Source organism: Microtus oregoni, unplaced genomic scaffold, assembly GCF_018167655.1.
Source record: "Microtus oregoni isolate MIOR12 unplaced genomic scaffold, Mior012 000002F_ref0000024, whole genome shotgun sequence".
NCBI classification, from domain to species: domain Eukaryota; kingdom Metazoa; phylum Chordata; class Mammalia; order Rodentia; family Cricetidae; genus Microtus; species Microtus oregoni.
This window is the reverse complement of record NW_024543061.1, coordinates 80,979,278-81,267,635: the sequence shown is the minus strand read 5'-3', so window position 1 is coordinate 81,267,635 and position 288,358 is coordinate 80,979,278. Positions and strand designations below refer to the sequence as shown.

Genomic DNA, 288,358 nt, shown 5'->3' with positions numbered 1-288,358 from the left:
TATGTATTATTTGTTGAAGTAGGAGAGGCAGGCTACTTTCCTGGCACCCGGCCGCCCGCACGGCTAGCTTTACCCGAAATAATTACATGGAAACTGTATTCTTTTAATCATTTCCTGGCCCATTAGTTTTAGCCTCTTAACCCATTTTTAATAATCTATGTAGCACCATGAGGCGCGCTTACCAGGAAAGATCTTAACCTGCATCTGTCTGGAGTGGGAGAACCATGGCGACTCTTCACTCAGCTTTCTTTCTCCCAGCATCTGTTCTGTTTACTCCACCCACCTATGGGTTGGTCTATCAAATGGGCCTAGGCAGTTTCTTTATTAATTAACCAATGAAAGCAACAGATCAGAAATAAATCACTCGCACATCAATTATTTCCAATGCCTGACTTACAAAGTATTGACACAGGCTGGAACTATTCCCTGTGGGGTAGGACAGACCACTGGTGTCTCCTATTAGGCTGGAAGTTGTTATAAGTAGGCACTGTGAAGGCAAATTTTTCTCTATCCTTTTCTTGTAATGATATGGTGAAGAAGCAATCCTTCAAGTCAATAAGTATGAGAGGCCATTGTTTGGGTAACAGAGAAGGCAGAGGAAGTCCAGACTGTAGAGGGCCCATAGGTTGAATTACCTTGTTGACAGCTCTTAGATCTGTCACCAATCTCCATTTTCCAGATTTCTTTTTTACAACAAACACAACGAGAATTCTAAGGGCTAGTTGACTCTTCAATATGTCGAGCATCTAATTGCTCCTGTACTAATTGTTCTAAAGCCTGCAATTTATCTTCAGCTAAAGACCACTGCTTAACCCATATTGGCTTCTCAGTTAGCCATTTGAAAGGTAGGGTTGTTGGTACCTCTAAAGGTTTGTCAATTGCTTTATGTTCTTGTACAGCCTGAATGGCTGATGATCTTTGTGCATAGTACTTTATTACATTCTTCCCAGAATTATGAGTTCCTGAGACTGCAGGAATGTTAATGAGAAGCCAATATGGGTTAAACAATGGCCTTTAGCTGAAGATAAATTGCAGGCTTTAGAACATTCAGTGCTGGAGCAATGTTGTAGCAGGTCATAACCCTGTAAATTTATTGCAATATCAGCTACATGTGGCCTTAGCTTTTCTCTTTGACCTTCTGGCCCAATACAGTCAACCCATCTTGTGCTTTGTTTAACTAGAGATATGGTTCCAATTCCTAGTAATTGAACATCTGCCTCTTGAAAAGGCCAATTTGGATGCCAAGATTCTGGAGTGATGATACTCACATCTGCTCCGATGTCTATCAAGCCAACAATCACAATTCCATTTATACGTACTCTCAGCTTTGGTCTCTGATCATTTATAGGGGTTTGCCAAAATATATGCTTCTTATTACCTAATTGACTTTCTGACTTATCCTCCAAATTTTCATCATTTAGAACCTTATGATCTTGTACAGAGTTTTTAATTTTCCTGATGCATCATGTCCTCCATGGTTACTGGGAATGAATGGGCCACTTTTGGCTTGGGAGCCTATGAGAAGCCCCTCAGGGAGTTTCCCAATGATATCGGGTTGCCTTGTCTGTCGATTGTTGGTCTGCATTCATTTGTCCAATGTTGTCCTTTCCCACACCTCCTACATATACCTGAAGGCCGAGGTTTCCTATTCCTGCCATTCCCAGATGAAGTGTTATTGTTAGAAATACCTTGCCTGCAATCCCCTTTTAGATGTATAAATTTACAAAAATTAAAACATTTGGCAGGTTGATGTCCCCTCATCACTTTGGAAATCACTTCTACCCAACATTTGTCATCCTAATTAAAGGTCTGAAAATTCATGGTATGCTGGATCCATAGGTGCTGATCTAGACCTTAAAGGCCCAATTATCTTTTTGTGGTCTAAGTTTGCATTTTCAAAAGCTAGTGATTCAAGAATTAGTCGTCTAGCTTCTGGGTCTCTTACTCCTGTGTTCAGAGCCTTAATTAATCTTTGCAAAAAGTCAGTATAGGGTTCTCCCTGCCCCTGCCTAAATCTAGCATATGATTAGATGCTGAAAAAGCATTTAAGAAAATTCAACACCCCTTTATGATAAAGGTCTTAGAGAAATTAGGAGTAAAGGTTCATACCTAAATATAATAAAAGCAATATACAGCTTTTATTAACAGATAACATCAAATTTAATAGAAAGAAACTCAAAGCCATTCCACTAAAATGAGGAACAAGACAAAGCTGTCCACTCTCTCCATACCTCTTCAATATAGTGCTTGAAGTTCTAGCAATAGCAATAAGACAACATAAGGAGATTAAGGGGATTCAAATTGGAAAGGAAAAAGTCAAACTTTCTTTATTTGCAGATGATATGATACAGTGTACATAAATGATCCCAAAAATTCTCCCAAAGAACTCCTACAGCTGATAAACACCTTTAGTAATGTGGCAGGATACAAGATCAACTCCGAAAAATCAGTTGCCCTCCTATACACAAAGAACAAAATAAGCAGAGACGGAAATCGCAGAAACATCACCTTTCATGATAGCAACAAATAGCATAAAGTATCTTGGGGTACTCTAACCAAGGAAGTGAAAGATCTATTTGACAAGATCTTTAAGTCTTTGAAGAAAGAAATTGAAGAGGATACCAGAAAACGGAAGGATCTCCCATGCTCTTGGATTAGGAGGATCAACAAAGTAAAAATGGCAATTCTACCAAAAGCAATCTATAGATTTAAATCAATCCCCATCAAAATCTCCACAAAATTCTGCACAGAATTTGAGAGAAAAACAATCAATTTTATATGGAAAAACAAAAAACACAGGATAGTCAAAACAATCCCATTCAATAAAAGAACTTCCAGAGACATTACCATTCCTGAATTCAAACTCTATTACAGAACTACAGTAATGAAAACAGCTTGACATTGGCATAAAAATAGAGATGTAGACCAATGGAATCAAATCAAAGACCCAGATATTAACCCACACACCTATGAACACCTGATTTCTTCAAAGGAGCTAAAATTATACAGTGGAAGAAAGACAGCATCTTTCACAAATGTTGCTGGAATAACTGGATGTCAACCTGTAGAAAAATGAAAATAGATCCATATCCATCACCATGCACAAAACTCAAATCCAAATGGATTAAAGACCTCAATATAAATCTGACCACACTGAACCTGATAAAAGAGAAGGTGGGAAGTAGTCTGCAATGCATGGGCGCAGGAGACCACTTCCTACGTTGAACCCCAGTAGCACAGACAATAAGAGCAACAATGAATAAATGGGACCTCCTGAAACTGAGAAGCTTCTGTAATGCAAAGGACATTATCATTAAGACAAAATGGCAACCTACTGGATGGGAGAAGATCTTCAACAATCGTGCATCAAACAAAGGTCTAATCTCCAAAATATATAAAGAACTCAAGAAACTAGACATTAAAACTCTAATTAATACAATTAAAAAATGGGGTACTGAACTGAACAGAGAATTCTCAACAAAAATTCAAATGGCCAAAAGACACTTAAGGTCATGCTCAACCTCCTTAGTGATCAGGGAAATGCAAATCAAAACAACTTTGAGATATCATCTTACACCTGTCAGAATGGCTAAAATCAAAAACACCAATGATTGCCTATGCTGGAACGAATGTGGAGTAACATCCCATTGTTGGTGGGAATGCAAACTTGTGAAAATACTTTGGAAATCAGCGTGGCATTTTCTCAGGAAACTGGGAGTCAACCTACCTCATGATCCAGCAATTCCACTCTTGGGAATATACCCAAGAGATGCCCAATCATACTACAAAAGAATTTGTTCAACTACGTTCATAGCAGCACTTTTTGTAATAGCCAGAACCTGGAAACCACATACGTGCCCCTCAATAGAAGAATGGATAAAAAAGGTGTGGCACATATACAAGTTAGAGTTCTACTCAGTGGTATAAAAACAATGACTTCTTGAATTTTGCATGCAAATGGATGGAAATAAAAAACACTTTACTGAGTGATATAACCCCGACCCAAAAAGAGGAATATGGTATGTACTCATTCATAAGTGGATTCTAGCCATAAACAAAGGACATTGAACCTATAATTCATGATCCTAGAGAAGCTAAGTAAGAAGGTGAACCCAAAGAAAAACATGTAGTTATTCTCCCGGATATTGGAAGTAGACAAGATTGCCGGGCAAAAGTTGGGAGCACGGGGGTGGGGGTGGGTTGGGGTAAGGGGAGATGGCAAGAGAGAAGGGATAGGGGAGTATTGGGGAGAGCTTGGGGGAATGGGATGGTTGAGATGGAAGAAGGGTAGATATGGGAGAAGGAAAGAAGATATTTTAACTAAGGGAGCTTTTATAGGGTTGGCAAGAGACTTGGCTCTAGAGGGGTTCCCAGGTATCCAAGGGAATTTCCTCAGCTAGGTCCTTGAGAGCAGAGGAAAGGGTGCCTCAACTGGCCTTATCCCATAGCCAGACTGATGAATATCTTGCATATCATTATAGAACCTTCATCTGGCGATGGATGGAGATAGAGACAGAGACCCACATTGGAGCACTGGACTGAGTTCCCAAGGCCCAGATGAAGAGCAGAAGGAGGGAGAAGATGAGCAAGGAAGTCAGGACCGCGAGGGGTGCATCTACCCATGGAGACGGTGTGACTGATTTGATGGGACTTTCCAAGGCCAGCTGGAATGGGACTGAACGAATATGTGATCAAACTGGACTCTCTGAATGTGGCTGAAAATGAGGGCGGACTGAGAAGCCAATGATAATGACACCGGGTTTTGATTCTACTCCATGCACTGGCTTTTTGGGAGCCTAGTCTGTTTGGATGCATACCTTCCTAGACCTGAATGGAGGGGACTGGGCCTAGGATCTCGCACAGAGAAGGGCACCCTGACTTCTCTTTGGACTGGAGAGCAAGGGGGAGGGGAAGAAGTGGGTGGAAATGGGAGGATGGGAGGAGGTGGAAGTTTTTAATAAATAAATATATAAAAAATAAAATAAATGTGAGAACCCTCCCCCCAAAAAGAATCTGCCTTGGACTGTTGATAGGACAGGACTTAGGTAGGCAGGGAAAACTGGACTGAATTTTGGGAGAAAGAAGGCAGAGGGAAAGAAGCAATGGAGCCTCTGCCAGAGTCAAACATGCTGAAATTTTGCTGGTAAGTGACTGATACATGGTGATAAACAGACAATAATCATCATCATCATCATCATCTAGCACAGTTTTAGATTTCAGTCAAACACATTAGAAGAAATTAAGATATTGAAGTAAGTCAGATTTTTAAAAGTTACCAAATTTGATAATAAATAGAAAATATTTTCTCTAATGCAAAAAATAAATATTTTTTAATGCAGATCATTGTGATTCATGGAGACAGGTAGATGAGTGAAACAATCTCAGAGTCATTAATATTCTACTTCTTTCTGTGAAATTGCCATCTTAATCTTGTAAACAGTTTACAATTAATTGAATGTGTACTTTGTAGTGTGCTATGCCTTACTTTAAAATTTATTCTCTTTATCAAGTTGAAAGGTACTGACATATATGGTGTGGTTTGTTTTGTGTGTGTGTTACATGGTATGTGACACACGGTATGAGTGAGAGTTTGTGGGTCAGAGGCAACTTAGAGTAGATTCTCTCCTGTCTTTATGTGGGTTCTGGGTCTCAAACTCAGATCACAATAACATATACAGTCATTCTTAGCTTATTTTTGCTTTCTAAAGTGGTAATTCTCTTCATATTATTTAAGATATGCACTAAGATGAAAATGATATTAGCATTCAAAACAAGATTGTCCACAGGAAATCTGTCTCTCAAGAGGTAAATTTTCTGTACATTGAGAGGATTGGAGCTGCACAGGTGTATTTCACAGGATGCTATACTTAATTTATGTTTCATTACAAGATAAGCTACAAGCAAATGTTGAATTCTTAGTATGTTAGCAACTTAAAATGATGTTTACCAGCAGTTGTGAAAATTCTTACCTGTGTATCCTATGCTGGAATAGGTAAGCATAGAGATAGCTGATAATGGATATCTATTTACTCTGACAAAAATGAAGTCTACAAGTACAGAAAGAAAGACCAGAACTAGAAGCATCAGTGTGTCCTCACTTTTATTATTTCTTTTTTATGTAAGTATATATGGACACATACATCTATTTCCTGTCTGTGTATGACCATCTCTATATCTATGTCTACATCTTGGTTCCTATATATTTATTTTAGCAATGGAAATCAATTTTCTGGAGGAGAATTTGTCTTAAGAGATCTTCTGGGGAAAGTAAGAATAAATAAATAAGCCTAGATCATCTCATGATATGAAATGAAGAAGCTGCCAGGGTAGAGACAGAAAATGAAGAAGTAGCCATCAATAGGAACAAAGAATAAACAAATGGACAGTAATAGCAACTTTCAAAATTGATGGAGGAAGGTCATTGGTCATTAGCTAATAAAGGAACTGCCTTGGCCCATTTTATTGGTTAGAGGATAGGTGGGAGGAGTAAACAGAACAGAACGCTGGGAGGAAGAGGAAGTGAGGTCAGACTCCACAGCTCTGCTCTCCGGAGCAGACGCCTCAGCAGAGACGCCGTGCTCCTGGCTCCTGGGCAGACGCACGCTATGAAGCTCCGACCCAGGATGGACATAGGCTAGAATCTCCCCGGTAAGCGCACCTTGGGGTGCTACACACAGATGATTAGAAATGGGCTAAATTAATATGTGAGAATTAGCCTAGAAGAGAATGGGCCAAGCAGTGATTAAATGAATACAGTTTGTGTGTTGTTATTTCAGAGCATAAGCTAGCCGAGCAGGCGGCTGGGGTGCTGGGAACGCAGCCCCGCCGCTCTTATTACTTCACAAAATGATATAATATTTGAATGGCCAGTGTCATTCACAAGGGTTCCTTTACATGCAGGACTTAAATTGACATAACTTCTACTAGAAAAAAATGAACATGAGTTTGGTATAGTAATGGTTAATTTTCATTGTCAACTTGACTGGATTTAAAAATTCCATGGAAACATGTATTTATGGGACAATATGCAGAAAGTTTAACTGAGGTGGGAAAAGTATGGGTGTCACTATTTTACAGGCTAGGGTCTCCCAGACTAAGTCAAAAAGAGAAGAGAGAACTAACACTAGCTTTTCTATAGTGGCTGCAATAAGACACCTCTCAACTCTCTTACCCTTCCCTCTATGCCATGATGGACTGCACCCTCAAGGTATGAGACAAAATAATTTCTTTCTCATGTGGCTTATATCTGTCATAGCAGGATCTTTAACTGTTCACCACCAAATCATCACACAGAGACTTTTTTATTCATTATGAATGTTCAGTCTTATCTTAGTTTTTCCCACTTACATTAACCTCTTCTTCTTCATCTATGTTTTTGCTTCAGGGCTTTTTACTTTTCTTTTATTCTGGATGTCCTACTTTTCCTGCTTCTTCTGTTTGTTTGGCTGGACCCAGGTGTCTCCCTCTCTTTCTCCCTCTGCTTCTCTTCTCTTTCAGTCTAAATTCTCCCTCCTACTTATTCTCCCTGTCCAACAACCATGAATGTCCCTCAATTGCCTTGCTTTTGATTATTCAACTTTTACTTCACTGAGAAGGTGCTTTAGACAGCAAAGCAACACACATTTACATCATTAAACAAATGAAGCATAAACAAATGTAGCAATCTTTTCATAGATAAATTCAATACAGATTTACATAGTTTAGGTAATATTCCACAACATAAACAAATGCAACACATCTTTATATAGTTAAAGTAATATTTCTTTTTGTCTAAATAAAAAAAGATTTCAGCTTTAACATATAAAGACAATATAAAATAAGAACAATTATCAAGAATTACACATATAATATCTAGTACATTTGTATATGACAAATTCAGAGAAAAAACACTTTATTCTTTATTCTATCTTGATTAGTACTATACCTAGTTTATCATCTATTATAACTAAGAGAAACTATATAGATAACTATCTAGTTTTCAACTTCATAAAATATCCCAAGAAGATTTATATTACTTGAGTAAATAGGAAGTACAGAGCAAGTCACTGCCAGTTCAAAAACTGAAGAAATAACAAAGACATCTGGCTGCCTGGTGTTCTACCCAAACTTCTTTGTAATATTGTGACATCCAACTTCACCATACAGGAGAAGCACGTATGGCAGGAATTTTAAATGATTGTCCCACCTGTCTTCGTAAAGTTCTGCTGCCTTTGTCATTTGTATCCTGCTTGTCCAGTTTGGATGGAATACTGTCACCAGTTAAAGCAAGGACAGATTCTTGCCCAAGTGAATAGCTTTGCCACAATGAGAGCAAACTCCATATGGAGTTTCTTTTTGATATCTATCATACTTTTATGAAGTAGATTGGTGTTCCCAGGAGCAGATATTTATCACTGTCATGAAAAGCCTTATTATTGAATATCTTAAATGTTATATTCTGTAGGTTTCTGAAGCATTTGACAATCACCTATTTGTGTAAAATATATCTGTTTAACCTTGAAAATGTACCTAATATGACCACAAGCTTGATTATAATATAATCAAATTATATAGATTCCTTACTAATAATCTGTATTTCTGAATTATACATTACATATTTAAATGAACCTAATATACACAACAGTATAAACACACATACAGCTTCTACATACAAAAATAGCTTTAAATTTTTATCAATATACAAAAGCCCTTACTAATGTAAAATATTTGACACTAATAGTTATTTTTACATATTATATCCATATTTGCCAAAATGATGACAAACATCCATAACCCATGAAATGACTAAAAACCACCAACCTCCCCGCTTGGGAAAGTGAGCCTTGTCTTTTCTAGACTTCTTCCTGTTGTCTGTGGGTGACAGCATCTCCAGGGGACCATGAGAAAATGGAGACAATGGTCAAGTTCTGGAAAAACTAGTTGTAACATTTGATGTCCAGTCTAAGAAGTCTTCACATCTTGAGGGATAAATATATGTGTTACCTTTCTTATAGTTTTTGGTTTTTATTTCTTGATGTCTGTAGTCAAGATATTTAGCAGGTCTCCCCTGATCAAACCTGATCTTTGTTAACTTTGAAGGAATCCACAGGTTTTTGTTTCCACAGGAACGAAAGCATAACCTCTTTCCCAATGCAATTACATTTCTTGAATTCCATTTTAAAGTTAAGGCATTCCTAAGGTATCTAGGCTGGTTTCATTCAGCAGTCCCTTTTACAATCACATGTCTCTCAGAAACTGATGTTTACTCAGCATACAAAAGACTCAAAGTCAACACAACATATACATAGGATCCAGATTCCCTATGTATTTCCCATCTTTACATGTCTTTTTCACATTATATTACTCTACTATTTCTTTAAAGACTTTATTATCTCTAAACCATATATTTTTCCCTATGAATGTCTATACCCATTTTCTTTTCTTTCTTAAACCTATGCACATTTTTAAACACATTGCATTGTCAGAATTAATTCAGTCATTTATCTTTTGGGATACCAGCCCTTTGGGCATAGTCTAAGGGGATATGTATGCACTATAAGTTGCATGACGAAATATGCTCACTCTCTTGCTTAGTGTGACGAGAGACATAAGACAAAAGAGAGAGAGCACAAGATCAGTGGTAATTTCAGCCCTTTCTCTGTATTTGTGAGTTCATTCCTTTCCATTGGAACCCCTTAGTAAATTGGTTTCATTTACCTCTATTTGATTCTGCAAAAACACTGTAACCTGCTACTGCATGTCTCGGTCCTTTTCTGACTGTGTGAGCCAAACCTTAGCAGCACAGCTTTATGTTGGTGACTTGTTCCTTCCCGATGAAGAGGTGCATTGACTGGGAGCTGCTTCTCACCAGGAACTCCATTCAACTGTCCCAGCTCTAGGAAGTTGGTCCTCCTCTCTGAGCATTTTTACTTAGTTCACTGTTTCTGCTTAATGTGCCAGCTGCTCAATTACTTGTTTGGCATAGTCTTTTAAAGGAGCTGAATCCATTTGTCTTTCTTTTGTAAGCTTTCTTAGGCCACATGTAGAAATTAGGTCCTCACATTGGGTATCAAATGTGAGGCTTTCTAGCTCTGCCAGCCCCAACCCATGGCATGAAGATTTATTATTAGTTATGAATGCACAGCCTTAACTTTTGCTTGTTTCATTACTCTTTTAGCTGAGAGTAGCCTGTTTCACTTTATCTACATTTTGCCTGGGGACATTTTACCTTTCCCTCATTCTATATGTCCTACTTCTCTACTTCCTCTGTCTGTCTGGTCACTGCCTGTCTGTCTGTATGGCCCAGGGCTTCTCCCTCATTATCTCCTCTTATGATTTGATTCATTCTCTTACTTAGTCACTTTTTCTGCCATCCTCACCTATTGCTCTACGGCTTAGCTATTAGCTAAACAAATTTTTATTAGGCCAATCAGGTGCTTTAGCCAGGCGATGGAACACAATTATAGATCATTGAAATTCTAGCATAAACTAATGTAACTTTTTATAGTTAAATGTGGCATAAAAATTCAACACACCTTTACATTGTTGAAGTGATAGTCTGGAGCATATACAAACGTAACTTATCTTTACATAGTTAAAGTAATATTCCACAATGTTCTGTCAGATATTTTGTCTCAGAAATGGAAAAGGCAGCTAATGCAATGATTGAGGATATAGACCTTAATCCATTTAGTATAATAAAAATCTCTAAGTTCATACTGATTTGAGTTAGTAAATATTGAGAAATAAAGTTAACAGTCTCCTAGCACAGAATATCAGCTGTTGCATTTAACACAAATAATGGAGTTTTATATTGCCACTGAGTGCTAAAACTAGTGAATTAATGATATACAAAAGATTGTGTGATCTATAGAACTCCACACAAATGTCCTTTGATTAAAATGGGAAAATACCTTGATACTAATAGAACTGGAAGATACACATAGACCACATAGCCAAAGCTCCCTTTACCAATTCTGGTACAAATGAGCACTACATGCCTGGGCACATTGGGAAGGCATCATATCATTCCCACAATATTCCCACACTAGTGGTTTAATGACAGTCTTATCATGAAGGGACGTTAGATAGATTTGTATTGGCAGCTATTTTGAACAGCTGGCATTCTTAGAAATTTTAATAAAAAATTGATGTGTGTGAGTATGTGTGTCTGTTACATGGTTTTTGTGCCAAAAAAGGCTAGAAAAAAAATGTTGAATACCTTTAGCTGGAATTACAGGTAGTTCTGAAACATCAGAAGTGTGCTTTGGGAAGAACATCAAGTGCTTTTAACCAACAAATCACGTCTCAGCCTCATGATATTCTTTGTAAATGGTCAAGAATCCCCCTCTTGCCAAGAAAAAGCCAAGACACAGGTTCGTATTCATAAACTACAAATAATCACCTAAACCCAATGTCTGATATTGGATTTGTGGTGTGTGAATTCCTTCTGCATATGTGTTGCTTTTATTGGTTAATGAATAAAGAATCTGGCTTGGCCTATGATAGGGCAGAGTACAACTAGGTGGGGAAACCTAAACTGAATACTGAGAGAAAAAAGGCAGAGTTGTGAGAAGCCATGGAGCCATCAGAGGAGAAAGACACAAGCTGCTAACTTGAACCTTGCTGGTAGGTCACAAGTCTCATGGTAAAATATGAAATGATGGAAATGGATTAATTTAAGATATATGAGTGAGCCAGAAATATGCTTAAGCTATTGACCAAACAGTATTGCAAATAATATAGTTTCTGTGTGATTATTTCATGTCAGGGCAGTCTGGAAATGAACTAGTAGCCTCCAATAGCAGATTGGGTCTTGGGACAGTGCTAGAAAACCTATTAAGGAGGCTTTGGTTCAGTGGGTAAAAAGTTAGTTGTTGCCTTGGACCTATAGCTGAATCACATTCCCAAAACCCATGTGGTGGAAGGAGAGTACTGACTCTTACGAGATTTCTTCTGACCTATGCACAAATTCAACACACACACACACGCACGCACACACACACACACATATGCACATACAAAATAAATAAGTGTGATGATTTTTTTCAAAAAATATAAAAATGTATTTTTAGTATAATGGGTCTAAATGGCATGTAAACAGTTTATCATGTTTTTGCTATTAAATTAATGTTAATCTAAGATTTTAATAATCAAAATAAAAATTATGAAACAACACTGGTGTCTAAAACAGTTTACATAGAGCTCTTTATATAAATTCTTTGTTCATAAAGTTGTCTGTGCCAAGTTGTCCTATGTAAACAGGTATAAAGCCAAGCATTCTGCTAGATAGTGAATAAATGCACCTTCTAATAGAACAGGAATTTTAGTTTTGAACATGCGTGTTGGAGAACTCTAGTAGGCCTCTGCATGTAAGGACTACTACAGTATTGGTGCTTCAATGGTATAAAAGGAGATTGTAATTGGACCAATGCTGTCAATTTCTTTTGTCCTGTAAACCATTCTTAAACCAAGCCACTTCAAAAGAGCTAGTTGCACTGAGTTCACTAATTAATTTTTTTTATTATTTTTTTAATTGAAGTAAAAAAAAAATTCCGCCTCCTCCTAGCCTCCCATTTCCCTCCCCCTCCTCCCACTCCTCTCCCCTTCCCCCCACTCCTCTCCCCCTCCCTCTCCAGTCTGAAGAACAATCAGGGTTACCTGCCCTGTGGAAAGTCCAAGGTCTGCCCCCCTCCATCCTGGTCTAGGAAGGTGAACATCCAAACTGGCTAGGCTCCCACAAAGCCAGAACATGAAGTAGGATCAAGACCCAGTGCCATTGTCCTTGGCTTCTCAGCAGCCCTCATTGTCCGCCATATTCAGAGAGTCCGGTTTTATCCCAAGCTTTTTCAGTCACAGTCCAGCTGGACTTGGTGAGCTCCCAATAGATCAGCCCCACTGTCTCCATCAGTGGGTGAACCCCTTGTGGTCCTGACTTCTTTGCTCATGTTCTCCCTCCTTCTGCTCCTCATTGGGACATTGGGAACTCGGTCCAGTGTTCCAATGTGGGTCTCTGTCTCTATCTCCATCCATCACCAGATGAAGGTTCTATGGTGATATGCAAGATATTCATCAGTATGGCTATAGGATAGGGTCATTTCAGGTTCCCTATCCTCAGCTGCCCCAGGAACTAACTGGGGACATCGCCCTGGGCACCTGGGAGCCCCTCTAGGTCCAAGTCTCTTGCCAACCCTAAGATGGCTCCCTTAATTAGGATATGTGCTTCCCTGCTCCCCTATCCAACCTTCCTTTATCCCAATCATCCCGTTTCCCCAAGTTCCACCCATCCTCCCCTTCTCACTTTCTCTCCCCATCTCCCTTTACCCCCTCCCACTAATTAATTTTTACGTTCAACTTTGTGTCTTAAAGGTAATTCAGTTAGGGGCTTGTGGGTTATTGTTTTGTGGTATCTTTCAAAGGAACTCACAATTTGGATTTTGGACTTCAAATATGTGCTCTTGATGCATTGAGATGAGACTATTGATTCAGATGCCTGAATGTTTTGTAATTAAATACATGGACAAATGCCAGAATCACAAAATTAATCAACGGTCCTCACATACACATCATGCCATTATGATATACAATGCATTTATCATATGAACTCAGATGCATTAGAGTCTACTTATTAAGTTGACAGCAGAGAATAGCATTACCAGATATACCTGAGTACAAATGCCCCCCCCCCCAAATTAGTAATGTATTAAAAAATCTCAAAACTGTGGCATATACAAAATGGAGAGGGACAGAGATATTTGTTCCTGGTGTGATCCACAGTGGAGCTCTGGAGGCTGGGTACCCTTTAGCAAGAGAACATATTTTCCAGAAGAAAAGCAGCTCTGATGATGTGTTTTACAATATAGCACATGAGCCTATGCTACAAGAAGCTCTAAGATGGGAAGCTGGGGCAACTGCTTAGAGAGCAGTATGCTTGCCATGAAAGCATAAGGATCTGAGTTCAGACCCCAAAACCCAAGTATAGCTGGAAGCATCTGAAATCCTAGCATTCCCACAAAGAGATGGGAGGCAGAGCCAGAAGAAACCTGGGAAGCTCACAGGCCAGTGAAACTCAGAAGGGAGCAGCAAAGAGAAGGATCCCTGTCTCAATCAAGTAAAAGTTGAGGAGCAATGCCTGAGGCTTTTCTTTGACCTCCACATGTGTATCTGTATAAATGGGTATGTGCATTTGCATGCATGCATATTTGTGTGCAAAACACACACATGCATGAACTCCCCAACATGCATGCACACGCACACATGTGCATGCATGCACATACACCACATATATATGCACCCACACATGTACATGTGCTCACACACACACACAGACATGTGCACATCCATGTATACACACACAAACACAAAACCAAAGATGAAGAAAATATATTAGCATAAATGTCACATGAACATTTCTGATAGAGTTATTGCCACTTCTTGGTATGTTGGCATCCCTTGCTCAGCTTCAGGGATTTGACGGCCAATGTCCTCTACCCAATGAGCAAGTGTTCCTAACAGTAATTCTCTAGTTCCATTTCCATTTTTTGATTAGAAAAAAATATTCCAATGATTTTTATAGAAGCTGTATAGAAATTAACACAGGATTTTAAAAACAAAATGGGTTGTAAACTCATTCAGAAGACAGAAGATTCTGGGATAGGTCTTACACAGAGACAAATGCACCTAAAGGGGGCAACTGGCTGCAATTGGCAAATCTACAAGGATAAAAATGAACTTTATCACTTATGACCTCTATGATTTTAAATAGTTGTTTGATTCCCCTTTATTTTAAATCCTGTAACTATAAAGTTGGGATAACAGTATTTATGCCACAGGATTTTATCAGAACTGAATACAATAATGTGACAGGTTTTCAGGAACAATGCTTAAAATCTGTGAAGAGTACTTCAGGTGGATGTGTATTATTTATTGTCTGTAGTCTCCCATGATATTCAATTTTGGTAGGATTACGTGTTATCTAAATGGTACCAGAGCCGCATCTTCCATTGTAGTAGCAGTTCTTCAGGAACGAAGACTCTTTGAAACTTTTCTTATGTGCTGTCGCTCAACTGAAAAACACACATCACACATGTGTAGTAAGGAGGAGCAGGCTGCTTCCCTCCTCTCAGCTAATTTAACCCCCAAAATACCCACACAGAAATTGTATTAATTAAATTACTGCCTGGCCCATTAGCTCTAGCCTATTATTGGCTAACTCTCACATCTTGATTAACCTATCTCCATTAATGTGTATCACCACTTGACTGTGGCTTACCAGCATGAGTCTAACCAGTGTCTATCTCGGGCAGGAGAATTATGGTGTCTTCCAGTCTGTCCTTCTTCCCGGTATCCTGTTCATTCTACTCCACCTATCAGAAGGCCAAGGCAGTCTCTTTATTCAAACAATGAAAGCAAAACACAAACAGGAGAACCTCCTACAACACTTCCTCTTTTTCTGTTTAAACAAAAAAAGAAAGGCTTTTACTTTAAGAGAGTAAAATTACATATGGCAAAACATTTATCAAGCAAGACTTACAATAATAATATTTATATCTATTTTATCTTTTATCATAACAATGGAAAACTATAACTATTACTATCTATCTATTCCTTAACTCCATCAAAGACTCCAGAGAGATATCATATTATGTAAGTAAACAAGAAGTAAGCATCTTCCAAAACTTTAGAAATGACATAGATATCTCACTGCCTGGACAGTCACACAGTTTTTCTGTATCATTGGGGCATCCATCTTCAGCCTTCAGGCCCATAGTATCCAGCAGACATTTCTATGAAGCAGGAAGTTCCAAAGACAGTTCAGTCACTTTCTTTTGTGTCCTGCAGAATGTCCCATAGACTCTGTCATGAAGCAGGAACCCTGAAGGACCATCTCACCATTAGGCAAGTCCTCTCTGTGCAGGTTCTTCATGTCCATTTTATGCAACAGTCCAGGCAAGAGCAGTTTCTTGCCCAAATGGCTATCAAACTCCATAAGGAGCCCATTCAATGCCCACCTTCTTGAAGTAGCTGGTGCTGCCAGGAGCATGCATGTCTCATTGTCATAAAATATCAAAGTTATTAAAAACACCTTAAATGTTATATTCTGTAGTCTTTGAACTATATGAAGAATGCCTATCTAACTGAAATATATCTCTATATATCTAGAAAATCTAACTAACATGACTACAAGCTTGATTATTATCAATCATTATCCATTAACAACCTATATTTCTTAATTATATAGTACATTTTTTTAGATTATATATTTTTTTATTTATTTTTTCTTGGAAAAAAAATTTCAGCCTCCTCCCATCCTTCCATTTCCCTCCCCTTCCTCCCACTCCACTCCACCTCCCCCCACTCCTTTTCCCCTCCCTCTCCAGACAGATGAGCAGTCAGGTGGAAAGTCCAAGGTCCTCCCCCCTCCATCTAGGTCTAGGAAGGTGAGCATCCAAACTGGCTAGGCAACCACAAAGCCAGAACATGAAATAGGATCAAACCCCAGTGCCATTGTCTTTGGTTTCTCATCAGTCCTCATTGTTCAGAGAGTCCGGTTTTATCCCATGCTTATTCAGTTCCAGTCCAGCTGGCCTTGGTGAGCTCCCAATAGATCAGTCCTTCTGTCTCAGTTGGTGGGTGCTCCCCTCACGGTCCTGACTTCCTTGCTCATGTTCTCCCACCTTCTGCTCTTCATTGGGACCTTGGGAGCTTATTCTGGTGCTCCAATATGGGTCTCTGTCCCTATCTCCATCCATCGCCCGATGAAGGTTCTATGGTGATATGCAAGATATTCATCAGTGTGATTATAGGACAGGGCCATTTCAGGATCCTTATCCTCAGCTGCCCAAGGAACTAACTGGGGACATCCCCTTGGGCACCTGGGAGCCCCTCTAGGTTCAGGTCTCTTTCCCACCCTAAACTGAGTCCTTTAATTAAGATATATGCTTCCATGCTCCCATATCCATCCTTCCTTTATCCCAACCATCCCAATTCCCCAAGTTCCCCCATCCTCCCCTTCTCACATTTCTCTCCCTATCTCCCTTTACTCGTATCCCACCCCACCCCAAAGATCCCAATTTTTGCTCGGCAATCTTGTCTACTTCCCATATCCAGGAGGATAACCATATGTTTTTCTTTGGGTTCACCTTCTTATTTAGTTTCTTTAGGATCACAAATTATAGACTCAATGTCGTTTATTTATGGCTAGAAACCAATTATGAGTGAGTACATCCCATGTTCATCTATTTGGGTCTGGGACACCTCACTCAGGATAGTGTTTTCTATTTCCATCTATTTGCATGCAATATTCGAGAAGTCATTGTTTTTTACCGCTGAGTAGTACTCTAATGTGTATATATTCCACACTTTCTTCATCCATTCTTCCATTGAAGGACATCTAGGTTGTATCCAGGTTCTGGCTATTAGAAATAATGCTGCTATGAACATAGTTGAACAAATGCTTTTGTAATATAATAAGGCATCTCTTGGGTATATTCGGGATCAACCTGCCCCAGGGCCCAGCAATACCACTCTTGGGAATATACCCAAGAGATGCCCTATCATATTACAAAAGCATTTGTTCAACTATATATTACATTTTAAATGAGCTACACAATCACAGTATATTAATCAAGATCAGAAATACATATACATATAACAAAATTGACCTTAAACTTATATCAATAAGTCAAGATTTATACCAATGCAAATTATTCATACCTATAATCACACATGGAGTCCAAAATACCACTGAGCACTAAATAAGCAGATATTTCAGAATGTGGTGGCTTGTCTCTGTTGGCAAATGTTCTTCCTGTCAGTAGCCTCCAAATAGTTGGTCATCTCCTGTGGACACAACATATTCTGTGAAGACCTAGTGAATATGGCTCTTTTTGCAGTGATGGAGAAGGGATAAGCCCATGCATTTGAGTCAATAAATCAGTTGACTTGATGGCAAGCCTTGTGTTTACTGTGGTTCAGTGATGTGAGTATAGGAAGTGAGTACTATGGAAATACTCAAGGAACTGTCTCCTGACCCAGTTGGAACAACACTGTAGACTTTAAATCTATTCTTCAGCAGCAAACAACTACCATTAGCTGACCCTTGCTTGTGTGGTAATTTTAAAATATTTGTTAAGATATTGAACTTGGCAGTGAGGATTATGATTGTTTTGGTTAGTGTTCATGTGTTTTTACATCCATTCTCTCCCATGCTCTATTTAAACTATATTCCAGACTGAAGACTAAGATTCCCTGTATATCAGACTCTTAGTATGTGTTACTGGTAAATATTTGTGTGGCATTGCGATTTTGGGGAAGGGGGAAATGCCAGGGCTTTCCTAGTTTCCAGTGGTGGCTTTCTGACTTTGAGATCTCCAGCCTGTGCATCTCAGTTCCTTCACTTCCTGATTTAACCTGCTTCCCAGTTTGACTTTTTAATGCTTCTTGCACCTTTGTGACTGTCTTCTCACATTAAATTCTTTTGGTTTTGGTTATAAACTCTGTTTTCTTCTCTGCACTTTGAAGAGAATAGATGCTGTTTTTATTTGTGGTTAGAGAAACTGAGTTGTCTGTCCCAAACGTGCAGATAGTTTGAAAACAGATCTTCAAACTTGTACTTATTTCAAAGGAGAAGAAGCTAAGCTATTATGCTGCACTCAGATGACACGGGCATAAGAATGGTTCTCATTAATCTTCTTTTCCCTCTGACACTGACTGCATCATGGCAATAGCCACCGTTCACCAGTTTATGATCTGTCTCTCCCATAGCTTCTGTGACCTATTGAGAATGAGCACAAGCTTCATCTTCTTTATCTTCAGATCCCTGACACCTACAACTATGCTTGGAATTTAGTAAAGCCTTAATAAATTTGTGGAGTGAATGAATAATATTCACTGCCATTGACAGGGAGACTAATTTATTCCAGCCCTGAGTGAGGGTGTTGATGGTAGATGTGCAGTTCATTCTTCATAACAGCCTTGCATGATAGACATAAACATTCCTGTGTTTCAATATAAACAGACAAAAAGTCATATAGGCAAGTCAATACATCTGGGATTAAAGTCACAATGATGTCTCACACCTGAAACTCTCCAGCTATCTCCTCCTTTTTAGGATGATAATGAGAAAATGCACACATAAATGGATTAGGGGGAAACCCTGGGATTTTGCTGTATTTTCAGATATGAGGGGTACATGGAAAGATGTAAACTTTTTTTTATATGAGAAAAAAATGTTCAACTATTTTCTTCCACAAGATTAAGATATCTACTTTTGTTCCTCAAATTCTGCCTGTGCAGATAAAAAAGGAGAATAATTGAGACCATATAAAATTATAATTTCTACTGCATTGCTCTCTGAGAAAAAACAGTAGTGAGTAGTGAGCAGAGTAAGGCAAGCTTTCATCAGGAACTGCAGCAACTATGGGAAATGTTTCAGTCTAGACTGAGTACAGTTTAGGATTAAGTGAAGATCAATGGGGACTCACAGAAAAGAAGGGTGGAAGAATGCCATCGAGTGGAAACATCCTGCCAGCTGTTTTAGTGTTTGCTTTGACAATACTTTCTGGTGATGAAGAGGGGAGGCAGAAATTGACGAAAGAAGAAAGTGGATATGTGTGCGTGTGTTAAAAAATCCAGGGTTCATTGATGTGGGAGTGTCATATATCAATCTGTTGATTTCATTGGTTAAGCAATAAAGAAACTGCTTGGCCCTTATAGGTTAAAACATAGGTGGGAGGAGTAAACAGAACAGAATGCTGGGAGGAAGAGGAAGTGAGCTCAGAGAGACGCCATGCTCCCCTCTCTCAGGTGGACGTGAGAGCTCTGCTCTCTGAGGCACACGCTATGAAGCTCCGACCCAGGATGGACATAGGCTAGAATCTTTTCCAGTAAGACTGATGCTACACAGATTATTAGAAATGGGCTAGTCCAGGTGCAAGAGTTAGCTGAGAAGAGGATAGATATAATGGGCCAAGCAGTGTTTAAATGAATACAATTTGTGTGTTGTTATTTCAGGGCATAAGCTAGCCAGGCAGCCAGGGTGCTGGGGATGCAGCCCCACCACTCCTATTACAACAGTTCATGACTCCTACATGATACCCAGTTGCCTGTTGATGGGGCTTGTGTGATGTCTTTTGTACATGCTTCCAACAAGGGTCAGGAATATGTCCTTGGTCTGTACTGCATCTTCATTCCACATAGTTGTCTGTGGGCCATTCTGCCTCCAGATACCACACTGATCTGAGAGACCTGAACTGCCACCTAAGGCTATGGTGATGTCTGGGGCTATACTGCTGCAGGGAGCTGTGTCTGGGTCCTACTGGGGCTGGAGTCTGATTTATGTCCATGGTCTGTGTTGCCACAATAGGTCATGGTGATGTCCATGATTGTGCTGCAGCCGGAATCCATGTTGATGTCCGTAGGCCATGCTGCCACCATGGAAGCCATATTGATGTATGTGCCCATCTCTGCCTTCTGAAGTCATGTTTGTGTCTATGAAATGGACAGATTTCAAGAGCATTGTATTGATCTGTGAGCTTACTGAGACTAGGGGTCATGTTCATGGTTTATGTTGTAGCCAGATACCAGGTGGAGGCCCCATGATCTGCGTTCTCATTGACTGAAGAGCAATGAGAGTTTGTTTTATGATATTGATGACTGCAGATGCACAGTTGAGAGGGAAAGACATGGAAGGCTTCTGTGACAATCTGTAGCCCCCAAACTGCACCTCCCAAAAGTAACAGCCTAGACAGGGAGCCCCAAAGAGAACTCTTAAAAAGTGTGATGGAGATGTTGAAGAGCAGTTTCACACAATTGATGGATTCTGTCAGAGGATTAGAGGGATGGTTTGGGAGGTCCTTCTGACTATGTGTTGCTTTTATTGGTTAGTCAATAAGGAAACTAGCTTGGCCTAATAGAGTAGAACAGAGTTAGGTGGGAAAAACTAAATGGAATGCTGTGAGAAAGAAAGCAGAGTGAGATACACACCATGTAGCCCCACTGGAGCTGGAAAGAACTTTACCCAGTGAGCCACAGCTATGAGGAGAAACACATATGACTAGAAATGGGTTAAATTAAGATGTAAGAGTTAGCCAATAAGAATCTAGAACTAATGGCCTAAGCAATGTTATAAATATCACAGTTTCTGTGTGTTTATTTTGGGGCAGCCAAGAACCAACAAGCAGCTTCCTCAAACAAATTGGCACCCAATGTGGGGCTTGAATCCATGACTTTGAGATTAAGAGTCTCATACTCTTCAGACTGAGCTAGCCAAGAAGCTGGGAACCAACAAGTGGCCTCCCTCCTCCAACAGAGGGGCACAGCTCAGTTCAATATAAGGAGCAGACCACTATGATTATGACCATGTTCCACTGCATATAGATAACACAAAGTGGAGTTTTTTCTTTTTCTTATTTTTAATTCCTTTTGGGGTGTCATGAGGGGACTGCGGACAGGGGAAAACTGGTAAGGGATTGTGATGGGGTGCATGATGTGAAACTAATGGAGAATCATTTAAAATGTGATATTAAATAAAGATAACACTCTGTGCAGTGACTTGGCCTGATTCCTGCTTTAAATGGAAAGCACAAGGTTCCACAGGACTGTGTCTTAGAGAACTTGAAGCTTCCTGGTGAGACTTAGGCCAAAGCAAATGTGGGTACCAATTCCTGCAATCATCTCTTCATTCTCTAGGTATGTTTCCTTCGGGAACTAACACTGATGACATTAAAAACTGGCTCCACTAACGGCAGAACTAAAGGCAATTTTGAATTTCTAATTTTGTTTCTCAGTTTTAGAACACATCCAAAGTCACAAACTGGCAAGATTGCTTGTGAAGGGTTTGTCCTTGTTCCAGACTTCTTTTGCTTGGTAGAACCACATGAATGGGTAATGTGCTTGATGTTAAGGTTTCTCTAGAGCAGTACATTCCAGATACAACCATGCAAGATGTCTCTTTGGGTTTCTGGTATTTTCATATCTCTACAGTTTAAAACTTTGAAATTTTAGATGTATCTGTTGTTTATATTTATATTATTTTCTTTTTTTTAAATTTTATGTCCCCCTAGGTTTCTGTGAGTCAAAGTGTCTCAAAACGTTTTTATCATATTGAGACTCCAGAGAAGTTTGGAATATAAAGACCTCAGGAAGGAACCCTTGAGAGCGGCCTCTGCGAACTCGGTTAGACAGAGTTTGAGAACAAACACAAGAGATATCTTCGAGTTCTTAAAGGCAGCAGCCTTCAAAGTAAGTTCAACGGGCACCATCTGTGTTTCTCTTGCTTTGCTAAAGTATTGAAAAGTTTTATTTTAACCACATTGTCATTAGCTTAACATCAGAGCCTAATAAGCTTTTTGACATTCTTTAATAATAATAACATCAAAGTCTAATTAAAGTAATTTGCATTGGCTTTTTTAGCAGAATTCAACAAACCAATGTAGATTGACACTATAAAGTAGGCACACACTAGCTCAGAGTTGAATATAATAAGTGTGTAAACTCAAAGATCAGAGTCCATTGCACAAGCAGTGAACAGGAACCGAATCAGCAGCAGCAGCAGCAGCAGCAGCAGCAGCAGCAGCAGCAGCAGCAGCAGCAGAGAGAGAGAGAGAGAGAGAGAGAGAGAGAGAGAGAGAGAGAGAGAGAGAGAGAGAATTAATTATGGCTGCATTTATAGTATAAGAGACCATGCCCTTTTGGGCTGGTATCTTGAAGGCAATTGACTGAAGGAGTTTCCATAACAAACCAAAACTTCTCTTATAGCATTATTTTCAAGATCAGTCAGAATTAAAAACTTCCTAGGTAATTTTATAATATTCAAGGTATGAGTTAAATTGATCCTATTCAAGTGGTTATGTGTACATGTATGTGAATGCAGTGAATATGTATATATGGATATGTATGTATATGTAAATGTGTGTGCAAGTGCCCATATATAGATGAGTCAAAACTTAATGTTTTCCTCTACCTTAGGTTTTAAAATGGAGTGTTTTCACAAATTTGTCTGTTGTTCATTTGGTTAGAGTACCAGATCAGCACACTACAGTGATCCTTCTGTCTGGGTCCTCCCAGTGTTGGGGTTACATGCAGTTTCTCAGAAGTTCACTTGATTGCTAACTATTTAAACTGAGGTCTTCAGTCATAGGAATCAAACATGTTACCAGTTGAATCACCTCCACAGCTGTGCTGAAGTATTTTTTATGAACTTGACACAGGCTAGGAATGTTTGGGAAGGGGGACTATTAATTGAAAAACTGTCTCAAAGAGTCATGGTCTTTTCTGTGGTGACTTTTCTTGATTGAAAATTAATGGTGGAGGGCCCAGCTCACTGTGGGTGGATATCTGGGATGGCCGTCCTGGGTTTTCTAAGAAAGCAGGCAGTGCAAGCCATGAGGAACAAAACAGGAAACAGTGTTTCTCCATGACCTCTACAACTGCACCTGTATTCAGGGTGATGCCATGAGTTTCTACCCTGATTTTCAACAGTGATGAACTGTCATTAAATCATTGTAAATTAAAATAAAACCTTTTCACTTAAGTTGATTTTGTCTTGGTATTTTATCACAACAATCGCAATCATGAATAAGAGACCTATGAAAGCTTTTATTTTTCATTTTAGGAATCATTCATTATAGCTCAGTAAACAATTTAATTAACAATTGTTTGCTTTTTTTTGAAAAGGAAACAGTAAGACATTTAAGACATAAACATCTGGAAACCATCAGAAGAACATGGGAGAACCTGGGAAAAGGTTTGCAACCCATTGGGTGACATGCTTTTCAAAAATGAAGGTATGAATTATTTAGATATATGTGCATGTATATATGCATGACAATCTTTTAAAGCAAGCACTGAAAATCCTTGTAACATTGCTCAGTTTATACAAAGTTTTCCAACATAAAAACTATGTATTGTCTTAAAGAAACTGACTTTATTATTATGGTTGTCTAACTAGGATTATTTAGCTAGAAAGATTTTTCAGACTAACTTAGAGTACAGATTTTCAACCTTTGATTTGAGACCCCTTAAGGGTTGAAGTCCCTTTCACAGGAGTCACCTAGGATCATTGGAAAGCACTGCTATTTATTTCACAATTAATAACAGTAGGAAAATTAAAAGCTATGAAGTAACAAATAAAAATAATTTCATGGTTGGGTCCAATAGAACATGAGTAACTGTATTAAAGTGTACATCAGTAGGAAGGTTAAGAATCACTGCTTTAGGGGGTCTTAAAGGAGCGTGAGGCTTAAAATGTTTTATATGTGTATTATACTGTGCTGGAATTTGATCTGAAGTCAGATGTCCAGCCAGTGCTCAGTTCTCAGGGGTTTTTGACAGAAGATCAGGGGTCACAGCTAGGAACAGTTCTTGAGTAGAAGTGCTGTGTTTATTAATATGCAAGATGAACTCATGATCTAGTCAGATGAATATATTCTATGAGTTTTGACAATGTTGCAATCATTCTGTAAGAGAAAATATCCATTTTGTTCACTGTTTGGGTGGTTTTCAGTAGTTTTGCGATACTTGTCCTTCTCACAGTTCCAAAGGCATCTTTGTGTCATCACCAAATGTGAACATGTATTAATCCAGGGAATCTGAGCACTGCCCTAGTCTTTGCAGGGCCCCTCCCATGCTCCTCTCTAAGCTTCTGCCTTCTAAGTCATCCAATCACAAGCTCATTTACCTTATTCTCCTGTAGTAGACTCCATACACTAATGTAAAAGAGAGGAGGCCTCAGACTCAGCCCTGGGAAGTGTTTTTTACCCGCAGTGATGCGTGAATTATTGAAACCCAACCCCTCAAGTTATCCTTCAGTTCTCACATTCTGAAGAGCCCAGGGCCCCTGGATCTTAACCTTTGAAAGATGTCTACTAGATGTGTCTCTTTGGACAATTGGTGCAACGTGTCTGTACTTCATCTGAAAAGGAGAGTGGTAGTCCTACATTTTAAGACAAAACCATCATTCTGAGACTTGTTTGTATGTGTATTCCTCTCTGTGTCTGTCTCTGTATGTGTGTGAGTGCTCGCCATTCAGTGCCATCCTATTCAAGTAGTATGGGGAATTAGACCAAGATCCTCAACACAATGGGCAATTCCTCTGTCCCTGACCTATACCTCCCTCTCCACTGTTAAATATTTAAATTACTTTCAATTTATGTTTTTTATGTATATGACTCTTTTGCCCCCATGTATGTTGGTGTACCACTTGTGTGTCTTGTATCGTTGGAGGCCAGAAGAAGGTGCTAAATTCCCTGGAACTAAAGATATAGGTAGTTTTAAAACACAATGTGGGTGCTAAGAACTGAACCCAGGTCCTCAGAAAGAGCAGCCAGTGGTCTTACCTGCTGAGTCATATCTCCATCTTCAAAGCTAAGGGTAATGATGGGTATTCTGATTATCAGTTGCTAACATTAGTAGCATTTATTGTGAAATATCATCAGGTAACATAAACATTTCATCTTTGATTACTGTCTCAGGGTTTCTATTGCAATGAAGGAACACTATATCCACTGCAACTCCTATAAAGGAAAACATTTATTTGGGACTTGTTTACAACTTCTGAGGTTTAGTCCATAACCAAGATGGTGGGAAACATGGGAGCCCAAGGAAGATACGGTTCTCGAAAAGGATCCAAAAGTTCTTCACCCAGATCAACAGGCAACAGGAATAGAGTGGTACTGTGCCCACCTGCAGCTTCTGAATCTTCAGAGCCACCCTTATTGACACTTCCTCCTATAAGGCCAGAGGTCCTAATGCCACTACTTGGTGGCCAGGCATTCAAATCTATGAGTTTATGAGGCCATTCCTAATCAAGCTACCACAGTTACTTCAGAGTTTAATAACAACAGATACTGGTGTGCAGATTATGGGAAAATGTTAAAACCATAAGTTTATAAGTCAAAATTTAGAGATGATTGCTTAAACTTCTCTTAGACTTCTCTGACTTTAGAACTGTCTAGAATGTTAGGGTGGTCAAACAGTCTACAGTGCCAGAGTGGAGTTTCTGCTTCTTAAGTTTAGAAAGCAATGATTAAGAAAAGTGTCCCAGGACAGGGAAACTGAAGGCCTCTATGATCTTTAATCATGTATAGGCCCGGAAATATGAAACTCATGTGAAATGATCAATTATCAATTGCATTCCCTGAAAGATTTGTAGTGGGAAGAGGGCATAGCTCTGCAAATTCCGTTTAGTGTTAGACAAACTTCTAGAACCCTGTTAAAATATATTGAACTCAGTGTTCCTTCTTACCATTTCATTTATTTTTATGTAAATTCTGCTTAGGTTAATCCAAGTTAACCAAGCAGTAAATGCTAACCTAATCCAGGATGGTTTACCTATTATTTCAGATGAGATTCCAGAAATTCCAGAAGCTGGGATAATGACATTACCAACAATCTACTGCTGGGATATAAGTTAAGGGAAACTGAAAGCTCATTCACTACATCATTCAAAATAAGTTCATTAGTAACAGGAAAGTAGTGAGGAGTCTTATCAGGAGAGACACATTTTATCCTAAACCTGAGTGACCCCCAAAATATTCTGCCCTGGGTTTATATGCCATGAACACCACTTAGACTACTGTGTTAGAGGGTTATAGGGCAAGCATATTGCCCCAGTAAGAAAAATAAAACAGATCACTTTGCTGCATTATTGCCTCCAGGAGTGAGATTGTAGCTTGTTTTTCTCAAGAACATAAGGAGGACAAATTGTTGAACCAGCCAAGGACAGCACAAATTCTAATAGTTCTTAATAATAAAAGTCCAGAGTCAGATATCTATTAAGGGGTGAAAGCTGAGAGATCAGATAAGTAGTGCAACTATCTACTAGAGAGAACCTTTAGCTCTACCAAATCGTCACACTGTACTGTGTTCCTGAGTGCCCTGTCTACAAGCCTCAATTGCATCCTCTAATGTAATCGTAAACTGCATTTGTCTCTCTGAAACATCAGACTGACACTGAGGTCCGATCTCCTCCCTTCATCCAATTTTTCCAGTTTTAAATCATGCATTGCATGCTCATAATGAGACCTAACTTTCCTATCGTAATAGTGTTTCCCACCTTTTAACGTGGGAAATAGCTATCTCTTTTAACTAATTTTTCCTTTAAGGAATCCCAATTATCTCAACAAACCTGCCACCAATGACAGTTCAGATGATGGTGAGGGGTGAGGCTAACTGCTGTTGCATAGAACAGTAGGAGCCTGAGCAGGTTCAACAGTGGTCAGAGGAAGGGGGTCCAGAAAAGTCTACCAGGAGAGAAGAAAGGAAAACCTAGTTGGTGAGGTGGTGACTCTGGCTGTGTGTAGCTGCAGCCTATGCCGGTGGTTCAAAACCATGGCCAAGCAGCTTTCTCCTAATTCTTACCCAAAAAGTTGGTCACCAGATGTAGCATAAACCCTTATTGTTCTTAATAATAAAATTCCTCAATTTTCTCCCCGGCCATTTTGTCTACTTCCCATAGCCAAGAAGACAACTATATGTTTTTCCTTTGGTTCACCTTCTTACTTAGCTTCTTTGGGATCACCAGTTGTAGACTCCGTGACCCTTGTTTATGGCTAGAAACCAATTATGAGTGAGTACATCCCATATTCATCTTTTTGGGTCTGGGTTACCTCACTCAGGATAGTGTTTAGAAGTCGGGACCACGAGGGGTGCACCCACCCACTGAGACAGTGGAGCTGATCTATTGGGAGCTCACCAAGTCCAGCTGGACTGTGACTGAAAAAGCATGGGATAAAACTGGACTCTCTGAGCATGGCGAACAATGAGGGCTGATGAGAAGCCAAGGACAATGGCACGGGGTTTTGAACCTACATAATGTGCTGGCTTTGTGGGAGCCTAGCCAGTTTGGATGTTCACCTTCCTAGAAATGGACGGAGAGGGGAGGACCTAGGACTTACCACAGGGCAGGGAAACCTGACTGCTCTTTGGACTGGAGAGGGAGGGGGAGAGGAGTAGGGGGAGGGGGAGAAGGGTGGGAGGAGGGGGAGAAGGGTGGGAGGAGGGGGAGGGAAATGGGAGGCTGGGAGGAGGTGGAAACTTTTTTTTCTCCTTTTCTCAATAAAGAAATGGAAAAAAAAATTCCTGAGTCAGATACTAGAGGGTGAAAGCAGAGAGATCAGAGAACCAGTGCACCCAGCTACTAGAGAGATCATTTACCTCTACCAAATCTGCACTCTGATCTTCAGGCAAACTTTATTTATTGTGTTACATACAAAATATCACTATATTCAAGGACATCTAGAGTCTAGTCATTCCTGAAAACCTGAGCAGATATATTCTTTGGTTAAATTCTGTGTTCTGTTTGTTACCTTCCTTAAAGTGGATAGCACTTGTCTTGGAGATAACCTCATAATGCTGATGACCCATCAGTGACTGTGTTTTACATTGAATAGCTCCATGTCTTTCTGTATGAATAAGGTACACTCATAAAAAAGCAAAGACATACCTTTATACAAAACTCACCGCTGCTAACCTACTATTCTAACTGCATTTCCAGAGTTAGGAGACTATGGTAGAAGGGAGATTGTAATTTAAAATTTCTTCCATGTTCAAGGACTGTTTAATTTGGAAACAAACCTCATGGTAGAGGCTGTTTTGTAAGTAGGTGGTAGATATATAATTAAAAACTAAGTTCTCACTTTTTCTTGAACGTTTTTCTTCCTAGATGTTTCTGTTGGCATTAACAATGGCATATTTAGCCAAAGCACTATCAGGAATGTATTTGATTTCCATGCTCACACAAATAGAGAGGCAATTCAATATCCCCGCATCTGTAGCTGGATTTATCAATGGGAGTTTTGAGATTGGTGAGTTACATTTACTTATTATTACATATTGATATTCTCTCATAATTTCCTGAATAAGATTTTCAAAACTGACATACTTACATGATTCCTGAAGTGATTGAATGGCCTGGTTTGGGTGTGAAGAAACTATTTTTTTAAATATCTCTATAATAATATGTATGTTTTGCCATATACCCTGATATGGCCTCTTTTTCTGACAATTGGAATATGATTTAGAGTGTTAATATCTAATTCCATCACTTGATAACTCAGGCAGACACTAAGGCCTTTTTCAAAGCATTTTAGAAGGTTGCCGTTGGAGCCTGGAGGAACTGGTGTTCTGAAGGAAGGAGCAAATGCTTCTCTGCCCTCACTGTGCCTGTGAAGGTGGCAGCTCTCCACTCATAGACACTAAGGAAGATGAAGATGCTTTCCTGTGTCTGAATTGTGTCAGACACAATTCCAAAGATTTGGGTAATTAGAGTAATGAACTGGAATATGACAGTACAAAGGATGAAGGAGGGTAAGATGTTCTCTATAAACAAGGTGACCTGGATGTCTTTGTTCTTAGTTTTTATTTCCTTCAAAGCGAAATTGTTTTTAATGTGTTTAACCAAAACATCCATGAAAATCAGGACTGTGAAGTAACTAACCCACACTGAGGTTGTTCCATCTTGTCTCCCATTACAAAACATCTTACATGTGTCGTAGGTTTTCTTGGGGCATTCAGCATGAATGCCTTACACAGACTTTTCATAGATTCAGTCATGTTCTAGTGTGTTAGATGTAGCAAGTGCTATTCATTCATTATCCAAGATCCTAAAGAACACATTGTACTAGGGAAGACAGTCTCTTAAAAAGGTAAAGGTGATCTGGAAATAGAATCGACAAGTAAATGTGAAGGGGAGCTGTGTACAGAGGGTGAACCATTAAATAGTTTGCACGGGGATCAAACCAGTCCCGTATTGTTGTTAAGGTTTCCATCCTGCTTGGTTCCTGCAGTCATTAAGTACCAAAGAAATCACACAGAAGTCTACATTAGTTATAAACTGATTGACCCATTAGCTCAGGCTTCTTATTAATGCTTATAACATATTATCCCATTATTTTTGTCTATGTTAGCGACTTTCTCAGTACCTTTTTCAGCAAGGCAGTCACATCTTGCTTCTTCTGTGGTCTGGTCACAACTGCAGAGGAATGGGCTTCCTTCTTCCCAGAATTCTCCTGTCTTCATTAACCTGCCCCATTTCTGTCTGGTTGTCCTGCCTATACTTCCTGCCTGGCTACTGGCCAATCAGCGATTATTTAAAATATAATTGACGGAACACAGACCATCGTGCCACATCACTTCCCCCTCATTTATTAAAAAAAAAAGGAACTCTGAATCTTTTATCCTTTGTTTAGCTTTTCTCCTTACCATTAGCCATAACAACTTGTAATCAACATTCCAAACAAAGGAAAATATCCATAGTCCATTTTGGGGAATATGGGAGTAATTTTCCAGGCTACTTCCTGCTTCTTGGGCATGCTCATAATATTATGGGTACCTAAAGAAAATTTAGAATTATGATCAAGTCTTGACTGGAGTATCCTCTGAGGCTTGATCATCTGAGGCAGCAGTCTTGAATGTGTTCTAGATGTAGAACTCAGACATCTGTGCCATCTGTTCCTACCAGAAATTTCTCAGGTGGTCTTCCTTGATCACCCCTGACGTTTCTTAACTCAGAATACATTCATAGCCTCAAACTTTCTGTGGAATCAAAAGCAAAACCTCTGCTCCAAAGTAACATACCTTTTGACTTCAATTTTGAAGTTGCAGTATTTTCAAAATATCTATCATGGATTAATACAGCAGCATTTATAAATAAATATCTTTTAACAGCTGTTGCTTCTTCTTCATCATTTTTAAATTCAAAGATAACATACAGTATCTAGACCCTCTGAGTATTTTTAATCTTTATGTGGCTGTATTTTAACCTCTCCTTCTTTTATTTTTACTTTTAATTTTTGGCTTTATAAGACAGATTCTCTATGTATCTTTGGCTGTCCTGGAACTCTCTCCATAGACCAGGCTGTCTTAGAACTCACAGAAATCTTCCTACCTCTGCCTTCCAAGTACTGGGATTAAATGTGTGTACCACCACACCTTGAATTCATAGATATCTGTCTGCCTTTGCCTCCCAAGCATTGGGATTAAAGGTGTATATCACCACACCCAACTACTCTCTTTTTTCCTTTTTTCCCCAAGTCTACACATATTTTTAAACACAAAGTAAAACATTTAGAGGGTTTTTTCTTTGAATCTATTTTTACTGTATATATCTCTCTTTTTCTGACCACATGAGTTTTTAATTTGCTAAGCAATGTTGGTAGGATTAAAGGCGTGGCTTTGACAGCTTGATGCAGCCCATACCTTAGCTTTCTGAGATTCCATGTTCAGGGCTGAGGTACTGGCTGAAGCCATGTTTATTTCCACAACTCTATGGCATTTCAAGGTCCCTGAAACCAACAGAAATCATGTGGTCACCTTTTCATCAACATCTTTTAAGTGTTTTGTGGCAGGACCTCTTTAAAGAACTGCAAGGTGTTGCACCTAATTCTGAGTCAGGAAGCCTTTCTTAAACAAGAGTGTTTGCCTCTAGCAAGCAAAGCCCACCTGAGAAAATGTTGCTATCAATAAGCCATGCTTAACTCTATTCTTTTCTGTCTAGGATTACTTCCTAAGTTCTGTCAGGCTTTGTGTGGATGCAGTCACCACATGTTGTGTGGCATTTGTTGTTGGGATTTCTGTTCAGCCCAGTTCTCCCACAAAGCCAGAACATGAAGTAGGATCAAAACCCAGTGCGAATGTCCTTGGTGTCTCATCAGCCCTCATTGTCCACCATGTCCAGAGAGTCCAGTTTTATCACATGCTTTTTCAGTCCCAGGCCAGCTGGCCTTGGTGAGCTCCCAATAGATCAGTCCCAATGTCTCAGTGGGTGGGTGCACCCCTCATGGTCCTGACTTCCTTGATCATGTTCTCCCACCTTGGTCATTGGGACCTTGGGAGCTCATTCCAGTGCTCCAATGTGGGGCTCTTTCTCTATCTCCATCCATGGCCAGATGAAGGTTCTATGGTGATATGCAAGATATTCATCAGTACGGCTATGAGATAGGGCCATTTCAGGTTCCCTATCCTCAGCTGCCCATGGAACTAACTGGGGACATCCCCCTTGGCATCTGGGAGCCCCTCTAGGTTCAAGTTTCTTGCCAACCCTAAGATGGCTCCCTTAATTAAGATCTATGCTTCCCTGCTCCCACATCCATCCTTCATTTATCCCAACCATCCCATTTCCCCAAGCTCCCCCCATTCTCCCTTTCTCACTTTTCTCTCCCCATCTCCCCTTACCCCCATTACACCCCACCCACAAGATCCCAATTTTTTGCCCAGCAATCTTGTCTACTTCCCATATCCACGAGTATAACTATATGTTTTTCTTTGGGTTCACCTTCTTATTTAGTTTCTTTAGGATCACAAATTATAGACTCAATGTCCTTTATTTATAGCTAGAAACCAATTATGAGTGAGTACATCTCATGTTCATCTTTTTGGGTCTGGGTCACCTAACTCAGGATAGTGTTTTCTATTTCCATGCAAAATTAAAGATGTCGTTTTTTTTTTTTTTTTTACCACTGAGTAGTACTCTAATGTGTATATATTCCACACTTTCTTCATCCATTCTTCCATTGAAGGACATCTAGATTGTTTCCAAGTTCTGGCTATTACAAATAATGCTGCTATGAACAAAGTTGAACAAATGCTTTTGTCATATGATAGGACATCTTTTGGGTATATTCCCAAGAGTGGTATTGCTGGGTCCAGGTGTAGGTTGATCCCGAATTTCCTGAGAAACAGCCACACTGCTTTCCAAAGTGGCTGCACAAGATTGCATTCCCACCAGCAATGGATGAGGGTACCCCTTCCTCCTCAACCTCTCCAGCAAAGGCTATCCTTAGTGTTTTTGATTTTAGCCATTCTGACAGGTGTAAGATGATATCTCAAAGTTGTTTTGATTTGCATTTCCCTGATCGCTAAGGAGGTTGAGCATGACCTTAAGTGTCTTTTGGCCATTTGAACTTCTTCTGTTGAGAATTCTCTGTTCAGTTCAGTGCCCCATTTTTTAATTGGATTAATTAGCATTTTAACATCTAGTTTCTTGAGTTCTTTATATATTATGGAGATCAGACTTTTGTCTGTTGTAGGGTTGGTGAAGATCTTCTCCCAGTCAGTAGGTTGCCTTTTTGTTTTAGTGACAGTGTCCTTTGCTTTACAGAAGTTTCTCAGTTTCAGTAGGTCCCATTTATTCGATGTTGCTCTTTATGTCTGTGCTGCTGGGGTTACACATAGAAAGTGATCTCCTGTGCCCATATGTTGTAGGGTACTTCCCGTTTTCTCTTCTATCAGGTTCAGTGTGTTCAGATTGATATTGAGGTCTTTGGTCCATTTGGACTTGAGTTTTGTGCATGATGATAGATATGGGTCTATTTTCATTCTTCTACAGGTTGACATCCAGTTGTGCCAGCACCATTTGTTTAAGATGCTTTCTTTCTTCCATTGTATACTTTTAGTTCCTTTATGGAAAATGAGGTGTTCATAGGTTTGCGGATTAAAATCCAGGTCTTCTATATGATTCCATTGGTCCACTTCTCTGTTTTTATGCCATTACCATGCTGTTTTCATTACAATAGCTCTGTAATAGACTTTGAAGTCAGGGATGGTAATGCCTCCAGAAATTCCTTTATTGTATAAGATCTTTTTGGCTATCCTGGGTTTTTTGTTGTTCCATATAAAGTTGATTATTATCCTTTCAAGATCTGTGAAGAATTTTGATGGATCCTTGATGGGGATTGCATTGAATCTATAAATTGCCTTTGGTAGAATTGCCATTTTTACTATGTTGATCCTCCCAATCCAAGAGCAAGGGAGGTCCATCCATTTTTTGGTATCCTCTTCAATTTCTTTCTTCAATGCCTTAAAGTTCTTGTCAAATAGATCTTTCACTTCCTTGGTTAGACTTACCCCAAGATATTTTATGCTGTTTGTGGATGTCATGAAAGGTGAAGCTTCTCTGATTTCCCTCTCTGCTTCCATATCCTTTGTATATAGGAGGGCAACTGATTTTTTGGAGTTGACTTTGTATTCTGCTGCATTACTAAAGGTGTTTATCAGCTGTAGGAGTTCTTTGGTGAAGTTTTTGGGGTCGCTTATGTACACTATCATACCATCTGCAAGTAACGAAAGTTTAACTTCTTCCTTTCCAATTCGAATCCCCTTGATCCCCTTATGTTGTCTTATTGCTATTGCTAGAACTTCAAGCAGTATATTAAATAGGTATGGAGAGAGAGGACAGCCTTGTCATGTTCCTGATTTTAGTGGGATGGCTTTGAGTTTCTCTCCATTTAATTTGATGTTAGCTGTCGGCTTGTTGTAAATAGATTTTATTATATTTAGGTATGACCCTTTTATCCGTAATCTCTCCAAGACTTTTAATCAAAAAGGGATGTTGAATTTTGTCAAATGCTTTTTCAGCATCTAATGAAACGATCATATTTTTTCTTTTAGTTTATTTATATGATGGATTACATTGATAGATTTGTGTATGTTGAACCAGCCCTGCGTCTCTGGGATGAAGCCTACTTGGTCATAATGGATAATTTTTCTAATGTGTTCTTGGATTTGTTTCCCAGGATTTTATTGAGGATTTTTGTGTCAATGCTAATGAGTGAGATTGGCCTGTAATTCTCTTTCTTGGTTGAGTCTTTGTGTGGTTTTGTTATCAGAGTAACTGTAACTTCATAAAAGGAATTTGGCAATTTCTCTTCTGTGTCTATATTGTGAAATACATTAAGGAGTATAGGTATTAGGTCTTCTTGGAAGTTCTGGTAGAATTCTGCATTGAAACCATCTGGTCCTGGGCTTTTTTGGTAGGGAGGTTTTTTGATAACAGCTTCTAATACTTGGCGACTAACAGGTCTATTTAGATTGTTCACCTGGTCCTGGTTTAACTTCGGTATATGGTATTTATCTAAAAAAATGTCCATTTCTTTCACATTTTCCAGTTTTGTGGCACACAGGCTTTTGTAGTAAGTCTAATGATTCTCTGAATTTCCTCTGTGTCTGTGGTTATGTCCCCCTTTTCATTTCTGATCTTATTAATTTGTATATTCTCTCTCCGCCATTTGATTAGTTTGGATAGGAGTTTTCAAATCTTGTTTATTTTCTCCAGGAACCAGCTTTTTGTTTCATTGATTCTTTGGATTGTTTTCTGTGTTTCTCTTTTGTTGATTTCAACCCTCAGTTTGATTATTTCCAGTCTTCTACTCCTCCTAGATGAGTCTGCTTCTTTTTTTCTAGAGTTTTCAGGTGGGCTGTTAAGTCTCCAATGTGTGCTTTCTCTGTTTTCTTTAAGTGGGCACTTAGTGCTATGAACTTTCCTCTTGGGACTGCTTTCATAGTGTCCCATACATTTGAGTATGTTGTTTCTTTATTTTCATTGAATTCAAGGAAGACTTTAATTTCTTTCTTTTTTCTACCTTGATCCAGGTGTGGTTCAGTAGTTGACTGTTCAGTTTCCATGAGTTTGTAGCCTTTCTGGGGGTAGCATTGTTGTTGAATTCTAACTTTAATCCATAGTGATCTGATAAGACACAGGTGGTTACTAATATTTTTTTGTGACTGTGGACATTCGCTTTGTTACCAAGTATGTCGTCAATTTTTGAGAAGATTCCATGAGCTGCCGAGAAGAAGGGTGCTTTTATATTAGGGGCATAGATATTCAGGTTTGAGACTTCATCCTGATGAATTGTTCCGGTTATGAGTATTTCCCTTCTTTGGGTTGTGCTGGTGTAGGGTCTCTAGATGTCTTAGTTATTGTGGTCATTGTTGGTCTCCTTGGTTTGTGATTTTCCTTCTATTACTTTCTGTAAGGCAGGATTTGTGGCTATGGATTGTTTAAATTTGTTTTTATCCTGAAAAAAAAATGTTTTCTCCATTTATAGTGAATGAAAGCTTGGCTGGGTATAGTAGTCTGGGCTTGCATCCATGGTCTCTTAGTTTTTGCAGTACATCTATCTGGACCTTCTGGCTTTCATGGTTTCCATAGAGAAGTCAGGTGTAAGTCTGATAGATTTACCTTTATAAGTAACTTGGCCTTTTTCCTTTGCAGCTGTTAATATTCTTTCTTTATTCTGTATGCTTTGTGTATTGACTATTATATGGCGAGGGTTTTTTTTTTTTTTTTGATCCAGTCTATTTGGTGTTCTGTAGCCTTTTTGAACCTTAATAGGTATTTCTTTAGGCTGGAAAAGTTTTCTTCTATAATTTTATTAAATATATTTTCTGGACCATTGAGCTGTACTTCTTTTCCTTCTTCTACTCTTATTATTCTTAGGTTTGGTCTTTTTTTTTTTTTTTTGGTTTTTCGAGACAGGGTTTCTCTGTGGTTTTGGAGCCTGTCCTGGAACTAGCTCTTGTAGATCAGGCTGGTCTCGAACTCACAGAGATCCACCTGCCTCTGCCTCCCGAGTGCTGGGATTAAAGGCGGGCACTACCACCGTCCAGCTCTAGGTTTGGTCTTTTATTGTGTCCCAGATTTCCTGAATGTTTTGTGATGAGAGTTTGTTGGATTTGCTGTTTTCTTTGATCAGTGAGTTTATTTTCTCTATGGTATCTTCTGAATCTGAGACTCTTTCTTCTATCTCTTCTATTCGGTTGGTTATGCTTGTTTCTGTGGTCTCTATTCATTTACCTAGATTTTTCATGTCCAGCCGGCCCTCTGTTTTTGTTTTCTTCCTTGCCTCCATTTCAGTTTTCAAGTCTTGAACTGTTTCCATTATCTGTTTGATTGTTTTTCCTTGGTTTCCTAGGATATCATTGACTGATTTACTCAATTCTTCATTTCTGTTATTCTTCTCATCCATTTCTCTAAGGGTATTTTTTACATGCTGTTTAAGGGTCTCAATCACTTTGAAAAAGTCAATTTTTTTCTACTTCTTCTTGATTAAGGTGTTCATGTCCTCCCATTGTGAGGTTGCTGGGTTCTGGTGGTTTCATGTTTTTTTCAAACTGTTGGGTGAATTCTTGCATTGGCGCCTGCCCATCTCTTCCTCTGAATGCTCCCCTATGGACCTTCTTTTATAGGATCCGGTCTCCTTGCCCACTGATGAACCTTCCCAATGATGGCACTCCCAAGTGATGGCTCTCCTGGTGCCTAGATCAGATCTCCATGCTTCTTGGGTAGCTCGTAAACAAAGGGCTTACCTTGCTTGCCACAGGCAGGCTATTGAGACAAAGGAACTACTGCTCTCCTGGTTGCCCTCACGATTCAGTCCCAGTGCCCGAACAGGATGAGCTGGGTGATTTTATGTGCCTGAAGAGGGGAGGGAGGCAAAAGGAGGGTGTTCTGGATGCACACTGGGTGGGATAAGAAGAGAGAGGCAGTATCTGGGGAGTATATGCCCTGCAGGAAGACCAGGAAGTATAGGGTGGGATGAACGTCTGAGTTCTGTTTCCTGGGCTGCTGCCGCGGGTCAGTAACTCACTCACCCCAGTGATGGCTCTCCTGGTGCCTAGATCAGATCTCCATGCTGCTTGGGTAGCTCGTAAACAAAGGGCCTACCTTGCTTGCTGCAGGCAGGCTATTGAGACAAAGAAACTCCTGCCCGCCCAGTTGCCTTCACGATTGGTTCCCAGCACCCAAATAGGCTGAGCTGGGTGATGTTATGTGCCCCAAAAGGGGAGGGAGGCAGGAGAGGGGGGTTTTGGGTGCAAGCTGTGTGGGATAGGAAGAGAGAGGCAGTATCTGGGGAGTATATCCCCTGCAAGAAGGCCCCGGCCCAGTTCTTGCAGTCATTAAGTCCCGCCAAAAATCACACAGAAGTCTACATTAGTTATAAACTGATTGTCCCATTAGCTCAGCCTTCTTATTAACTCTTATAACTTATATTAGCCCATTATTCTTGTCTATGTTAGCCTCTGGCTCCATACCTTTTTCAGGAAGGCAGTCACATATTGCTTCTTCTGTGGCCGGGTCACAACTGCAGATGAATGGGCTTCCTTCTTCCCAGAATTCTTCTGTCCTCACTGTATTATGGGAAGGTGGAAGTTATTAGAACATGAACCTGGAGAAGTGTGCAGGGATGAAATATGGATAGAGAGTGTGGCTTGCTCTAGAGTATGTATGTCTTTTATCCCTCTGGTGGCAGAAAGACAGTATGGGGTTGGAAAAGGTCATGATCTTTCTATGCTGAGGACTCATATTGAAAACCCAATGCCACCTGAATTCTGGATAATGCTTTAGTTATAAAAAATCAAACTGTATAGATCAAAAGGAATGCAGTTACACTGAAGTATAATTGTCAGAACATTTAAACGTCTTATCAGAAAGGAATATTCATGCTTTTTAACAAGGCAAAGATCATCTACATCTGATTTTCTAATAATTATTGACTGCAGTCAATTATTGACCTTTTGCTGTATTTACAACATCCACAAGGTTATAGGCCTTTTGGTGACAGAATGATGGCTCCTCACGCCATCATTGCTTTCTACACTACCATGAACAGAAATGCTAATGTCCAGTTAATGAGTTTTGAAAACAATTCCTACTCAAGTTAATGGAAAACTCTAATTTCTGTGAAATCACTGATTTTTAAACTAAAGGTAAAAAAGTCCTATTTAAAGTTGAAAATTATAATACCACCACTGACTGGCAGGTGACTTAAGGGAAGTCTTAAATGCAATCATTGACCAGTGAATGCAGCATTTGATAGGCTTTTCCCTACCAAATGGTAGTTTTGGTAGTTTTGCAAGCAACCTTACCAGAGCCTAGATAGCACCTTCCCATATCCCACACACCTTCCCCCAAATTATTTGAGGGGGATAGCAAAGCAATCTAAAGGCCATTTATGCCTAATGTGAAGAAGGGAGGCTTTTCTTTTCAAACAAGAGATTTCAGACAAGATTCTGTGCATCCATGGTTGTTCATCAATAGACTAGAAAGATGCTCAGAGTTCAAACAATTGGTGTCCTGGGACATTACCTTCTGCATGATGATATCAATGACAGGTCTTGGAGGGACCTATACAGAGGCGGGGGTACATACCATTCAAAATAGTGCACCACCTCTTCTATGTAGATAGCAGACAATATAGAAATAGAATTTGATGAAAAACAGTCTTCAAACATCTTTGAAATATTTAAGATGACTGAGAAATTTTCTAAGCCATTAAAGAAGTGGTGCCTGAGTTTTCTGACCATTGCTTTATATATAGTATAAGGAGAGTTAAATATTCATCAAAATAAAAGTATGAGATTTGTAGAGTGTTTACTTATATATTTATTTCTTTTTAATTCCCCTTTCTTTTATAAAAAATACTGATTAATTGACCTAGGTCTCAAACATTTTAGACAAAACATTTGACCAATCTATCTTCAGCTCGTTTATTTACTTTTTATTTTTAGAAAGTTCACAGTAAGATTCCCAGACTGGTATTGATCTCACTCTGTAGACCAGGCCATATTTGATCTTTAAGTCTTTCTGTCTTACCATACCCTATGACTGGGGAAGGCAGCTTTGTGCCAACAGGACACACTTTTTCTTTCATTTCTTAAGCATATTTATCAAAGGCCCTTAAGTCAGAATGGGGCTCTCCACTAGGTTTTAAACCTAAGCTTTCTCCTAAACCACAGAGATGAATATTTGATTTGAACTTTTGACTCCTGCAATCTAGACCTAAGACATGGTTGGAGGGTTAGGACTCTGACCTCTCTGTTAACAGTATTGCTTGATCTAAGGAAGGATGTGACAGTATAAGCAGACATCCTGATTGACCATGTTGAGCGATTAAGGAATTTTTGAATACTAAGTTAAAAAACATGAATCCATTTGATTCTGCATAGAGTTATTATTAGGCATGAGAAGAGGTCAGAGGTGATGTGTAGGCTGACACCTGCTTTTTTATATTTTACCAAGAGCTGCATATTCCTGAATAGAGCGTTTAATATTCTTCAGAATGGAAAAGAAATTTTCATCAGGGTCACACCTGATATGTGTGTGTGTGTTTGTGTGTGTATGTATGTATACACACACAATCACATACACAGACACACACACACACACACACACATATATATATATATATATATATATATATATATATATATATATATATATTTAGTCTCTCTCTCTCTCTCTCTCTATATATATATATATATATATATATATATATATTTCTTAAGGTGGTTATTTCAACAATGGAGAGGCTGTTGACTATGATCTGCAAATATTTTACTAAAACAACATTCTCATTTCCTTCTCCTAGGAAACCTTTTGTTGATCGTATTTGTGAGTTATTTTGGAACAAAACTGCACAGGCCTATCATGATTGGTGCTGGTTGTATGGTTATGGGCCTAGGGTGTTTCTTAATATCACTTCCTCATTTCCTGATGGGACGGTGAGTATTCCAGCCTTTGATTAAATTTTCTGTAAATGAAATGAGGGTCAGAATTTTTTCCCTGGGAAGAGCAATGCTCCCCCGAAGTACAGAAGGCTAAAATGGAAATTGGAAGATATGGTCTCCATTCTACCAATATGATTTATGAATCTTGTGACCTTCAGTCTCCTTAAAGTCCAATCCAGTTCACTGTGAAGTGGGGACTTGAAAGACTGCTTTCAGGAAGCTTGGACACCAGAACCGATTCTCTGAATCTGCCTAAACCTGTGCTGCATCACTCATCAGGATAATGTAGACACTCCAGATGCAAGGAGTCTACTGTTTGATTTAATCACAGATGAGCGAGAGATAGACTAATGTGAATATTTATTTTTATTTTCATGCTTTGCAAAGTGTCTTATATAGAAAATCGTAAAATTTAAATTATGTTCAAATATCTCTTTCCCTGTTTTCTGCTTTCTAGGAATAGTTTTTAGTTTTGGTTATTTATTTATTTATTTTTTTGCTTGCCTGGATAGCTTGTAAGTTTTTAATACTTTAACACTATTTTTTTCTCTAGGTTTAATACTTAGTCATTTTCCCCCATTTGATTGAGTTTCTTTGAGTCTCTCACTATTTCACAAGCCTCTCATTGACTGGTAGGATAAAGACCTTCAACACAAGTCAAAGACTTCAGTGTTTTTCCAAGCATGCCCCTTGCTGTTGTCTGCTGTGCTTCTCCTGCCTCTGAACAGTAAATCTCTAGACCAGCTCAGAACCATTTCCTTATGATTCTGCATCTCTCCTTTCCTTATGAATTTGTTTGGATTCCTTCCCTCATCTTCCTCTTCCTCTTGCCTCCACTCTAGTCTTTTTTATTATTTCTTTTTTCTTGTTTTATTTCATTTTTAAGATCTTTAATCAGTTTTATTTGTATGAGTGTTTTACCTGCATGTACATCCACCTACTATGTGTGTGTGTGTGTGGTGCCTGCAGTGATCAGAAGAGTGTGTCTTTTCTCCCAGGAAGTGGAGTTAGAGATGGTTAGTGGGTGCTAGAAAATGAACCTAGATTCTCTTCAAGAGTAACAAGTGCACTTAAACATGGAGTCGTATCTCTAGTGTTGTTCTGTTTTTCTTTTTGTGATGAAATCTTGTTATAAAGCCCAGGTTAGAATTCATTATGTAGCTTAGGCTGGATACAAACTCTTGGTGATATTCCCAATTCAGTCTTCCAAGTGTTGTTATTACAAGGATGACCATCAAAACAACCACTCTCCAGATCCACCTGCCTCTGCCTCCTTCAGCAAATCCTACTGGCCTGTGCCACCAGAACCGGCTAAAACAACCATTTTTTTCCTCTTTCTTATGCTTAATTATGCACTAGAGGAACATCCTACCCTCTGATTCCCTGTTTACTTTCTCTCGCATTTTTCTGTAGAGAAAAAAAAATCCCTATAGCCTTTAAAGACATTGACTCAAAGTTTGTGCATTTTGGAATTAGAATTTGTATTCTAACTACTGTGACTTGTTTCTCTTTTATCTCCACAATTTGACATTGATGATGATTGGTTTAAGTCCTTTGCCACCTCTATCAGCTGCTTTTGGTCAGGAAATTATTTAAAAAGATTTTTGTACTCTTTCTGGTGTAGGAGGTCCTTCAGTACTTGTGTTGCTTTCATTGATTAATAAAGAAACTGCTTTTGGCCTCGAGATATAAGCTAGCCAGGCAGCTGGAACAAGGGGCCCCACTCCCAGTATAAATCTTTTCCCACTTATTAGTTTTTCCACTTGGAGAGGTGGAGGATGAATCTGAGGATCTTGAAATTCTTTATATATGCTTTACCCCTCACTTTAGACTATGCTTTATGTACTCAGCTGGGCCCTGAGTTTGGATTCTCTTCATGCAGTTTTCAGTAGATCTGAAACATTCCCTATTGTTTCCCGAACCATGATATTTATATTTCCCTTACCGTGTGATTCAGGGACATTCTTACATCTATATCCCAATCTCAAGATTTTATTGAGCTTAAATGACCACATTTTTAATCCCTCATTCAGACTTTCTTTTCACCTATATTGTACTGGTGAAGGAGTGTGTGTGCTTTCATATGAGGTCAGGAAACAACTCTCAAGAGTAGTGTTTCTCTGCCTACTCTGTGGGACCTGACATGCAATCTAGGTTGTCAGGCGTGCACACAGGCATCTGTAACCACGGAGGCATCTGGTATTTCACAAGTCATTTTTATATATATATATATATATATATATATATATATATATATATATATATATATATATAATTTTTGAAAGTAAATCCCATGTAGCTCAGGCTGGCCTTAAATTTACTCTGTATTTAAGGACAATCATGAACTTCTTATTTTTTTGTCTCTATCTCCTGAGTGCTAGAATTATAGGCCTGATCCATCATACTTGGTTTCATTGAGTGCTTAGGATCAAGTCCAGAATTGGAGTAGGCCAGGCAATAATGTACCGAGTGATCTACACCTGCATCTCTAGATTTATCTATCTGTGAGTAAATGGCCATTTCCCTTTTTCATTTTGACCTTTTTCATGCCATTTTATTGTCACTTGGGAATAAATAGATGCTGAATGCACAACCTCATGTTAAGTGAACACTGAATGAAATAAAGAATATTTTAGCTTCTCAGTGTTTTTGCATGGAATTGAAAGTATGCACATGGAATTAAAATTATTTTTTACTCTTGATTTTATTCAAATTAATGTCAAAAAATATTTGGATATAATTAAGCTTTCCCACCTTCTGTCAAAGGTGGTAATTCTTTGAAGCTATCCTGTTCTTACTGGGTCATGAGAACAGAGACACACTTACTTGTTCATAGTTCACTGGCAACTTCTGTGGGGACATCCAGGCAGCAGTTTTTGGAGAAGCAGTTCTGACTTCTGTGCCATAGTATGCAGCTTAAAAATTACAATGTTGAACAATTATAAATAAATAAATAAATAAATATATAAATAGAAATAAAGGAAATCCAGCATGCATATAATTGGAAGAGTCTTAACTGGACACATTGTCCTCTACTGTTCCATTCTGTCATTTTCTGACCAAAGTTCATTAGCACTTTTTTTCCTAAGGACACTGCCTTGTCAGGAGATGGATTCTGTCACCTCTTGTGACATGAATTCTTTTTCCTGTTGAAATTAATGAGTACCTTATGAGAATGATTGTTTAAATTCTCAGAAAGGGAGGATATGACCATAGCTCAGAAAATGCGGAGCAACTGTCTTGATTTGTGTTGTTTTGTGTCTCTCTAAAGCTTTTTATTTTCTCTGTGATACTTTAGTGAGTCTCTTTTTCATTCTTGCTTTTGTTCTTTATCTCTCCCGGCTGATTCCTAGGAAATAGTCATTTAGAAATAACAAAGGGTTGGCATTAGAGAACCTGAAAGATATGTCACCTACATGTAGAGGCTTGAGAGCTAACTATAAAGAATGGGCATTTTTTTGTGATAATAAATTTCTTTTGATGATATTTATTATTTTTATTTTATTCAAGTTTTTAATATTGAGTTTTGCTTTTTGTTTGCTTGTTTTTATTATGTTTTGTTTTATTTTCAAATAGGCTCTGTGAAGCCCAGTCTCACCTCAAACTAGCTGCATAGCTGAGGGGGACCTTGAGCTTCCTCTTCTCCAGTGCTAGGGTGGCAGGAAAGGACCACCACACCCTGACAATGCATTATGGAGTTCAGGCCTACAACTACATGTCCATCTTCATGATACAAATTTCTGTTTCTATTTATTTGTTTGTGTATGTGTGTGTGTCTGTGTGCCTGTGTCTGAGGATGCATGGTCGGTGTAGATATTTACATGTAGAGATCAGAGGACCACTTTATGGAGTCACTCCTCTCCCTCTCCCGTTATTTCCAGGAATGAGCTCAGGCCATCAGACTGTGCAGAGAGTTCTTTATTTGCTGTGTCATCTCTCTGGCCTAGCAATGATGACCAGAATGACTGCTGTGGAAACATGCTTGTGTGGCCTCTGGGTACTGTGTTTTTAGGGGAGCAGGAATCAGTGATCTGTAGATGCTCTCATTGCCCTCAGGTCCTCAAGGTGAATGTTTTCTGTGTCCACACAGATACGAATATGAGAAAACGATCTTACCTTCAAGTAACTTGTCCTCAAACAGCTTCTTGTGTTTGGGAAACAGAAGTCAGACCCTAATGCCAACACCAGACCCAGGAGGTAACTAATACTTCTTATTGCTTTCACTCAGAGACTCAGTCACAGAACACTCTTTTATGAAGGATTGTGAATGTGAAGTAGGCACCTAAGACGAATGAACAATCTTCGTTTCCCTCTTCAGGGAAGGGAGCTGTGCAAAAACATGAAATACTTTGCTCCCTGAGTTTGAATATATTCAGTAAGACTCCTTTGTTTATTAATGTGAGTATAATAAAAATTAAGTAAAAGACATCTACTAAAGTACCATTGAAGAATTAGTCCCACAATGGAAAATGACTTAAAAGGACAGATCTAGACTCGTGATGTGATCTATGCGATTGGTCTAGTTTGGTTTTCTGTTGCTGTAATAAAACATGGACTAAGCCAACCCAGTTAGAAAAAAAAGTTATCTAGCCTACAAATTATACCCAATTATGATGGAAGCCAAGGCAGGAATCTGGAGAGAGTGAACAAATCAGAGAGCACTAAAGAGTGCCTCATACTTGCTATGTCCTCTGGCTTGGTCAGCTACCTCTCTTATACAGCCTAGACCCAGATATCCAAGGATGGTACCAATCACAGTGTTCTGTGAAATCTCACATCAATTAGCCAGGAAGAAAATGTCTCATACACACGCCCACAAGCCAATCTGATGGAGGCAGTTCCTCAAATGAGATACTTTCTTTCAGGTACATCTAGAGTTGTGTCACATTGATAATAACTAGCCATCACAGTGATTTTACAATAAGATATACAGACAAAAACTTTTCCAGATCTGTACTGTGCACCTGAAGCACCAAAGATGAGAATTTGAATACATAGAGATGGAAACAGATTTTACTTTAATTAGGAATAAGTAAGAGTTAGACCTCAAAATCCAGTTGTGCCTAGGACACTTATGGGCTTCCACTGATTAATCCAAAGGACACAGTACATTGTCTACTTCCCTGAAAAGACCAAGTTGAGCTTCCCTACAGAGTGACAGTTCATTAGCTTAAAACAAACTTGGAAGGTGAATACAAGGAGTCAATAATTTCACCTTTTACCTTTTATGTCCATTTGACCTTGTTTATGTTATTCCAGAGCTCACAAATTATTGTCTTATTATGTTGATAGTAAAAATTAAAATCTATAGGGAAATATATGTTTACTAATCAGGTAAATATTTATTTTCTACAAAGAAATTGAGGCTGTGGGGATTTCAAACTTCCATCAATATTCTCTCTGTATTATATCAGTACAAAATAAATTGTTAGAGACATATGCACATGCGTGCTTCCTTTTCCATCCTCAAAGTTGTTTAGAAATTATGCAGTGTACATATTAACTAACTGGGTCTACTAGTTGGTGGAAAACTGAGTCCCTAGAGATGAGCAAAATTTTTGATTTTACTGCTTGCTCTTTTTTGGGGGGTGTAAATTCTTACAACCAATGTGTTGTCACTAAACACTGCATTGGGAAGAAATGTAGTCATCTCTCCCATAAAGTGGTAATTAGCATAGCAGTCATATTCCATTGTTAAGTATTCCTTCAAAATATGTAATAGCTGTTACTCAATAATTCACTGCTAGCATAGTTATATAAGTTACTTGGTGGTCATCATAGGCTTTTGGCCTCAAGATATAAAGACAGATTTGAGTTAACTGTCAGTAACACTTGACTGTCAAAATACTCATGTAATTTTCTGTTGTTTTAATGTAGACTGTGAAAAAGAAATTAAATCCTTAATGTGGATATATGTACTGGTAGGAAATCTTATTCGTGGAATTGGTGAAACTCCCATCATGCCCTTGGGCATTTCCTACATAGAAGATTTTGCCAAATCTGAAAACTCCCCTTTATACATTGGTAAGTTTGAAAATCAGACTTGGGATCATTTCTAACAAAGCAAGTTCTGGGATGGTTTAAAAGAGTTATTGATTTGAATACCTGTGGTTTCCAGAACCATGCACAGAGTGCTGTGGTATCATTGATCGTAAAATTTTTCAATGGAAGAATTAATCAGCAGTTCCTAACAAGCTGTTTCAGCAAGAAGCTTCTCACATTGGAGATCCTTCTTATCTGCTGACACTACAGTCCTCTGATACTGCCACACTATCTCTAAACCCTTAGAGATTCACCAATATTTCCTGGCAGTCACTGGTGCCAAGAAAGTCTTAGCATCAGGAAACATCTGAGCACAATGAGAGTTGAGGAGTCGAGGAACATGGTGAAGGGCAGTAAGGAAGACTGGAGGTTGGAGATCATGTAGGAATCATTAGCTACACAACATCAAACAGCAGAGAAGAGAGTGATTGACAGAACCAAAAAGGCAGAAGAGTTTGGTATTGAGAGGTCAGGCAAACATAGGAAGACTAACCCATGGAACCACAGAGAAAGAGGAAAACCAAAGTGTAAAGTATAGAAACATAAGGAAGCTGAAGTTCATATCTGGTTTTTCTGTGAGTAGGGATGGCTCAGAAAAGTTGGATGATGCTTTTGGTGGAATCAAATAAACCAGATGAGATTTAAAGGGACAAAGAAAATGAAAATAATAATAAGAAAAGAAAGATGATCAGGAAAGCATCAAAGAGAAGTGCCATTATGAGGACATGTTTTTTCTTTGGAAGGAAGTTTTGAATGAAGGCCTTTGATGAAGTTATATTACAAGAAATCCATCACAGCTTACACTGTTTTTGAGATTGTGCTAGTTTAATTTCTGTTTCTGTGAGGAAATGCAACCTTGGAGAAAGGGCTTATAATATATTTGGCTTATAATTCCATCACAACAGAGAAGTCACAGTAGCAGGATCTTGAATCCACTGGTCATACCAAAAAGAGCAGAGATAGTAAATCTATGCATGCTTATATCTTTACTTGTATCATTGTAATCCGCTCTTTTTCCACTCTTACACAACTGATGACTCACTGCATAGGGAATGCTGGTGCCCACAGTGGGCTGGGTCTTCTCACATCAATTAACTTAATTAAGACAGTCTTCTATGGACATGTCCACAGGTTAATCTAGTATAGACAATATCTCATTAAGACTCTCTTCTAGAGAATTCTAGGTTTTATCAAGTTGACAATCAAAGATAGCCATCATAGAGTCCCTTTGAAAACATGGCTATGGAAGAATCAAAAGGCACTTGCTAACACCTTGGCTTTGATGGGACTGCATGTGATAGTGAAGCCTTTGACCTTAACTCAGAATAAAAGAGAATTTGGAACGTGACTTTAAGTAATAAAACTTCTGTGTCAATCAGATTTTTTATAACTTTAATAAACCCCTGATATGATTGATAATTAGAAAGGATTCATTTGGCTCACAGCTCTGGAAGTTTTGGTCTGTGTTGTTGCATTATTTGTTTTAGAAGCCTGTCATGAGGCAGCTCATTATGATGGAAGGATGGGTAGAGTGAAATCATTCATCCTGAGACTGAGAAGCAAAATAGAATGAGGAAAAGGAAATGCTTGTACTCTAGATGACCTGAACACCCAACACCATGGAGGGCCTCAGTAGGGTCCCATTAGACTCCAGTGGTGCCCCCTGCAAAACAAGTCTGTCATGCATGAGCTTCTGGGAAACTTTTTATATGGAAACAATGGAAGCTTCCTTCTCAATATTATAGAAAACAGTGCCTGTGCATGCAACACACATATGTACTTCTAACCTATATATGTACATATAACATACATACATAGCTTAATTTTTTATATGTTTAATATATAATATCTGAAGTAATAGGGTATAACTTACTTACCTGTTGATAGCATTTCTTCCCCACCCAGTTCTGCAGCAGTTTGGTCCCAAAGAAATACAGAAAGGTTTACATTAATTATAAATTGGTTTGCCTATTAATTCAGGCTTCTTATTAACTAACTCTTACATCTCAAATTACCTCATAATTCTTGTCTTTGTTAGTCAGTCCCACAAAATCTTTCCACTTTTTTTTTCCAAAACAAAATCTCTGAATCTAATCTCCTTTGTTTAGCTTTCTTCCTGATAATTATCCAAAACAACTTGAAACCAAAACACTCTAAACAAAGACAAACATCCATCATTCATTTTTTGGAAATGTGGGTGTAGTTTTTTTAGGCTACTTTCTGCTGATTGGGGGTGTTGATAATCTTTATGGTTCCTAAAAAATTTAGGAAATGTAAACACCTGACTGGATTGTTCTCTGAGACTTGTTCATCTCAGCCAGCAATCTTGAGGTTGTTCTTGATGTAGAACTCAGAGGAAGCTCCTACAGAGGTCTTCTGAAATGTTGGATCATCTGGACCATCTGCTGTAGTAATAAGGGCAGCAGCGGGGCTGCGTCCCCAACACCCCAGCTGCCTGCCCAGCTAGCTTATGCCCCGAAATAATTACACAGACACTGTATTCTTTTAAACACTGCTTGGCCCTTTAGCCCTAGCCCTTACTGGCTAATTCTGTTATCCCGATCAACCCATCTCTAATAATCGGTGAGCACCGGTCTTACCGGGAAAGGTTCAGCATGTCGAATCTGGCGGCTTGCTTCATGGCATGTGTCTGCCCAGGAGCAGGGCATGGCATCTCTGCTGAGGCGTCTGCTCCGGAGAGCAGAGCTGTCGAGACTCTGAGCTCACTTCCTCTTCCTCCCAGCGTCCTGTTCTGTTTACTCCTCCCACCTATCCTCTAACCAATAAAATGGGCCAGGGCAGTGCCTTTAATAGCCAATGACCTTCCTCCATCATTTCCCCTTTTTCGGTTTAAACAAAAAAAAAAAAAGCTTTAACTTTAACATAGCAAAATTACATATAACATAACAGTTATCCAGTAAAAGTTACAATAATCTTTATCATAACTAAGGAAAACTATAACTATAACTAACTATTCTTAACTCCATCAAAGACTCCAGAAAGATATATTACCTAAGTAAACAAGAACTAAGAAACTTCAAACTCTAGAAATGACAAAGACATCTCGCTGCCTGGACAGTCACCCAAAGTTCTTTTGTACCGTTGGGGCATCCATCTTCAGCCTTCAGGCCCATGGTATCCAGCAGACATTTCCATAAAGCAGGAAAATTCAAAGTCAGTTCAGTCACTATCTGTTGTGTCCTGCAGAATGTCTCGCAGACTCTTTCAAAATGAATCAGGAACCCCGAAAGATCATCTCACCTTAGGCAAGTTCAGTAGTCCTCTCTTTGCAGGTTCTCTGTGTCCAGTTTATGCAATAGTTCAGGTAAGAGCAGTTTCTTGTCCAAATGGCTATCAAAACTCCATAACGAGCCTCTTCGATGCCCATCTTCCTCTTGAAGTAGATTGGTACTGCCAGGAGCAGAGTGTCTCATTGTCATGAAAAGTCCTCAGTTATTAAAACATTAAATGTCCTATTCTGTAATCTTTGAAAGACATGAAGAATGTCTATCTAAAATATATCTCTATATATCTAGAAAATCTAACTAACATGACTACAAGCTTTATTATTATCGATGATTATCCATTAACAACCTATATTTCTTAATTATACAGTACATATTTAAATGAACTAAACAATCACAATACCTTAATCAAAATCAGAAACACTTATACATATAACAAAATTGACCGTAAATCTCTATCAATAAAGCAAAATCTATACTAATTCAAATTATTCATACCTATATCATATCCCCCTTTAAATGTAAAAGAACGTTTATAAACCATATTTGGGAACATGGGCACAGTTTTTTCTCTCCAAACTGCTTCCTGCTGAATGGGGGCGTCGTTAATTAGGTCTTTCACGGTATAACCTGTGTGCTAGTTTCATCTCAGTTGGCAGTTGAGCGATGCAATTTTCTGAAGGTGTTCACACCAACCCTTCAGGAGGGCGTGGTCCATCATACCAAATCGGAATAGAAGAAATGAACAGGGTCTCATCCTCTGTGAAAACAAAATAAGAAACTCCTTTCCAAAGCATCATGTCCTTAGATCCAAATTTCAAAGTTAAGGCATTTTCAAAGTATCTATGTTGGATTAGTTCAGCAGCATTTATAAACAAATATCTTTTAGCAGTTGTTTGTCCTTCCTCAGCATTCAAACGATTCAAAGAGAGCATAATAGCATACAGTATCAAAATTCTCTGTGTATTTTCCATCTTTGTGCAGCTTTGTTTTAACCTCTATTTAGTTTATTTTTACTTTTAACTCTTTGCTTTTTGAGACAGGTTCTCTGTATCTTTGACCTGAAGTAACTCTGTAGACCAGGCTGTCTTTGAACTCTCAGAGATCCGCCTGTCTCTGCCTCCCAGGCATTCGGGATTAAAGGTGTACACTATTACACCTTGAACTCACAGAGATCTGTTTGCCTCTGCCTTCTAGGCACTGGGATTAAAATTAAAGGCGTGTGCTACCACACACAACAACTCTCTTCCTTTTTTTTTTTACTTTAAGAACTTTAAATTTTACTCTGCATTTATTTTTAACACACTTCAAACCATTTAGAAATTTTGTTTGTCTTTGAATCACTCTTTACTGTATATCTCTCTTTTTCTGACCACAAGAGCCTTTAATTTACCAAGCAATCTCAGTAGGACTAAAGGCGTGGCTTTGCCAGCTAGATCCAGTCCATTTCTTAGCTTTCCAGCCTCATGGTGGATATATACGCTGTAGCCATGTTTACTGCCACAACTGTATGGCATTTCAAGGTCCCTGCCAGCAAGTGAGCTACAATAGACAACACTCAAGTCCTCTCTCGGTAGCCGGCCCTCCTGCCTCAAACAGTCAGAGTTTGCCCTGGCAGGATGGCCCAGAAAGCCAGCATTTTTAAACACCGCAGCTTTTTTCCTGCTATGGCTGAAAACCGAAAAGCATGCGTTCAGCTTTTCGTCGACACCGTTTAAGTGTTTCGTGGCAGGACCTCTTAATGAGCTGCAGGCTTTGCAGCTAAAGGTGAGTCAGGAAGCCTCTGTTAGATGAGGCGCTTGCTTGCCTCTAGCAAGCAGAGCAGATCCGAGAACACAGCGAGTCTAGTTGCCATCAAACAAATCATAGCACTTTACTCCAAATGCTCTATTCAAAAGCTCTGTCTCCCGCAGGAGCCAGACAGAGATTGCAATGGTGGCACAGCCCCAGGAAGTCGCGCTTTAAAATGACACAGCATTTTTTCTGCTACTGTTGCCGGATCAGGAAATCTCTCTACAGCACGCCACCAACAAACACCAAAAATCTGTGTTAAACTCTCTCTGCCTTATTTTTAAGCCTTCTCAGGTTTTTTAAGTGGATTTAGTCCATCACGTGGGGCGCCATATGTAGTAATAAGGGCAGCGGCGGGGCTGCGTCCCCAACACCCCAGCCGCCTGCCCAGCTAGCTTATGCCCCGAAATAATTACACAGACACTGTATTCTTTTAAACACTGCTTGGCCCTTTAGCCCTAGCCCTTACTGGCTAATTCTGTTATCCCGATCAACCCATCTCTAATAATTGGTGAGCACCGGTCTTACCAGGAAAGGTTCAGCATGTCTAACCTGGCGGCTTGCTTCATGGCGTGTGTCTGCCCAGGAGCAGGGCATGGCGTCTCTGCTGAGGCGTCTGCTCCAGAGAGCAGAGCTGTCGAGACTCTGAGCTCACTTCCTCTTCCTCCCAGCGTCCTGTTCTGTTTACTCCTCCCACCTATCCTCTAACCAATAAAATGGGCCAGGGCAGTGCCTTTATTAGCCAATGACCTTCCTCCATCAATCTGCTTCTATTGGAGATTTTTCAGAGGGTCTTTCTTGATTAAACCCGCTTTTTTCTTAACCCAGAATGAATCCACAGCCTCTTATTTTCTGTGAAATCAAGAAAAACCTCTTCTCCAAAGTAACATAATTTTTAATTAAATTTTGAAGTTAATGCATTTACAAAATACATATGTTGAATTAATCTAGGAGCATTTATAATCAAGTGTCTTTTAGCAGCTCTTGTCCCAACCTCAGCCATCAAACAATTCAAAGATAACACAATAACAGAATATCCAGATTCTCTGCACATTTTCCATCTTTACATGGTTTTATTTTAAACTCCATTTCTTTTATTTTTACTGTAGTAGGAGCTGCAGGCTGTGTCCCGCCACCCGGCCCCTGGCTGCCTGGCTAGCTTATGCCCCAAAATAACAACACACAAACTGTATTCTTTTAAACACTGCCTGGCCCATTATATCTAGCCTCTTCTAGGCTAATTGTCACGTATTAATTTAGCCCATTTCTAATAATCTGTGTAGCACCACTAGGTGCGCTTACCAGGAAAGATTCAGCATGTCTGACCTGGCAGCTTGCTTCATCGTGTTTGGTTCTGAGAGGAGCTGCCCTGCATCTTAGCTCATTTCCTCTTCCTCCCAGTATTCTGTTCTGTCAACTCCGCCTATCTAAATTCTGCCCTATCAGATGGGCCAAGGCAGTTTCTTTATTGACCAATGAAATCCCACATCATTTATATTTTATTTTTTTGAGACAGGGTTTCTCTGTGTATCTTTGGCCCTCTTGCAACTTACTCTGTAGACTAGGCTGTCCTTGAATTCACAGATATCCTCTTGCCTCTGCCTCCCAAATCTATGATTAATGGCGTGTGCCACCATGCCCAACCACTCTTTCTTTCTTTCTTTCTTTCTTTCTTTCTTTCTTTCTTTCCTTTCTTTCTTTCTGGACTTTATCCTTTTTTGTTTTCTCTCCGAAGCCTACATATATTTTTTTTAAACACACTGTTAACTGTTTAGAAGATGTTTGTCTATCTGAATCTATCTTTAGTGTATATCTCTCTTTTTCTGACCACATGAATCTTTAATTTGCTAAGTGATATGGCTAGGATTAAAGCTGTGATTTTAAAGCCTAGATCCACTCAATCCTTAGCTTACTGGAAGCCTAGCTTCATGGTGGAGGTACCATCTGGAGCCATGTTTATTGCCACAACCCTATGGAGATTCAAGGTCCCTGGCACCACCAAAAGCATGCTGTTGGCAATTCATAAACACCATTTTAGTGTTTGGTAGTGGGACCTCTTAAAATGACTACAAAGTTTTTGCAGCTAGAGCAGAGTCAGGAAGTCTCTATTAAATGAGATGTGTTTGGCTCTAGCAAACAGAGCTCACTCGAGAAAATGTTGCTAGAAAGAAGTCATGTTTAACCATGTTCTTTTGTGTCTAGAATTACTTCCCAAGCTCTCTCAGGTTTTATGTGGATGTAGTTGTCCCCATTGTCATCACTTGTTCACAGAGGTTTCTATCTATTGTAGCTGCTTGTTTGTCCCAGCTGCTGGCTAGCTTAGCCCCAATAACCACACAGAAATTGTATTAATTGAAACACTGCTTGGCTCATTTGCTCTAGCCTCTTATTGGCTAACTCATGTCTTGATTTAAACCATTTCTATTAATCTGTATTTTGCAACATGGCAGTAGCTTACCGGGAGAGATTCTAATCAGTGTTCATCTAAGGTGGAGGATCCATTGCATCTCTCTCTTTCTGCTTTCTTCCTCCCAGAATTCAGTTCTTTCTTCTCCACCTACCTAAGTTCTGCCCTATCAGGCAAAATCAACTTTCTTTATTCATTAACCAATACAAGCAACACACAGAGGAGACTCCCACATCATCTATCCTGCCCAGTTCTGCAGCCATTCAGTCCCAAAGAAACACACAGAGGCTTACATTCATTATAAACTGGTTGGCCTATTAGCTCAGTGTTCTTATTAACCTAGGCTTACATCCTAAATTACCACATAATTCTTACCTGTGTTAGCCATGTGGCTTGGTACATTTTATCAGTGAGGCATTCTCATCTTGCTTCTTGTGTCTGGGTGATTACTGAAGACTGAGCCTTTTGTCTTCCCAGAATTTTCCTAATCTGGTTATTCTGCCAATATTCCCTGCCTATTTGCCTCATCTATACTTCCTGCCTGGCTACTGGCCAATCAGTGCTCTATTAAAGCAATACAAGTGACAAATTTTTACAGCGTACAAGACCATTGTCCCACAGCACTTACCAAGTATGCCAGATTTGATACCAAGCTTTGCAAAGCAAGTAAAGAAATCTAATACTAAAAAAAGAATTCAATCTCAAGACTTTTTTTATTGTGCAAGCAAACTTTTTGTCTTGTTGTATAACTTCTTATCTTTTTTTTTTTTTTACTTCCAGGGATTTTAGAAGCTGGAAAGATCTTTGGCCCTTTGGTTGGACTTTTGTTGGCATCTTTCTGTGCAAACATCTATGTAGACACTGGATCTGTGAATACAGGTAAAATACATTTTATCTATATAGTATAGTCTCTAGAGTGTAGGAGATTGCTCCAGATTGTTATACTGCTGCCTTCTTTGATACTTAGTTAGGCTTATTATCACTGCTTTCAGTCTGCAGACCCAAGAGTAACAAAGGTAACAATAAAATGTCACCTTCTAATCAAGAATCCACCATTCTCCCACCACATTGCAGCTGCACCTTTGGTATCAGAGGATTTACTCACATAGATTTTTCTCAATGATGCAGTCACTGTGGATAATGAAAGAGATCTTTTTGTTATGTCATAAGCACCAATTCAAAAGGTTTTATGTAGCAGATTAATTAACTACTAGAAAATATATTGCCACAATGTGTCTAGCCCCCAGAAGGTCAGAGAAACTGTGAACTACTGGACATATGCACAGACACTCATGGGCCCTTTTTCTGAGGGCCAAAGCTTTGTGTTTCTCTCTGGTGGTTGTTCTTATTCAGTTCTATGTCTGTTTGGTTCTTTTAACCCATCATTTTTCTTTTACTTCCTCTTCCAGTTGTTCTCCTGCTGTATCTTTCTTTCTGTTAAACTTTTGCTTCTTCCCTGATGTTTTCCTTCCCTTTCCCGATAATTTTCCTTCTACGTGTCCCCTTCTCCTATGTCTTATGTTTTTGTTATACATTTTATACCTCATAATAAAAAGGATATCTATGCAAGGAAAGATTACCTTACTAGCCACATGTTACATATTTTTAAAAAATAAATTAAAATATTTACACAAGAAGAAATTACATTAAGGTCATGAGTTAGTTGTTTTCCTTAGAAACCCACAACTAAACAATTTTCTTTGTATTAATTTTCTCACCAGAACATCTTCACCCCAAAGCAATGGCATTTTTATTATGGAATGACAAACATTTAAGCAAGTTAAGCATATTTCAGCTAGTTCCTTTTGTACTGTCAGGCCCTGTGTGCAGTTTCAGTGTAGTAAACTTCCATATTTAATTCTACTCTGGAGAAACTTTAAATGAGATGTCAGCTAAACTATCTATTTTTCTTTACACAGAATAGGATCAATAATTTTTTTACTGCTTTGTTTTTTAAATTTCATACAGGGTCTGTGATTAATTCTGTAACTTATATTACCAAGAAATGCAGGCCTAACCTTGGGTGCAGGAACATAATAATTTTCTTTAACCATATGTTTTTACATATGAAGAATTCATGGGTCTATAATTCATGAAGCTTTCCTGATTTTATTTTCCGTCTTCTGAAAATCTCTTATCTAACAAAAAGCAAGGTAGCTTCTAGAATGTTTTTGCCCTTTTTGTAGGTTTTATTGAGCAGCTGGCAGAATAAATTAAATCATATCCCTAATCACCTTTACAAATAGCCCTAAATACCTGCATCTTTTATGCTAACTCATAAAGTCCAATTAAATCATTGATTGAACTTAGCATCATTACTCATATGAAAATCATCTTTATTATTATCTACAAAGAAATTGTCCAGTGAGGGCTGGAAGTTTTTTCAAGAAACAACCACAGTATACTAGTTTCAGTGAGGTCTCATCATACAAATTATACTATGCCAATACAGCAGAAACATGGCAGCAGCAAACATAAGGATGTAAAAAAAAATAATTGGCATTCTGGAAACAATTTTCCAGGGGCTCTACCTCTCTAGTATGTACCCAGGTAGCTTTGTCATCCTCTGGGTTATATTACATAAGATTCATTTCTGTCTGCTGCACTTATGACATGGCCACTGGCAATTATCAACACATGTGTCTAGATGAAACTGGTTAATTTTCTTAATGAATACACAAACAAAAGTAATTGGGTATCATGTGATGTTTTATTACCTTTGGTGTTCCTGCTACATTAAAAAAAATCTGCTAGACTTTCTGTAGTACACAGAAAAAAGTTACTGACAAACTGTTATTAAGGTGGAAGAATCTCTGAAATTTTCTGCTTTATGGAAAAGTCTGCTGGATACTATGGACCAGTAGGCTGGAGATGGATGCCCCAATGATACAAAAGAACTTTGGGTGATTGTCCAGATTGCAAGATGTCTCTGTCAATTCTTGAGTTTTAAAAGTTGCTTGCAATGCACTTCCTGTTCACTTAGGTAATATTATATCTTTCTGGAGTCTTTGATGGGGTTAAAGAATAGATATAGTTTTCCTTAGTCATGATAAAAGAAAATAGATATAAATATTTTAACTGTAATTCTTGCTGTATAACTTTTTTGGTATATGTAATTTTACTATGTTAAAGCCGTCTTTCTTGTTCAGAAATGGTGTGGGATGTCCTTCTGTTTATGTGTTGTTTTTATTGGTAAATGAATAAAGAAACTGCCTTGGCCTGTGGATAGGGATGAACTTAGGTTGGTGGAGGAAAACTAGACTCAGTGCTAGGAGAAGGAAAGTGAAGAGAGAGAAACGATGATGTCGCCACCAGATACAAACGTGCAAAAACTTTGCTGGTAGGCAACGACCTCATAACAATATACAGATTAATAGAAATGGGTTAAATTAATATAAGTGTTAGCCAATAAGAATGAATCAAGCTAACAAAATATCTGTGTTTCTCCACAGATGACCTGACCATAACTCCCACTGATACGCGCTGGGTTGGTGCTTGGTGGCTCGGCTTTTTGATCTGTGCAGGAGTGAATGTTCTGATCAGCATCCCCTTTTTCTTTCTTCCCAAAACACTCCCAAAGGAAGGACTAGAAGATAATGCAGATGTGACTACAAGTGACAAAGAAGAGAAACACCAAGGACAAGCCAAAAAGGAAAAACGTGCAATCACTAAAGGCAAACAGACAAACCTTAACCCTTGTATTTGGTTTAGATGGGTCTGCAGGTAGTGGAGCATATGTCTGCTGTGCTGAGTTGAGATGCTTTGTCACTAAGGGTCCCTACTCAGATGTGTTAAACTTCTTCCAAAGTTACCGGTTGGAAACAACTCACATAATTTGTAAACAGCACATCTTAGATTAGACTTTATGGAAAATTCATCAATCTGGACACTCAATGAGAAAATATATTTTCCCACCTGTTTTGAAAGTGTATTTTATAGAAAATATTGTTCCAAGTTAAAAAAAAAAGCAACCAGAAATTCAAGGTAAAGATAATGAGAGAGAACTCTCTGTACTAAGGTAACAGTGTAGATTGATAAGAAAAATGTCAGTTTAGCTGCGAGCATGATTGAAATTAATATTGGAGAAGAAAACCTGAGAGGTGGCATGATCTTCAGTATTTGAAGGTGTGTGATAGTTTACATGAGAACTGTTAGCCAAGGAGCAGACTGCTGTAAAACAAGCAGGAATGTTATTAACCTCTGGTGCAGAGCAGTGGTGCATCTGTGAGAAGCTGAGTAGTCAAGACTGCCCATCCCTTTATGTATGTATGTATGTATGTATGTATGCATGCATGTATGAACCAGTCTTTCTTATTTTACATACTAGTCCCAGTTCTCAATCCCTCCTCTCCTCCTACATCCATGACCTTTTTTCTACTCAAACCCCATTCACTCCTCAGAAAGGGTAAGGCTCCCTATGCAGAATCAACAAAGGTGATCATTTTGAGTTAGGAACAAGGCCCTTCATCCCGTATTTCCTTGATCTGTTTTTGTTATCTAATTGCTCTAGTTAAAACTTCAAGTAGTATATTGAGTAGATAAGAAGAGAGTGGACAGCCTTGTCTTATTCCTGATTTTAGTGTAATCACTTTGAATCTAATGAGATGATCATTTTTATCTTTCAATTTATTTATGTGGTGGATTACATAGACAGATCTTTGTATGTCGAACCATCCTTGCATCTCTGGGATGAAGCCACCTTGATCATGATTTCTTGATGTGTTTTAGGGTTCAGTTTGCCAGTATTTTCTTGAGACTTTTTGCATCAATGTTTATGAGAGAGACTGTTATATAATTCTCTTTCTTATTGAGTGTGGCTTGGGTATCAGGGTAACTGTAGCCTTGTATAAAAATGTTTAGGAATGTTCCTTTTTTTTATTGTGTGGATCAATTTGAGGAGTATAAGTATTAACTCTTTTTTGAAATTCTGACAGAATTCTACATTGAAACCAACCAGCCCTTGGCTTTTTGGGTGTGGGGATGGGGAGAGACTTTTGATGAGAGCTTCTATTTCTTTAGGGGATATAGGTCTATTTAAATTGTTTATGTGTCCTTGATTTGTGGTACCTATCCAGAAAATATTCCATTTCTTTTTTATTGTTTCCAGTTTTGTTGAATAGGGTTTTCAAACTATGACCTAATGATTTTCTGGATGTCTTCAGTGTCTGTTGTTACATCCACTTCTTATTTCTGATTTTTAAAATTTTGATATTCTTTCTCTGACTTTTGGTTCATTTGGATAAAGGTTTTTCTCTTTTGTTGATTTTTTTGAACCAGTTCTTTGTTTCATTGATTTTTTTGTATTGTTTCCTTTGTTTCTATTTTATTGATTTCAGCCCTCAATTTTATTATTTTTAATAAAATTTTACTCCTCCTGGGTGAGACTGCTTCTTTTTGTTACTTAGCAATCAGGTGTGGTGTTAAGTCACTAGTATGAGATTCCTTCTCTTTCTTCATGTAACACTGAGTGCAATGAACTTTCCTCTTAGCACTGCTTTCATAGCATTCCATGGGTTTGAGTATGTTGTGCATTCATTTTTGTTGAATTCTAGGAAGTCTTTCATTTCTTTCTTTATTTCTTCCTTTACCTAGGGTTGATTTAGTTAAGCATTGTTTAATTTCAATGAATCTGTAGGCTTTCTGAAAGTAATGTTGCTGTTGAATTCAGACTTTAAGCCATGGAGATCTGATAAGATATAAGAGGTTATTCCAATTATTTTGTATCTGTTGATGTTTGCTTTGTTACTGACTATGTGGTCAATTTTAGAGAATGTTCCATGAGGTGTTGAAAAGAAAGCGCATTTTTTTTGTGTGTGTGTGTGTTTGGTTTAAATGTGCTGTAGATGTCTGTTAAGACCATTTGAATAATGACATCTATTAGTTCTCTTATAATCTGTTAAGTTTCCATCTGGCAGACATGTCCATTGGTAAGAGTGGAGTGGTGAAGTCCTCTACTATTAGTGTGTGGGGTTTGCTGTGCAATTTAAGCTTTAGTAAATATTTTTTACATATGTGGGTGCTCTTGTAATTGGGGCATAGATATTCATAATTGAGACTTAATCTTGATGGATTTCCTGGGACGAGTATGTAGTATCCTTCTCCATCTCTTTTGATTGCTTTTAGTTTCAAGTCTATTTTTTTTAAATATTAAGATAGTACCCAAGCTTGTTTCTTAAATCTATTCCATTGGAAATTCTTTTCCCAACCCTGTACTCTAAGGCAATGTCTGTTTTTGAGGTTGAGGTATGTTTCTTGTATGCAACAGGAGGATGGGTCCTGATTTGCATTCATTCTGTTAGCCTATGTCCTTTTATGGGTGAGTTGAGTCCACTGATATTAAAAGATATTAATTAATGAACAGTGATTGTTAATTTTTGTTATTTTTCAGGTTTAGTATTTGTGTGTTTCCCTTTTTAGGGATTTGCTGTTGTGAGATCACTTTTGCCTGTGTTTTTGTGGGTACAGCTAAATTCCTTTTGATGGAGTTTTTCTTAAAGTATTTTCTGTAAGGCTGGATTTGTGGATAGGTGTTGTTTAAATCTGGTTTTGTCATAGAATATCTTGGGTTTTTTTTTTTTTTTTGATCAATAGTGATTGGAAGATTTGCAGAGTATAATAGCTAGGGCTTGAACCCATGGTTTCTTAGTGTCGTCAGTATATATGTCCAGGACATTCTGGCTTCCAGAGTTTCCATTAGGAATTGAGTTTAATTCTGATAGGTCTGCCTTCATATATTACTTGGCCTTTTCCCTTGTAGCTCCTAATATTCTCTCTTTATTCTGCATGTTTAGTATTTTGATTATTATACGGCAACAAGACTTTTTTTCCCCTGTCTATTTGGTGTTCTGCAAGCTTTCTGTACATTCAAATATCCTTCTATAGATTGGGAAAGTTTTTTTCTATAATTTTGTTGAATAAATATTCTGTGCTTTTGAGATGGAGTACTTCTCCTTCTTCTATCTCTATTATTGTTAGGTTTGATATTTTCATGGTGTCCCACATTTTCTCTATGTTTTATGTTTAAAAAAATTGTTGAATTTACATTTTCTTTGACTGATGAATCTTTTTCATGTATCCTAACTTCAACTCCTGAGATTTCCTCTTCCATTTTTGTATACTTTTGATTTTTCTGTATCTGTAGCTCTTGTTCAGTTACCCAATTTTTTTTTGTTTCCAGAAGTCCCTCAGTTTCTGTTTTCTTTATTGCTGCTATTTCAGTTTTTGAGTCTTAAACTGTTCGCTACACCTGCTTAATTGTTTTTTCTTGTTTTTTGTTAAAAGATTTATTGATTTCTACCCATTTTTGTTTGCCTTTTCCTCCATATTTTTAAGGAATTTTTTCATTTCTTCTTTAAGAGTCTCTACCATCTTCAAACAGTTATATTTTTCTGCTTCTTCTGTGTCAGGATACTAGGACTTGTTGTTGCCATGCTGCTCTTTAGGTTTTTGAATGTATTCTTGCATTGGTGCCTATCCATCTCTTCCTGTAATTGATTCAGGAAGTATCTTTGCATCTTTGTCCAATCCTTGTATGTGGTGTCTGTGACTCTGGAATCCTGTCTTGGACTGATAGTTGCAGTTGCTTTCTGTGTCAGGGAGCTGCTCTTGATCTGCTTTGAACATGTCTGTATCTCAGGGAGTCACTGAGGTCATGGTTGTTGGGTGGGTTTGGGAGCAGAGTGGAACTTAAAGATAACTGGGTTTGATGAGGGTTTCTGAAGAAGCCTACCTGCAGGAGGGATGACTAAGTCAGGTGGGGAAGGGGTCCAGGATTTTGCCTTGGGCCCTACGGTCTACAGACTAAAGACCACTATTATTAAACCTTAGCAATAACTTCACAATTGTGTGTGGAGCAGGGCTTGAGTTCTGAAATTTTGAAAGTTTATAGTTGGAAGATAGGAAGGCACTATTTATTTACTTGTAAAATGAGCAGAAAATCACATTATCTTCTTGGGTGTCTGTGCTATTCTAGTTGAGTACTGTGAGGAAAACTTTATCGATGATGTATCTATTTTCCCATCACTCATAACTTTAAAACCATAATGTATTGAATAACACACATCTACATTATACACGGTTAACCATTACTTGGCAGACAATCACACCGGGAGCAAATTTTGAGACCTAAACACTCTTAGAATTGTGGCCATGTTAATGATTCTCCTAAAAGGGATAATACTGGTTGTTATGTGTGATTGTGTGATCTGCTAGGTCAACCTGATATTCAAAACTAGGAAACAACTTAGCATAGTATAAGACACCTAGAAAAGTCAATGTGAAATATGGAGACTCAGTTAGGAGAACAGGGATGTCCACAAACATGGGTGAGTTCAAAAGCTTCTGGGAATTCTGGTTGCAGCCCTCACATTCTTAAGGAAGATATTTTTTCACTATTTGCTCTACCTATTGTTCTAATTATTTTTGATATTTTACTCTCTAAAAACTTTAGACAATTTATTAAAGATAGTATAAAATTAGAAAATGCAGTCAGAAAACATGAAGATAAGAAAAGAGATTATTAAGTGTGGAGTTCAGTGAAATTATCTATGTAAGATTCCATCTATTTACCAGAAACAGGCTGCAAACATGAGTCACAGACTGTTAAACAGGAAAAGGTCCTGGCTAAGTTAGTTGGAAGGTCTACACCAAGTGAGTCAGCATCCCTTGCAGTTAGACCCTTGTGTTGAGAATTTTAAAAATATCACTAATTCCACTAATAAATGTTCTGTTTGGAAGTGCTGCAGGGATGCTGAGGTTGGCTAAGTTATAGAAAGATTCCCGGAGTCTTCCAAAATTTTTTGCTTCTCTGTTCTTCCACAATGGTGTGTTAAAATCAGTATCTGAGCTCAAACTTCATCAAAGATTGTCTCTTGAACATTCCAGAGAGCAGACTAGTCACTCTCTAGTGAATGCAGGATATTAATAGAAGGGAAAGAGGAAAAAATAAAAGGTGTGGCCATAGATATGATTTTATCTCCTTATAGTTTGACTTTATGGCACAATTGGGTTCTGATTCTAATGAAGCCAGTTTTGTTACTATCTTTCAAAAACTCCTTAAATGATGACATAAAACTTTAGCCCAGAGGGGTAAAGATTTACTTAAATGCTTTTGTGTAACACTACAGAATCTGTGAGAAGATTTCAGTTTAGCAGACACAAAATGCAAGACTAGGTTATCTTGATGGTATTGATATTCTCTTGTTTCAGATTTCTTGCCATTCATGAAGAGCCTCTTCTGCAATCCGATTTATGTGCTTTTTGTCCTTGTAAGTGTGCTTCAGATCAATTCATTTACCACAACATTTGTCTTCCTTCCTAAATACCTGGAACAGCAATATGGAAAATCAACTGCAGAGATAGTCTTTCTCATAGGTATGCAATTTTATTATTTCTTTAGTAGCACTTTTCCTTTCCTCAAGGACATGATAAAAAAAGTGTCTCCAAAGAAATGCAACACAATATGATAATGTGACTCAAAAACTACAAGAAAATTGATGTCTGTTAGAATATTTGTAAATTTCTTCTTTCTAGTCTCCAAAAAAAATAAATCAAAAATTGACAAAGAAAGGAAGAGGCCAGAAATACCCTCTCTGTTCTCTCTTTAATCATAATGAAATCATCATCACTATGGAAATCTTTAGGGGTGTTTATACTTGTCAATTTTCAAATAGGCAATGTATTAATTCAAAGAGTAATATAGATTTAACTAACTGGGATTCTATATATTATTCCTCAATTTTACTTCTGAGTTTCAGATCTTGGCTTCCACATCCACTAGGTCCTCTGGTGGTTTGTGGAGTCTGTGAAGTCACATCTGCTTTTCTTGTTAGTACAGTAAACCTAGGGATCCTACGTAACTTTGGATTTTTTCTGGTTTCATTTATATAGATGGAAGTTTAAGTCCTTCCAGAAACTCCCAAATAAACACACCAAGGCTTATATTAATTACAAATCCTCAGTCAAAAGCTCAGGTTTATTGCTTACCAGCTCAAACATTTTAAATTAACGTGTAATCCTTATTACGTTCTGCCACATGGTGGCATCTTTATTAGCATGGCACATTAGTCTCCTGCTCTCTCAGCTTCTGCTGGTGACTCCTCTGACTCCACCCTTCTTCTTTTCCTCATCCTTAGTTTCAGTCTCCTACATATCTCTATCCTGCTCAGCTATTAGTCAGTCAACTTCTTTATTAAATCAATGAGAGTTATACACATTTACAGTGTATAAAAGGATTATTCCACAGCATTTCTCACTTTTTGTCTAATTAAAATGGAAGGTTTAACTGTAACATAGTAACATTATAAACAATAAAGACAGTTATTAAGAATTACAGGTACAATGTCTAGTCAATTTGTATTTGGCAAAATTAGAAAAAAATATTCTGTCATCTATCTCATCTTGGTGATTCTAAAATTCTATACTTAATTTATTCATTGTAACTGAGGAAAGTTATAATTAAGACTATCTAATCTACAACTTCATCAAAGGCCCCAGAAGGATGATATGTTACTTAATGACAGGACATCTTGCTGCCTGGACAGTCAGTCAAATTTCTCTGTAAATTTGGGGCATCCATTCAGTCCACCATCTTAGAGTATCTGGCAGACTTTTCTGTGATGCAGGACATTTGAAGGGCCTTCCTGTCTTGTATTAGCAAAGTTCATCAATTGTTTTCCTTTGTGTCCTGAAGAATGTCTGACAGATTCTTTTTTAAGGAGAAATCCCAAAGGACTTGGGATTGCCTTGTATTGGAAAAGTTCAACAGACATTTTCCTATGTGTTCTGCAGAATGTCTGTCTAGCAGTCATTTCTATGAAGCAGGAATCTTAAAAGACTGTCCTGCCATGTTTTGGCCAAGTTCAGCAATCTTTTTCCTATGGGAATAGCATGTCCATTTTATAGAGCATGCAGTCAAGCAGTCAAGGAAAACGTATTTTCTTGTCAAAATTACTAATCTTGCTACAAAAAAGCAAATGCCTACAGAGTTGAATTGATGCCCATTACCTTCTCTGAAGTAAATTGATGCTACTAGGAGAAGATGTGTTTCATTGTCATGAAAAACCTTATGATATCAAAACATTTCATGTGTCATATTCTGTAGATCTTTGAAGTGCTTGAAAATCATTTATTTATCTAAAATATATCACATGATCTTGAAAACATACCTAACATATCTACAGGTATGATTGTTGTAAATGAATGACTACAACTTGTATTTGTTGATTACACTAAATATTTTATAATAACTTTCAAAAGCTAGAACTTTAGCTTTCATTTTTTAATGAACTGCAATCTTATAACAACTTAAACAACAGTAGAAGCATATGTGCCATGACACAAATTTTACATAAATTTGCATCAATATGGTATATTATCCTAATTGATAGCAAACATCCATAGGCCACCAAATAACAAAATGCCTCCACTACACCTCTTGGGAACATGGGCATCATGTTCTCCAAATTGCTTTTTGTTATTTGTTGGTGAAGGCATCTCTTGGGTGCTTGAGAAAATTTGAGATAATGACCAAGTGCTAGGAAGATAAGCAGTAAACTTTTATATATCATATGCAATATTCATGAGGTCTCCCATGATCAAACCTGACAAATATTATTCCTGAAGGAATGCACAGATTCTTCTTTCCTGTGGAAACAAAAGCAAATACTCTTCTCTAAAACATTTTTGATTTTTTTAACAAGTATATTTTTATTTCGTTTTTAAATTTAAGATAGCCTGAAATTTAAAATTTGCAGTCCTGTTCACAATTCCATGCCCCTAGCAACTGTCTTTTGCTCATTAGAATTCAAAAAAATTCAAAATTAATATAATAGCATACCTTATCAAGACTCCCTGTGTATTCCCCATCTCTGTATGGCTTAATCTTTTTTATTATTATACATCTCTTTTTAAAGACTTTATAACTTTAAACTATGTTTCTGTGACTTTCTATACTCAGTTTATTTTCTTTCTTAAGCTTACATATATTTCTAAACATCATGGCACATTTAGACATTATTTTTCAATCTGATTCTCATTTAATTGTATATCTTTATCCTTTTCTGACCACACAAGTTAAACTTTAAACTGCTAAGTGACTTTTCACTGGCAGCTCTTGTGGCTGACTCCACCTGCTTGCTTCCCTGAGACCCTAGTCTCATGGCTGATGTATGTTTATCACCAGCTCTGGAAGCTATGTTATCACCCTAACTCTAGGAACTTTCTGGGTGTACATAGCCACCAAGTAGCATCTCATCCACCATTCACACACACCACTTAAGAGTTTAGTAGCAGAGCCTCTCAAGGAAGCTGCCCCTTTTTGCCATGCCAGGAAGCTGTCTCTTAAAGGAGTCACACCTCTGCTCACTGCCAGCAAGCAGAAGTCACTGGAGAAAAGGCAGTTACCAAGAAGTTGCTCCTGACTACATTTTTGTGCTCTCAAATAAACTCACTGAGACTTATATTAATGATAAATGCTCAGTCAAAAGCTCAGGCTTATTACTGCCTTTTAATTTTTTTTTAAGCAGTAGAATTAGAGTCAGGAAAAAGATTTCTGGGCAACATAAGGACTGCACAGAATGTTCTATATGTGATAAGCTTGGGTTCAGTGGGGACCTTCACAATTACAGAGCAGATAGAAGTACCTAAAATACCTAATTGTGTATATGAGAGTTTGTGTGTCTGTGTATGTAAGGGTTACAATGTGTTTATGACTTGATTCAAATAATTAGGCAAATGCCAGTTCTCTTTTTAAAGTGACATTATGTGACATTTGAAATATGTGAATGAGTAGGGGTTATGATACTGTATATTTGAATTAAGTAATTTTTAAGTAAGATGTTTTTAAAAATTGATAACATTTAATTTTCTATGTGTTTTATAAATACTATTCTATTTTAATTTATAGGTATTTATACCTTACCTCCAGTAATTATTGGATATTTAATTGGTGGATTGGTTATGAAAAAGTTCAAGTTTACTGCCAAGAAAGCTGCATACGTAGCTTTCTGCTTATCCCTGACTGAGTGGCTGATATTTTTCTTAAACTTTCTGTGGACCTGTGATAATTTCCAAGTTGCTGGCTTAACTACATCTTATGAGCATGAACGGTATGTTATTTCCTAAGTAAATTCATGTAACATGAGAGCCTGCTTGTTGGGGTTTTTGTCCCACCCAGTCCCCCAGCCATTTTGTCCCAGAGAAAACCACGCAGAGTTTATAGCATAAGCTATAAACTGATTGGCCAGTTAGCTCAGGCTTCATATTAGCCCTTATAACATATGTTAGCCAATTATTCTCATCTATGTTAGCCACATGGCTCAGTCTTCCTTCTTCAGTGGTTGAGACAGGACTGGAGAGAGCTTCCTTCTTCCCAGAATACTCCTATTCTCATTGCCCAGCCTTGACTTCCTGTCTCGTTGTCCCACCTATGCATCCTGCCTGGCTATTGGCCAATCGGCATTTAATTAAGATATAATTGATAGAATATAGAATTGTCCCACACCTAGGTCATAATATTTTCACTATTTTTAATCCATTTTTATTCAAGTACTGTATATGACCAGGTCATTTTATTACAACATAAAGACAATCATCCATAACTATTCTGTATTTTTCATCCTTCCATCAATAATATACAAGTGTGAGCCTATTAAAGATGCCTATGGAATAGCAATGAGTAAATTTATAATTCTGTGTATATATGAGTTGTTGTCATAATGATATCCTAGTCTGCTTTAAAGTATAATGAAGAAAATAAACTAGATCTTTGTAGACTAAATTATCCATGTATTTTATACTACAGATCACTTTAAAACTTTAATATAACAACAGCTAGTTTTAAAACTCAAATATACAGGCCAAGATGTAGGGACAAGTCACGCCCCTAAGGGGGCGTGTTCGCCTCGGGCTAATGTTTGCCTATAAATTTGGCAAGCATGCTCCCAGCTGCTTCTTCTGCTTTCCTGATATCCGCGGGAATGGTGGTTCTGTAAGTCTATTTTGCCATTAAGGCTGTATATATATTTTTTTACAATCTGTCTGCATTCATTTACGCCATTACTTTTTGGCATCCAACGGTCGCGCTATTTTGCCCCTGACTCAAACCGATAGCCCGCTAGCTAACAAAGCACCCTCCCGGGTGCTGCTTTTTAGTTCGTGACTCCGGCCCCAGTGCCGAGTCCGAGACATACTTGGTGACACAGGCCCATTCTGCCTGCCTTGGCTAAGTTTGCAGCGGAACCCCACTGCCTGAATTAGCAGAAGCTCAAGGACCTGCGGTTTTGCAACAAAAGCTGTCACAGCGGCAGATTTGGTCTGATAAAAAGTGACTTGGCCAGGCGGTGGTGGCGCAGGCCTTTGATACCAGCACTTGGGAAGCAGAGGCAGGCTGATCTCTGTGAGTTCGAGGCCAGCCTGGTCTACAATAGCTAGTTCTAGGACAGGCTCCAAAAACACAGAGACCACCACTGGCAGGAACCGATCATTGCAGGTAAAAAGTTTTTCTTTTATAAATAAAATGTCTGAACACGTTAGTATTCAAGAATTTAACAGTTTTTTTTTAATTGTACCATGTGGGAGATTTTACAAGAGGTGTCTATCACCCCACATCTATGGATCCTTCTGGGATTCGTAGTTTTCATTGGCACTAAATGGTTTGATAATAGAAATATGATAAAGTCTTTACGAGACGAATCCAGGATTCTTAAGGCAGAGATTGAACACTTAAAAACAATTGAGAATGACAACAATCTTCTCAAGAATCAGTTTGAAGTTCTCCAGGCTGATGTTAAGGAGAAATTCATTACTATGGAAGAGGGAACAGGTGATTTGGATCGTAAGCTTCAGTCCCCTTCTGTAGGAACTGAAACATTAGTGGCTGATATTAAGGAGAAATTCATTACTATGGAAGAGGGAACAGCTGGTTTGGATCATAAGCTTCAGTCCCTTTCTGTAGGAAATGAAACATTAACTGAGAGAATCAAAACTGCTGAATGTGACAATCGGATTTTGTCTAAAGCTTATGACAGATTGACGGAAAGATTGTCAATACAAGAAGGCACGGTTTATGTCATAAAAATTATGTCCAAAGATGAGATGTTATCTCTAACAGACAAACTTCATACTTTAGAATCCTCAGTGAAGGCTTTGGAACATAATTCTGGACAGAAAATTCAGACATTGCAGAAGGCAATGGTGAATAGAATTGAAAAGATTGAGGAATTTCTAAATTCTGATGAAGAAGAGCAAAGGGTAGAAAGGCAAATTTTAACTACATCTATGGGTAAATCTCTCTGGGACAATTTCCACAAAGCTCTACCTACAGCTCTACCTGCCTTTCCAGTAATAACAACAGAGAAGGTGATTGGTTCCAGAAACCCTAGGGTCATCAAGGAAAAATACATGGGAGCCTGTCCGTATGAATTATCTCAAGGAAATAAAACAGGCTGTCATGACTTTTGGGATGCAAGCCTCTTTTGTTAAAGAGATGCTAAGATCTTGGGCCACGACAAGCAGAGCAACCCCCTCAGACTGGCTCCAGCTGAGCTCTGCGGTACATGAGAGTGGACCTCAATTGAAATGGAAATGCTTATTCAGGCAAGAGGCTAGACTTTTAGAACAGCAGGAAAAAGCGAAGGGAATTGACATTTCCCTAGATAAAATTCTAGGTGAAGGGCTCTTTTTCGACCCTCAGGAACAAGCTAACTTGGATGAAAACATACTCTCCATGTGTTCTACAGCAACCTTAATGGCTTGGGACGGGGTACAAGACCCAGGACAGAGAATGGAATCATTTGTCAGAGTTAAACAGGGTCAGAGAGAACCCTTTAGTGACTTTTTACAAAGACTAACTAAGGCTGTACAAATAGGGATATCTGACCCAGAAGCAAGACGTATAATGATTGAGTCTTTGGCTTATGAAAATGCAAATGTGGAATGCAAAAGGATTTTGGGGCCTTTAAAGCTCAGATCAGCGCCGTTGGAAGAATGGGTCTTGCATACACTCAATGTTGATACATTTGATTATGGCACTGAAGCATGGGTAGAAGAAGCAATTTCCAATGGTAAAAGGAGACACCAGAATACCAAATGTTTTAATTGTGGCAAAATGGGTCATATGAAAAGGAATTGTAGACAACGGATTTTCAGAAATAATAATAATAATAATAATAATAATGCATCTGTCAGAAATAATAATAATAATAATAATAATAATAATAATAATAATAATGCATCTTCTAGAAATAACAGAAATAGGAGGACTCAGCATTCAGGTTTATGTAGAAGATGTGGAAAAGGCAGATATTGGACGACTGAATGCAGGTCTACAAGAGATAGACAAGGCAACCTGATACAGTTGGGAAACATGAGAGGGGGGCCTCACAGGCCCCCATGACAAACATGGTTCAGTCATTTCCAGTTTCTGCAGAGAGCATGCCTTGTCAGGACAATTAGGAAGCCCCATGCCTACTGTTACAAGAAATAATGATCAGAAAGATAAGTTACGTGTGTTTTGGCAAACTTCTATAAATGATCAAAGACCTAAACTGAGAGTGTGTGTAAATGGCATTTTTATTACTGGCCTGCTGGACACAGGTGCTGATGTAAGTATCATTACCCCAGAATCTTGGCATCCATATTGGCCTCTTCAGAATGTAAATGTTCAGCTCCTGGGAATTGGAACCCTATCTCGAGTAAGGCAGAGCATGAGATGGGTTGAATGTATAGGGCCAGAGGGACAAATAGGAAAATTAAAGCCATATGTAGCCAATATCACAATGAATTTATGGGGTCGTGACCTATTACAACAATGGAATACTGAAATTAACATTCCTGCTACTTCTAGAGCCTATATTTCTGAGAATAATATTAAAAGATATTACAAACAGAGAAAACCGGCCATTCGGGCTGTACAAGAACAAGCAGTTGATGTCCCTTCAGAGATACCAACAGCTTTACCTCTGAAATGGTTGACTGAGAAACCAATATGGACAAAGCAATGGCCTTTAGCTGATGAAAAGTTACAGGCTTTAGAACAGCTGGTACAAGAACAATTAGATGCTGGACATATAGAAGAATCTACCAGCCCTTGGAATTCTCCTGTATTTGTGGTTAAGAAAAAATCAGGTAAATGGAGAATGGTGACAGATCTCAGGGCCATCAACAAGGTTATTCAACCTATGGGCCCTCTGCAATCTGGAATTCCTTTGCCCTCTTTATTACCAAAAGGATGGCCTCTCATAGTTATTGATTTAAAGGATTGTTTTTTCACTATACCTTTGCAAAAAGAAGATAGAGAAAAATTTGCCTTCACAGTGCCTACTTATAACAATTCTCAACCTTCGAGGAGTTACCACTGGACCTTCCTCCCCCAGGGTATGTTAAATAGCCCCTCCCTGTGCCAATATTTTGTGAACCAACCATTGCAAATAATATGCAAGAAATTTCCCAAATCTATAGTATACCATTACATGGAAGACATTTTGTTATCTGATTCAAACATGGATACCTTGAACAGACTGTTTGAAGAAATAAAGATACTTTTACCTAAATGGGGATTGCAAATCGCTCCTGAAAAGATTCAGAAGGGAGATTCTGTTAATTATTTAGGTTATAAAATAGGTTTGCAAAAAATTAAGAAACAAAAAGCACAAATTAGGAGAGATCACCTACGGAATCTTAATGACTTTTAAAGACTGTTAGGAGACATTTCCAGTCTACGACCAGCTATTGGAATAACACCTGATCTAATAATTCATTTGAACAAAACCTTGGATGGTGATAAAGATTTAAACAGTCCCAGAGAATTAACAGCTGAAGCAGAAAAGGAACTGACAATGATTGAGGAAAAATTACAACAGGCACATGTGGACAGGGGGAATCCAGAGCTCGATTGTATTCTCGTCATACTACCATCAAAAATTTCTCCTACAGGAATTTTAATGCAGAGAGATGATATTATTTTGGAATGGATCTTTTTACCACATAAACCAAGTAAGAAACTGAAAAGTTATGTGGAAAAAGTCTCTGAGTTAATTATAAAAGGCAAGCTGAGACTTTGTCAACTAGCAGGCATAGACCCATCAGAAATTATAGTGCCTTTCACAGCTGATGAACTAAAGGAATTATGGGAAGATAATGAACCATGGCAAAGAGCTTGTGTTAATTTTTTGGGAGACATTAATAACAGCTATCCAAAAAGCAAGAGGCTTAACTTCATAAAGAGAACTTCTTGGATTCTTCCTCGAATCGTCCATGATGCTCCAATAACTGGCGCCCGTACATTCTATACTGATACCAATAAATCAGGGAAGGCAGGTTACAAATCAGAAGACTTGGGTAAGGTGGAATAAAGTCCGTATAATTCTGTCCAGAAGGTGGAATTATATGCCATTCTTATGGTGCTAAGGGGTTTTAAAGAACCTATTAATATAGTTACAGATTCACAATACACAGAAAGAGTTATTTTACATATTGAAACTGCTGAATTTAAACCTGATGATACTGAACTAACCTCATTGTTTCTCCAGGTTCAAGATTTGATCAGGAACAGGCTTTGCCCTATGTACATAACACACATCCGATCCCATACGGGTCTGCCAGGTCCTCTAGCACAAGGTAATGCAGAAATTGATCAATTATTGATTGGTAGTGTGCTACAAGCCTCTGAATTTCATAAAAAACATCATGTTAATAGCAAAGGTTTTAAGAAAGAGTTTTCAATTACATGGCAACAAGCTAAGGAAATTGTAAAGAAATGCCCTACTTGCTCTTTCTATAACCAAACGCCACTGCCTGCAGGGACTAATCCAAAGGGCACCCAAAGGAATGAAATCTGGCAGATGGATGTGTTCCACTTTGCAGAATTTGGCAAATTAAAATATGTTCATCACACCATTGACACTTATTCAGGCTTTCAGTGGGCAACTGCCTTAAGTTCAGAAAAAGCTGATTCAGTAATCACTCATTTATTAGAAGTCATGGCTATCATGGGTATACCTACACAAATAAAGATGGATAATGGTCCTGCTTATGTTTCTAGGAAAATGAAATGGTTTTTTGATTATTACAATATCAAGCATGTTACAGGTATACCATATAATCCTACAGGTCAAGAAGTCATAGAAAGATCAAATTGAACTATAAAGGATATGTTGAACAAACAGAAGGGGGTGGAAAACACCCCCAGAAATAGGTTACATAATGCTTTGTTAACCTTAAATTTTCTCAATGCTAATGAGAAGGGAACAACGGCTGCAGAAAGACATTGGATAATGGAAAAGTCTACTGAACTAAATCAACCAGTTTATTTCAAGGATGTGCTGACCTCACAATGGAAGCCAGATGTGCTACGTTGGGGAAGGGGTTTTTCTCTTATCTCCACAAGTGAGGAAAAATTGTGGATACCGTCAAAATTGATAAAGGTTAGGTTTGAAGAAGAGAAGCCACTTGGAAAAGATAAATAACAATTCTTTCATAAGGATGGCGAGCATACTGATGGTAAGAAATAGAGATAGGTTGGAGGCCGGGTTCTTTTATTATCTCCACAGGAAAATACTCATCTTCAAAGAAATTAAGGGACCCTGAATATTTAATTACTGATGGATGAACACATTTTGTAAGTATCAATTTATATATATATATATATATATATATATATATATATATATATATATACATAGATAGATATATGTCTTATTAAACATTTCTTTATAAATATGTAGAGCTGGTTTTGAGGTTGGACTCTGGCTCAGTCCCTCTCCAATTCCAAGCCTGTTAGTAAGAGAAAAACCCAGATTTTCTGGAGTTTCTGTCTCATGTCAAGAGCCATGATATGGGACAGAAAGAAATATGAGTTTAGAAAACATCTTTGCTTTTCTTCATATCTATCATACTTTTCATTGAATATATCTATCATGCCTTTCATTGAATACATTTATGTATGTCTATATATGTCTATATGATTAATGTTTAAGTTTTTCACAATGAACAATGAGTTTTTCCTGAAGTGACATTTGAAGTTTCCAGGAAGAAGATGGGGTCCCACAACAACAACTCTACCTGGTTGATATGCCTTCATGATACTGATAGCACTACTACAAGACCTGTTTTGGATACCAGCTGCACAAGACGATCCCAACTTGGTTGGCTGAAATGGTGCACATCTTGTACAACATTCTGGCCAGACCTCCACAAAATACTCAGAGACTTTTGCAATTTTAAAAGACATTGATCTTGAAATTTAACCATCATTTTACTTTCACAGGATCCCCCAGAAAGAACGTCACCCCCATGACAGCTGGAAGTAATTCTAGAGGACAACGTCCTTCTCCCAGTAAAGTTTACCCCTGAATTTAGGGACATCATTTAGGGGTTGGGAGGTTGGGGGAGGAATTTTATAAGCTCAGGGGTCATTTTGAAAAAAAAAAGAGGGAATGATGGGATAATAGATTTATAATTGTGAGTTACTGCTTTTAGACAAATATATTGGTATCGATTTTTCTATATTGATACAAAGTTAAATTATATTGACTATTGTATGCATGCATGTTTCTATCTCTGTTTAAAGCATTTTTATGTATTGACATATTGTATTGATAAATATATATTGTATATAATTACCATATTGCAGTGTACATTTCTACCTCTGATTAAGATACTTGTATAATGTTTGTGTATTGATATATATTTAACATATTGCAATGCATATTTGTACAGTGTTTATATTTGGAGGTCATTATCCTCATTTGTTACACAGTTGTTTATTGTCTTAGTCTTTAAGTTAGATAGATATTGAGAATTATATAGATAAATAGTCATCTAAGTTTGTCATTTATAATCAGACTAATCAGGTTCTCTAGATATAAAGAGATTATACTTAGTATAGATAGATAATCTTCAACCTCTTCAAAGAGCTGTAGAAAATGGCCATTAATCTAACTTTTTGTGATAGTGAGACACAATTGCTCCTGGCAACACTGCTCCATTCCCGAGAGAATGTTGAGCACCAAAGACACTCCACCTGGAGCCTTTCTATTTGGCAGAACTGGCCTTTGGGCAAAGAAATGTCCATACCTCAACCACTGACAGAGATACAGTGCGTACATCAATGGTTAAAACAGGACTGTCATATCCTGCCAAGACAGGGTAAGATAGTTTTGAAAAGTTCCTTGCCTTTAATAATGGTATGTCAGTTATAGCCAAAGTTGGTTGACTCAACATTGCAAAAGAGACTTTGGGTGATTGCCCAGGTAGTCAGTTGTCTCTGTCAATTGTTGCACATTTTGGATATATCTTGTTTGTTTAGTAATATTTATTCCCTTCTCAGATCTTTGACAGAGTTGAAGATTATATAATTGTAGTTACTCTCTACATTATTTAGACTCCTTGAGATAAAATGTTTAGCAAAACTTTTGTTCTCAATACTGTTTGTTATATTTATTATTTGTTATTATTGTATGTAGTTGTATTTGGTTTAGTTCTGTCTTATTTAGACAAAAAGGGGAGATGTAGGGATAAGTCCTGCCCCTAAGGGGGCATGTTCGCCTCGGGCTAATGTTTGCCTATAAATTTGGCAAGCGTGCTCCCAGCTGCTTCTTCTGCTTTCCTGGTCTCCACGGGAACGGTGGTTCTGTAAGTCTATTTCGCCATTAAAGCTATATATATATATATATATATATATATATATATATATATATATTTACAATCTGTCTGCATTCATTTACGCCATTACTTTTTGGCATTCAACGTCGGGCTATTTTGCCCCCAACCTTCATAAGTTTCTACAATGGGCACAAATTTAGCACAGTTGAGTTTAATTCATGGTAAGTCAATGAATGCACATATTTATTTATATCACCATTATAATTATATCTCATATACTTTGTAGTCTTATGATGTGGGAGTGTCATATATCAATCTGTTGATTTCTTTGGTTAAGTAATAAACAAACTACTTGGGCTCATAGCTTAGAACATAGGTGGGTAGAGTAAACAGAACAGAATGCTGGGAGGAAGAGGAAGTGAGCTCAGAGACTTGACAGCTCTGCTGTCTGGAGAGAGAAGCCATGCTCCTGGCTCCTGGGCAGACACATGCGATGAAGCTCTGACCCAGGATGGACGTAGGCTAGAATCTTCCCGATAAGTGCACCTTGGGGTGCTATAAACGATATTAGATATGGGCTAGTCCAGATGCGAGAATTAGCCTAGAAGAGGCAAAATGGAAATGGGCCAGGCAGTGTTTAAAAGAATACAGTTTGTGTGTTGTTATTTTGGGCATAGGCTAGCCAGTGGGGGTGGCTGGGTGCCGGGGATGCAGCCCCGCCGCTGCTATTACTACAGCCTTAGACTTTGTATTTAAGGACTACCAGGTCATGTTCTGTATTAGCATAGGAAACGTAAATCTAAGTTAAGGGTAGAGTTATATAATCATCCAATCAGTTAAAATGAAATAAAATATATACATGAGGATTCCTTTCAAGGTTCTGGGGATACAACTCAAACAGGCAGAAGGACCTGACTTCAGATCCCCAGAATGCATGTACAGCTTGACATGGGAAAGTGCATAGGCCTGCTAGTTTGGCATGTGCATCAGTGAGCAGCAGAGGACTCTATATCTACAAAGATAGAAGTTAATTTTCTGCTCTTCACATGCATGCTGTTGTACATGTGCTTACATACATATACACACAACACACACACACACACACACACACACACAAAACAAAAAAAACACAAGAGAGAGAGAGAGAGAGACTCAGGATGGGAGGAGAGAGAAATGGGGTGGAGGGAAAGAAACACAATTCATCTCCTCCTCCAAAACAAAAACAGAAAACAACCAAATATCAATTTGTGATCTCTGGACTATTTCATTGGCACACAAGTCACCTACATAGCTGTGTTTTCAATTACTTCAAAAATAAACATTAATTATCTACCATCTAAGAAAATCCTGTACTATTACAGCTAAAAATGAAGATTTTAATCTGTTATTCATTTGCACAGTGGGAAAAAAAAAATGAAAAAGGACTAGCTTGAGCAAAATCAGCAATTTCCATTTATAAAATAGATGCTTCATTAAACCCTCCAAAACAGTGGTTTGAGTAATCAGACTTGCTCTTCTGTAATAGAAAGCACCTTCCCCAAATTTTATAATGGGTTTGAAAAGGGGTAACGTGGGATTTTAGAGGCTGAGTTTAAATCCTTTCACTCAAACCTTGTGTGAAGTCATTATGACTGGAGATGGAGTTACTATGTATAATTTTACTTTGGTATTATTGAAAACGTTTTTTGAAAATTTACTGATTCATCCTGTTTCATTTTCTATGTTTGCACACACACAGGCTGAGATAAGAGAAGAAGATAGCATGGTGGTTCTTCACTATCCGTAACATCATTTTAAATCATTTCAGAATTCAGCAGCCATTATATGTGGAGAATAAGATTCTTGCTAAATGCAACACAAGGTGTAATTGTTTAAGCAAAACATGGGATCCAGTGTGTGGAGACAATGGAATAGCATACATGTCAGCCTGCCTTGCAGGCTGTGAGAAATCTGTTGGAACAGGAATTAACATGGTAAACATCTTTTCAGTGTTGGAGGCTGATGTTTTGTTCACTGCATTAATATGTGCTATGATCTAAGGCTACATCTTCTAAAAGGCAAAAATTAGTTCATGCTTAATATAGTATGAATATTTTTGTGAACAACTGACTGTACTTTGTATATGCATATTTGATTTTACAGCTCCAGACGTTATGTAAAGCCTTGACAGAGTCTGAAACTTATTTTGTAATTTAAAAGCAATTGAGACCATTTTTCAAATTATTAGAGTTAAAATCCTCATAATGTGTGGTAGAGCTAGCTTAGCAGTAAGAACACTTGGTGCTCATTCAGTAAACTTGTTTGGTTCCTAGCACTAACAGGAACAGCTCACAATCCAGCTCCAGGTAATCTGACACTCAATCTGACCTTCCTCAGGGATCACATGCACCTGCTTTAATACACAGAGATACAGAAGCACACACATAAACACTAAAATTAAAACATTAAAATGCTTTGGACAAAGTCTGACCTTTTATGTGATAGAGACTTATGAAGTCAAACCAGACTCAAACAAGTTGTACAGTTGAGACAGGCAGAAAACTTATTTTTTCATATTGCAAATCTACTTTATTTATTTATTTATTTATTTATTTATTTATGGCAGTTGTGTGTGTGTGTGTGTGTGTGTGTGTGTGTGTGTGTGCGTGTGTGTGTGTTGGAGGAGTGAGGTTGTTTGGTTGTCCTGGCCACCCAGAACCAAAATAATGACACAGAAACTATATCAATTAAAACTCTGCTTGGCACATTAGCTCTAGATTCTTATTGGCTAACTCTTACATCAATGTAACACATTTATTAATATGTACATTTCCATGAGGTCATGGCCTGCCAGCAAAATTTCACCACATCTCTATCTGGCACTAGTTCAATGGTGTCCCTCTCTCCTTCTTCTTTCTCCCAGCATTCAGTCCAGTTTTCCCCGCCTAACTAAGTTTTGTCCTATTTACAGGCAAAGGCATTTTCTTTATTCATTAACCAATAAAAGCAACACATAGACAGAAGGATCTCCCACACCATTCCCCCCTTTCTGTTTAAACAAAAAGGAAGGCTTTAACATAATAAAATTACATAAACAAAACAGTTCTCAAGCAAGAATTACAGTTTCATTATTTATATATATTTTATCTTTTACCATAATTAAGGAAAACTTTATCTATTCTTTAACTCCCTCAAAGACTCCAAAAGAATATAATATTACCGAAGTAAACAGGCAGTGCACTGCAAGCAACTTTCAAAACTCAAGAACTGACAGAGATATCTTGCAACCTGTACAGTCACCCAAAGTTCTTTGGTACCATTGGGGCATCAATCTTCAGCCTACTGGCCCATAGTATCCAACAGACTTTATCATTGATTCAGGAAATTTCAATGTTTGTCAATAACTTTTTTTATGTGTCTTACAGAATGTCTACCAGATTTTTTTTTCATGTAACGGGAACCCCAAAAAATGTTCTCACCTTTAGGCAAGTTCAGCATTCATTTCTCTGTGGGTCCTGCATGCCCAGTTCAGCAGTCCAGGCAGGAGCAGTTTCTTGCCCAAATGGATAGCAAACTCTAAAAGGAACCTCTTCAATGCCCATCATACTCTTGAAGTAGATGGTGCCTCCAGGAGCAGATGTGTCTTAAGATGAAAATATTAAGTCATTATACATTTTAAATGCTACCTTCTGAAGATTTCTGAAAAATTGGAATACCTAGTTAACTGAAAAAAAATCTCTATTCAGCTAGAAAATCTAACTTACATGACTACAAGTTTGACTATAAGAGATAAATAATTAGTAATTTATATGTCTTAATTATACACTATATTTTTAAATGAGCTACACAAATAAAATACCTTAATCAAGATCAGAAATACATAAACATATAACAAAATTGACATTAAATTTGTATCAATAAACGAACTGCATACCAATGAAAATTATTCATCTCTATAGCATATCCCCCTTTAAATGTAAACAAACAGTTATAAAAATATTTGGGAATATGAGCATAGTTCTTTCCATACTGCTTACAGCTGTTCGGGGATCTTCTTAATCAGGTCTTTAACGCTGTATCCTGTGTGCTAGGTTTATCTCAGTCAACAGTTGGGGGAAGTAATTTTTTGAGGGTTTTCACAGCAGCCTTTCAGAGGGTTATGCTCTATCAAGCCATATTTGTCTGGAAGCAATCCACAGGTTCTCATCTTCTGTGATAACAAAAAAAGAACCTCTTTTCCAAAACAACATATCCTTAGACTCAACTTTTGGAATCAAGATACCTTTATGTTGGTTTAACTTAGCTGCCCATACAATGAAATGTCTCTCTGTACTTAGCTCCCTCACAGTCAAAAAATTCAAAGAAAACACAATAATATACATAATCCAGACTCTCTGTGAATTTTCCATTTTTCTGTGGCTTATATTTTTTACTCCTTTTAATCTACGTCTATCTGTACTCTGTCTTTTTAAAGACTTTTATCCCTTTTTTTAAAGCATTAACTTTATTTTATAAATCACTATACTATTTTTCTTCTCTCTTTCAAGCCTACATACATTTATACAACACTGTGACTTATCTGGATTTGTCGTTATTGCATATTTGTAAGTATTTTCTGACCAGAAGTGCTTCTTGAAATACTAAGTGCTTATGAATCAAATCTGTGACATTACTAAGCTATATACAGTATTTCCTGCTTGCTGTACCCATTCCAACATGGGCACTACTCCCTGCTTCCAACAGCCACACCCATTGCCCCACTTCCATGCAAATAGCCTGTATACATTGCCATTAAGCAAGCTGTAGCATGATTCTCACAAACGGCATTCAAATACTTGGTCTCCTGAAAGTGCCAGAGGTCATGATGCAGCAGGTCCCAGAAAGACTGTATTTCAAAATGGCATGGCTTTTTTTCTTTTGCTACTGCTGAATCAAGAAATTTTCTCTCAAAGGAGCCATGCCTCTTCTTCCTTCTAGCAAATGGAGCCCACCCTAGAAATTGCTGCTACCAAACTATGCTTAACTCTGTTCTTTTGTGAAGCTGGTGTAAGAGGATCTTCTATCTATGTGTTACTTTCATTGGTTAAAGAAGCTGCCTTGGGCTTTTCATACACCAGCCCTTAGTTGGGTGGAGTAGACAGAACAGAATGCTGGGAGGAAGAAGGCAGTGCGGCAGATGCCATGGCTCTCCTCTCCAAGAAAGACACTGGTTAGACTCATGCCAGTAAGCCTCAGTCAAGTGGCAATACACATAAATAGAAATGGGGTAATTAAGATGTGAGAGTTAGCCAATATGAGGCTAGAAATAATGGGCCAGACAGTGTTTAAATGAATACAGTTTCCATGTAATTATTTCAGGTAAAGCTAGCCAGATGGCTGGGTAGGATGAAAAGCAGCCTGTTCCCTTATTTACAACATGAAGTTATCCACGTTGGCACCAATCTGTTGGAGGAGTGAGGCTGCTTGTTCATCCCAGTCTCCCAGAACCAAATTGACCATACAGAACCTATATTAATTAAAACACTGCTTGGCCCATTAGCTCTAGGTTCTTATTGGCTAATCTGTATATTGTCACGAGGTTGTGGCCTACCAGCAACGTTTCAGCATATCTATCTTCCTCAGCAACTCCATGGCCTCTCTCTCTGCCTTTTTTCTTCCAGCATCAGTCCATTTTTCCCTGCCTACCTAATTAAATTTTGCTCTATCAACAGGCCAAGACATTTTCTTTATTCATTAAACAATAAAAGCAACAGATAGACAGAAGGACCTCCTGCACTGTGTGTGTGTGTGTGTGTGTGTGTGTGTGTGTGTGTGTGTGTGTGTGTAGGTGAATGTTCATATGGAGGTCAGAAGACAACCTCTGGTGTGGAATCTCAGGTCCAATTAACTTGGACTGGAATTTGCTGATTCTGTTAGACTGCCTGACAAGTGAGCCCCAGAGAGTGACCTGTTTTGTCCTTTAGAGCACCAGTGTTGTGAGCACTTTCTCTACACATGCATCTTTCACATGTGTGCTGGGGATCTGAACTCAGGTCCTCTTGCCTGTACACGACTTTACAGACTGTACCATCTCCCCAGCCCACATCATTATAGCTCAGGAGATGAAGATTTAAACATTTTTCCTTGACTTAAACATCTTATAATACTTACAAAGCTGGTTGGTAGTAAAAATAAAATATAAATTCTGATTCTTAATCATTCCCAGAAACATAATTCAAAAAAAGAATCAACTTTATTCTAAAAAAAAAAAAAACTTGTTTTCTGGGGGACTTCATTAGTAAGCATGTAACTTGTTAGTAATCCATCACCATTCTGAAACACATTTTGTTTTTGTACTTAGTACCAGGCCAAAACAAAACAGTATTTGTTTACTTTTGTAAAAAAGTGTGTGCAGGTTAGAAAGTTGGTTCAGTGGGTAAAGATATTTGTCACCAAACAATACCACCAGAGCTACATCCTGGGGCCCCATATGAGAGAAGAAAACTAACTCCCACAACTTATCCCTGACATCTTTACTGATGCCATGGATAGTCATGTCCACCCATAGACACACACATACATAGGCATGCACATACATAAATGCACGCCCCCCCCCCACACACACACAAAATAAAGAAAAAAAGCAAATAAGTGTGCATTCAGGATAATTGAATTTTTGTAAAATTACTTTATGTATTTAGAAAAAAATACCAGTTCTTTAAAAAAAAATCTCCCCCTTTGTATTTTAAAATAAAATTCTCAAATGCCAAAACAGAGATGTTAATAAAGGGGAAAAGAGCCTCCGTTTTACTTAGTTAGTGATTATTTAGTGGTATTTGTGCTCATTCTTGATAGATCAGTGTTCCTCCTCTGAGTCGTACCTTTGTCCTCAACACTTTCCAGTTTTCTCTAATTGGCTATGTAGCAAATACTGAACATTTATGCCCAATAGTTTTCTTCTGTAAATAGGACATTGTTTTTGGTTTGTTTCATTTTGATTTTCTTTTGTTTTGTTTACAGGTATTTCAAAATTGCAGCTGCATTCAGTCTTCAGGAAACTCATCTGCAGTCCTCGGGCTGTGTAACAAAGGCCCTGACTGTACTATAAAGCTGCAGTACTTTTTCATCATGGCAGTATTTGGCAGTTTTGTCTATTCACTAGCAGCCATACCTGGATATATGGTTCTTCTGAGGTAATAAATAACTTGTTCATTTATCTTTGTCTTTCTTCCTCATAGCAGTGTGTGCATACATGAGTGTATGATTGTGTGTGTGTGAGTGTGTGTGTGTGTGTGAGTGTGTGTGTGTGTGTGTGAGTGTGTGTGTGTGTGTGTGTGTGTGTGTGTGTGTGTGACTGGCTGGTGGGCTCCTGTGTGCCACTGAGAGTAGGGTAAGATCAAAAGACAATGTTGGGAATCAGTTCTGTCCATTTATCTTGCTTCAGAGTAAGGGTCTCTTTTATTTCTGCTGCCATGCTGGCTAAGTACTGTAGCCTAACTGGCCTTCAAGTCCTAAATAATTCTGTTTTCACCTATTTCACTATAGGAATGCTGAATTTACAGATGCATGTCACTGAATTGGCCTTTTATATTTTTCTTCTCTTACATATGTCTCTGTGTTCTGGTTGTTGAAGTTAGGTCATCTAGCCTTTGTGGTAAGCACCTTTACACAAAGAATACCCTACCAATGCCATATAGATTTTTTGGTAATTTATTAAAATTTGTTTTCCAAAGAAAGACCCTTAGAATAATGGTTCCCAGAACCTCAGATGTTCTGAGTTATCTTTATCAAGACTATTAATACAAAAATAGCATTGCTACATTTAAGAATAATGTAAAGTTTGTTAGAATGTTTTCTTCTGGTCCTTTTGTATTTTCTTCCTTTATGTCTTAGGTCTAAATTAAGGGACATCTTGTTTTGGAGGGAGATAGTATTTGCGTACAGTCATTTTCTATGCTCAGCTAAGTGACTGGTAAAATGTGAAACTCTATGTGTAAAAGTGACCAGACTCCCTTGACATCCTGAGCTAAATCTGTCTTTATCTAAATTCAATAATATTATCTGACCAAGAGGCATATGAATGCAGTAGTAGATACTTTCTTATGAGAAGGTAAAAGTAGATACTCTAATCTCTAATATAATGTGAGAAAGTTGCAGAGTCACGTTTCAAGTTATTCTTTTTTTCCACGTGTTCTTTCTAGTCTAGCAAACTTAACAGACACCAGCAATGAGGAGACTGTTCAACCCTTTTCTTGTCTCAATGGAATTCAGAAGCAAAGATCTTAATTATGTGCCATTCAAAATATTTTATCCCAATAGAATGGACCAATGTTCTCAATTTTCCCTTATGGGCAACTGTACTTTTCTGTTTCCTTGTCCACATTCCCTTTTCATGCCCTCCCCTTCTCCTCCTCCTTTCCAAATCCCTTTCCCATTACTTTTCCATCACCTCATTCCTCTTCTCTCATGATGCCTCTCCTCTCTTCTCCTCTCCTTTTCTTTCCTCTTCTCGCCTCTCTTTTCCTCCTCTCCTCGTCTTTTCTCTCCTCTCCTCTTCTCTTCATTCCTCTTCTCTCCTCTCTACTTCTCCCCTCTTTTCTGCTCCTTTTCCCCTCCACTCTCCTCTCTTCTCCTCTTTTTTCCTCTTCCCTGATTTTCTCCCTTCCCCCTCTTGCCTAACTTTCCATTCCTTGATCTTGGTTCTTCTTTCCATCTAATTCTACCCACCATAGCACCCACTGTATTAGGATATATCCTAATATATATATTCTTATGTATTCATTTTCCATGGTAAGATTGATATTTTTATAGTCACACAAGTGGAGATGTGGTATATGCCTTGTTTTATTTCATAGACAGATAAACGCACCAAATACTACTAGTTCTGCAGACTTATTTTTGTTGGTGAGTGAGATTTGGCTGTGGCATCTGTCACCCCATCATGTTTCAGACTGACTCAACTGATCTGGCTACACAGTGTCTCCTTTCGTTTTCAGTACTTCAGGTGCCTCTGTTCCAAAGCAGCATGCTCAGTTGATAAGGATAACTACTTCTCATTGGGGAGGATGGTCCTAGGTAAAGGGAATATGAGCAGTTGAACTATTCTGTTGGATCCCCTAAACACAATCCCTGTTCCCACTTCTGTTGTAGTTGGAGCGGCAGGCTGCGTCCCCGTCACCCGGCCGCCCCCACGGCTAGCTTTACCCGAAATAATTACACGGAAACTGTATTCTTTTAAACACCGCTTGGCCATTTCTATCTAGCCTCTTCTAGGCTAACTCTCGCACCTGGACTAGCCCATTTCTAATAATCTGCTCTAGCCCACAAGCTGGCTTCCAGGAATGATCTTAACCTGCATCTGCCTGGAGTGGGAGAATCATGGTGACTCCTGACTCAGCTTCTTTCTCCCAGCATTCTGTTCTGTTTACTCCTCCCACCTATGTTTTAACCTATCAGGGCCAAAGCAGTTTCTTTATTGCTTAACCAATGAAATCAACAGATTGATATATGACATTCCCACGTCCCACTCACTTTTTCAATAGCCCTCATTTCTGAAGTTTACTCTTCAGGTGGATGAAAAACTGTGGCCCATTGATGTGTGTGTGTGTGTGTGTGTGTGTGTGTGTGTGTGTGTGTGTCTTGGTTTTTGAGACAGGGTTTCTCTGTAGTTTTGGAGCCTGTCCTGGAACTATCTCTTGCGACCAGACTGGCATTGAACTAATAAAGATCCGCTGGGATTAAGGCATGGGCCACCAATGCCTGGCTCCCATTGATGTTTTGATGTGTGATTTTTAAAAACATTTTTAGTCTCTCTCTATCTTTGCATGTGTGTATGTATGTATTTGTACATGTGTGTTGTTGCATGTTATGGCATGCATGTTGAAATGAGAGACAACTTGCAGGAGTTGGTTCTCTTGCCACTATGTTGATTCCCGTTATTGAACTTGGTTTTAAAATATTGATGTAACCCACTCAGCAATCTTGTACACCCTAATGTGTGGCTTCTTGATGTAACAGGGTTAAGGTCTACTCAAATAAAAACTTTCATACTTCTTTGCTCTATTTTGCAATGTAAATAATAGATGGCATAGTACCAATGTTTTCACACTAATGTTACTCATCTGTTATGTTTGCTTGAATTCTTCTATGAAATCAAGTCCAAAATGAAATCCCAGCAGCTGTATTTCTTATGCTTTTCATACACAGGGGTGTATTTGATGAGGAAAGATAGCATTTTATTTTATTACTTTTTTTAAATTTATTTTTACTTAAAAATTTCCACCTCCTGCCATTTCCCTCCCCCTTCCCCCATCCCCCTCCCTCTCCCTCTCTAGTCCAAAGAGCTCAGGGTTCCCTGCCCTGTGGGAAGTCCAAGGTCCTCCCCCCTGTATCCAGTTCTAGGAAGGTGAGAATCCAAACAGACTAGGCTCCCACAAAGCCAGAATATGCAGTAGGATCAAAACCCAGTGCCATTGTCCTTGGCTTCTCAGTCAGCCCTCCTTGTCCTCCACGTTCAGAGAGTCCTGTTTGATCACATGCTCCATCAGTCCTAGTCCAGCTTGCTTTGGTGAGCTCCCATTAGGTCAGCCCCACCGTCTCAGTGGGTGGGTGTACCCTTCGTGGTCCTGACTTCCTTACTCATATCCTCCCTCCTTCTGCTCCTCACTTGGACCTTGGGAGACCAGTCCAGTGCTCCAATGTGGGTCTCTTTCTCTAGCTTCATCCATTGCCAGATGATGGTTCTGGCAATCTTGTCTTCTTCCAATATCCAAGAGGATAACTATATGTTTTTCTTTGGGTTCACCTTCTTATTTAGCTTCTCTAGGATCATGGATTATAGGCTCAATGTCCTTTATTTATGGCTAGAATCCACGTATGAGTTAATAGGTGGTGCAGAGGCTAAGAGCGCTGACCGCTGTTCCTGAGGGACCGGGTTCGATTCCCCCGAACTCACTCGCTATCTATGCATAATTGGAAAAAGAAGTTAGCAGCTCCAGAGGAAAGACAGCATTTTAAAAGGACTTCTGTGTTCATAATTTATAAGAATATTTTTCAGATTTTATCCTGACTGCTTTATAAGCCTCCTCTTTGTATGTAATTCTCAAAAACATCTAATTTTGTGGATGGTACAGGAAAGACAAATATCTAATACGTTTACCTCCATATAACAAAAGACTTATCTTAATGTCATAGCCTACATGATGCAGTCTTTCTCTGTTTATCTGTGGGATTGCTTTTACTATATCTTGAATTTTTATATGACATGTGTTAGATTTTTTTTATCATCAGGACAAAATGCTACCAAACAACTTAAGAGAATAAAAATTTATTTATTTTGTGCTTTCAAAGGTTTGGGTCCATATTTTTTGGGATAAGGGTACTGCATGCTAGTCACCATGGTAATCTAGGTTATCTAGGTTAGCAGTCAGTGTCCAACTGTTAAAGGGTTTCACCCTCAATAAGATATGTGAATGTCACAGGAGAACTATCTGAGTCATTACTCTCCTCCCTTTGTGTATGTTTAGCAAAGAGAGAGTTGCATTGTTTTCCCTTCATGCGTAAAATATTAACCATTAGGTTCATGAACTAACATTGTCATTGGGAGGATGCTAGGACAGATATTTGTTTGCATGATATACGTTTATTTGTGTGAGTATTGCTTTTCAGGTGTATCAAGTCTGAAGAGAAGTCTCTTGGAGTTGGATTACATGCATTTTTCACAAGAGTATTTGGTATGAACAATTTTCTAAACATATCAGAACAATATCAAATGCTTAGTAAACCAATTAAATTTTCTGAAGAAAACAGACAGCAAAGATATTGTTAAGTCAAAAGAGAACACTCACCCTAAAGGGAATAAAAGGCTTTAATTTGAAATCAAGCAAGAATCACCATGAAGGTAACAGAGATTTAGAACATCCAAGTACCAAGTTTCAACATGATGACTGTTAGTGATGTTTATAGTTGGAGAATATCAGCAGTCATGAATAAGGAGCTTCTCAAACATATCGAGGGGGATGTCCAGTAAGTTGGTGACAGCATAGAATAGAATTCTCTGTTGCAGCCCAAGATGCTGTGTTTGGGTGCGTGGAAGATAGCATCCTGTTAACTCAATATATCCACAAATCCTTCATGTGATAGATGCATGGATATATGGTCAGACACAGGGATGGGGCAATGAATGACAAAAAAACAGAGAAAATGTAATTTGTGTCTGGATATGTACCATCACAGCTGTCCATATTTAGGGAGCTCCAATGACCTCATGGCATGTTTAACATAGGTATGCTGTGCCCATGTTACTCTGAATTTCATTTTGAAGCCCTTGTGGTTAGAAATGGCTGCTGTTAATTAGTCTGAGAATGAAGTATCTTCAGAGATGAAAAATGTTTCCCCTTGTGTCTTTAAGTAACTTATCTGACCTTAATTACACTTTTCGTCTTTTAGTGAATTCAATAATAAAATAAGAAGAAAACAGTTTTGTTTGTTAGATGTACAGAAGACTGAACAAGACATTTCAGAAAATAAATGAGGTTCATAATCATGAATTCATTGCATACTGCTTTGGCATTTTATAAATAATTTTTATTTGTTTTGATATACAATTTTTTTTATTGCGAAAAGAAGAAAAAAAACATAAACAAAAAACAAGTTTCCACCTCCTCCCAGCCTCCCATTTCCCTTCCCCTCCTTCCACCCTTCTCCCCCTCCTCCCACCCTTCTCCCCCTCCTCCCACCCTTCTCCCCCTCCCTCTCCAGTCCACAGAGCAGTCCGGGTTCCCTGCCCTGTGGTAAGTCCTAGGTCCTCTCTGTCCATATCTAGGAAGGTGAACATCCAAACTGGCTAGGCTCCCACAAAGCCAGCACATTAAGTAGGATCAAAACCCCCTGCCATTGTCCTTGGTGTCTCATCAGCCCTCATTGTTCGCCATGTTCAGAGAGTCCGGTTTTATCCCATGCTTTTTCGGTCACAGTCCAGCTGGCCTTGGTGAGCTCCCCGTAGATCAGCTCCTCTGTCTCAGTGGGTGGATGCACGCCTCGTGGTCCCGAATTCTTTGCTCATGTTCTCCCTCCTTCTGCTCCTCCTAGGGACCTTGGGAGCTCAGTCCAGTGCTCCTGTGTGGGTCACTGTCTCGATCTCTATCCATCACCAGACGAAAATTCTATGATGATATGCAAGATATTCGTCAGTATTGCTCTAGGATAGGGTCATTTCAGGTTCCCAATCCTCAGCTGCCCAAGGAACTAACTGGGAACCTCATCTTGGGCACTAGGGAGCCCCTCTAGGGTCAAGTCGCTTGCCCACCCTAAAGTGGCTCCCTTAACTAAGAATTGTGGTTCCGTGCTACCCTATCCACCTTTCCTTTATCCCAAATCTCCTGTTTCCCAGGTCCCCCCTCCTTCCCTTCTACCTTTTCTCTCCCCATCTCCCCTTACCCCCATCCCACCCCACCCCCAAGATCCCATTTTCTCCCCGGAAATTTGGTCTACTTCCCTTAGCGAAGAGGACAACTATATGTTTTTCCTTCGGTTCACCTTCTTCCTTAGCTTCTTTAGGTTTACCTACTGTAGACTCCGTGGTCCTTATTTATGGCTAGAAACCAATTATGAGTGAGTACATCCCATATTCATCTTTTTGGGTCTGGGACACCTCACTCAGGATAGTGTTTTCTATTTCCATCCATTTGCATGCAAAATTCGAGAAGTCATTGTTTTTTACCACAGCGTAGTACTCTAGCGTGTATATATTCCATACTTTCTTCATCCATTCTTCCATTGAAGGGCATCTAGGTTGTTTCCAGGTTCTGGCTATTACAAATAATACTGCTATGAACATAGTTGAACAAATGCTTTTGTCATTTGATAGAGCATCTCTTGGGTATATTCCCAAGAGTGGTATTGCTGGGTCCAGGGGTAAGTTGATCCCGAATTTCCTGAGAAACTGAAACACTGACTTCCACAGTGGTTGCACAAGATTGCATTCCCACCAGCAATGGATGAGGGTACCCGTTCTTCCACAGCCTCTGCAGCAAAGGTTATCCTTGGTGTTTTTGAGTTTAGCCATTCTGACAGGTGTAAGATGATATCTCAAAGTTGTTTTGATTTGCATTTCCCTGATTGCTAAGGAAGTTGAGCACGACCTTAAGTGTCTTTTGGCCATTTGAACTTCTTCTGTTGAGAATTCTCTGTTCAGTTCAGTGCCCCATTTTTTAATTGGGTTAATTAGCATTTTAAAGTCTAGTTTCTTGAGTTCTCTATATATTTTGGAGATCAGACCTTTGTCTGTTGTGGGGTTGGTGAAGATCTTCTCCCAGTCAGTAGGCTGCCTTTGTGTCTTAGTGACAGTGTCCTTTGCTTTACAGAAGCTTCTCAGTTTAAGTAGGTCCCATTTATTCAATGTTGCCCTTAATGTCTGTGCTTCTGGGGTTATACATAGGAAGCGATCTCCTGTGCCCATCTGTTGTAGGGTATTTCCCACTTTCTCTTCTATCAGGTTCAGTGTGTTCGGACTGATATTGAGGTCTTTAATCCATTTGGACTTGAGTTTTGTGCACGGTGAGAGATATGGGTCTATTTTCATTCTTCTACAGGTTGACATACATTTGTGCCAGCACCATTTGTTGAAGATGCTTTCTTTCTTCCATTGCATACTTTTAGCTCCTTTATCGAAAATGAGGTGTTCATAGGTTTGTGGGATAAAATCCGGGTCTTCTATACGATTCCATTGGTCGACTTCTCTGTTTTTATGCCAGTACCACACTGTTTTCATTACTGTAGCTCTGTAATAGAGTTTGAAGTCAGGGATGGTAATGCCTCCAGAAGATCCTTTATTGTATAGGATTGTTTTGGCTATCCTGGGTTTTTTGTTTTTCCATATAAAGTTGATTATTGTCTTCTCCAGATCTGTGAAGAATTTTGATGGGATCTTGATGGGGATTGCATTGAATCTATAAATTGCCTTTGGTAGAATTGCCATTTTTACTATGTTGATCCTTCCAATCCAAGAGCAAGGGAGGTCCATCCATTTTTTGGTATCCTCTTCAATTTCTTTCTTCAATGCCTTAAAGTTCTTGTCAAATAGATCTTTCACTTCCTTGGTTAGATTTACCCCCAGATATTTTATGCTGTTTGTGGCTATCGTGAATGGTGAAGCTTCTCTGATTTCCCTCTCTGCTTCCCTATCCTTTGTGTATAAGAGGGCAACTGATTTTTTGGAGTTGATCTTGTATCCTGCCACATTACTAAAGCTGTTTATCAGCTGTATAAGTTCTTTGGTGGAGTTTTGGGGGTCGCTTATGTACACTATCATATCATCTGCAAATAACGAAAGTTTAACTTCTTCCTTTCCAATTCGAATCCCCTTGATCCCCTTATGTTGTCTTATTGCTATTGCTAGAACTTCAAGCACTATATTGAAGAGGCATGGTGAGAGTGGACAGCCTTGCCGTGTTCCTGAGTTAAGCGGGATGGCTTTGAGTTTCTCTCCGTTTAATTTGATGTTAACTGTCGGCTTGCTCTATATAGCTTTTATTATATTTAGGTATGACCCTTGTATCCCTAATCTCTCCAAGACTTTTAACATAAATGGATGTTGAATTTTGTCAAATGCTTTTTCAGCATCTAATGAAATGATCATATGGTTTTTTTCTTTCAGTTTATTTATATGCTGGATTACATTGATAGATTTTCGTATGTTGAACCAGCCCTGCATCTGAGGAATGAAGCCTACTTGATCATAATGGATAATTTTTCAGATGTGTTCTTGAATTCGATTTGCCAGTATTTTGTTGAGGATTTTTGCGTCGATATTCATGAGTGAGATTGGCCTGTAGTTCTCTTTCCTGGTTGAGTCTTTGAGTGGTTTTGGTATCAGAGTAATTGTGGCTTCATAAAAGGAATTTGGTAATGATCCTTCTGATTCTATATTGTGGAATACATTAAGGAGTATAGGTATTAGGTCTTCTTGGAAGTTCTGGTAGAATTCTGCATTGAAACCATCTGGTCCTGGGCTTTTTTTGGTAGGGAGGTTTTTGATAACAGCTTCTAATTCTTCGCGACTTACAGGTCTATTTAGATTGTTCACCTGGTCCTGGTTTAGTTTTGGTAAATGGTATTTATCTAAAAAAGCGTCCATTTCTTTTACATTTTCCAGTTTTGTGGCATATAGGCTTTTGTAGTAAGATCTAATGACTCTCTGAATTTCCTCTGTGTCTGTGGTTATGTCCCCCTTTTCATTTCTGATCTTATTAATTTGCGTGTTCTCTCTCTTTCGTTTGATTAGTTTGGATAGGGGTTTATCTATCTTGTTGATTTTCTCCAGGAACCAGCTTTTTGTTTCATTGATTCTTTGGATTGTTTTCTGTGTTTCTATTTTGTTGATTTCAGCCCTCAATTTGATTATTTCCAGTCTTCTACTCCTCCTAGGTGAGTCTGCTTCTTTTTTTTCTAGAGCTTTCAAGTGGGCTGTTAAGTCTCCAATATGTGCTTTCTCTGTTTTCTTTAGGTGGGCACTTAGTGCTATGAACTTTCCTCTCAGGACTGCTTTCATAGTGTCCCATAAGTTCGAGTATGTTGTTTCTTTATTTTCATTGAATTCAAGGAAGACTTTAATTTCTTTCTTTATTTCTTCCTTAATCCAGGTATGGTTCAGTAGATGACTGTTCAGTTTCCATGAGTTTGTAGGCTTTCTGGGGGAAGCATTGTTGTTGAATTCTAACTTTAATCCATGGTGATCTGATAAGACTAGGTGGTTACTAATATTTTTTTGTAACTGTGTAAGTTCGCTTTGTTACCAAGTATGTGGTCAATTTTCGAGAAGGTTCCATGAGCTGCAGAGAAGAAGGTATATTCTTTCCTTTTTGGGTGGAATAATCTATAGATGTCTGTTAAGTCCATTTGCTTCATTACCTCCATTAATTCTTTAATTTCTCTGTTAGGTTTCTGTCTGATTGACCTGTCCATTGGTGAGAGAGGAGTGTTGAAGTCTCCTACTATTAGTGTGTGCGGTTTGATGGCTGCCTTGAGTTTTAGTAATGTTTCTTTTACGTACGTGGGTGCTTTTATATTAGGGGCATAGATATTCAGGATTGAGACTTCTTCCTGATGAATTGTTCCTGTTATGAGTATAAAATGTCCCTCTCCATCTCTTCTGATTGATTTAAGTTTGAAGTCAACTTTGTTAGAAATTAGTATGGCCACACCTGCTTGTTTCTTAGGTCCATTTGCTTGATAAGCCTTTTCCCAGCCCTTTACTCTGAGTAGGTGCCTGTCTTTGTGGTTGAGGTGTGTTTTTTGTAGACAGCAGAATGTTGGATCCTGTTTTCTTATCCAATCTCTTAGCCTGTGCCTTTTTATAGGTGAGTTGAGCCCATTGATATTAAGTGATATTAATGACCAGTGGTTGTTAACTCCGGTCACTTTTTAAGTAGTAGGGTTTGTGTGTTTTCCTTCTTTGATTTGCGCTGGTGAAGAGTCTCTAGATGTCTGAGTTATTGTGGTCATTGTTGGACTCCTTGGTTAGTGATTTTCCTTCTATTATTTTCTGTAAGGCTGGATTTGTGGCTACGTATTGTTTAAATTTGTTTTTATCCTGGAAAATTTTGTTTTCTCCATTTATAGTGAATGAAAGTTTGGCTGGATATAGTAGTCTGGGCTTGCATCCGTGGTCTCTTAGTTTTTGGAGAACATCTATCCAGGACCTTCTGGCTTTCATGGTTTCCATAGAGAAGTCAGGTGTAAGTCTGATAGGTTTACCTTTATAAGTAACTTGGCCTTTTTCCTTTGCGGCTCTTAATATTCTTTCTTTATTCTGTATATTTTGTGTTTTGATTATTATATGGCGAGGGGATGTTTTCTTTTGATCCAGCCTATTGGTGTTCTGTATGCTTCTTGAACCTTCATAGGTACATCTGTCTTCAGGTTGGGAAAGTTTTCTTCTATAATTTTATTAAGTATATTTTCTGTACCGTTGAGCTGCACTTCTTCTCCTTCTTCTACTCCAATTATTCTTAGGTTTGGTCTTTTTATTGTGTCCCATATTTCCTGAATGTTTTGTGATGAGAGTTTGTTGGACTTGCTGTTTTCTTTGATCAGAGTGTTTATTTTATCTATGTTATCCTCAGAATCTGAGATTCTTTCTTCTATCTCTTGTATTCTGCTGGTTATACTTGATTCTGTAGTCTCTATTCGTTTACCTAGATTTTCCATGTCCAGTCGGCCCTCTGTTTGTGTTTTCTTCTTTGCCTCCATTTCAGTTTTCAAGTCATGAACTGTTTCCTTTATCTGCTTGATTGTTTTTCCTTGTTTTCCTAGGGTATCATTCACTGATTTACTCAATTCCTCGAACTTTCTATTATACTTCTCATCCATTTCTATAAGGGCGTTTTTTATATGCTGTTTAAGGGTGTCAATCACTTTCATGAAGTCAGTTTTTTCTACTTCTTCTTGATTGGGGTGTTCATGTCCTCCTGTTGTGGGGTCACTGGCTTCTGGTGGTTTCGTGTTGTTTTTCAGATTGTTGGGAGAATTCCTGCATTGGCGTCTGCCCATCTCTTCCTCCCAATACTCCCCTTTGGATCTTCTTTTATAGGATCAGGTCTTCTTGCCCCCTGATGTACCTTCCCAGTGATGTCACTCCCCAGAGATGTTTCTCCACAATGATGTTTCACTCGGTGCCCAGAACGAAACTCCACGCTGCTTGGTTAGCTCGCGAACAAAGGGCCCACCCCGCTCGCTGAGGGCAGGCTATGGGAACAAAGGAGCTACCGGCCACCCCTATGTCCTCCCGGTTCAGATTGGTCCCAGCGCCCTAGCAGGCTGGGCAGGGAGGCGCTATGCCCCAAAGGAGGGAGGGAGACAGGGGGTGTGGGGATCTGGATGTAAGCTGAGTGGGATAGGAAGAGAGAGGGGGTTTGGGCAGTATAGCCCCTGTAGGATGGCCAGGAAGTGTGGGCGGGCTGAGGTATGATCCCAGCTGCCGCTGCACTCACTCACCACAATGATGTTTCACTCGGTGCCCAGATCGAAACTCTGCGCTGCTTGGTTAGCTCGCGAACAAAGGGCCCAGCCCGCTCGCTGCGGGCAGGCTATGGGAACAAAGGAGCTACCGGCCACCCCTATGTCCTCCCGGTTCAGATTCGGTCCCAGCGCCCTAGCAGGCTGGGCAGGGAGGCGCTATGCCCCAAAGGAGGGAGGGAGACAGGGGGTGTGGGGATCTGGATGTAAGCTGAGTGGGATCTGATCTACAATTTTTTTAAAGTCTATTTGCTTTCCCCTTTATTTTTTTTTATTGAGAAAAGGAGAAAAAAAACAAGTTTCCACATCCTCCCAGCCTCCCATTTCCCTCCCCCTCCTCCCACCCTTCTCCCCTCCTCCCACCCTTCTCCCCCTCCCTCTTCAGTCCAAAGAGCAGTCAAGGTTCCCTGCCCTGTGGTAAGTCCTAAGTCTTCCCTCCTCTGTCCATTTCTAGGAAGGTGAACATCCAAACTGGCTAGGCTCCCACAAAGCCATCACATTAAGTAGGTTCAAAACCTCGTGCCATTGTCCTTGGCTTCTCATCAGCCCTCATTGTTCGCCATGCTCAGAGAGTCCAGTTTTATCCCATGCTTTTTCAGTCACAGTCCAGCTGGACTTGGTGATCTCCCAATAGATCAGCTCCACTGTCTCAGTGGGTGGGTGCACCCCTCGTGGTCCCAACTTCTTTGCTCATGTTCTCCCTCCTTCTGCTCCTAAAAGTAAGCATAGAAACTTTTATTCATTATTTTTATATTTTTTTAAATAGGGAAACAGAAATACTTCCAAATAACATATTTCTGTTTGCTTTCTTCTTTTCAATGGGCTGTTTTTCTTTCTCATTATTTGCAGCGGGCATTCCAGGACCTATTTACTTTGGTGCCTTAATAGACAGAACCTGTTTACACTGGGGAAATCAGAAATGTGGGAAGCCAGGAGCTTGCAGGATGTATGATATAAATAACTTCAGGTAATAATAATTTTTGTGACATATGAGTTTAGTACAAAAAAGTTCCTATTCATATGTAACATTTTGAGTGGTAAAATGATACTTGTTTCATTTTTAGAATACACGTGAATGGTATATCTTCCTTATTTATGTATTTTGATATATTGCAATTATTCCTAAGGTAGTTGATACATATAAATGTGAGTGGGCTTCTTAACTTAATCCTTCTAAATACTTTCAAAATGGAACAGGGTGTCTATGTGGACACTCTGAAGCAGTAGATAGAGAGCTGTATCTTGAGCTGAGCCAGCATGGCAAAACAACAGTGATAAACAGGAGAGCAAGATCCAGAGACCACAGACAATGGTACAGTAGGTAGGAACAAACCTCTCAGCTCCTTCCACTCCATACCTATGGACAAAGAGGAGAACTCTTCCTTTCTGCAAGGACTAGGAAGACAGTCCCAGCACATTCAAGCAGCATGGATCCTGACATTCTAGCCTCTGGGAAGGTCCCAAACCTCTCTTGCTTGCACCCTGATATGCTAAGAACCCCAAATCTGTGTGCTGCCTTTGCAGTTTAATAGAACATGTCAAGTTCCTTAGCCAGGGGTTACCTTGAGAAGGGACCTACCTGCTACCTGAATTTGACTGATGGTCTCATGTCTGAAAACTTAGAGATGCTCCACTGCACTTAGTGATTGGCTGTCTCATGAACAAAATGTGGCTCTAGTAGAAGAGTGTGGTTCAAACCAGCTGAGAGTGTCACAAAGAAGGAGGATGTTGCCACATATAGAAATAACTAAAACCATTATCATTAAGAAGTAGCAGACTAGGGAGCCTAATCTCCGAGATCCAGGTGCATCCAGTTGAAGCTATGGCTTCAACCAAAAGCAATACCTGCATGGTTCTCATCACTCTCAGTGCTATGCAGGCTCTTTCCACTGAGTATTGAAACAGTTGTGGGTTCATTGCTGCCTCACTTAAAGAGGTCATTCTAGGCTGATCTTTAAACAGACTTAGTTTGTTACCTTGCTGGTCCTCGAGGGCAGTAGGTCTAAGAAAGCCCATAGAGAAGCTTTTCTTGCTACAGACTGCACTGGGCTCCTTCTTGCTCCCAAAATTAGGGGAAAAAAAGGCTGTAGATAATATCCATTCTATCCATTCATTTGTGTCTGGGTGAGCAATATACTGAAATTCTGGGAAAGAAAAGTGCTGACCTGTCCTCAAGCATGTCTGCTGTGATCAGCTGTCATGCCATTCCCAGAGTGGTGTATCCGCCCTAAGAGTGTGTAAGATCTCAGTTACTTCTTTCAGTGTATCTGTGTGGATTACCGTTCAATTTGCCTTGGTATCCCAATACAGTGGCATGTAACCTAGATTTGTGAACTAAATTGACCCCTTCTTCCTTTAAGTTGACTTTTATTAGGGTCTTTTAAAAAAGTGAAAGAAACATAAACTGATACTTTTAAATCTATTTTCCCTTTAGAAAAATATTTCTGAATTGTTATATCTGAAGTCTTAGGCATCTACACATATATGCTATTTTTATGTTTTAATATTGTAGAAGTAGGTAAGATTAATTTCTCTATCCTTTCGTGCTCTTGGGTATCTTGTCTAAGCAATGATCCTGTTCCATGACTCTATTCACAGGTCAACAAAATCCATACAGGCTTTCACTAAAACTTCCTTCTCAGAAGATTCTAGATTGTATTAAGTTGACAACACTATCCATTACACCATATTTTCCTACAAATATGTTGAGAACATGAAAGAATGCTTTCATAGTTATTTAGAAATATACATATAAAAATACCTATTTTCCATACACATGAAGTCTAGAAATCTTAAGGCATATTTTATCAAATTTATAAAGAAAGATGCTTAAGATAATATAAAAGTTATTCTCGGAAATGGTGAAAAGGAAAATTACCTAATTTGTTTTAGGAAACATCCATAGTCTTCATGATTAAACTGGACAAATTCAGCAAATGAAAAGAATTTGTGACTAAACACATATCTCAGGAGTTAAGAGCACATATTGTTCTTGCACAGCACATGAGTTCAATTCCCATAACCCACATTATGCAGCTCAAAACTTCCTGTTACTCCAACTTCAAGACATCCAGGAATCCTGGACAAATACACACAGAGAGATCTAACGCATACACATAGTTAAACAATAAAAAATAAATTGATCTTTATACATGCAAAATTATGCATGAAAATCAACAATTTGAAGCTATTAATGTATAAAGTGACTAATTGGACTTATTTTAGTTATAGAAAAATTTCCATGTATTGGCATAACACACATACAAATACTTAGTAGGAGAGCAATCTTGAAAAGTGACTTTTTCATGTTTTATTCATTATGATAAAACTCTGAGCAAACAAGACAGAAGATCTCTCTTAAACTAACAGGGATATTATTTTCTCAATATTTAAGTAAAACAGGCAATAATGGCAGGGGAGGCATAGTGACTTAGTGTGACGTATTGCAGAAAGGGTTTGGCTAAGAGGCTGGTCATGTTACTTGCTCTGACAGGAAGTGTTGAGGGCTACAAGCCCAGTCCATGGTAAAAGGGACTTCATCCTCAGCTAAACATTTATAAAAACATTCTCATAGCACATCAAGAGATGTCTTTCTATAAGGATCCTAAATCCGGTCAAGTTGACAAAGGAAACTAGGCATCACCAAACATAAGAAATAAATTCAAACTTTTATGTTGGATTATTTTTTTGACATTTAAACAAAAAGTATTAATAACTGAGTAAAGTAACTTATATTAAGTATGTGGACAAAATAATCACCTAATGTTTTATTTGAAGAATAAATGATCTGTAAGAGTATATAAAATTAGATTTCATTGATCATGTTAAGATTTAATGCATATTAGTTGTTATTCTTTAGGAGCATTTTCCTTGGGTTGCCAGCAGCACTAAGAGGATCAAGCTTCCTCCCAGCAATCTGCATTCTGATACTTTTGAGGAAGTTCCAACTCCCTGAGGAAACTGACACTTCAGAGACTGAATTTGCAGAGATGAAGCTCACAGAGAAGGAAAGTGAGTGCATGGATGTGCACAGAATTCCTGAGTTTGAGAACGACAGAGAACTGAAAACAAAGCTGTAATAAGATTTCTATTGACCTACACAAGTGCATGGACAGTGTGCATTTGGTTCTTTTGAATTATGGAAAGTACTATGGGAGCTATTTTCTTATCCTTGACCCAAAAAGTTTGTTAAATTATGATAAAAATATTTACTGATATTTCAGAAGCATTAGAGTAGCACTTAAGATTTTTCTAGGGAAGACTATAGTGACCCCAGCATAATGATCTTTAGAGCTGCCTTCATTGTCAAACAGCATTTTCTCTTTTAACTCAATCAGAGCATGTGCACCTTTATTACATATCTGAAAAGAGCTTCAAGACTTTGCTATGATGAAACACTATTCAATTTCATGGAATTATGCTTTGGTGTTATATTTATTTAGAGTGAAACATTTTCATCTTGGTTGTGTTATATTGAAATCATTTGTTCAAATTTATTATTTCTATATGCAAGATATTGGCATTCTTCTTTGTCTAGTTAAGAGTTCTTAATTCTCTTTTTTATTCTAGGTATAATTCTTCTAAAATTAGATTTCTTATTAAATGTCTTATGTTGTTTTCATTTCCTTGTTTTATTACATGTCACACATTTGATTACTTAGAGCACTGAAAATTTTAATCATGCTTTTAAAAATCATGAAGCAAAGATATTTGGAACATTTTCCCTAACATTTCAAACCTGGTCATAAAACTCACTCTTAAAAGGAAGAATTTGAGGAGGCCTGTACTTTCACAGGCCTTCATAAAGAAGAGGCTCTATGTCAGTGGTACAATGATTGTCAAGTATGTGGGAGGCTCTGGGTTCAACATCACAGTTGAGCAAATTACTGAAAATAAAATAAATAAAGGCTGGAGGCAGTATCAGATGTTCTCATGAGACTAGTATCTCTTATTCAGGTGGCCTCTTTGACCCAGAATTCGTTTTACAAATGTGTCCTTAGATACAATGATTTTCAATATAGTCTTAGAGTAAAACATTTCAAGAGAGATCAGTTAGATGGCTCAGTGGAAAAAAAAATTTGCCACCAAACCTAATAAGATGGGTTTGACCCCAGAAATCCACATGGTAAAAAGAAAGAACCATGTCTTGCATGTTGTCCTATGTAATCTACTCCTGGACTGTGGTGTTCATGCTCCACCTATAAATAAATTAATTAATAAAAAAGATGAAAAAAATTATAAATATTTAAAGAGTGACTTATTTTTTGAAACTGGAATTTATAGTATTGGAAGTACAAATTAAAATAGAATAAAGTTGTGGTAGTTTGAGTGAGAAATGTCCATCCTAGGGTCAAACAATTAGATATCTGCACTCCAGTTGATAACTGTTTGTGAATAATTATAAGACCATCCTTAATGAAGGAAGTGCATCATTGAGCTGGATGTTGAGAGTTAAAAGCATTGCCTACTTTCAGTTCACTCTCTGCTTTGTGCTTTTGTTGAGCAAGTGAGTTAATCCCTAAAGATAATGAGGTTGAAATTAGGAAAGTTGAGGAGTGGAGGTCAATATAGTGTGCTTGTTTATATATAGTGAGAGTATCAACATGTGAGAGCAGAATAAAGGAAGGCACAATCTTACAACTCTTTGAGGAAACCAGTCGGTCCATGGGAATGTTAAATTTACAGTTTCATTATTTGAACTGAGGCCAGCCCACTTCCATGAAAGAAAGGCTTATGTTGTTCATTCTCTCAGAGGCCTTAGGACAGGACATGATCTCTTGGCCCCACTGTTTGGAGCTGTGTCTATGCAGCACCTTGGGTAGGTAAATCATAGGAATGAATTTTTTGGCATCACTTCAACTGGGAATCAAACAGAGATGTATGTAAGGAGCAAAGGGCCTAGTTTCTCTTCCACATGATTACTACCAAACTTCCTCCCTCTGTACCTCATGTCTTGATGCTTCCACCTCCTGATGTAGTATGTCCTTCTGTATTGTGTGAATATGTTTTATTACCATTGGTTAATAAAGAATCTGATTAGGCCACTAGCCAGAAATAATAGTGCTAGGGGAAATCCAAGTAAAGATAAAGGTAAAGGAAGGTGGAGTCTGGGATATACCAGCAGCCCCCATGGAAGTAAGATGTGAGGCAACACACCAGGAAACTCATGTTAAAATATGGAAAAATAGAATGGGTTGATTTAATTTGTAAGAGCTAGTTAATAATAAGCCTGAACTAAAAAAACCAAACAACTTGCAATTATTATTAAGCCTCAGAGTGGTTATTTTAAAAGTGACTGTGGGACTGGGTAGAATGAGAAACTTAAAACTACAAATGGTGTACCAACATGAGGTGCTCAAATTTCCATATGGACTACAAGATGGAGCTGGCCAACAGCTGCCATGAGCTAAGCTTTGCTGTGGGTGGTGGGTTTTGGCAGTCTCACACAGGCCTTGTTAGAGAGAGGCTAATCAGTCAAGCATTGTGTGACATATTTTGCTTTTGCTCATATGGACTAAAAAGTGTGTGAGCTGACTGTAAACTACTTGATGGCAGCTTTGGGAGAATTAAGTGAAAGAGTTGCTGAGAGACATGGATTGAAAAAGACTGATACAGTACATCAACCTGAATATCTCAAAAATGCCTTAGTTTTCCTATCCTCCTACAAAACACAGCTTGCTCTGATACTGAGGGTACTTAAGAAGTGAGCGAACACCCACACAGTGGGAAGCTACACTCTCTAGGTCCTCCCTAGTGGGACAAAACTCCAGGCCCCTCCCCCAACTCCCTTGGTTTTTCTAGCCAGCTAGCTGGTAGTTCCATGCTCCTAGACTGCCCCAAAACACAAACACATCCAGCCTACTAGCTACACCCTGCCCCCACACCCACCTATCCTCCTGCAACCTCAGGGGAAGTCTGAAAAACAGCTTGACCCAATACTGAGGAGACTTAAGAGGTGAGTGAACAGCCACATATTGGGATGCCCCACTCTCTAGATCCACGCCAGTGGGACAATACCTCGGGCCCTCCCCCAGCTTGCTCAGCTGTTCTAGCCAGCCAGCAAGGAGATTTCTGTGGCTAGGCTCCCCCAAAACCCAAACCTATCCACTGGACCCCCCCCCCAAAGCTACTAGCCACATCTTGCCTAAGAGCTGAGAGTTTGCTATAATACTGAGAGGACCAAGAGCTTGCTACAACTCTGAGGGGGATTAAGAGAGAGCACCAAGAGAGCAAACCAGGAGAGAAGACCATGAAAGAAGATATAGAGATCTCAGAGGCTTTCTGAGATAGACATTGATAATACAGAGCAGACCAAGAATAACTCCCAAACACTCAGACAGCCACTGCAAAGATTGGACCAAGATGCAAAGACACTGAAGAACTCATTTAAAGGAAGAGATGGGTAGGTGCCAATGCAAGAATTCCTCCAGCAACCTTAAAAGCAACATGGTAATACCAGAACCCAGTGGTCACACAACAGAAAGACTTGACCATCCTAACTCAGAAGAAGAAACGACTTTAAACGTGTTATGAAATGATGGGCCTTTAAAGAGGAAATGAAAAACTCCCTTAAAGAAAAGAAGACAAACAAAAACTTGGAAGAAATTAATAAATCCCTCAAAGAAATCCAAGGAAACCAAGAAAAAACAAACAGTTAAACAGTTCAAGGCTAGAATACTGAAATAGAAGAAATAAAAAAAAAACACAAACTGAGGAATTCTGGATATGGAAAATCTGGATAAACAAACAGGAAATGCAGAGACAAGTATAAGCAACAGAATACAAAATATTGAAGAAAGAATCTCAGAGGGTGAAGATACTATAGAAAAAATAGACTCATTGGTTAAAGAAATCATTAAATCTAACAAATTCTTAACATAAAACATCCAGGAAATCTGGATCACCATGAAAATACCAAAGTTAAGAATAGGGATAGAAGGAGAACTTCAGAGCCTGGGACGGGGAGCTCGGGGGTTTCTTGCCCCCCTGTCCTGCTTGGGCTCTCTGCAGGGCCTCTACTCCCCGGGTGCTGCCTCTTTCTTCCTGGCCCACCCAGCTTCCGTCCAGAGCCCTCCCCACTTCGCCCCCACTGCCCTCTTTTGGCGCGTGGCATCGCCCAGTGCAGCCTATCTGGGCGCTGGGTCCGAGTACCCGGGGCTCCCGGGCGGGCAGCAGTTCCTTTGTTTCTGTGGCCTGCCTGCACCAAGCAGGGTAGGCGCTTTGTCTGCGAGCTGCCCAACCAGCACGGAGGCCTGATCTTTCGGCGCCAGGAGACCCAGCATTGGGAGAGCCAACATTGGGGAGAGACAGCGTTTGGTAGGCAAGGAGACCTAATCCGGTAAAAGAAGATCCATAGGGAGCATTTGGAAGAAGAGATGGGCCGACGTCAAGGCAAGAATTCGCCCAACAAGCTGAAAAGCAACATGAAGCTACCAGAAACAAGCGACCTCACAACGGGAGGACAAGAACCCCTTAATCAAGAGGAAGGAGAAAAGATTGACTTCATGAAAGTGATTGACACCCTTAAACAGCATGTAAAAAACGCCCTTATAGAAATGGATGAGAAATATAACAGAAAGTTTGAAGAATTGAATAAATCAGTGAATGATACCCTAGAAAACCAAGGAAAAACAATCAAACAGATAATGGAAACAGTTCAAGACCTGAAAACTGAAATGGAGGCAAAGAAGAAAACACAAACAGAGGGCCGTCTGGACATGGAAAATCTAGGTAAACGAATAGAGACTACAGAAACAAGCATAACCAGCAGAATACAAGAGATAGAAGAAAGACTCTCGGATTCTGAAGATACCATAGAGAAAATAAACACACTGATCAAAGAAAACAGCAAGTCCAACAAACTCTCATCACAAAACATTCAGGAAATATGGGACACAATAAAAAGACCAAACCTAAGAATAATAGGAGTAGAAGAAGGAGAAGAAGGGCAGCTCAATGGTCCAGAAAATCTATTTAATAAAATTATAGAAGAAAACTTTCCCAACCTAAGAAAAGATTTTCCTATGAAGGTGCAAGAAGCATACAGAACACCAAATAGGCTGGATCAAAAAAAAATATCCCCTCGCCATATAATTATCAAAACACAAAGCATACAGAATAAGGAAAGAATATTAAGAGCTGCAAAGGAAAAAGGCCAAATTACTTATAAAGGTAAACCTATCAGACTTACACCTGACTTCTCCATGGAAACCATGAAAGGCAGAAGGTCCTGGATAGATGTACTGCAGAAACTGAGAGACCATGGGTGCAAGCCCAGATTACTATACCCAGCCAAGCTTTCATTCACTATAAATGGAGAAAATAAAATTTTCCAGGATAAAAACAAATTTAAACAATACGCAGCCACAAATCCAGCCTTACAGAAAGTAATTGAAGGAAAATCACTAACCAAGGAGTCCAACAATGACCACAATAACTCAGACATCTAGAGACCCTTCACCAACACAAAACAAAGAAGGGAAACACACAAACTCTACGACTAAAAAAAAATGACCGGAGTTAACAACCACTGGTCATTAATATCACTTAATGTCAATGGACTCAACTCACCTATAAAAAGGCACAGGCTAAGAGATTGGATAAGAAAACAGGATCCAACATTCTGCTGTTTACAAGAAACACACCTCAACCACAAAGACAGGCACCTACTCAGAGTAAAGGGCTGGGAAAAGGCCTATCAAGCAAATGGACCTAAGAAACAGGCAGGTGTGGCCATACTAATCTCTAACAAAGTTGACTTTAAACTTAAATCAATCAGAAGAGATGGAGAGGGGCATTTTATACTCATAACAGGAACAGTTCATCAGGATAAAGTCTCAATCCTGAACATCTATGCCCCTAATATAAAAGCACCCACGTACATAAAAGAAACATTGCTAAAATTCAAGGCAGCCATCAAACCGCACACACTAATAGTAGGAGACTTCAACACTCCTCTCTCACCAATGGACAGGTCAATCAGACAGGAACCTAACAGAGAAATAAGAGAATTAATGGAGGTAATGAATCAAATGGACTTAACAGACATCTATAGAACATTCCATCCAAATAGGAAAGAATATACCTTCTTCTCTGCAGCTCATGGAACCTTCTCGAAAATCGACCACATAGTCGGTAACAAAGCAAACATCCACAGTTACAAAAAAATATTAGTAACCACCTGTGTCTTATCAGATCACCATGGATTAAAGTTAGAATTCAACAATAATGCTACCCCCAGAAAGCATACAAAGTCATGGAAACTGAACAGTCAACTATTGAACCATAGCTGGATTAAGGAAGAAATAAAGAAAGAAATTAAAGTCTTCCTGGAATTCAATGAAAATAAAGAAACAACATACTCAAACTTATGGGACACTATGAAAGCAGTCCGAAGAGGAAAGTTCATAGCACTAAGTGCCCACTTAAAGAAAACAGAGAAAGCTCACATTGGAGACTTAACAGCCCACCTGAAAGCTCTAGAAAAAAAAGAAGCAGACTCACCTAGGAGGAGTAGAAGACTGGAAATAATCAAAATGAGGGCTGAAATCAACAAAATAGAAACACAGAAAACAATACAAAAAATCAATGAAACAAAAAGCTGGTTCCTGGAGAAAATCAACAAGATTGACAAACCACTATCCAAGCTAATCAAACGGCAGAGAGAGAATTTGCAAATTAATAAGATCAGAAATGAAAAGGGGGACATAACCACAGACACAGAGGAAATTCAGAGAATCATTAGATCTTACTACAAAAGCCTATATGCCACAAAATTGGAAAATGTAAAGGAAATGGATACTTTTTTAGATAAATATCATATACCAAAGTTAAATCAGGACCTGGTGAACAATCTAAATAGACCTGTTAGTCGCGAAGAATTAGAAGAGGTTATCAAAAACCTCCCTACCAAAAAAGCCCAGGACCAGATGGTTTCAATGCAGAATTCTACCAGAACTTCCAAGAAGATCTAATACCTATACTCCTTAATGTATTCCACAAGATAGAAACAGAAGGGTCATTACCAAACTCCTTTTATGAAGCCACAATTACTCTGATACCAAAACCACTCAAAGACTCAACCAGGAAAGAGAACTACAGGCCAATCTCACTCATGAATATCGACGCAAAAATCCTCAACAAAATACTGGCAAATCAAATCCAAGAACACATCCGAAAAATTATCCATTATGATCAAGTAGGCTTCATTCCTGAGATGCAGGGCTGGTTCAACATACGAAAATCTATCAATGTAATCCAGCATATAAATAAACTGAAAGAAAAAAACCATATGATCATTTCATTAGATGCTGAAAAAGCATTTGACAAAATTCAACATCCATTTATGTTAAAAGTCTTGGAGAGATTAGGGATACAAGGGTCATACCTAAATATAATAAAAGCTATATACAGCAAGCCGACAGCTAACATCAAATTAAACGGAGAGAAACTCAAAGCCATCCCACTTAACTCAGGAACACGACAAGGCTGTCCACTCTCCCCATACCTCTTCAATATAATGCTTGAAGTTCTAGCAATAGCAATAAGACAACAAAATGTAATCAAGGGGATTCGATTTGGAAAGGAAGAAGTTAAACTTTCGTTATTTGCAGATGATATGATAGTGTACATAAGCGACCCCAAAAACTCCACCAAAGAACTCCTACAGCTGATAAACAGCTTTAGTAATGTGGCAGGATACAAGATCAACTCCAAAAAATCAGTTGCCCTCTTATACACAAAGGATATGGAAGCAGAGAGGGAAATCAGAGAAGCTTCACCATTCACAATAGCCAAAAACAGCATAAAATATCTTGGGGTACATCTAACCAAGGAAGTGAAAGATCTATTTGACAAGAACTTTAAGGCATTGAAGAAAGAAATTGAAGAGGATACCAAAAAATGGATGGACCTCCCTTGCTCTTGGATTGGGAGGATCAACATAGTAAAAATGGCAATTCTACCAAAGGCTATTTATAGATTCAATGCAATCCCCATCAAGATCCCATCAAAATTCTTCACAGATCTGGAGAGGACAATAATCAACTTTATATGGAAAAACAAAAAACCCAGGATAGCCAAAACAATCCTATACAATAAAGGATCTTCTGGAGGCATTACCATCCCTGACTTCAAACTCTATTACAGAGCTACAGTAATGAAAACAGTGTGGTACTGGCATAAAAACAGAGAAGTCGACCAATGGAATCGTATAGAAGACCCGGATTTTATCCCACAAACCTATGAACACCTGATTTTCGATAAAGGAGCTAAAAGTATACAATGGAAGAAAGAAAGCATCTTCAACAAATGGTGCTGGCACAACTGGATGTCATCTTGTAGAAGAACGAAAATAGACCCATATCTCTCACCGTGCACAAAACTCAAGTCCAAATGGATTAAAGACCTCAATATCAGTCCGAACACACTGAACCTGATAGAAGAGAAAGTGGGAAATACCCTACAACAGATGGGCACAGGAGATCGCTTCCTATGTATAACCCCAGAAGCACAGACATTAAGGGCAACATTGAATAAATGGGACCTACTTAAACTGAGAAGCTTCTGTAAAGCAAAGGACATAGTCAATAAGACACAAAGGCAACCTACTGATTGGGAGAAGATCTTCACCAACCCCACAACAGACAAAGGTCTGATCTCCAAAATATATAAAGAACTCAAGAAACTAGACTCTAAAATCCTAATTAACCCAATTAAAAAATGGGGCACTGAACTGAACAGAGAATTCTCAGCAGAGGAAGTTCAAATGGCCAAAAGACACTTAAAGTCGTGCTCAACTTCCTTAGCAATCAGGGAAATGCAAATCAAAACAACTTTGAGATATCATCTTACACCTGTCAGAATGGCTAAAGTCAAAAACACCAAGGATAACCTTTGCTGGAGAGGCTGTGGAGGAATGGGTACCCTCATCCATTGCTGGTGGGAATGCCATCTTGTGCAACCACTGTGGAAGTCAGTGTTTCGGTTTCTCAGGAAATTCGGGATCAACTTACCCCTGGACCCAGCAATACCACTCCTGGGAATATACCCAAGAGATGTTCTATCATATGACAAAAGCATTTGTTCAACTATGTTCATAGCAGTATTATTTGTAATAGCCAGAACCTGGAAACAACCTAGATGCCCTTCAATGGAAGAATGGATGAAGAAAGTATGGAATATATACACGCTAGAGTACTACGCTGCGGTAAAAAACAATGACTTCTCGAATTTTGCAGGCAAATGGATGGAAATAGAAAACACTATCCTGAGTGAGGTGTCCCAGACCCAAAAAGATGAACATGGGATGTACTCGCTCATAATTGGTTTCTAGCCATAAATTAGGGCCACGGAGTCTACAATAGGTGAACCTAAAGAAGCTAAGTAAGAAGGTGAACCCAAGGAAAAACATATAGTGATCCTCTTGGCTAAGGGAAGTAGACCCAATTGCCGGGGAGAAAATTAGGATCTTGGGGGTGGGGTGGGATGGGGGTAAGGGGAGATGGGGAGAGAAAAGGTAGAAGGGAAGGAGGGGGGACTTGGGGAATCAGGAGAATTGGGATAAAGGAAAGGTGGATAGGGGAGCACGGAACCACAATTCTTAGTTAAGGGAACCACTTTAGGGTGAGCAAGAGATTTGACCCTAGAGGGGCTCCCAAGTGCCCAACATGAGGTTCCCAGTTAGTTCCTTGGGCAGCTGAGGATTGGGAACCTGAAATGACCCTATGCGAGAGCAATACTGACGAATATCTTGCATATCATCATAGAACCTTCATCTGGTGATGGATGGAGACAGAGACAGAGACCCACACTGGAGCACTGGACTGAGCTCCCAAGGTCCCAATGAGGAGCAGAAGAAGGGAGAACATGAACAAAGAAGTCAGACCACGAGGCGTGCACCCACCCACTGAGACAGTGGAGCTGATCTACTGGGAGCTCACCAAGGCCAGCTGGACTGTGACCGAAAAAGCATGGGATAAAACCGGACTCTCTGAACATGGCGAACAATGAGGGCTGATGAGACGCCAAGGACAATGGCACCGGGTTTTGATCCTACTTAATGTGCTGGCTTTGTGAAAGCCTAGCCAGTTTGGATGTTCACCTTCCTAGATATGGACGGAGGGGGGAGGCCCTAGGACTTACCACAGGGCAGGGAACCTGGACTGCTCTGTGGACTGGAGAGGGAGGGGGAGAGGAGTGGGGGGAGGGGTAGAAGGGTGGGAGGAGGGGGAGAAGGGTGGGAGGAGGGGGAGGGAAATGGGAGGCTGGTAGGAGGTGGAAACTTGTTTTTTGTTTATGTTTTTTTCTTCTTTTCTTAATAAAAAAAATTATAAAAAAAAAAATTTTTAACCAGCAAAAAAAAAAAAAGAAAAAAAAAAAGAAGGAGAACTTCAGCTCAAAGGCACAGAAATTATATTCAGCAAAGGCATAGAAAACATTCCCAACATAAAAAATGATGTCTCTTTGAATGTATAAGAAGCTTACAGAACACCAAATAGACTGGAACAAAAAATCCCCATTCCATATAATAATCAAAACAAAAAAATACAGAATAAAGATAGAATATTAAGAGCTGCAAAAAAAAAAAGGGCAAAAAAACATAGAAAGGTAAACCTACCAGAATTACACCCAACTTCTCAGCGGAAACCATGAAAGCTAGAAGGTCCTGGGTATATGTGCTGAAGTCACTAAGAGACCATGGATGCAAGCCCAGACTACTATATCCAGCAATGCTTTCATTCACCATTGATGGAGAAAATAATATATTCCGTGACAAAAACAGATTTGAAAAATAAGTACCCACAAACACAGCCTTACAGAAAGTACTATAAGGAAAACCCCAATCCAGGAAAGCTAACTGCACCCACAAAAACATAGGCAGCTGATAAACCCCTCACCAGCATAATCCAAAGAGGGAAGCACACAAACACTACTACTGAAAAATATTCAGAATTGACAACCACTGGTCATTAATATTGCTTAATATCAATCGACTCAATTCACCTGTAAAAAGACACAGGCTAAGAGAATGGATATAAAAACAGGATCCACCATTTTGATGTATACAAGAAACAAACCTCAACCTCAAAGACAGACACTACCTCAGTGTTGTCAGAGGTATTCTGTCCTGCCCGGTTTCGGCTGTCTTTATGTTCCAAAGAAATTACACAGAGATCTATATTAACTATAAACTGATTGGTCCATTAGCTCAAGCTTCTTATTAACTCTTATAACTTATATTAGCCTACTATTCTTATCTATGCTATCCACATGGCTCGGTACCTTTTGCAGTATGTCAGGTCACATCTTTTTTCTTCTGTGTCTGGGCAGGACTGGACAGGAATGGGCTTTCCTCTTCACAGAATTCTTCTGTTCACATTGCTCCACCTCTACTTCCTGTCTGGTTATCACACTTATACTTCCCACCTGGCTACTAATCAATCAGTGTTTATTTAAAACATAATTGACAGAATACAGAATAGTCCCACACTAATAAAGGCCATCCCAACTACATCTAGGCAGAGCAAAGTATCCCTATAAAAAGAATGGGTTCCACAAAGCAATTACAAGCAGTAGTGATAAAATGTGATGTAGCTAACAGTGATCCCACAGTCTGCCCCAGTCATACAACTGTCACCCACATTAAGAGGGCCTAGTTTGATCCTATGCTAGTTCTCTCTTTGTCAGGCTGGAGTTGGTGGGCTCCCATTAGCTCAGGTAAGCTGCTTCATTGTATATTCACACCATGGTCTTGAGCTCTCTGCCCATATTTACACTCATCCCAGTCTTTGACTGAACTTTGGGAACTCAGTCCAGTGTTCCACTCTGGATCTCTACATCTAGTTCCATCAGTTGCTGGATAAAGGTTTAATGATGACATTTAAGACACTCATCAATCTGATGACAGGGTAAGGCTAGTTCAGGCATCCTCTCCATTATTAGGCCTTAGTATGGGTAATCCTTATGAATTCCTAGGAATTTCTTTAGTGCCAGATTTTTTTGCTAGCCCCAAAATGGCTCTTTCAATCAAGATACCTCTTTACTTGCTATCAATCTCTGTCGTTTCCTCATCTCAACCATCTTGTTCCCTCAAGTTCTCATCCCTCTTTCCTTCTCCCTCCTCTGCTTTCCTTCTGTCCTCCCTCCTTCCCAACCCCCAACCTTCCAATTTGGACAGGCAATCTTGTCTAGTTCCCTTTCCCAGCTGTGTGTGTGTACATATATATATATATATATATATATATATATATATATATATATATATATATGTATGTATCTTCTCTGGTGTCATGAACTATAGGTTTGTTATCCTTTGCTTTACAGTTAGTAATAACTTATGAGTGTGTACATACCATGCTTGTCTTTCAAGTTTTGGGTTACTTCATTTAAGATGTTTTTTTTCTAGTTTCATCCATTTGCATGTAAATTTCCAGATGCTAGTCATACAGCATATTATCAAGCAGTCCAGGCAAGAACAGTTTCTTGCTCAAATGACTATCCTTTTTGCATTGAAGGCAAATTCCAGAACAAGTTTCTTCAATACCCATCAACCTCATTGAAGAAATTTATACTGCCCAAAATAGAAAGTGTCTCACTGTTGAAAAAAGTCAGTTATTAAAACATTTTAAATACAATATACTCTAGGTCTTTGAAAAGTTTTGAAGAATACCTATCATCTTAAATATATCCCTGTATATCTTAGAAAACCTAACTAATATTACTACAGCTTGACTATTATTGATGACTATCTATTAATCAATAATTTTAATTATACATTACATTTTAAAATGAGTTTTATCAACATAATACCTTAAATAAGAGTAGAAATATACATATAACAAAATTAACCTTAAATTTATATCAATAAACCAAAGTCCATACCAAGGGAAAGTATTCATTTCTTTATCATATCCCCCCTTTATTTTTACAAAGAAATTTACTGTGATCATTAACCACTTATAATCAATGCCCTTTAGATAAAAAACAAATATTTATAAACAATATTTGGGAATTTGCACATAGTTATCTAGACTGCTTCCTGCTGTATGTGGATATAATGAATGAGACACTTCATGGGATATCTAATGTGCTTGATCCATCTCAACCATCAGTCTTAAAGCTGTCATGAATTTTGGATCACCTGAGCCTTCACTTAAGGAGTCTTGTTTGATCAAATCATATAAGCAGGTAAGGGCCAAAGCTTTCTATCCTCTGTGACACAAAACAAAAACCAGAAAAAATAAAACACAATAATACACATAATGAAGACTCTCTGTGTATAATCCATATTTATGTGGTTTATTTTTTTATTTTTTACTATATTTCTTTTATTTTTTTTAATTTTTGGTTTCTTTGAGACAATTTTTTATTCTTTCTTTGTGAATCTCTGGCTGTCCTAGACCTCAATCTGTAGACCAGGCTTCCCTTTAGCTCACAGAGATCCACTAGCTTTTGCCTCCCAAGTGCTGGGATTAAAGGCATGTGCCAGCACAGCCAACTATTCTCTTTCTTTTTTTTTAAAGACTTTCTTTATCCTTTTTCTTTTACCTCCCAAGGCTATGTATATTTTTTAAACACACTGTAAACCATTTAAAGTGTTTTTTTTTTAATCTGAATCTGTCATTACTGTTTATCTCTCTTTTTCTAACTACATGAATCTTTAATTTGCTAAGAGATAGAGCTAGGATTAAAGCTGTAGCTTTGGTGGCTAGAGCCACTCCATTCCTTGGTTTCCTGAGAGTCTAGCTTCATGATGGAGGTACTGACAGGAGTCATATTTAATTTATAACTCTGTGGAGCTTTTAGGTCCACAGAGGTCCACACCACAAAGGAGCCTGATGCTGCTGTTCTTAAACACCAATTAAGACCAGAGCCTCCTAAAAGAGCAGTGAAATTTTTGCTACTAATGCTGAATCAGGAAGCCTCTGATAAAGAAACTTTGCCTCTGCTTGACTCTAGAAAACAGAGGCCACCCAAGAAAAAGCTTCTATCAAGAACTTGAGCTTACCTCTATTGTCTTATTTTTTCTAGAATTTTTTCTCAAGCTCTCTCAGGTTCTAAGTGAATGTAGTTGCCTCACATTGGCACCATTTGTAGATGTAAGTTTTTATCCCGCCTGGTCCTGTAGCCATTCAGTTCCAAAGAAACACAGAAAGGCTTACATTTATTATAAACTTGTTCACCTAATATCTCATGATTATTGTTAGCTAGTTCTTACAACTTAAATTAATCCACAATTCTTGTCTAGTTTTAGTCATGTGGCTTGGTACCTTTTCTCGGTGCAGCACTTTAATCTTGCTTCCTCTGTGTCTGGGTGGTTATGTCATAGTGAGCCTTTTCTGTTCCCAGAATTCTCCTAGTCTGGTTTCTCTGCTCTACTTCCTGCCTGGCTACTAGCCAATGAGTATTTTATTGAACCAATACATGTGACAAATCTTTAAAGGGTGCAACAGTATTATGCCACAGCATTTGTAGACATTTGTGGTTGAAGTCCAAGTGTGCTGGCACATGCCTTTAATCCCAGCACCTGGGAGGCAGAGGCAGCTGGATCTCTGTAGTAGGAAGGCTCCTAGTTTGTTCCTAGCTGCTCAGCCCTGTAATAACCACATAGAAACTGTATTCATTAAATCACTGCTTGGCCTATTATGTCTAGTTTCTTATTGACTAGCTCTTACATCTTAATGTAACCCATTTCTGCTAATCTGTGTATCTCCACTGTGTACTGGCAAGGTTCTAGCTGGCAGCTTGCATCTTTCCCCTCTGGAAGCTACATAGAAATCTCCCAAATCTGTATTCTTTATCCCAGCATTCAGTTTAGTTTTCCATTTCTAGCTGTATTATTTTCTGCACAGGCCCAAGGCAGTTTCTTTATTTACCAATGGTATTCATAGTATACAGAGGGGAAACCCACATCACATCATGTAGCTGACTTGTCCTCATAAGTAACAATTCTCTTTGCTTGGCATCCTTTCTGGATAGTTATCTTTTACTCTTTAACTATCCAAACATCCAGGGTATCTTGACATTTTCAAGATGACTAGTTGGAGGAGGTCCTTCTATATTTGCATTGTTTTCATTGGTTATTAAAGAAACTGCCATGGCCTAGTTGATAGGGTGGAACTCAGGTAGGCAGGGAAGACAGACAGGATTCTGGGAAGAAGGGCAGTGTGGCAGATGCCATGGTACTCCTGCCCAAGACGGATGCTGGTTAGATTCATGCCGGTGAGCCACAGTCAAGTGGTGATACACACTAATGGAGATGGGTTAAACTGATATGTGAGAGTTAGCCAATCAGAGGCTAGAGATAATTGGCCAGGTAGTGTTTAAATGAATACAGTTTCTATGTGGTTATTTCAGGTATAAGCTAGCCGGGCAGCTGGGAAAAACAAGACATCCTGCTTTCTACTACAGATTGGCGCCCCATGTGATTGACTAAATTGACTTAAAAACCTGAGAGGGCTTGGAAAGGAATTTTAGACACAAATATAGAGTTCAACACAGCTTTTTGCTGTTTGCTGATGGCGTGCCACAGAGAGATTTTTCTTACTCAGAAGGAAAAAAATGCCACACCATTTTAAAACAAGGCTTCCTGGGCCCTGCTGCCAGTTCAAACTCCAGCTATGGAGCATTTGTGAGCCTGGATGTTTGTGTGCCCTTTGGGGTCAGGAACAAAGTATCTGAGATCATGCCCGTGGCTCAGCTCTTTCTGCCTGGGCAGATGGCAGAATTAGAATTGGGCAGGCGGGAGAGGATGGCGAATTCCTGCCACCATATACAGAGATGTTTTCAGGTTGCGCAGTCCTCTGTGTGGCAGATTTGGCTGTAACTCATATTAAAAGCATTTATATGTTGCACACTCATTCTCCCGGTTGGAGTTCTGAGTGTGGCTCCTGCCTGGTGGCCCCAGAGCTAGTAAAAATGGTACATTCACCATTTTGAAATTGGAGAGAGGTGGAGCCTACATCCAGAGCAGCTGCAACCAACCTGCTTAGCATTTTAAAAGCTCTTCAAGACAGAAGAGAATTAAAGACAATGCAATAGAACAGATTCAGATATAAAAGACCTTTAAATGTGTCATAGTGTTAGATAAAGTATGTAGGCTTAGGAGAGAAAATAAAAAGAGTATATAGAGACATAAAATAAAGTTAATGCCTTAAAAATGGATAAAGTCTTTAAAGAGACAGAGCACAGATAGTCATAGATTAAAAAAAAATTAAAAAAATAAGCCACATAAAAATGGAAAATTTACAGAGAGTCTGGATTCTATATGTTATTGTGTTTTCTTTGAATTTTTTGACTGTGAAGGAGCTAAGTACAGAGAGATTTTTTATTGTATGGACTACTAAGCTAAACCAACATGTATATTATACAGGTATCTTGACTTCAGAATTTGTGTCTAAGGATATTATGCTTTGGAAAAGAGGTTCTTTTTTTGTTTTCACAGAGGATGAGACCCTGTGGATTGCTTCTTCACCAATATGTATGATAGACCATGCCCTCCTGAAAGGTTACTGTAAACACCCTCAGAAAATTACTTTACTCAACTGCAGACTGAGATTAACATAGCACACATGGTATACCATAAAAGACCTGATTAACAGTGCCCCCATAAAGCAGGAAGAAGTTTGGAGAGAAAAAACTACATCCATATTCCCAAATATTGTTTATAAGTGTTTCTTGACATTTAAAGAGGGATAGGATATAGATATGAATAATTTGCATTGATATAGATTTTGCTTTATTGATAGAAATTTATGGTCAATTTTGTTATATATATATATATATGCTCTTAATTAAGGTATTGTGATTGTGTAGTTCATTTAAAAATGTAATGTATAATGAGGAAATATAGGTTGTTAATTGATAATCATCAATAATAGTGAAGCTTGTAGTCATGCTAGTTAGATTTTCTAGATATATAGAGATATATTTCAGTTAGATAGGCATTGTTCATATAGTTTGAAGACTACAGAATATAACATTTAAGATGTTTTAATAACTTTTGTTTTTCATGACAATGAGACATGTGTGCTCCTGGCAGCACCAGCTACTTCAAGAGGAAGATGGGCATCAAAGAGGCTCCTTATGGACTTTAATAGCCATTTGGGCAAGAAACTACTCTTGTCTGGACTGATGCATAAACTGGACATAAAGGACACACAGAGAGATGACTGCTAAACTTGCCTAAAGGAGAGATGATCCTTCGGGGTTCTTTTTTTTTGTGTGTGGATTTTTCGAGACAGGGTTTCTCTGTAGCTTTTTTGGTTCCTGTCCTGGAACTAGCTCTTGTAGACCAGGCTGGCCTCGAACTCACAGAGATCCGCCTGCCTCTGCCTCCCGAGTGCTGGGATTAAAGGCGTGCACCACCACCGCAATGCTCCTTGGGGGTTCTGGTTTCATGAAAGAGTCTGTGAGGCATTCTACAGAAGAAAATGACTGAACCATTTTAAAAATTTCCTGCTTCATGGAAATGTATGCTAGATACTATGGGCCTGTAGGCTGAAGATGGATGCCCGAATGGTACAGAGGAAATTTGGGTGACTGTCTAGGCAGCGATGTCTCTGTCATTTCTAGAGTTTTGGAAGTTGCTTACAATGTACTTCCTGTTTACTTAGGTAATATTATATCCTTCTGGAGTCTTTGAGAGAGTTGAAGAATAGATAGATAGTTATAGTTTTCCTTTGTTACGATAAAAGATAAAATAGATATAAATATTGTAACTATAATTCTTGCTTGATAATTGTTTTGTTATATGTAATTTTACTATGTTAAAGTTAAAGCCTTTCTTTTTGTTTGAACAGAAAATTTGAAATGGTGTAGTAGGTCCTTTTATATTTGTGTTGCTTTCATTGGTTATTAAAGAAACTGCCTTGTCCTAATTGATAGGGTGGAACTCAGATAGGCAGGGAAGACAGAACAGGATTCTGGGAAGAAGGGCAGTGTGGCAGATGCCATGGTACTACTGCCCAAGATGGATGCTGGTTAGATTCATGCCAGTAAGCCACAGTCAAGTGGTGATACACACTAATGGAGATGGGTTAAACTGATATGTGAGAGTTAGCCAATAAGAGGCTAGAGATAATTGGCCAGGTAGTGTTTAAATGAATACAGTTTCTATGTGTTTATTTCAGGTATAAGCTAGCTGAGTGGCTGGGATAAACAAAGTACTCTGTTCCCTACTACATGAGTATTTTCTTTCAAAGACAAGAATAGCACCCTATTGGGCATTTAGAACTTGATGGTTTGTCAGAGGTGACTACAGGGTAGGATTCTAAAAGCCTGGGAAAATCATCTTTGACTCTGACGTGTACTTAGCAAGGCTAAGTCCAGTCCTTGTACCTTCTCTCACTGCTCATCAGTTTCTACAATTTTCTCAATTATTTAAAATCTTTTTACCACTGTCTTTTATAAATCCCAAATTCCTTGACCTGTATATAATTCTAGTGATCTCATTGACTCACATAACTCCTGGTCCTCATTCTGCACATGTAATCCCAAAGGTATGAAATTTATTCATTAAGGCTAGCTTGTTATTGTTGGATATTATTTCAATGGCATGAAGATTGCCTTCCTGGAAATATGCTCTATCTACTAACCTATCACAACATTTTAACAGATTTTGATTATCAAATTCAAAAATTCATTAAAAGTATGAATTATTTTAAATAATTTCTCAGCACCCTTTGACATGGATTGAATTTTGTTAGTCAAATTAATGTTTTCCTTTTTAATGGTATTAATTTTTTAGCTAACTTTTTATTTTTGATAGTAGTAATTCTGTCAGTTAGCTGGTCATTGTCAGTCTGTAAAGACAGTATCATTTCTAAAAGTGCCTCATTCTTGGCTCTGTTATTAAATCATTTTCTTAAGGATACATTATGAAAATCAAAGCTAATCCCCAATACCTAATAAATGGATGTATCAGAAAAAACATGTAAGCTTGCAGAATATCAGTCATAGTATAATCAAAAAGATTATTAAATCCCTAGATAATATTTTCTGCAATTATATAACTTTCAAATTTATTGATTTATTTATTAATCAAATAATGTTACTTCTGTTATAAGATTTCAGTAAATTATTGTAGATGTAATAATATTTATTGGCCAGCATGTGGCATCTGCATAGGAGAGAGACATGACCAGTGGTAGAGAGAAGCAACCAGTAGTCATGTGAATAGTTCCACTTGGTCCTATGTTGGAGCCTGCTTAACTCTGACAAATATGCTTTGCTTCACAAATTAAGAGAAAGTGAAGCAATTCTGTACATGGAGTGAGTCTTTTTGTTCCCAGAATATCAAGGAACCCAGAGCAAAAGAGCAGGGAACACAAACCAGAAGCTGTACAAGTTACTTCACTGTAGGGAAAGCAGCAGGGTGGGGGAAGCAGGGGCCAGCCTGGGATATTGACGAATCATTGCTTTGACAAAAAAACAAGTGCTTAGCAGGTGAAAACAAGTCAGGAGGGCAGCTGTGGGAGACATTCTAGGCCACGGACCTTTTGGGACTTTTAGACAGGTCTCAGTAGAAGCGGAATTGGGATTCACATGGGCTCCAGATGACAATATGGGGTACTATATCCACATAAAACCAGAAAGAGCTCAGTAAGCTCTTCTAAGCATAAAAGAACAGAATTAATCATGGCTTCTTGATAGCAGCATTTTCTCAGGTGAGCTCTGTTTGCTAGAGGAAGCATGTCTCATTTAAGGGAGGCTTCCTGACTCAGCTTTAGCTACAAAAACATCACAGCTCTTTATTCCACAAAACACTTAAATGCTGTTTATGAATAGCCAACATCATGCTTCTTGGTGATGGCAGGAACCATGAAACTTCACAGAATAGTGACCAAAAACATGGCCCCTGCCAGTATGTCTGCCATGAAGCTAAACTCTCAGAACTCTAAGGAATGGGATGGATTCAGCCACCGGAGTCATGGCTTTAATCCTAGCCATATTGCTTAGCAAATTAAAGACTAATGTGGTCAGAATAAAAAGATATACCATGAAGATTAATTCAGATAAAAAAATCTTTAAATGGTTTACAGTATGTTTAAAAATATATGTAGACTCTGGAAGGAAATGAAAAGGGATAAAGTCCTTAAAATGAAAGAACGAGAGTAGATGGGTTTGGTGGCATACGCCTTTAATCCCAGCACTTGCTGAGACAAAGGCAGGCATCTGTGAGTTCAAGGACAGCCTGGTCTACAGAGAGAGTTTCAGGACAGCCAAAGATAAACAGAGAATCTCTATCTCAAAAAAAAAATTAAAAAGAAAAAAAGAAATAGAGTTTAAAATAAAGTCATGTACAGACTGAAAATACACAAAGAATCTAGATAGTGAATGTCATTGTGTTGTCCTAGATTGTTTAATGAGTGAGAAAAAAAAAACAGCTGCTAACAGATATTTAATTATAAATGGTGCTGGATTAATCCAACATATATATTTTTAAAATGCCTTGACTTCAAATTTTAACCCAAAAGATGTGTTACTTTGGAGAAGAGTCTTTGCTTTTGTATCCAGAAGAAATAAGAGGTTGTGCATTCATTCTGCATTAAGAAAAAATAGTTTTGGTCAAGGAAGACCACCTGAAAAATCTCCAAGAGGAGCAGATGGCACAGATGATCAAACATTTAAGAGAACCTCTGTTGTAGTTTTCTCTGAGTTCTGCATCCAGAAAAGCCTCAAGACTGCTGGTTGAGATGATCAAGCCTCAAAGAATTTCTATTGCTAGTAGAGGGCGGCTTGCTCATCCCAGCTACCCAGAACCAAAATAATCACACAGAAACTATATTAATTAAAGCACTGCTTGGCACATTAGCTCTTATTTCTTATTAACTAACTCTTAAAACTTAGTTTAACCCATATCTATTAATCTGTGTTTCACCACATGGCAGTGATCTTTTTTAACATCTACTAAGGCGGACACTGAAACAGGACCCTGTTTTCGTCATGACTCAGCAACAGCACCACCTGCTGGATAATAGGTAATATGGCAGTTTTTGTTTCTAACGCAAATTTTATTGCTTTGTTTACCAATACAATGGATTATATCATGCAAGGTTTATATGATTATGGGGATACCTTAATTTGCTTGTTACTAGGTTTCAGTTTTCTTTTCCATATTCTATCATTAAGGAAGAATATGGCACTCCTAAGAACGATAGAATCTTTACGAACTAATAATGAACAACTAATTGAAAGGATTAAAACTATGGAAAATCAGAGATAATCTGAACAAGTGGACACTATGATAGACAAAATTGACTCCATATTCAAGGGTACTAGAAAGTAACCTGAAAAGGCTCAGGCTGTTGAATTTGACGTTCAGACGGTATCACAAAGTTTTGATAAGGTAACAGACAGAATGTACCTCCAAGATGGGAATCTACATGATATACAAGAAAAGTTTAAGGAGGACATGTTATCTTTGAAGGAAAAAAATAAAGCTTTGGAATCACAGGTGCAGAATGGGGACCAAAAAATTGATACCTTAGTGAAATCACTAGAAACATACAGGTCAGGAGATTCAGGATTTAAGAGAGACAATGATAAAAAGATTTGAAAAGATGGAAGAAATTATTGGAGCTGGTGAACAGAGTAAGGAGGCACAAGGACAGGATACAGTGTCACCACCAGCTATTAGAACTGGCTTACCCAGGGTTTTAGCGACATACCCTATACTTAATTCTGACAAAGCGTCAAATTCTAAAGGCTCAAAGGGAGTCAAAGAAGCTAGATGGACGCCAATAGCAATGAATGATCTGAAAGAAATTAAGCAAGCTATTGTTAATTTTGGCTTGCACTCTGCATATGCTAAGGAAATGGTAAGGACTTGGGCTTTTAATGCTAGAGCTATTCCCCATAATTCCCATCAGGTATTGTCTGCAGTTTTAGATGATGGACCTTCCTTGATGTTTGGAATCTATTTCAGAGAAGAATCCAAACATATGAAACAGCAAGGAAGAGCAAAAGGTATGGCAGTTTCCCAAGATCAAATTCTTGGTGCAAGAGAATATGCTGATCCACAGGTCCAAGCTCTTTATGACGATGAAGTACTGTGTCTATGTCACCAAGCAGCTTTAAATGCTTGGAATAGGATATAAGATCCAGCTAAAAGGGTTGAATCATATACCAGGATAAGGCAGGGACAGAGAGAACCCTTTATTGACTTTTGCAAAGATTAATTAAGGCTCTGGACATAGGGGTAACAAACCCAGAAGCTAGATGAATACTTCTTGAATCTCTAGCTTTTGAGAATGCAAACATAGAATGCAAAAAGATAATTGGACCTTTAAAGTCTAGATCAGCACCTATGGATGAATGGATTCAGCATACAATGAATGTTGTGACGTTTAGCTAAATGATGAATCTTGGGTAGGAGAAGCGATTTCCAAAGCAATGAGGAGACATCAAACTGCCAGGTGTTTTAATTGTAGTAAATTAGGACATCTTAAAAGGGATTGCAGGCAAAGAATTTCTAGGAATAATATCTCCTCTGGAAACGACAAAAATAGGAGACCTCGGCCTTCAGTTATATGTAGGAGATGCGGTAAAGGCCGACATTGGTCCAACGAATGCGGGCCAACAACAGACATACAAGGCAACCCGATACCATTGGGAAACTCCTTGAGGGGCCACTCGCAGGCCTCCAAACCAACAGTGGCCCAGTCATTCCCAGTCACAGTGGAACGTGCCTCACCAAGAAAATTAAAAGCTCAAATTTCTGCTGTAAAAAGTAATACTGGTCTAAATGATGAATTACGCATGGAGGATGAGTCAAAAAACCCAGTAGGACAAAGTAAACGTATATTTTGGCAGACTTCTATTAACGATCAAAGACCAAAGCTAAGAGTCTGTATAAATGGCACTTTTATTGAAGGCTTATTAGACATAGGTGCGGATGTAAGTATCATTACTCCAGAATCTTGGCATCTGATTTGGCCTCTTCAAGAGGTAGATGTTCAGATCCTGGGAATTGGAACCCTATCTCGTGTAAAACAAAGCACAAGACGGGTTGAATGCATAGGGCCCAAAGGGCAGATAGGAAGACTAAGGCCATATATAGCCAATATTGCAATAAATTTATGGGGCCATGACCTGCTACAGCAATGGAATACCCAGATTAACATTCCTGTAGTTCCAGGAACTCATAATTCTGGGAAGGATATGAGGAGGTATTATGGAAAAAGGTCACCAGCCATTCAGTCTGTTCAAGAACATACAGGAAATACCAAACCTTTAGAGGTACCAACAGCCCTACCTTTAAAATGGCTAACTGAGAAGCCAATATGGATCAAACAGTGGCCTCTAGCTGAAGATAAATTACAGGCATTGGAACAGCTGGTGCAAGAGCAACTAGATGATCACCATATTGAAGAATCAACCAGCCCTTGGAATTCTCCTGTGTTTGTTGGAGAAAAGAAATCTGGTAAATGGAGAATGGTGACAGATCTAAGAGCTGTCAACAAGGTAATTCAACCCATGGGCCCACTACAATCTGGAATTCCTTTGCATTCTCTATTACCAAAAGGATGGCCTCTTACAGTTATTGATTTTAAAGATTGTTTTTTTACTATACCTTTACAAGAAAAGGATAGAGAAAAGTTAGCCTACATAGTGCCTAATTATAATAATTCTCACCCTACTAGGAGATAACAATGGTCTATCTTCCCACAGGGGATGCTCAATAGTCCTACATTGTGACAATATTTTGTAAGTAAGCCATTGGAAATAATTCACAAGCAATTTCTCAAGTTCATAATTTATCATTACATGGATAACATTTTGTTATCTGATTCAAATAAAGATGCTTTAGAAAGGATGTTTGAAGAAGTAAAGAAAGTCTTGCCTAAATGGGGATTACAAATTGTCCCTGAAAAGATTCAAAGAGGAAATTCTATTAATTACCTAGGTTACAGAATAGGGTTAGAAAAAATTAAAACGGAAAAGGCACACATTAGGAGAGACCAGTTAAAGACTATTAATGACTTCCAAAGATTTTTAGGAGACATTTCCAGTCTACAACCAGCTGTTGGGATAACAACTGATCTAATAGTTCATTTAAACAAAACTTTAGATGGTGACAAAGATTTGAATAGTCCAAAAAAACTGACAGCTGAAGCAGAATAGGAACTGACAATGATTGAGGAAAAATTACAGGAGGCACATGTGGATAGGGTGAACCCAAATCTTAGCTGCATCCTAGTCATATTGCCTTCCAGAATTTCTCCAACAGGGATTTTAATGCAAAGAGAAGATATTATTTTAGAGTGGATATTTATACCTAATAAACCAAGTAAAAAATTAAAAACTTATGTGGAAAAAGTCTCTGAATTAATTATAAAAGGTAAGCTGAGACTTCGTCAACCAGAAGGTATAGACCAGCTGAAATTATAGTACCTTTTATTACAGAGGAAATAAGAAAGTTATGGGAAGACAATGAACCATGGCAAAGAGCTTGTGCTAATTTTGGGGGAGAAATTAATAGCAAGTATCCCAAAAGTGATAGACTTAATCTCATAAAGAGAATTTCTTAGATTCTTCCTAGAATTGTATGTGATGCTCCAATAACTGGAGCCGGTATGTTTTATACTGATGCAAATATATCAGGGAAAGTAGGTTACAAGTCAGGTGAATTGAGTAAGGTGGAACAAAGCCCTTATAATTCTGTCCAGAAGCCAGAATTATATGCCATTCTTATGGTGCTAAGGGATTTTAAAGAACCTCTTAATATAGTTACAGATTCACAATATGCAAAAAGTGTTATCTTGCATATTGAAACTGTTGAATTTATACCAGATGACACAGAGTTGACTTCATTGTTTATCTAGGTACAAGACATAATCAGGAATAGGCTTTGTCCAATGTACATAACACACACCCAGTCCCATACAGGTCTTCCTGGTCCTCTAGCACAAGGCTACACTGAGATTGATCAATTATTTATTGGAAGCGTGTTGCAGGCCTCAGAATTTCATAAAAAGCATCATGTCAATAGTAAAGGCCTAAAGAAAGAATTTTCCATTACCTGGCAACAAGCTAAGGACATGTCCTTAAAGAGATGTCCTACTTGTTCTTTCTATTACCAAACACAGTTGCCTGCAGGGAGTAACCCAAAGGGTACTAAAAGAAATGAAATCTGGCAGATGGATATGTTCCACTTTGTGGAATTTGGTAAATTAAAATATGTACAGCACACCATAGACACGTATTCAGGTTTTCAATGGGCTACTGCCCTGAGCTCAGAAAAGGCTGATTCAGTAATCACACATTTATTGGAGGTTATGGCCATCATGGGTATACCTGCACAAATAAAGACATAATGGTCCAGCATATGTATCTAAGAAAATGAAACACTTTTGTGCTTATTATAATATAAAACACATTACAGGTATACCAAATAATCCTACAGGTCAGGCAGTTATAGAAAGATCAAACCGTACTATAAAAGATATGATGAACAACCAGAAAGGGACCGAAAATACCTCCAGAAGTAGATTACATAATGCTTTATTAACCTTGAATTTTCTTAACGCTAATGAGAAAGGAACAACAGTGGCAGAAAGACATTGGAAAATGGAAAAGTCTGCTAAACTAAATCAACCGATTCATTTCAAAGATGTGCTGACCTCTCAATGGAAGCAAGGAGATGTGCTACGTTGGGGAAGGGGCTTTGCTCCTTTTTTCACAGGAGAAGAAAAAATGTGGATACCATCAAAATTAATATAGTTTCAATTTGAAGAGGAGAAACCTCTTGGAAAGGAGAAATGACAGCTTATCCATAATGATGATATTCATACAGGTGGTAAGAAAAACATATAGAGTGGGGGCAGGGTTCTCTTCTTATCTCTGCAGAAAAAGACTCATCTTCAAAAATTTCAAGGGACCCTGCATGTTTGAATACTGACAGTTGGAAACTATTTACAACCCAATAAGAATTGGCAAGAAAATCAAATATGTCCTGTAAGTAAAATTATTCTACTCTTATATTTAAATATGTATTAATGTGCATTTATTTATAAATATATAGAACTGGTTTTGAAGTTGGACTCTGGCTCAGTCCCTCTCCAATTCCAAGCCTGTTGGTAAGAGAAGACCCCAGAGTTTCTCGAGTTTCTGTCTCATGTCAAGAGCCAGGATATGGGACAGAAAGAATAATGCATTTAGAAAACATCTTTGCATTTCTTCATATGTATCATACCTTTCATTGAATATATGTATGTCTATATATGTCTATATGGTTAATGTTTAAGTTTTTCACAATGAACAATGAGTGTTTCCTGCAGTGACATTTGAAGTTTCCAGGAAGAAGACGGGGTCCCATAACAACAACTCCACCTGGTTGATATGACGTCATGATAGTGATAGCGCTACTACAAGACCTGTTTTTGGTACAAGCTGCACAAGATGGTTCCAACTTGGTTAGCTGAAATGGTGCACATCTTGTACAACATTCTGGCCAGACCTCCACAAAATACTCAGAGACTATTTGCAATTTTAAAAGACATTGATCTTGAAATTTAACCATCATTTTACTTTCACAGGATTCCCCAGAAAGAATGTTGCCCCCATGACAGCTGGAAGTAATTCTAGAGGACAACATCCCCTCTCCCAGTAAAGTTTGGCCTTGGGTTTAGGGACATCATTTAGGGGTTGATTATAATTAGTATACAGTTGAGGGTTGGGGGTTAGGGGAGGAATTATATAAGCTCAGGAATCGTTTGAAAAAAAAGAGAGATAATTGGATGATGGGATAATAGATTGGTACTTGTTGGTACTTGTGAGTTACTGTTTTGAGACAAATATGTTGGTATCAATTCTTATATATTGATATAAAGTTAAATTATATTGACTATTGTATGCATGCATGCTTTTACCTCTGTTTAAAACATTTTTATGTATTGATATTGTATATTTACCATATTGCTGTATACATTTCTACCTCTGATTAAAATACTTATATATTGTTTGTGTAATACACACACACATATATATATATGTATCATATTGCAGTGTATATTTGTACATTGTTTGTATTTGGAGGTCATTGTTCTCATTTGTTTCACAGTTGTTTATTGTCTTAGTCTTTAAGTTAGATAGGTATTGAGAATTAAATAGATCAATAGTATTCTAAGTTTGTCATTTATAATTAGACTAATCAGGTTCTTTAGATACATAGAGATTATACTCAGTATAGATAGATAATCTTTAACCTCTTCACAGAGCTGTAGAAAATGGCCTTTAATCTAACTCAGAGTTTTGTGGTAGTGAGACACAATTGCTCCTGGCAACACCAATTCCTGAGAGAATGTTGAGCACCAAAGACACTCCACCTGGAGCTTTTCTTCTTGGCTGAACTGGCCTTTGGGCAAAGAAATGTCCATACCTCAACCACTGACAGAGATACAGAATATCCATGAATGGAAAAAACAAGTCTGTCATATCCTGCAAAGACCGGGTAAGATAGTTTTGACAAGTTTCTTGCCTTTGAAAATGGTATGTCAGTTATGTTAGGCCTTAGCCAAAGTTGGTTGCATCAGTGCTGCAAACGTGACCTTGGGTGATTGCCCAGGTAGCTAGTTATCTCTGTGATTTGTTGCATGTTTTGGAAGTTGTTTGATTGCACTTCCTAATTACTCAAGTAACATTATTTCCCTTCTCAGATCTTCGATGGGGTTGAAGACTATATAAATGTAGTTACTTTCCACTCATGACTTGGCCAAGCTATTTATTATATAAGACTTAAGCTAGTTAGAATGGGATATTTGTACTTATTGTATATAATTTCATAGTAGGTTTAGAACTCTCTTACTTAAACAAAAGGGGGAGGTGTTGTGGGAGCTCCTTCCGGTCCTTCAACAAATAGCGGCTAGATACCAGCCCATTGGGGTGTGGTCTCTCTCCCTTTATAAAGCGGCCACTTCCCTCTCCTCTCTCTTTTTGCTTCCTGCTCTGCTTCCAGTGACTAGACTCCCTTCATGATTGCGCAGAGGGCGTTTGTCTGGGATGGTGATCTGTAAGTTTTTTCCCCTTTAAATGAATAACCATTCTATTAATCATAATTCCAAACTGGTGTGGGATTGTTTGTGATTTACGCCTTCATCTACTTTGTTGGTAGATCCATGGTGTCTCCCTGGCTCTGCGTTTTTCCTCCCAGAATTCAGTTCCATCTTTCTGCCTACAAAAGTTCTGCCCTATCAATAGGCCAGGGCACTTTCTTTATTCATTAACCAAAGAAAGAACCACATCAACAGAAGGACCTCCTGATGGAGGAAGGTCATTCGCTAATAAAGGCACTGCCCTGGCCCATTTTATTGGTTAGAGGATAGGTGGGAGGAGTAGGCAGAACAGGACGCTGGGAGGAAGAGGAAGTGAGCTCAGTCTCCACAGCTCTGCTCTCGGGAGCAGACGCCTGAGAGAGACGCCATGCCCCGCTCCCGGGATGAAGCTCCGACCCAGGATGGACATAGGCTAGAATCTTCCTGGTAAGCGCACCTTGGGGTGCTACACACAGATGATTAGAAATGGGCTAAATTAATATGTGAGAATTAGCCTAGAAGAGAATGGGCTAGCAGTGATTAAAAGGATACAGTGTCCGTGTAATTATTTCGGGCATAAGCTAGCCGGGCAGGCGGCCGGTGCTGAGAACGCAGCCCCACCGCCCTTATTACTACAGTTGGCGCCCCACGTGATGGACTAAACCCACTTAAAAAACCTGAGAAGACTTAAAAATAAGGGAGAGAGAGTTTAACACAGATTTTTGCTGTTTGTTGGTGGCGTGCTGTAGAGAGATTTCCTGATTCGGCAACAGTAGCAGAAAAAAAAAACGCTGTGTCATTTTAAAGCGCGACTTCCTGGGGCTGTGCTGCCATTGCGATCTCTGTCTGGCTCCTGCGGGAGACAGAGCTTTTGAATAGAGCATTTGGAGTAAAGTGCTATGATTTGTTTGATGGCAACTAGACTCGCTGTGTTCTCGGGTCTGCTCTGCTTGTTAGAGGCAAGCATGCGCTTTCATCTAAGAGAGGCTTCCTGACTCAGCTTTAGCTGCAAAGCCTGCAGCTCATTAAGAGGTCCTGCCATGAAACACTTAAATAGTGTTGACGAAAAGCTGAACGCATGCTTTTCGGTTTTCAGCCATAGCAGGAAAAAAGCTGCGCCGTTTAAAAATGCCGGCTATCTGGGCTGTCCTGCCAGGACAAACTCTGACTCTTTTACGCAGGCGGTTCATGCGGTTTGCAAGCACAGGCTGCTGAAGCTCAGGCTGCTGGCAAGGACCTTGAAATGCCATAGAGTTGTCACAGTAAACATGGCTACAGCCAGTACCTCAGCCAGGAGGCTGGAAAGCTAAGGAATGGGCTGGATCCAGCCGGCAAAGCCACGCCTTTAAGCCTACCCATATTGCTTGGTAAATTAAAGACTCCTGTGGTCAGAAAAAGAGAGATATACAGTAAAGAGAGATTCAAAGACAAAGAAAATTTCTAAATGGTTTACTGTGTGTTAAAAATATATGCAGACTAAAAGTTGAAGTTCTTAAAGTAAAAAACATAAAAAAAGGAAGAGAGTTGTTGTGTGTGGTAGCACACACCTTTAATCCCAGTGCCTAGAAGGCAGAGACAAACAGATCTCTGTGAGTTCAAGGTGTAGTAGTATACACCTTTAATCCCGAATGCCTGGAAGGCAGAGACAGGCAGATCTCTGAGAGTTCAAAGACAGCCTGGTCTACAGAGTTACTTCAGGTCAAAGATACAGAGAACCTGCCTCAAAAAGCAAAGAGTTAAAAGTAAAAATAAACAAAATAGAGGTTAAAACACAGCTGCACAAAGATGGAAAATACACAGAGAATTTTGATACTGTATGCTATTATGCTCTCTTTGAATCGTTTGAATGCTGAGGAAGGACAAACAACTGCTAAAAGATATTTGTTTATAAATGCTGCTGAACTAATCCAACATAGATACTTTGAAAATGCCTTAAATTTGAAATTTGGATCTAAGAACATGATACTTTGGAAAGGAGTTTCTTATTTTGTTTTCACAGAGGATGAGACCCTGTTCATTTCTTCTATTCCGATTTGGTATGATGGACCACGCCCTCCTGAAGGGTTGGTGTGAACACCTTCAGAAAATTACTTCGCTCAACTGCCAACTGAGATGAAACTAGCACACAGGTTATACCATGAAAGACCTAATTAACGACGCCCCCATACAGCAGGAAGCAGTTTGGAGAGAAAAAACTGCGCCCATGTTCCCAAATATGGTTTATAAACGTTCTTTTACATTTAAAGGGGGATATGATATAGATATGAATAATTTGCATTAGTATAGATTTTGCTTTATTGATAGAGATTTAAGGTCAATTTTGTTACATGTATAAGTGTTTCTGATTTTGATTAAGGTATTGTGATTGTGTAGTTCATTTAAATATGTACTATATAATTAAGAAATATAGGTTGTTAATGGATAATCATCGATAATAGTAAAGCTTGTAGTCATGTTAGTTAGATTTTCTAGATATAGAGATGTATTTCAGTTAGATAGACATTCTTCATGTCTTTCAAAGATTACAGAATAGGACATTTAATGTTTTAATAACTGAGGACTTTTCATGACAATGAGACACTCTGCTCCTGGCAGCACCAATCTACTTCAAGAGGAAGATGGGCATCGAAGAGGCTCGTTATGGAGTTTTGATAGCCATTTGGACAAGAAACTGCTCTTGCCTGGACTATTGCATAAACTGGACACAGAGAACCCGCAGAGAGAGGACTACTGAACTTGCCTAAGGTGAGATGATATTTCGGGGTTCCTGATTCATTTTGAAAGAGTCTGCGAGACATTCTGCAGGACACAACAGATAGTGACTGAACTGACTTTGAATTTTCCTGCTTTATGGAAATGTCTGCTGGATACCATGGGCCTGAAGGCTGAAGATGGATGCCCCAACGGTACAAAAGAACTTTGGGTGACTGTCCAGGCAGCGAGATGTCTTTGTCATTTCTAGAGTTTGAAGTTTCTTAGTTCTTGTTTACTTGGGTAATATTATATCTTTCTGGAGTCTTTGATGGAGTTAAGAATAGTTAGTTATAGTTATAGTTTTCCTTAGTTATGATAAAGATTATTGTAACTTTTACTTGATAACTGTTTTGTTATATGTAATTTTGCTATGTTAAAGTTAAAGCCTTTTTTTTGTTTAAACCGAAAAAGGGGAAATGATGGAGGAAGGTCATTGGCTAATAAAGGCACTGCCCTGGCCCATTTTATTGGTTAGAGGATAGGTGGGAGGAGTAGGCAGAACAGGACGCTGGGAGGAAGAGGAAGTGAGCTCAGTCTCCACAGCTCTGCTCTCGGGAGCAGACGCCTGAGAGAGACGCCATGCCCCGCTCCCGGGATGAAGCTCTGACCCAGGATGGACATAGGCTAGAATCTTCCTGGTAAGCGCACCTTGGGGTGCTACACACAGATGATTAGAAATGGGCTAAATTAATATGTGAGAATTAGCCTAGAAGAGAATGGGCTAGCAGTGATTAAAAGGATACAGTGTCCGTGTAATTATTTCGGGCATAAGCTAGCCGGGCAGGCGGCCAGTGCTGAGAACGCAGCCCCGCCGCCCTTATTACTACAACCTCCCACACCATTTCCCGACAAAACGGGTATCAAATAAGAATTATAGTCACAATATTTTATCTACTTTATCTTTTATCATAACTAAGGAAAGCTATAAAATCTTACCTAAGTAAACAGTGAGTGCATTATAAACAACTTCCAAACTCTAGAATTTAGAGACATCTCACAGCCTGGACAGTCACCCAAAGTTCTTCTGTACCATTGGCCCATAGTATCTAGCAGATTTTTCCATGAGGCAGGAAATTTCAAAGACAGTTTCACCTATATTAGAAGTTTGTCAGTCACTTTCTTCTGTGTCCTGCAGAATATCTGGCAGACTCTTTCACGAAACAGGAGCTTTAGGCAAGTTCAACAGTCATTGCTCTGTGGGTCCTGCATGTCTAGTTTATGCAACAGTCCAGGAAAGTGCAGTTTCTTGCCCAAATTATTAACCAACTCTATGAGGAGCCTCTTTGATGCCCATCTTCCTTTTGAAGTAGATTGGTGCTACAGGGAGCTGATGTATCTCATTGACATGAAACGTTCTAAATTCTTAAACATTTTAAGTGCCACATCCTGAAGGTCTCTGAAAGATTTCAAGAATCCCTATCCATCTGAAATACTCTGTATATCTAGAAAATCTAACTAACATGATGGAAAACTTGACTATTATATAGATGATTATCTATTAATCTATATTCTTAATTATACATTACTTTTTAAAATAAACTACATAATCACAATACCTTAATCAAGAGCAGAAATATACTTATAACAAAATTGATCTTAAATTTGTATCAATAAACCAAGACCCATACCAATGCAAATTATTCATATCTATATCATATCCCCTTTAATTGTAAACAAACATTTACAAACAATATTTGGGAATATGAGTGTAGATTTGTCAATACTGCTTCCTGCTGTTTTGGTTTGCTGTTAATCAGGTCTTTCACAGTGTATCCTGTATGCTAGGTTCAACTCAGCCAACAGTTGAGTGAAGTGATTTTTTTAGGATGTTTCCAGCTACCTTTCAGAAGGTCTTCTTCCATGAAACCATATTGGTCTATAAGCAATCCATAGGTTCTCATCTTCTGTGAAAACAAAACAAGAATCTCTTTTCCAAAGAACCATATCCTTAGACCTTTACAATATACATGCTGGTTTAGTTTAGCAGCCCATACAATGAAATATCTCTCAGTACTTAGCTCCTTAATAGTCGAAACATTCTAAGAAAACACAATAATATACATAATCCAGACTCTGTGAATTTTCCATCTTTACGTGGCTTATTTTTCTTTATTCCTTTTAGTCTATGACTATCAGTCCTCTGTCTCTTTAAAGATGTTACCCTTTTTATAAAGCATTAACTTTATTTTATGACTCTCTATGCTCTTTTTATTATCTCTTCCAAGCCTATGTACATTGATTTATCCAACTGTGATCCATTTAGATGTCTTTTATATCTGAATCTGTTATATTGTGACTCTGTAATTCTTTACAGTCCAGAAGCACTTCTTAAAATCCCAAGCACCTCTTAAAACCTTAAGCTGCTTCATTGCTAGGTCAAATATGGTAGTGCCTGCCTACCCTGCCAAGTCCAGCAATGGTGGAGCTTCTTGTGCCTCTGAGCTTCTTGTGCTTCTGAGCTGTTCACATTGCCCAACTTCCAGGCACACAGTGAGTCCACATTGCCAGCAAGCAAGCTGGAGCGCTATGCTCACAAACCCCATTCAAATGCTCTATAGCTGGATCGCCTGCCTGAAAGAGTTAGAGGTTATGCTGGCAGTGTGACCCAGAAAGCTTGCATTTTAAAATGGCCACAGATTTTTTTCTGCTATGGCTGGATTATAAAAATCTCTCTCAAAGGAGCTGTGACATGCAGCCAGCAAACAGCAAGAATCTGTGTTAAACTCTATATTTTTGTATCTAGAATTAAGCTCTCTCTGGTTTTTAAATGGATTTAGTCCATCCTGTTGGCCCTAGTTGTTGCCAGAAGAGGGCTGCTTGTTCTTCCTAGCCACCCAGAAGCAAAATAATCACACAGAAACTATATTAATTAAAACACTGCTTGGCCATTATCTCTAACTTCTTATTGGCTAACTCTTACACCTTAGTTTAACCCATTTCTATTAATCTGTGTATCGCCACATGGCAGTGGCTTACCAGCTAAGTTTTAGCAGCATGTTTTACTCTGGTAGTGGATCCATGATGTCTACCTGCCTCTGCCTTCTTTCTCCCAGAATTCAGTTCTGTCTTCCCTCTTACCTAAGTTCTGCCCTATTAAAAGGCCACGACAGTTTCTTTATCCATTAACCAACGAAAGCAGCATATAGACAGAAGGACCTCCCACACCAATATTTCAATCAAGACTTGACTATAATCATAAATTAGCACCCCCAATCAGCAGGAAGTAGCCTAGAAAACTATGCTCACATTCCCCCACCCAAAATTGATTATGGATGTTTTTCTTTGTTTAGAGTGTTGGTTACAAGTTTTTATGGATAATGATCAGGAAAAAAGTTAAACAAAAGAGATTAGTTTTAGAGTTCTTGCTTTAAAAAAAAGGCAAATACTGTGAGACAATGGCCTTGTACCCTGTAAAGATTTGTCACTTGTATTAGTTTAATGAAACGCTGATTGACCAGTAGCCAGGCAGGAAGTACAGGTGGGATGGCCAGACTAGGAGAATTTTAAGATGAAAAAAGTCTCAATTTACAGTTTTCACCCAGACCCAGAGGAAGCAAGATGAGAATGTCTCACTGAGAAGAGGTGACAACATAGACAAAAATTGTGGGCTAAAGTAAGAGTTAATTAATAAAAAGCCAAAGTTATTAGGCCATCTAGTTTATAAAAATGTAGGCCGCTGTATGATGTTTCTTTGGGAATGAATGGCTGTGGGACCATGTAGGACAAAAACCCCAGTCAACATCCATGAGTTTTTTTTTTTATCGAAACTTTTTTAATTCTTCTTTCCATTGTGCATTAAGTGTTGATTTCACCATCCATATCTGAAATTTTCTTAATGGTCCAGGTAAAGATTTTTTCACACTATATACATTTCAAAGCAAGATTGTCAGCTTGTAGTTTGAGCTGACACCTGTATTTGTGTTCTCCTTTCCAGCCAACAAAATTCTTCCTGCACATTTTGAGATCTTGGTTAACTGCAAACACACCTAATCCATATTCTCAGACTAAAAAATCATTTGAATTTACTTATTCCTCATTCACTTCTATATTTAATCTTCATTGTATCTATGGTTACTGTTTTATTCTACTTGGGCAGTCTATGATGCCTTGATTACTTTGACTTCCATACGTCTCTTTGTTCCCTTCAGTAAAAGAATGATAGGTATATGAATGTTCTATTACATCTGTTTAATGCAAAATTTTTCCAGTTTTTCCTTAGTGTTTTTTAAAAAATATTACTTATTTTATATGTGTGGGTGTTTGGCCTGCTTGAATGTCTATGTGCCATGTGTGTATAGTGACCTTAGAGGCCAGAAGAGTGGGTTGGATGGTGCCTGGAACTGGAGTTAAGGGTCATTATGAATTGTCACATTGGGAACTAAACATGTGTCCTCTGTAAGCACAGGTAAGCTCTCAAGCACTAACTCATCTTTGTAGCCCCCACCTTTCCTTTCTTTGACATTGCCACCACAAGAACATAGTCCACTGTAATGACTAGGCATATGCACCATTAAAGAAATGTGTATACATAACATCTCTTTTTAAAAGGTGAAAGAGGTAAACAGTAAACTATCCACGTGTGTTTCTAGAAAGTATGTTTAGTATCTATGGGCATATAATAATCACCATTTTTTTCTACTAAAAGAAAGGGCAGTGTTTTATTGAACTCAATCTATCTAAAGTTCTGGACAAATGCAAATAGGAAAACATGACCCCCAAAAAAACAGTTAAAATAACATCAAGCAGTAAGTTAAAATATATTTTTCCTTTGTGATATTGAAATGAACACAGAAGCAAGCAGTCAGAGAGCAAAGTTCTCAGAGGGAATAAATAGAATCAAATGCCAAGGCAATGACAAATACTGATAAGTCCTGTCCTTGGCAAATAATTGTTTAAAAATGTGGCAAAAAGTCAGGCACAAGTTCAGATTTGCTTCAATGAACTCAGAGAGGTCACATACTTCTTGGTAGATATGACAATAATAATTCAGCCCTGTTTTATATTTCCATAAAATGTATTAATGATAAGGCATATATTGAAGTAAGCCAAGTTTTAAAAAGTTACATATATTTGATAATAAATAGGAAATCATTTTTGTAATGCAGAAAAGACTATTTTAGTGTAGATTGGTATGAGTCATGAAGGAAGATAAATAAGAAAAACAAGCTAACAACTATGTCCATTAGGACCAAAGAATATAATCATTTTAAGGGGCATTGTCTCTAAGAACTTGACCTTTCCTCAGCATTTTACTCTTTTCTGAAGAATTGACATCTTAATTTTGTTTTAAACTGTTTATAAGTAATTGAATGTGTACATTTTAGTGTGTTATACCTTTCTTTTAAAAATTTATTCTATTTATAGTATTTGATGGCACTGATATGTACAATGTGTGGTATGCAGTGTGTGTTACATGGTGTGTAATGCATGGGGCAAATGAGTATATATATATATATGTGTGTGTGTGTGTGTGTGTGTGTGTGTGTGTGTGTGCATGTTTGCTGGGGGGCAACTATTTGGAGTGAATTCTCTCCTGTCACCTTTATGCGAGTTCTGGGTTTCAAACTCAGATCATAATTCCATATTTTGTCATTCTTAGGTTATTTTTGCTTTTTTAAAGTGATAATTCACTCTTACATAATATTATTTAAAATCTGAGCTAAAGTGTCAAATGATATAAACATTCAAACACATATTGTCTATGAGAATCCTGTTTGTCAGGAGGTAAATGTTCTATACTTTGAGAGGACTGTGAACTACAGAGGAGTGTATACATTGTACCCTATACGTAAAATTTTATGTTTTATTATCTGAATAATATATTGCCTGAGTAAACTGGAAGTACAATACATGTCACTTCTGAAACCATAAAAATGACAGAAGCATCTGGTTGCATAGGGAATACCCAAGTTTCCTTTGCAATATTGGGACACTAATCTTTGGTATACAAGCCTAGCAATTTGCCAGGCTTTTCTATGAAGCAGACATTTTGAAAATCTATCCTACCTTTTCTCGGAAAAGCTCCACTATCTTTTTACTTTGTGTCCTACTTATCCAGTTTGGATGGAATACTCTCATTATCCTGGGCAAGGACAGTTTTTTGCACAAAAGGATAGTTTTGTCACCATTAAAGAAAACTCCATTTTAGTGGGAGGAGCTGCTAGTTTGTCCTAGCCACCCAGAACCAAAATAATCACACAGAAATTGTATTAATTAAATCTCTGCTTGGCCCATTAGCTATAACTTCTTATTGGCTTACTCTTGCATACCTAGTTTAACCCTTTTCTATTAATCTGTGTATTGCCACATGGCTGTGGCTTACCAGCTAAAGTTTTGGCATGTCTGACTCTGGCGGCAGCTCCATGGCATCCCTCTGACTCTGCCCTTCTTTCTCCTAGCATTTTGTTTATTTTTCCTGCCTGCCTAAGTTCTATCTTGCTATAGGTCTAAAGCGGTTTCTTTATTCATTAATGGTAATCATAGTACACAGAGGGGACTACCACATCAATCCATATAGAGTTTTTTTATGCCCATCATCCTTTTGTGAAGTAAATTGGTGTCTCCAGGAGAAGACACTTCTAACTGTCCTGAAAATCCTTAGGTTCTTAAACATTTTAAATATCATATCTGTAAGTCTCTGAAGCATTAGAAGATCATATATCTATCAAAAATAGCTGTTTAACCTAGAAAACATACCTAATATTACAACAAGTGTGATTATTACAGATGACTTATTACTAATTTGAATTTCTTAATTATACAATACATTTTTAAAATGAATGAGTTATATAAGCACAATACCCCCAAACAAATGTAGAAACATACATACAGTATAACAAAATAACGTTAAATTTGTATCAATATACAAAATACATACCAATGTAAAATATTTGATGTTAATACTTGTTTTTTTTATCCCATATTATGTATCCCTGCTAAATGATGACAAACATATATAACCCACTGAATGAGAACAAAAGCCACTCAGCCCACCTCTTATGAATGTTGGCCTTGTGTTCTCTAAACTCCTTCCTGTTGTTTGTGGGTTACAGCATCTCCAGGGGTCTCTAAAACAATAGTCAAGTCCTGGGAATACTAGTTGTAATATTTGTTGTCCAGTCTCAGAACTGTTCCCATGTAGAAGTATCAGTCTATATGTCATTTGTCTTGTAGTTTTTCCTGATTTATTTTTTGTTGTCTGTAGTCAAGATTTTCAGACAATCTCCCTCATTCAAGCCTGATCTCTGTTAACCTTGAAGGAATTCACAGCCTTTGGTGTCCTGTGGAAACAAAAGCATAACATCTCTCCCAACAAAATACATTTCCTAAATTTCATTTTAAAGTTAAGACATTCCTAAGGTATCTAGACTGATTTAATTCAGGAGTTCCTTTACAATCCTGTATCTCTCAGTAGCTTGCATTTACTCATTAGCACTCAAAAATTGAAAGTCTAAACTACACTATACAGGATCCAGACTCCTGTCTTTATGCAGCTTTTCTCCTTTATACTACTTTCTTTCATTTTTCATTTTTCTTTTTCTTTTTCTTCTTTTTTTTTAGTTTTTTCAAGACAAGGTTTCTCTGTAGCTTTGGTGCCTGTCCTGAAACTAGCACTTGTAGACCAGGCTGGCCTCAAACTCAGAGATCTGTCTGCCTTCTGCCTCTGCCTCCTGAGTGATGGGATTAAAGATGTACACCACCACCACCTGGCTACTTTGCTTTGTTTTTAAAGACTTTATTTTTTTTAGTTATTTTATTATATATTTATTTATTTATTTATTTATTAAAAATTTCCACCTCCTCCCATCCTCCCCTTTCCCTCCCACTCCCCCCACTCTCCCTCCCCCCTTTTTAACTACTGTTTCCTATGATTGTCTATACCCAATTTCTTTTCTTTCTTAATAATACCTTACATTCTTAAACACGCTATAACATCTTTAGAAGGTTTTTTTTTTATCTGTACAGGCCATTACTGCATGTCTTTATCCTCTTCTGACTGTGTGAAGCCAACCTTAGCTGTGCAGCTTTGTGCTGGTGGCTGACTCTACCCTGCTAGTGAGTTGCATTCAACTGGGAGGTGCTTCTAAGTAGGAGTTGCATGCAACTACCCCAGTTCTAGAAAGTTGATGCTCATCTATGGCAGCTACTTTTACTTAGCTAACTGTTTCTGCTTAATGTGGCAGTTGTAGTATGACAGAACCTCTTAAGGAAGAAACACATTTTTTTTCTTTTTTCAGCTTTTTCAGGACCTATGTGGAAATTTGTACTCCATATTCAGTGTCAAATGTAGGAGGCTTTCTATTATTGCTAGCCCTCAAATAATGACATGGAGACTTATTATAAATTCTTAGTTTTATTGTATGCATTTCCAACCATCTCTTATATCTTATATTACCCTGTTTTTCATCTACATTTTGCTTTGAGACATTTTACTGTTCTTTCATTCTATATATCTTACTTCCTTCTTTCCTCCATGTTTGACTGACTGGTTGATCCAGAGTACATCTGCCTCTTTTTCCCAATTCTGTCCTTTATTGTTTAGATTACTCCTCCTACTTATTCTCTCTGCCTGCCAGCCATGCCTATCTCTCTGTTGCCTAGTTATTGGCAGTTTGGCTTTTTATTAGGCAAATCGGGTGCTTTAGGCAGGCAAAAGAACACATGTTTACATAGTTAAATAAATGCAACACACCTTTACATGGTTAATGTAATATTCCACAACATTCTGTCACATAGTTTGTCTCAGAAATGGAAAATGTAATTAATGCAGTGATCAAGGGGGTAGACTGTAACCCATTTCGTAGAATAAAAATCTGTAAGTTCATTATGATTTGAATTACTAAATAATGAGGAATAACGGAAACTCTATCCTAACACAGAAAAGCAGCTGCTGCACTTAACACAAATAATGGAGTTTTAAATTGTTACTGGATGTTAAAGCTAGTGAATTATGTATAGACAAGAGACTGTGTGATCTATAGATGTCCACACAAATGTTCTATGATTAAAATGGAGAAATACCATGATACTAAGAGAACTGGAAGATACACATGGACCACATAACCAAAGTACACTTTACCAATAGTGGGACAAATAGGCATCATGTATTTGGGCACATTGGGAAGGCTTTATTTCCATAGCATTTCCACTCTATGTAATGAGAACCTTAACATGATGGGACTTTAACAGATTGGTATTGAGAGGTATTTTGAATAGCTGCCATTCTTAGAAAAATTTAAATAAAAATTTTATGAATGTAAGTATATGTGTCTGCAACTTGAGTGTTGGTGCCAAAGGAGGCTAGAAGCAGGTGTAAGATCCTCTGGAAATGGAGTTACAGATGACTCTGAACCACCTGATGTGTGTTCTTGGAAGAGCAGCAAGTGCTCTTATCAAATAAACCATCTCTCAGCCCCATCATGTTCTCTGAAAATGGTCAAAAATCCCCCACTTTACAAAAAATAAAACCAAGAAACTGGTCCTTATACAAAGAAACTAAAGATAATAATCTACACAATGTCAGAAATTGGTCTTAGAATAATAATTTAAAAAAACTATAAAAGAGCCTTTTTGATGGTAAAAGTCAATTACTGCCAAGGTTGTAAACCTGAATCAGATCTCCAGATCACATGTGGTGGAGGAGAGAACTGATTCCTGTGCAATTTCCTTTGACTTACACATATATGTTTTATAATACATTTTAAATACTCTCTCACGCACACACAAACACACACACACACACACGTATGTAGTGCACCACTCCCGTCTGTGCTCTATGGGCTACCATACAGTTCATGAACCAGGCAAGGGGCTGGACATTGAAAAACACAAAGACTCACAGACAGAGAGAGACACTGGTTATCCTTGAAACAGGAATGCCTCAAGAATTCCCCTTTATTGTGTCCAGGGGCAGCTTATAAAGGGATAGCCATGCCCCAGCCAAACCCACCAGCAATCACTCCCCTGCCATCAGGAACTCCTGAGGATCATGTGCTCAGAGCAGGTGTAAGACGTCTCAGAGCAGAGGAAAACAAGTTGTTTACAAGAAATTCAGAATCTGGGGGTTCAGCTCCCAACACACACACACATAGCAAATAGAATTGTAATTATTTTTCAAAAACCTATAAAGAAATTTTTAGGACAATGGGCATAATCGGAATATAAAAAGCAAATCATGCATTTGGTATTAAATCAATGTTAAATCTCAGAGTTTAATGATCAATGTGTTGGTTATATAAAAAATAAAAAAGCCAAACAACACTGGTGACAAAAAAATCCAATTTTTAGAAACTCTTCATGAAAGTTCCATTTCACAAAGTTATTTGTGGAAGATTGTCTTATGTAAACAGGGAGAGAGACAAGCAAGCAGCTAGATACTGAATATGTGCATCTGCTAAAAGCAACAGGAATTTTAGCTTTCAATGTGTGTGTGTGGCGGGGGGGGTGGTGCTCTAGCAGGCTTCTGTGTGCAAGGACTATTACAATATTGGTGCTTACATGGTTACTATTATTGTAATCGGACCAATATTGTCAATTCCTTTTGACCTATAAGCCCTTCTTAAATCTTGCCATTCCAAAAGAGTTAGATGTACTGAGTCCACTTGTTAATTTTTTTCTTTCAACTTCCTGCCCCTGAGGTCATTCAAGGTAGGGGCTTGTGGCTTGTTGTTTTGGAGTAGCTTCCAAAGGAATAGAGAATTTGTATTTTGGACTTGGAATATGTGGTAATGATGCATTGAGATGATGGAATATCTTGTAATTAAACATGAGGAAAGACTTCACAAGTGCAAAATTAACAATAATACTCATATATACATCATGCTTTCATGATATAAGTAATATGAACTCAGATGCATTAGAGTCTATTTATTATGTTAACTGCAGAGAAAATCACCTCCAGGGACCCTTGAGTAGACATCTCCAACAAATTGGTAATGTATTAAAGAATCTCAAAATGGTGGCAATTGCAAAATGGAGAGGGACAAAGATATTTGTTCACTGTGTGATCCACAAGGGAACACTGGAGGCTGGCTATCCCTTTGATAATGGTGTTCTAGCAACAGAGACATTCTTCCAGAGGAAAAGCAGCTCTGATGATGTGTTTTACAATATAACACATGAACCTATGCTACAAGAAGCTCTAAAATGGAAAGTTAGGACAATTGCTTAGAGAGCAGTATGTTGCCATGAAAGCATAAGGATCTGAATTCACATCCTCAGAACCCAAGTATAGCTGGATGAGTCTGAAATCCTAGCATTCCCAGAGACATGTGGGAGGCAAAGCTAGAAGAAACCTGGGAATGCCTCAGAATGAAACAGCGAAAGGAAGGATCCCTGTCTCAATCAAGTGACATGTAGGGAACAATACCTGAAGTTATCCTCTGACCTTCACATGTGTACTTGTATAAATGGGTGGATGCATTTGCATGCATGCATATTTGTGTGCTAACACACATATGATGCTCCCATGCACACACATGCACATACATTCATGCATGCACACATAGCAAGCATGCACACCTACCACACATACATGTACAAACACATAAACATATGCTCATGTACACATGCACATGTGCACATACATGCACACATATACATACACGCAACCAAAGATAATGAAAAGGCATTAGTATAAAAGCCACATGAATATTCTAGATGAAATAACAGCCAGTACTTGGTATTTTGGCATCCCTTGCTAGAATTCCAGTGGTTTTATTGCTACTTGATGAGGATGCTAGGGTCTAATGTACATTCCTCTAGCCAAACAGCAAGTGCTACTAAGTATTACCTCTAGCTCCTCTACAATTTTTCACTAGAAAAAAACTCCAATAATACTTACAGAAACAGTATAGAAATTAACAAGGGCGAATTAAAGCAAATTCTTTTGTAAATCCATTCAGAAGATTCAGGTTTAGATTGAGAAGGGGCAAACTGACTTTACCAATTATGACATATATGACCTTAGACAGGTGTTTGTCTCCTCTGTACTTTTAAAGTTGGGCTAACAGTACTCATGTCACAGGGATTTATGCGAATTGAATAATATACTGATGTGGCAAGTTTTCCTGAGTGATGTTTAAAATATGTGAAGAGTATTAGAGGTGAATGTTTATTATTTATTATCTGTAATTTCCCATGATATCCAGGTTATCAGGCTAATCTATTATCTAAATGAGATCAGATATGCATCTTCCAATGTAGAATCAGTTCTTCAGGAACTTTTAAACTTTACTTACGTGTTGTCACTCAACAGAAAAACACTGTAGGGGTAGCCTCAGCCAATCACCTTGCTTGTAGGGTGGGGTCCCCTAAGGATTTTATTTTTTACTAATAAATATTGTTGGTGTGCTTCCCCCCTCCCTCCCTTCTGCTTTCCTGTTCTCCGCGGGAACCTTGGGTTCTGTAAGTCTTTTCCTAATTAAAGCTGAATATTTTATTATAATTTCTGTCTGCCTTCATTTACGCCACTACATTTTGGCGCCGATTGTGAGGCTTTTTGGATACCTGTCCCGAATCAGAGCCTCCCAGGTTGCGACTGCTGGGAGCCAGTGTCACCCCTCTCTCCGGAGGCCTCTCCCTCCATGCAGATTGTTCCCTCTCAGCACAGCTCCTTGCTAGTCTGCTCTGCCGGACTACAGCGCCAAAATGTAGTGGCGTAAATGAAGGCAGACAGAAATTATAATAAAATATTCAGCTTTAATTAGGAAAAGACTTACAGAACCCGAGGTTCCCGTGGAGAACAGGAAAGCAGAAGGGAAGGGGGGGAGCACACCAGCAATATTTATTAGTAAAAAAAATAATAATCCTCAAAGTGCCCCGCCCTACAATCAAGGTGATTGGCTGAGGCTACCCCTACAAAACATATCACACATGGAGTACAAAATATCACTTTGAGCACTAAATAAGCTGGTTTTTCATAATGTGGTATTTTTTTTATAAAGCTCTCTAGGACAGAAAAGGATTACAGATACAAAATAGGACATTTTCAGAAATAAAAGAACTGTAAACAAGATAAAATGTGTTTAAGAAATGTATGTATGCTTGGGACAGAGAAGAAAAAGAATATAGAGAGTTATAAAAGGAAGTAAAGGTTTATAAAAAATAAAACAATGTCTTTAGCCCGGTGGTGGTGGCGAACGCCTTTAATCCCTGCACTCGGGAGGCAGAGGCAGGTGGATCTCTGTGAGTTCTATGCCAGCCTGGTCTACAAGAGCTAGTTCCAGGACAGGAACCAAAAAAGCTACGGAGAAACCCTGTCTCGAAAATCCAAAAAAATAAAATAAAATAAAAAAATAAAACACTGTCTTTAAAGAGACAGTACAGACAGTCATAGATTTAAAGAGTTAAAATATTAAAATAAATATTAAAAAGTAATAGAGTAAATGGAAAATTCACAGAGTCTGGATTATGTATATTATTGTATTTTCTTTGTTTTTTTTTTTTACTGTGAAGGAGCTAAGTAACAAATGGCTTGGTACCTTTTCTCAGTGAGGCATTCTCATCTAGCTTCCTCTATGTCTGGCTGGTGACTGCATATCTGTGTTTCCTCTTCCCAGAATTCTCTTAATCTGGTTGCCCTACTTAACTTATACTTCCTGTCTGGCTGTTGGCCAATCAGCATTTTATTAACCAATATTAGTGACAAATCTTTACAGTGTACAAAAGTTTTATCCCCACAGCATTTTTTCTTTTTTATTTTCTAAAAACGAACCTGTACTCTGACGATTATCCAGAACAACTTGTAACTAACAACCTAAACAAAAACATCCATAATCCACCTTTGTGGAATGTGGGCATAATTTTCTAGGCTACTTCCTTCTGATTGGTGGCACTGATAATCTTATGGGAGCCCCCCAAAAATTAGGATTATGGTCAAGAACTGACTGGAATATTCTGTGAGGCTGGATCATCTTAGCTAATAGTCTTGAGCCTGTACTATGTAGAACTCAGAGGAAATTGCAACAGAGGTGCTCTGAAACATTGCATCATCTGGGTCATCCACTCCCACTAGAAATTTTTCAAGGGGTTTTTCTTGATCAAACCTTTTTTTTTTTAAAAAACCCAGAATGAATCCTCAGCCTCTCATTTTCTGTGGAAACAAAAGCAAAACCTCATCTCCAAACTAGCAAACCTTTTGACTAAAATTTTGAAGTCAAGGTATTTTGAAAATATATAGGCTGGGTTAATACAGCAATATTTATAATCAAATGTCTTTTAGCAGCTGTTACTTCTTCCTCGGTAGTCAAACAATTCAGAGACAGCACAAAACATACAGTATCCAGACTCTCTGTGTATTTTTCATCTTTACATGGCTTTTTTCTTACTCTATTTTTTTATCTTTTATTTTTTTTTGAGACAAGGTTTCTATAATAGGAGGAAGTTTGTTCATTTCCAGCTGATCAGCCCCAAAATAACCACATAGAAACTGTATTAATTAAATCAATGCTTGGCCCATTAGCTCTAGCTTCTTATTGGCTAACTCATAACTTAATTTAACCCATTTCATGAGGCTGTGGTTTACTACGTAAAGTTCCAGAGTCTGTGTCTGGTAGGGCTACCTGGCTTCTCTCTACTCTGCCTTCCTTCTCCCAGCATTCAGTTTAGTTTTCCCTGTCTAATTCTAATCTTTTGCCCTATCACAGGCCAAGACAGTTTCTTTATTAACCAATTGTATTCATAGCACACAGAGGGGAATCCCATCTCACTTCCCCTTTTCTGTTGAAATAAAAAGGAAGGTTATAACTTTAACATAGTAAAATTACATATAACAAAAGAGTTATCAAATAAGAATTATAGTTAGAATATTTATATCTATTTTATCTTTTTCATGACTAAGGAAAACTATTCTTCAACTCCATCAACAATTCCAGAAGGACATAATATTACCTAAGTAAACAAAAAGTGCTTTGTAAGCAACTTCCAAAACTCTAGAATTGATAGAGACATCTTGCTGCCTGGTTCTTCTGTACCATTTAGGCATTCATCTTCAGCCTACAGGCCCATAGTATTTAGCAGATGTTCCCTTGAAGCAGGAAATTTCAAAGACAGTTTCACCTATATTGGTAGTCACTTTCTTCTGTTTCCTGCAGAATGTTGGGCAGACCTTTTTAGGAAGCAGAAACCCTGAAGGGCCATCTCACCAGTAGATAAATTCAGCAGCAATTTCTCTGTGGGTCCTGTATGTCCAGTTAAGCAATCCAGGCAAGAGCATTTTCTGGCCCAAATGGTTAGCAAACTTTATAAGTATCCATCTTCCTCTTGAAATAATTGGTGCTGCCTGGAGCAGATGTATCTTATTGTCATGATAAGGCCTAAATTTTTTAAAACAGTTTAAATACCACAATTTATTGTCTCTGGAAAGTTTAAAGAATACCTATCTATCTGAAATACATCTCTGTACATCTAGAAAATCTAAATAACATGACTACAAGCTTGACTATTATAGATGATTATGTATTAACCTATATTTCCCAATTATACATTACATTTTGAAATAAGCCGCACAAATACAATTACTTAATCAAGAGAAGATATATATATATATGTGTGTGTGTGTGTGTGTGTGTGTGTGTGTGTGTGTGTATACATGGTATAACAAATTGACCTTAAATTTGTATCAATAAACCAAAATTCATACCAATGCAAATCTCTATAGCATATTCCCCTTTAAGTGAAAAATTTGTAAACAATCATTTAGGGATTTGGGCATAGTTTTCTCCAAACTGCTTCCGAATAACATAGGCAAGAATTATGGGTTAATTTAAGTTGTAAGAGTTAGTTAATAATAAACTTGAGCTAATGTTCCAATTATCTTATAATTGATATAGGCTTCTGTGTGTTCATTTAAGACTGAATGACTGCAGAATGAGACGGGACAGAAATTTCTATTTACAATCGATTTTCTATGTTTTTTCTTGGCTTGGTATTGGTTGAACACAGTTCAACTGGACAGCACCCAATAGGCTGTCCCTAGGAATTAGAGGCAAATTGAGAATCCTGGGGAAAGGTACTTTTCATTAGACTTTGTTTCCTGTAACTCTTTTTCCAGCACCAGGGAGAGGATCGTCTCCTAAGACTTCTTCATGTATGTATTATTTGCTTGGCTATGGTAAAGCAGAACCTTTGTTTCATTAATGCAACAGTAGAGAGTAAGGTGGCATGAAGAGCATGGATTTACTGATAATTGCAAATTGGGTGGATACTGAGTATGATAGAGTGTGTTTATTTACCTTGTACAGAGTTATATTCCCTGTGATTGAGATGTCATTAAGGACCATCAGCCAAAAGTTCCCCCAGAGCGTTGCTGCTCTGTGTGTATAGAGTGTCAGTACTGCAAGATAGTTACTGTTTTAGAGATCTGCTTTATAGTATGCTCACCCACCTACTTTGCAATTATGCACTGTGTTCTTAAAATGATTGAGAGAGCAAACATTCTGTCATACATTTGTACAAAAATACAAGCAATGCAAAATGGTTCAAAGTTATGGAATCTTTTGCTCGACAATGAGACTAGAATGTTTCCATGCCTCATTTGGGTGTAAAAGGAGACATGACAGTGTTGTCAGCTTAATAAAAGTGTAACATTCTGTTTTCTTTAGCACTGATGGCTGTTAATGGATTTATTTTGATACTGTGATCCTGGGAACAGAAGTTATTGTTTAAACAATGTTTTACTAACAAAGGGACACTGTTCATGTGGTTGCCACTTGTGCACATTTCTCATTTAGGTTCAAAGTGCTCAAGAGGAGATTGTGACATGATTCAGTATTGGGTCACACAATTTTTGTTGAATCAAAGAAACAGGTTGCTTTGTCTTTTTTCCTCTATGGACATGTTTAAAATGCATCTGAAAGGATATAGAAAATATTGGCACTTTAGAGGAAGATGGGGATTAGTTTATTAACATTGAATCTGTTTTCAAGTGCTTGGCTTTGTATACTTTATTTACAGTTGAGACACTTGATCATAAGACTTTTCTGACACAGTCACTGTGTTCTGAAAGGAATCGTCAAGGTGGTGATGATACAAACTACTCAGATGATTATTTAATGTGGACAAAAAGAGTCATCCAATGATCTGGATATTAGCTCCAGATTTTCTTGGTTAAATAATGAGAAGTAGATATTGAGAATGGTTATATTTTAAGTCACTAGGGAAAGTGAAGACAGCTTTTACATGGGAGAGGAGTAAATTCTCTTAATGATGGGTAAAGAGACCACCCCACACTTGGGAATGCTGAAGGAGAAACCAAAGCAAGAAAAGGCTGATGCAAGATTGCAATAAGATGAGAGAAAAAGAGGCAGATGAAAAGAGTTCAAAAGTTGAAATTTTATCTAAATTGGTGTCAATTTAAAACATGAGCTTCCCCTCTTCTAGAAATTGCCCCCTTTCTCTATTCTCTCCACAACCATTATCAGGTCCTCTCATGAAGTTATGTGGACTTGAAGTTTTATGTGGGATCCTTGAGTCTGTAATTTCATTCCTATATCTATTCAAAACTACGTAGAGAGTCATTAAAATTTTCATCCATATGCTATGAATTTTCTTCCTTATTTCCACAATAAGGAAGTTGTACCTCAGCCTACATGCCCCATTCTATCTCAGCATGCCTTTATTTCTTTTAAAGAAATTATATCTTTCCTAGCAGAAGCATAGGATCCTAGGGATTTGAAACAAGTAACTTTGTCTGGTAACTGTGGTGTCTCTAACAACTTCACTTCTCTACAGAACAGCAAGCTTTCTTGTTCTTTCTTCAGTCTTGATGTGCATGCATGTAGTTGGTGTTCAAATAGTATTCATTGCAATTGCAAGGCAGTAGAGAAAACTACAGTCGTACATAATTACTCAGTTGTGTCTGGGATTTGAAACTTTAGTAAATGGTTTAAATATTTTGTAAAGTTAAAACCATTCTAAATTACAAGTTGAATGAATGTTGCTTTGAGGACTTGCAGAAATTCTTGCTACAGATGCTGCTAAGGATTAATACTGCTATGCTGAAATAGATTTTCTGTAATAAATATAAAATTAAAATACCTATATGGTGAAAAAGTATTCTACTTTCAAGACAGAAAATGATTTGATGAGGCTGATACAGTTGAATCGAGCTCAAGGCACTTTTCTGCATTGCATATTAATACTTGCACCTGCATATCACCTACACAGGAACATACATGTTTGTCCATCCGTAGCATGTATTTCTTAAATAACCATCTATAGATGTCTTTTTAGGTGCCTGGTCTTTTCCTATTCCTACATCTTTTAAATCTGGAAGTGCTCAACTTATTCCCAAATTGTAGATTTATTTGTTGTTTTTCTTTAGGTTGTTTTCTTGATTAAAATTCTCTGTCTCCCCAGGTCTCTGTGAATCTACAGTGCTCCCAGGAAGTGTTTCTCTTCTTGAGACAGGAGAGAAATCTTAGAACACAAAGACCCCAAGAAGGAAGCCTGGAAAAACAACTTTAGTTGGCTCAGTGAGACAGACATTAAGAACAAACACAGCAGACATCTTCATGTTCTTAAAGGCAGCAGTCTTCAAGTGACTTCAAAGGGCTTCATTCAGGTTTCATTTGCTTGAAAAGTTTTGTTTTAAATACATTGTCATTACCTTCACGTTAGAGCCTAACAAACTCTGAGGCTAGCTTTAATATCACCAAAGACTAAGCATAGTTATTTTCACTGACTTTTTCAGTAGAAATCAAACTAACCAAATCTTCTCCTATGACATTTTTTTTCAAGATCAGTCAGAATAAAACTTCCTAGATAATTTTATATTTAAGGTACTGGTTAAGTTGTTCTTCTTCAAGTGATGTACGCACACACGCACGTGTGTATGTGATATATATATATATATATATATATATATATATATATATATAGAGAGAGAGAGAGAGAGAGAGAAACTGTGCAGTGAATACGTAATTACACGTGTAGGGCCAAGTGTACACATACAGGTGTACATATTATGGAGATCACAAGTCAGTACTGAATGTCATCCTCTAGAATGTTCCACCTTAGGTTTTATAATGGAGTCTCTTCACTGAATTTGTCAGTTGTTCATTTGGTTAGAGTGACAGGATGCCATGCTGTAGTGATCCTGCTCTCTGGGTCCTCCCAGTGTTGGGGTTACAGACTGGTGCAGAGAAGTCCAGGTTTTGAATTGGTTGCTCAGAATTCAAATTGATGTCCTCAAGTTAGGAATCAAACACGTTACCAACTAAATCACCTCTACAACTGTGCCCGACAGTTTATATCAACTTGACACAGGCTAGGGTCATTTGGGGGAGAGGGAACCTCAACTGAGAAAATGTCACAAGGTTATGGTCTATCCTTTGGTGTACTTTTTTATTGAATATTAATATGAGAGGGCCCAGATTACTATGGGTGGGCCCTTTCCTGGCCAGGCAGTCCAGGGTTCTGTAAAAAAGCAGGTAATGCAAGCCATGAGAGCAAAAGCAGGAAGCAGTATTCCTCCTTAGCCTCTGCATCTGCTCCTGTATCCAGGCTGCTGCCATAAATTTCTGCCCTGACTTCCATCAGTGATAAACTGTGATATAAAATTGTGAGCTAAAGTAACACCCTTCTCCTCTAAGCTGATTTTGGTTTTCCCTTTCCTACTCTAAGTTGATTTTGGTTCTGGTATTTTATCACAGCAATAGAAATGAAGATTAAGTCCTCTAGTAAAGTTTATTTTCTTTTTTTATGTATGACTTGTTACATTTCAGTCAATAGTTTAATTGATAACTGTTTGATATTTTTGGAAAGGCAGCAGTAAGACATTTAAAGAAAAACATCTGGAAACCATCGGAAGAACATGGAAGAATCTGGGAAGAAGGTTGCAACCCGTGGGGTGACATGCTTTTCGAAAATTAGGGTATGGATTGTTTAGATATATGTGCATGTATATGTGCATGACAGTTTTTTAAAGCAAGTATTGAAAATCCTTGTAACATTGCTCAGCTTATTTGAAGTTTTCCAACATAAAAGCCTTTTTGCTTAATGTATTGTTAATTTATTTCCTTAAAGAAGTTAGTTTTATAATTGTGCATGTCTAGCCAGAATTATTCATTCAGGAAGATTTATGAGAATAAGTTAGAGAAGAGGTTCTCAACCTGTGGGTCACAACCCCTTTGGGGGTTGAAGAATTATTCACAGGGGGACACCTAAGACCATTGTAAAGCACAGATATTTACATTAAAATTCATAAGAGTAGGAAAATTACAGTTAGGAAGTAGCACATGAAATAATTTTATGTTTAGAGTCAACAGAATATGAGGATCTGTATTAAAGTGTGTACCATTAGGAAGGTTGAAAGAAAAAGTAGAAGAAGAGAACTCACGTAGGAGGAATGTAAAAACTGCCATGAAAGCATTTCCTTCAGACTCTAGAGTTAATAGTCACCAGGATTGCCTTTATAATTGCAGATGTTGTGTAGCAGCAGACCTGAGCCAACATGGACACTGTTTTGTTTCGACTTTGTTTGTTTTATTTTCGGCCTACAACAAAATACTTTAGAGAAAGAGCTATTTGTTCACCATCTGTTTAGTTTTCTTCTTCAAAAGTTGAATCAAATGAATGATCTCCACAAGCCTTTTTAATTTTGAAGACTTCCCTTTTAGATATAGGACCTGACTATAAAACTCATGAGAACATAATCAAGTATCAATCATATCCTCTGAAAGATTTGCAGTGGGAAGAGGAAACATCTCTGCCAATGTCATTTAGAGTTAGAAGATAAACTTCCATAGATGGAATTATACTATCTTATAGTCATAGAATATTTTTAAGCTATACTGAACTTGGTTTTCACATTTGCCATTTTATTTATTTTGTGTTTGTTTCTGCTCAGGTTAATGCAGATTAATTGGTGCTCATGACAAATTTTATAAGCAGTAAATACTAATCTAACACAAGATGATTTGCCTATTATTTCACATGAGAGAGTACAGAGGTTTCAGAAACTGGGATGGTGACATTTGCCATCAACCAGCTGCTAGAAGATAAGTTGAGGGAAACAGGAAGCTCATTCATTATATTGCTTAATGTGAGTTTTAGTCACAGGCAGGTACTGTGGAGTCTTATCAGGACCTGGTCCCATTTTATCCTGCATTTGGAAGACTGCAAAAAATGTTCTGCCCTGGGTTATGTTATGAACACCACTTGAACTACTGAATTAAAAGTCTATAGGGTTTGCTGCTTCAGGAATAAGAAAAAAAACAGAGACCAGTTTGCTGGACCATTGCCTCCAGAAGGGAGACTGTAGCTTGTTGTTCTCAAAAATGCAGAAAGAGGATAAAATATTGAATTGCCTTGAACATCCAAAGACCTGTCACTCCTGAAAACAGGTTTGCTGTAGAAACAATGCTGTGGTGTAATTCTGTGTACTATTCCTTCCCTTCCTTAAAGTGGACAACTCTTGTCCTGCAGAGAACAGTATATTGCTGAAGATCCAACAATAACTGTGTCTTACATAGAATAACTTCTTGTCTTTCTGTATTAATGTGGTACACTAGCAAGAGAAAAGCCATACTCATCTACAAAACTCACAACTTCAATCCAAATATTCTAACCCTGCATTTTCAGAGTTAGGACAGACTAGAGATTACACTTTAAAGGTTTTTTTTTTCATGTTCTAGGGCTGTTTAAGTTGGATACAATCCTCCACCTCACAGTAGAGGCTGTTTTGCCAGTATATGACACACACACACACACACACATATATATATATATATATATATATATATATATATATATATATATATATAATTGTAAAATGAATTTCTCAACATTTCTTAAATGTTTTTCTTCCTAGATGTTTCTTTTGGCATTAACAGGGGCATATGTAGCCAAATCACTATCAGGAATTTATATGAATTCCATGCTCACACAAATAGAGAGACAATTCAATATCCCCACATCTATAGTTGGATTTATCAATGGGAGCTTTGAGATTGGTGAGTTATTTTCACATTTACTTATTGTTATATATTGACATTCTCTCCTTATTTCCTATATTAGACTTTTTAATTTGTGAATTATGTGCTTCCTGGTGTGATTGAATAACCTGGTTTGGGTTTAAAGAAATTATTTATTTAAATATCTCCATTATAATACTTAGTTATTGCCATATATCTTGATATGGTCTCTTTATATTTTGACAAGTGACAGTACATTTTTAGTATTAATATCCATCACTTGAAACTCAAGGAGACACTAAGGCCTCTTCTATGACATTTTACAAGGTGTCTGTGGGAGCCTGGAGGAACTCGTGTTCTGAAGAGAGCAAATTCTTCTCTTGCCCTACTGTGCCTGTGAGTTTGACAGCTCTCCACTTCTAGTCATCAGAAAGATGAGAATGTTTTCTATGTTTTCCTGTGTTTGAATAATTCCTAAGACAGAATTTCTAAGAGGAGTGAATGATCTTTAGGTGATGAACTGGGATATGAGAATACAGGGGGTCAAGGAGGGAAAGATGCCCTCTATAAACAAAGTGACCTGGAAGACTTTTAGTCCTAGTTGTTACTTTCTTCAAGGTGAAATTGTCTTTAAGGTATTTAATCAAAGCAACAAAGAAAATCAAGGCTGTGAAGTAGCTAACACACACTAAAGTTGCTTAATTGGAATAGGAGCTGAACGAACATGTGAAGTTGCTCCCAGCATCAAACTTCTTAGTACTTCCTCTGTCACCTGTGTCCTATGTCTTCACCGTGCAGTCAGAATGAAGGCATTACTGAGATTGAGTAATGTTCCATTGTACTAGAAGCAGCAAGTGCCATGCATTGGCTATCCAAGTTCAAACAGAACACACTGTGCTAGGGAAAACGGTATCCTGAAGGGGTAAAGGTGATCTGGGTGGAGAAATGAACAGTTAAATGTGAAGGGGAGATGTGTACAGAGGGTGAACCATCAAATGGTTTGTGTGGGGATCAAGACGGCCCTGTGTTATGGGAAGGTGGAGAAGTGTTCAGGAATGAAAAATGGGTAGAGAATGCAGCTTGGTCTGGAGTGTGTCTTTTACCTCTCTGGTGGCAGAGAGCCAGTATGGGTTGGATCTTTCTATGTCGAGGACTTATATTGAAAAGCAATGCCATCTTATTTCTGGATAATACTGTAGTTATACAAAATCAAACTAAATAGGTCAAAAGGAATGCATTTACGTTGAAGTATAATTATCAGAACATTTAAACATCCTGTCAGGAGAAACATTCATGCTTTTTAACAAGGCGAAGATCATCTACATCTGATTTTCAAGTAATTATAGGCTGCATGGCCTTTTGTAGTATTTACAACAATCATGATGTCATAAACCAATATTTATAGTTCTGTTGGTGACAGAAAGATGACTCTTCATGTCACTATTGCTTTGTACATTACTGTGAACAGAAACGTTGATTCCAAGTTAATGATTATTGAAAATAATTCTCATCCAAGTTCATGGAAAACTTTATTTTCTGTGATTTTTTTTTAAACTAAAGGTTAAAAAGTCTGGTTTAAATTAAAACATAATAACCTGAGCAAGGAAGTCAGGACCGCACGGGGTGCACCCACCCACGGAGATGGTGGGACTGATCTAATGGGAGCTCACCAAGGCCAGCTGGAATGGGACTGAATGAACATGTGATCAAATCGGACTCTGAATGTGGCTGACAATGAGGGCTGACTGAGAAGCCAATGATAATGACATCGGATTTTGATTCTACTGCATGCACTGTCTTTTTGGGAGCCTAATCTGTTTGGATGCACACCTTCCTAGACCTGGATATCCCCTTGGACTTTCCACAGGGCAAGGCCTCCTGACTCCTCTTAGGACTGGAGAGCGAGGGGCAGGGGGGGAGTGGCGGGAGTGGGAGGGACATGGGAGGATGGGAGAAGGTGGAAATTTTTAATAAATAAATAAATATTTTAAAAAATAATAATGCCACTGGCTGTGGCAGATGACTTAAAGGGAGTCTTAAATTAGAATCATTGCGATGTGAAGGAATTCACATTGGACAGTGAATGCAGCATTTGGTGGGCATTTCCCCAGTTAGTGTTGTTAACAACCTTCCCCTAGCCTGGACGACACCTTACATTTCCCCACACCTTCCCTCCAATTATTTGAGGGACACTAAGGCAATGAAAAAGGCAATCTAAGTGTAATGTGAGGAAGGAATGTTTTCCTTTCAAACAACAGAGATTTCAGACAAGATCCAGTTCATTCAGAGCAGGTACAGAGACTAGAAAGGAGTCCAGAGAGTTCAAACAGTGGGTATCCTGGGGTATTACCTTCTGAGTCATGACCTCAATGATATGATTTGTGGACAGAGATTGGGTAATAAGGATATAGAGGGAGGCACATACCATTCAAAATAATGCAACGTCTCTTCTTCTTAGCAGAGTAGAGAGAAATAGAATTGGGAGAAAAAAAAGTCTTCATATATCTTTCAAATATTTGGGATCACTTAGAGATTTGCAAAGTCATTAAAAAATGTATTTGAGTTTTCTAATTAATTTCTTTATGCGTTATATGAATGTGGTAAATACTCTTCATCAAACTGAAAATATGTGGTTTGTAGAGAGCTTACTTATATATTTGTTTCTTTTCAATTCCTTTTTTTCCTGTTAATAGTACTGATGATTGAACCTAGAGCTTCACACATTAGACAAGCATTCTACCACTCTATCCCCAGCACCTTTATTTACTTTTTATTTTGAGGGAGTTCTCAGTAAGATGCCTAGGCTAGTCTTGAACTCATTCTGCAGCCCAGGCCAACTTTGATTTTGCAGTCTTCCTGTCTTAGCCCCTCTGTGACTGGGGATGACAGGTCCCCAGCCCCTCTACTTCTTTTATCTCTTAACATCTATAGTAAAGTCATCTCTGTCAGAATAGGGTTTCCCACTGAATTTCTTTAAACCAAAGTTTTCTACCAAACTAAATAGTGCAAATTAATTTCTACAATTACTTTTGTGTTTGAGTTTATGCCTCCAGCAATCTAGAACTAAGCCGCAGTTGGAGAGTTAGGACTCTGACCTTCTCTCTGTTTAACTGGGTCTAAGGAAAGATATGAAAGTAGAAGCAGATATCCAGCTTGGCTGTGTTGAGCAAAAAAAATGATTTTTTAAATATTAAATTAAAAATAAAAACATGATTCCATTTGACTCTGCATAGAGCAGACATGAAAGGAGCAGCCAGATGTGACTAGCAGGCTAACACTTGCTTTTGTATCCATTCTGAAAGACTAGATAATCCTGAATAAACCCCTGAATATTCTCCAAAATGAAGGAGAACCTTCCGTCAGGGTCATGATTGATTATGAATTTAAAATAATGCACACATCTTCTAAGCACCTATTGCTGTGTTCTTAAGGTGGTTGTTAAACAATGAACACTAGATTGCAAATATAGAGGAGGCTATTGACTATGATGTGATAATACTTTACTGAAACAGGCATTCTCATTTCTCCTAGGAAACCTTTTATTCATTATATTTGTGAGCTATTTTGGAACAAAACTGCACAGACCTATAGTGATCGGTGTTGGATGTGTGGTTATGGGCCTAGGATGTTTCTTAATATCACTACCTCATTTCCTAATGGGCCGGTGAGTATCCCAGTCCTTGATGGTATTTTTAGTTCAACTTTCAATTGCAGTGAATGAGGTTTAGAATTTCCTCTCTGGGGGGAGCAATGCTCCCCCAAAGTATAGAATGCTAATATGGAAATTAGCATTCAATTTGTGCTTGCCAGGCACCAATGTGCTGACTGATCTACATCTTCATATCTAGATCTCTTTATCTGTAGAGATAAAATGGGAATTTTCTTTTTTCATTTTGAAACATTTTCCTGTTTTTTTTATTGTCAATTGGGGAGTAAATGGACTTAGAATGAACAACTGAATTTTTAAGTGGATAATAAATGAAAGAATATTTTGTCATCTCAGGTGTTTTTGCAGGGAACTGGAAGCTTGTGGATGGAATTTAAAAATTATTCTTTGCTTTCTATTTGATTCAAATCAATGTCAAGAAATATTTCAAGAAAACTACTGTGTTTGTCTACCTTCTGCCAATGGAGATTATTCTTTGAATCTGGCCTGTCCTCATTGGGTCATGAATAGAGAGGCACAGACTCTTGTCTATACTTCACTGGCAATCTCTGTGGGGACATCCAGGCAGTTGTTTTGGGTGAAGTGGTTTTGACTTCTGTACTACATTATTCAGCATAGAAACTAGAATGTTGACAAGTATAACTCCATACTCACGCAGAATTCAGCAGCTCATAGTTTCCTCTGGCTGTCTCTCTTCTAAACAGCACTTAGAAATAATAAATATTAAATAACTAAATGAATTCCAGGATACCTACAATGGAGATAGACTTAGCTGGACACATTCTCCTCTGCTGTGGTAGTCTGTCATTTTCTTTCTAGGAGAAGCTGATCCTTGGTGATTTAATCAAGTTAAATGACCATAGTTTATTAACACTTTTTGTACCATGACTCTGCATTGTCAGGTGATGGATTCTGTCACCTTTTGTCATGACATGGGAACTTTTTCTTCTGTTGGAGTTAATGAACACATAGGAAAATTATTGCTTGAATTCTCTGAAAGGAAGGATAAGATCACAGCTCAGAGATCACAGAGCAAGTGTCTTGATTTGTTGTTTTGTTTCTTGTCTCTCTCTAAAGCTTTCATCTTCTCAATTTTACTTTAGTGAGTTTCTTTCTTTTTTTGCTTCTGTTCTTTACCTCACTCAATTATTTCTAGAAAATAGTCATTTAGAAATATCAAAGGGTCAGCATTAGGGAATCTGAAAGCTATGCCACTTACATGTGGAGATGAGTGCTAACTGTAAAGAAGGGGCACATTTTTGGAGATTATCAAGTTCTTTTGATGAAATTTATTACTTATTTATATTCATTTATGTTTTCAAATTGGGGGTTATTTTTGGTTTATTTTGCTGTGTTTTGTTCTGTTTTTATTTGAGATAGGTTCTTGCGAAGCCCAGTCTGGCCTCAAACTAACTGCATAGCTGAGGGTGACCTGAGCTTCTGTTGTTCCTCTCTCCACCTCTCAAGTGCTAGAGTGACAGACATGGGCCACCACACCCTGTTGATGCAGTTAGGGAGTTTAACCCCAGAACTACATGTCCAGCTTCATGATACAGATTTCCATTTCTATTTATTTGGGGGAGCTGTATGTCTTTGCATATGCATGGTGGTTGTAGGTATTCACATGTAGAGATCAGAGGACCACTTTATGGAGTCACTCCTCTCCCTCCACCTTTATGTGATTTCCAGGACTGAGCTCAGGTCATCAGGCTGTGCAGCAAATTCTTTACCTGCTAAGTCATCTCTCTGGCCCAGCAATGGCATTCATGATGTTTAGAATGACCACTGTGGAAACATGTCTGTGTGGGTTCTGGATGATGTTTTTACAGGGAAGCAGGATTCAGAGATCTACAGATGCTCTCATTGCACTCAGGTCCTCACAGTGAATGTTTTCTGTGTCCACACAGATACGAATATGAGAAAACAATCTCACCTTCAAGCAACTTGTCCTCAAACAGCTTCTTGTGTTCAGGAAACAGAAGCCAGACTTTAACATCAACACCGGACCCTAAAGGTGAACTAGTGCTTCTTATTGTTTTCCTGCTCAGGGACATGGTTACAGAATACTCTTGTAAAGGGCTTTGAATGTTACATTGGATTTAGTAGGCATCTAAGACAAATGAACAATCTTTGTTTCTCTTCTCAGGGAAGAGAGATGTCTAATAATATAGAATTATCTGCTTCTTAAGTTTGAATAAACTTAAGACTCCTTTGTTTCTTAAAGTAGATATTAAAAAACATGATATCTACTCCCGCACCACTGTAGAGTTAATCCCACAAGGGAAAACAAGTTGGAATGGTGGATCTAGACCCATAATAAGATTTGTGTGATCTTATAGTTTGGTTTTCTGTTGTTATAATAAAACATGGACTAAAACCACTTCAGGTAGGAAAGAGGTTGTCTAGCTTATAAATTGTACTCAACCATGAGGGAAGCCAAGTCAGGAACCTGGAGACAGGAACCAAAGCAGAGTCCACTGAGTATTTATTGCATGTATTGGTTACTTTTCTTTTACTATGATAGACTGCCATAACAAAAGGGAACTTATACACAGAAGAACATAGCTGTGCTTAAGATTCTAGAACAATGTGTTTCAATCTTCCTAATGCTGAAACGCTTTAATACAGTTCCTCATATTATGGTGACCACCAATCCTAAAAGTGTTTTTTTTTTTTTGTTCCTTCGTAGCTGTAATCTTGCTACTGTTATGCACCATAATGTATATCTATGTCTTCAAATTTTCTTAGGGGAGCCCTGTGAAAGGGTCATATGACCCCTAAAAGAGATGTGATCCCTAGGTTGATAGTGACTGTTCTAGAGGGATGAGAATCAATCACGGCAGGGAGAAAGGCAGCAGGAGGAACTCACATCTCAACTACAAGCATGAGGCAGAAAGAGCAAACTGGGACAGAGGGTGAGGCTATAAACTCTGGAAGCTGATCTGCAGTGATATTCTTCCTCTACTTCTCCAAATAGCACCACTAACTGGAGACTAAATATTTAATACCCAAGTCTCTGGGGGGGGGGGCGTTTCCATTTAGAGCACCATACCATTCTTACAGAGGGCCTGATTGATTCCCAGCACTGTCATCAGGTTGTCCCCAACCCCCTGTCAGTTCAGTTATGGGGAATTGGGTGCCCTCTTCTGGCCCTCTTGGGCACCTGCACACACATTATGCACATGTGCTTTTTAAGGTACATATGTTTTAAAAAACATTTTTAAAGTCACGTATGCTAAAAGACCCAACACATTTCCTGAACACATAGTTTGATACTGTCTCAGTAGGATTGTCTCAGGCCAGAACTTTTCCATCTTATGTAGATTCATGCCACAGAATTTGCAACAGTCCCCAAGGCTTGGAACGTCACTAGTCTCAGGGACTCTATGGAGTGCTATTAGATTCATTATCTGTTATTCAATGATCATCTGTTGTTTGATCCATTGGAATATTTGGTTAATAGTAAAAGACAGAATCGTTAGAAAAAAATATGGTTACTACTCAGTTAAATATTTTGTAGTGTTATATCATTTGTATATTGATAAATAAATCTTGCCTGAAGACCAGAGACAAAGTTAAAGCCACTAAAGGTCAGTCAATGGTGACACACACCTTTAATTCCAGGATTTGGGGGACAGAACCAGATAGATCTCTGTGAGATCAAGGCCACCCTGGGCTACACAAGATCAATGCAGAAAAAAAATCTAGGTGCTGGTGGCTCACACCTTTAATCCCAGTTCTAGGGAGTCACACGCCTTTAATCCCAGCACTAGAGAGAATACAAAATGGGAGGAGAGAAGCTTAGTCGGCTTAATCTGAGGTATCCCAGACTTGGTAGAGGTAAGACTTCTCTAGTGGCTTTCCTGCTCTGCTCTTCTGGGTTTGGGTTGAACCCCAAATTTGTCTCTTGGGTTATTATTTGTGCTATAATATTTAGTATCTACAAAGTAATTGAGGCTTTTATCAATCTTCCCTGTGTTGTGTCAGTACAGCACGAATTATCAGAGACATACACACACGTGTGCTTCTTTTTTAATCCTCAGAATTGTGGATGAATGAGGCAGGGCATACATCAACTTATTGGGTTCATTGGTTGGCAGAAAATTGAATCCCTAGAGGTGATGAAAAGTCCTTGTTTTTAATGTTTGCATATTTCTTTTATATAAATTCTCACAACCAATGTGTTGTCACTAAATACTGAATTGGGAAGAGGTATATATCTGTAGAGTCATCTTTGCCACCTGTGAGAATTGGTTCCAGCATAAATAACTCATAATTCATTGATAAATAATATCCCAAAATAAGTAATAGGGGTGACTCAGTGAGTCACAGTTAGCACAGTTACATAACTCTTTTCATGGTCATCATAGATTTGTGACCCAAGAAACAAAGAAAATTTTGAATTAACTCTCAGTAACACTTGACTGTTGGAATGCTTATCTGTTTTTCTCTTGTTTTAATATAGAGTGTTCAAAAGAAATTAAATCCTTAATGTGGATATATGTAATGGTAGGAAATTTTATCCGTGGAATTGGTGAAACCCCCATCATGCCCTTGGGTATTTCTTACATAGAAGATTTTGCCAAATCTGAAAACTCCCCTTTATATATTGGTAAGTTTGAAAATCAGAGTTGGAATCTTTACTAGCTAACTAAGTTTTCAGAGGCTAAAAACATTTATTTATTTATTTATTTATTTATTTATTTATTTATTTGGTCACATTGTGGTTTGCACAATGTTGATCTGAGTGCTATGCCACCATTGGTCTTAAAGATTATTTAATGGAAGAATTAAAAATTATAGTTCCAGTCAAGCCACTTTTTCAATCAGCCTCTCACTGTTGGAGAGCCCGCTAACCTTCTGAACCTACAGTCTTCTGTTGCTACCACATTATCCCTAAAGCATTAGAGATTCATCAATATTTCCTGGAAAATGTTTCTTAGATTTAATTGTGGTTTTTTGTTGTTGTTGCTTTTCATTATCATTCTTGCATCTATAAGATATTACAATTTAATTATTGGCCATTTTGTATCTGTAGTACTTTAAAATACAGTCTTATATCTGTCTGTCTGTCTGTCTGCCTCTCTCCCTCTCTCTCTCTCTCTCTCTCTCTCTCTCTCTCTGTGTGTGTGTGTGTGTGTGTGTGTGTGTGCATTTTGTTGGCAGTGTGGTGTTCAGATGACAGCTTTAGAGAGTTGGCCTGGATATTGAACTCTGATCCTTGGGTCAAGTTTGATGGACAAATGCCTTTACCTGTTGAACCTTGTGCTTGGCACTTAGTATTTTCTTTTGTTGTATTCTTGTAAACTATCTTGCAGAATAAGACTTATCAAATACTATTTTAATCATGTCTCCTCTACTATGTTCAATAGTTGGTTTCTTATTTACCATCTTCTCTCTTTTACTACTTGGGGCTCTGCAACCTGCTTCTCTATGAAGTTAATGACACATTTTCCTTTGTTTTAAATTCTTGGCCTAGACAGGCAGGTTTTTTATGGTTTTAATAACTATCCAAGTTGATCTTTTGTTTGTATTACTTAAACATGTCTTTTTAAAATGTATACATCTTAAGGGAAAAACCATTTGAGTGTATACCTATTTCTGCTGTCTCTTAACTGTTCTCAGCTTATTAGGAATAATTTGCATATGTTCTTAAGTAATTCCATCTGTAGTTGTTTATAAACCCATAACTTTGTATGTAGGGACACTTTTCAATTAATGTGTACATATTACTTAACATGAAAGAACAAACAAACAAAAATGAAAGCAGATAATAGAAGAGAAGAATGGGGTTAGGATTAACCAAGATTATTTAAATTAAAAGTAACTTTTGTCACTATTTAAAGACTTACTGATTTGGCAATAATCTTTTATATTTAGGTATGAAATTTCACAGAGGTAAAATGTGACTGTGGCTGCTGCTTTATTGCTTGCTCTGATCATTCAGCTTTCACCCTAATATGTGACTCAGAGTTTTTATTTAATAATACTACTTTGGATCACACTTCAAAACTGTGTTAGTTTCATTTCTTTTTCTGTGAGGAAATGCAGCCTTGGAGAGAAAGGAGTTCATTTATCTTATAATTTCATAACAATAGAGAAGTCACAGTAGCAGAAGCTTGAGGCTGCTGTCACAGATCCAAGAGCAGAGAGTGAACGTATGCATGCTTATGTCTTTGCTTGCATGGTTGTGCTCAGCTCTTTCCCTACTCTTACATAGTTGATGACTCCCTGCCTAGGGAATGGTCCTGCTCACAGTGGACCGGGTCTTCCCACATCAATTAACTTAATTGAGACAGTCTTCTATGGACATGCCCCAGGTAAACCCAGTGTAGACAACACTTTATTAAGATTCTCCTCCCAGGGAATTCTAGGCAGGACAGTTGACAATTAAACCTAGCCATCACAGAAACCCTTGAAAACATGGCTATAGACCTTGCTCATATCCTGGCTTTGACAGGACTGCCTGTGATAGTACAGCCTTCGGCCTTAACTCAGAATGAAAGAGAATGTGGAATGTAGCTTTGAGTGATAAAGTTTTTGTGTCAATCAGGTTTCTGTCACTTTAATAAATATCTAAGATAACATTTTATAAAGAAAAAGGATTTGTTTGGCTCACAGATTTGGAAGTTTTGGTCTATGTTGCTGGACTGTGTGGTTTAGAGGCTTGTGATGAGGCAGTTCACCATGGTGACAGGAAGGATGATGGAGTGAACCCATTCATCTTGTGAGTGGGAAGGGAAAGAGAATGAGGAAGGGGCTATGGTTCTACTCCAGATGACCTGAACATCCGCCATCATACCCTGAATTGGAAGTTACTTCAGGCTTCAGTCGTAACCCCTGGGAAACAAGTCTGTGATCCATGAAATTCTGAGGGACATTCTATATTGAAACAATGGGAGCATCTTTCTTAATATTTATAGAATCAATGTATGTACATGCAACACATATATGTACATGTAATGGGTATATATGTGTATAAATTTACATGTAACATACATATCAAACTTAATTTTTTTATATCGAATACATAAGAATACCTAAGGTAGTAGGGTATAGCTCAGTTGTAGAGTGCTTGGCTAGGCTACTGGATTTAATACCCAGCTCGACGATGGAAGGAAAAGAAATCTAATATCTAAACCTATTAATAGTCAAGGCTTTTGTGTGCAAGCAAACTCTTTGTGTGGTTGTGTAACTTCCTATTTTTGTTTACTTCCAGGTATTTTAGAAACAGGAATGGTTGTTGGCCCATTGATTGGACTTTTATTGGCATCCTTCTGTGCAACCCTTTATGTAGACATTGGATCTGTGAATACAGGTAAAATAGATTTTATTTATATAGTATAGTCTCTAGAGTGTAGAAGAATGCTCCAGATTAATATACCACTGCCTCCTTTGATCCTCAGTTAGGCAAATTATCACTGCTTACAGTTTGCAGCCCCAAGAGGAGCAGAGGTAAGGATAAAATGCCACCTTCTCATTAAAAGTCCCACATCCTCTCACCACATTGTAGCCACTCCTTTGGTTTCAAACAATTTACTCAAATAAGTCTTTCTCAATGAGGCAGTCACTGTGGATAATGAAAGAGATCTTTTCATTAAAAAAGAAAAGTTTGTGATAAGCACTTATTTAAAAGGTTTCACATAACAGACGGAAATAATCATTACCTGCTCAAAATTATATTGCTGCAAGCGGCCCAGTTCCCATGTCGGAGAAACTGCAGGGGAGCTGCAGAGCAGGCAAACCACCGGACAGATGCACAGACACTCATGGGAACGTTATCTGAGGGCCAGAGGGTAATTCTTTGTTTTATATTTCTTTCTGCTGGTTGTTCTTTTTTTTTAATTTTTTTTATTGCGAAAAGAAGAAAAAAACATAAACAAAAAACAAGTTTCCACCTCCTCCCAGCCTCCCATTTCCCTTCCCCTCCTCCCACCCTTCTCCCCCTCCTCCCACCCTTCTCCCCCTCCCCCCACTCCTCCCCCCCCCTCCCTCTCCAGTCCACAGATCTGTCCGGGTTCCCTGCCCTGTGGTAAGTCCTAGGTCCTCCCCCCTCCGTCCATATCTAGGAAGGTGAACATCCAGACTGGCTAGGCTCCCACAAAGCCAGCACATTAAGTAGGATCAAAACCCCCTGCCATTGTCCTTGGTGTCTCATCAGCCCTCATTGTTCGCCATGTTCAGAGAGTCCGGTTTTATCCCATGCTTCTTCGGTCACAGTCCAGCTGGCCTTGGTGAGCTCCCCGTAGATCAGCTCCACTGTCTCAGTGGGTGGATGCACGCCTCGTGGTCCCGAATTCTTTGCTCATGTTCTCCCTCCTTCTGCTCCTCCTTGGGACCTTGGGAGCTCAGTCCAGTGCTCCTGTGTGGGTCTCTGTCTCTATCTCTATCCATCACCAGATGAAGATTCTATGATGATATGCAAGATATTCGTCAGTATTGCTCTAGGATAGGGTCATTTCAGGTTCCCAATCCTCAGCTGCCCAAGGAACTAACTGGGAACCTCATCTTGGGCACTAGGGAGCCACTCTAGGGTCAAGTCTCTTGCCCACCCTAAACTGGCTCCCTTAACTAAGAATTGTGGTTCCGTGCTCCCCTATCCACCTTTCCTTTATCCCAATTCTCCTGTTTCCCAGGTCCCCCCTCCTTCCCTTCTACCTTTTCTCTCCCCATCTCCCTTTACCCCCATCCCACCCCATCCCCAAGATCCCATTTTCTCCCCGGAAATTTGGTCTACTTCCCTTAGCCAAGAGGACAACTATATGTTTTTCCTTGGGTTCACCTTCTTACTTAGCTTCTTTAGGTTCACCTCTTGTAGACTCCGTGGTCCTTATTTATGGCTAGAAACCAATTATGAGTGAGTACATCCCATATTCATCTTTTTGGGTCTGGGACACCTCACTCAGGATAGTGTTTTCTATTTCCATCCATTTGCATGCAAAATTCGAGAAGTCATTGTTTTTTACCGCAGCGTAGTACTCTAGTGTGTATATATTCCGTACTTTCTTCATCCATTCTTCCATTGAAGGGCATCTAGGTTGTTTCCAGGTTCTGGCTATTACAAATAATACTGCTATGAACATAGTTGAACAAATGCTTTTGTCATTTGATAAAGCATCTCTTGGGTATATTCCCAAGAGTGGTATTGCTGGGTCCAGGGGTAAGTTGATCCCGAATTTCCTGAGAAACCGAAACACTGACTTCCACAGTGGTTGCACAAGATTGCATTCCCACCAGCAATGGATGAGGGTACCCGTTCCTCCACAGCCTCTCCAGCAAAGGTTATCCTTGGTGTTTTTGACTTTAGCCATTCTGACAGGTGTAAGATGATATCTCAAAGTTGTTTTGATTTGCATTTCCCTGATTGCTAAGGAAGTTGAACACGACCTTAAGTGTCTTTTGGCCATTTGAACTTCTTCTGTTGAGAATTCTCTGTTCAGTTCAGTGCCCCATTTTTTAATTGGGTTAATTAGCATTTTAAAGTGTAGTTTCTTGAGTTCTCTATATATTTTGGAGATCAGACCTTTGTCTGTTGTGGGGTTGGTGAAAATCTTCTCCCAGTCAGTAGGTTGCCTTTGTGTCTTAGTGACCATGTCCTTTGCTTTACAGAAGCTCAGACCTAACCTTAGGTATAGGGAAATAATTTACTTTAATCATCAGCCTGTTTTTTTCACAGGCATAATTCAAGGGTCTATAGTTCACTAAACTTCCTTGCTCTTGTTTTCCATCCTCTGCAAATCCCATATTTGGGAAAGGTGACTTTTACCCTATATTTGTCTTTTTAGTACTTCTTATTGGAACAATTGTCAGAATAACATAAATCATGTTCCTAATCATCTTACTAATTGTCTTAACCACATGTATCTTTTAAGCTCAAATTTTAATTAAATCATTGATTCAACTAAACATCATTACTCTTATAAAAATTATTATATACAAGTTAATTGCCCAGTGAAGAGTGGGATTTTTCTCAAGAACAACAACGCTGTACTAGATACAGTAGAATTCCTTCTTATAGTAACTGCACTGCAACAAATACAGCAGGAATATGGCAGCAACAAACAGAAGGAAGCACAGAAAAAAACAAGGGACATTCTGTAAAAAAATCCTTCAGGACCTCTGCCTCTCCAGGATGTACCTAAGTAGCTTTGTCATCCTCTGGGCTATATTCCATAAGATCTATTGCTGTCTACAGCTCCTATGACATGGCCACTGGCTACATATCACCACATATTGCTAGATCAAATCAGTTGATTTTCTTAATGAATACACAAAAAAGTAATTGTGTACCATGTGATATTTTATTGTCTTAATTTATGTCTTATTTGTGTGTGTGTGTGTGTGTGTGTGTGTGTGTGTTTACACTGTGTGTGGGTGCCTGCTGAGGTCAGAAAAGGGTTCAGATGTTCTGAAATCATAGTTACAGGCAGTAGTGAGTTTTGATATGGGTGCGGCTAATAGAACTCAGGACCTCTGCAATAGCAGCAATCATTCTTAGTTATTGCTGAACCGTCTCTCCAGTCCTTTTCTTCAATCACTGTGATGTTTTCAGATATGAATTCACTAGGTTAAATCTAATTTCTTAAATATGTCTCAAATCCTTTTACTCTCTTTTTAAAATGAACTTTTAACTATTATGCTATGTATAATAATATAACAATCCAGAACTTTTTTTCTTTGATAATTTTAACTTTACCCAATTGAATAATCTTGGACACATTTTCTTTCTTTCTGAGGCAGGGTTTCTCCGTATTTCTCAGATTGTCCTGGAACTCATTTTGCAGAACAGATTGACCTCAAACTCACAGAGATCTGCTTGCCTCTGCCTCCCTAAATGATGGGATTAAAGTTGTGCACCACCACTGCCTGGCTCAGACATTTTTTCTAAAGGTCTGAATTCACCCAGCCTAGTGACAGATAACTATAATCCCAGAATTTAGGAAGTAGAAGCAGGGCACCATAGTACAAGGCCCAAACAAGAACAAGAGCAAACATGCGAATAGTTTACAAATAATACACAAATTTTGTGTTTAGATGGATTATGATCCTTAATAATTTTCTACAGTTTACCCAGGAAAGAATGATGCAAGCTAACAAAACATCTGTTTTTCTCCACAGATGACCTGACCATAACTCTCACTGATACTCGCTGGGTCGGTGCTTGGTGGATCGGCTTTTTGATCTGTGCAGGAGTGAATGTCCTGACCAGCATCCCCTTTTTCTTCCTTCCCAAAACACTCCCCAAAGAAGGACTAGAGGATAATGCAGATGTGACTAAAAGCAATAAAAAAGAGAAACACCGTGAAAAAGCCATGGGAAAAAAACATGGAATCACCAAAGGTAAACAGGAAAACTTTAAATTCTGCATTTGGTTTAGATGGGTCTGAAGTTAATTGAGCATTTGCCAGATAAATTCTGTGCTGATTTAAAATAGTTTGTCAATAGTGGTTCCTACTCAGATGTGTTAAACTTCTTCCCAAGTTATCCCTTGGAAACAATGGGTATATTTTTATAAACATCGTATCTTAGATTAGACTTTTGAAAAATTCAAGTCGATCTGGATACTCAATAAGAAAAATAGTTTTCTCATCTGTTTAAAAAAATCTATTTTACATAAAATATTTGTCCAAGCTAAAAAGTACATGAATAACTAGGAATTAAAGGTAAAGATAATAGGAGAAAAACATTGTCGTATGGTAACAGTATAGTTTGCTAAGAAAAATGTCAGTTTAGCTATGAGTATCCTTGATATTAAGACTAGAAAATAGCCAGGTGGTGGTGACATACACCTCTAATCCCAGAATTCTAAGCAGAGACAGTAGATCTCTGTGAGCTTGAGGCCAGCCTGGTCTACAGAACGAGTTATAGGTCAGGTTCCAAAGCTACAGAGAAACACTATCTTGAAAAACCAAAAACCAAAAGGTTGAAAGCAAAAACATGAGTGGTAACATAATCCTCTGTATTTGAAGGTGTGTGATAGTTTACATGAGAACTGTTTCCCATGGAGCAGACTGCTATAAAACAAACAGAAATGTTATCAACTTCTGGTGCAGAACAGTGGTGTATCTGTGAGATGCTTAGTGGTCAAGACTGCCCATTCCTGAACCTTGGCACTAATTTCATACTTGTATTTAGGTGACCTCTGTAGTATTCTCAAGAAATTTGAGTTAGTTCAAGAGGGGCATGGCTTGAGCTCTGAAATTCTTACAGTGTATAGCTGGAAGATAGGCAGGGGCTATGTCTTTACCTGTCAAATGAGGGTTGCAGTATAATATATTCTTGGGTTTCTGTGATATTCTGGTGCAGATTATGGTGAGGAAAATTGTATTGGTCATATCTCTATTTTTTCCACCACTCATAACCTCCAATGGCATCATGCGCTGAATAACCACATGTAGGAGTAGGGGCTGCTTGTTCTTGCCAGCCACCTGGCTAGCTTAGATCTAAAATAATCACACAGAAACTGTATTAATTAAATCAATGCTTGACAAATTAGCTCTAGATTCTTATTTGCTAACTCTTATATTAATTTAAACCATTTCTATTAATCTGTGCCTCACCATGAGGTTGTGGCTTACCAGCAAAGTTTCAGCATGTCTGACTCTGGTGGCAGCTCCATGGCATCCCTCTAACTGTGCCTTCCTCCTCCAATGCTATAGACCAAGCCAGTTCTTTAATAATTAACCAATAAAAGCAACAGATAGACAGAAGGACTTCCCATACCATTTCCCTGTTTCTGTTCAAACAATAAGGAAGACTTTAATTTTAACAAAGTTACATATAACAAAATAGGTATCAAATAAGAATTACCGTTAAAATATGTATATCTACTTTATCTTTTATCATAACTAGTGAAAACTATAACTATAAATTCTTCAACTTCATCAAAGACTCCAGAAGGATATGATATTACCTTATAGTGAAGAGCTGAGGGCTGTGTTCCTGCTGCTTCAGCTCCCGGCCTCCTGGCTAGCTTATGCCCCAAAATAAGTACATGCAAACTGTATTCTTTTAAACACTGCCTGGCCCATTAGTTCCAGCCTCTTACTGGCTAACTCTCACATCTCGATTAACCCATTTCTAATAATCTGTGTTGCACCATGAGGTGGTAGCTTGCCACAAAAGATCTTAACCTGCATCCATCTTGGAGAGGAGAGGCATGGTGACTGCCTGACTCGGCTTCTTTCTCCCAGCATTCTGTTCTGTTTACTCCGCCTACCTAATTTTCTGTCCTATTAGGGCCAAGACAGTCTTTTTATTTAACCAATGAAATTAACACAAAACAGAAGACTCTCCCCCATCATTCATAAGTAAACAGGAAGCAAATTATTCATATCTATATTATATCCCCCTTTGAATGTAAACAAACATTTATAGACAATATTTGGGAATGTGGATATACTTTTATACAACAGCTTCCTGTGCTTGGGGGCACTGATAACCTCGCCTTTAATATTTTATCCTGTGTGCTTGGTTCATCTCAGTCAGCAGTTGGGCAAAGTAATTTGGGGGGCGAGGTTCCCAGCAACCTTTCAGGAAGCCTTGTTCCATCAAACCATATTGGTCTGGAAGTAATCCACAGGTTCTCATCTTCTGTGAAAACAAAAGAAGAACCTCTCTTAAAGAACCTGCAACATGCCACCAGCAAACAGCAAGAAGCTGTGTTAAGCTCTGCATTTTTTTTTGTCAAGAATTCCTTTTCAAGCCCTATTAGATTTTATATGGATGTAGTTACCAATGATGGTGCCAATTTGTAGAAGGAGGGACCGCTTGTTCTTCCAGCATGCCCAACTAGCTTAGACCTGAAATAATCACAGCGAAACTGTATTAATTAAATCACTGCTTGGCCCCTTAGCTCTAGCTGCTTATTGGCTAACTCTTACATATTAATTTAGCCCATTCCTATTAATCTGTGCATTACCACAAGGTCATGGCCTACCAGCAAAATTTCAGCATGTTTATCTATAGTGACAGTTCCATGGCATTTCTCTAACTCTGCCTTTTTTCCTCCCATGCTATAGGCCAAGCCAGTTCTTTATTCATTAACCAATAAAGGCAATACATAGATAGAAGGACCTCCCACACCAATCACACATCTACCTTAATCACTATTGACCATTGCTGGGCTAGTAACACTGTAAACTAGTTCAGAAGCTTTAGCATTCTTAGAATCATGGTTATTTTAAGGATTTTCCTGAAAGGGCTAATATTGATTGTTATGTGTGATTGTGTGGCCTGCCAGGTCAACATGATTTTCAAAACTAGGTAAGCACTTAGCATAATATAAGACATATAGAAAATCAACATGAATTGTGGAAATTTATTTAGGATAACAGGGATGTCAGCAAACACAGGTGAGTTCAAAAGCTTCTGGGAATTCTGATTGTAACCCTGTCATTCATAAAGATGGATTTGTCACTAAATTTCACTTCTTTTTGTTAAATTTCTATGCCTATACTTCTTAGTGGTTTCTTCTTGATGCTTTACTCTCAAAAATATTAGGCAATTTATTAAGAATAGTAAAAACTTAGAAAATCAAGATAGAAAACATAGAGATGAAAAAGGAAAGAGATTACTAAGTGTGGAGTTCATTACCTTCTGTGAGATTCAATCCATTTACTAGAGAAGGGCTAAAACTAGATGTTCACCTTTTAAACAAGGAGGAGTTCCAATTACATTAGTTGGAAGTTGCTTGGAATACAACAAATGAGCAGGCTTTTATTACAGTGAGACCCATGTGTTAAGATGTTTAAAAATATCACTATGTGCTTTCTAATGAATGGTCTGTTGTAAAATCCAGCAGGAATGCTGTGGTTGGCTGAACTGCAACGGGATTTCTGGAGCTTTCCTAAGATTTTAGCTTATCTATTTTTTGTATCAAGTACTATAGCATCAGTATCTGAACTCAAACTTCATCAAAGAGAATCCCTTATAGATTCAAGAGAAAAAGACTAGTAACTCTCTAGTTAATGCAGGATATTAACAGAAAAAAATGGGAAAACAAATAAAATAATGTAACCACAGATAGGATGCCATGTCTTTTTAGGTTGCCTGATGACTTATCTGGATTCTCATTCTCTTTCAAAACCAGTTGTGGCACTAACTTTCAGGAGCACCTTAAACAATGACGTAGAACTTCAGCCCAATGGGGTAAAGATTTATCAAATGTATTTGTGTCGCAATGCAGAATTTATAAAATTTTAGGAAAACACTGAACACAAAATGCAAGGCCAGGTTATGTTGATGATGTTGACACTCTCTTGTTTCAGATTTCTTGCCATTTATGAAAAGTCTCTTCTGCAATCCGATTTATATGCTTTTCACACTTATTAGTGTGCTCCAGGTCAATTCATTTATCATTACTTTTACCTTTATGCCAAAATACCTGGAACAGCAATATGGAAAATCAACTGCAGAGATAATCTTTCTCATAGGTATGTATTTTTATTATCACATTAGTAGTAGTTCCCCTTTCTCCAGGTTGATCATGAACAGTATACCCTAGGACTCGCTTAACAAGGTGATGATGTGACCAGGAAACTGCAAGAAAATTGAATACTGCTACCATACTTGTAAATATCTTCTTTCCAGTCTTCAGGTAAATCAAGAATGGATAGAAAAAAAAAAGAGGCCAGAAATACCGTCTCTGTTCTCTCTCCTATCTAAATGAAAATCATCATCATTATGGAAATATTTGGGGGTCCTTATGTCAGTCAATTTTTAGATAGTCAATATTTTAATTCAAAGAGGAATATAGATTTTAGTTACTGGAATTATGTATCTTACTCCCAGGTTTTATTTCTGGGCTTCAATTCTTGCCTTATACATTATTCCTAATTTGGTTACTTGGTTTCCTGGTGGTCTGAGTAATCTGGACAACCACACTCTTCCTTTCTTGTTAGTGTACCAAATTCAGGGATCCTACCTATCTTTGGGTCTTTCCTGGATTCATTTACTCTTGAAAACTGACAGCCATAGGCTGAAAGCATCCACACTATTGGCAGTTCGCTGAGAATTCAAGTCCCTACCCTCAGATGGATAAAATTAAACACAACTGCATGGCACTGAAAAGGACTGATAATTTTTTTCAAGTCTGGGGTTGATGTTGTATGAATGCAAACTAGGAAGGATTTTCTCTCTCATTTTTTTTTAATTTTTCTATGATTTTTTGCTTGGGAAGTGACTCAGGAAGGAAGAATTCTGGGTAACAGGCAATTTACAGAAATTTCTACACTTGACAAGCATAGAATCCACAGTGACCTTCAAAATTACCTAGGGACGAGTCAAATTAAAAATCGAGTGGAAAGAAGTACATGAAATACCTAGTGTATTTGTGTGTGTGTGCATGAGAGAGAGATGGTTATAAGGTGTTTATAACTTGTTTCAAATAATTAATTAATGCCAAGTGTTTTTTTAAGTGACATTTATGGGATATTTGAAATATGTGAGTTGGTGGTGGTTAGGATCACTGTATATTAGAGAGAAATAATAATTTAAAATGTATTAAAAATTGATAACATTTATTTTCTGCTCTTTTACTAATACTATTTTATTTGCATTTATAGGTGTTTATAGCTTACCTCCAATATGCATTGGATATTTAATTGGTGGCTTGATTATGAAAAAGTTCAAGATAACTGTCAAGAAAGCTGCATACATAGCATTCTGTTTATCTCTTATTGAGTACCTTCTATTTTTTTTAAACTGGATGTGGGCCTGTGATAATTTCCCAGTTGCTGGCTTAACTACATCTTATGAACATGAACGGTATGTTATTTCCTAAGGAAGAAAATACCATTTTCACAATTGCTAATCCATTTTCTACAAGGATTGTACATGACCAGTCATTTTACTACAACTTATTTGCAGTCATCCATGGTTATCTTGTACTTTTCTTTCACTCATCAATACTATTGCACTCCATGTTGTGAACCTATTAAAGAGGTCAGGGGACTATCAGTGAGAAATTTATGATTCTGTGTACATATGGGTAGTTTTCTTTAAAGTGTAATAAAGAAAATTTCCTGGAGCTTTCAAGCTTAAATTATATATGTATTTAAACACCAGATAGCTTTAAACGTTGATTATATAACAACAGATTTCTTTAAAGGTTGACTATACAGACCAAAAAAAATATATGTTTTTACAGTGGGTAAAAATTTAGAATAATTGAATCTAATACTGATGAGTCAATATATATATATATTATAATATATAATTATATATAATATGTATATACATTATATATATAATATTTGTATAAATCACTAGTATAGTTACATCTCATGTGCACCCTAGTCTTAGACTTTGTATTTTAAGAGTTTCCTGGTCATATTCTATATTAGCATGGGAAATGTAACACTTTGTTTAGAGCACAGTTATAAAATCTGTTAACAAATCAGTTAAAATGAAATAAAACATATACATGGTGGTTCCTTTAAAAGTTCTGGGTTGACAACTCAGTGGTAAAATGTTGGAGGGGATTGTGTGTTCATTCCTGGCCACCCAGACCAAAAATAATTACAGAAACTGTATTAATTAAAGTACTGATTGGCAAATAACTTAAGCATCTTTCTAGATAACTCTTATATCGTAAATTGACCAATTTATATTAATCTGTACATCACCATGAATTTTTGGTCTACCAATGATTCTGGTGTCTGTCTCCTCCAGCAGCTACATGGTATCTCCCTGATTCCACCTGCTTTTGCCCTCTATCTCTGCTTGGAATTTCTGTCTTACTCTATTCTGCTCAGTAATAGGCCCAAGCAGCTTCTATATTTATTAACTAAATACATTCACAGCGTGCAGAGGGGAATTCCACATCACCTCACCTTTTTGTTCTAAATAAAGCGGAAGGTTTTAACTTTAACATGCTAAAATTATCTATAACAAAGCAGGAGTCAAGCAAGAATTACAGTTACAATATTTATATCTACTTTATCTTTTATCATAACTGAGGAAAACTATAATTATAACTATCTATTCCTCAACTCCATTAAAGACTCCAGAAGAATAAAATGTTGCCTAAGGAAACAGGAAGTGCATTGTAAGCAACTTCCAAAACTCTACAATTGACAGAGGCCTCTTGCTGCCTGGACAATCACCAAAAGTTCTTCTGTAACATTGAGGCACCCATCCTCAGCCTACAGGCTGATAAAGTTTGGCAAAATTTTCCATGAAACAGGAAATTTCAAAGACAGTTCCACCTATATTGGCAGTTTTTCAGTAACTTTTTTCTGCATCCTGCAGAATTCCTGGCAGACACTTTCATGAAACAGGAACTCTGGAAGACTGTCTCATCTTCTTTGAGAAATTTCAGTAGTCATTCTTCTGTGGGTCCCGTATGTCCAGTTCATTCGACAGAACATCAAGCAGTTCAGGAAAGAGCAGTTTCTTGCCCATATGGCTAACCAACTCCATAAGAAGCCTCTTTGATGCCCATTATCCTCTTGAACTATATTTGTGCTACCAGGAGCAGATGAGTCTCATTGTCATGAAAAGTGCTAAAACATTTTAAATGCTTTGTTCTGTTAGTTTTTGAAAAGTGTGGAGAATACTGAGCCATCTAAAATATATCTCTGTACACCTAGAAAACCTAAGAAACATTACTACAAGTTTGACTATTATAGATGACTATCTATTAATTTGAATTTCTTAACTAAATATTACCTGCACAAATACAATACCTTAATCAAGAAAATAAATATGCATATAACTAAGTTTATTGTATCAATAAGCCAAGATGTATACTAATGCAAATTATTTATCTCTATTGCATATCCCCCTTTAAAAGTAAACAAAGATTCATAAATAATCATTTTTGAAATTTGAGCATAGTTCTCTCCAAACTGATTCCTGCTTTTTGTTGGGTGAAGTAATTTTTGGGGATTATGTAGAATTTTCAGGGGGTGTTGCTCAATCAAACCACATTAGTCTAGAAAGAATATATAGATTCTCATCCTCTGTGGAAACAAAAGCAGAACCTCTTTTCCAGAGCAGCATGTCCTTAGACCCATATTTTGAAGTCAAAATACTTTTAAAATATATATATTGGTTTAGCTTAGCATCTTGTACAATGAAATGTCTCTCTGTACTTAGCTTATTCACAGTCAGAAATTCAAAGAAAACACAATAATATACATAATCCAGACTCTCTGTGTATGTTCTATATACATGACTTATTTTTCCTTACTCTTTTAACCTATGACTCTCTGTCTCTTTAAAGATTCTGCTTTATTCTTTAAAAGTATTTCTTTTTATAACTGCCAATACTTTCCTCTTCTCTCTTCCAAGTCTATGCACATTTATCCAATACTGTGACCCTTCAGAGGTCTTTTTCATCTGAATCTGTCTTTATTGCATATCTGTAATTATTTTCTGATCAGAAGTGCTTTTTTTAATCCTAAGCAGGCATGGCTAGGATCATCTCCATGGTCCTACCTGTTGGCTCCACCCAGTCCAACATGGTGAAGGCATGTTTCCTGCCTCTGAGAGCCATGCACATTGCCCAATATTGCAAACAATAGGTCTATATTGATATTAAGTGAGTTGTACCACTCTGCTCACAAACCCCATTCAAATGTTCCAAAGCTGGACCTCTTGTAAGAGTCAGAGCCCTTTGTGCTTGCAGATCAGGAAGCTTCTGTTTATAAAAGCCACACAGTTTTTACTACATCTCTCTTAAAGGTGCAAGTGGCACCCCTGCTTGCTACAAGCCCATCTGGGGAAAAAATATGGCTACCAAGAAACTGTGCTTGCTTCCCATTTTGTGGGCCTAGAAGCCCTCATTTTTAATCCTTTTTAGGGTTTTATGTGGATCCATGCCCCAGAGAGTGGGCACAGTAAAATACTTGCTGGACTGGCAGAAGGACCTGAGTTCAGATTACCAGAATCCATGTACAGTTTGACATGATACAGTATCTGTAATCCCAGGACTCTTATTGTGAGCTGGGAGCCACAGCAGGAAAACCTGAAAGGTCACAGGCCTGTTAGTCTGACATTTGCAGCAGTAACTGGGGACTCTGTTTTTAAAAGAGTGGAAGATTGTCTTCTGACCTCCACATGCATGCTGTTGTATGTGTGTTTACACACATGAACACACAGAGACACACACACATGTGTGTGTATGTGTGTGAGAGAGATGGGAGCAGAGATTAAAAGACCTTTCAAGATCTTTAAAAGTTTTAAAATTTGAATAATTTCATTATAAAATTATGAATAATTATATACATTATCTAATTTGAAACTCTTTTTATGAAAGTAATTATTCTGTTCACTTTGTAGATGTAGAGAATAAAACTCATGGTGAATTACTAAATTTTCAGAAAATGGCTTCAAAAATACCATAGAATTCTGTATACTGACTCTATCTCCAGTCATGCTGACCTCCACACTGTGCTTGAGCGACAGAATTTGAATTCAGACCCTAGCTTCCTCATTATCATCTTTCAGTCCCTTTGTAAATATGGGGCATGCTCTATTGCAGAAGAGCATGTGTAGTTACCCAATCCACATATATGTCTTATATATATTTTATAATTGGAAACTGCAATTTCTTCAGGTCAGCCCATCATGCAGATCAATGACAAATTACAATCTTCATTTTTTAAAGATCCAACAGCACAGTTTTCTCATATATGGTATGCACCTAATGTTTATTTTTGAAGTAATTGAAAAAGCAGCAAAGTGAACACTGGAACAGATAACTTTTGGCCAAAAAAACAGAGTATAGAGATAACACATTGATATTTGGATGATTTCTGTTTTTGTTCTGGGGAATTAAATGAAGTCTCTCTCTCTCTCTCTCTCTCTCTCTCTCTCTCTCTCTCTCTCTCTCTCCCCCCTCTCATCTCTCCCATCTCTCCCCCCGTGTGTGTGACTTTCTGTATCTCTGCCCATCTGTCTGTCTGTCTTTCCATCTGCGTGTGTGTGTCTGTATGTGTACATGCACGTGCGTATGTGCATGAATGCATGTGAACTGACTGAGATGAAGATAAGAAAACAAAGGGTTTGCGTGGTTCTTCAGAATCAATAACATTATTTTTAATAATTTCAGAATTCAACAGCCTTTGTATGTAAAGAAAAATGTTCTTGCCGAGTGCAGCAAAGCGTGTAACTGTTTAACGAAAACATGGGATCCAGTGTGTGGAGACAACGGCCTATCATACATGTCAGCCTGCCTTGCAGGCTGTGAAAACTCTGATGGAACAGGAATCAACATGGTATACATTCTTGCAGTGCTTGGGAGTGATGCTTTGTGTGCTGTATTAATATGTGCTATGATCTAAGACCACATCTACTAACAAACAAAAATTAGTCCCTGCTTAAAATGGACTAATATATTTTGTGAACCACTAACTACTTTACATATGTATATTTAAAATTATAATTCATAGATGTTATGTAAAACCTTGACAGAATCTGAAATTTATTTTGTAATTTCAAGGCATCTGAAATTATTATACAAATTAATGAAGTTAAAATTCGAGGATTAGTTGGAGAGCTAGCATAGCTGTAAGTACACTTGCTGATCTTTTAGTAGAGCTGTTTGGTTCCCAGCACACACATGGGACAGCTTACAATCTTGGTAATCTGACACTCTCTTCTGCCTTCCTCCAGCACCCACATCCACCTATTTGAATACACACAGATACAGAAGTATATGTGTAAATAAACATTAAAATTGAAAATATTCTGGATAGAATCTGCTCTTTACTGATAGGGTCTTATAAATTTCAGGCTGACCTCAAATACCTCTGTAGTTGAAACACACAGAAAACTTAATTTTCCATATTATGACCCTCTTTTATTCATTTACTTATTTATTGTAGTTGTGTGTGTGTGTGTGTGTGTGTGTGTGTGTGTGTGTGTGTGCGTGTGCAGGTGCATGAGTATATGCAGGCCAAAATGTTACCTCAGCTGTGGACTCTCAGGTCACATCCACTTTGTTCTTTGGAGACAGGATCTCTCTAGCCTGAAATTTGTTGATACAGTTAGGCTGCCTGGCAAGTGAGCCCCAGAGAGTCACCTGCTCCCTCCTTCAGAGCACCAATGTTGCAAGTACTTTCTCTACACATGCATTTTTCACATGTGTGCTGGGGATCTGAACTCAGGTCCTCACCCTTGTACAGATATTTACAGACTCTTGTATCTCTGCATCCCACGTCATGATAATTTAACAGATAAAGAGTTAAGCGTTTTCCTTGCCTTAAACATGTTATAATACTTACAGAGATGGCTGATAGTCAAAATGAAATATAAATTTTGATTTTGAATCAGACCCATTATCATAACAATCAGAAAACAATTGGCTTTATTGTTGAAATAACCATTTTCTTAGGGGACATGACTTTATTTGTAAGCACCTAACTATTCCAAAAACATTCTGAAACATTTTGTTTTAGTCCTTAGTACTAGGGTCAAAACAAAACAAAGCAGAATTTATTTACTTTTTTTAAAAAGTATGTGCAGGCTAGAAGAGTATGTGCAGGCTCAGTGTGTAAAGACATTTGTCACCAAACACTATTACCACAGCTACATCCTAAGGCCACACATGAGAGAAGAGAACTAACTCCCATAACTTACCCCTGACTTCTACATGTATGCCATGGCATTCACTTGTCAACCCATAAACACAAAGTTGATCAGGCGTACACACACAAACACACACATATGCACAGCAAGTACAAGAAAAACAAACAAACAAGCAAATAAATGAAAAAGATACATGTAGGAGTAATTAAGGAAGACTGCAAGAGCCCATTACAAATGATAACAAATGTTTATTGGGGAACACTCACAAAAATAAATCTGCTGTGGTTCTCTGTGCTATGGGTCCTGAGAACTTCAACCAGAATATCGACCACTAGCTAAAAGAGAGCATGTTTCTCACCTGTATTTATAGTACCTCAGACCACACTCTAATGGGCCAGGACCCAGAATGCTATTGGCTAAATGAATCCCCACAACACCTCCCCCTTTTGTATAAATAAGAAAGTTCTAAGCATTATATATATATATATATATATATATATATATATATATATATATTATAGGTATTATTGGAACAAATATCAAGTATTGTCTGGCAAAAAGAAAAGGTAAAGTCATATATGAAAATAGAACTAAAACAAACATGAATAACATCAAGCAAGAAATACATGCTAGGGCCGGGCGGTGGTGGCGCACGCCTGTAATCCCAGCACTCGGGAGGCAGAGGCAGGCGGATCTCTGTGAGTTCGAGACCAGCCTGGTCTACAGAGCTAGTTCCAGGACAGGCTCCAAAACCACAGAGAAACCTTGTCTCGAAAAAAACAAAAAAAAAATGCATGCTAAATGTTTAGTCTAAGGTAATTAGCAAATAAAAGAAAAAATATTTCAATAGTTGTCCTATAATGAAAGGTTTAAGTTTTATAATAAGCAAAACACTGTTTTATTTCCTTGGAACTGTATGCTGGAGTCTTGTTTATTTTTATTTGTGCAGGTATACCCATGATGATCATAACTTCTAGTAAAAGTGTGTTTACTAAATCATTCTTTTGCAAACTCAAAGCCATTGCCCATTGAAAACCTGAATAGGTATCAATGGTGTGGAGTACATGTTTTAGTTTTTCAAACTCTACAACAAAGGCCAAATCTATATGCCAGATTTCATTTTTTGAGTACCATTTGGGTTATGTCCTGCAGGTTGTGGAAGAAAAAGTAGGTCTTTTTAGTGTCCCTGGCTTGTTGCCATGTGATGGAAAAGTCCTTTTTTAAAATCCTTTGCTATTTATGTGATATTTCTTAAGAAATTCTGAAACCCTCAGCACATTCTTAATCAATAATTGATTAATATCTGTACTACCTTGTGCTAGAGGACCTGGCAGATCCATAGAGTATAGATTATGTATGAAATACATGGAATGATACCTATTACTGATTATAACTTGTACCTGAATAAGTAATAAAGTCAACTCTGTATTATCTGGTATATATTCAGCAGTTTCAATATACAAAAAAACTCTTCCTACACACTGCAAATCAATAACTACTTGAGGTTCTTTAAAATCCCTTAGTACCATGAGAATAACATAATTCTGACTTTTGAACAGAATAATAGTGGCTTTGTTATATTTAACTTAAATTTTCTGATTTGTAACCTGCCTTTCCTGATTTATTTGCACCAGTATATAATGTAGGGGGTCCCAATTATTGGTATGTCTTATACAATTTGAGGAAGGATCCAATTAGTTCTCTTTATAAGTTGAAATTTCTTGCTTTGGAGGTATCAGTTGTTAATCTCTCCCCCAAAATTACTGCGAGATCTTTGTCAGGGTTCACTTTCTTCCCATAATTTGTCAATTTCAACTTTATTAAAAGGTACTATTTTTTTGTCTATTCCCATTAATTAATTAAATCTAATTTTTCCTTTTATAACTAACTCAGAGACATTTTCTATATAAGCTTTTAATTTTTTACTCAGTTTATATGGTAAAAAGATCCAATCTAAGATAATATTTTCCCTCTGCATTAAAATTATTATAGAGGAATATTTGAAAACTAATATAACCAGAATGCAGTTAAGATTTAGATCCATAGGATGCACATGTGTTTTCTGTAATTTCTCTTTAATCAAAGTAAATTCTCTCTCAGCTTCAGCTGATAATTTCTTGGGACTATTTAAATCCATGTCACCCCGTAAGATTTTGTTTAAATTAATCAGGTCATTAGGATGTATTCCAAGAGTGGGCTGTAGATTGTAAATGTCTCCTAGCAATCTTTGGAAGTAATTAAGAGTCTGCAATCAATCTCTCCTAATTTGTACCTTTTGGGGTCTAATTTTCTTTAAACCTATTTTATAACCTCAGTAATTTGTAGAATCTACTCTTTGTATTTTTAGAAGCAATTTGTAATCCCCATGTAGACAAAATTTTCTTTACTTCTTTAAACATTCTTTCTAAAGTCTCTACATTTGAGTCAGATAGTAAAATGTGATCCATGTAATGATAAATTATAGATTGAAGAAACTTCTTATGCATCATTTATAATGGCTGACCTACAAATAATTGCCACAGGGTTGGGCTATTTAACATTCCTTATGGGAGAATCTTCCATTGTTATCTTTTAGTAGACTGATATTTTAAGTAGACACTGTGAAGGCAAATTTTTTCTCTGTCTTTTTGTAGAGATATAGTGAAAACAATCTTTTAAATCAATGAATATAAAAGGCCATCCTTTAGGAAATAGGAAAGGCAAAGGAATTTCAGATTTTAGAGAACCCAGTGACTAAATAAATGTATTGACAATTCTTAGACCCATTACCATTCTCCATTTTCCAGAATTTTTTTTAACAACAAACACAAGAGATTTCAATGGCTGGTTGAGTCGTAGGTATACTTAAGACTCAACTTAAGTATCTAGTTGCTCCATTATCAGCTGTTCTAAGGACTGTAGTTTCCCTTTTGTTAATGGCCATTGCTTAACCCATGAAGGTTTCTTAGTTAACAATTTTAAAGGTAGAGCTGTTGGTACCTCTGAGAGTTTGCCAATTGTTGTTCAATGTTTTAGTACAGCCTAAATAATGACTTTTTAATTATGCTTTATAATGGTCTTCCCAGAAACATGAGGTGGTTTATTGTACATTTCTGAGACTGTAGAGACTGCAGGGATGTTAATCTTGGCATTTCATTGCTGCAACAGATCATGATGCCACAGATTTACTGCTGTATTAGCCAAGTATGTTTTATCCCTTGCTCTCTATCCTTCTGGCTCAAAATATTCAACCCATTTTGTGCTTTATTTTAGCCGAAATAGGGTTCTGATTCCTAGGAATTGAGCATCTGCCTCCTGAAGAGGCCAATTCAGATGCCAAGATTCTGAAGCAATAATAGTCATGCCTGCATTTATATATAGTAACACTTCAATTATAAGGTTATTTATTTGTACTTTTAGCCTTGATTTTTGATAATTTATAGAAGTCTGCCAAAATATACACTTGCTATTTTCAGCTGGAATATTTCATTCATCACCCATTGTTATTCTGTCATTCCGTCCAGTGCACTATGTTTTTTTTTTTTTTACAACAGGCACTAGGTTTTCTAATTTTCATGGGAAGGCATGTTCTCCACTGTTGAGGGAGCTGCGGGCTGCGTTCCTGCTGCCCCAGCTCCTGGCCGCCTGGCTAGCTTATGCCCCAAAATAACAACACACAAACTGTATTCTTTTAAGCACTGCTTGGCCCATTTCTATTAATGTGTGTAGCACCCCAAGGTGTGCTTACTGGGAAGATTTTAGCCTATGTCCATCCTGGGTCGGAGCTTCATTGTGTCTGCCCCAGAGAGCAGAGCTAAGGCGTATGAGCTCACTTCCTCTTCCTCCCAGCATTCTGTTCTGTTTACTCCACCCACCTATGTTTTAACCTATCAGGGCCAAGCATTTTCTTTATTATTTAACCAATGACCTTCTTCCATCACTCCACCATGACAGAGAAAGACTAGACTACTTTTGACCTGGGGGTCTGTGAGAGGCCCCTTCCCAAGGAGCTCCCTGATGGTAATGGATTGCCTTGTCTCTTGTTGATCTACATTCACTGATCCAATGCTGGCTTTGCCACATCTTCTGCATAATCCAACAAGTTGTGGTCTTCTATTTGGGTCATTCTGAGAAGAAACACTATTTCTAGGATCAACCTGTTTACAATCCCTTCTCCGATGGCCTATTCTACTTCAATTAAAACATTTGGTATTTTGATGTTTCTTCATACCTTTAAAAATCTCTTCTCCTACCCAAGCCTCAATGAGTAAAGAAACTCAACATTGACTGTGTGCTGGATCCATTCATCCATTGGTGCTCATCTGTCCTTCAAAGGGCCAACTATTTTTTTTTTAATCTGAGTTACCATTTAAAAAAGCTGGAGTTTCAAGAAATACTTGTCTAACTTCTAGATCTGCTATTTTTATTTGTACAGTCACAGTAAATCTTTGAAAAAAGTCACTAAAGTGTTTTCTTTATCCTTGTATAAATTTATTATATGATTCAATTCTTTTTCCTAGTCTTGAATCTTATCTCAAGCATTAAAGGCTGCTGTATGGCATAGGGACAAGATGTGTTCATTGTATACAGCTCGACTGTCTGTGTCAGCATGATAGCCCTGAACAAGAATTTGATCTTGGAAAGCCTCAAAACATCTGACCCTACCTTGATGTTCAAGGGCTTTGACTTCCTTTCTCCAGTAACTCTTCCACTGTAGCTGTGGACCATGGTCTAATACTGATGAGACTAGTTGAAGCCAACATGTGGAGTGAACTTAGTTTTTGAAGCCCATTTCTTCACTAACTGCCTCACATATAGTGAATGCATGCCATAAGAAACCAATGCTTCCTTAATATGTTTTAGATCTTTCATACATACAGGCTCTCTTTTACATTCTATATATTATTTGGCTATTTCATATTTTCTTATTTTTCAGAAATAGTAACAATGTAAGTAGTTAAAATTCTTGGTAAGTTATCTCTGACACTGAGAGGTACTGGCAATGCTAAGTCTTTACTATTGTCTTTTGTATTTGCCCCATCTCCTTACTTATTAATTATGACAAGTTCTTCAATGGTTTAAAATTGTTCTATCATTGTGATTTGTAGATTATAAATTTTTTGACCTGTGAATATTTTCAAAAATTTTATCAACCAATTAATTTCTGGGTTTCATCATGCACATGTTATTCCAAGTTTTTAACTTTGTCCACTAATGATATCTTCTCATCATTAAGGATTATTTGGATAGCATGTAGATTGCCTTCCAGAAGGGATGTTCTCTTGGCTAGCTTGTCATAACTTTTTAACAGATTTTGATTGTCAATTCAAACAGTATGGTTCCTTTCAGATAACTTCTCATTCCCAGTCTGTAAAGTTTGTATTATTTCAATAGGTTTCTCATTCTTGATTTTGTTATCAAACCATTTATTTAAGGATATAATATTAAGTATCAAGCTAATAGCAGCAATGATTAAGAATGTATATATCCCAGGTAGGTCATATAGCTTTTCTAGAATTCTATCCATAGTAGAAACAAAAAGGTTGTTACATTCCTGGATGGTGACATTATCTGAGATTATCTTAGTTATGATTTTAAAATTTCAGAAATAATTTGGTTATTTAGTTATTAATCAAAATAATATCTAGTTATCAGAAATCTTCAGATTGCTGTAGGTGTAATAATATTGATTGACCAGCAGGTAGAGCTAGTGTTCAGTTAGCTGGTTTAAGTGGCTACTGAGAGTTTAAAGTATAATAATATCAGTGTTGGCCAGCAAGTTCCAGAGTTGTACCATCAAAGTGGTCCAGGGATGCTGGAGTTCCCATCTGACTTGTACCAAAGTTGTTAATCTATAGATTTAAAGTAGAACTCAAAACCATACTGAACAGAATTTTGTTAAAGAAAAAGGGGGGAAAGAGCAGACAACATTCTCAGATGCCAGTCAGCGTAGCTGTGCAGTGGGCAAGCAGAGGTTGAGCCTCTGAACCACAGTCATGGGTGTGGAGTGGGTGGGGCCTGGGAGGAAGCTAAGCCACTGTGAATGGGAGTCGCATAAGTGGTTAGCCACATGAAGGTTTACACAGTGGCAGAGGGGAGAACAGCGGACTTTGGTCATGTGGACACTAGAAGCAAGAATGTAGGTATAATTAAGAGAGTCCATGAGAGCCCACGATAAAAGCTAACAAATGTTTATTGGGGAACACTCACAATAAGAATGATGCTGCGGTCCTCTGCTCTGTGGGCACTGAGCGCTGTGAACAGAATCCAGAGCACCAGCTAAGATACAGCAAGAAAGCATTCTGTCTGCGCTTATAATAATTCAGACCACACCCTGATAGGACAGTGTCCAGAGGGCTATTGGCTGAATGAATTTCCACAAGAAGCAAAAGCAAATAAACAAGCAACCAAATGAAAAAGTGAAGTGTGCAATCAGGATAATTGAAGTTTTAAAAATTCGCTTCTTAGCTGGGCGGTGGTGGCGCGTGCCTTTAATCCCAGCACTTGGGAGGCAGAGGCAGGTGGATCTCTGTGAGTTCGAGGCCAGCCTGGTCTATAAGAACTAGTTCCAGGAAAGGAACCAAAAGCTACGGAGAAACCCTGTCTCAAAAGTTCAAAAAAAAAAAAAATTCGCTTCTTGTACTTTGAAAAATAAAACACCAACTTTGAAAAATCTCCCCCTTTATATTTTGTGATAGAATTCTGAGATACAAAAAAAAAAAAAAGAAAGATGGAAGTAAAGGGGAGGAAGACCTCCATTTTACTTACTTGGCATTTAGTGTTGATTTAATGGTGTTTGAGCTCTCGTTTGGTACTCATTAATGCTTGATGAGTGCTCTTCCTCTGAGTTATATCATTAACCCCAACCCTCTCCATTTTCATATAACTAGCTATGTAGAAAATACTAAAGGTTTGCACCCAATATTTTTTCTTCTACAAATAAGACTTTGTATTTTTTTTTCTACAGGTGTTTCAAAACTGCAGCTGCATTCAGTCTTCAGGAAGCTCATCTGCAGTCCTTGGACTGTGTAACAAAAGCCCCGACTGTACTATAAAGCTACAGTATTTTTTAATCGTGTCAGTATTCGGCTGTTTCATCTTCTCACTGGCAGCCATACCTGGGTATATGGTTCTTCTGAGGTAATAAATACCTCTTTCAGTTTGCATTCTCTCCTTCTAGGTTGTGTGTGCATAAGTGAGTGTATGATTGTGTGTGTTTGTGTGTGTTTGACTCTTGACTCCAACAAGAACACAGAGAGGTCAGAAGATAATGATGGGAATCAGTTTTCTCGGTTCACCTTGTTTTTGAGACAGGTTCTCTCTTGTTTCTGCTGATGTACTAGCTGTGTACTCCAGTCTACCTGGCCTTCAAGTTCCAAGCATTTCTGTTTTCTCCTATTTTACTATGGGAATGCTAGGATTACAGATGCTTGCCATTGAATTGAGCTCTTTTCTTTTTCTTTTTCTTTTTCTTTTTTTTTCTTTCTTTTTTTTTTTTTTTACATATATTCCGGATTCTTGGGTTTAAATTCTGGTCATCTAGCCTTTGTGGCAAGCACCTTTACACAAAGAGCATCATTCCAATGCCATTTAGATTTTTTTGTCACTTATTAAAATTCCTTTTCCCAAGAAAGACCATTGCAGTAATGGTTCTCAAAACCTCAATGTTCTGAGATACCTTTAACAATAGACATACAGTGAGTATTGCTATATTTCACAGTAATTTAAAGCTTTCTGAAAATTTCCTTCCTGCCCTTTCCTATTTTATCCCCTTATGTCTTAAATCTACAGTAAGGGAATTCTTGTTTGGCTGGGGGAGAGGAGGTGTTTAACACTCATTTCCTGGGGTCAACTAACTGACTGGCAGAACATGCAACTCTCTGTGTAAAAGTGATCAGGCTCCCCTGACATTCTGACTTCAACTTCTCACAAACAAACAAACAAACAAACAAACAAACAGAAAACATATGTGCAATAATAGATACTAGCTAACCAGGGGACACTTGAAAGCAATAGCAGATACTCACTAAGAAGTAGGTCTAAAAATGCAACAATACCCAACTCTCTAAGATAAAATGAGGACATTGAAGAGTCAAGCTTCAAGGTTTTTTTTTTATTTCTTTTTGCAAGTGTTATTTCCAGCCTAGCAATCTTCACATCCACTACCAATGGGGAAACAGTTTAACACTCTTTTTCTTGTCTTATTGGAATTCAGAAGGAAAGTTAACTGTGATGTGTAATTTGTAACATTTTTTTTCCTCATAAACAGAACAAAGGTTCTCACTTCTTCCTTATAGGCAATTGTACTTTACTGTTTCTTTTCCCACATTCCCTTTCCACACCCTCTTCTCTTCCTCCTTCTCCTTCACTTCACTCTTCTTTTCTCCTCGCACCTCTCAGTTCCTCTTCTTTCCGTTCCCATCCCCTCTTCTTTTCTCTCATCTTTCCTTCCCTGTCTTTCTCCTCTCTCCATTCTCTCCTCTACATGTTCATCCATTGCTTTGGTTCTTCCTTTCCTCTACTTCTTTGTTTTTTTTTTTTTTTTTTTTTTTTTTTGGTTTTTCGAGACAGGGTTTCTCTGTGGTTTTGGAGCCTGTCCTGGAACTAGCTCTTGTAGACCAGGGTGGTCTTGAACTCACAGAGATCAATCTGCCTCTGCCTCCCGAGTGCTGGGATTAAAGGCGTGCGCCACCACTGCCCGGCTCCTTTCCTCTACTTCTACCCACCACAGATACTCACTGGAATAGGCTAGATATATGTTCTTATATATTCATTTTCCATGGCAAGATGTTATATTTTTATATTAACACAAGTGAAGATATGCTAAATGCCTTGTTTTAATTCACAGGTTCACAGACAGATACATTTTACCAAGTATTACTAGTTCTTAAGACATATTCTTACAAATGAGTGAGATTTGCCTGTGACATCTGTCACCCCATCATGTTTCGGACTGATTCAGCTGATGTGGCTACACAGGGTTGCCTTTCTCCCTCAGTACAGCAGTTGCCCCTGTTCCAAAGCAGCATGCTCAACTAAAAAGACTTATAGAGGAGGATGGCCAGAGTAAAGGACATATGAGTAGCTGAACTATCCTATTGGATCTTCCAAACACATTCTCAAGAGATACTCCCATGTTACTGCATGACTGTTTCCACTTCCATGTCTCACTTACTGTCTCAATTATCTTAATTCTTAAGTTAACACTTAAACAGGGTTTAAAACGACGTGGTTCATTGATGTTTTAATGTGTGATTTTTAAAAGCATTCTGTGCATGTGAGTGAGTGTGTGTGTGTGTGTGTGTGTGTGTGTGTGTGTGTTTGAATTTTCATGTCATGGTGTGCGTGTTTAAACGAGAAGACATCTTGCAAGGGTTGATTATCTGCAATCATGTGGTTCTAGATATTGAACTCAGTTTATCAATCTTGGTGGCAGGAATTTTATCCACTGAGCCATCTTTTAGGCCCTAATGTGTACTTTCTTAATGCAATGGGGTTCATGTCTATTCAGAATATTTTTCTTGTATTTCTTTGCACTATTTTGCTGAATGTGATGATTCGGTGTCAATGATTGATAATACAGTCCTACTGTTTTCACACTATTATCACTCTTCTAGTCTGCTGTGTTTTCTTGAACTCTTCCAAGGAATCAATTTCAAAATAAAATCCTACCAGTTCCATTTATTATGTTTTTCTTACACAAGGGTGTATTTGGTGGGGAAAGAACACACCTTAAAAAAAAAAAACTTCCACACTCCTAATTTATAAAAATATTTTTCAGTTTTTATCCTGACTGCTTTATAAGCCTCTCTTTTGTATTTAATTCTGAAAACCATATTGTTTAATTTTGTAGGCAGTATAGGAAAGATAAATGTCTAAAGTTGGTAACTCCATATATCAAAGGCTGTTTCTTAATGTCATGGCCTATATGATGGATTCTTTCTCTGTTTATTTGTGAGATTGTTTTTACTATATCTTGAATTGTTTTATAAAATACATTAGGTTTTTTTTTTATGAAAGTGACAAAATGCCTGGCAAACAACTTAAGAAAAGAAAATTTATTTGATTTGTGAGTTCAAAGGTTTGGGTCCATTATTTGTGATATAGCATAGTGATCACCATGGTAACCAGGAAGCTGATGTGGGAGGTGATGTATGCTATGAATATATTTTATTGCCATTGGTTAACAAAGTAGCTGCTTTCAGTCAACGACTTAACAAAGTAAATACAGGCTGAAAGAGCCATAGATAGAGAATAGGTAGAGTCAGTGAGAAGCCATGTAGCCGCCTGCAGGAGACAGTGACACTGGAACCTTGCTGGTAAGTCACAGCCACATGGCGATACACAGATTAATGGAGATGGGTTAGTTTACGGTATAAGAGCTAGCTAGAAACATGCTTAAGCTATTGGCCAAACAACATTGCAAATAATATAGTTTCTATGTGATTATTTTATATCTAGGCAGCTGGGAATGAATAAACAGCCTCCCCCAACAGGAAGCTATTCATTGAGGTTAGCAGTCAAAGGCTGTGCTTGAATCAGATATGTGGAGGTCATAGGACAGCTTTTATAAGTCATACTCTCCTTTCTCTGTGTGTGCTTAACAGTAGAGTTGCATTATCCTCTCTTATCAGGATGAAAATCTTAACCACCAAGATTGTGAACCATGATTGTCATTTGGAGGATGCTAGGACAGATATGGTGTACTTTTATTTATGTGTGTATGTATTTCTCAGGTGTACGAAGTCTGAAGAGAAATCCCTTGGAGTTGGATTACATACATTTTTCATAAGAGTATTTGGTATGAACAACTTTCCTAGTATATCACTTTCTTAGTAAACCAGTTAACATGTTCTGAAGAAAAAGAAAGCGACTATATTGTTAACCTAAAACAAAACCCTTACCTTAGAGGGAATAAGATGGTTCAATCTGAAATCAAGCATGAATCACCATGATGAGAACACAGACTCAGGTCATCCACATATCAGGTTCCAACATGGTGGCAGTTAGTGATGTTTATAGTTGGAGAACACAGGAAGTCATGAATAAGGAGCTTCTCAAATGTATCTGTGGAAATGTGAAGTAACTTGGTGACATCAAAGCATGGAATTCTCTTTTGAAGGCTCTGATCCTATCTGATAGCATTCTTAGTATTTGGAAAGTTCAGTCAATACATCACACAAAGGCTTCATATGATAATCACATGGATATAACATCAGACACAGGGATAGGACAATAAGTGATAAATAAGAGAGGTAAAAATAATTTGTCTCTGTATCTTCAATATGCAAACTGTGCACATCCTGGAAATTCCAGCCAAACCACCTTGTGGCATCTTTACCATACATGTGCTCTGTCATTGTTACCCTGAACTCCAGTTCACAAGCGCTTATTTTTGGAAATAGCTACTTGTATTTAACTGGAGAATGAGATGACTGCAGAGATGATAAATGTTTCCCCTTAACTTTGAAAAGATTACCTGAACTTAATTACACTTTTCATCTTTTAGTAGATTCAAGAATAAAATTAGACATAAGTCATTCTGTTTGATGCATAGAAAACCAGCACAAGACACTTCAGGAAATATATGCTGCATACAATTATGAATTCAATGGATGCTTCATTAGCATCATATGTATAATTCTCATTGTCTTTATCTAGAAACTTTGCATTAACTCATATTTCCTAAAAGTAAGTATAGAAACTTTGATTTATAATTTTTATATTGTTTTTAATAGGGAAACTGAAGTACTTCCAAATAAAATAACACATCTCTTTCTTTTCTTTCTTCTTCTCAATGGTCTTTTTTTCTCTCCTCATTGCAGGGGGCATTCCGGCACCTATTTACTTTGGTGCTTTGATAGACAGAACCTGTTTACACTGGGGAACTCTGAAATGTGGTGAGCCAGGGGCATGCAGGATGTATGATATAAATGAATACAGGTAATGGTAAAGTTTGTGACTTGTGCTTGTAATGTATAAAGTGTCCCCATTAGTATCTAACATTTTCTTCGGTGATAAGATTAAATTTGGTTTCATTTTTGGAATGTACATGAATGGTAATAACTTCCTATATGTGTATTTTCCTATATTTCCATTATTTCTAAAGTGCTTGATAAATATAAGTGTAAATGGGATTCCTAAACTAACTGTTCAAAATACATCAGAAAGGGAGCAGGGCATCTGTGTAGATGTCCTGGAGCAGTTGGAGGAGAACTGCATCTTGAGCTGAGGCAGCATGGCAGAACACTGGAGATAAACAGACAGCAAGACCCAGAGACCAGTGACAATGCCACTATTAGCAGGAACAAAATCTCTCAGCTCCTACCACCCCATATCTGAGGACAGAGTAGAAGGTTCTTTCTTTCTGCAGGTGTCACGCCCCACTTCGTCCAGCAAGGATGACGCCCAACACACCGGAGCTCTTCTCACTGCAGTTTATTCCAGGACTTTATTCACTTTCTCTCTCTCCCTCTCTTTTCCCCTCTCTCCCCGGACAAACCTCTCCCATCCCTTAAAAAGGCATGGGCCGCCAACCCCGGATTGCCAGGTGGGCACTGCCCATAGGTCCACGCATATGCAAGCAGCTGATAATCATTGCGTGATCATAGCATAAGTCAGACTTTAGCCATAGGAGTTGATTATGCATCTCCATCAGGTGTGGCTTCACGCAGCTCGCTACATACAGGGGTCAGGATGACAGACCTAACACATTCAAGTCCTGTGGATCCTGATGTTCTAGCTCCTGTAAATTTCATAGCCCTCTCATGCTTGCACCTGATATACAAAGAACCCCAAACCTGTGTTCTGCCCCTGCAGTTTAGTAGAACATGTCAGGTGCCAGAGCCAGGGGCTATCTTTAGAAGGGACCTGTTACCTAAATTTGATTGATGGTCTCATCCCTGGGAACCCATAGATGCTCCACTACACTTAGTGTTTAACCATCTCATAAACAAAACATGGCTCAGCAGAGAGACTGTGGTACAAACCAGCTGAGAGTATCAAGAAGGGGAAGGAAGTGACAACACGTAGAAATAACTGAGGCCATTACCCTCAAGAACCAGCAGATTGGGAAGCCTGGCCTCTGAGATCTGGGTGCAACCAGTTGTGTGCCTCCATGCTACTGCATATACTAAAAGTAGTACCTTCATGGTTCCCACCACTCTCAGTGCTACACAGGCACCAGTCGCTAACAGTATAGTGGGATAACTGTGAGTTCATTGCTGTCCCATGCACAGAGGCCGTACTAGGCTGATCTGCAACTAGAGTTTTACCTTGCTGGCTCTGGAGGGTAATGAGCTCAAGAAAGCCCACAAAGGAACTTTGCATTATACAGACTTCACTGTGCAACTTCTCTCTCTTAGAATCACTTCAGCATAAGAAAAAAAGCTTTGGGTTAGACCGACTCCTTTGTTTCTGGGTGAGCAGTATACTGAAAAGTTCTAGGAGTGAAAAGTTCTGGCCATTTTCCTGTCCTGTCTGGCTATGATTAGCTGAGATACCAGTCCCAGTCTGGTGTATTTATAGTAACAGTAGGTCTCAATTACTTCTGTCAGTGTATCTGTGTGGGTTAAAGTTCCAGTTGCCTTGATAAAACACATTATTGGATATAATACACAATAGTGGGATATTCCAGGAGTAACTTGGAATTTTGAGAAAATTTACACCTTCTTCCTTTAAATTAATTTTGTCAGGGTCTTTTATAACAGTGACAGAAAAGTAAGCTAAGATACTTTTTAATCTATTTTTCTTCTAGTAAAAGAACGCCAATGGTATTTCTAGGCTGTTATAACTTAAGCATATACACATATATACTACTTTATATTTTTCCCCCTTTAGACATAGGCATGATTGTTTTCTCTGTTCTTTTGTGGTCCAGGGTTTCTGGCCTAAGGAATGGCGCTACCCACTATGAAACTTCTCACCCCAATCCATGTAATCAAAATAATGTCCCATGAGCCTGTTCACAGGCCAACAAAATCCACACAGGCCTTCACTAAAACTTCCTTCCAAGGAGATTCTAGATTGTATGAAGTTAACACTATCCATCACACCAGATTTTCCTACACATATGTTGAGAACATGAAGGAATGTTTTCCCTACTTATTTAGAAATACACTTGTCAAAATACCTACTTACCATACACACTATGCCCAGAAATTTTAAGGCACACTTTGTCAAATTTACAAAGAACAGATGATTATAACAGTATCAAAGTTATTCTCAGAAATGTTGAAAGGGAAAATTACATAATTCATTTCAGGAAGCATCCATAGTCTGCATGATTAAAATGGACAAGTTCAGCAAATGAAAATAATGTGGGGCTAAAGATATAGGTCATGGGTTAAGAGTACATATTGCTCTTGCAGAACACATGAGTTCAAATCCCATGACCCAAATTGTGTAGTTCAAAACTTTTTTTTTTTTTTTACTACTACTTAAGGTATTCTGGAACGGCGGGGGAAGCATAGTGACTTAATGTGAGGTAATTGCAGACAGGGTTTGGTGAGGAGCCTGGTCGTGTCACCTGCCCTGGCAGGAAATACTGAGGGCTACAAGTCCAGAGCATGGTATAAGGGACTTCATCCTCAGCTAAACCAATCTGAAAATATTCTCATAGAAACACCCAGAGATGTCTTTCTATAATGATCCTAAATCCAGTCAAGTAGACAATGAAAACTAGCGATCACCAAACTGAGAAAATACATTTAAACTTTTGTTGGAAATTTTTGACATTTTAACTAACAGAATTGATAATTTAGCAAAGTAGATTATATAAATTACATGAGCAAAAATAATCACCTAATGTTTCTCTTTGAAGAATAAATTATCTGTAAGAATGTACAAAATTAACTTTCACTGAATGCATTACGATTTTACATAGATTAGTTGTTTTCAACAGGCGCATTTACATTGGGTTGCCAGCAGCTCTAAGAGGATCAAGCTACCTCGTGTCAATCTTCATTCTAAAACTTTTGAGGAAGTTCCAACTCCCTGAGGAAACTGACTCTTCAGAGACTGAACTTGCTGAGATGAAGCTCACAGAGAAGGAAAGCGAGTGCATGGATGTGCACAGAAGTCCTGAGTTTGAGAACAGAGAACTGAAAACAAAGCTGTAATGAGATTTCTAGTGGCCTGCACAGGCCCACGGACAGAGTCTGCATTTGGTTCTTTTGAATTATGAGTTATAGGAACAATTACGCTGAAAGACCTTAAGAATGTTTTTTAATAATGACAAAAATATTTACTGTTATTATTTTTAAAATATAGTGGTAGCACTTAAGATTAGCCCAGGGAGGACTATGGTGATCCCCTATCCTCCCACACACATAGAACTTTAAAGCAGTCTTCAAATGAAAAAGGTATTTTCTCTTTTAACTCAATCAAAGCAAATGTGTATTTCTTGTATATGCTCAAAAAGCTTTAAGACTTTCCCATTCTCGAAACACCATTCAATTTCATTAAATTTGTGCTTCAATGTTGGAGTCGTTTAGCGCTAAAAGTTTGGATCTTTCTTGTGTTGCATTGAAATAATTTATTCAAATTTATACTTTCTTTATGCAAGATATTTACATACCTCTTTATATACTTAGAAGTTCTTCACTCTCTCCTTTTTTATTCTCGACACGATGCTTCCAATATTAGACGTCTCATTAATGTGTCATCTGTTATTTTCATTCCTTCTTTCATTACTCATGCCACAATTTGATAGCTTAGCGCACTGAGAAATTTAATCATGCTATCAAAAATCTGATTTTAATATCTTCTTTTCCATAGCAATTCAAAGCTGGTCATGAAACTCATTCTTAAAAGCAAGTATTTGAGAAAGCCAGTCCTTTCAATGGCCATTGTAGAGATGGGGCATTATGTTAGTGATACAATGCTTGCCTAGCATGTGTGAGGCCCTGGTTTTAACCCCAAAGTAGAGTAAACTACTGAAGATAAAATGAGATTAAACAAAATAATAAAATAAAATAAAAATAAATTAAGCTTTGATGTATGAGATGTTCTCAAAAGACTACTATTTCATATTCAGGTGGCGTCTTTGGCCTATTGTTCCTTTTACTCATGTGTCCTTAGACACATTGAGGTCTATTAATTTTCAAAATAATCTTAGAGTAAAACATTTAAAGAGAGACGAGTTAGATGGTTCAGTGGAAAGGGCTGTTGGCTCCCAAGCCTGACAAGATGGGTTTGATCCCTGCGACCAACATGGTAGAAGGAGAGAACCAGGTCTTGCAAGTTATCCTATGCCATCTCCTCCTGTACTGTGGTGTATATGCCACACCTGCAAACAAACAAATAAATAAACAGATAAAAATTATAAATTTTTAAAGAGAAACTTATGTTATAAAATTAAAATTAATAATATTGAAGGTATACATTAAAAGCAAAATCAAGTTGTGACAGTTTGATTGAGAACTGTCCCTCATAGGCTCAGGTAATTGGACATTTGATTTCCAGTTGATAACTCTGCTTGTGGAGAATTAGGGGAGCATCCTTAATTCAGAAAGTGCACCACTGGGTTAGGTGTTGGTTAAAAGCCTCACCTACTTCCAGTTCACTCTCTGCTTTGTGCTTTAGTTAAGGAAGTGGGATCTCAGCTTCCTGCCCCAGTCACCATGCTTGCTTTTTCCTGTCATGCCTGGTTGCCATGAGTGACCTCTATCCCTCTGAAATCATAAGGAAAAATAAACTCTTCCTCTATACGTTGCTTTGTGGTGTTTTATCACATCAGTGAAAAGTAACTAATACAGAAATCATTTTATTTTATGGCAGATAACGATTGAAAATATTTTAAAGAACAACAAGCCTTTCTGCTATTTTACAGTGATGGCTCTATTTTATTAAAAATTTCCGCCTCCTCCTATCCCCCCATTTACCTCCCACTCTCCCCTCTCTCTCCAGTACTAAGAGAAGTCAGGGTGGCCTGCTCTGTGGGAAGTCCAAGGTCCTCCCCACTCCATCCAGGTCTAGGAAGGTGTGCATCGAAACAGACTAGGCTCCCAAAAAGCCAGTGCATGCAGTAGAATCAAAACCAGGTGTTATTATCATTGGCTTCTCAGTTAGCCCTCATTGTCAGCCATATTCAGAGAGTTTGATCATGTGCTCATTCAGTCCCAGTCCAGCTGGCTTTGGTGAGCTCCCATTAGAGTGGTGGCTCAAGATCATGGTCAAAACTATTTCTTACTATTCCTAATTTTTATTCCCTTGGTAATAAAAGTCAATAATATAAAAATGGCATAAATCCCTAAAGATGGGGAGGATGAAAGGGGAAATGTGTGAGGTGGAGGACAGCGTAGTGTGTCTATTAATATAGTAAAGAGAGACTATCTAGTAGAACAGATTGAAGGCAGGTACAATCCCAGAAGCTCTTTGAAAGAACCAGAATGCTTATGGGAGAGATCACAGTTTCCATTACTTGAACTGAAGTCCATTTCCAATAATGAAAGACTTATTTTGCTCATACTTCCAGAGGACTCAGGCCATGATCAACCAGCCCTGCTGCTTTGGCCCTGTATCTATGTGGTTCATTGTGAAAGAAACTCATAGGAATGAATTTACTGATTTTACTAAGGCTGGGAATAAAAAAAAAAAAAAAGGGCTTATCAACATGGACTCAACTTCCTCCTTCTAGTCCCCATCTCTTAATGTCTCAATCACCTTTCAGCAACATCTTGCTGAAGACTAATATTTTAGCATGTGAGCCACTAGGGGTTGTCCAAACCCAAACAACAGAAAAGAGAACGTAGACAACCTAACTGATGGGTTTTCTATAGTTACCTTTGTGTTATTATGACTTTCTAAAGTAGTAAATGTATCTTATAAAAAGGAACATTTTATGGGGATGGAGAGGACACAAAAGTTAAGAGCATGTGTTGATCTTGCTCTGGATCTAAATTTGGGTCCCACCAACCACATCAAGAGGCTCACAACCACCTGTGACCCCAGCTCTGGGAGATCTCATGCCTTTGACCTCCCAGTACCTGTACTCACATGATATACCCAGTTCCTGGGCATCCCCTCATATTAAGGAGGTACTCATAAAACTGTAAGATCACTGGTGTTTACTTGATACTTTGTTGTAAAAAGGTGTGGGAGGCTGCATCCCAGTCACCCGGCTAGTTTATACCCGAAATAATTACACAGAAACTGTATTCATTTAAACACTGCCAGGCCCATTATTTCTATCCTCATACTGGCTAACTCTCACATCTTAATTAACCCATTTCTATTAATGTGTATCTCCACTTGACTGTGGCTTACTGGCATGAGTCTAACCAGCATCCACCTCAGAGAGGAGAGCCATGGCATCTGCCACACTGCCTTCTTCCTCCCAGAATTCTGTTCTGTCTACTCCACCCACCTAAGGGCTGGCCTATCAAAAGGCCAAGGCAGTTTTCTTTACTTAACCAATGAGAAGACCCTCCTACATCTATACTTCTTAGGGGGTAAGCAATGAGAAAACATGGGCGTTGGAATGCTTGGGCAACTCCTCACTGTGGAAGCTTGGGGATAAGGGTTGTTATTCTGAGCTTTGTTCTCTTCAGGGTTTGATCACAGCACAGCAGACATGTGTGGAGGAGAGGAGTGACAGAAGAGGCAGAGAGGCATGGAGGTAAATCAGTTTCCCATTTAGCATGGTTATGCTTCTAAACTTAACAGAATACATGATAGTTTATCACTGGTTTAGCTATAATTCCAATGCAACCAATATTACATGAAATTGAAAGCTCAACTTCAAAAACACAGAAGCTGAAAGAATAAATGGAAGACAGAGAGGTAATAATTATCCCTTGTATTCCATGGCTTAGAATTGAACATGATAGGTTAATATTCCATAGTATGTGTTGGTTAGCATAGTTGAGTACACTACCATACGAACCAAAGAAATGCATGCTATCTTTCAAGGGATTGTGTCTGGACCATTATGAAAGTCAGCAGGAAGAACAAAGCATTGGTCTTTCAATTTAATTTCTTTTAGGTGCTTTGATTTTTTTTCCTCAGTCCAAATAAAACATGATTAAAAATTTTTATCAAGAACTATGCATAAATAAAAACAAGATTACTAATAAGTAGAGCCCTGTATATAAGAGGAAGAAACTGAATTCTCCAGATATTGGTTTTGGGTATCTAAATTATTGCATAAAGAAGTGCTAATTTTTAGAGAGATTAATTTGGGTGGAAATGTATCAGTTAACAAAACATTTCAATAAGTCCCTTCTTTATCGGGTTGCATATTTTAAGAGCCAGAGGAAACCATCCATGTTGTTGATTACAAAGAATAACTTTGACAAGCTTGTCCCTCTGCCCATACTACAGCAGGTGTGGAATGTAACAGATAAATTTGAAAGGTGATGCTAGTTCTTCAGGCTTCACTTTTGGTGAACTTATTTTCCATTTTTCAGATGTGTAGAGAACCTCATTAATGAATAATGCATATTAGAAGTATGAGAAATTTTGTTATACAAACTTCGGGTCCCTGTGTGCACAGATTGCTACAAGCCATAACATTATACATTAATTGCTCAGCCATCTTTTCACAAGCAATTTATCAGAACCAAGAGCTCTGGTAAAGGGTAATCAATAATCCAAGGAATTTTTGACATTATTGTTTTAATAAATAAAGTTGCTGTTTTTTGCTTTAGATTTTTGATGTAGCTAACTCCCGTTCTGCTATATATTTTGGAATTAATTACCACATTTCAGAACTGTTTTCTATTCCTTTGGGACTTATTGGTCACATTCCTCTAGCTATATGTGAAAATGGTTTCCCACTGCCAGGCCCTCATTCCTTTCTCTTAGGTAAATGCAGAGATCTGACTTCCTGCAATTCTCTTTGTCAGCAAGCATTTGGTCAATGTTTAGGGTCCAGACAAGAACATTGCATTTAAGATATTCACCGATATCCAAGGACATAGAATTACTTATTGCCCAAGCTGCTGATTCATAGCTGCTCAGATAGATAGAAAAGTAAGCATGCCCTTGTTTTATCTCACTTATAAATAAGGAATACAGTGACCCCAAACTAACCGTTATTAAAATATTCCAGACATCTTACACTTTCTTTCACCTCAGTTTTCTGATGATCTTAGTTCAGGAAATTTACTGCTTGTGTTTCACTTTCAATGACAGGAGAAGAGATAATTAACTTCAATCCAGAGAAAGAATCACTTCCTGCTGGAGCCACAGACCCACTATGCCCACAATTAGAATGGCTGATAGATAACAGCATACCCAGGAACTGATCATTTAGACCTGGGTCTCCTCTTTGTTTCTACCACGTAGAGCAAAATAATGTAAACTCCAGACCAAGGACCATAGAAATTGCAGTATCTAGTGAATGTGCTGATCAGATCAGGAGCCATTAACTTTCCCCGACTGCTTACATATTTTGCTTGATTACCCTGTATCCTCTATGCATGCTGGGAGAAAAAAAGTGACATACTTATTTTAATAATTCATGCCCTATTCATAGTTTTACTGAAAATAAAACTTTTAGCTCTTTTATCTAGTACCTAAAAATATAGCATAGCATATTAACCTTCCCCTCTAAAATTCCCTGATGATTTAATTCCTTGCTGAACTAACTTTCTCCATTAAGGAGTTCACCAGACATAGACTGCACTCGCCACTCCCACCTTATAGCTAAGAGCCATGGATCCCTGTGTGTGTGTGTGTGTGTGTGTGTGTGTGTGTGTGTGTGTGTGTGTAAAGTAAAAACCCTTATCTGACTTTTTATGGGACAAAAGAATTCCAGTTCTGGAACCTGCTGGGGCTGAGGAATTACTGGCTTTAAGCGTGTATATTACTGGGAATATTTGTAACACAAAAAGAAGAAGGAAGAAACATGAATAGGTGGAACCTGTTGTGAGTAGACTCATATCCTAGCACCCTTCACATATTGTTGAGTCTTTAATTGAACCCTGAGAGAGATTTCTTAAGTGGTGGACTCTTAGGGACTCTGTTAATAGATGTCAGATATAAATCTTTGAATAAAAAGCTTAGAGCTAAAAACAAATATAATTTTTTCATCTCTTAAAAAATTAACAATGGGCTGGAGAAATGGCCTAGTGGATTTTTGTGGGATATTTGATTGCACCACGAAACCAAAGAATGTATTAATAAAATCAACTGTAGATCGATGGGCAGAGTCAGCAACTACTTGACAGGAATTAGTAATAGGAAGCACAGAGGAGCTAGGGAGATGGGTAAAGACACACAGGAAAGAGTGGGGAGGGACTTGGAGTTTTGAGGTCTTTTTGATTTGGGACATCTGAAGAAATGGTGTCTTGATGAATCTCTGGACAAAAATAGGTCAACTTGTTGTTTCTCACCCTCTCTGAACTAGTAGGATTTTGTCCCAACATCTGAGTCCTGAGCTTTTAGTGGTGAATAGAATGCTTGTGACTTAGTTAAAACTACATTTGGAAACTGCAGTAGAGTCAGTGCTGGTCAGATCAGAAGATTTATCAGGCTGCAGCCTGACACATGGAGCAGCAGAGAACTCAAGTTTGGCTCTTAGTGCCCATGTCAGTATTCACAACCACCTGTAATTTCACCTCTGGAGATTAAACATTCTCTTCTGTACTCTTTGGGCACACACAGAGACACATAAATAAAAATAATAAATAAAAATTTAAAAAGCAGCTGCTTTTCATGGACAAAATGGAAGCCCCATCTCTTGCACCCTAGGGGGCTATCCTGTTTATCCAGGGTTTTTATATGCTATTTTTGACACACAGTTCTGGTGATTCAATGCACAGTTGCAGCTGAAATAAGAACAAGCAAGCCAAAAACTCAACACATTTCAAAGCCCCTACTGATGACTCCAAATACAAAGTAGAGGAGTTTTTAGAATATGCCAGGGAAGCAGGATTGACTGCTTCTCAGTAATGCACTGACTTCCCTATGTACCTGACATGTGTGACTGATGTACTTGATGTCCATGTTCCCTTAAAATGTGATGCTAAAATGTCCTCTCTTTCAAAGGAAAGCCTTGTACATAGGACTGAGCCATTGAAAGAAAACGCAGCATCATAATTGTCACCCTTAAAGATAAAATGATTTGATTGTTGTAGTTTCTTTTATTGCTTTATTAAAAAATAAATCTCAGGAGTCAGATACTGTAGGGTTAAGTCAGCCCCTTTAGGGGGCGGGGTTTGCCTCAGGCAAATGCTTACCGATAAATGGGCACGTGGGCGGCGGCTCCTCCCTTTTTCCTTTTTCCTGCCTCCTGTGAAATGGCTAAGCGGAAACCTCGGTTCTGTAAGTTTGTTTAAACATTAAAACTGTATATATATATATATATATATATATATATATATATATATATTCTTTAATATCTGCCTTTGCATTTATTTACTGCCGATACAAGATACTAGAGAATAAAACTAAAAGATCCATGGAATAATGAAGAAATGGTCACCTCACCCTCTTTTCCACCTCCTCCAATAAAAAATAGCCACACATCTCTTCTGATCCTTCCTTATTCCCCCGGTATGTCCCTCTATCTTCCTCTGAGTTTGCCAAAACTATATTGTCCACTCCAGACAGCTGAATATAGACTCTGTCTTCTGAACCAATGTTCAATTCCATTGGCCATCTTGAAGCAACAATATAAGGAAAATATAATAAAATCTTCGGCAACATTTGATGACAATTGTTAAAATAAAGGTAATCTCTGTAGGAGCAAAGGATATGTTCACTGAAAATCAGCCATGTCCAAAGAACTTGGAACATGATCGGCTTTGTTTGTTGACCACTGAATAATTTTTTCAAACATTGTGGCCTCAGATGCAAGATTATTGTGGAAATAATCATTCTGCCAGTAGCTTTGGGGTACAGACTTTTGGGTGTGTCATTGTGTGCTACTTGAGGACAGATAAGTTGAAGGGGAAAGCATGTTCACCCTCTTGCTCTGGCTCGTGCCTGGCATGGGGAGAAACCAAGTGGCAGAGAAGTGGCACAGGAACAGTAGTAACTTTTTCCTTACTGTATCTGTGAGTTACATCCCCTTAATAAATTGGTTTTTTATACCTTCACTTGAACCCCAGCATGAACTGAATGTTATGACCCTCAGCTAGCCTTCTAAACAAAGACTAGATTCAGAGTTCTCATTTTGAAAATAAGAAGGGGAATTGCTGTGGGACAATGGTCTTATATTGTTTTACTAAAACACTGATTGACCAGTATCCAGGCAGGAAATATAGGTGGGGAAACCAGGCAGGAAGTAGAGATGAGGCAATGAAAACAGGAGAATTCTGGGAACAGGAAAGCCTCAGTCTGCAGTTAACATTGAGGAAGCCAGATACTGAGGAAGTAAGATAAGAATGCCTTGCTGATAAAAGGTGCCAAGACACATGGCTAACACAGACAATAATTATGGGCTAATATAAGTTATAAGAGTTATAAGAAGCCTGAGCTAATGGCCAACCAGTTTATAATTAATGTACACCTCTGTGTGTTTCTTTGGGACTGAACGACTACAGGACCGGGTGGGACAGAAACCTATGTCAACATAGAATTACCCCAAATAACTGGCTTTAACAAGCTTTACCCAGTTTATGAGGTGGTCCTCAGTTTAAATGGAAGAGCTATTGGACAGTGGAAGCTAAAGCTCATGAACATCAAGGTAAAATCAGGGGCTATGAGGTTTCCCCAAATAACTTCTTGGTAAAGGCTGTTATGCTGATATAAATAGTCAGGCTACATAAAATGGACACATCATGTTCCTATACTGTACAGCAGCCTTGAATGCTTGGGAAAGGTTTCAAGAGCTAGGAAAAAGAATTAAGTCATATACTAAAGTTATACAAGGCCCAAAGTCAAAATTTTATGCCATTCTTACAGTACTGAGAGATTTTATAGAACCATTCCATATAGTTACTGACTCTCAATACACATTGAAACTGCTGAATTTATTCCTAGTAAAAGAGAATTAACTTTATGTTTTATACAATTACAAGAAATAATCAGGAAAAGGAAACATTCTATGTATATAACACACATTGGATCCCACATGGGTCTTCCAGATCCTCTAGTACAAGGTAATGATAAAATTGACTGGTTATTAATAGGAAGTATGCTTTAGGCCTCAGAATTTTATAAAAAATGCCATGTCTATAACAAAAGTTTAAAAATGGTCTTTCCATCACTTGGCAGAAAGCCATGGAAATTATAAAAACGGTTCTACTTCTTTCTATAACCAAAACCTTTACCTGCAGGAAGTAACCCTAAAGATATGCAAAAAAAAGAAACTTAGAAAAAGGATTTTTTTTTATTTTGGAGAATTAAAATATGTACACCATAGAATATACATGTTTCAGTTTTTCAATGGACAACTGCTTTGAGATCTTTACGGCTAATTTTATTTTTTCTTGCTGTTTTTTGTTTGGAGATTTTTTTTTCATTTATTGAGACAAGGTTTTTCAGTGTGGCTTTGGAGTCTGTCCTGGAACTTGTTCTGTAGACCAGGATGGCCTTGAAGTCAAGAAATCTACCTGTCTCTGCCTCGCAAGTGCTAGTATTAAAGACATGCAGCACTACCACACAGCAAGGCTGATTCTGTAATTACATACTTATTAGAAGTCAAGGCCACTATGGGAATACCTGTAAAAATTAAAGATGCCAATGCTCCAGCATATGTGTCTAGTAAAATAAAACAATTTTTGTATATTATAATACAAAGCCTATTAAAGGTATACTGCAAATCTTAAATTACAAGCAGTTGTAGAAAGATCTAATCACAATCTAAAAGAAATGCTTAATAAAAACATAAGGGGAGCTAAGACTCAGTGGCAATTTGGCTGTGCTCATTTGACTCCCGCCTTTGCAACAAAACTTGAGAACACAAATCTGAGAGACAACAGAGAACAATGGGAAAACACAGTACAGCAATGCAATTAGGTGATTCCAGATGAACTCAGACATGTGAAGGCCACTTTCATTCATACACCAAAACCAAGACAATATGCTATCTACTTTGCTCCAGAGACTGAATCAATGGTGGCATCTGATATAACCCTTGTCTCTGCAAATGTCCAGACTCCAAAACCAGAATAGAACAACTCACAAATCAGACTGACCTTCAGAAACACATAGGCTGGCAATTTTTATTTTTGCTTTCAATTTGCAAATTTAAGGTGGTTGCAGTCTGGGCTTCCAGAGGCCTATCAAGCCTACATTGGACTTGCTCCATCTTGGGCCTATCACCTACTAGTGACCTTAAATTTGTGGCTGCCCTGTCCTTGGACTTCCCAGATATCCAAATCCACTGGGCCTACACTGGAAACTATCCCCAGTCCTGCATCTCGCATCTCCCAGGGGTCTTACTGGAGCCTCCACATTTTGTTGAGGGAAAATATCATGGATTCAATCCAAGTACATAAAAATATTTATTAATTGCTGCAAACAGGACAACAGTCTCTGAAACATACTTGAGATTGCCATGAGAAAAGGGGCAATGGAAAGATTTTCTTTTTTTTTTGATTTTTCGAGGCAGGGTTTCTCCCTAACTTTTGGTTCCTGTCCTGGCACTAGCTCTTGTAGACCAGGCTGGCCTCGAACTCACAGAGATCCACCTGCCTCTGCCTCCTGAGTGCTGGGATTAAAGGCATGCGCCACCACCGCCCAGCTGGAAAGATTTTTAAATGTGCAAATCACAAGATCTTTATTATCTGTATAAACAAGCCAAGAGCTGTTTTCCTCTGCCAACACTGGGTAGTCAAAGTGACATGAATGTGTGCATAAGCAAGAATCAGAAATAAAAAAGCAGGTAGTCATGATAACATAATAAGTAGATGGTCACAACTACACATTTATGAGTGGAAGGGTTTACTGAGCCAGCCATTCCTGGAAATTTTTCTTCCAGGAACTAAAGTCAGAGACAAGTGACTAGAAAATACCAGGATGGATTCCTAGCATAAATGAAGGGGTTATTTTAGTATCATAGCATATTCTGATGTACTTCAAATTGATCTTCAAATTCATAAAAATAAATGGCAAAATATTCATTAAAAAAGTATGATAAGAGATTTCTGGTTTCAGTAAGAATGTTTCAGCTATGTACTACAATAGCAAAATTGCTCATTGTAAAATCCAAATTGTAACCTTTCTTGACCTTAGCAATGAGTTGATGTTATTTGGCAGATAGCTAACTCAAATCTTGAAAGAGTTAGACAGATAAGATGATGTCATCTATGCCTAGTTGATAAGTACTGTATTTGGATGGAGATTGTCTAGGCGACTGTCATGTGTTTATGATCTTACTTTAATTTTCAAGGGCTTGATGTGAAGATTTGTGACATCATCAAAGTTGTTAGGTCACTGAGGTTAGTGCTCTCAGAAGAGACAATTCCTTTTTAGAGTATCTACTTAGTTCCTGGGAGAGTGGGCTTTGACAGAAACAGCAAACCTGGCCCCTTGGTTTCTCTGACCTCCTATCTCACCATGTGATCTCTCCCACACTTAATCACACCCTTATGTTATCATCTGCCTTGGAACTCTCAAGAAACACCATGCATAAATAGCTTTTCTTTTTATTTATTTATTTATTTATTTATTTATTTATTATTGAGAAAAGGAGTAAAAAAAAAAACAAGTTTCCACCTCCTCCCAGCATCCCATTTCCCTCCCCCTCCTCCCACCCTTCTCCCCCTCCCCCCACTCCTTTCCCTCTCCCTCTCCAGTCCAAAGAGCAGTCAGGGTTCCCTGCCCTGTAGTAAGTCCTAGGTCCTCCCCCCTCCGTCCGTATCTAGGAAGGTGAACATCCAAACTGGCTATGCTCCCACAAAGCCAGCACATTAAGCAGGATCAAAACCCTGTGCCATTGTCCTTTGCGTCTCATCAGCCCTCATTGTTTGCCATGTTCAGAGAGTCCAGTTTTATCCCATGCTTTTTCAGTCACAGTCCAGCTGGCCTTGGTGAGCTTCCAATAGATCAGCTCCACTGTCTCAGTGGGTGGGTGCACCCCTCATGGTCCCGACTTCTTTGCTCATGTTCTCCCTTCTTCTGCTCCTCATTGGGACCTTGGGATGGACATAAATAGCTTTTCTAAGGTGATGCATACAAATGTCTGTTTATTCCAGATAAGATACCAGTGACAGACCAAAGTAACAATTCCACTGTCTACCTTGATGAGCCAGTGAGCTTGGTGGGCTCTTATGGGAGCATGGATGAAAGGTTAACAGAATGTGGGTTCCTTGAAAGAGCATATCACCAAAAGGTTTCAGCCCAGAAAGATTGATGACTTCCCAGAGCTGATAGATGGAGTCTCTCCTTTATGTAACATGACAGCCTTTACATAATCTAACATTTCCTAAGACTATGAAACTGGAGCAGAAGTGCATACGGCTGTGGTGGGTAGGAGGGACAGATGAACCATTCAGAAAAGGATCTAATAACCATCCTATCCTTGTTAGATTTTTGTCAACTGGAGTTATCTGGAAGACAGAATCTCAATCAAGAAAATGATCCCAACATCCTGAACTGTAGGCAAGTCTGTAGGACATTTTTTGAATATGATTGTGGGTTGTGCCCCAGTTTGGCAAGTAGTCCTGGGATATAGAAGAAAGCTGGTTGAGCAAGCCACAGAGGTCAACCCATTTAACAGTGTTCATGCATGGGCTCTCTTTCAGTTCCTATCTCTAGGTTTATGCCTTGGAGTGCCTGCTGTAAATACCCTCAATTATAAGCTCAAATAAACTGTTCCTTTCTCAAGTTGCTTTTTGTTAGTGTTTTATCACAACTGCAGAAAATGAAGCATTATAGTCTTGCTGTGTATTCCATATTATGGAACAGGCTGGGCCATTTCATTCTTTCTCTCCAAAGCTTCCCAACATCTCTTCTTTCTGACCCTCCATGTGGTTACTTTTAAATGTCATGTTTTTCTCTCTTTTTCTCCTCCATCTTCTTCCTTCAGTAGTCACTGAGATTTACAGCTTTCTTATCCTGGGTTTTTTTCTTTAAGATTCTAATAAGTTGTCCTTGAGCTAAGCATACAAACAAACAATAATATTTTGTTTTTCTTGGAAGAGAATAATGCTCACTGACCTACCTGGTTGGTTTTTCTCCAGATTTATATTCATGATTATGAAATCTGTTCTCAGTCTCACAGTGGAAGGATAGGTTACCATGTGTAACTTCTAGATCAGTTCCCAGCTACTAGCAAGATTCATGTCGCATGGTGTAACGGCGTAAATGAATGCAGACAGAGTGTAAAAATATATATATAGCTTTAATGTAGAAATAGACTTACAGAACCACCTTTCCAGCGGAGACCAGGAAAGCAGAAGCGGCGGATGGGATTTTGCTCGCCAAATTTATAGGCAGACATTAGCCCGAGGCGAACACGCCCCTTAAGGGGCGGGACTTATCCCTACAGCATGGCTTTGGTATACTAGCTCTGCTAAAATACCCTGTCACATGAAAGATTATCAGACTATATATGAGATGTTTTGAATCAGAATCTCCAGAGTAGGACTATAGTTTTTCACATATGTGTAAAATATGGGCGTGTGTGCGTGTGTGGGGGCAGTGTGGGTGTGTGTGCGTGTGTGCGTGCCCCTCTGTGGCAGTTGATTAAAAGTTATTTCCCATACCTCATTTATTTTGACATTTTGTCACCAGTGGTGGGCATTAAGTAGAACTTTTGCAGTTAGAGACTTACTGGAGGATATATATATATATATATATATATATATATATATATATATATATAATCACTGGGAGAGAACTTTGAGGTTTTACAATCTGGCATCAATTCATGTTCACTATGTTTCTGCTTCATGCATGTGGATGAAATGTAATCAACAATTTTCCAGCTGCTGTTCTGATATGATACCATGCCTCCTCTGCTTATTGCCATGTCTTTACCACCAGGATGGACCCTTTAGCTCTAGAACTGCTCCTTAAGCATAGAACTCCAAGACAAAATAAATCATTTTGTCCTCTGGGTTACTGTTTTGTCTATGTGTTTTATCATAGCAACAGAAAAGTCACTAATGTAATAGGCAATTTTAATACAAACAAAACGTTTTAATCTATGGCAATAAAAAAGTAGAACCACTACCACCCATTATACTAGATCCAATCTCACTAGAAAATACAACATCCAAAGACTTTTGTCCTATTTGTTCTACTTCATATCTTTATTTCAGTGATTATTTACACATATATACATATATATGTATCACATCCAAAACAAACAACAGACAAATACAACACGAATAAATGATGAACTCTGATGCTTTCTCCTACACACTTTGTCTGGCATACACTTGTCTCAGAGAGCTGACAAGAGGAGTGAAGGCTCATTTATTCAATGGTCTTTTCTTTCTTCAGCAAATGTGGAGTTTTTCCAATCCATTCCTATGAATCTTAAAATGCATTCTGTGTTAAGTTTTCTGAAAATAACTTTTTTTTCATTTTTTAATGTCTCTGTTTTATTTGTCAATAATATGAGAGCATGCACAAAGAAGATGTGTGTGCTGTGAAACACATTTTCAAATGAGTAATTCTTTAAAATATAAAACTTAACATGGCCACCAGAGGATGTTATGGATGTTATGTCATGATTCCCATCAGCAGAGACTTCAGGTAAGAATAAAACTATTCAGACTTTGACATTTAAAGAAACCCAGTGTTTCTCGATATGCAGACAACCAATTTCTCTCCTTCCTGTGCCACTCTGCAAATCCTAGACACTTATTTTACTGAGTTATGAATGCTTAAGTGGATACCTTTTTTCCTATTGCAAACTAATTTTCATGCTTTAAATTTGTACAGATAATATATTACAATCCTAGTCACTTATTTTTTTGAGTTGTGAATGCTTAAGTGAATACCTGTTTTTCTGTTGTAAACTAACAAACATTCATGCTTTAAATTTGTACAGACCACATACTCCAAACCTAGCCTCGAATGCACAGCTATACCCTAAGAACAATGCTCCGGTTCCTTTGGATTTGTAGTTTCTTCTCATTACAAAGTCATAGTTGAGCCATTGCTCATCATATGCAAAATATGAAAATCTTCAATGAAAGGACAAGAAAATTGTTTGGAAGCACAGCAACAGGTGTGTCTTCTTTCTTTCTTTAAAGAGGTGTCTCATTGCATGTTCCACCAGCAGGCATAGAATGGTATCCATTTTTATTTAAAGATTCTGGATTTGTTTCATCTATCACTTTCCCATCATTTCCCAGTGTCTTGTTGTCTTTTCTGTCATATTTTTTCTTCATGGCATAAATTAATACAACATATAAAATAAGTACTGGAGTCTTTAACAAAGCATTCAAGCCCAAATAGATGGTTCTAGGGAAAAATGGTACAAATATTACTTTATATTATGTGATATAGCTTATAGTATTTATTTCCAGTATTCAAACCATAATGGAAAAAGTTAAATTATATATAAAAATATTAAATTTCTTAAGTTATAAAATCAGAAAAGAAACACTTTTAGGGATTTTGTCCTTTGAGTCACAAAGGAATTGAGATTATTTCTAAAGAATTCTCAAGACAGAAAAAATAAACTCTGCTGCCTCTAACTTTCTGATGATGAAATAGAGGAATATTCAGATACACCCCTCACCAAGACATCACATCTCACTCAATGAATGGAGAAAGTACAAAGAAATACAGTTGGGTTTCACAGTCCAGATATCCAGGACCACTGAGACTGAGACTTAACCATAAGATTATAGAAAGCCACCTTCCCACCTGTGCCTTATACCACAACCCTAAAAGTCTATAGTAGTCTCTTTACCATAATACTTTATGTCTAATTTAAAAAAAAAGAACCAGAAACACTCATAATAGAAGGAAATGATAACCATGGCTTCATGAGAATGAATAGTCTTCAAACCTAGTCGTTGATATGTCAGAATGATGAGATTATCAGAATGTGGACATGATACTAACAACACCCTAGCAAGCAGCATGGCACCAACTCCATAATGACATGAGGTCTACCATGACTTCACTACCATCATGACACCAATACCATGTGACATCAACACCATCATGATACCAGCTCCAGTATGACAACAATACTAGTGACAATGATTTTCAACAAGAAGAACACTTATTTTTGGTTGGTGGCAAGATGGGTTGGAAGATAGCCTGACAGGGTCTTTTAAACTACAATAATGGAGAATATTCTTCTCCGACATGTATCACTTTATATACATTAGCAATGGAAGGCCACCTCTGTAGTTCTGCCTCGTTGTGGTATTCACTGTTATTTTACTCTTTTGGGGAGTTCAATGGATCTAGAAAACTTCCTTGTGACTGAATGATTAGATCCAGTTTTTTCTTCCAATTTGTATTTTGCCTTTAGGTGTTGCCTAAATTATTTTTTGTTATGTAGAGTTTTAAAATTTAACATTTTCTGCTACAATTTTAAGGAGTTGGACCATTATAAAAATATAATCCTGCATCCCAAGCAGGTTTTAAAAATTCTATTTTGAGTAATATCTGATTTATAATTAATCAACATTTAAAATTACAATTGATTCTTTTCTAAGGAGTATTGTTTCAATTTGTTCTTCCCAATTACAATTAAGTTGTCTTCTCTCCCCAAAAAATAAAATGAATGTTCTCTCTTTTCCCCTTCATGTCCTGCTACAGCATGCAGAGTCAATGATATTTCAGGTATGAGCAGAGGTTTAAGAGATAAAGTCATAATTGAGCAAAAATGTATCTTTTTTACTTCAAACTGCATGACTTTGGCAAGTTATTCACTATCCTTGTACCTTCCTGTCTTTATATTTAAGGTAAAAATATGAATTCATTATTACTTCTACTATCATTAAATGAGATTGCCTGGTGCAATACTGAATCCAAAGTAAGGGTTGCTTAATGATAATGATAGTTGTTAATTTATTATTGTTTTGAAAATTATTTTTTTTTTGGTTTTTTGAGACAGGGTTTCTCTGTGGCTTTGGAGCCTGTCCTGGAACTAGCTCTGTAGACCAAGCTGGCCTCGAACTCACAGAGATCCGCCTGCCTCTGCCTCCTGAGTGCTGGGATTAAAGGCATGCACCACCATTGCCCGGCTGAAAATAATTTTATATGGGGCTACAGAGATTGCTCAGAAATCAAGAACACTGACTTCTGCTGCAGAGAACTTGGGTTCTGTCCTCAGGACTCACATGCTGTCTCACAAACATCTAAAATTCCATTTCTAGAGACTCTGACTTCATGTGACCTTTACTGGCACTACACACATGTAGTGCACACACATGCATGTAGGTAAACGAACTAATACACATTTAAAAAAACTTTAAAAGAGTAAATGACACCATTTATCAATTTGCATAGTCAAAAGACAAAATCCATTAATGAAGTATATGACAACTCACCCAAATAATGTAGAGTTATATATCCTACAAGCCCCTCGCGCTCCACAGCTGGTGACGGACCACTTCATACACGTTTTGTCGATTAAGGCCCCATAATAGATTGGAGCTAGAATTCCTCCTACAACATGAGAGAAAAAGCTATCAACCCAAGACACATACTTCAAATGCAGGTAGGAGGTGTATCACATTGATACCTTATGAATAAAGTAACAGTTGAAAACTTTCTAGGCCAATTCCATTGTCTCTGCAATATTTATGCAAGAATTAATATTAGGAGATTTCTCAAAAGATCATACCATAGAGTAATATCATAAACATCTTTTGTCTATCCCCACTCTTCCAACACATAGAAGGAAGAAGAAATTCTAATTTCTGTAAACTCTGTTCTTATGCCACCAATTAGCTGAAACCTAGCTAGTGAAAAGGAGAGTGTTGTTAGTAAATCATGCCTACATGGTATTTTTTCTTCATCTGAATGATCCGAAATAAATGGTGTAGAATTTTAAGTTTATGACTAGTGGAAATAGCACTTATCAAAATCTTATAGAGGCAGGAGCTTATTCTCTCTCTCTCTCTCTCTCTCTCTCTCTCTCTCTCCTTTTTTTTAAGAAAACTAAAATGCTGGACAGGTGGTCCAATGGTTTAGACATCTTACTGGTCTTGAATGTATCAGCGTTCAGTTTCCAGCATCTACATCAGGGAAGTCACTGCCTATAATTCCAGTTTCAGGGGATCTGATTCCTTCCACTGGACTACATGTCATTTCATGTAGGCAGTGCACATACAGAAAAACATATATACACACATACATATAATTAAAACTAACTTGACAAACAAATAAAATTAAAAATGTTTAAAGGTGAAAAACAAAAACTAAAAATTAAATTTTTATACCAGAAATATCTTGCCTGAGAAGTGCAGGCCCAACATCACAGAATATCCATCTCCTGCCCTGGGATGCTGGCTTCTAAGTTCAGACTCTACCTGCTGACTCTGCAACCAGAGATGTTCTTTCAACTGATTTCATATATGTTTAAATATCTGTTGAAGTGTCTCAAACAATTCAACTTAGGGTTCTTGTGGGTAAATTTTGTTTTTGTGTCTTCTGATTGCAAGTCTTGAATAGCTGGATAGATGAGATAATTTAAGCTAAGAAAAGCTGGATAGGAATAAATCAAGCAAAGGCCGGGCATTTATAAGTAAAAATAAGCTTCCATGTGTATTTATTTGGGAGCTGAGTAATGTGCATCCTAAAGAGACAAAGAGACAAAAGAGTAAAAAAAAATACAGCCAACAACATTTTGGCATACCAACATGTGCACAAATTTCCATGCAGGGCCTAAGAAAGCTGGAAGAAAGATGAAGAGAAAAAGAAAGAAAGAAAGAAAGAAAGAAAGAAAGAAAGAAGGAAAGAAGGGACATGGCTCCTTTAAAAAGTGATGCAGTTCAGCTAGTAGTGCTAAATAGAAACTAGAAATGTCAAGCTAAGCAAAAACCAGTAGTGACAACCCAGGTATAGTTTTCCATAGCCAGAAAGGTTTAATGCAGCTCTGGGTTATGAACTTCCTACCAAGCATGAGCCTTAGGCTTGGCTTTTCTGACCTGAGAAGCAGGCTGAGCCAGCCACCAAAACTGTGGGGGGTCCTAGCCTCACTGTTTAGCAGAGGTTTTTTCTTTTGTTGTTGTTGTTGTTGTTGTTGTTGTTTGTTTGTTTGTTTTTTGTTTGTGCAGAAAAAAGAGCTAAAAATCAGCAGTGAAAGATATCCAGGTGGAAAAATCTGTAAGCAGGTTCTAGTGTGTTTTTCAAGGTGCATGGGCTTAAGAAAGAAAAGAAAAAGAAAATGGCTATAGACAGTCTGAAAGAAATTAGTACTTTTAAGAATTAAGTCTTTAGAGACAGTAAAAGTATTATAAAGGAGAAAGCCATGTAAAGATGGGAAATGTACAAGGAGCCTGGATCCTGTATAGTATTGTGCAGATTCTAAATTTTTTCAATGTTTACGAGCTAACAACAGCTGCTGAGGATTGTGAACTAGACTGCAAAATTGAACTAGCAAAGATACTTTAGGGCTATCTTAACTTTGTAAAAGAAATTTTAAAAATGTATTTGTTAAATGAAAGTTAAAACTGCTTTGGAATTTTGTTTCTATGGGTGATTAGAGGCTATGGATTGGTTCAGAAATAATAGGGATCAGATTTGATCAAAGAAGACATTCTGAAACTTGACAGGTGATATATATCAACAAAGGCTACCTATGGACTTCCCAGGACTTGACCATTATCTCAATTTATTTCAGAGATCCTTAAAATGTCTTTGCCCACAAAAAACAGGAAGTAGTCTAGAGAAAATGACACTACATTCCTAAAAGATCGGAGGTGTGGGGGGTCTTTGTTTATTTGGTTGGTTATGGATATTTTTTATCATTTAGAGGAATATAGTATATTGATACATATTTAAAGTTACTTTTGTTACACTGTATACATTTTTCTTCTCTTGATTAGGTTATTGTACTTATGTGGTTCATTAAAAAATGTAAGGTAAAATTCTTGTTTTTGAAGGCTATTGCTATAAACTATTTGGGATAATCAAGAAACATAGGTTAAAAATAATTTATAACAATCAAATTTCTAGATAGGTTACATTATTTTCAAGGTCAATGAGGTATGCTAATGTTCTTCAGACACTGCAAATATGGTATTTAAAATGCTTTGTTAACATACATTTTTTTCATGCATTGAACACATCTTTCCAGAAAGTTCCTAACTGTGATGGCAAGCTTCCCTTTCTTTATGGTTTATGATGTGTTAAGAGTACCTCTTTTATTCTTCAACTCTCCCCTTAGACCATCAGGAGGCATACTAACTATATAATATGTAGGTTTTAGGTGCAGTTAGGTTTGTGGAGTTTCATTTGGATTTGGAGGTGGGGGGCTGCTAGTATGTATAGAAACTTCCAGCCTGATGAAGCACATAGAAACCCCAGGAGCCTCCCTGCCCCATTTCTCACTTATCATTCTTCCCCGCCCCCCCTTTGAAGATCCAAGGTGGTGTCTCTTATACACGTCTCGAACAATTTATCTCCACTGTCATCAGCCAGAGTTGTTTCTTTTCTTCGTCTGGGAATATATCCCTTCTATCTCCTTTGTTGATCTTTAAATTTATCTTTAAATATTAGTTGTCTCTAATTATATCTCTGCTCCATCCCTAGGTGATTGAGTTTTATTTTTCTTAATTTTGTTATATATAGGCATTTGATGTCTTCAAATCTTATAGAGATGGTTATGCTAGAAGTTGTGAAAGTAACAGCAGACGTCTGCAGACAAAGGGTTATAAGGCACTTCCTTAACTCTCTGTAAATTACATCCTTTGAATATTTACAAATTTGGAGCTTAGGGTTCTAATCTTAACATAAAACTCATAATTTCTTGCGTTTGCTTTCAGTTAAAGTTTACTGTTTATCAAAGATGATGGGTTCTCCTTCGCTTTTGCTTGCTAAGCTGCTAATAAAGTATTCAGAACCTCGAGAACCAGATAGTGGGAAGCCAGACCATCCAGGCTCAGTTTCTGTTCTGGACACACTCAAATTGACCAAGTTCCCAATACTCCCAAATCCCATGAGCCATTACCTAAAAATGCCATGTGTGGAACTGGCCCTTAACTCTGCCTGCTCCTTGGTGCAACGGAAAGGACTTTGGAAACTCCACTCTTTGTGATAATACCTTACAGACAGGAGGATTCCTAAATACAGCCTCATTTCTGCAGTTATCTAATCCAACTCTTTTTCAGGTCACTGAGATTACTTTATATTCTACTATTTTAATTCACTAAAAATAGAAATGATTTTTAAATCTTTACACTTTCTTTAGAATGGGAACTTTTTATGTTCAGCCTTTAAGCTTGGCATGGATAGTTACTAACTGAATTTGACATGTTTATCATACCTAGTGTACGAACAACCAGCGCATGGAAACCCATTGCAAGTGATTTCAATTCAGGCTGGACAGTCCTGCAATAAGATAAAAGAAAAGAAACATTTAAACATCTTCAAAATAAATTCTAAGTTAAATTTAACCTTGAAATTGTTGTTGGTTTATCTTTCCTTATGGCTAGATGAAAGCCCTCTAGGTAAAGGTATCATTCCAAGCTCTGAGAGGCAAGTATTTCTGTGATAAGAATTACTCTAATTCACTAATTCACTGTGCTATGATTTTAAGAGAGTCCAGCAAACATTTCACCTAATCAAAAAAAAAAATTATGTTGTGACTCAGTAGCCCAGGCTGGCCTTGAACTCACAGTAACCCTCCTGCTTCAGCCTCCTAAATTGCTGAGCTTACAGATGTGAGTAACCAAACCAGGTTGCATTTTTATGCCTTATTCTGTAAACATGCTGCAAGAATATCTGTAGTAAGGTTTATTATGTCTACAAAGACATTGATTTCCTATGGCCCATTCAGTCCCGAACCTGGGAAAATACCAGACGCTTGCTTCTAGATATAGGTCTCAGCATGCACTCTGTTTCCTAATTTCTATTGCTGATGTTAACAGAGATGTTTATTAATGTGGGTACACAAATCACATATTATAATCAGAAAAGTTCAGAAAGTTATGTATTCTGGACTGTCTTGTATAGAGTCATTATGTTAATGATAGAGAACATTTATCACCATTCTCAGTAATACACTCATTCAGGGCTGGAGAAGTGACATGGCATTAAGAATCCTTGCTGTTCTTGTGGAAGATCAGCTCTTAGTTCCCAGTACCCACACTGTGTAGCTCATAATGACTTGTAACTTTAGCTTCAAGGGATGCACCACCCTCTTCTGGCTTCTTCAGGCACCTGCACTCACATACAGATACCCCTATACAGAAACACACATACACAGATACCCCTATACAGAAACACACATATGCATATGTAAAATATAAATAGATCTTAAAGAATGAATTTTTAAAAAAGAAATAGGGTTATCAGTCAAGGAAAAATTTAAGTCCAATAAATTCCTAACACAAAACTTTCAGGAGAACTGGGACACCATGGAAAAAAAGCCCAAGAATAATAGGGATAGAAGAAGGAGAAAAAAAAATCTAACTCAAAGACACAGAAAAAATATTCAACAAAATCATAGAACAAAACTTTCATTGCCTAAAGAAGGACATACTTATAAAGGTACAAGAAGTTTACAAAACACCAAATAGACTGGACCCAAAAAGAGTCCCCTCAACATGTAATAACCAAAGCATTAAAATAGAGAATAAAAAATAATTTTAAGATCTGAAAAGGAAAAAGTCTAAGTAACATATATAGGCAGACTTATCAGAATTACACTTGATTTCTCAAAGGAGACTCTGGAGGCCAGAAGGGCTTGGACAAATATTTTACAGAAATAAGGTACTATGGTTGCCAGCCTAGACTACTGTATCCAGTAAAACTTTCCATCTACATAGATGGAGAAAACAAGCTATTTCATGACAAAACCAGATTTAAACAATACCTATCTGCAAATTCAGCTCGACAGAAAGTACTAGAAGGAAAACTCTAAACCAAGAAGCTCTGTTATATCCACAAAAACACAGGGGTAATCTCACAACAACAAAACCCAAAGAAGGGAAACTCACACACTACCATCACCACCACCAAAATAAAAAAAAATAACAGAAATTAACAATCACTGGTCAATAACATATCTTAATATCAATGGACTCAATTAGCCAATAATAAGACATAGACTAAGAGAAACAGTATTCATTTTTCTACTGCATACAAGAAACATAGCTCAACTTCAAAGATAGAATTGCCTCCAAGTAAAGATTATGAAAAATTTTTTTCAAACCAATGATCCTAAAAAGTAAGCCAGTGTAGTTATCTTAATATCTAACAAAATTAAGCTTCAACCTAAAATTAATCAAAAGTAATAGAGGACATTCATATTCTCACAGGAAAAAAAATCCATCAAGAGGAAAATAATGACATCTTAAATTTTGCATGCAAATGGAAAGAATTAGAAAACATTATCCTGAGTGAGGTAATGCAGACCCAAAAAAATGAATATGGTATGTACTCACTTGTAAGTGGATACTAATCATAAACAACAGGCAATGAGCCTATAGTTTAGGATCCTGGAGAAACTAAATAATAAAGTGAACCCAAAGAAAAACATATATAGATCCACCTGGAAATAAGAATCAGACAAAAATTTGGGAGCAGGGGGGCAGGAGATAAGATGAAGGGGAGAAGGAGGGTTGAGGAGAACTTGAGGGAATGGGAAAGTTAAGATAGAAGAAGGACAGATATGAGAGCAAGGAAAGAGATATCTCGATTGAGGGAGCCATTATGGAGTTAGCAAGAAACCTGGCTCTAGAAAAATGCCCAAGAACCTACAGGGATAACCCCAGCTAAGACACTAAGCAATAGAGGAGAGGGTGTCTGAACCTACATTACCCTGTATTCAGACTGAGGATTATCTAAAATATCACCATAGAAACTTCATCCAACAACAGATGGAACAGAGGCAATGATCCACATTGGAGCACTGGACTGAGCTCCCAAGATCCAGTTGAAGAGTGGAAGGAGTGAGAGTATGAGCAAGGAATTCAAGACCATGAGTGGGTCAACCACTGAGACAATTTGCTTGAGCTAATGGTAGCTCACCAACTCCAACTGGACTGGGAGTGAATGAGCATGGGTACAACCAAGCCCCTCTGAAGGGGTTGACAACTGAGGCAGACAGAGGGACCACTGATAGTGACACTGAGATGTGTCTCTCCTGCATATACTGGCTTCATGAGATTCGATTCTCTTTGGATGTAAACCTTGCTCAACCTAGATGTAGTAGGGAGGGCCTTGGACTTTCACGGGGTGGGGTGCATGGCACTCTTTTAGGGGTGGGGTGAGGGTTTGTGGAGGGAAAGGAAGGGGACTTGAGGAAGGGAGGGAGTGGGAATTTGGATTGGTATTTTTAAGTAATAATAAAAAAGAAAGAAAAAAGAGGAAGTCTCAATTCTTAACATATATGCTCCAAAAACAAGGTTACCCCGCATTTGTAAAAGAAACATTAAAACTTAAATCACAATCAAACCCCAAATATTAATGATGGGAGACTTCAATACCCCACTCAAACCAATGAAACGTTCAGCTAGAGAGAAACTTAACATAGAAATGAGGGAACCTACAGATGCCATAACTCAAATGGACTTAACAGACATCTATGGAACATTTCACCCAAACACAAAAGAATATACCTTCTTCTCAACACCTCATAAAACTGTCACAAAAATTGACCCACATACTTGGTCACAAAGCAAATCTCAACATATATTTATTTATTTATTGAGAAAAGGAGAAAAAAAAACAAGTTTCCACCTCCTCCCAGCCTCCTATTTCCCTCCCCCTCCTCCCACCCTTCTCCCCCTCCCCCCACTCCTCTCCCCCTCCCTCTCCAGTCCAAAGAGCAGTCAGGGTTCCCTACCCTGTGGTAAGTCCTAGGTCCTCCCCCCTCCATCCATTTCTAGGAAGGTGAACATCCAAACTGGCTAGGCTCCCACTCAACATATATTTAAAAAGTTGGAACAACACTATGTATCATACTGGACCCCCATGGGATAAAGTTAGAGTTCAACAACAACACAAATGAAAAAAAATACCCTACAAAATAATGATGAAAACTGAACAGTTCTCAACTGAGCCACAACTGGGTCAAGAAAGAAATAAAGAAATCAAAGATTCCCCAGAAGTCAACAAAAAGGAATCCACAACATACCCAAACTTCTGGAATACAATGAAAGCAGTGATAAGAGAAAAGTTCATTGATGTGGGATTCCCCTCTGTATGCTGTGATTACCATTAATGAATAAATAAACTGCTTTGGACTTATAGCAGGGCAGAACTTAGCTATGCAGGGAAAACTAAACTGAATGCTAGAAGAAAGGAGGCAGAATCAGGAGAAGCCATATAGCCATGCTGGAGCCAGTAAGCCACAGCCACATGGTGATACATGGATTACTAGAAATTGGTTAAATTAAGATGTAAGAGTTAGCCAAAAAGAAGCTAGAGCTAATGGGCCAAGTAGTGATTTAATTAATACAGTTTCTGTGTGGTTATTTGGGATTGAGCAGCTGGGAACCAACAAGAGGCTTCATTTCAACAAATTGGTGCTGACGTAACCAACTAAAATCCACTTAAAACTTAAGAAGTCTTGCAAAGGAATTCTAGACACTATAAAACAAAGTTTAGCCACATTGGTTTTCCAAGTGGGCTATGCTTGCTGGTGGCAAGCTGTGGCTCCTTTAAGAGAGGTCTTAGTGGTTCAGCTATAGCAGAACAAAAGCTACACCATTTTAAAACCCAGCTTTCTGGGCCATGCTGCCAGCACAAACTCTGGCTATGGAGCATTTGTATGGTATTTGTGGGCCAAGGTGTTTGGAATCATGCCCATAGCTCAGCTCTCCCCACCTGGGCAGGCAGCCGAAACAGGTCTACTAGGCATGCACAAGCAGGAGAGCATGGCAGAGTTCTGCCACCATACACAGAGATATTTTCAGGCCATGCAGTGTGCTGCATGGCAGATTTAGCTTTTACTCAGAAAAAAAGGTTTATATGCTGCATGGTGCTAACCAGAGTTTAGGTGGTAAGGATGGCTCCCTCCCAGCAGTGCTAGAGCCTGAGGTGAATTGCCTCCACCATATTTAATGCCTGAGAGAGGTAGAGCCTGCTCCCAAGGCCACTGAGACTAAGCTCCTTAGAATCTTAAGAAAGGTTTCTGGTCAGAAAGTAATTACAGATATGTAATAAAGACAAATACAGATTTAAAAAAAAAACCTCTAAATGGGTCGTGATGTTGGATAATAGTATGTAGGCATGGGAGAGAGAAAAAAGTATAGAGAGTTGAAAAAGAAGTAGTTTAAAAAGACATAGTCTTTAAAGAGACAGAGTACAGACAGTCCTAGATTAAAAAGAGTATAGAAAAATAAGTCATATAAAGATGGAAAATTGACAGAGTATAGACTATATATATTATTGGGATTTCTTTGATTTTTCTTGACTGTGAAGTAGCTAAGTACAGAGAGATATTTTACTGTACAGGCTGCTAAACTAAACCAGCATATATATTATAAAGGTATCTTGGATCTAAGGATCTGTTGCTTTAGAAAAGAGGCTCTTATTTTGTTTCCACAGAGGATAAGAACCTGTAGATTGCTTCCAGATTAGTATGGTTTGATGGACCAAGAGCCCCTGAAAAGTTACCTTGAACACTCCTTCTTCAAAAAATTACTTCTCTCAATAAACAGTAGGAAGCAGTTTGGAGAAAACTATGCCCATATCCCAAATATTGTTTATAAGTGTTTGTTTATATTTAAAGGGGGATAGACTATAGAGATGGATACTTTGCATTAGTATGGACCTTGGTTTATTGATACAAATTAAAGCTCAATTCTGTTATATGTTTATTTCTGCTCTTGATTAAAGTATAGTGTTATTTCATTTAAAATGAAATGTATAATTAAAAAATATAGGTTAATAAATAGTCACTTATAATAGTCAAACTTATAATCATGTTAGTTAATTTTTAAAGATACATAGAGATGTATTTCAGTTAGGTATTCTTCAAATCTTTCAGAGACCTTCAGAATATTGCATTAAAATGTTTTAAGAAATTAAGACTTTTCATGACAGTGAGACACATCTCCTCCTGGCAGCACCAATTACTTCAAGAGAAAGATGAATATTGAAGCAGCTCCTTATGGCATTGGTTAGCCATTTGGGTAAAACACTGCTCTTGCTTGGACAGCTTAGGACATGCAGGATCCACAGAGAAATGACTGATGAACTTGACTAAAGGAAAGACAATGCTTTGGGTTTTTTGTTTTGTGAAAGAGTCTGCTAGACATTCTGCAGGACACAAAAGAAAGTGGCTGAAATTTCTAACTACAGGGAAATGTCTGCCCAATACTATGGGCCAGTAGGCTGAAGATGGATGTCCCAAAGGTACAGAAGAGCTTTGGATGTGTATCCAAGCAGCAAGATGTCTCTATCAATTACAGAGTTTTGGAAGTTGCAATACAACTTCCAAATACAATGCATTTCCTATTTACTTAGATAATATTATATCCTTCTGGAGTTTTTGATGGAGTTGAAGAGTAGATAGTAATAATTATAGTTTTCCTTAGTTATGATAGAAGATAATATAGATATAAATGTTGTGGTTGTAATTCTTGCTTGACACTTGTTTTGTTATCTGCAATTTTACTATGATAAAGTTAAAACCTTCTTTTTTATTTAAACAGAAAAAGGGAAGTGATGTGGGATCTTCCTCTATATGCTGTGATTACCATTAATGAATAAAGAAACTGCTTTGGACGTGTAGCAGAGCAGAACTTAGTTAGGCAGGGAAAACTAAGCTAAATTCTGGGAGAAAGGAGGTGAAGTCAGGGAGAAGTCGTGTGTGCCCGCTGGAGCCAGAAGGAACTTTACTGGTAAGCCACAACCACATGGTGATAAACAGATTACTACAAATGTGTTAAATTAAGATGTAAGAGTTAGCTAATAAGAAGCTAGAACTAATGAGCCAGGCAGTGATTTAATTAACACGGTTTCTGCATGGTCATTTTGGGGCTGAACAGCCAGAAACTAACAAGCAGCCTCATTACGAGAGTTCATAGCACTAAGTTCCTACATAAAGAATTTGGAGAAATCTCACATTAGTGACTAGACAGCACACCTGAAAGCTCTAGAATAAAAAGAAGCATACTCAACCAAAAGTGACAGATGGCAGAAAATAATCAAATTCAGTTCTGAAATCAATAAAATTGAAACAAAGAGTTGCTTCTTTAGGAAATCGACAAGATAGTCAAACCCTTATTCATATAAAGAAAAAGGCAGAGAGCAAATGTCCACATTAACAAAATCAGAGATGAAAAGAGAGACATAATAACAGACTCAGAGGAAATTCCAAGAATTGTCAGGTTATATGCTCCACAAAATTGGGAAATCTAAAAGAAATGGATCACTTTCTTGATAAGTACCACAAACCAAAATTAAATCAAAAGTAGATAAAGAACTTAAACAGACCAAAAAACACCTAAGGAAATAGATGTAGACATAAAACATCTTCTGATCCATAGAAAACCCAGGAATAAATAGTTTCAGTGCAGAATTCTATCAGAATTTCAAAGAAGAGCTAATACCAATACTCTCCAAATTGTTCCACACAATAGAAATGAGAAGAATATTGACAAATTCTTTTTATGGGGCTACAGTTACCTTGATACTCAAATCAAACAAAGATGATACAAAGAAAAGTTAGTACAGAACAATCTCACTCATGAACATTAATGCAAAAATTCTCAGCAAATACTGATAAAAACTGAATCCAAGAACACATTTAAAAAAATCATCCACCATTACCAAGTATGCTTCATCCCAAAGATTCAAAGTTGATTCAATATACAAAAAAAAATCTGTCAATGTAATCCACCAAATAAGCAAACTGAAAGGAAAAAAAATCCCATACTATCATCTCATTAGATGCTGAGAAAGCCTTTGACAAAATCAATCACCCCTTTATGATGAAGAATCTGGAGAGAACAGGTATACATTGAGCATACTTAAACATAATCAAAGGCAATATAGAGCAAGCCATTAGCCAACATCAAGTTAAATGGAGAGAGACTCAAAAATATTCCATCAAAATCAGGGACAAGACAATGCTGTCCATAATCTACATATTTCTTCAATAACTTGAGGTTATAGGTAGTGAAATAAGGCAACAAAAGAGATCAAGGGAATATAAATTGAAAAGGAAGAATTAAAACTTTTACTATTTGCAGTTGATACAATGGTATACATAAATGACCACAAAAATTCTACCAGGGAATTCTTTTTTTTAAGATTTATTTATTATGCATACAGCATTCTGTCTGCATGGATGTCTGCACACCAGAAGAGGGCACCAGATCTCATTACAGATGGTTGTGAGCCACCATGTGGTTGCTGGGAATTGAACTCAGGACCTTTGGAAGAGCAGCCAGTGCTCTTAACCTCTGAGCCATCTCTCCAGCTACCAGGGAATTCTTTTTTTTTTTTTTTTTTTGGTTTTTCGAGACAGGGTTTCTCTGTAGCTTTTGTGCCTGTCCCAGAACTAGCTCTTGTAGACCAGGCTGGCCTCGAACTCCCAGAGATCCGCCTGCCTCTGCCTCCAGAGTGCTGGGATTAAAGGCGTGCACCACCACCGCCCGGCTTACCAGGGAATTCTTACAACTGATAAATTCCTTCAGTAATGTGACTGGATGCAAGATTAAGTAAAAACCATCAATAGCCTTCCTATGTACAAATGTTAAATGGAACAAGATAGAAATCAGAAAAAAAAAGTTATTTATAATAGTCACACAAAATAAAAAATATATTGGGGTGACTCTAACCAAACAAGTGAAAGATCTATAAGACAAGAATTTTAAGTCATTGAAAAAAGAAATTGATGGTTTCACAAAATGGAAAGATTTCTCATGCTCATGGATAGGTAGGATTAACATAGTAAAAATAGCCTTTTTACCAAAACCAGTCAACAGATTTAACACAATCCCCATAAAAATCCCAACATCATTTTTTACAGACCTAGGAAAAATTATACTCAACTTCATATGGAAAAGTAAAAAGCCCAGGATAGCTAGAACACACCTTACAATAAAGGAACTATCTGGAGCTGTCACCATCCTAACTTCAAGCCCTACTATAGAGCTACAGTAATAAAAACAGTTTTGTATTGGCATAAAAACAAACAAGTGGATCAATGGAATTGAATCAAAGAACCTGATATAAACCCACATAAATAAAAGAACACCTGATATTTGACACAGAATTGTAGGAGGAGGGCCTGCTTGTTTATCCCACCTAGCTGGCTAGCTTAGTGCCAGAATAATCACACAGAAACCATATCCATTAAATCACTGCTTGGCCCATTAGCTCTAACTTTTTATAGGCTAACTCTTACATCTTAGTTTAACCCATTTTTATTAATCTGTGTATTGTCATGTGACAGTGGCTTACTGGCTAAGTTTCGGCAGCATATTTTACTCCGATGGCGGACCCATGGCATCTCCCTGACTCTGCTTTCTTCCTCCCAGAAGTTAGTTCCATCTTCCCTGCCCACCTAAGTTATGCCCTATCAACAGGCCAGGACAATTTCTTTATTCATTAATGGCAATCGCAGCACATAGAGGGAACTCCCACATCACAGAATTCAAAAATTTATAACAGAAAAAGGAAAGTATCTTCCTCAAATGGTGCTGGCATAACTGGATGGCAACATGTACAAGAAAGCAAATAGATCCATATCTATTGCTGTGCACAAAACTCAAATCCAAATGGACCAAAGACCACAACAAAATCCAGTTACACAAAAGCTAATAGAAGAGAAAGAAGGAAGTATCCTTGAACATGTTGGCACAGGAAACTACTTCCTGAATATAACACCTGTAGCACAGACACTGAAATTGACAATTAATAAATAGGACCTCATGAAACTGAAAAACTTCTGTAATGCAAAGGGCAATGTCAATAAGACAAAACAGCAGCCTACAGAATGGAATAAGATTTTCAAAAAGCACACGTTTGACAGAGGGCTGATTTCCAAAATACATAAAAAACTCAAGAAACTAGACATCAAATTACAAAATAATCCCATTTAAAAATGGTATACAAACTTAAACAGAGAATTCTCAACAGAAGAATCTCAAAAGGTTGAGATACATTTAAAGAAGTGTTTAGCATCCTTAGCTATTAGGGAAATGCAAATCAAAACTACTCTGAGGTACAATATTACACCTGGATAAGATAAAAAATGCTAATGACAGCCTATATTAGAGAGGATGTTGAGTAAGGGGAATACTTCTCTACTGCTGGTGGGAGTGCAAACTTTTAGAGTCACTTTGGAAATCAGTATGGCCATTTCTCAGCAAATTAGGAATCAATCTACCTCAAGACCCAGCAAAACCACTATTGGGTATATACCCTGAGGATGCTCAACTATACCACAAGAATACTTACTCAACTATGTTCATAACAACATTATTCATAATAGCAGAACATATAAACAACCTAGATGGTCCTCAACCAAAAAAATGGAAAAAGAAAATGTGATATATCTATACAATGGCTTGTTTTTGAGCTGTAAAAAAAAACAATGGTATCTTGATATTTGCAGGCAAATGGGTAAAACTAGAAAAATAATTTTGAGCGAAGTAACCCAGACACAGAAAAAGAAATACACTATATATTCACTCACAAGTGGATATTAGATATAAGGAAAAGGATAACAAGTCTATAATCTTCAACCACACAGAGGTTAGGTGGCAAGGAAGACCCAGAGAAAAACTTATGAATCTCCCTGGGAAGATGAAATGGAAAAGAATGTCCTGGTAAACTGGGGGTAGGGGGAGTAGATGAGAAGGAAGAAGGATAAAGAGAGTCAAGTTGGGAGTGGGAGAGAATGAGAGAGTAGCAAGAGAGATACCTTAAAAGAGGGAGAAATTGTGGGGTTGGGGAGAAATCTAGTGCCAGGAAAATTCTAAGGAGTCCACAAGAATGATAGGGTCATTCTAGGATTCCTGGAAAGAGTTGTTGTGGGATTTCCCTCTGCATGCTGTGAATATGATTGGTTAATAAAGAAATCTGTCTTGAGCCTATGGCAAGGTAGATCAGAAGTAGGCAGGGAAGATGGAACTGAATGATGGGAGAAAGAAGGGCAGAGTCAGGGAGAAGCCATGGAGCCACCACCAGACTCAGGCATGCCAAAACTTTGCCGGTAAGCTATTGCCATGTGGCAATACACAGATTAATGGAGATGGGTTAAATTAATATGTAAGAGTTAACTATTAGGAGGCTAGAGCTAATTGGCCAAGCAGTGATTTAAATAATACAGTTTTATGTGATTTTTTGTGTTGAGAGGGTGCCTGAACTGGTCTTCCTTGTAATAAGATTGATGACAACCCTAATTGTCATCATGGAGCCTTTGTTCAGTATCTGATGGAAGTAGATGTAGAGATCCATGGCCAACCACTGGGCTAAACTCTGGGATTTCACTTGAGGAGAGAGTAGAGAGATTATGTGAGCAAGGGAGTTAAGATCATAATGGGGAAACCCGCAGAGACAGCTGAACTAAGCATGTTGGAGCTTACAGACTCTGGACTGACAGTTGGGGAACTAGCATGGGATCCATGTTCATCCTCTACATCTGGATGACAGTTGTGTGACCTATCCTCTTATGGGCTGCTGGCAAGACAAAACCTGTCCATGATACGTGGGTTGTTCCTTTGTAACCTATTCCTGTGGTAGTATGCCTTCTTCAGTCTTGGTGCCCAAAGAGGAACTATATCAGCTTGATGTACCATGCTTTGCTTATTCCCATGGGAAGCCTTACACCATCTGAATGGAGATAGAGGGGGATTGGATGGAGGGGAGGTTTGGAGGAGAGATGATGGAGGGAGTGGGAGGAGAGGAGGGAGGGAGAACTATGGTTGGTATGTAAAATAAATGAAAAAATGATGAATTAAAAAATAACACAGCTCACCACAATGTCTTAAAATACAGGCTAGGAAGTATGGGCAGAGCAACTGTTTAAGGTGTGCTTGAAGTGAATGGTCAAGGGCATGTTGACTAACGTAAGTACCAGAGTACAGCAGCATGGAGATTTGCACATGACATATCAGGCAAAAGACTGCTCCTGTTCCTCACATATACTTCCTGACCTAGAAGTACCCTCCTAGACCAAGATACAGGAAACTTTGCTTTGACTGTGGTACAAAGGTTGCAGCCTGAACTTGGCTTGAAAAACTGGAAGACTACATGGGACATCCATGGTTGCTTTTTTTTGACCAAGAGCCTCATGTCAGTACATGAATACCCACTTCTGACCCTTGTAAAAATCATACCCAACTTTTTTCTTTCTGCTTCCTTTATATTGTTAGTAAAATAAAGAGAATATTAATACTGAGGGGAAAAAAGTAAATGTAAGCATCTGGGGGTGTGTCTCCAAAATTCATCTGCATTTCCATCTGTGATCATACAGGTAACAGCAGGTTCTTGAAAGCATAGGCAACTTACCTAATCTCCGTGTAGGAGTGGGAGGTACTTGAAGACTGATACCAGACGTAATTATCTGAACTGTAAATGGGCACCCACCCACACATGAGCCTGCTCCACATGTACACCCCACAAAGAAATGCACACACGTATGAAAAAAAAACAAAATATACTCACTTCATCAGAATCATCATTAAACAGGTGCTTCCCAATGCAATAAAGAAAGAATTTAAGACTTGCAAAGCTATATAAATGTAATATTTGTTTTTGCACTTGTTTCTTGGGCATTCACCCAAACGGGCTGAGAAATTGCTGTTCAGGAGATCAGAATCTCTGATACAACTGCAGTCATAGAATACCTAAGAAACAGATTTGAAAAGTTACAGAACATGCTTGCAAAATGTGACACTGCTATAAATATGTCCCATTATATTTTTTAAAGTTTCTTCCATTCTTAAAGTGTGTTTACAGTTTTAAAACTTCTAAAACATAGTTGTTTAACAACTGAAAACAAAACAATATAATTCTCTGTATTTATTTCTAGACAAGAAAATTTAATTGCTCCGAATAATTCATTTCCAATGTCAAAGTTATGAAAGAATTGAAAAAAGAGTGTTTGAAACTGTTCATAGTTTCTTCATTCAGACAAATTCTTTTCTATAGTTGCCTTTCTCTAACTTTTATCTTCTGTATTACATTTACTTACTCCATTTAAAACTTACTACAATGTGTCAGTCATATATCTTGTGGAAGGGTTTCCCAGAGACTAAAGACATTTGATAGCTTCCATTGGGGCCAAATTCTGAAATGAAAACCACCTACACAAACGTGTTGAACCATACAGGGTTGGGTGGGAAGCAGGGATCATGCCATATACGGCAGTGCATGTCTATAATTCCAGCACTTAAGAAGCCGAGGCAAGAAGATCCTGTGTGTAAGGGTAGCCTTGGCTACATACTAAATGGAAATAAATGGAAAGTCAGAACTGGTTGTATATCCAATGTTTGAATTAGGGAAAGGTAATAGGAGAAAACTGCCCAACTTTCTGAAATTTTAAATAGATTAGCAATATGTGCAACACCATAACGATTTTCATGATTGGTAGTCAGCAGTTGACTAAGGATAACTCATAGTTCATAGGGAAAGGGATATTTTAAACGAAGTGGATTGTTGTGGGATACACTAGGCATATGTGAAAATGATACTATAATTTCTGGGTAGAAACACAAGCTTTGGGAAATTCGGAACTGACAGGTGAGCCTTGGACTGTCAAGTAAGCATGAAGTCAGCACTGCTTTTCAGAGAGTCAAAAGGGAAGGGAGCCCAGAGTCATAATCATAAAAGTCTGCAGAACAGTGCATGTTTTGTTCATGTTTTTAATTAAGATTCTTCCTTAATGTCTGAGGTTTAAGGAATTCTCACTGAATGCAGTTAGCTGCTTGAGTCAGAAAAGTGCTTCAGAAAGCCTATGTCCAGGTTCCCAAAGTCAATATTTGGACTCTTGAAAATGAGAATTTTGAAATGAAGTATTAGAATTTAAGGAATTATAATTTGAGAAACAGATAGTTAGGATAGTATTCCAAGCAAGATTTCATGTGGAGACTTGGTAATCTCCCATCCTTCACAACAGAGATCATATATTAACCTATTCTTGAATCTTTTTACTGGATATCTTAGCTCTATAAAGATGTGATAAGTATCCATGAAATCTGTAGTGCAGTTATGAGTAAGGAAAGTGACAAAATGAAAACGGATACTCACTGTACTATTAGAGTTCTTATTACCACTAGAAGATTTGCATCCTGCCAGACAAGGGGAAATGTAGGTCACTCCATTCTTCCCACAGATGGGTTCCCATTGATTTTTATCACAACTGCAGTCTGAATTGCAATACGAAAGTGGTACATCTATGTGAGAGTCCACTGAGTTCATTCTAGAGACACATGATGAGAGACATGTCAAAGAGAAGACAGAGATGAAGTGAGAAGAACAGAAGGAAGGAAGGAAGGAAGGAAGGAAGGAAGGAAGGAAGGAGTGAAAATGATATAAAAGAATGGAAAGAGGAGGAAGAATAGAAAAGCAGCAAGAGGGGAAACGGTAGGGAATGATGAAGCCAGCCCAGAGGGGAGGAAAATGAAGAAGGAAAAGGCTAGCGAGCCTGAAAACTCCTACCCAAAAGAGAACTGATGAGAATTCTGTGCATGTTACTGGTGTGTGAGCCTATTTAAGCTGCTAGATACTGTTAGAGATAAGCTGTGCAAGAGACCCCAAGCCCTGGCCTTAGGGCAGATAAAGTATCAGTAATACTTTTCACTATGTGAAAACAGTGAGAAAGCAAAGGTACAGTTACTTGGAATACTCAGATGTCTGACTAACTCCATTGAGGACAGTAATAGTGCCAGTTTATAGAGCATGAAAATCCAGTTTGGTGTAAGGAACTGGTCTCTCGTACGGGTGTCTGTTAAAATGAACACTAGATGTAGGTTGCACAGCCATGGCTGCCAGGTTTCCCTCCACCTACATTCACATCCTAGCCAAGATGCAGTGGGGAAAACCGAGTTTGAAGTCCAAAACTCCAAATTTGAGTCAATGACAGCCAGCCAGGTAATGTCTAGGCATGGCTGGCTGTATAAACTCTGTTCAAGGGGAAAATGTGCCCATGACAAAGGTACCCATGACAGATTGTAAACACTCTAAAAATGGCATGATTACCATAACCCAGCTTTTCTTTAAAGGAGAAATAAAAACTGATTTTGTGAACTCTCAAAAAAGTGTTCACAAAAGTGTTTGGGGAATTTATGAATTGTAATTAAAAAAGTGTTCACAAAAGTGTTTGGGGAATTTATGAATTGTAATTAATTGTTATTAACTTCTTAACTAACTGACTTCTTGCTAACTGACTAAATGAAGTTATTGGAAACTGCTTTCAGCCCTAATTTTCATCATATGCATTCTTCTAATTGGAATCAATGCATCACTCTGTTCATAAAATGTTATATACAAACCCATCATAAGTCAAGGTTAGACCAGCAAATGATTTGTTTTCACAGATTAGAGGAAAATTTAGCAGATGAATCACATAAGACACTGAAGTGGTGAAAAATGCAAACTTGGCAATTCCAATCACGGTAAATTTGAATCTTTTAATGATATATCCTCCTAAAAACATTCCAGATGCCATAGCAGGTAGGGTTATAATTCCTGTAAATAAGAGAAAGATGTTGTCATTATATAAATAAAGTTTGCCCGTTGTCTTTACATAATGAAATACAGTGTGCCTACATAAGCCCTTCATTTTTGTTGCTTCTTAAGTAGAAATTAATGACCAGAATAAAGATGGAAAACCATGCCCAATTTGGAAAAATAAAAAAAAAAATGATATCTTCCTGCCTAAAAGAAGGGCCTCGTTTCCTGGTAAAAGAAGTCAGAAGTTGTCTTTTTAGCAGGTGAATTTTATGAGGAACACACCCTTCTATAAATAAATAAGGGCAATATATTTTAAGCTTCACCACCTAAAAGTTTTTAAGATTGGAACTATTTCATTATTTACCTATGTGTGTGTGTGTGTGTGTGTGTGTGTGTGTGTGTGTGTGGTACAGGTGTGCTTTGGTACTGCAATACTTGTCAGATTCTTTTTTTTTTTTTTTTTTTTTTTTTTTTTTTGCTTTTTCAAGACAGGGCTTCTTTGTGGTTTTGGAACCTGTGCTGGAACTAGCTCTTGTAGACCAGGCTGGTCTCGAACTCACAGAGATCCGCCTGCCTCTGCCTCCCGCTACTTGTCAGATTTTAAGGGAACTCTTATTCCAACTATTCAGAAATGAGCTCAACCTGGACTATAGATGGATTTCCGGTGATTAAGAAAGATAAAAGCTGGCATTCCTTGGGAACTTGTGAAGCTGGTTCCCCTCTATCAAGAGGAGTCATTTCTCTCAGCACTGGTAGAAGGAACACATAGCTGGCTATCTGTGGTGACTATTAGCATATCAAAGCTCGCACCAACATCCATGTTTCCTCAGTATCACAACTACCTGTCGTACATTTCAAAGTCCATGCTAGTTCTAGCCCTGTTTACCTCATCTCCTAACCTAAACTTCCTCTGGCTAGTGGTCTGCCCTCCTCAAGCTACTCATCTCCTTATTTTTGATATATCCTTACACCCCTCAGCTTCCTTTCTCCTCCTAGCCTTCTCCATGCTGTGCCCCTGTTTCTCTCACTGTGTTTTCTCTTATTCTTTATCCCCTGGAATCTTCACCTTTCTATAGAGAGCCCTGGCCAGATTCAGTCAGCTAGCCATATTCTGTCTACTTCTATTTGCTCTGGACTCTTCAAAATGCCCCTGGCTGTTCTCTCTCATATCAGCAACAAAAAGCGTCTGCTTAACTATACCATGGGGCAGTCATGTCAACAGTTTATCAATCATCTATAAAACAAAATAGGAAACAGTCTGCCTTACCTAATACAAAGTTCGCATCTGATGCTGACCGGGAGAACTGTTGTTCTATAAACTTGAAGAGGTAAGTAAAGGAGCCAATAAAACTGCTGATTTGTAGTAATGTCAGTAGCACGAATATAACATACAGGTGGTTGGTAAGGATACTTTTCAGAGACTTTAGAAAACCTCAAAAATAACAAGAGTGAAGAAAGTATTGTAATACAACTTAAACATTCCTTACATCCTAATCTACTTATCATACATGTAATTTAAAGTAACAAATACACAGAACAGTAAATTAGAGAGTACTCTTAAATCTTTCTCTATACAGATTTGTAAATATATCTCTTCAAAACTTTCCACATTTATATTATGTATTGGTTATTTTTTATGAAAATTAGTTTTTGGTCTCTCCCGTTCTTTGGTTTGATTTGTCCAGTGGATGCTTGGTAGTTCTCCATACTCTTAGTCTTTTATACCTATCAATACAATTACCTGTTCATTCAATAAATATTGTTTTGAGTTAGGTACCAGGGGATATTTTGAAATATGAATCTTGAAAGTGATGCTTCCTATTGATCAGCATGTAATAATGTAATTTTATGTCAAGGAAGCAATACATTAAACAGAAATTTAAATGATCTCTGACCATGGGGAGAAGAACACTAACATTCAGAAGTTGTAAGCATGTTTAATTTGTGATGATTCTAACTCATTGATCCCTGAAATGCAGCTTGTCTACAGAACACTGCCCAAGTAAATATGGTGTCATTGAAGTCACCTACCATAGGGTAAAACAACAAGAAGCAGAGGATAATAATGAGTCGCAGGCCACATTAACACAGGAACACTAAGAAACTCATCTCTGCCATCCATGTGCTAGGATCTGAACCATGTGCAACCATACCTGGTTATAATTTTCTTGATATACTTTAAAGAAAAGAGACATTTGTGTGTGTGTGCATGTGTGCATGCGTGCGTGCGTGCGCGTGTGTGTGTGTGTGTGTGTGTGAAAAGGGCATTGGACCCCTTACGTTAGAGTTACAAACAGTTATCATCCACAGTGGGAGTTCTGGGAACCTAACAGGATCTCTGCAAGAACAATAAGTGCTTTTAATCAGTGATCTATCTCAGCCATCTCCTAACATGTTCTTTTTAAAGTCGATGTTAAGTTTAAAAACCCTGGGGTTGTAGAAACCTTGCCGAGTATGAGTTACATTCTAATATTCTTTGCCTGATCATTCAACAAATATTTAGTTTTGAATTAAGTGCTACGATATATTCTGAAATATGAATCTTGCATGTGATATTTCCTATTTATTAACATGTAGTAATGTGATATTTTATGTCACTCTCAAAGACATGCCCAGGAACTTGCTTTCTGGGTAATTCTGTGTCCTGTTAAATTAACAATAAACATAAACCATCATAAAATATTCTACTGATTTAGCTTTTGTTGCTGGTATTTCTGAGAGCAATTTTACCTTGGTTTCATAGTCCAGGCTAAAATGGAATTCATGATCACCAGAATCATTATATATAAATGGCTTTAATTTTTATTTTTGTTATTTCACCAATTACCTCTGCTTCCTTCCATTTTAGTTTCAGAGCAGAATTCAAAGATATGACTTTTATTAAAGCATTTATATCAATATGTTTTTATATCATTTTTTCTAATTTGTTCCCCTCTCCCTTGCTCTCTCTATATCTTTCCCCTCTCTTTCCTCCAATATAAAAAGAGCTGTTAAAACCTCATTGTCTTGGCTATTTTATCCACCTTTTCTAAATTGTAATTGTGATTATGGCTTCTTCATAAAACATATTGTTTTTAAATATTCTTAGCTCTCAGTGGGGTTAATATCTTTACATAGACTAATTATGAAATCCTTACCAGTCATGTTGGCAGGAGCTTTTTTCTCTTGTTTGATCAAATTAGTCATGTGATTCTTTTCTTTATCTGTTTGGAGTACATTTGGAGATGATAAGTTTTTCCTTTGCTTCTGCGAAGTCTTTGGAATTTTGGGTAGAAAAAGGAAGGGGATGGAAGCAATAATGGATAATGATCCAGACACAAGAAAACTGAGCCACCAGGCACCAACCCAACGTGCATCACCAGGAGTTATTCGGATGCTGCCTGGAATGAATAATTGTAACAAGCCAGTCAGAAATCATCCTGAAAGACAATATTGATAATGACAGTTGGCATGTACAGATGAAGAAACCAAAGTATGTTTTATAAATCCTAACATGCAATTATTGTTTTTTAGTTTTTGTGTCAACTTAATACCACCTACTTCAACAAGGCCATAACTCCTAACAGTGCCACTCCCTTTGACCTATGGGGTCAAAAACATATAAAATGTACTTCACCCATTACTGAATAAAAGGAGATGCAGAGAGATCTGAATATTCATCCGTAGTTATCAAATTTCCAAAAATTCTAAAACAAAATGGATAATTATTTCTAAATATAGCTAAACATTTTCAGTTATTAATAAAAATCAATTCTTCAGCTCTGTAAGATTTTCAAATGAGAATTAATTTGGCTAAGGGTTTGTACTGAAAACAAGTGATAAGATAAATGATAGAGTATTTTCTCTAATTTTGCCAAATACAAGTGGACAACAACCTCACAGCATCTTCCTGAAGCTTCGATCTGTAATTCCTGTGTTTCAAAATCAAATGTACAACCTGTGAAGATGCAATTAATTTGACCGTGTAACCAGTTTTATTCAATTTAGTTGTCTAAAATAAGATTGGTCCAAAATGTCCAATTTTATACTGATTTGCAGTAGCTTGGTTTAGGCAAGAGATAAACTTTGTTTTCAGTATGAATGCATCCTTTCCACTTATAATTTATAAAATATAAAATCAAGAGACTATTGAAAGAGTTAAACCAGTAACTTGGAGGCATAGAGGCTGGTCTTTGAAGGTCACTCTCCTGGTCACCTTACTGATTCTACTTACTCAGGTCTACGTATCCAATGTCTACATATAACCGGGCAAACACAGATGACATGATAAAGCCAATGATTGGACCAATCATTGCTACTGTATTCAGAATACCTGTGAACATATCAAAGCCATTCAATCAGAGTCCAAGAACATATAGTGATATATTTTTCCTCATCCAAAAACATTTCATTGCATTCGTTCTTCTTCGACTCACCCAAGATCCATCCTCACTTCCCTACCCACCCAAATTTGTGCCTTCTCCTTTTGTAAATCTCATCAGCTATTGCTTGTGCCACTGTATGTTCTTGGGTATGGCCTTGTCCAGAGCATGGTAAACCCATCACAGGCCACACTAATAAAGAAAACTTACTCTCCCTCTTCCAGAGGAAATCAAATGCAGGGATGGGACTTTATGTCCAACTCTTGTCTCCATATAGGGATTTTGTCCACCTTGAACTTTTATTTGTTTTTTTTTTATATATAGTAGGCTTTACAGTATAATGTTACATAATGCTTTTCTCTAATTATTTTTTAGGGATATGAATTTACTTAAGAAGGTGTTAAGATAGGTCAGTTCAATGGTGAAGAGTACTGGCAGCTCTACTAGAGGAAAAGAAAGGAGTTAAAAAAAACTTAGTAATGCTACCATTTCCAGGTTAGACCTAGGGAAATTAAGGACTGAACTTCATATGTTCTATATATTACCCAAGTACAAAGAAGAGTGTCCTTCTTTTGCAAAGTCATCAATATAGGAAATTCCCAGGGGCACTATTGGTGTTTCTCCTATGCCACGAAGCATGTTCCCCATTAACACATAAACCCACATGCGTGACTTGGATTCCTTTTCACAACCTGTGTAGAGAAAATGTGTTTATTTTAAGCATCAATTACAGCACCAATACCAAGAACTCTACAAATTCTGATATTTTATTGGTCTTGGGGTGTATCATTTGCTTGCTTTTGCTTTTTTTGAATTTTACATAATTCTTATTCAATCTACAACATTTGAAAATAGAAAATGACATAAAAGAGCAAAGAAAACATACAGAAAGCAGCATGATCTAAAATCTCGTTGCACAAAAAATCATTTAATGTTTTTTATTCATCTTCCATACTTTGGACAATCATAAAATATACATATTTTATATATAATATAGAATTAAATGTCTAGCAAGTAAATATCACTTTTATAGCTAACTCTGTTAGGACAACTTCCTTGTTTATTTTCCCTTTGTTGTATTTTGTGTCAGGACATTTACAGTGTTGTGAGAAATAACCATATCAGTTAAGAGCACTGGCACTCGCTCTTAACTGTTGAGTCATCTTTTCGGTCCCTAATTTTATCTTTATAATTAGAAAATACTTAAAACCTTTCCTTCAGTCACAAAGAGATATCTTGGTTATAATTATAAATAAGTCTCTAAGCATCTCACTATTTTCTTAAAGCTGATTAATAACAATATAATTACAAAGATTTAGGTAAGTATTCTTTAGTTAAATGGATGTTAAAAAGTGACTCCTAGAAACAGTGGTAAGGTTATACAATCTCAACAATACAAAAAGAAAAAGAATTAACTTCTCATTTCTTTTACTTTTAATCTTCCCTTATCTGATATACTAGGTAGAGCTATCTAGAGTGTAATGTCTATATTGCTGCATGAGAATACTTAAAAAATCTTCAATTGGAGTAATTATGTTTTATGTAAGGCAACTCTCTCTTATTTGCATACTCATGCTTTCTTGCTTGCTTGAATTGTTTGTTGAGACAGGGTTTTAGTATATGGCTCAGGTTTACCTCAAAGCCACACTCCTCCTGTTTCAACCACTGGGTTCTGGGACTACAGATATTTACATAGTCAGTACTTGTAACTTTAACTGCAAGCATCCTTTCTCAACTTCTAATTGAAACAGTCCTTAGCTACTTTTCAGACACTTCTAAAGGCTCATTCTATATCACATGTTCACACTATGATTATGTCTGTATGTCAAGGTCAAATATATATTGTTTTTGATCAATTTTGCTGATATATTTTATAAAAATATATATAGATATATCATATCTACAAAACTTCAAGTGGAATTCACTGTTACTATTAATTCTTACCTTTCCCCATTGTCTCAGATGATGTTCCAGTGAATGATGTAGTTTGATTAACTAAACACATCAGTGTGGAGTTGTTTAAAGAGCTGATGTCATTTTCTGAGTACCTGTAACTATAAGTACACCATTAGACTTAACATTTGGTTTATTTACCAAGTATTTTCACTTTTCCAAGAAACTATTTTCCTCTTATTTGTGTTTCTCTCTTTTCCAGGTTAATAAGAATTCCCTGATAACTTTCCAACCTCAAATTTAGGAAAACTAATTAGTAACAGTAAAATGGGGGGAAGGCCCAGTAAGCAAGGTCCTTCAGTGTCACTCAGGCAAGGTAGATGATAGGACAGATGATACTCTAATTATTATGGAAACATTCCTGGATTCGCCTTTCTGTTTTGTGAACTGCTGAGTGCAGTAATTCTTCTTAATTAGTTTCAACTATAACAGAAATATAAACTTCCTTATGAGTTATGTTTAAAAAGCTAGAGAGTCATGTTTTTAAATCAGTCTTAAATGTATGCTAATTTATGAACCTCTTCTATCAAAACATTGTTTTCTTTTATGGATGTACATGTATACATGAGCTAATGTCTCATTCTGAAACTTTAATAAATTCTAATCCACTTCAATTTGACCAAGGTGTATTTAATAGCAACAAAGGGGCTGGAATAACAATAGGGACATATGCCACAACTCAAGAAATGCTAATATAGCCTGTACCTCCATGCAGGATAACCCAGTGCATGCCAAGTACTCTACTCCACTTCAAAGCTAGAATCAAAATGCAGTGTTTGTACCTTCATCCTCTCTATCATGTAAGTTCAATATCCAAGGTCCTGGGTTGTCATGAAGGAAAATCATTAGTTGTGCTGGAAGGTGGAACATGGGGTGGATATTTAGAGATGTCACCATGTATAGAACATATGAGATGGAGAACATGAGCAAAGAAGTCGGGACCATGAGGGGTGCACCCACCCACTGAGACAGTGGAGCTGATCTATTGGGAGATCACCAAGGCCAGCTGGACTGTGACTGAAAAAGCATGGGTTAAAACTGGACTCTCTGAACATGGCGAACAATGAGGGCTGATGAGACACAAAGGACAATGGCACGGGGTTTTGATCCTGCTTAATGTGCTGGCTTTGTGGGAGCCTAGCCAGATTGGATGTTCACCTTCCTAGATATGGACGGAGGGGCGAGGACCTAGGACTTACCACAGGGCAGAAAACCCTGGCTGCTCTTTGGACTGGAGAGGGAGGGGGAAAGGAGTGGGGGGAGGGGGAGAACGGTGGGAGGAGGGGGAGGGAAATGGGAGGCTGGGAGGAGGTGGAAACTTGTTTTTTTTTTTTTTACTCCTTTTCTCAATAAAAAAAAGCAAAAAAAAAAAAAAGAGTTTAAGAGACAGACCCCAGGGGAAAGTACACAAGACCGCAGAGGCACTGTAAATAAAGGTAAAGCATTTTTGCATGTGGAGAACTACAGTTTTTTCAGTTGCTCAGCAATTATATGGAAGGTCACATAAGCAAGTAAAGAACCCTCTCAGTGACCAGCATGCATTGACAAACAATTTTAAATATAATTGATGCATAGGTGAGAGCGTTAAATATTTTTTATTGTGACTTAAAATAATATCAATGTGTGTCCCTACCACAATATATATGCACACTTACAAATGTATGTGTAGCTCAAATGATGCCTTGGAAGGACAGAATCTATCTCTGCATATTATTCAAGTCTATCTTACAATACATGGTTTTCTCAATAACCTGAACAGTGTTTGCTGCTCCACTGATAAACTGGTACCTGAAATTTGAAAACCTGTTCTAGAAAGTTTGGAGTTTTAAACAAAATTAAGAAAACTGATTTGTATTTAGAACTTAGTTCTTGTATTGAATGTAGATCAAACCAGAGCTGAGGGACTGGAGAGATGGCGCATCGGTGAGGAACATTGCTTGCTCTTCCTGAAGTTCCCAGTTTAGTTTCCAGCACCCACATCAGGAGGCTCATCACTACCTATAACTCAAGGTACAGGGCATCTATTGCCTTCTTCTGTCTTTCGCAAGCTTCACATGCATATGGTGCACACACATATTCCGACGCGAAACACTCATACACATGAAATAAAAATAATAAATAAGTCTCTAAAATAGTAGAACTGGAACTGAAGGCAAGACATCTAGATGACTGGCTTCAGTCAGGATAAAAACATTGATGTCCACACTGACTGAAGTATGTAAAAAGGGTAAGATCTTGGGGAATGCTGGTTATCTGCATTTCAGTAAATTTAGAGCTTAAGATGAAGTCTATGGCTTTGGCCTGAATTGCTTTGCAATTGTGAGAGCAACAGCTGAACGAATGGATATGAACCAGAGTTCATGGTGTAATACAAGGTTGGGAAAGCCTTGTGAGTGTCCAATGGATATATAGGCATGGTAAATGGATAAGTAGACACCAAAAGTTAAAAACAGTTAAACAGTGGGACTAAGGACTGGATTTGAGTTATTACAGGGATTTTGACTGAAGATAGGATAACAGAGATACGAACATTTTGGTGCTAGCCATGAAAGCAAAGTGTTGGCATGATGAAGACGTCACACATAGACAAATTTGAAGAGCATAAAATGATGAAAATAAAAGGGGAAAAGTTTCTTGAATGGTTGACTGTAAGAAGAATATGACATTAGTATGATGACAATGTGAATGCCAAGCGTAGCAAAGATTAATTAACTCTGTCTGTGTGTGTTACAAATGGGTCCTGGTATCTCAGCACCCCTGTTCTAGCTTTAGTCCCATTCAGAGGTGAGCATTCAGTCTCTTTTCAGCACAAGATCAAGTCAGTTATAATTCCTATAATCCCTTCATGGATAGGGTAGATGACCTCCAGGCCCCAGCTGTTATTGGGGAGATAGCAAGAGTTGATAACATCTGGGGGAAAGAGAATTATTATACTTTGACATTATAGCCATTAGTAGTTTGGCCAAGCTTCAGTGGATGGCCCACATGCCCATGCACTAATGGGACTTAGATAGTTATAAAAGAAAGTTTAAAATGAGGATGAAGAAGGGGATTTACAAGTTTGAAGGAGGGTGTATGGGGTGTGGGAGGAGTTGGAGGGGAAATGTGGGTATATGTGATTATATTTCATTGTGCACATGTATGAAGTTCTCTAAGAAGTTTCTCAAAACAATGAAGATAAATGAAACCCCATTACTAAGTTACTAGTCAGTGGGAAAGGCACAGGGCATACTTACTATCCCATGAAGAAATGTGGCATTGCAGTCATAATACTCCCAAGGCCCATGATGAAACAACCAATTCCAATCAACTTTGGTCTGTGCAGTCTAGATCCAAAGTAACTCACAAATACAATAACCATCAAATTCCCTAAAACAAAACCAAATTATATCAATCTGATTTGTCAGAGCAAATGCTGATGGTCAATGTGTCTAGTAGAATGGAAAGCCTCAAATAGTATAGAGAAAACATTTGGCCCTTTCCTCAGATTGAATGATGAGGGAAAATTCACCCTAATTAAACTGACCATAGAAAAGTATAGGATTTATAATATGCAGGGACAATTTTATTTGTTTCATTTATTTATTGAAGATTTATTTATTTAATTTTGTAAAATTATGTATATGTGTCTGTGTGTGTACACATGAGTGCAGTGCTCACAGAGGCCAGAAGAGGGAGTCAGATCCCATAGAGGTAGAGTTACAGTTAGTTGTGAGCCACCAGATATGGGTCCTGTAAACCAAACTTGGGTCCTCAGAACAAGCAGTAAGAATTCTTAACCATTGGATTATTTTCCTAGTCCTTTGTTTTTGTTTTGAATATCAACATTCTATTTTTGGAATTGTCATCAATACCTAAGTCACTTTAAACTAGATATTATCATATTTCTTCTGACCTGTATGAAAATTCATAGGGGACACTGAGTTCTGGGTTATAAAAGATAATTTATTTATTTTTGCACCAGTCTATGGAATATGTTTTGGAAACAATAAAACATACTTAAATTGGATGGCAATATTGTTAAAGCATATTTTTTTCCTTTTGAGGAACTTAAAGCAGACTAGATTATACTAAAATGAAAACAAACGGAGAAAAGTCTTCCTAATGTGAGAGAAAAACATTACTTAATGCAGATTTTATACATTCCTGGCATTCTTTAAAGTCTTAATATGTACTTGTCATGGCATTTCCTGGCAAAAAAATCATAAAAGAATACACCAAGAGCATGATTATAAACAAATGATAAAAATACATTAGAAATGAAAACAGGTAGGTGAGCAGAGCTCAGGGAGGAAAACGTCAATTAATTAAGAGCTTTAGTAAAATTTCTAAGAGGAAAAAACTATTTGAAATGTCATGTTGATTGCAAATTGTCTAGCTTGATGTTGGGAAATGGAGAACTAGACCAAGCTCAGGGAATTCAGTTGAAGTAGGGGGGTAAGGATTGTATGAGCCACGGAGTCAAGGTCATCACAAGGGAACCCACATAGGCAAGTAACCTGGAATCAGAGGAGCTCACAGACACTTGGATGACAGTTAAGTTAGAATGGAACCCACCTAAACCTAAGCTTTCTACATATGTGTGACAATGACAACAGCTTGGTCTACTTATGTGATTTCTAGTGGTGAGAGCAGAGCCTGTTTTTGGACCCTCTGGCAGACCTTTGGGAACCTAGTCCCTATACTGGGTTGCTTTATCGGCCTTAATATGAGGAAAGAAGCTTAGTCCAGCTTCAACATGATATGCCATGTTTTGTTGACACCAATTGGAGGCCTGCACCTTTCTGAACAGAAAAAGAGAAGGACTATATTGGGGAGTTAGGTACAGAAGGGAGGTGAGCAGAGGGAATGGGAGGAAAGGGGGAGGAAGAAACTACAGCTGAGTTATGAAATAAATGAACAGATTTAACAGAAAAGGAGCAGAGGCATTAAGCTTCTGCTGCTTCATAAGATAAGAATCCCTTTGAGTAATTAAATGAAGCTTGAGTGTGATGAATAAAGATATTAAAGTCAAAATGAAGATAAAAGTAACATCCTTAATGCTGCAAAGTTACCTTCACCACCCCCACAAGATTCAAAAAGCAAAATTCCAACAAATATTATTATTCCCTAGCTGTTCTTTGTTCCATAAATCAAAGATACTATAGCTCTCTCAACTTTTCTTCATGTGTGGTCTTCTTGAGGGAGGGAAGATGGAGTCTCATAGGAGTTCATATGAGTCTACAGCCATACCACCCTGAACAAGCTGGGTCTCCTCTGATCCCGGAAGCTAAGCAAGGTCAGGCCTGGATAGGACTAGGATAGGAGTTAGTAAGAAAGCAATGTATCTGTAGAGTCAATCTTCCAAAATCCTCTTTCCATCGTGACTGGCAATCAATTTGTACCATTTTTAGTGATATAACTGATGTTAACTCCTACACATCGTGAGTGTCATTGCTTCCCAAGATATGACAACAAAAATGACTCCAGATATTGCTATATTTTGGAGAAAGGACAGAGTTATCCCTGCTTGAGACGCTTGGGCACAGAACATGTCTGTACTATATTTTTCCTCTTTAAATCTTGTTAGTAAAATAGAAATAAACATTACCAATTTCAAATCCTCCATCAATCAAACCAGAAGTGGAAGATGGTATGTCAAATCTCCTTTCTATTTGCGTGATAGAACTTTTCATAACGATTCCACCTAGTGCCTTGCATATATAGCTGAGTGAGAGGGCTGCCAAAAACATCTAAGGAAAAGCAAATGGGGAAGGTTAATCAAAGTAGGATATACTATTTCTGGAACTCAAATACTTTTCTACTTTCCTTACAAATACTGTTTTTCTGTTTTTCTACTTTATTTTTTAATTGAGGACAGCCTATCAGTCTTTCCCCAGTAGCATTTGGCATTCCCTTAGCTCTTTTTATGTTATCATTGTATAAACACATAACTGACATAACTTCCTAACTTGATTATCATTACAGCAGCAAAGTTAACATTGTAAATGAACATTTCCTGTCCCAACTTCGCATTCCCAAATAAACACTCAAAAGTTTAATATTATTTATAAATTCTGGTTGATAGTTCAGGCTTGTTATTAGCAAACTACATTTAAATCAGCCCATATTTCTAGTTATGCTTTGCCATGTGGTGGTACCATTATTAACATAAAATTTTCATCTCTTGCTCCCTCTGCATCTGGCTGGAGATTCCTGACTCCACCCTTCTCCTTCCCATCATCCATAGATGGGTCACACTGTCTATACTTCCTGCCCGGCTACTTGGCAAACCAATGCTTTGTTAAACCAGTTCAACTGGCAAATCTTTACAGTGTACAAGAGGATTATTCCACAGTATTTCCCACTTTTCATCTAATTAAAAAATAAGGACTTAACATACTAAGATTATATACAACAAAAAGTTATTAAGAAGTACAGTAACAATATCTAATCCATTTGCATTTGGCAAATCTAGAGGCAATACTTAGTTATCTGTCTTCTGTCTGTGAATTTAAAGTTTTGTATCTAATTTATCTTTTTGCATAACTGAAGAAAACTAAAAATATCTAGTCTTCAACTCACTCCATCAAAGATTCCAGAAGAGTAAAATGTTATCTCAAGCTACTTGGACAGTTATACAAAGTTCCTCTGCAACACTGGGGAATTCAACTCTGGCCTACAGGCCTAGCATGTCTCACAGACTTTCCTGTGAAGTAGGGAACTTTGAAGGACTGTTCTGTCATGTTTTAGCAAAGTTAGGCAGTCTCTGGAGTAGATTCGTGCTACTAGCAGCAGATGTGTCTCATTATAATAAAAAGGCTTAGGTTGTTAAACATTTTAAATGTCATATTCCATAGGTCTTTGAAGTATTTAAAGACCATCTCTCTAAATATATCTGTGTATGACTTGAAAACAATTAACATGACTATAAGTTTTACTGTTATAGATGACTATTAATCTGTATTTCTTAATTATACATTACATTTAAATGAGTGGCATAAACTTAATACCTTTAAAAAAGTAGAAATATACATACAATATAGTAAAGCTAACTTTAAATTTTTGTCAATACATCAAAATCCATACTGATGTAAAATATTTAAGATTAATAGTTGTTTTTTGATTAAAGTAGATTCAAAAATCTATACTTTTATCCTATTTCCATATACTCCTTTTTTCTTTTTAGAATGGGATCCCAGAATATAATCTTCTTTATTTTGCTTTTTTCCTGATCATTACCAATAACAACTTGTAACTAGCCTCCCTAAAAAATGACAAATTAATCTTAAATATATTTAGAGAAAATGAGAAACTCCACATAGAGTTTGTTTTCTTCATGGCAAAAGCTAGCCCTATGGGCAAAGAAATTGCCCTTGCCTCAAATTGCTGACAGTTACTGCCCAAACTGAACCATCAGGACACAAAGATAACTGATGAACTTTTCCAAGACAAAATTCTCTGCTTCACAGAAAAAAGTCTTTCAGACATGTTAAGCCCATAGGCCAAAGAAGAAAACCCCAATGTTACAATGTCTGGCAAGAGAAAAAATGTCTGGTTACAACTGAGAGATCATAAACTGATTTCTAATCTCTGTAGGGTATCACTGTTAGCTTAATCTTATTTGCAGTACATTCCAGATCTAGGGATGGGCAGGGTACTTTCAAAGCCATGTTTTGGGGAAGTTGGATGTAAATAGAAATCTTAGGAATTAATGGAGGTGGTGCAGACAACAAGAATGACTGACATTTAATGCAAGATGCTGTTTTAACTACTTTTCTATTGTCATGTTGAGTTAACATGATAAATGGCAACTTATAAAGGAAATAATTTAATTTAAGGCTTATTGACAATTTTAGAAAGTTAGACCATAATCATCATGGTGGGGAACATGACCGCAGGAACTACAGGAAGGAAGAGATGGCTCTGGAGCAGTAACTGAGCACCCATATGTTGAGACAACAACCAGGATGCTGTGAGAGTACCATGTGGGAATGGCAAGGACTTTTTGAAACTTCAAAACCCTCTCCTAATGACACACCTCCTCTAACAAGGCCACACCCCCTTATTTGAGTGTTACTTCTGAGCTATTGTCTACTTTTTGTGTGTGTGAAATGGGGTCTCACATAGACCTGAAGCTTATCAGGTATTCTAGGAAAACTGACAAGAGAGTACAGGGAAGTCTGTCTCAACCTGATCACTCTGGGATTAAAAGAGCACACTGCCACACCATTCTCTTTGCATGAGTTCTAGAATTCAAACATAGGTCTCCCAATAAAAATGCTTTACTGACTGAGTTATCTCCCAGCCAAAAGCAATTTTTAAAAGATTAAAATATATAAAGTATTTTCCCTACCAAGATAGGTTTAAAAAAAAAGCAAGAGCAGAATAAAGACAAAAAAAAAATCACACATATGTGACTTAAACCACACATTTGGAAACAACTAATGGGTCATGAAGGAATTTCAGAATATTTTGGAAAATGCCTAGAAAAACATGGAAGTAAAAGCACACTATTTCAGAAATAATGGGATGACATCTCCATGGACACCTGGGAACACCTCTAGAGTCAAGTCTCTCACCGACTCTAAAATGGCTCCCTTAATTAAGATATATACTTCCCTACTCCCATATCCACCCTGCCTCCATCCCAACCGTCCCATTCCCCCAAGTTCTCCCCATCCTCCCTTTCTCACTTTTTTCTCCCCAATTCCCCTTACCCCCACCCCATCCCCACCCCCAAGTTTCCAATTTTTGACTGGCAATCTTGTCTCCTTCCAATAATCTCCTTCCAGTTATCAGGAGGATAACTTTATGTCTTTCTTTGGGATCACCTTTTTATTTAGCTTCTCTAGAATCTCATATTATAGGCTCAATTTCCTTTATTTATGGCTAGAATCCTTGGGCAGCTGAGGAGAGGGAACCTGAAATGGCCCTATCCTATAGCCATACTGATGAATATCTTGCATATCACCATAGAAACTTCATCTGGAGATGGACAAAACTAGAGACAGAGACTCACACTGGAATACTGGACTGTTCTCCTAGGGTCCAAATGAGGAGCAGAAGGAAGGAGAACATGAGCAAGGAAGTCAGGACTGCGGGTGCGCCCACACACTGTGACGGTGGGGCTGATCTACTGGGAGCTCACCAAGGCCAGCTGGATGATGGAGCATGTGATCAAACCGGACTCCCTGAACGTGGCTGACAATGAGGGCTGACTGAGAAGCCAAGGACAATGGCACTGGTTTTGATCCTACTGCATGTAATGACTTTGTGGGAGCCTAGTCTGTTTGGATGCTCACCTTCCTAGTCCTAGATGGAGGGGGGAGGACCTTGGACTTCCCACAGGGCAGGGAACCCCAACTGCTCTTTGGACTGGAGAGGGAAAGGAAGGGGGATGGGGGAGTGGGAGGGAAATGGGAGGAGGGGAGGAGGTGGAAATTTTTAATTAAATAATAATTTTTTTAAAAAAAGACAAAAAAAGAGAGACACAGGTTAACAGATTGGACATGAAAACAAAATCTATCCTTCTGCTGCATACAAAAAAAAAAAAACCACACACTTCGACCTCAAAAACAGACATAGCCTCAGAATAAAGGGTTGAGAAAAAATTTCCGATCAAATGGACATAAGAAACAAGATGGTGTGGCTACCCTAATATCTAAAAATTAGACTTCAAATTAAAATCAATCAAAAGAGACAAAGAAGGACATTTCATATTAGTCACAGAAAAAATTCATCAAGAGGAAATCTCAATACTGACCATCCATGCCCCGAATATAAGGGTACCCTCATATGTAAAAGAAATACTTCTAAATCTTAAATCACACAGTATACCCCACACAAATAGTGGGAAACTTCAACACTCCACTCTCCCCACTGGACAGGTCTGTCAGACAGAAAATTAACAGAGAAATAAGGGAACTAACACATGTTAAGGCTCAAATGGACTTGACAGACATCTATAGAACATACCATCCAAACACAAAAGAATATACCTTCTTCTCAGCACCTCATAGAACCATCTCAAAAATTGACTACATTTAGGAAACAAAACAAACATCAACAGATACAAAAAAATTGGAATTACCCCATGTATCTTATCAGATCACCATAGCTTAAAATTAGAATTCAACAGCAACACTAATTTCAGAAAGCCTACAGGCACATGAAGCACAGATATACACTTAGGCACATATATGCACATTAGTTAATTAATTAATGATTTCTTTAAATGTCTATTATGTTCATCTGTCTAGAAAAAAACTGTGCTTATGTTCAGGAAAAGGATGATATATAATATCATTCTCAGAATTTAATAAATATGCATTTAATGATTCTTAATGGCCTGTACATTTCTCCCACATCTCATTGAGAAGTAATAATTATATAAGTTTTAAAGATTCAATCTTTCCCTGTCCTCACTCTTTAATTTTTTTTATATGGCTGAAATCTCTGCTGTAAGTCCATTGGCTCACGGTCATTCAGTAGATTTTAATTTTTTAACAAATATTTTACTGTTTATGAATCTGTATTTTCTTTGCATACATATGTCAGTGTGCCAAGTGCATGCATGCCCATGAGCACCAGAAGAGGGTATAGAATCCCTTGGAACTAGAGTTACTGATGATTATAAATGGACTTGTGCATGCTGAGAACTGAACCTGGGTCCTCTGGAAGAGCAGTTAGTCCCCTTTCCAGCACAGTAGATCTTAAACTAGACCTGACAGAACCAGGAGGAGTTAAAGTCTATATTTACCTGTGATCCTGGCAAGGGTTTATTTATTTTGGCCATGGATCTGAGCTTGACATCAGGTGACAGCTCCAGGTACAACTGAGTCCCCTGGGCAGTTTTGAAGGACTCAGTAGCCTTTTCTGTGTGATAATTGATTTGCTTAACAAACAGTAACTGCAATTACAATAAAGCACTTGCTTTGCTCAACTTCAGTGTCAAGAATGGTTCAAAGGGTCATGGACAGTAAAAATAAACAATGAAATCCCCTAAGAAAATTAAAATCACCTGAGGACAAAGAGTCAGAGGCAAACAGTGTAATGAGGACTGAGTCCTAACACCACCATAAATCTATGTTATGAAATACTCAGGAAAAAGTGATTGATTGAGCCCCTCCCAAGTGAAGCGTTTATAGATGTAGCCATTAATTTATGAAATAAATATTAGGAGCTCAAAGAAATTTACCCATTAAAGAAGAAACAGCATTTAGGGTGAAACAGGGAGCAGGTGAAAGCTTCTGGGCCACTGAAGAGTATGGGGCTGTTGAAAAGCAGAGAGGGGGTGATAGGAAGGGAGGGAGAGAGAAAGAGACAGAAAGAAGGATGAAAGGAGGAAAGGAGGGAGGAAGAGAGAATGTGGGAAGGTACAAAGAAGCCTCGCATCAGGAGGCCAGTGCATATTTTAAATGTAACATAAAGATGTGATATGGTTCAGCAGGCAAAGGTACTTCCTTCCAAACCTCATGGTCTCCGATCAATCTCCAGGAAGGCAAGAGCCAACTCCTTCATATTTTCCTCTTGCATTCATATGTGTAGCATGACATGCACTCCTTAGCACATAGGCACACAAACATGCATGCGTGCACACACAGACATACACACATACACACATACACACATACACACACAGCACGTATATCTCACATACATGCATATACAATAAATAAAAAGTTTACAAATAATATGTCTTACAAGAGAAAATATTGTAGGTCAATTTTGAGAGCCATAATGAAGATGAGCAAGGAACTATTTGCTAAGCTGAGCTCATAGTTAAATAGAATAAATAATCATGAATAAGTTGTAAGAATGTTACAGAGGGAAACAAAGGTAATATAGAGACAGGCAAGGGCAGATTTTGTTCTGTAGTTTCTGCTCTCCAGTGTTGCCTGTGGAGTGTTGGTATAAGAAATCAGGGAAAGAGAGGGATCTTACAGGCAGATCTGACCCTACAGAGTTTTGGTAGGGGTGTTTTGAAAGTAACCAAATAAAGATCTTTAATTCCTGGAGCATTTCCCACAAAATTTCTAACTTTTACTTTCCAGACACTTTATTTGACGAGTTTCACCTACGTTTGATGTGTTCTTGGACATAATTCTTATCCTTCAGTGAAATTCTAACCAATACCCATGCCATCAACTCTCGCTGCTTTTGTGTTATATTTTAATTTTGTTATTATTTATTTGTTGTGTTTATGTTGGTACATGTATGCCATAGTGCATGTAGAATTCAGAGGACAACCTGCTGGAGTCCCTTTTCTCCTTATTCTATACATACCTCCTGTGATTTGATTAGACTCAGGCATGGTAGCAACAAATTTACTCAACAGATCCTTTCTTCCTGAGCTGTCTCCCAGTCCTCCTACAGTTAAGAGCTTTACTTACAATGTGAATTTTTGGTTATAAATTGTTTCCTTAATATAATAATTTTAATGTAATGTTTAAAATTGTACTAGATTTGCAGATTTGAAAAAAACACACATATAATGACAAGGCCTCATTGTACAGACTATGTTGGCCATGTATCTAGAGTTGTCCTGCTCTGTCTGTCACTTGCTAAGATGTCAGACGTGAGCCAACATGCTTGACCTGAGCATGAGTTATTACTTTTTTGACTCATATGGAAAATCTTAGTAACCAGAGACCTTTCAAACAAATCTGCATAAGCCTGTCTTCACATTTTCCTTCATCCCTAGACTCCGGGCCTGTGAATTTGGTCTTGGCTTTCTCTTCTAATAACTTCACATTGGTCCATTAATAGGCATGGCTACTTAGTATTTTGACTAGTATTAATACAGGTGTATAATTCATGTCTATCTCTGCTACTCAGTGTGAGGTTAATGACAACTATTGGGCTGCTAAGAGTTGAGGGTCATAACCTTATAGGATAAAATGCCAACATCTTAGGGTCCTGTTCAGCAGAACAGCTGAAGAAAGATTTGTGATCATGAGGTTTGGGATTTTTCCTCTAGACCCAACACTCTCCACACTCCTATGCTCCTAGAGAGGCTTGTTCCTCACAAATACAGGAAATTCTGACTAAAGCTTATTTGGAAGTATGTGGAAAGACCAGCCAATGGCTGACTGGTGACTAAAGTTATTTGCCTTCTATGAAATCTTTGTCTTTACCCTGAAAAAAGTCCCTAGTTAATTTATACAAAAACTTAGCTAATTCTATTACCCTATAAAGTAAGTAAAAGTGGAAAACCATGCTTTGGATGACAAAGCTGAAAGTCAAGTTTTCCCAAGAGATACTCAGAAGTGTTATATGACTTTGTGATTATTAAAGAGTATAAAAATAGAATTACCAAAAGTTCTTGCAGCAGAATTGAGAGATGGCTCAGCATTTAAGAGCACTAGCTGCTCTACTAGGGGTTCTGTGTTCAGTTTCTAACACCAACAGCTAACTCCAGTTACAACAATCTAACTCCAGTTCTGGGAGATGCAATGGCTTCCTGAGGCACTATATGCATGTGGTGCTCAGATATACAGACAAACAAAATATTTATAAACATAAAAGTAAATAATTTGACTTTACTCTCCCCATCTCCCCTTACCCCCATCCCACCCCACCCCCAAGATCCCAATTTTCTCCCCGGAAATTTTGTCTACTTCCCTTAGCCAAGAGGATAACTATATGTTTTTCCTTGGGTTCACCTTCTTACTTAGCTTCTTTAGATTCACCTATTGTAGACTCCTTCATCTGGTGATGGATGGAGATAGAGACAGAGACCCACACTGGAGTACTGGACTGAGCTCCCAAGGTCCCAATGAGGAACAGAAGGAGGGAGAACATGAGCAAAGAAGTCGGGACCACGAGGGGTGCACCCACCCACTGAGACAGTGGGGCTGATCTATTGGGAGCTCACCAAGGCCAGGTGGACTGTGACTGAAAAAGCATGGGATAAAACTGGACTCTCTGAACATGGCGAACAATGAGGGCTGATGAGACGCAAAGGACAATGGCACGGGGTTTTGATCCTGCTTAATGTGCTGGCTTTGTGGGAGCCTAGCCAAATTGGATGTTCACCTTCCTAGATATGGACGGAGGGGGGAGGACCTAGGACTTACCACAGGGCAGAAAACCCTGGCTGCTCTTTGGACTGGAGAGGAAGGGGGAAAGGAGTGGGGGGAGGGGGAGAAGGGTGGGAGGAGGGGGAGAAGGGTGGGAGGAGGGGGAGGAAAATGGGAGGGGTGGAAACTTGTTTTTTTTTCTCCTTTTCTCAATAAAAAAAATAAAAAAATAGATTAAAAAAAGTAAATAATTTGAATATTTTTAAAAATTCTAGAAGATATGCAAGCTAAACAGACTTACAAATCATCATTAGGGCGGAGAAGAAATCTACTTATTTGATACACATATACAAGCCTAGAAAATAAAAATTGTGGGAGCCTACAGAAGTCTCTTCCACCTTGCCTAAAGGTCAGAGAGTTCAGGCCTATTCCTGCTCCTTCGTGGTTATTGATGAAAGGTTTGATTTAAGGTGTAACTATTAACAAGATACCTTGACCTAGGGTGTAATTACTTTGGTGTTTTGGGTATTAAGATGGCCCACAGAGGTGCATCTGTTCCACTTTGGTCAAAGGTCAGAGAGTTCAGGCCTATTCCTGCTCCATCAAGGATATGAAAAGAGGTTTGACCCAGGAAGTGACTTCTTACAGGATGCTTAGCCTAAGTTGTGGTTGATACATGTCCTGCCTAAACAACAGAATACTTAACTCAGAGTATAGGAGCTTGATGCTTTAGGTATTAAAGAGTAAATTGTCCTGTTTCTTCTTTGTATAATGTTAAACCAGTCTTTTACCTTCTTACCCCCTCTTTGGGTTGGGGTATATAAGTATATGGAAAATAAATGTTTTTTTATTCAGTATTCGGTATTGAGTGGATCGCCATCCAGATTCTACTCTGTATCTCTGTATCTCTATTCATTCTAATATTTCTAACACACATGCTCCTACCCCTGGAAGATATGAACCCCGTCAAGACATATGATGTCCCAACATGGGTTTCTGACTGATATTCCCCCAATGAGAGGCCTACAGCAAAAAACACCCATAATTCTTTCAGTAGCTTCAAAACATTTAGAAAATTAATAGATCTACCTGCATAAAAGAAAATCTTATCACATATCTGCCAACTCCAGTTAGATCCTGCATTGCACATGTTGCTAAGAATCACTAGTAACAAGGTTTATCTCTTGAGCATAGAATTCTGCATCTAAAATGTCAAAGCATGCAATTTTTCAAATAGATGATTAATGATATAACAGCAGATCAGAAAATTTTAGAAATTTTCAAATGGAAGACACCAACTATTACAACAAATTTATGATTAAATTTAGCAAAAGGTGACTAAGAAAGTATTCACATTTGTAGAAATAAGATGCTTGCTTGTACACTAAGGAAATAATAATAAAAATTTAAAGATAAGTCTTGGATTGACAAAATGTTGACAGTGAACCTAACTGTAAAATGTTGGGGAGTAAGACATTAGGATTATGCATCCGTAGGAAGAAGTTGCCATCCTATCCTTAAAATAAGGAAGAGAACTGAAAAACTAACTTTTTTTGGATTATCAAGATATGAGAACATGCAGCAAACCATTTCCTTCTCTGGGATTGGAAAGAAGGGTCAGAAAAATTGAGACCTACCATTTGTAAAAGTAGAAACCCAATTTTCCTTTGTTTAAAAAAAGAGGGGGAAGTGGTGTGGGACCATGGTCTGTATTCTATCAATTATATTTTAAATAAATGCTGGTTGGCCAATAGCCAGGCAGAAAGTATAGGCAGGACAACCAGACAAGAAGTAGAGGCAGGTGAAGGAGAACAAGAGAATTCTGGAAAGAAGGAAGCCGATTCCTCTGCAGTTCTGGTCCTGCCAAGAAGAAGCAAGATGTGACTGCCTCGCTGAAAAAGGTATCGAGCCATGTGACTAACATAGACAAGAATAATGGGTTAATATGAGGTATAAGAGTTAATAAAAAGCCAGAGCTAATGGGCCAATCAGTTTATAACTAATGTAGACCTCTGTGTGATTTCTTTGGAATTTAATGATTGCAGGAACAGAGCAGGACAGAAACCTCAGTCAACAGCTCCAGACAAATAAGAGTTAGTAGCAGAAAAGACAACCACAAATGCAATTGAATTGCTGAATGCACAGCTATGAATGTGGCTATGGTTAGAAATTCTCTGCATTATCTGCCAGACCCTATTCTTTTTACATCCTTGCTGAATCTAAGAGAAAGTGCAGTGAAAGACTCATCTTGTAATGAAGTTATTCTCTCTATGAAATTTTACAAGTTTCAAACCTTTATCAAACCATGGAGGAAAATACTTGAATGGGGAAAGAAAAGATCATTTTGAAATATACAGTATCCAGTGTGGTTTTATTTGTTTATTTGTGGACTTTTGAGAGAGAGTCTTGTTATGTAGCCCAGGCTGACCTTGAACTTACAGTCTTCCCACACTGACTCCTAAACAATGAGAATGCTATGTGCAGCACTAAACTTATCTTTTTGTTCTTAATAGGACTTGATTTGAAAAGAATCTTTCTTAGAGCAAAGCTTCATGAAGAGATAAACAAATGAATGAATGCTGAGCTATAGCCAAGTCTATGTGATAGGAGGCAAACACCCAACTCTAGTTCAGTTATCAGCCTGTACACCTATATGTTGAGAGAGCAAAAAGATGAAACAATAACTGAGAAATGCTACAGTCAATAATCAAAGTTCACTAAAACCTTATCACACATATCATTTTCACCTTCAAGAAATAGTTTTTTCAGCCAAACAACAATTTAGTAAATTAGTTGCCAGTAAAAAACACTTTGCAAGATGTCAAAAGAAGTCATTTAAAAAGAGGGAATTCTTATATATTCTAAACACAGATCTAGATAAAAAGTAACTAAGGAAGAAATAAAAGTAACATAAAGTCTATTGATTTTATAATTTAATCCAAGTGATTAAAATTTTTCTTTTAAAAATGATTTACCTCGTTTGTTTTGAGCATTAATATTGTACCTACTTGCATGAGTGTGTATCACATATGAGTAGTGCCATGAGGCCAGACAAGGTCATATGATATCATAGAATTGGAGTTAAAGGTGGATATAAGCTGCTATATGGGTACTGTGACTCAAATATGCATCATCTACAAGAGCATCAAATGCTTTTAAGCAATAGAAGAAATCAACAAAAACAAGACCCAGTTCTTTTGAAATCAAAATAGTAAAATTGTAACTGTTCTTACTGTGAAGAAAAGTGTAAAGATACAATTTAATTTTCGAAAGAAGAGCCATCACTACAGACAGGATTGGCAAAGAAGAACTGACAATACAGATAGCATGGGCATAGAAGATCCATCACTACATACAGGATGGACATATAAGAGCCATCGCCACAGACAACATGGCCATAGAAGAACCATCACTACAGAAATAATGAGTATAGAACCATCAGATAGCATGGCCATAGAAGAGCCATCACTACAGAGAGGGATTGAAGAACCATCACTACTAGAGTCATCATGGGGGTAGAAGAGCCATTACTACAAATAACATGGGCATTTAGAGAACTAAAAGGGATACTGTAAACAAGCATGAACACTGTGCCTACAATTTTAATAATATAGTTGACTTGCACCTATTCTTTGAAAAACACAATCTATAAGACAAATCAAAAATCTAAACCAGCCTGTATCTTTCTAAAAAGTTCATTTACTAGCCAATATACTTTCAAAATAGAAGAAACCAGGTACAGACAATTTCATTTGTGAAGTCATCTGAATAGCTAAGAAAAATATTGTATCAAATTCCCCTAGTCTGTATGAGGATAGAAATAGTATGAATACTTCATTTGTCAATATATAAGGCCTTCATTACTCAAATTTTGAATGGAAGAAAATTTACAAAGCAAATAGTAGCTATTCTCCATTTGTGTTTACAGAAAAACTGAGTGTGGACATGTCAGGTCTTCTCAATTTCAAACATACACACAGTTAATAAATTGTCAATTGAGCCCAGCAAATAATTTAGTAGATATTTATGAAGTACCTTTATAGTTTATGTGAGATACAAATGACCCAGAATGAGGAATGCAACATTGAAGGAGAAAAAAATCTCAAGGACTTTCAGTACCTGAGTTCAAGACTGACTATAAATCTACAGTAGCCAGAATAGTTTATACTAGTCGAAGAATGGGGAAATAGATCAAAGGGACCAAACAGAGAGTTCGGAAATAGACCTATAGAAACTGATAGTTTGTTAAGTTTATATACCAAGACAGAGGAACAAAAGGAAAGCAATTGGGTTATGTAGGATCCCCTTTTTATGCTGTGGATATGTTTTAATACCATTGGTTAATAAAAAAAATAGCTACTTTTCATATGGCAAGGCAAAATATAGCTAGGCAGGAAAACTAAGGGGAATGCAGGAAGAAAAGTGCAGAGTGAGGCAGATGCCACATAGCTGCCAAAGTAGAACAACACCAGAACCTTACTAGCAAGCCACAGCCTCATGGCAATACACAGATTAATAGAAATGGGTTAATTTAAGATTTAAGAGCTATCTAGGAATATATCTGGACCATTGGTCAAATAGTGTTGTAATTAGTATAGAGTTTTTGTGACTATTCAGGACTGGGTGGCCAGGAAATGAAAGCACAGCCTCTGTTTACAATTAGGAAGAGATAATTTTAAAATAATGAATTGACTCTTGTCCCTTATACCTTTCACAGCAACTAACTCAGAATGGACCACAGACTTAAATAAAGAATACAAATGATATTGCTCACAAAAGTGACTCTGGAGAAAGCCTATTACTTCAGAGATTTGGCAGTGTCTTAGGAAGCTGTGCACACATAAATAAGTCAGAGACTATATGGCACTATGAGATATTCTTAAAATCATCTGCCCTTACACTTACTCTGGAACAAGATAATCAAAGAAAAATAAACTTAAAAAGGTCAACAAGTTTTGGTGGGCTACAGCAGTTGACCACATATCACATCAAAAGCCTCTTCCCACTATACACTCAGGAAACTATGTGGCATATACAGCAATAATGTTAGATTAGCTGAAATTACATCTGCCCTACATAGAGACTTATACTGATGAACAAAGTATGGAGTGGAAAGATGAAAAGAGGATGAGGTATCGGGACCTTCCTTTCTTAGAAAAGTTAGGACATTCAGAGCCACTGTGGTGTCATATGATCAAATAACAAAAGAAACAAAGAAAGGTAGAATTAGACATATAAACAAATTCCATAAAGATATAAAATGTAAACATTTTATTATGCCAGAATTTGAATAATAAATTCAGCAGCTTTGGTCTGAGACTTTCTCTTGGCCATGCTCACCATCAAGAGTTAATAGTACACTGCTTAGCACACGGCAATCTGCACAGGCTGGCTTGGAAACTTTGTTTAGATCTAGTGTCCTTGAAGCCACAAAAGCTACCAGCCTGAGAACAGGCTGTCATATGCCTTGAGATTCTTAAAATTTGCATCATGGGATTAATGAACAAAGATGGTTATAAAAGACAACTTTAGCAATGATGATTGTACTTCAGGGGAAAATGATTATAAAAGATAATTCCATTATGTTATGGTTTATCAAGATGACTAAAAGATATGTAAGAAAAAGTGAATGTTGGGAAAAAGATGGGCAGAATCCAAAGAAGTCATGGAACCTCCACCAGAGACAAACATGCTGAAACTTTGCTGGTAGGCCATGACCTTGTGGTGATGCTTAAGCTATTGGCCAAACAGTATTGCAAATTATATAGTTTCTGTGTGATTATTTTGGGGCTGAGCAGCCAGGAACCAACAAGTGGCCTTCCTCCAATGAGGCTGTGCAGTTTGTTCCGTGTTTTGGGTTTTTGTAAGTAGGCTTTGGTGGTGCAGCTGTTTTTTAAACATTTCTGCTTCCAAAATAACTCCTCACCCATATTCCTGTAAATAGCCCCAATAAATATCATCAACAAAATTTGACTTTGTGGGTATCTGTACTTTGAGATGTTGGCTCCCTATCTGGTGTAAGTGCACATTTGTTAGTATATTGCTGAGAATAGTGTCACATAATAATCAATACAGTTACTTTAGAAGATGGCTAAACTATGCCTCACAGAACTAATATTCTCAACATAGAATTCAACCATCACATTTTGATGTTTGATCAAGGACACTAAAAATTGTATGTGCACAGATGTGAATAGCAATTTTATTGGTAATTTCTAACATGTGAAAGCAACTGTGATGTCTTCCAGTACACACGAAGCTAAAATGAGGTAGCTATAGAGTGTTGTTAATTACTACAATCAAATGTGCTATAAACTCATAAAGAATTCTCCAAAGAACCTGAAGGCATGCTGGTAGATGACAGTAACCACTATGATAGGTTGAATTCAATCATGTGACATTCTGTAAAGGTGTAACTGTGCAGATTGCAGGAGGATTACTGCCATGGTTGGGTAAATCATGTGGCAGAGCAAATTGAATTTTTAGATAAAAAATTATTTATGCCATTATATGTATGCTTAAATTTGCAGAAAGTTTAATTCCCTAAAGAAATGCAAATGCCAACTAGGAATTCTGAGCAATCATATTATGTCAAGACGCACGCATTTGTTTTCAAAAGAAGTACTAACCAAGTAAGGGCTGTTGAATGAGTGGAAGATTATGTATGTGTTGTGGGGAGGATAAGAACAAGATTTGCATCCTTCACACACACTGATCTAGAAATGGAATTGAGAATAAAGGAAAAAAAGGAGAATTTTACCTTTGTCTTCTTTTGGTTTGTGATGACAATACAATAGTTTTGTAGTGTTGAGGAATGTTTATTGTAGTATAGCAGTACAAGAATTTAAAGAGAGAGATGACAAGTGGCAAGCTCTCTACAACCTAGAAAAGACTAAGAGAACATTGCCATGGATCAAAACACATTGCTATGTGGCTTCATTATCCACTTTACTCTTAGACATATGTGGGTGTCAATCATGAACGTCGGTTGTGTACATGGGCTTGATTAAGTGTGAGAACCGGATGAGTGTTTCATGCTGAGAAGTTTACAATGAAGATAAAATTTCAAATAAATAAAGAAAACAAAAGGAAATAGTCCAGTGACAAATTCTAAACTTCGCATAAACTCTTACTAACATTATATAAACCTGGTTACTTTAGTAATACGAGACAGAGTTGAGACAATGGGTTGGTATATAAGATTTCCTCAGGTCACCCTTTGTTCCCTAATTTTTGTGGTTTAGATGAGAATTTCCTCCATAGCCTCACATTTATTTGAATGTTTTTTCCTTGTCAGTGAAACTGCTAGGGAAAGTTTAGGAGGTGTGACCTTGCTGAAGTAGGCGTGGCCCTTGCTTGAGTAGGTGTCACTAGGAGTGGGCTGTGATGTTTCAAAAATCCATGCCAGAAAGAAAAAGGCGTGCGCCACCACCGCCAGGCGAACTTGCTATTCTTTTAGAGGACCCTGGTTCGGTTCCCGGCATGCACATGGTGGCTCACAACCATCTGTAATTCTAGTCCTGGGGGAATCAATGGCCTCATCTGTCCTCCATGGCAAAAGGCACTCCAGTGATACACAGACATACATGTGAAATACTCACACACATAAAATAAATTTAAACAAAAGTTAAAAAAAAATCCATGCCAGGACCAGTCTCTCTCTCTCTCTCTCTCTCTCTCTCTCTCTCTCTCTCTCTCTCCTTCTTTCCTTCCTTCTCTCCCTCCCTCCCTCTCTCTCTTTCTCTCTGTGTCTCTCTCTTCTTGTTCACTCTCTCCCCCTCCCCCCTCTCTTCCTGCTGCCTGTGAAGCTTTCAGCTACTACTGAGACAGTGCCATGCCTGTTTCTCACTTTGGTGATCATGGATTAACATTAAGACTGAAAGCAAGTTTCAAATTATGTTTTTTTTCTTTTATAAGAGTAGCCTTGGTGATGGCCTCTTTTCATAGCAGTAAAATAGTAACTAAGATACCAAGATAATCAACTACAGTCTTTGAGTCCTAGGATGGATAGTTTTTGGTCAACATGTCATAAGTTAGAGTTACTGAAAAGAACCTCATGTTAAAAAAAAAAATGTGCTTCCATTAGATTGCTTGTCTACAAGTCTATAAGACATTTTCTTGATTGATGGTTGACCCAAGAGTCCCAGGCCACCACTGGAGATTGCCGGCTGAGTAAACCAAGTAAGATCACTTTTCCAAGGTCTCTGCTTCAATTATGTCCTGCTAAATTCTGCTGTCTTTCCTCAGTAATAGACTGTAGCCTGAAAATGTAAGATGAAATAAACCCTTTCCTCCCCCAAACTGCTTTGGTCATGGTCTTTATTACAGTAATAGAAACCTAAGCAATCAAGATATAAGGAAAGTCATTCTCTCTTGGTGCACCTAAGGCTTCTTTCTTCAGTTATAAAATGGTGACAGTAATATATAGTTGATGGAATTATAATAAAGAATAACTCCATTAGCTGAAATAAAACATCAGATTAGCACCTAACATCCAGTAAAAGGTCAATAAATGTTAGTAACTATTACTATTGCGTTTCTGTCTTCTTTACTAGGCTGCAGGTAACACGCTTTACATAAACATCTAACTTTTGTCTCTTGGGCTCTTTTCCTGAGATTCTGTAGGAGGTATCATTTCACTATACACATGAAATCACCCACCATAACACCCCAATGATAAGCTGTCATTGAATTATGTTAACCAGTACCTTCTTAGGATTGTCTTTCTGCTTAAACATTACTCAGATATTTCACCAGACCAGACTTTGCCAGAAGTCACTTAAAACAAATAGACTTTATGTTCCCCGAGCAAAGTTAAAACAAATAGTATTATTTTATAACGTTCTTGCAATTAATTATTAACTCTGTTATTTGCATTCAGCTACTTAAGACCTCAAAGTCAGCTAGGTCAGGAAATTAATGTGCTGGAAAAGGCATCCATGGTTGATGTCTCATCCTTTACAAGGTTTTAAGAGTTTGTTATGGGCTCAACATCATTATTTTATAAGGTGGCCGATTGGAGTAACTGCTTCCCTTTCCTTCCTTGACTTCTTCACATCACACTGTTAAGGGAATCCTTTCTCCTGTGTTTAAAGTTTACGATGTCATCAATTTCCCATAGTTTTGTGACAAAATCAAAGGTCAGAATTATCATGTTTTCAGATAAAAAAATAAGACTTTATTAAGTTTTCACCTAGATCTTTGTGTCAGGTCTTTTTATTAATGCCAAATTCTGTCTCATCAGACTATGTTCTTTATTAACAGAATTTTTAAAAATACTGAGAAAATAATTCAATAATTTGAGATTATAAAATATCTTATAGATACTAATCCTTTAAATTTTTACATTGATTCTAAGAATAATTTAAATGACACACACATCTTTTATTTTATTTTAACTATGTTTATAGTTATCTCATGACCCATCAAGAACCAGAGCAAATATCAAAATATTTCTAGCTTTCCAATATTAATAAATATGCAAACATCAAAAATATCATCAAAGGAAAACCTTACTCAAATTTAAAACACTTAGATCAAGATATAGATAATGTTGTTAAAGTTTTATACGTCAAAGAAAGTTCTAACTTGAAACAATATTCTTTCAAATGACTTGTTTCCTTTATTCTAAGTAAAAATTCCCTCTTAACTTATCTTTGTTTGAAACTCTGACACCCATCCCACCTTGAATCCATCACAACGCCTTGTTTTCCCTGGTCTTGAAGGTTGGACCTCTACTGTTTTGTTTAAATGCCGAGTCTGGTCCATGATTGGATAGTGGATGTGATGGGACTGTCTGTAATCACTGTTGATAAATGCTTCAGTTGAAATGATCACCTACCAAGAGAGAAAAGGTGGCATTTATTAAACTTGTACATGATTTTTTTATATTTGAAATGAGCAAAAACATTAAATAATAGAAACTAGGATTTTGATATCATTCTGCCTGTGTAGATTATACAGCCTAAGGAAAGAAAATGTGCATTAAATTTGTCCTTAAATTTTTATAAAGTGCCAAATAGTGCCTTGCATAATAACAGATACTCAAAATGAACAGGAAGAAATCATACTATGACTTCTAACAAGAACGTTGCTAAGATGGTTTCACAGAGGAGTAGCACCATGGCATAAACCAGTAGAGTTCATGTTTTATGAACTGTGTGTGTAAGGTATGTTCCAAGTGCATCAGAGACCCTTGCTACATGTGACTTGTCTTTAGAAGTCATGTATTCCCCAGGAGAAAAGATGATTGAAAACACATGAGATTAAAAATAGCCAGACCCCTTCCCTAGGCTTTGCCACTGTATTCAGAGGCTTCGATTAAATATATAGTGTTTTTCCTTTATTACATGGGTGGTGTTATAAGATAAGCACCATTCTGTGCTCCTTCTCCTGCTGAGCACATTAAATGTTATCTGTGTAAAGGGACTTCTTGTCCTTTTGTACAGGAATAAGGGCTGTGCTGTCCATGCTATATTTAACTAGTTCCCTGTGGATTAGCAACTGGCATGCACTTAATTACTTCATTAGAAACAATATTTATGAATTCTCATACCTGCAGAGTAAATTCCTACAAGTGTTTGGTGTCAAATATACTAGAAATTATATTTTAAGTGTTTTTTAGTACCTATTCTTTTTTTTTTTTTTGTTTTCAAGACAGGTTTCTCTGTGAAGCCCTGGCTGTCCTGAAACTACCTCTGTAGTCCAGGCTGAGCCCGAACTCACAGTGATCTTCCTGCCTCTGTCTCCTGAGTGTGGGCATCAAAGGCATGGGCCACTACCACCCAGCTTGAGAGTCTATTCTTTTTTTGTTGTGGTGGTGGTTTTTCGAGACAAGATTACTCTGTGTAGCTTTGGAGCTTGTCCTGGAATTCACTCTGTAGACCAGGCTGGCCTCAAACTCACAGAGATCCACCTGCCTCTGCCTCTCAAGTGCTGGGATTAAAGGTGTGCGCCACCACCACCAAGCATGAGTGTCTATTCTTAAGAGTAAGAAAGTAAACAAGTTGCTTCCTGCAGTTCATTTATGTTAACTAATGTGTTTTTCACTAAAATTTAGAAAACATGCACTTGTTTACACATGTGTGCATTAAGGCATATTTGTATATCTAAAATATTTATAGATAAAGAGAATAGAAACATGATTTGGTGGATGTGCCCATTACACAGTATGTTTACTACATGCTAAGCATATGTTTGATTGTTATCTTATGCTAGTTACAATCTGCAAAATTGATTAGAACATGGAATTAGTAAACATCTAAACACTGATTCTAAAGGACGTATCAGGGCAGATTCCTGGGCACCTTGTTTCATACAGTTTAACCAACTAATAAGTAACTTTTTACACATATTTCTGTTGAAAAGTACTTTCTTGAGTATATGCTCACATCATTAACATTGAAGTAGCAGAGCATAAAATATTAGGTCAAACTAGCATAAAATGTTAGGTCAAACTAGCCTGAAGGTTATTACACACAATCTCTCTCTCTCTCTCTCTCTCTCTCTCTCTCTCTCTCTCTCTCTCTCTCTCTCATATATATATATATATTTTTGGTCTCTGTCACGCACTGTCATACACTTTTTCATGAAAGAACTCTTAATTGCACTTTGTCATATTTTAAGTCGAGAATTTGGAAACAATAAAACACCACAACATGCACAGTATCTACAAACACACTGTGAACAGGTCACACTCAAACAGTAAACTGTGGCCTCACCTCCTATGACCTCCTCCAAGAACTCACCTATGCCCTCCACTGACCACCTGATGGCCCAAGCTGTCATCATGTAGTTTATGCTGCCTTTGGCCACAAAGCACCAGCACTCTTGATTTTGAGGTCAGTATTAGGATATTTGTCAAAACACAATTTATAAATAAGGAGAGTCAACTGGGTGAATTACCCATTAGTTTTTCTTTTTTCGTTTTCTTGTGTATGAGTGTGTGCATGGTCATCTATGTGAAAGTGCATGTGTTTTCCTATGAGTGTATGCATGCATGTAAAGGCATGTTCAAATATCTTCAGATGCATGTGTGTGTGCAAGTTCACAGGTGTGTGTGTGTGTGCATGCACATGCATGCATGCGCACGTGTGCATGTGAAGGTCAGAGGAAAGCCTCAGCTGTTTTTTGTTTGTTTGTTCTTTTCATTTTTTTTTGGCAGGAACTCTGACCAGCCTGGAACTCAATAAGCAAAGTAGGCTAGCTGGCTAGCAAGCCCAGGGACCTACCTGTCTCTACCATGAAGTACTGGGATCATGGGCACATACCACTAAATCCAGATTTGTTTTTAATGCAGGTTCTGTGGAATTAATTAATGTTCTGTGCTTGCAGGCCTAGCACTTTACCAGTTGAGCTAGCTCTCTACTGCCCATATATTTTGAGATTTATTTCTGTCAAGTTATTATGTACCACATGGTTATTATTGAACTTGGTGGTGTATGCCTGTAATACCAACAGCAATGAGGCAGAGGAGTAGGCCTAGCAATTCAAGGCCAGCTTGGGCAAAATATAAACCCATGCAGACCACAGAAAATCATGCCTATGTACAAATAACTGAATTCCAGTCATTTCATTTTCTTTACATGTTCCAGCCAACTTAGTGCCTGCTTCTGTTCAGCTCCTGGGTGGCATGGCAGGAGCAGAAAATCAGTCATGTGTTGTGTTGAGGTTGTAAGAAATCCTTCAATAAGTTTCCCAGCATTTAACCAGGCATGTCTCTGTTTAGGAAACAGCTTTTTCAAGGTAATCTCATGTTGGCGTGGTTTGTAAAGGTTGTCTTGCTTGGCTTCACACCTAATGTTTCACATACATTCTCAAACCTCTAAAGGCAGCCATCTGAACCCTCCCATCCAAGTTCATCCTACAGTGACTGAATGAAATTCTTATCCTCCATCCTTGCCTGCCTCACTGTGCACAGTCCATCTGGCCTTAGAATCTTCCAGGGACCCCTAGACCATGCAAAACATAATTTATAGTTCCCACTTTCTGTCCTCACAAACTAAGCCCAGCTATTGTGTGAAGTTTTATTTTCAATCCACTCACAAAGCTCTCCACATGTGGTGCCACCATTTCAAGAAGATTGGGCTCCACCCTTTGGAAGATTCTTCCTCACCCAAAATCTTCCTCATTTATAGATTGTGTATCTTCCCCAATCTTCTTCTTTCAATATTCCCATTACCTCTATGAAAACAATAGCTGCAGTTCTGATATTCCAGGGATGGGTGCACTCATTGAGCATTACCTTCTGTATTCTCCCTCTTTTCTCAGACAAACTAACTCAGCATACTTCTAGATATTGGGGGTAAATACTTGCAACACAAACAGTGGAAAGATAAACTTTTGGTCTCAGTTTCTCATGAACACTAAGCTGTAAACTGATTTATAATTAAAGTGGAGGTGAGATGGCCAGTCTGGCTTGAATCATATGACATCAGTTTTCTGTGCCTTGGAATTTGAAGACTGATTTGAGTGCGTGGAATGTGCTTAATCTGAATGTGTTGTTTCTTGGTTCTAAATGACTAAGAAGAGTATTTCAAACAAAGAAAGTTTACAGGTAACCACAGACATCTGAATGTACCTTGCCAGTCTTCCCAGAGGAGAGCACAGTCTTCCCTGATAGATGGGGGAATGGGGGAAGCAGGGTCAGAATTACCTGGCCTCTGCTGATGTGTGTCTGTGTTTTACTGTTCATGGGCCACAGGAATGCAACACGGACAAGAGCCCATCTGCCCAAGGAACCAAGGAGAAGGAAAATGGGACCGCCTACACCGTTCCCGGGAACCCGAGGATCCCCGTGCTCTATTGAGAGTAACAATTTTCTCATCATCTTGCAAAATGAGGGTGGAAAGTGGCATACTGGGAGCTCTCCATTGTGCTAGGAGCTAAACTAGCCAGAAATTGCAAATCTTTAAGTTAGAGATAAAGGCACCAGGAAAATCTCACATTCCTTTTTCCCAAGTCACACAGCAGAAGAACCACACACTCATCTGGCAGCAGAGACTGAAGCAGCTCAGAGACTCTGCCTATTCCTGGCTACCATCTAGATCTGCACCCTCCTTTTCCCAGATCAAAGAAAGTTAAGAACGGAAAGAAAGAGGCGGGGGTTGGGGGGGGGACAGGAAAGGGAAGGGAAGGGAAGGGAAAGGAAGGGAAGGGAAGGGAAGGGAAGGGAAGGGAAGGGAAGAAAAGAAAAGAAAAGAAAAGAAAAGGGGTAATCAACTCATTGTTCTAAATGGTTAAAGTTCCATCCAGACAGAACTGGGAAATGTATTATCAACTCTTATTTTCCAATTTTCTTTTACTTGCTATAACTAGAGGCTGTGGAAACCTGAGTCATCTCTGTCTCCTGAATGGATTGATAACTTTGTTTTTCCAGGATGGATTAATAACTGTTTTTGAGAGCTGCACAGAAGATACAAGGCCATATAACTTGTTCCATGAACCATAAACACACCATATCTTTTCTTTGTATTTCACAGAAATATTGTAAACTGAAGTAATATTGAGAGCAGACTCAAAATGTCTTACCTGAACTCTGTCTTCTACAGCATTTGTGGCATGTCCAACATTTATCCTTCCAGGAAGTTCCTCTTTAAAGTCACTTAGCTGTTTTTTCTATCAGTCCAATAATGATTAACTATCTTTTCAGGTCACTGTCCTACACAAGTTGCACAAAACAAACAAAGATTGGGCTAAAAATTCACTCCTGACTCCTGTGTTTCAAGACTATATTAAAAACTGCTCAAAATTTATACATTTTCTTACACTGATGCTAAGATAATAAGCTTTGTTTTTAGAAGTGTCCTGCAGTTTTATTCAAAGGTATTGTTATTCAAAAAATAAAGAAACATTAGTTTCTTTGGGGATGTAAATACAACATGTTATCTGGGGTACTTAAAACTCTTTCCAAAAGAAAAGACCACAGTGGAATTCTGAAAAAAAAAAAATGAACCCAGGTTGTTTTATTTTGAAAAAAATTATAGTATTGGTTGGTATCTGAATAGAGTTGTTGAAATATTTTATGTAATCATAACATCATTTTATTATTTCTTTGTTTAGATATATACTTAGGTATACATCTATTAATTTTTGGAGCTATAATGAATGAATTTTTGCTATTTTTATATGAAAGTACATTGCTGGTGTGCTTTAAGGCTTATGGTTTTATATTGATTTTATATCCTGCATCTCTGCTTTAAGTCTTGATTAGATCTAAGATTTGGCTAGTAGACTCAATAGGATCTTAAAGTATAGAAATTATACAATATGGAAATATAAATAATTTGGCAATTTCCTTTCCTATTTTCTTCCCATTGGTCTTCTGTTGGTCTATTTGTTATAGCTAAGGCTTTGAGAACTATATTAAATAAGAGAGGGCACAATGGGTCTCTTTCTCTTGTTACTGTTTTATATTCCCAGTTTGTCTTTATTTAGTTTAATGTTGGCCCTAAGTTTGTTGTATATACCCTTTATTGTTCTGAGGCATGCTTTCTCTATTCCTAATGTCTCCAGGATGCACATCATGAGGGCACATTAAACAATGCCAAAGTCTTTTCAGAAATTGAAATTATTGTATTTTTTTCTGTTCTTAAGTGGTTTGTATTATGTAATACATTTATTGACACCACCCTTGACTTTCTCTAGTGAAGCCACTTAGTCATAATGCAAGCTCTTAATGTGTGCCTGAGTTCAATTTGCCACTGTTTGGTAGAGAAATTTTGCATCTCTGTTTATCAAACTTGGTTGTTAATTTTCTTTTCCATGGTATACCATTACCTGGCTTTGGTATTAGACTAATACTGTCTTTAAAGGATGAGCTTGTCAGTGTAATATAATCTGGATATTAATCCTCAATATATTTGTCAGCTGTATAGGTGGCAGGGTTTCTTTCTTCCTCTGTGCTTCCTCACCACCCGGCTGATTCTTTCTTTAGTTGTGCAGAATCTTTTTCATTTTATTAAATCCCTCTTGTCTATTGTTGCCTTGAATTCTCGAGAAAATGGAATCCTATCCAGAAAGTTCCTTTTTTCTGCCTGTATCATGTAGGGTATGCCTTATGCTTTCTTCTATCAATTTCAGTATTCGGGTTTCATATTTAGGTCTTTGATATATTTGAAGTTCGTTTTTTGTACAAGATGATAGATATGAGGCTAATTTCACTCTTTTTATGTGAACTTCTAGTTTTTATAGCACCATCTGGTGAAGATTCTTTTCTCAAGTTAATGTTTTAATCTTTGTCAAATACTAAGTAGCTGAAGTTATGTGTACTCATGTTTGGTCCTCTGCTTTCTTCCACTGGTCTGTTTTGTGGCAATACTATATTGTTATTTTTGTTCTTTGGGTTTTTTTTTTTACTATAGCTCTGTAATATAAAGGTATGGAACAGCTATCCCTCCAGCATTATTCCTTTATCTCAGGATTGTTTGGGCTATCTGGGTCTTTTGTGGTTCGGTTTGAATTTTAGAAATTTTTTTCTATGTCTATCAAGAATGAGAGTAGGATTTGGATTGGAATTACACTGGATATATAAAGAGATTTTATTTTTTTTAAAAATGATCATTTTCACAATTTTAATTCAACCAAACCACAAGTATGGGATATAGAGTGGGGAAAGTGGACATTCCTGTCTCATTTTTTACTTTAGGAGGATTGCTTCAATTCTCCATTTAGGATGATTCTGGGAGATAGTTTTGTCATACACAGCTTTTATTATGTTAAGCTTTGTTCCTTTTAGTTCTACATTCTCCAGAACTTTTATCATGAAGGCACAATGGATTTTATCAAAAGGTTTTTCTGTTTCTCTTGAGATAATTATGTGGTTTTTATCTCTAAGTACATTTATGTGGTTTGTTACATTTATTGACTTGTGTATGTTGAACCATCTTTGCATTTTATGGATAAAACCAAGTTGGTTATGGTGTATAATCCTATTTATGTATTCTGTTTACAAATATTATTAAACATTTTTAGTCTATATTTATCAGAGATATTGGCCTGCAGTTTTCTTTTTTGGTTGTACTTTAGTATTAAAGTGATGCTGGCTTCATGGAAGGAGCTTGGTAGTGATCCTTCTGTTTGTTTCTATTCTTTTCAATAGTTTCAGAAGAATTGGCTATAGATGTTACTTTAAAGTCTGGTAGAATTCTGTTGTGAATCCATATGCCTCTGGAAATTTTTTTATAGCTATAATGCTTTTTATTATTATTTCAGTCTCCTCATTTGTTATGAGTCTATTTAAGTTGTTAGCTAGATTTGACTTAATTTTGGTGGTTTGGCTGAATCTAGCAACTTATCTGTTTCTTTTAGGTTTCCCAGATTAATGGAATACAAGATTTTAAAACTTCCCTTCAAATATTTGGAATTTATTTGGTGTCTGTTGTGCTCCATTAAGTACATTTAATGTATAATGACACTTAATTTTGTTTTTCTGTTCATTTTTTGATTATGTTAATTTGAGTCCTTTTTTTCTTTTAGTTAGTTGGGCTGAAGGTCTGTCAATCTTGTTTATCTTCTCGAAGAACCAGGTCTGAGATTATTTGCTTTTTTTGTATTATTGTATTTGTTTCTATTTTGTTAATCTCAGCACTGATTCTTATTATTTCTTGCCATTAATTTGGTGTGGATTTGGTTTGTTCTTGTTAGTTCAATTTTTTTTAATTTTATCATTAAGTCATTTTTGTGTTCTATCTGATTTTTTAACATAGAAATTTAGAGAAATAAATTTTCCTAGTAGGACTGCTTCCAGTGTGTCCCAGAGGTTTTGTTGTGTTGTGCTTACATTCACATTTAGTTCCAGCAAACTGTTTATTTCTTTCTTACTTTAAGCATTGCCCCATTCATCACTCAGTGTTGAGCTGTTTAATCTGAATGAGTTTGTGTATTTACTAGAGATTTGCTTGCAGGCAATTTTACGTTTTAGTGCATTGGGATAGGAAGGAATACTTGGAATTATTTCAGTCTTCTTAGATTTGCAAAGGTTTATTTTGCATCTCTGGATATGGATTATTTTTAACAATTCAATATGATGCTGAGTAGAATGTGCATTCATTGGTTTGGGGTGGAATATTCTGTACATATCCATTAAGTCCAATTGATGTATAATGCAAATTGATTCTGATGATTTTCTTTTTTTGTCCAGATGACCAGTCTATTGGAGAAAGTGGAGTATTGAAATCACCTACTATTAATTGATTAATGTTAATCTATGTCTTTAAATCCAGTAGTAGATTTTTTTAAGTAAACAGGACACCCTACAGTTTGTTGCATATGTGTTTAGAAAAACAATAACTTCTTAGTTAAATGTCCCCTTGATTAGCATGAGGTATTGTTTATTACTTCTTATTTAGTTTTGGTTTCTAGTCTAATCTGTGAGCTATTAGGAGAGCAAAGCTTGATAGCTTCCTGGTCCTCATCTTATTGGCATTCTTTTGCTCATCACTATACTCTAAGAGAGTGCCTGACTTTAAAACTGTGTTTCTTGGTGAGATCCCAATAGAACATCCCCATTGTCTTAGTGTGTGGGTGCACCCCTCGTGGTCCTGAGTTCCTTGCTCGTGCTCCGTCTCCTTCTGCTCCTGATTTGGACCTTGAGATTTCTGTCCGGTGCTCCCATGTGGGTCTCTGCCTCTGTCTCCTTTCATCGCCTGATGAAGGTTAATATTCATGAGGATGCCTATGTGTTTGTCTTTGGATTCACCTTCTTATTTAGCTTCTCTAGGAACATGAATTATAAGCTCAATGTCCTTTATTTATGGCTAGAACTGGCCTAGGTCTGAAAAAGCATGGGATAAATCCGGACTAGCTGAACATAGCGGACAATGAGGAATACTGAGAATTCAAGAACAATTGCAGTAGGTTTTTGATCCTACTGCATGTACTGGCTTTGTGGGAGCCTAGGCAGTTTGGATGCTCACCTTACGAGACCTGGATAGAGGTGGGCAGTCCTTGGGCTTCCCACAGGTCAGGGAACCCTGATTGCTCTTCGAGCAGATGAGGGAGGGGGTCTTGATCAGGGGAGGGGGAGGGAAATGGGAAGCGGTTGCGGGGACGAGGCAGAAATCCTTAATAAATAAATAAATTTAAATAAAAAAAATAAATAAAACTGTGTTTCTTACAGGCAGCAGGAAAGTGGATTTTTCTTCTTAGTCCATTCACTCAACCTGTGACTTTTGGTTGGAGAACTAAAGTCACTGATATTTAAAGTTATTAATAAAATGTGTCAAATAGGTCATCATGTTGTTGATTATTGGTATTAAGGTTTGTGTTCTATTTAGTATTTTGTGTTTCAATAATTGTGACTTCATATTTCTCACCACAATATTTGTCATGGCTGCTATTACATTGTGTTGTAGTATTTGTGTTTCTTTGTCATGGTTAGCACATCTGCTAGAATGATGTCATCAACTTGCTTTTCTTCTGACTCTACTCAGATCTTTAGTTTTTGATGAATCTACCTTAGAGAAATGTATGTATGAAGTTAAGCTATAAAGACCAATAATACTTGGTGTTAATAATTTTTTTTTAGATTTCCTTTTCATTTTTTTCTTTTTTTTATTGAGAAAAGGAGAAAAAAAAAACAAGTTTCCACCTCCTCCCAGCCTCCCATTTCCCTCCCCCTCCTCCCACCCTTCTCCTCCTCCTCCCACCCTTCTCCCCCTCCCCCTACTCCTCTCCCCCTCCCTCTCCAGTCCAAAGAGCAGTCAGGGTTCCCTGCCCTGTGGTAAGTCCTAGGTCCTCCCCTCTCCCTCCATTCCTAGGAAGGTGAACATCCAAACTGGCTAGGCTCCCACAAAGCCAGCACATTACGTAGGTTCAAAACCCCGTGCCATTGTCCTTGGCTTCTCATCAGCCCTCATTGTTCGCCATGCTCAGAGAGTCCAGTTTTATCCCATGCTTTTTCAGTCACAGTCCAGCTGGCCTTGGTGAGTTCCCAATCGATCAGCTCCACTGTCTCAGTGGGTGGGTGCACCCCTCGTGGTCCCGACTTCTTTGCTCATGTTCTCCCTCCTTCTGCTCCTCATTGGGACCTTGGGAGCTCAGTCCAGTGCTCCAGTGTTAATAATTAAATGGAATTGCTGAAATGGTCTAGTCTTGGTTATGTGGCAACAGGACTAAAGTTAAAGTTATATGCTGAATTCTAAGTACCCCTGAGAGCGTTAAAAGGCCGGTCACTTTTTGGGTTATGTGACCCCACTGGGAGGCAGGAGGTCAAATGTAAGATACCCAATGAAATTTGTTTATTGTCTAAAGCTATGCTGAGAACCAGAGGCCAAACCTCTGACCTGTGTTGTGTGTGTGTGTGTGTGTGTGTGTGTGTGTGTGTGTGTGTGTGTGTATTCAGGGAGACTCTATACAGAAATATAGACTCTGCCCTGCAATGACTCCTGGGACCTCAGAAGTCAAAGACCACATCTCACACTGACCTTTGAGATTGATTGAGCCAAAGCTTCAGTTATCAGAGGACTCTGGGTCCACTGCAGCTGAATCTCCAGCCCCGGGCTGACCTTTGAAGACACTTGGGATATAGAGAATATTGCTTGCTGTGATTCTGGTCTCAATGGAGCCAGAGGTCTGTGCTTATAGTACTTACTGATTCACATATAGTTGAGAGCCTGGTTATCTAAAGTTTCCTCTAGTCTGGAGGCGGAGGCCTAATCTCCAAGTGTTCTCTCCAATGTGGAATTTTTAAGGTTTCCCTGATTACAAACACATTCTTGACAACAATAATCAATACTAGTTTTCTCAATTGAAATCTTGTATCAAAATCAGGAAAAGAATGGTCATTCACTTGTAAGTGTTTTGTTTTTGAGTAAAGATAAAGTTCAAGGTTTGATCAGTTCAATAACCTGAACACTTCTCTTTCTCAAATAACTCAAGTCTGGATTTCTGTTTTAAATGTGCTGATAATAATATCTTCTCCCCTCCACTGCCTCTCTCCCCTTCTCTCATGCATTTGTGTGTGCATGTGTGTGTGTGTGCATATGTGCCATTGTATATATTGTTACCTTGGATCATTCTTGCATGACACTTGATAAAACTGTAATAGCATTTAATCAGTCTCCATTTCTCAGCCAATTGGCTATTTTTAGTATTCCTTGTTAATTTTTGTAAGCATATGAATATTAAGAGGAGGTAAATCATGGAGAAGGAGGAGGAAGTATGTGGGGAGTCTGTAAGGAAAGGCTGTTAACCTGGGTCCAAATACTTCTCTCTGAGTACTGAACTTTTGTGTGGTCTTTATTACAACATGGTCCTTACAAGAGATTCAGATCCAACAAGCCATTGGACAGGTTTTATTTGTTCTAGACGAGATCCACCTATGTATTCCAGGTAGCTCTTAAATGTGGAGTCAGTCTGCCTCACACTTCCAAATGCTGGGATGACAAAGCATGCATCCCACATTGGAAAAGATTCTCATTTTAAACAAACATGCAAGCATTTCTGCAGAATGCTGGCTTCTGAGGGCTCTGGTGCTGTTATAGAGTCTGTCCCACAATTTTAGAGGATATGTTTTCATTCAGCATGGGGAGATGGCTTGAGCAAATTTATGTTGGTGTCCTCAAGCATCTGTTTCATTTAGGGCACACAAATTTGCTTTGGACAAAATATGTGCACAGAATGAAAATCAAATAAGACATATTAACTAAGAACCTTCCCAACTCCAGAAAAAAAAAAAAGCTGTCCTGGTGAAATACCAGAATTTTTCCCCCTGAGGTCAAAGAGCATTTTCCTCTGCTTCACTCTCCTCAAGTCCTCAAGTCATGAAATTGCTATTGCAGAAAACAGTAGTGGACAGGAGAGGACCATTGCACAAGTCCATTTGAGATCAATATCATGCTAATAACCACAGATCAAAGGAGTTGCAAAAATGTTTCTTAAAGTCTATCAATATTTATTTAAGAGCAGTCCAGCAGCAGTGATGAAATACCAGACTTTGAAGTCTGATAGATTTGAATAAGAACTGGTATCTGATGTTTAATTAAGGCCTTAACTGAGTAACCTACACCTGCCTAGGAATTTCCATGTCTTTCAAGTAACAAGCCAATGTCTGAAGTGAGGAATACCTGGCGCATTCTACAGTCAAGACATTGTCGCTTTCCTTCCGTTGCAGTTATGTACGACAAATGTCAAAGCAGCCAGTTTCCAAAAATGCATATATAAAAGTGTACCCAGGGCATTTCTTTTCAGAAGCATCTGGATTCAGAGTCTTGGGTAGCTAAGACATCTCAAGAGAAAGCTTCCAGGTACAGAGAAAACTTGCCACTGCCTAACTCAACACACCTCCTTTGCAACAATCTCCTGAAAACTACCTCCTGCATGTATGTAGCCTATACCTCTATCCAGCACTGATGCTCGAAGTTCTTGTGTCACTGAGGCTAAGCTTATCACCAGCAATTATCTCTTGTAGTAATTACCACTAAAGCAAGGAGCCCCTGTCCACTCATCTTTTCTAATCTCCCTAGGGGCTTCATAGTTCTGATTGTATCTCCCATCTTCATGGGTAATCATAAGTAAAATTCTTTTTATCTTCAGCCTCTTTTCAGATTTTTTTTCACATCATTTTCCTGTTGGTACTTAAAGTTGGCCTTTCCCTGAAGATGCCATGTTTTCCACACTGTGACTGCTGCGGTGGATGTTATTCTACTACTCTTCACTGTAATATTTGAAACTAGACCTAGATGGCCTGTTTTCAAACTTCCATCATTCTGCTACATTCTTTCCATTTCCCCTTTACATCCCTGGGAATCCAGACTTGAATCTCATCTTAAAAGAACCCTGCTGAAGTGAGGGAGGAAGAATTGTAGGAGCCAGAAGTGTCAAGGATACCACAATAAAAACCTACAACTAACAGGGGCTCAAAAGGGCTCACAGAAACTGAACTAACAACCAGAGAGCCTGTATGGGACTGACCCAGGCACTCTGCATATATGTGACAGTTGTGTAGCTTGGTCCACTTGTTGGACTCCTAGCAGTGGGAGCAGGGGCTGTCCCTAACATGTTGTCTGACTCTTGGGTTACTTTGACAAGCCTTAATAAAAGGGGAGTTGCTTAGTTTTACTGCAACTTGATATAACATTCTTTTTTGAACCCCATGGGAGGCCTGACCCTTTCTGAATAGAAAGAGAAGAGGAGTAGATTGGGGAGGAAATGAAGGGGAGGTGACAGAGGGAATGGGAGCAGAAGAGGAAGGGGAAATTGCAGTTGGGATATAAAACAAACAAATGAATGAATAAAGAAATAAGTATAATTTACTTTTCCTTTGTTGAAATAATTTGCCAAGCTTTAAGTCATTCCCACTCATATGACAATTATAACTTTATATGAAGTTAATATATGGAAGTGTGATTTATATTACAACTGTTGGTTTCTTTCTTTGCATGTGTATCTGGTGCACACAGATGTATGTGGACCAGATGTTGGCATTGAATGTTCCTCAATCACTTTCCACCTTCCTTCGTTTTTGTTGTTGTTTCCTTTTTCTTTTGAGACAGAGTCTCCCACTAAACCTAGAGCTTACAATTTTGGTTGATGGATGGCCAGAGAGACCCAGGGATCTGCCTATCTTAACATCTCCAGTGCTGGGGTAACAGATATGTGCCACTATGACACTTTACATGAGTTTTAGAGAATCAACACAGTCCCTGATGAGTTGACCCACTGGGCCATCTCCTTAGTCCAGTTGTTGATTTCCATAACTTTAAGACAGTCCTAATATCTTGATCCCTAGTCTTTCAATCTTCTTTTCTCTGAAAAGCTTGGTGTCTCCTGACTCCTAAAGGCATTTTGTAAACTTTGTCATACCATTCCTGCAATTCCTTGTGTCAGTATCAAGGACAGCATCACCAGCTCCCTAGACTCAGAAATGATTCTGTTATCTGAAAGTCACACACTTATTTTGTCAGATATTACACAATTTCTTCTCATATTTTATTTCTCATATCTGCATGAGGTTTTATGGTCATGAGAAAGAGCTATTCCACACATAAACAAGTCATTCTAGTCTTGTTGTATAGTTTTAACTGCTTCAAATCATAGTGCTGTTTAGATTCAACTCTTACACTACCTGCCTGTTCCTCTGTAAAGCCATGAGTCACTGAAGAAATACATCTCAACTATGCTGACTTTGAATTTAAACAAAATTTAGATGTATTCTTCTGATCCGTGGTTTTTGCCTTCTGAGTTAATATTTTGTACTTTCTTTTTTATCTTCGAAATTCTAAAGTATCTACTTGTAAACACAGCTGGGACCCATCACTAATTTCACCAGTAAATACGAAAACTGCTCTCCACTATAACTGTGTATCTACAGCAACAGGTTCCTCTGTTCTGTCTTGAGTAACTTGTGCACCAGCTAAGAACACCCTCCACTTCTTTACAGGTTATCTCTTGCCATGTGTTTGCAAGCATCTCATTTTCCCTTTCCAGACTGCACAATGAGACCCCCATCAGCATATAACCTTTCTTTAACTTTCTCATTTTTCAGCACTTCTTTTTGATCCAAATCTTTGTCTAGGTATTGTAATCTTCTTCTTTTATATTTTATAGTTTTATCTTCATTCACTTTTAAGTTAAAATATAGAATAATGGGTTTCATTAGGATACTTTCACATTTATATGCTTTATTGTTATTTATTATGTTATTTTACTTCTTGTATTTTTATTGCTTTACTCTTCTTTGGACTTTCTTTCCACCTGACTTCTGACCTCCTCTTAGTGATTCCCTTACTACACCAAATAGTGGCTCCTCTGCTTGCTTATCAATGTATTCTACTACCCTTTCTTAAGATCTCCCTTTTTGTGGAATATTAGTTGGTGATGTCTTACATTAATTTATGCTATGTAACATTTGTTTAATGAAACAAAGTTGTGTTGCATTCTTTTATGTTGTGTTTGTTTAACTGTGAATTTGTGTTACTTTGCCTGTCTAAAACACCTGATTGGTCTAATAAAGAGCTGAACAGCCAATAGCAAGGCAGAAGAAAGTATAGGCAGGGCCGGATGGCAGAGAGAATAAAATAGGAGGAAAAAAATTGGGATAAGGACATCAAAGAAAAATGAGGAGGCCAACAGGAGCATGCTCCTCAGCTCCAGAGCAAGCCACAGAGTAAGAAGTAAAGAAAGGTATATAAAGTAGAGAAAGATAAAAACCCAGAAACAACAGGTAGGTGGAATGATTTAAGTTAATAAAAGCTGTTTAGAAATAAGCCAAGCTAAGTCCAGGCATTCATTAGAAAGAATAAGTCTCCATGTGATTATTTGCGAGTTGGGTGGCAAGCCCCCAAAGAACAAAGAGTGAAGAGAGAGGAAAAAAAAACATTCCTTTTTCTGGTTTCATGTCCTTACTTGTCTTTCTGAGTCTCACACATTTTGCTTAACTTGATTATTTCATTATCTTTCCATCTGTTGATGGACATGTAGGATGGCTCTTTACTGGCTATGGTGCCAGTTTAGTTATAAACATGAATATGCAAGCATCTTTAGTATATGTTGACTTAGAGCACACAGCCAGGACTGAGAATTTGGAGTCATAGAGTAATTCTAGTTTTAGGTTTTTGAGAAATATCCACAGTTGTTGCATTATTTTACATTCCCACCAATAGTGTACAAATGTTTCTCTTTCTCCACATTATCACAGCATTTTTGCTTGTTTTCTTGATGGTCATTAGATGGAGGTGAAATGGAATCTTAAATCAATTTCAATTTCTATTTCCCTGAAAGTTGAGAAGTTGAGTGTATTGAACATCCTTTTCAAGTATTTATCAGCCATTTATGGTTCTTCTTTTGAGAAGTGTCTATTTAGCATATTGACCCACTTATTTACTGGACAATTTAAGTTTTATCCTTTAAGTTTTACAGTTATTTATAATTTTTACACAAAGGAATGAAAGGAATATATATGTATATGGAAGAAGTCAAAGTATCCCACATCTCTAGATACCATGCTACAGACAGCAACATTATATAGTAATTGCTCAGCCATTTTTTCATGAGTGACTTATCAGAAGCAAGGAATCTGATAAAAGCTAAATCAAAAAGTAAGGCTTTTGGTATTATTGCTTTATGAATAAAGTGGGTGTCCTTTCCTGTAGATTTTTTTCACTGTAGCTAACTCCCTTTCTGTTACATGTTTGAGAATTAATCCCCATAGTTCAGAATTGTTTCATGAAAACAGTTTCCCACTGCCAGGACTTGTTCCTCTCCCCTAGGTAAATGCAGAGATCTGCCTTGCTGCAATTGTCTTTATTAGCAGCTGTTTGCTCAGTGCTTAGGGTTACAGACAGAGCATTTCATTTAAAATATGCACAGATCTCCAAGGACATAGAATTACTACCGCCCAAGCAGCAGTTCTGGATGATCTGATGCCCTCTTCAGGGCCCACACATGTGGTACACATTCATACATGCAGATAAAACACTCATAAACATAACATAAAAATTAAGCATGTTTTAGCTTCAATGAGTTAGGAAGAATAGTTTGCTAACAGTGAGGGGATCTATACCCTTTTTTTATCCCTTGGGATGCCTCTTAGAAAACCCCCAGCCTCTCCACCTGACACCAACCTGACAGACCACGAATGTATTTACTTTTGAAATAGAATTTGGCCTCAATACATCTTAGACAATCAATCCAATGGGCCCTCCAATGGCATCTTGGATCCTATTATTCAGGGCATTTACAAACACTTCCAGTGATTGGAGAAGTGGAAAGAGGTTCCATATTCTCTATTTCTTTTTTATCCCCTCCAAGTACTGTTTGTTTTGTATGGTCTCCTAATCTCCTCCCCTTTGGCTCCCACTGTGTAAATGTCCTGTCTTTTAAGTTACCATTGATGGATCTGTAAATTTGTTGCAAGGTGGGAACCAGAAGCAGGACTTAGCAGGAGGAGGAAAAAGCAAAGAGATTTTTGAGGGACCCTTTAAGCAAGTATACTTGGGCACAGAGGAGAAGAAGCCATACCTCAACTCCAGAGCCAACTTTTAGTTGTAGTGGGACAGCATAAAACAACAGTCCAGACTAAGAAGCCTAAGCCCTGGACTTGAAGTCTCACCAATGCCCATCCTGCAGTTGTCTACCTGAAAACATCTGTCCCCCAACCACCACAATATGAACACAAAAAACATATATATTTGCACACATAAATGATGTGGGAGTGTCATATATCAATCTGTTGCTTTCATTGGTTAATTGATAAAGAAACTGCTTGGCCCGATAGGTTAAAACATAGGTGGGTGGAGTAAACAGAACAGAATGCTGGGAGGAAGAGGAAGTGAGGCAGATGCCATGCCTCTCCTCTCCAGAGCAGACGCAGTGAAGTTCCAGCCCAAGATGGACATACGCTAGAATCTTCCTAGTGGGTCACCACCTCGTGGTGCTACACACATTAATGTAGGTGGGTTGATAAGGATGTGAGAGCTGGCCAGTAGGAGGCTGGAGCTAATGGGCCAAGCAGTGTTTATATTAATACAGTCTGTGTGTTGTTATTTAGGGGCAGAAACTAGCCAGGCAGCCAGGTGCCAGGCGGCAGGAACACAGCCCGCAGCTCCCACTACACATAAAACATAAGAAAATTCTGATTCTGGTTGTGAATGCATTTTTTTGATTATCTTAGCATTCTTACTAATGTCCTTTCTGTATGACCTTTTTTTCCTGTAGACATTTTACCCTCCAGACTAGCAGGATCATTCTCACAGACACCAACTTCAGTGGGCCTAACTTCATGGAACTAGAAGGTTTAAGAGTACAGCCTAGGTATAAGAGCACCAACATAAAACAGTCAGGAAAACATCTGTTCTTCATGAATCTAAAATCAGCTCCTTCTTGGAACAGTATTTTTACAGCCATTGAGCTTTGCTTAAAAGAGATTCGCATACTTGAGAAATTTCAGGTGAGAGAGGATGGATGGAGAGAGTAGGGGGAGACAGCCAGAACTGGGGGCCTGGGAATTAGTGTGGGAACTTCCTGGAATATCAGGGTGACCCGAGCAAAGAATTCTAGTAAAGGAGGATATGGAGCCTGAACTAGTCAAGGATTCCAGTTGTGATAATGGGTTCCATTCTGCTTAGTTGTTGGCTAGCAGGACCCCATAGATATCACTAAATAACCTAGCTGATGCTACACTAGAATTACTATCTGAAAACTGACAGTGAGGTCCCATAAAGACAGCTCACTGAATGTAAAGAGCTTGAGCTAGAGCCTGCTTAGAGCCTTTGCCCCTAATTTCTAGACTCTTTGGTGTAGAAAGATACTCTACAGGCTATGGAAAGAAAAAATGGACACAAGCCCAGCCACAAAACATTAGACATACAATCTATCCTGCCTGCAAGATGTATTGGAGTGATGGTGGTATAGAACTTGTGGAAGTGGTCAACCAATGAGTGGGTTAATTAGTGGCCTACATCATGAGAGGGAATCCCTGACCTACACTGTCTAGATGGATAGGAACAGGAGAGTAGATAGCCCTGAGACCTAGGGTAGAACAAAACACAACTGGCAACACACACACACACACACACACACACACACACACACACACACTGAAATGATTCCTAATGGTATTCTGCTATACTCATAGATTGGTGCCTTCTCCAGTCATCACCAGAGAGGCTTCCTCTGGAAGCAAATGGGAACAAGTGCAGAGAACCACAGTCAGATATGTGGAGAGAGAGTCTAAATTGGAGGTCTGCATCAGGTCATTCACTGTGTAAAATGGGGAGAAAAGATTATAGAAGTCAGAGGGGATGAAAAAGGTGGAAAAGTCAGGAGAATACAACATGGCCCAACAAATCAGCTAAGCAAGGCCTACAAGGATTCACAGACTGAAGTAGCAAGCATGGTACTTGCATGGATCCACAGCAGGTTTTCTGTGTATATGTTATGGCTATTAGCTTATTGTTCTTCCTAAATATATATATATATATATATATATATATATATATATATATATATATATAATCTCTTTTACCTGCTTTTGGGAATCTTGTCCTCCTATTGAGTTGCCTTGTCTAGCCTCAGTATGTGGGATTTTTGCCTTGTCTTATTGAATCTTGTTTTCTCTGATTTGACCGTCATCTCTTGGAGGCCTACTCTTTTCTGAAGAAGAAACAGGGGATGAGTAGATCTAGGAAAGAGGGGAAGTGAAGAGGATCTGTAAGGAGTAGAGGTAGGGGAAACTGTGGTCAGGATGTATTTTATGAAATAAGAATCTATTTTCAATAAGAAAAAGAGAGAGAATATGATGTAGGAGGTGATGTATGCTGTGAATATGTTTTATTGCCATTGGTTAATGAAGAAGTGCTTTTGGCTAATGACTTATCAGAGTAAAGCCAGGCAGAAAGAGATATATAGAGAGAGTAGGTGAAGACAGAGAGAAGTCATGTAACTGCCACAGGAGACAGATGCTTCTGCTGGAGCCTGCCAAACATTTGCTGGTAGGCCACAACCTCATGGTGATGCAGAGATTAATGGAGATTGGTTAGTTTAGGATATAAGAGCTAGCTAGAAATACGCTTAAGTTATTGGTCAAACAGTATTGCAAATAATATAGTTTCTGTGTGATTATTTCAGGTCTAGGGAGCCGGGAACAAATGATCAGCCTCTGTCAAAAAGAATGCTAACATGGGAGGATCTGTATCAAGCTGCTCACTCTCTCCACAAGTTGGCATCCTCTTCCTTTCACTCTGGAACACCAGCACCACCACCTGACGACCTGGATCTCTTGCTCATCCCACAAGTAGCCTTATTCTCTTTCTGGGACCCCAGAACAAAGTCCTTCATTGATGGCCTCCTCTCTCTCTCTCTCTCTCTCTCTCTCTCTCTCTCTCTCTCTTCTCTCTTCTTCTTCTTCTTCTTCTTCTTCTTCTTCTTCTTCTTCTTCTTCTTCTTCTTCTTCTTCGGCCCAATTGTCACCATCAGAGGACCTTAGCCAATTCCATTGCTTGTTTCACAGGTAGTTGTCACCTTCCCCTCTCTCTGAGATCCTAGCATCCCCACGCGAGGCCCTGAATCCAGAGCCTGTGTACTCCATAAGGAACTTAAGCAGATGTAATTCAAGTTCTGAAAGACCAAGATGCCAGCCCAGAATACTATACCCAAAAAAAACTATCTGTACTAAGTGAAGGAGGAAGAAAAATGCCCTGCAATAAAAGGAGGCAAATAGAATTTGTGAGCAACAAACTAGCTTGAAGAAAAGCTTTTGTTTAAGAGGATGTGGAGTAAGGGGAACATTTCTCCACTATTGGTGGGAGTGCAAACTTGTACAGCCACTTTGGAAATAAGTATGGCAGTTTCTTAGGAAACTGGGAATCAATCTACATCAAGATCCCGGAGTACCACTCTTGAGCGTATACCGAAAGGATGCTCAATCATACCACAACGTAACTAGTTCAGTTATGTTCATAGCAGCATTAGTCATAATCACCAGAACCTGTGAGAAGGGGATGAGGAATGATTGTTGGTATATAAAATGAATAAAAAGAAAGAAAGAAATAATAAATAAATAAAATATATTGGAAATATACCTTAAACTGAAAATAAGGATGTGAATATTCCAAGGGCTACAGAGAAAAAATAAACAATGTTATGTCAAAAGGTAATCAAAGGATGGGAAGGAAATAAATATGACAAAATCAACACCATGGCATTAGTCAACATAGATTTTCAGTAATAACTCTAAATATTAGTGGTCTCGTTTTTTTTAGTCAAAAGATAGAGACTGGGAACTGAAGAGATGACAATCAAGAGAATTTATTCGTTATTCAGAATATCTGAGTCAGTTCCAAGCACCCATGTCAGAAAGCTCACTAACACCTGTAATTCCCACTTTGTAGAATACAACACTTCTGGCCTCCCCAGGAGCCAGCGCATGCATACACACACACACACACACACACACACACACACACCACATGTAAGCACACACACACACACACACACCACATGTAAGCACACACACACACACACCACATGTAAGCACGCACATAATTTTTATAAAAAAACAAAGGTTGACAGACTACATTATAAAGCAGAATTCCTTATTTTGCTGCCTCCAAAAAACTCACCTCATTACCAAATACAGATATAGATATGAACAGATTTTTTTTCAACAAGTGTAACCAGGAAACAAGTAGGTGTTACTACTGATACCAGGAAAAATAGGTACAAACAAACCTAATCAGAAGAGATTAACAAGGACACTTCGTTCTAATAAAGGGAACAGCCTATTGAGGACAGTGACCTGTAGAGATAAAGCCATGAATTGGCCCAAACACAGTATCAGGAGGAAGCTTCGGTACTCCACTTTCACCAATGAACAGGTCATTTAGTAAAAGCGAACAGAGAAATAATGCAGTTAATCATCCTCATCAATCAGACGGACTTAAAAGAGATATACAGAATGGTTTACTCGAACGCAAATGAAGAAAGTAAACATTCCTATCCAGGGGGAATTCTCCAAAATAGACAGTGTACTGCAACACTATGAGTATCAGCAAAGACAGTAAAATGAAACAACTCCTTATTTGTATTTGACTACAATAGGCTAAGGCTAAATATCAACATCCATAGAAACCACAAAAAATACACAGTCATAGGGATCAAACAATACACCATTGACTGAAAAGATCACTGAAATAAAACTTTACAAGGAAAGAAAAATGTTCTAGAATTAAATATAAATGAAACAGCATATCAAAATCTATTGGTACAAGGAAAGCATTCCTAAGGCAAAAGTTATAGTGTGAAAAGCCTACATCAAAAAGGGAGAACCTCATGGCTCTCCAGCAGCCAGAGTCTGTGTTGATGTCTTTGGCTCCTAAAACTATCAAAGGCGATGCCGATCTTAATGGTCTGTACTGCAACCTGGAGCCATGGTATCGTCTGAGTCTAGGATGCCGCTGAGGACCATCTCTGGGCCTGCAGTCCTACCACAGCTTGGGTCAGTGTTGATATCCATGGCCTGTAGTGCCACCAAAGGCTACGTGGATGTCCAGGGTCTAAACCACAAACTGTGGCCCTTTTGGCACCTGAGGGCCATGCCACTGCCAGGGCCTTGCTGATCTAAGTGACCTGAGCTCTCACCTGTGGTCATGGTGCCATCTGGAACAGGGCCACTGCCAAAAGCCATGTCTGGATCCATGCCCTATGGCAGCCAGGGTCTGTGTTGATGTTCAAGGCTCCAGTTACCAATGAGGGCTGTGCAGATGCCTGGGATCTAGACAGCCACTTAAGACCATTTTGGTGTTTGATGGTCTTGCTGCTATTGGAGCTATCTGGGTGGCCAGTGGCCTGTGTTACTACTGGAGCCGTGGTGACATCCCAGTTGAGCTATCTCTGAGTCCATTTTCCTGCTGCAACTGGGGTCTGTGATGATGTCAATGGCCTGTATTGCCACAAAGCATCCTAGAAACTATGCATGTTGAAATCTGAGGGCCATGTTGAACTAGCTTCACCCCTCCCTGGCTTTCACTGGAGACTGCAGCAGGAGAGCTGGCCTCTGAACTTGGGAGAGATAGCCCCACCCCTTACCAGCAGCATAGGAAAAGTGACCCTGATTCCTGTTTACCTGATGGGGGCAGTTTCAGTGGCCCAGACTGACCAGCTCAGCTACCACCCAGACCCCACATCCTGGACCTTGGGTTGGCCAACGCTAATATTTACCCCATCTGTGACCTGCTGGAATGTGCGATGAGACTTGTCTTGTGGAAAGATAACTGTTGTCTCAAGGGAACAGCAGGATATCTACTGAGAGGAGTTTCGGTGATGATCCAGTGGTGATGGTGTGCCAGAGACTTTGAGCCAGAGGATTGACCCCTTGCAATGAACATTTTGTGGGTGGAGCTAATGCCCAATGCCAGTAAGATGTCTGAAGAGGTGATGGAATGATGGAGAAACAAGGTTGGGTTTTGTTTCTTTGTTTTAATTGATTTTGGAAGTAGGTTTTTCTTGATGGGGATAATATAGGGGTGAGAGGAGGATATGAATGGACTGGGAGATGAGTGGGACTGGAGTACATAATATGAAATATCAAAAAAATTAGTAGAGAATTATGCTATTATAAAAATGGAGAACCTAAATGAATAACTTAAGGATATACTACAAGGTCTTGGTAAAGAAGGACAAAACAAGCATTTGTGGTAGTACAAGGGAAGAGTATCAAAAGCAGGATAGAAATAAGTGAAATAGAAATAAAAATCAACATTGAAATAAAGTATTGGTTCTATTAATCAAAAGAAGAGAGAAGACTCAAATTAACAAAATTAGAGATGAAAATGGAGGAATTAGAACAGAATCCAGTAAAATTCAGAAAAGCATGAGGAAATGCCTTAAAATTCATATTTAATATAATTGGAAAATCTGAAAGAAATGGATGAGTTTCCAGAAGCATATAACTTATCAAAACTAAACCAATATGACATAAATAGTTAAAACACATCAGACACTACAATGATGTTAAAACAATAATAAAAATACTTTCAACTAACAAAGGGCCCGGACCAAACAAGTTCATTAAAGAATTCTCTGAGATTTTTAAAGAATACCAGCTCTACTCAAACTATTTCACAAAATAGAAAAGGAAGGAGAACTTATGAAATTTTTGTAAGAAGGCAGAATTGCAAGAAGTCATAATTTCCCTGTGAGATCCAAACTCCCATACAGGAAGCAAAGAGATTTATGGGAAGGGGTAGGCAGGAAGGTTGGGGAAGATGTAAGGAATCACAAGCAGGTAAGACGTAGTTTATTGGCCTTTTTTCATGGCACCTCCTGGGCTGCCAGCAGTGTCAAGGTGAAGCTGAATATCTCCTTCCCAGATACTGGCTATTTGAAACTCACAGAAGTGGGCAATTAACACAAACATCCCATGAAAAGCATGGGCCCACAACTTGCTTTTATGCGAAAGAGTTATGTGGTGAGAATCAGTGGTGGGAAGGACAAACAAGGCTTTTCCATGAAGCAAGTTGTCTTGACCAATAGCAGAGTGCACCTGTTGCTGAGTAAGGGCCATTCTTGTTATTGACCAAGGAGACCTGGAGAGAAGTGCAAGTCTATTTACAGATGTACTGTGGATGATAACTCTGAGAGTTCCCACCTCGGTCACTGTATAAAAAGAAAGAAGGATATTGAAGGGCTCTCTAACAGGTCAAGTGTGGCAAACACGGCACTGACTGTTTTTGCCTTTTTCCCCCTGTCCCTCTCCCTTGCTTAAAACTCTTAGGTTACATTCCTAAAACTGCCGCCTTAGGCCCATTTCCTTATTTGGCCACTGACTCATTCCTGAGACAAAACACCAAGTTCCAAAAATCAAAATTCATTATGTGACTAGACTGTCCAATTAGAATTTGCCAGCTCACCCAATTAAAAAATGGGGCACTGAACTGAACAGAGAATTCTCAACAGAAGAAGTTCAAATGGCCAAAAGACACTTAAGGTCATGCTCAACTTCCTTAGCAATCAGGGAAATGCAAATCAAAACAACTTTGAGATATCATCTTATACCTGTCAGAATGGCTAAAATCAAAAACACTAATGATAGCCTTTGCTGGAGAGGTTGTGGAGGAAGGGGTACCCTCATCCATTGCTGGTGGGAATGCAAACTTGTGTAACCACTTTGGAAATCAGTGTTTCGGTTTCTCAGGAAATTCGGGATCAACCTACCCCTGGACCCAGCAATACCACTCTTGGGTATATACCCAAGAGATGCCCTATCATATGACAAAAGCATTTGTTCACCTATGTTCATAGCAGTATTATTTGTAATAGCCAGAACCTGGAAACAACCTAGATGTCCTTCAATGGAAGAATGGATGAAGCAGAGTACTACGCTGTGGTAAAAAACAATGACTTCTCGAATTTTGCATGCAAATGGATGGAAATAGAAAACACTATCTTAAGTGAGGTAACCCAGACCCAAAAAGATGAACATGGGATGTACTCACTCATAATTGGTTTCTAGTCATAAATAAAGATCACAGAGTCTATAATTGGTAATCCTAAAGAAGCTAAAAAAGAAGGTGAACCCAAAGAAAAACATATAGTTATCCTCCTGGGTATGGGAAGTAGACAAACTTGCCGGGGAAAAAATTGGGATCTTGGGGGTGGGGTGGGATGGGGGTAAGGGGAGATGGGGAGAGAAAAGTGAGAAGGGGAGGATGGGGAGAACTTGGGGAAACAGGATGATTGGGATAAAGGAAGGTTGGATAGGGGAGCAGGGAAGCACAAATCTTAGTTAAGGGAGCCACCTTAGGGTTGCCAAGAGACTTGAACCTAGAGTGGCTCCCAGGAGCCCAAGGCGATGTCCCCAGTTAGTTCCTTGGGCAGCTGAGGATAGGGAACCTGAAATGACCCTATCCTATAGCAATACTGATGAATATCTTGCATATCACCATAGAACCTTCATCTGGTGATAGAGACAGAGACCCATACTGGAGCACCGGACTGAGCTTCCAAGGTCCCAATGAGGAGCAGAAGGAGGGACAACATGAGCAAGGAAGTCAGGACCACGAGGGGTGCACCCACCCACTGAGACAGTGGGCTGATCTATTGGGAGCTCACCAAGGCCAGCTGGACTGTGACTGAAAAAGCATGGGATAAAACCGGACTCTCTGAACATGGAGAGCAATGAGGGCTGATGAGAAGCCAAGGACAATGGCACGGGGCTTTGATCCTACTTCATGTTCTGGCTTTGTGGGACCCTAGCCAGTTTGGATGTTCACCTTCCTAGACCTGGATGGAGGGGGGAGGACCTTGGACTTTCCACAGGGCAGGGAACCCTGACTGCCCTTTGGACTGGAGAGGGAGGGTGAGAGGAGTGGGGGGAAGTGGAGAAGAGTGGGAGGAGGGAGAGGGAAATGGGAGGCTGGGAGGAGGTGGAAACTTTTTTTCTTTTCCTCAATAAAAAATTAAAAAAAAAAAGAATTTGCCAGCTCCCTTTAGCACAGATTCTCTCTTTTTCTCATTAAAAAACCTACTCCTTAATAAAATATCATCTGCTTGCTGTTTACTGCTTGCTCTCTGACTCTGCCCAATCCAGAGGCAGCTCCCTCTCCTGCTCTCCCTACCAAGGTAATAAATCTCCTTTGTGCTGAGAATTTGGTGTCTGGGTGTACCAACTCTGAGGGACTCACTCCTCCTTTCCATTGATTGTGTAACTCTGATCATGAAGACGATCATAACTCAAAAAGGTCTACAGGATTCCCAATCCAGTTCTTGCATTTTTCAGACCAGCTGGTGCACATTCACTTCATCCAACATTGGCTAATTGGTGAGTTCTCCCAAGTTTTCCAGTCCTAAACATTCACCCAAGCAACTGGGTGAAAATTGTTGTGTCTGGTATCCCCACTCTATCTTGTGGGGGTGGGGAGAACAGACCCCACCATGGCCTTCAGCAGCCGTGTTTATTCCTAACATTTCAAAACTTGTGTAGATAGGTTTTGGATTTCTCCTTGGACCCACTGTGTCCCTCTCTTGATGATGAAACTTGAATAATGACTATCCTTTTCTAGAGGTCAGTTGAGACCCCTGGGGATGTCTTTGATTTTCAACCCTGACTTACAGTCACCATTGGCAAAGGGAATCTGCTCTCTTCACCTGGACTGAAAAGTTCACCTCACACCCAACATTTCTGATGCAATTTAGTACTCAAAAGTAGCCTTTATATTCCCTAAAAAACACTGAAGATGACAACCTTTACAATTTTGTGGACACAAAGAGGCAAGAAGTACCCCTCTCCTCCTCCCTCTCCTCTTCTTACCTTTATGCCACTGCCTGTCCAAGCTTGTTTCTCAGCCTGTCTGTCACCACCTGCTTCTCTGCCTCTCCAAGGTTTTCGCTTGCACTCTCTGTACTCCTATTGGCCATCAAAATCTCACTGGAACACTGTAATTGACAGACAGCCTGGTTCTTTGAGCCCACCCCTTTGACCCATACTGCTCCCTTCCAATGTACCCCAACCCTTAACAAGTCTCAAAAGCTTCAAACGTACAATTCAATCCTTGTTCTCCAAACAGCTTCTATATACCACCTCTTTGCCCTACCATACTCCCACATTGACAGTCAAAATTAACAGAACCTCTGCCTAGTCCAAGAACATTGCTACGTAGACACTGTTATTATCCCTCTGCACCCTATGGTCCTCATCCAAAAGGTTGCCTTTCAGACTTCACAGACCTGGCCTGCCTTTCATCTTATTCCTCCTACCTGCTTTAGTAAGTAGATGACCCCTTCCTTTACAGTCCTGCACACCTATAGCTGATCTAACAGTCTCACTGCTCAATTTCCTCAGTTTCAGAAGTTTACCTTTCAAATCTCAACTCTCCGCTCCCAAAATCATCAATCTTTGGTTATCTCTTACACCAATGTATAAACACCTCACTTTTGACCTCCTTACCCATCTCTGTTCCCTATCTCTGCCCTTAGCAAAATCCAAACTGCTTTTCTTTGGTGGGGGGAATGGCCAATTTCTCTCAACTCGTAACTTATGGAGGACTCCAATCCCATCCCACTGTCCTGTTTTTATCTCTCCAAACTTCTCTTATCAAGAACTTACCACTTACATTTCTTACCTGCAAACACAATAATCATGCCACCCTGGCAGGATGCTGACTTGTCCTTTCATTCCATAGAACACACCCCACTTTCCTACCTATGCCCTACTATATAACCCAGATACCAACACACCTAACCTCCTTCCACACAGGACATTATCTACTACTTACATCAAATATTTTGCTCTAATACTAAATCTCTTCTAACCTTTCTCCAAGTGCACCCGACTCTCACCCCAGCAGATAAAACCTTTTTACAGAACTAACCCCAAATCTACAATGGATGTCAGCAAACTAACCCCACATCCAGTATAGAAGCCTTCCTTTTCCTTCTCACCAGATTACATAGGTCTGAAGTTATTACAAAATAAGAAAATGTTTTAAGGTATGTAAATATAAGTTATAAAGGTTTGATGTAAAGGATTAATTATAAAAGTCTGTGAATGCAAGTTATAAGAAAACGGTTTAAGGTCTTAGGACATAAAAAACTAAGTAAGTTTTCAGGATCTGGGAAAGAGATATCAGGGATATGAAAAATTGTTTCAGGTGTCTTCCCTCCCTCTGTGCTATTGTTATACTAAAACTTCAAAAGTTCATAATCTTAACATTAACCAATAGAATTGAAATAAGCTATTAATCTAACCCTAATAAAACACTACGAATGTTATCACAGTCACAAGCTTAAGATTATAAATTTCCTTTGGCTGACTTCTAAAAATAGATTGAAAAATACTTGTTATGCTAATGCAAACATCTCTGTCAAATTTATCTTAACAGTCCTACAAAGATCTTAATGATTTTAGCCCAGAATCAGTTTTGGGTCTCCAAACTTTTCCTGTGACTCAAAGACATGAGTCTACTACTCTTTCTACAATATAGGTTTTAGTACAGAAAACAGTGGTAAAGTGAACAACTCTAAAACTTTTATAGACATAAAAAATTCTCACCATTTTTAAAAAATAGTCTTAAATTCTCCTGTCAGAGAAAAATGGACTCTAGATAAGTACTTCTGTCAAGCAACAGCCTAAATTTCCCTACCTGTCTATTCATAAGAGTGGGTGTTCTCTCCCCACTTTTGCTGGTCTTGGGACATCCCTCTCCCAATTACCAGGACCATAAAACTCAAAGTTTCAAATGGACACTGAATATTAAATTTTCCCCTAAGCTCCTGATCTTTACCTCCTGCCCGTTTTCTCAGATTTCAAGTTGACTACACACTGCTCCAGCAACCAACCAGTCCCAGATATTCCCCTTGAATCTGCCTCCTAGAAAGCTCCAAGGCAAGCCAGTCCAATTAGCCCAGCCCCACGAATTGTTGCCATACTGCCTGGACTTTCCTAGCCCCAAATGGTCCTGCAGACCCTGGACATCAAATGAGACAGTTCACTCTTCCCGACCTTGACCAAAATTCCATTTTCCTTGGGTTCTTAACAAAGATGACCGGATGTCAGCAGAAAGTAACCAAAGAAAAGGAATGTCCAATAACCCAACATCCAGCAACCAAGTAATAAAACAGAAAGGTAGGAATGAAGGGCTCTCTAGCAGGCTAAGCATGACAGCCATGGTGCTGACTGGCTTTATCTTTTTCCTTCTTTCCCTCCCCCTTGCTAAAATTCCTTTAGAATACATTTCTAAAGGTAGCCTCCCTCCATGGTCCATTCATTTATATGGCCACCGAG

At 38.1% G+C, this 288,358-nt stretch overlaps 3 protein-coding genes across 8 annotated transcripts; 2 read left to right on the top strand and 1 right to left on the bottom strand.

Annotated features, from left to right (window-relative positions):
* The first annotated feature begins 11,556 nt into the window (after positions 1–11,556).
* On the top strand, positions 11,557–98,941 carry LOC121441010 (solute carrier organic anion transporter family member 1A5-like). Of its 3 annotated transcripts, XM_041642145.1 has the most exons (16): positions 11,557–11,607; positions 22,044–22,221; positions 23,656–23,765; positions 28,643–28,784; positions 40,125–40,257; positions 44,354–44,460; positions 46,141–46,287; positions 54,529–54,627; positions 57,201–57,422; positions 62,956–63,120; positions 66,653–66,854; positions 77,156–77,321; positions 82,327–82,499; positions 86,974–87,038; positions 95,170–95,287; positions 98,180–98,941. In XM_041642145.1, the coding sequence occupies exons 3-16, from the start codon at positions 23,706–23,708 to the stop codon at positions 98,397–98,399; spliced, it is 2,019 nt and encodes a 672-aa protein (XP_041498079.1). In that variant the 5' UTR covers positions 11,557–11,607; positions 22,044–22,221; positions 23,656–23,705; the 3' UTR covers positions 98,400–98,941. The 3 variants fall into 3 exon arrangements, with proteins under 3 accessions (XP_041498079.1, XP_041498087.1, XP_041498085.1); XM_041642153.1 differs by lacking the exon at positions 95,170–95,287 and having other exon boundaries at positions 98,180–98,355; XM_041642151.1 differs by lacking the exons at positions 86,974–87,038; positions 95,170–95,287.
* Positions 98,942–145,131: 46,190 nt separating this feature from the next.
* LOC121434378 (solute carrier organic anion transporter family member 1A4-like) lies at positions 145,132–192,705 on the top strand. 2 transcript variants are annotated; one of them, XM_041633291.1, is made up of 16 exons: positions 145,132–145,194; positions 147,465–147,669; positions 148,876–148,980; positions 150,919–151,060; positions 154,553–154,685; positions 156,596–156,702; positions 159,154–159,300; positions 161,908–162,006; positions 165,807–166,028; positions 169,958–170,122; positions 171,254–171,455; positions 175,747–175,912; positions 184,171–184,343; positions 187,940–188,004; positions 189,029–189,146; positions 192,106–192,705. In XM_041633291.1, exons 3-16 carry the CDS (start codon positions 148,921–148,923, stop codon positions 192,320–192,322), a joined length of 2,016 nt encoding a protein of 671 aa, XP_041489225.1. In that variant the 5' UTR covers positions 145,132–145,194; positions 147,465–147,669; positions 148,876–148,920; the 3' UTR covers positions 192,323–192,705. The 2 variants fall into 2 exon arrangements, with proteins under 2 accessions (XP_041489225.1, XP_041489217.1); XM_041633283.1 differs by having other exon boundaries at positions 148,872–148,980.
* Positions 192,706–204,182: 11,477 nt separating this feature from the next.
* On the bottom strand, positions 204,183–263,725 carry Slco1b3 (solute carrier organic anion transporter family member 1B3). 3 transcript variants are annotated; one of them, XM_041637984.1, is made up of 15 exons: positions 263,671–263,725; positions 258,826–258,978; positions 240,729–240,870; positions 238,375–238,507; positions 235,130–235,239; positions 233,731–233,877; positions 233,038–233,136; positions 231,962–232,204; positions 230,092–230,256; positions 228,644–228,839; positions 227,400–227,571; positions 225,816–225,997; positions 213,508–213,572; positions 209,567–209,684; positions 204,183–204,232 (listed from the first exon to the last, which is right to left on the bottom strand). In XM_041637984.1, the coding sequence occupies exons 2-15, from the start codon at positions 258,907–258,909 to the stop codon at positions 204,223–204,225; spliced, it is 1,866 nt and encodes a 621-aa protein (XP_041493918.1). In that variant the 5' UTR covers positions 258,910–258,978; positions 263,671–263,725; the 3' UTR covers positions 204,183–204,222. The 3 variants fall into 3 exon arrangements, with proteins under 3 accessions (XP_041493918.1, XP_041493909.1, XP_041493927.1); XM_041637975.1 differs by lacking the exon at positions 204,183–204,232 and adding an exon at positions 206,335–207,515; XM_041637993.1 differs by lacking the exons at positions 204,183–204,232; positions 240,729–240,870; positions 263,671–263,725 and adding an exon at positions 206,335–207,515 and having other exon boundaries at positions 258,826–258,942.
* Between the last annotated feature and the right edge of the window lie 24,633 nt (positions 263,726–288,358).

Bases quoted from the DNA above. Each gene is read 5' to 3' on its own strand.
- LOC121441010 (XM_041642145.1), top strand. From the start codon at position 23,706: ATGGGAGAACCTGGGAAAAGGTTTGCAACCCATTGGGTGACATGCTTT. The intron at 40,258-44,353 runs GTGAGTATTCCA...GTGTCCACACAG, and splicing joins CCTCATTTCCTGATGGGACG to ATACGAATATGAGAAAACGA. The intron at 46,288-54,528 runs GTAAGTTTGAAA...TTTTACTTCCAG, and splicing joins AAACTCCCCTTTATACATTG to GGATTTTAGAAGCTGGAAAG.
- LOC121434378 (XM_041633291.1), top strand. From the start codon at position 148,921: ATGGAAGAATCTGGGAAGAAGGTTGCAACCCGTGGGGTGACATGCTTT. The intron at 162,007-165,806 runs GTAAAATAGATT...TTTTCTCCACAG, and splicing joins CATTGGATCTGTGAATACAG to ATGACCTGACCATAACTCTC. The intron at 188,005-189,028 runs GTATGAACAACT...TCCTCATTGCAG, and splicing joins ATTTTTCATAAGAGTATTTG to GGGGCATTCCGGCACCTATT.
- Slco1b3 (XM_041637975.1), bottom strand. From the start codon at position 258,909: ATGGACCAGACTCGGCATTTAAACAAAACAGTAGAGGTCCAACCTTCA. The intron at 240,871-258,825 runs GTGGGATGGGTG...GCTTTTCCTTAG, and splicing joins GGCGTTGTGATGGATTCAAG to ATGTTTTTGGCAGCCCTCTC. The intron at 227,572-228,643 runs GTTTGTATATAA...ATGTGTCTCTAG, and splicing joins CTAACCTTGACTTATGATGG to AATGAACTCAGTGGACTCTC.